General features: G+C 48.2%; 3 protein-coding genes and 1 non-coding gene across 20 annotated transcripts; 1 reads left to right on the top strand and 3 right to left on the bottom strand.

The window, feature by feature from the left end:
* Positions 1–51,363: 51,363 nt before the first annotated feature.
* On the bottom strand, positions 51,364–218,871 carry UBR4 (ubiquitin protein ligase E3 component n-recognin 4). 16 transcript variants are annotated; one of them, XM_040422715.1, is made up of 107 exons: positions 218,727–218,871; positions 210,723–210,820; positions 210,506–210,609; positions 209,995–210,124; positions 207,681–207,814; positions 207,456–207,552; positions 207,214–207,355; positions 206,579–206,703; positions 206,373–206,497; positions 206,227–206,286; positions 204,357–204,544; positions 197,589–197,688; positions 188,141–188,281; positions 178,773–178,890; positions 178,389–178,573; positions 178,105–178,264; positions 177,937–178,022; positions 177,591–177,760; positions 167,786–168,068; positions 167,520–167,646; positions 166,493–166,572; positions 166,279–166,407; positions 166,014–166,196; positions 165,574–165,696; positions 165,129–165,468; positions 164,059–164,156; positions 163,791–163,948; positions 163,483–163,695; positions 159,590–159,691; positions 159,400–159,500; positions 157,972–158,170; positions 157,697–157,885; positions 150,465–150,528; positions 150,178–150,369; positions 148,640–148,710; positions 148,050–148,197; positions 146,776–147,000; positions 146,493–146,663; positions 146,221–146,403; positions 139,435–139,593; positions 139,192–139,344; positions 138,851–139,078; positions 138,599–138,756; positions 137,783–137,954; positions 130,994–131,195; positions 130,744–130,928; positions 130,437–130,653; positions 129,304–129,520; positions 128,698–128,730; positions 128,105–128,168; positions 127,891–128,025; positions 125,585–125,759; positions 125,366–125,506; positions 125,151–125,272; positions 124,948–125,059; positions 124,583–124,654; positions 124,300–124,439; positions 124,032–124,209; positions 123,348–123,452; positions 122,949–123,086; positions 122,075–122,243; positions 121,888–121,984; positions 121,694–121,801; positions 121,491–121,607; positions 120,725–120,934; positions 120,447–120,596; positions 119,679–119,906; positions 119,518–119,596; positions 119,100–119,315; positions 118,840–119,008; positions 118,589–118,733; positions 118,300–118,385; positions 118,094–118,181; positions 117,804–117,997; positions 116,778–117,017; positions 110,567–110,705; positions 108,713–108,838; positions 108,495–108,623; positions 89,763–90,106; positions 89,589–89,679; positions 87,261–87,345; positions 85,740–85,867; positions 85,513–85,642; positions 83,782–83,939; positions 83,544–83,653; positions 83,321–83,462; positions 82,267–82,348; positions 81,719–81,892; positions 81,395–81,516; positions 81,092–81,289; positions 73,739–73,819; positions 73,385–73,472; positions 73,161–73,288; positions 72,939–73,046; positions 72,734–72,853; positions 71,230–71,420; positions 70,145–70,318; positions 63,495–63,594; positions 61,807–62,028; positions 60,906–61,019; positions 59,651–59,793; positions 59,348–59,473; positions 59,062–59,256; positions 57,318–57,542; positions 55,466–55,556; positions 54,285–54,447; positions 51,364–52,151 (listed from the first exon to the last, which is right to left on the bottom strand). In XM_040422715.1, exons 1-107 carry the CDS (start codon positions 218,849–218,851, stop codon positions 52,087–52,089), a joined length of 15,561 nt encoding a protein of 5,186 aa, XP_040278649.1. In that variant the 5' UTR covers positions 218,852–218,871; the 3' UTR covers positions 51,364–52,086. The 16 variants fall into 16 exon arrangements, with proteins under 16 accessions (XP_040278649.1, XP_040278665.1, XP_040278690.1 ...); XM_040422731.1 differs by having other exon boundaries at positions 61,807–62,025; XM_040422756.1 differs by having other exon boundaries at positions 122,961–123,086.
* On the bottom strand, positions 202,073–202,230 carry LOC120987543. Its single transcript, XR_005776131.1, has one exon. It is a non-coding gene; the product is annotated as a U1 spliceosomal RNA (small nuclear RNA).
* Positions 218,872–225,574: 6,703 nt separating the features above from the next.
* EMC1 (ER membrane protein complex subunit 1) lies at positions 225,575–259,632 on the bottom strand. Of its 2 annotated transcripts, none has more exons than XM_040422691.1 (23): positions 259,486–259,632; positions 258,273–258,397; positions 257,999–258,064; positions 257,131–257,221; positions 256,819–256,947; positions 244,805–244,931; positions 244,577–244,726; positions 244,190–244,360; positions 243,626–243,697; positions 241,541–241,588; positions 241,337–241,459; positions 241,118–241,214; positions 240,002–240,118; positions 238,571–238,770; positions 236,560–236,709; positions 233,456–233,617; positions 232,845–232,964; positions 232,627–232,764; positions 232,357–232,530; positions 232,058–232,268; positions 229,428–229,512; positions 227,101–227,230; positions 225,575–227,009 (listed from the first exon to the last, which is right to left on the bottom strand). In XM_040422691.1, the coding sequence occupies exons 1-23, from the start codon at positions 259,575–259,577 to the stop codon at positions 226,830–226,832; spliced, it is 2,958 nt and encodes a 985-aa protein (XP_040278625.1). In that variant the 5' UTR covers positions 259,578–259,632; the 3' UTR covers positions 225,575–226,829. The 2 variants fall into 2 exon arrangements, with proteins under 2 accessions (XP_040278625.1, XP_040278633.1); XM_040422699.1 differs by having other exon boundaries at positions 241,541–241,585.
* A 90-nt stretch (positions 259,633–259,722) lies between these two features.
* MRTO4 (MRT4 homolog, ribosome maturation factor) lies at positions 259,723–287,644 on the top strand. The gene is made up of 8 exons (XM_040422703.1): positions 259,723–260,020; positions 260,122–260,180; positions 275,079–275,182; positions 277,300–277,381; positions 277,475–277,542; positions 278,423–278,574; positions 286,363–286,439; positions 286,521–287,644. The coding sequence occupies exons 1-8, from the start codon at positions 259,993–259,995 to the stop codon at positions 286,644–286,646; spliced, it is 696 nt and encodes a 231-aa protein (XP_040278637.1). The 5' UTR covers positions 259,723–259,992; the 3' UTR covers positions 286,647–287,644.
* Positions 287,645–288,358: the final 714 nt, after the last annotated feature.

Below are 288,358 nucleotides of genomic sequence, written 5' to 3'. Positions count from 1 at the left end.
GCACAACTTCTAAGTTCTCCTCCGGTCGGAGGTCGTTTAAGTTTTTTTCAGCAAGCCTGGCTGCAAGAAATTCCGGATCAGTGGGTCCTAAATATAATTTTGTCCGGCTACACGATAGATTTCGTGTCTCCCCCTCAGGAGAAGTTTGTGTTAACCTGGCCTCTACCTCAAACCAAACAGAAGATCCTGGAGGACGCGGTCCTCAATTACCTTCACAAAAGAGCCCTAGAGGAGGTTCCCTCCCACGAACGAGGGCGGGGGGTGTATTCCCCAATTTTTCTAGTCCCAAAGCCTTCCGGAGACTGGTGCATGATAATAGATCTGCGCTACCTGAATCGCTTCATAAGGCAGAAGCACTTCAGAATGGAGACCATCCGCTCCTTAATCAACATTCTAAATCCCGGAGACCTTATGGTCACCATAGATTTAAAGGACGCTTATCTTCATGTCCCTATTCATCCAACTCACCGAAAGTTCCTAAGAGTTGCGGTCTCCATAAAGGGTGTGGTAAAGCATTACCAGTTTGCTGTTCTACCCTTTGGCATCTCTTCCGCTCCCCACACCTTTACCAAGGTTGTGGCTCCGGTTGTTGCCAAGCTCAGGCTTCAAGGACTAGAAATCGTGCCATATCTAGACGACTGGCTTTTAAAAGCCGCGTCTCTAGACGTTCTTCAAATCCATCTTCAGCTGGCTCTTCAGACTCTCCAGCGGTTAGGCTGGTTGATAAATTGGGAAAAGTCCCAGATCCTGCCTTCCACTTCCAGGGTATTCCTGGGGTTCATAGTGGATTCTCAAAGAATGACGCTCTCTCTCTCCCCAGAGAGGAAAGATCGAGTTATAAGAGCCGGCACCGCATCGAGTGTCCATCAGAACACTTATGAAGATGTTGGGCCGCATGTCAGCATCTGCGGAAGCAGTTCCTTGGGCCCTTTGGCACCTTCGTCCACTTCAAGAAGAAGTGTTAGCAGTCTGGAACCACAACCCCAAGGGGTTGGACAAGACTCACTCCCTGTCTGTCAAAGTCCGGTCCTCACTCAAATGGTGGAGGAACCTATCAGATGGGAGGTCCTTGATTCAACCTCGTTAGATCACGTTGACCACAGACCCCTCCCTTCTAGGTTGGGGAGCCCATCTGGAAGACAGTCCAGTACAGGGTATCTGGACTCCACAGGAGAGGCTTCTCTCGTCCAATATGAGAGAACTAAGAGCCATACGTCTAGCTCTTTATTATTTTGCTCCTCTCATCTGCGGGAAGGCGGTGAGAGTCCGTTCGGACAGCACGACTGTGGTCGCTTATTGCAATAGACAGGGAGGTACGAGATCTCGACCTCTTCTCCAGGAAGTTGATCTAATTCTATCTTGGGCAGAGCTCAGCCTTTCCGTGGTTTACATCAGGGGAGATCTTAACATAGTTACGGATCAACTCAGTCGGGGTCTACCAGTTCCAGGCGAATGGTCACTGAACAGAGACATCTTCTCCCAGATCACTCTACGTTGGGGCACTCCAGAGATTGACTTGATGGCGACCCGGTTGAACGCGAAGGTGGACAAGCTCTGCTCCCTCTACAAGGAGGACAACCCTCTGGCGATAGACGCCCTGTCCATTCCATGGAGGTTCAGGCTGGCATACATATTCCCTCCACTTTCCATGATACCAAGGGTATTGACGAAAATCAAACAACCCCGGTCATTGCAATAATACCATTTTGGCCGAAGAGGTCTTGGTTCACCCAGCTCATGAAGAAAAGTCAGGGCACATATTGGAGACTTCCCCTAACACAGGACCTTGTGTATCAGGACACAGGCCCCTGCCAAGATCTGAGGAAACTCAATCTGACAGCCTGGAGATTGACAGGTCCCTACTAGAAGCTAGAGGGCTTTCTGCGGAGGTCTTGAGAACTATTTCACACTCCCGTGCGAAGTCTACAAAAAAGGCGTACTCAAGAATTCACAAGATCTTTCTTCAGTGGTGTGCTATAAAAGAGGTAGTACCCTCAGATCCTCCTCTTTCAGCTATTTTACAATTTCTGCAGGACGGCCTGGACAAGGGTGTAAGCCCGTCTACTCTCAGAGTCCATACCAGTGCTCTCTCTGCCTTTTTAGGTAGACCACTATCTCAAGACCCCCTACTCAGGAGGTTCCTCGAGGGAGCCGAAAGATTAAAACGTAGAATCCTGAGACCTATCCCTGAATGGGATTTATCCATTGTTCTAAAGGGGTTATCCTCTCCCCCCTTTCAAGCCATAGAGAATGTAGACCTTAGATTCCTATCTTTAAAGGTCACATTTCTACTGGCCATAACATCGGCCAAAAGGATTGGAGAGTTACAGGCCTTAGCGGCCGCTGAGCCTTATACCCTCTTTCTCCATGACTGTATCCTGTATTTTTGCCGACCTTTGCTCCCAAAATTCCTTCTTTCAGTAACCGAAATCAGACCATCTCCTTGCCGGTCCTATGTCCCACTCCGTCATCTCCTGAAGAGGAAGCCCTTCACTCCTTGGACATTTCCAGGAATCTCAAAATCTACCTGAGCAGGACGGCGGACTTTAGAAAATCAGAGCACCTACTGCTCTCCTTCTCCGGTAAAAGCAAAGGTCTAAAGGCCTCCAAACCCTCTCTAAGTAGATGGGTAAAAGAGGTAATCCGGGAAGCCTTTCTAACCCAGAGGTTGGCTCCTCCATCCTTTGTCACCGCCCACTCCACGAGGGCAATATCGACTTCCTTCGCGGAAAAAGGTCTAGTTCCGCTAGAACAGATTTGTGCTGCGGCTTCTTGGAGCTCCCACAGCACTTTCGTTAAACATTATCGTCTAGACTCTAGGCGCTCTGAGGGGGTAGCATTCGGGCGCACCATTCTGTCTGCCGCCCTCTCATAAAAAATAAAAAAAAAGTGGTATTGAGTACCTATTAGGGGACCCTCCCAATTTGTTCGTGTTACTTGCTAGGTCCCCACTTGTGCTGCTGGTTAGGACGTAAGGTAAGCGTTAATTTTTAACGTAAATTTGTTTTCCCTTAGTCCTAACAGCAGCACACAAATTTCCCACCCTTGTTTTAGTTTCTACTTGATATAAAGCACTGGAATATGGGCAGTCTGCCCTTTATAGGGGTGGGTTTTAACTAATTATTTAATTAGTGCTTGGTAGGAAATTTATTGTCATCAAAAATTCCACCTGTCCTACTAGTTTCACAGGGGAGAACTCCCCACGTGTGCTGCTGTTAGGACTAAGGGAAAACAAATTTACGTTAAAAATTAACGCGTCTCTACATTGCGACATTCTATGTTTATTCCTACTAGAAGTTATGAATGATTTGCTAGCAGTTTGCAATGAAGGTACAGATGGGTGTTACTACTTGGGGAAGGGGGGTCCCTGCACTGTCTGACATTGGGAGTACTGATTAGATAGTGTCAGACTGTGCAGGGACACCCCCCCAACTGGTAACACCCATCCAGACCTTCATTGCAAACTTCAAGCAAGAATAATACAGGAATGGCACAAAAAAGTAGCAAATAAAATAAATCTATATGTATTTGGTATTGCTGTAATCGTAGTGTTTTTTTCTCCATCTCCCCAGAAAGAATTAATAAAAGTGAATCATTAGATTATGTGTACCTCAATATGGTGTCATTAAAAACTACAACTTGTCCTGCAAAAAAACAAGCCCTCATACGGCTACATTGACGGAAAAATCAAAACGTTATAGATCTTGGAAGGCGACAATGAAAAAATGGAAAATAAAATTTGCTTGGTCACTAAGGTCTCAAAAATGCAGGCAAGGGGAAAGGGTTTATATTGATGATCTTTCCTTAGGATAGATCATCAGTATCGCCACCGATCAGCCGATGAGCGCTGGGGCCTCCTTGCAGTTTACTAAGCACAGCGCCATCCATTGTATAGAGGCTGTGTTTGGTATTGCAGGCAAGGCCCATTCACTTGAATGGGACAAGCTGCACCTAGGCCACATGACCGATAAACGTGACGCCACTGGCCCAGTGGTCTCTTCAAACAGCTGATTGGTGGGACACCCACCGATCGGATATTGATGACCTATCCTGAGGATTGGCCATCAGTATCAAAATCTCGGACAACCCCTTTACCGTTATGGCTCATCTATGTAGGTGATAAAAGGCTCATGGTTTATATACAAGGTCTACAAACCTTCACTAACTTCATATTTCTCACAGCTGAGGGTTCGAGACAATTGTGTCCAGTCCAGACAATCTTCCCTGAGATAACTATCCTGGACTGACACATTGTTACAAAGTATCAGGACGAGAGGTCTGATCTGCTGTATGTCGTGAGGTCCTGCTGGGATAATTACGTGTTTTGGGATCGGTAACTGAGACGCAACAAATCATCCAGTTCTGGAGCAATCGTTCCGCCTCAGAGACTGGAACAAAGAATAAAGATGGCGGCGCGTTTACAAACTGTCTGGGGAGGAGATGCCATGAATAGTGAGCGATTGTCAATGTTTAGGTCACTCAGCCAAGTGGCCGTCTGTTTGTCACACACAGCGCAATGTCCGGGAGGACAACGAGACCATTCACTAACCCCCCTTCCCCCTTTCCTGCCTCCCCCCATAAGCTGGGCCTGGTGAGTACATTATTGAGACGACATGACTGTACAACCCAATTAATTAAGCCCGAGCATCGAGTTCTTTGATGAATCACGTACTTCATTCAGCATTTGTTCTGTCTGATCGCAGGCGCGGCACCATCAACGCACCAAATCCTACGACACCGCTTCGCAGCAGGTGACAACGGGCGTCATTAACGAGAGTCAATACAAACAGTAACTCTTTACTGTGTAACGGCTAAACTGTCCCTGTATGGAGACATTCTTAAGATCTCTGCTTGCTGTCAGTAAATGGAAACATTCTTGTTAACATCCAGAGACTGAAAACAGGAATATTCATATATGTGCGTTCTGCATAGACAGAGAGCGGCAGAGATTCATTTTGGCAGAAGACACTGAGTAGAGGAGCCCGGAGATAAAAAGAGCAGATGTTCTCCTGCCCGTCCTCAGTAAACAATGATGTCACCTGGGAAAAGAAGAAGAGTGTTTACAGAGGGGACAATGAAGACATAACTGGCAGCAGTGATATGTGGTGTAGACATATGTCCCCTCCCCGCACAAAAGTCTCTATTCAAGACCATTCAGCTGTCCCAACAAACTCAGCCCCGCCGCCAATATTATCAAGAATATTATTATTATAATACTGGCCCTATGTACAGAATATAACTACTATAATACTGCTCCTATGTACAGAATATAACTACTATAATACTGCTCCTATGTACAAGAATATAACTACTATAATACTGCCTCCTATGTACAAGAATATAACTACTATAATACTGCTCCTATGTACAGAATATAACTACTATAATACTGCTCCTATGTACAAGAATATATCTACTATAATACTGCTCCTATGTACAAGAATATAACTACTATAATACTGCTCCTATGTACAAGAATATAACTACTATACAGACCTAGCAGGACACATGTAGGAGAGCTCTCCTCCTTACCACTCTGCTAACTGGTAAATTCAGCGGTCTAATTTGCTCAAGAATGGGAAAAGTCGGTAGATATATACCCAGAGAGAAACCTGAAGTCAGCAAACCGGAGAGCGGTGCCTCAGATATGGATAAATATCTCAACAAGAAAACTACAGCTCCTGTGTCGGCCGGTCCTAAGATGGTGCTGCCGGAACTAGATGTCTGGGGCAGGGATTCGGAGGGAGAAGATGAAGCTGCTGCAGAGCACACAGCAGGCCCCACATCACAAAGTGCTGCCCCGATATCCAGGCAGTTCCTGCAGCAGGCTTTATCAGCAGCCCTGGCCCCAGTGGTTCAGGATCTGCAGGAGATTAAAGCTGACCTGAAGCATATCGGCACGAGGGTGGAAACACTGGAAAGTAACCAGGCGTCCATCTCGAATTACATCAGAGCTGCAAGCGACACCACCATGGCTCTGGCAGCCTCACTGGACACAGCATACTCCCTCATAGAAGACCAGGAGAATCGGAATAGGAGGAAAAACCTCCGCATCCGCGGCCTGCCTGAAAGCACCCCACATGAAGGCTTACCAGAAGCTGCCGGCGCCATCTTCTCCCTGCTCCTGGGAAGCTCCAGAGCGGCCGAGATTCAAATAGAAAGAATCCATAGAGCGCTCAGGCCGAGGCCAAAAGAGAGAGAGAACCCCAGGGACGTGGTATGCGGTCTCCTGAGGTATGTGGACACTGCTGCCCTAATGCAGGCTGCCAGAAATATGAAGGAGATCATATATGAGGGGGCTAAAATCTCTATCTACCAGGACCTGGCATCCTCCACATTGAATAAAAGGAGGGCGCTGCGGCCCCTCACTGACCATCTGCGCCATCACAAGGTGCCATATAAATGGCTATTCCCCTTCGGCCTCACATTTGCTGTAGATGGGAAGCGCTGCACCATTCGCCTGCCACAAGACCTCCAGGCGGCCTGGGAGCTGCTGCAAACAGATCCACTAGACGTACCATCATGGCTGCCGTCTGCTGAGATGGGAACACAGCTGCCAGATCTCCCAGAGGCCTCAGGATGGCTTAAAGCTCCACAGAAGAAGAGGAACCAGCACAGATCAAGAGACACTTGAAGTCCTTGGGACTAAACAGATGTCCTTGCTGAGTCTCTGTTGTGTTTTTTCACAAATATCATAGAGGGACAGGTTCTCATGCGCTTTGTTCAATCATAAGTCCGCAAGTATACCTGTCTGTCATGTGCAATGTATAGCTCCTGTTCTTGTTGTAACCTGCGGGGCAGATATTCTGCTTTGCAATATAAATTTATTTGCATATTTTCTAGACCATAATATGTAAGGTGCTATTTCGCACCAGTTCAGCAGGTGGCGCAATGTGGACACCATTATGAATCTATGGTTCCACTTTGTACCCCCCCTACCTACCAGGGTTATCTTGGCACAGACCTGGTCCATGTGCCTGATTAAATGGCTGCTCGTGCCCGCTTCACTGCAGCTAAGTGACCTGCTGCGGTGTTGCTGGCATGGGAGTCATTGCACTGTTATACTTGTCATGTTGACAGAAACTTCAGTTATGATGTTACTAGTTCATTCCCTAGATGCGATGGAGGTGAATAATTTGAGCTTGCTGATTCCAAAGACACCAAGTTTTCTCAATGTTGTCGACAATTAAATGTACAACGTACAATGTAAGGGGCTTTAACACCCCACAAAAGCGCTCTCAGGTCATCCGTCTGCTAAAAAAGAATAACACAGATATTTGCTTCTTTCAGGAGCTGCATTTTAGAGAAACAAATGTACCCAAAATTCAGAACCCATACTTCCAACACTGGTATTTCAGTGCTTTTGAGAAAGCAAAAAGAGGAGTGGGTATTGCAATTTCTAGAAAAGTACCATTTACATTGATATCTACTCTGACGGACCCTGAGGGCCGCTTCATATTTGTGAAAGGCCTCATTGGTACACAAAAGGTCACACTCGCTAGCCTATACAGCCCTAACCGTGGCCAGAAACAATGGATCAAGATCACACTAAGTAAACTAGATCTGTTTGCAGAGGGGATTAGATTGATTGGGGGAGACCTCAATGTCACACTGAATCCTTTGATTGATGCTTCTGACGGCTCCTCCCAATTGACCCAATCAGCACTGGGGTGCATCAATAGGTACATATCAGACATGAATCTGCTGGACGTCTGGCGACTAGCCCACCCAGATACTAGGGACTTCACCTTCTTCTCGGCCCCACACAAATCACATAAAAGATTAGACTATATCCTACTGTCCAGTAATGCCGTAGATATGGTGGACTCGGCTGACATAGGTGTTGTGTCCGTCTCTGACCACGCTCCAGTCTCTGCTGCCCTCAGTTTTTCCAGCTTACCTGCCTCAGTTAGACAGTGGCGCTTAAATGAGACGCTGCTAGATAGACAATCAGATATCTCAAACCTGAAACAAAAACTAAATGATTTCTTTAAGGATAACGCGACACCAGGTATGTCCCAGACGACAATTTGGGAGACACACAAAGTAGTTATCCGTGGGGAATTGATAGCCTTAGGCAGTAAGGTCAAAAAAGAGAAACAAAGGATCCTCCAAGATCTTTTGGTTCAGATAGCAGATAAAGAAGCGGTCCATAAAAGGTCCAGAGCAGTTAAAGTTCAGACTGAACTGACCCAACTAAGATCCAAACTAAAAGACCATTTAAACATCCAAAACGCAAAAGCCTATCAATATGCCCAATTTAAACACTACTCCCACGGGGATAAAGGATCTAAATTGACATCCTCCCTTATTAAACAAAGGAAGGAGTCCTTGTTCATACCCAATATCAAATCTAGCAATGGAAATATGCTACATAAAACAGCGGATATAGCAGAGGAATTTCAAAAATTTTACAAGCAACTTTATGGCCTGACAGACCCCAAACATCCAGATCCATCAATATCAGATGCAACAGACCTGTTTTTGAGAGGTCTCAATCTACCCCAGATATCTTCCCAAGAAAGTGACACCTTATTAGAGTCAGTTACTGAAAAAGAAGTGAAAAAGTTATTGTCCTCCATGCCAATGGGTAAAAGTCCTGGCCCAGATGGCTTCCCAGTGGGATACTACAAAAAATTCTCAGATATACTAATACCCCACCTGGTAACGTGGTGCAATGCACTCCTGAATGGTGAAACCCTTCATAAACAATCACTGGAGGCCACGGTAACCATCCTCCCCAAACCAGGGAAAGACCCTCTTCTTTGCGGTAGTTTTAGGCCAATCTCGTTACTTAACGTAGATATAAAAATATGGGCTAAACTTCTGGCGACACGTCTGGGTAAACTACTCCCTAAACTTATACACCCTGACCAATCTGGTTTTGTTCCAGGGAGGGAAGGGAATCATAATTCCTGTAGATTGATTACGGCAATACAGTGGGCTAAAAAGAAAAACCTCCCCTTGACGCTGCTCAGTGTGGATGCGGAGAAGGCCTTCGACCGGGTGAGCTGGGACTTTATGAAGAGGACTTTATTGAAGTTTGGAATCCCGACGAGATTTCAGGAGGCAGTCATGTCGTTGTACAAGGATCCGAGTGCTAGAATTAGGGTCAATGGCACATTGTCCCCATCCTTCCCTATTTGTAATGGGACGCGTCAGGGCTGCCCCCTATCTCCTGCCTTATACATAATGGTCATGGAGACCCTTCTTCAGGCCATTAGGGATCATGTAAATATACGTGGTGTGAAAACAGAAAATAACGCCATAGAATACATTAACGTGGCATATGCCGATGATCTACTGATCATGGTCTCTAACCCGGTCGAGGCCTTCCCGCATCTTTTGGCATTGTTCGAGGAGTATGGTAGGCTATCAAACTACAAAATGAATTATACCAAGTCAGAAGCTTTAAATATTAATGCGCCAGCGAGCTCCATTGCCATTTTGAAATTGAATACGCCATTTAAATGGCAGTGCTCCTGTGTCTCCTATTTAGGAGTTAAAATCCCTGCTTCCACGGAAGATTTATTCCGGCTTAATTACACTCCCCTATTGACAGAGGTACAAAACCTGCTCCAGTCGCTACGCCTCCCTTATTCTTCATGGATGGGAAGGAATAACATCCTAAAAGCGTTCGTCCTCCCCAAAATCATGTATATACTACAGATGTTGCCAATATTTTTACCTAATTCATATTTCACCAAGATTCGCAGACTTTTTTCAACTTACCTATGGGGCGGTAAGAAGGCCAGGGCTTCACACCAGAGACTGATACTGGGGCGTGGTCACGGAGGTATAGCACTGCCGGACGTCCAGACATATTACAGGGCCATACACCTGAAAAGGTGGTTGCAGCTTCATTCCCCTGTCTATCGCACATTGGGAACAGATCTGGAACTAATGCAGCTCACCCAACCACAGAAAGCAGCCCTATGGGGTCAAGCAAATACGTCACTCCATTCACATGTCCTTCTAAAGGGTACTAGTCTAGTTATTAAGCAGCTCAACAAGGATTACGGGCTCCTACAGAACCCCCCTAGTTTAATGCCAGCAGACCTTGTGCCATACTCGATTCAATCTTCAGGATCTCATGTTTCTCAGATTTGGCACAGATTAAGAGGTTTTTCTACAGCTGAATTTATAAAAAAGATAAACAACACCTTGCCGGATCAACATCCCCTTAGCTTGGCCTGGGGTACGTTTAACTTCTTAGATCTAATATCCATAAAGTCTGCAGGGAAACAGCTAACCACTCAGAAATCATGTGTAATGTCCGAGACATGGTTTGGAAAACTAGCAACCCCCTCTTCACCCCAACGCAAACTGATATCAACTATATATTTGGCCTTGATCACACCAATACGCCGTACGACCCCACAATATGTTCAAACCTGGGCTAATGACCTTAAAACCAACTTTTCGGAAACGGATATTCTCCGTATGCACGCAAACTCGCATGGCTTCTCACGATGTGTGAAGATCCAAGAACACTCCTATAAGGTCCTCACACAGTGGTACCTTACCCCTAAACAATTTTTTCTCAGTGGTTTGAGTGATCATGATAAGTGTTGGAGGTGTGGAGAGGAGAGTGGCACTCTTCTGCACATCTTCTGGTCATGCTCCAGAATAAGAGGATACTGGGATGACATCTCACAGGCCATTAACAAAATACTAAACACTAACCTGACATTAACTCCAACATTGGTTCTTTTATGGCTTCCAACAAAAGAATTGTCGCCAGCAAAGAACAAATTGGCCACACACTTGATTCAAGCTGCACGTCTACTTATCCCCCAAAAATGGCTGAGTAAGGATCCCCCCACCGCCTCTCAGTGGTTATGCAAATTAGATCATGTGCACCGTATGGAAGAGCTTGCAGGTTGGGAACTTAGGGCACACGAGAAGCACAAGAAGTTATGGGCCCCCTGGATTGCATATAGACACGCGACCAATACACCAACACCTTAGCGATCTCTAATCGACAATCAAACTTGAAAATGTCCCTCAGATGGGACTGACCCATTAATGAGTATAGAAGGTGTTTAGCCTTATCTCTCCCTTTGGAGTCATCATAAGATATCCTAAATAACCTCCGATCGCATATGTCCAGTTCTAAGGACACATTCACCCCTCCCTCTCCTCACCCCACACCCCTCCCCCCCCCTCCCTCCTCTTATGTTTGTTTGACCTAACTACCTCAGGTCTCATGTCAAAAGTTAAATCAACCAGTTCTAGATGACTGTGCCTTGAAGATCCGCACTATATATATGTCCTATGTAGCATATGCATTATAATGTCAATTATGCTCTGGACATGTCTGTACTCATTCATCCTGAATTGTGCATTATGTATGTCTACAATTTTTTTGGACTTGCTGTTTAATAAAAAGAAATTTGACAAAGAATATAACTACTATAATACTGCTCCTATGTACAAGAATATAACTACTATAATACTGCTCCTATGTACAAGAATATAACTACTATAATACTGCTCCTATGTACAGGAATATAACTACTATAATACTGCCTCCTAAGTACAGGAATATAACTGCTATAATACTGCTCCTATGTACAAGAATATAACTACTATATTATTCCTCTTGGATGGGAAGGAAGAATATACTAAAAGCGTTTGTCCTCCCAAAAATTATGTACGTACTACAGATGTTGCCAATATTTTTACCTAACTCATATTTTACAAGGATTCGCAGGCTTTTTATGACTTACCTATGGGGCGGCAAGAAGGCTAGGGCTCCTCACCAGAGGCTGATACTGGGGCGTGGTCATGGAGGTATAGCACTGCCGGATGTCCAAACATATTACAGGGCTATTCACCTGAGGAGGTGGTTGCAGCTTTATTCCCCTGTCTACCGCACATTGGGCACGGAACTGGAACTAATGCAGCTCACCCAACCACAGAAAGCAGCACTATGGGGTCAGGCAAATGCATCACTCCATTCACAGGTCCTCTTAAAGGGCACCAGCCTAGTCATTAAACAACTCAACAAGACACATGGGCTCCTACAGAACCCCCCTAGTATAATGCCAGCAGATCTCATACCACACTCGATTCAGCCTCCAGGATCTCAGGTCTCGCAGATTTGGCACAGATTAAGAGATTTCTCCACAGCTGACTTTATAGGAAAGGTAAACGGCACTTTACCGGATCAACATCCCCTTAGCTTAGCCTGGAGTACATTTAACTTTCTAGACCTAATAACTATAAAATCTGCTGGGAAACAACTAACTACTCAGAAGTCATGTGTAATGACCCCGACATGGTTTGAAAAATTAGCAACCCCCCCTTCCCCTCAACGCAAATTGATATCCACTATATATTTGGCCTTGATCTCACCACAACGTCGCATTACTCCACAATATGTCCACACCTGGGCTAATGACCTTAAGGTTACCTTTTCGGAGACAGATATTCTCCGTATGCACGCACACTCGCATGGCTTCTCCCGCTGCGTGAAGATCCAAGAGCACTCATATAAGGTCCTCACACAGTGGTACCTCACCCCTAAACAACTATTTCTTAGTGGTCTGAGTGATCATGACAGGTGTTGGAGGTGTGGGGAAGAGAGTGGCACTCTTCTACACATTTTTTGGTCCTGTTCTAAAATAAGAGGGTACTGGGATGACGTCTCTCGGACCATTAATGAAATTCTAAACACTAACCTGACATTAACCCCAGAGTTGGTTCTTTTATGGCTTCCAACAAAAGAACTATCGCCATCAAGGAACAAACTTGTTATACACTTGATTCAAGCTGCCCGTCTACTTATCCCCCAAAAGTGGCTGAGTAAAGAACCCCCCACCACCTCTCAGTGGTTAAGCAAACTAGATCACGTTCATCGTATGGAAGAGCTAGCGGGCTGGGAACTTAGGGCACATGAGAAGCACAAAAAGCTATGGGCCCCATGGATTACATATAGATATGCGAATGGTACACCAACATCTTAAACAATTTTCAACAGACAAACAGCTTTGAAAATGTCCCCCCAGACAGGAACGACACATTAGTGAGAATGGAGGGTGCTAAACCTTCTTCCTCCCTTTGGAATCATCAAAGGTTATCTTAACAGCCTCAGACCGTATCTGTCCAGTTCTAAGGACACCCCCCCCCCCATCCCCCATCCTCCCCCCCCTTTTTATATGTTTGTTTGACCTACCTACATCAGGTCACACACCAAATGTCAATTAGTTGGTTCTAGATGACCTTGCTCTGAAGACATGCACTTTATATATGTCATATGTATACTATGCACTATACTGTCAAAGTACGCTTTAGACTTGTCTGTAATAACTCTGATTTGTGCATCAATGTATGTAAACATCTCTTTTGATATGCTTTTCAATAAAAAGACAATTGACAAAGAATATAACTACTATAATACTGCCTCCTATGTACAAGAATATAACTACTATAATACTGCCTCCTATATACAAGAATATAACTACTATAATACTGCCTCCTATGTACAAGAATATAACTACTATAATACTGCTCCTATGTACAAGAATATAACTGCTATAATACTGCTCCTATGTACAAGAATATAACTACTATAATACTGCCTCCTATGTACAAGAATATAACTACTATAATACTGCTCCTATGTACAAGAATATAACTACTATAATACTGCTCCTATGTACAAGAATATAACTACTATAATACTGCTCCTATGTACAAGAATATAACTACTATAATACTGCTCCTATGTATAAGAATATAACTACTATAATACTGCTCCTATGTACAAGAATATAACTACTATAATACCGCTCCTATGTACAAGAATATAACTGCTATAATACTGCCTCCTATGTACAAGAATATAACTGCTATAATACTGCCTCCTATGTACAAGAATATAACTACTATAATACTGCTCCTATGTACAAGAATATAACTACTATAATACTGCCTCCTATGTACAAGGATATAACTACTATAATACTGCTCCTATGTACAAGAATATAACTACTATAATACTGCTCCTATGTACAAGAATATAACTACTATAATACTGCTCCTATGTACAAGAATATAACTACTATAATAATGCCTCCTATGTACAAGAATATAACTACTATAATACTGCTCCTATGTACAAGAATATAACTACTATAATAATGCCTCCTATGTACAAGAATATAACTACTATAATACTGCCTCCTATGTACAAGAATATAACTACTATAATACTGCCTCTTATGTACTAGAATATAACTACTATAATACTGCTCCTATGTACAAGAATATAACTACTATAATACTGCCTCCTATGTACAAGAATATAACTACTATAATACTGCTTCCTATGTACAAGAATATAACTACTATAATACTGCCTCCTATGTACAAGAATATAACTACTATAATACTGCTCCAATGTACAAGAATATAACTACTATAATACTGCTCCTATGTACAAGAATATAACTACTATAATACTGCTCCTATGTACAAGAATATAACTACTATAATACTGCTCCTATGTACAAGAATATAACTACTATAATACTGCTCCTATGTACAGGAATATAACTACTATAATACTGCTCCTATGTACAAGAATATAACTACTATAATACTGCTCCTATGTACAAGAATATAACTACTATAATACTGCTCCTATGTACAAGAATATAACTACTATAATACTGCCCCCTATGTACAAGAATATAACTACTATAATACTGCTCCTATGTACAAGAATATAACTACTATAATACTGCCTCCTATGTACAAGATTATAACTACTATAATGCTTCTACTATGTACAGGAATATAACTACTATAATACTGCTCCTATGTACAAGAATATAACTATTATAATACTGCCTCCTATGTACAAGAATATAACTACTATAATACTGCTCCTATGTATAAGAATATAACTACTATAATACTGCTCCTATGTATAAGAATATAACTACTATAGGGGGCGGAGCTTGACCTTGAAGCTGAATGGCAGCAGCTTCCTGAGCTCCTCACTTACACTGGTGATTTAACCCCTTTATCTGCTACAAAAACACACACTAATGGGGAAAATTTGCAAAGACCGACCCAGGGAACACCTGGAGCTGACGCCTGCTCGTTCTAGACAGCCTGACATGGAGCAGTACCTTAAAAAACAGGCAAAGTCGCGTCCCACGAGGTCTCCAAGATGGCGCCGCATGCGCCACAACCATCAGACGCTGAAGACCCATCTGAAGCGGGAAGCGCATCGGAAGCATCGGTATGCAGACTTCTGCATTAAAGGTATCTGCCACGCCGTTCCGGTGGCTGTACCCATTTGGCCTAGCCATATTGAAAAATGGCAGGCAGCTAACGGTTCGCACACCGGTGGATTTAAAATCCATCTGGGGCCCGCTTGGCCTGGCGCCTATTAATGTCCCATCTTGGATGCCTGCAGATCAAGGGGACCCCTTACCTGCTCCTCCAAGAGTCGAGACCTGGACCGATGTCTCCCCAGGGAAGGCTGAAAGAAACAAGAGAGGCCGCCTTATTACCTGAAGCTACAAGTCTTGGGCCTCTGCTACCGTCATAGGGTTTTTCTACCCACTTTGTACAGCAGTTGCAGCTGTGCATCAAGTTGTCGGGCTGTGTGCCCTTATCTCCAGATCCTGCAGTTGCACACGAATGGAGAAGTTCTTGTTCATGTTATGAACGTTACCCCACTTTGCTGTTCACAGCGGTCTGGTTGTCCGGAAGAAGATTATAGCTATATGTGTGGCCTATTGTTCCCATAAGTCCTTGTTGCATTGTCCTGGTTCAGACTTTCGCATTAGCTGAAATGTATTTCACCCCAGCTAGTCTAGTTATGGGGTTTCACCAGTTCCACATCATATGATGTACACCCCCCCTCTGAAAGCCTCTCATCGGCTCTCAGATGTCCCATGGAAGCCCCCCTCTGATGTTGGATCCCGGCTTGACGTCGTGATGAAAAAGGATCCCGCATGCGTCACGCGCCAGGGTTGCCCACTTTCTCCAACACTATTTGTAATGGTGATGGAGACACTGTTAAGCAAAATTCGCCAATCACCTGAGATTGAGGGAATCACCATAGGGTCTCAGAGACATCTGACAGCTGCCTTTGCGGATGATCTCCTGGTGATGACTTCAAACCCTAAGGCGTCTTTCCCCAAATTGCTTGCTATTTTTGAAGACTTTGGTTTTGTTTCCAATTTTAAGATAAACTACTCCAAATCCAGGGCCCTTAATATCTCCTGCCCTGCAAATACGGTGCAACACCTGAAAAACTTCACCCCCTTTAAGTGGGCCCCAAAAGAAATACAATTTCTTGGCATCCGTGTAACAGCGGATCCCAAGGAGCTGTTCCCCTCCAATTACCTACATCTGCTGCAATCTGTCAAGGCGCAGCTTCAATCATTAAAAATGCCATTTATCTCCTGGATAGGAAGAAAAAATGACTTAAAAACGTATATAATTCATAGGTTCTTGTACCTTATACAGACATTACCAATCTGGATTCCACAGTCCTACTTTGTAGAAGTTCGCCGGACGGTGTCCCTCTTTCTTTGTAGAGGCCGGTCCCCTAGAGTGGCCTATACCATTCTGACTAGGGAGAGACGGTTTGGGGGATTTGGGCTGCCTGATGTCCATGGGTACTATAAAGCAAATCTTATGTGTAGAGGCATGAACCTCCTCTTAGTGCAGTCTGAAAATATCTGCTCACGTTTGGAACGAGCATTGCTCACCGATCGTGAGAGATTAATATTGTGGGGTATTCGCTCATGTTCCCCCACAGCTTCTAAATTACCACTGTTGTGGAGAGGGGTGCTACTCACCTGGTCTATGTTATACAGCTCCAAGACACTTAACTTCCCTAGGGTCAAATCAATAGCGTTTCTTCATCTTAACAGCTTTAAAAGGGATATAAAGCTTTTGCAGCTGCAGACCTCTCACCTTGCCTCACCCACTTGGTTGGAGCGGAGATTGAGGTCCGCTCGACCCTCCAGCAGACCCTTTTCTATGATGTATAAAGAACTACTATCTTCCGCCTACTCTGAGCCTCATTTCCTAAGCTCTTGGGAAAAGGAACTATCCCTTAAACTGTCTGACCCAGAGAAAGCCTTTATATTGACCCACTCACACGGCTTCAGCCGTAGCATTAAAATTCAGGAGAACTCGTATAAGTTGCTTACTCGCTGGTATAAGACACCTGAGTTCCTTCATAGGCTCAATCCGGAGGTTTCTGAGGTCTGCTGGAGGTGTGGAGCGGGCATTGGCTCTCTCTCGCACATATGGTGGAGCTGCCCTATTATTTGCCCCTATTGGAGGCAGATAGAAAACGAGCTGAATAAGATTTGCTCTACCTCCATTGTCCTGGACCAAAAGCTGATCTTACTCTGGTGCCCCAACGCGTCGTTCACCCCAGCTAAATCAGATTTACCTACTATACTTATTACAGCAGCCAAGCTCCTAATTCCCCTTCTATGGAGACAAACCGGGCCTCCTACTGTCTTGAAATGGATGGAGAAAATAGACCAGTTATATACAGGGAGTGCAGAATTATTAGGCAAGTTGTATTTTTGAGGATTAATTTTATTATTGAACAACAACCATGTTCTCAATGAACCCAAAAAACTCATTAATATCAAAGCTGAATATTGTTGGAAGTAGTTTTTAGTTTGTTTTTAGTTTTAGTTATTTTAGGGGGATATCTGTGTGTGCAGGTGACTATTACTGTGCATAATTATTAGGCAACTTAACAAAAAACAAATATATACCCATTTCAATTATTTATTTTTACCAGTGAAACCAATATAACATCTCAACATTCACAAATATACATTTCTGACATTCAAAAACAAAACAAAAACAAATCAGTGACCAATATAGCCACATTTCTTTGCAAGGACACTCAAAAGCCTGCCATCCATGGATTCTGTCAGTGTTTTGATCTGTTCACCATCAACATTGCGTGCAGCAGCAACCACAGCCTCCCAGACACTGTTCAGAGAGGTGTACTGTTTTCCCTCCTTGTAAATCTCACATCTGTTGATGGACCACAGGTTCTTAACCCCTTAAGGACACATGACGTATCGGTACGGCATGTTTCCCGAGTCCTTAAGGACACATGACGTACCGGTACGTCATGTGTTGTTCCGATCACTGCCGCCCGGCCAGCTGTGATCGGAACAAGGTGCCTGCTCAAATCATTGAGCAGGCACCTCGGCTAAATGCGCGGGGGGGTCCCGTGACCCCCCCATGTCCGCGATCGCAACAAACCGCAGGTCAATTCAGACCTGTGGTTTGTTGCGCTTTCTGCAGTTTCTGATCGCTGCGGTCCCTGACCGCGGCGATCAGAAACTTTAGTGTGCCGAAAATATATTTTTATCACCCCCCCTGCACCTCTGAATGATTTTAGCCCGGTGGGAGGTGCAGGGGGGGTGTTGCGGGCGGTGGGGGCGGTGCGGGAGGCGGGCGGTGCGGCAGGCGGGATCGCGATCCCCCGCCCGCCTCCCATTGAATAATCGTTGGTGTAGAGTGGGTATACCAGGGTGCCAGCACATTGCTGGCACCCTGGTATAAACGGCTGACATCGGTGATGCGATGTATGGAAAAAGTTAACAGAAAGAGGGAGTTCCCTCCCTCTCTGATCGGGGGGCTGCTGTGCCTTTGCAGCCCCCCGATGGAGAGGGAGAGAGCTCCCAGACAGCCCCCCGCCAGATCCCATCCTTACCCTTCCCCGTCTGCGCAGTTCTGAGCAGACGGGGAAGGTTCCCATGGCAACAGGACGCCTCTCAGGCGTCCTGCTGTCCATGGTGCTGAACAGATCTGTGCTGAAAGCATAGATCTGTTCAGTGTAAGTAAAATACAGTACAGAACAATATATATTGTACTATACTGTATTATACAGACATCAGACCCACTGGATCTTCAAGAACCAAGTGGGTCTGGGTAAAAAAAAAAGTGAAAAAAAGTGAAAAAAAAGTAAAAATCAAAAAACACATTTATCACTGATTAAAAATTAAAAAAATAACATTCCCTACACATGTTTGGTATCGCCGCGTCCGTAACGACCTGATCTATAAAACGGTCATGTTACTTTACCCGAACGGTGAACGCCATAAAAATAAAAAATAAAAAACTATGAAGAAATTGAAATTTTGCTCACCTTACTTCCCAAAAAAAGGTAATAAAAGTGATCAAAAAAGTCGCATGTACGCCAAAATTGTAACAATCAAATCGTCATCTCATCCCGCAAAAAATGAGACCCTACTTAAGATAATCACCCAAAAACTGAAAAAACTATGGCTCTTAGACTATGGAGACACTAAAACATAATTTTTTTTGTTTCAAAAATGAAATCATTGTGTAAAACTTACATAAATAATAAAAAAGTATACATATTAGGTATTGCCGCGTCCGTATCGACCGACTCTATAAAAATATCACATGACCTAACCCCTCAGGTGACCACCGTAAAAAAAAAAAAAAAAAAAAAAACTGTGTAAAAAAAGCAATTTTTTGTCATCTTATGTTACAAAAAGTGTAATAGCAAGCGATCAAAAAGTCATATGCACCCCAAAATAGTGCCAATCAAATCGTCATCTCCTCCCGCAAAAAATGAGACCCTACTTAAGATAATCGCCCAAAAACTGAAAAAACTATGACTCTTAGACTATGGAGACACTAAAACTTGTTTTTGTTTTAAAAATGAAATCATTGGGTAAAACTTACATAAATTAAAAAAATGTAATACATATTAGGTATCGCCGCGTCCGTGACAACCTGCTCTATGAAATTACCACATGATCTAACCTGTCAGATGAATGTTGTAAATAACAAAAAAAAAAAACGGTGCCAAAAAAGCTAATTCTTGTTACCTTGCCGCACAAAAAGTGTAATATAGAGCAACCAAAAATCATATGTACCCTAAACTAGTACCAACAATACTGCCACACTATCCCGTAGTTTCTAAAATGGGGTCACTTTTCTGGAGTTTCTACTCTAGGGGTGCATTAGGGGGGCTTCAAATGGGACATGGTGTCAAAAAAACAGTCCAGCAAAACCTGCCTTCCAAAAACCGTATGGCATTCCTTTCCTTCTGCGCCCTGCCGTGTACCCGTACAGCTGTTTACAACCACATATGGGGTGTTTCTGTAAACTACAGAATCAGGGCCATAAATAATGAGTTTTGTTTGGCTGTTAACCCTTGCTTTGTAACTGGAAAAAAAATATTAAAATGGAAAATCTGCCAAAAATGTGAAATTTTGAAATTGTGTCTCTATTTTCCATTAAATCTTGTGCAACACCTAAAGGGTTAACAAAGTTTGTAAAATAAGTTTTGAATACCTTGAGGGGTGTAGTTTCTTAGATGGGGTCACTTTTATGGAGTTTCTACTCTAGGGGTGCATCAGGGGGGCTTCAAATGGGACATGGTGTCAAAAAAACAGTCGGCGCACCTTTCACTCTACGCCCCGCTGTGTGGCCGTACAGTAGTTTACAGCCACATATGGGGTGTTTCTGTAAACAGCAGAGTCAGGGCAATAAAGATACAGTTTTGTTTGGCTGTTAACCCTTGCTTTGTTAGTGAAAAAAATGGGTTAAAATTGAAAATTAGGCAAAAAAATGAAATTCTCAAATTTCATCTCCATTTGCCAATAACTCTTGTGCAACACCTAAAGAGTTAACGACGTATGTAAAATCAGTTTTGAATACCTTGAGGGGTGTAGTTTCTTAGATGGGGTCACTTTTAGGGAGTTTCTCCTCTAGGGGTGCATCAGGGGGCTTCAAATGGGACATGGTGTAAATAAACCAGTCCATTAAAATCAGCCTTCCAAAAACCATACGGCGCACCTTTCACTCTACGCCCCGCTGTGAGGCCGTACAGTAGTTTACGGCCACATATTGGGTATTTCTGTAAACAGCAGAGTCAGGGCAATAAAGATACAGTCTTGTTTGGCTGTTAACCCTTGCTTTGTTAGTGGAAAAAATGGGTTAAAATGAAAAATTAGACAAAAAAATCAAATTCTCAAATTTCCTCCCCATTTGCCAATAACTCTTGTGCAACACCTAAAGGGTTAACAATGTATGCAAAATCAGTTTTGAATACCTTGAGGGGTGTAGTTTCTTAGATGGGGTCATTTTTGGGTGGTTTCTATTATGTAAGCCTCGCAAAGTGACTTCAAACCTGAACTGGTCCCTAAAAATTGAGTTTTTGTAAATTTCGGAAAAATTTCAAGATTTGCTTCTAAACTTCTAAGCCTTATAACATCCCCAAAAAATAAAATATCATTCCCAAAACAATTCAAGCATGAAGTAGACATATGGGGAATGTAAAGTCATCACAATTTTTTGGGGTATTACTATGTATTACAGAAGTAGAGAAACTGAAACTTTGAAATTTGCAAATTTTTCCAAATTTTTGGTAAATTAGGTATTTTTTTGTGAAAAAAAAATAATTTTTTTGACTTCATTTTACCAGTGTCATGAAGTACAATATGTGACGAAAAAACAATCTCAGAATGGCCTGGATAAGTCAAAGCGTTTTAAAGTTATTAGCACTTAAAGTGACACTGGTCAGATTTCCAAAAAATGGCCTGGTCCTTAAGGTGAAAATGAGCCCGGTCCTTAAGGGGTTAATGGGGTTCAGATCAGGTGAACAAGGAGGCCATGTCATTAGATTTTCTTCTTTTATACCCTTTCTTGCCAGCCACGCTGTGTAGTACTTGGACGCGTGTGATGGAGCATTGTCCTGCATGAAAATCATGTTTTTCTTGAAGGATGCAGACTTCTTCCTGTACCACTGCTTGAAGAAGGTGTCTTCCAGAAACTGGCAGTAGGACTGGGAGTTGAGCTTGACTCCATCCTCAACCCGAAAAGGCCCCACAAGCTCATCTTTGATGATACCAGCCCAAACCAGTACTCCACCTCCACCTTGCTGGCGTCTGAGTCGGACTGGAGCTCTCTGCCCTTTACCAATCCAGCCACGGGCCTATCCATCTGGCCCATCAAGACTCACTCTCATTTCATCAGTCCATAAAACCTTAGAAAAATCAGTCTTGAGATATTTCTTGGCCCAGTCTTGACGTTTCAGCTTGTGTGTCTTGTTCAGTGGTGGTCGTCTTTCAGCCTTTCTTACCTTGGCCATGTCTCTGAGTATTGCACACCTTGTGCTTTTGGGCACTCCAGTGATGTTGCAGCTCTGAAATATGGCCAAACTGGTGGCAAGTGGCATCTTGGCAGCTGCACGCTTGACTTTTCTCAGTTCATGGGCAGTTATTTTGCGCCTTGGTTTTTCCACACGCTTCTTGCGACCCTGTTGACTATTTTGAATGAAACGCTTGATTGTTCGATGATCACGCTTCAGAAGCTTTGCAATTTTAAGAGTGCTGCATCCCTCTGCAAGATATCTCACTATTTTTGACTTTTCTGAGCCTGTCAAGTCCTTCTTTTGACCCATTTTGCCAAAGGAAAGGAAGTTGCCTAATAATTATGCACACCTGATATAGGGTGTTGATGTCATTAGACCACACCCCTTCTCATTACAGAGATGCACATCACCTAATATGCTTAATTGGTAGTAGGCTTTCGAGCCTATACAGCTTGGAGTAAGACAACATGCATAAAGAGGATGATGTGGTCAAAATACTCATTTGCCTAATAATTCTGCACGCAGTGTAGGTTTGAAGAACTAGCCCACTGTGAGTCACACACCCGAGCAAAGTTCCTCAGAACTTGGCTTCCCTGGAAGAACTTCAGATATCCTGCCAACTAGAGCAATTCCCCCCCCCCCCTTCCCCCTCTTTCCTCATGTTTGTCTTCCCGTCCTTTCTCTTATCATTTGTATTATCTAGCCTCTATTTTGTTGTTTGATTTATGGTCCATGTGCTCACGTACAGATGATATCTTTCTTCATCATTGTATTCTGCAGAATGCCTGATGTAACCAATGGGATGTGTTTTACTTCCGCTTACTATGATTCACCCTCTATGTATATTGCTGTAAAATGGATCTTGTATCAGCATATTTATGTTTGCACATGATATGACCAATAAAAAGAAAATTGGTTAAGAATATAACTACTATAATAGTGCCTCCTATGTACAAGAATATAACTACTATAATACTGCTCCTATGTACAAGAATATAACTACTATAATACTGCTCCTATGTACAAGAATATAACTACTATAATACTGCTTCTATGTACAAGAATATAACTACTATAATACTGCCTCCTATGTACAAGAATATAACTACTATAATACTGCTCCTATGTACAAGAATATAACTACTATAATACTGCCTCCTATGTACAAGAATATAACTACTATAATACTGCTCCTATGTACAAGAATATACCTACTATAATACTGCTCCTGTGTACAAGAATATAACTACTTTAATACTGCTCCTATGTACAAGAATATAACTACTATAATACTGCCTCCTATGTACAAGAATATAACTACTATAATACTGCTCCTATGTACAAGAATATACCTACTATAATACTGCTTCTATGTATAAGAATATAACTACTATAATACTGCGCCTATGTACAAGAATATAACTACTATAATACTGCCTCCTATGTACAAGACTATAACTACTATAATACTGCTCCTATGTACAAGTATATAACTACTATAATACTGCCTCCTATGTACAAGAACATATCTACTATAATTCTGCTCCTATGTACAAGAATATAACTACTATAATACTGCTCCTATGTACAGGAATATAACTACTATAATACTGCCTCCTATGTACAAGAATATAACTACTATAATACTGCCTCCTATGTACAAGAATATAACTACTATAATAATGCCTCCTATGTACAAGAATATAACTACTATAATACTGCTCCTATGTATAAGAATATAACTACTATAATACTACCTCCTATGTACAAGAATATAACTACTATAATACTGCTCCTATGTATAAGAATATAACTACTATAATACTGCTCCTATGTACAAGAATATACCTACTATAATACTGCTTCTATGTATAAGAATATAACTACTATAATTCTGCTCCTATGTACAAGAATATAACTACTATAATACTGCTCCTATGTACAGGAATATAACTACTATAATACTGCCTCCTATGTACAAGAATATAACTACTATAATACTGCCTCCTATGTACAAGAATATAACTACTATAATAATGCCTCCTATGTACAAGAATATAACTACTATAATACTGCTTCCTATGTACAAGAATATAACTACTATAATACTGCTCCTATGTATAAGAATATAACTACTATAATACTACCTCCTATGTACAAGAATATAACTACTATAATACTGCTCCTATGTATAAGAATATAACTACTATAATACTGCTCCTATGTACAAGAATATAACTACTATAATACTGCCTCCTATGTACAAGAATATAACTACTATAATACTGCCTCCTATGTACAAGAATATAACTACTATAATACTGCTCCTATGTACAAGAATATAACTACTATAATACTGCCTCCTATGTACAAGAATATAACTACTATAATACTGCTCCTATGTACAAGAATATAACTACTATAATACTGCCTCCTATGTACAAGAATATATCTACTATAATTCTGCTCCTATGTACAAGAATATAACTACTATAATACTGCTCCTATGTATAAGAATATAACTACTATAATACTGCCTCCTATGTATAAGAATATAACTACTATAATACTGCATTCTATGTACAAGAATATAACTACTATAATACTGCTCCTATGTACAAGAATATAACTACTATAATACTGCCTCCTATGTACAAGAATATAACTACTATAATACTGCTCCTATGTACAAGAATATAACTACTATAATACTGCCTCCTATGTACAGGAATATAACTACTATAATACTGCTCCTATGTACAAGAATATAACTACTATAGGGGGGCGGAGTTTGGCCGCTGAGCTGCATGGCTGCTGGTGACTGAGCTCCTCTTCCTAACCGGCACAAACCCCCTTAAATAGCACTTTTCAGACGCTAAAAATGGGCAAAACGGGGAGAGATCGCCCCAGGGAATCTGTCGACCCACCTGTGAACCGCTCTAAACAGCCTGACATGGAGCAATTTCTGAGGAAAGCTGCCAAGGGCACCGCTGCAGGGACGCCTAAGATGGCGCCGGCTCCCTCACTGCATTCCGATGCGGAAGACTGCCCAGAAGCGGGAAGTATTTCGGATGCTTCCGAATATAAAAACAGACGGCGGGGATCAAATCTTTCAAAAGCGATCCTGCACGAAGTCATGGATTCTGCTCTGGCTCCCCTGAAGCAGGACTTGGCGGAAATAAAGACCGATCTCCGTTCCATCGGCCAGAGAGTCGCGGCGCTGGAAAATTCGCAAGATGCGATTATTCGCTTTAGTGAGGAAACATGCTCTACCCTGGATGCGCATAAAGATCTCATCAACGATGCCCTCCTGTGAATCGAAGACCAGGAAAATCGCAGCCGCAGACGTAATATTCGCATCCGAGGTATACCTGAAATATTCGCACCGGAAGCGCTCGAAAAAGTCGCGAAAGAAATATTCGCGAATCTTTTGAATCCAGAAAGAGCAGCAAATATTGTTATTGAACGCATACACCGCGCTCTTCGTCCCAAGCCAAAGGCTTCAGATCCTCCGAGAGATGTTATCTGCGGTATCCTCAGCTTTGTGGACACTGCGGCTCTTTTGAAGGCCAGTAGAGAGACGGACCGTCTAGAATATGAAGGTTCGCAGCTGCAGTTCTTTCAAGACCTGGCACCTTCCACGCTGACAAAGAGACGTACTCTGCGTCCACTTCTAGAAGCTCTTAGATCTTCTGGGACCCAGTTTCGCTGGTTGTTCCCCTTTGGCTTGGCCGTCCTCAAAAACGGAAGGCAGATCACCATACGCACACCCCAGGACTTGTCCGGGGCCTGGGTCTCACTGGGTATAGCCCCGATTTGAAATCCCGTCCTGGATGCCAGCGGACCAGGGAGACCCTATACCCTCGCCTCCGACTGCAGAAACCTGGTACCTTGTACCGGCCGGGAAGAAAGCCTGATCCAGCCTGGGTTCTCAAGCTTCCACTGCTGCGGGACGCTCTCCTCATCGCTGAAGGCTTCCTGCTGTGAAGGTTGCCATCTTTTGCCGGCCATAGTTCCGGTGTTCTCCTGAAGATTTCTTCTGTTTGCTGTTCAGGACATGCATCAGGGCCGCCTAGTTTTTGATGAGGCCTTTCTGGATGTATTCAGGCCTTTGTTCACCTCCCTGTGGACCTTACCTTCCTGAGTTTATTCACCTCTCCCCTCCCACCCCTTCTGCATAGGGGATTTGTTTGCCAATGTTTCCCTCATTGACTTCCTTGTTACCTAATGGCCTTTTCTTGGCCTATTCCGGCTCTACGAGACCCCCCGCCTGATGGATCCCGGCACCAGTCCGTGATGAGAAAGGATCCTCTGGTTCACAGGCGCTCCGTGGAGCTCTTAGAATTGCACTACGTGATTTTGAATAACTGCCGTTTTGTCTACCTTCTTTTGCCCTCATGTGTTTCCCCTCTTGTGTCCTTTTTTCCCACCCTAATGTTCTTGCTTGGTTCGCTCAGACCTTGATTGCTATGTGCTTTACCACTGACTTAAAATGGCTTCTCTTGTAGTTTCAACCCTTAATGTCCGGGGCCTGAACGAGCCGTGCAAAAGATCCCAGGTGATTTCCTTGCTACAGAAAGACAAAGTCTCGATTGCCTTTTTTCAAGAGACACATTTTCGGGCAGGTAAGATTCCCAATCTTCCTTCCAAGAAGTTCACTCAGTGGTTCCACAGTGGGCAGACCTCCGCTAGCCGAGGTGTCAGTATTGCCATTCACAAGCAGGTGCCCTTTGCGGCTGTAGCCTCCTCCTCGGATCCTGATGGCCGGTACTTATTTGTGAAGGGCTCTATAGCAGGCACACCGGTTACACTGGCTAAAATTTATGCGCCTAATAGGGGACAAGTTGCATGGCTGGTTCGGACCCTCTCTGCGCTTGCTGCATTTAAACATGGTATGGTAATTCTGGGGGGAGATTTTAATGTGACTCTAGACCAACTACTGGACTCCTCCTCAGGGAGATCGGCTATCACTCATGTCCGTCTTAGACGCCTGAGGGTGGCTCTGCGTAAATTAGGTGTTATTGACAACTGGCGTACCCTGAACCCTACAGGTCGTGATTATTCATTCTACTCCCATGCCAGGTCCTCACACCACAGATTAGACTATGTCTTTCTCTCCTCTGAGCATGTCAAACAAATTGTAAACACCCGAATAGGCAGCATCACGTTGTCGGACCATGCCCCCGTCTTTCTGACGGTATCGCTGTCCACCCTCCCTACACGGGAATGGAACTGGCGTCTCAATGAAACCATCATCCAGGACCAGGTATCATCTGAGAAAATAGTCACCTCCCTCCAGGAGTTTTTCAGTACTAACTCCGCAGGTCCCTCCCCTCCCTCCCCTGCTGTAATCTGGGAAACTCACAAGGCGGTGATCCGTGGAGAGCTTATCGCTTTCGGCTCCCATATTAAAAAACAAAGAGCCCAGGCCATGTCTACCCTCCTATCCCGTATCGCTACTCTCGAGCTGAGCCATAAGCAATCCCAAGCGATAAGCCTCGCGGAGGAGCTTTCGGTCGCGCGATCTCAACTAAAAGATATGTTAAACATTACCTCCGCTAAGTTGCTCCTACGTGCGCGCTTTAAGTCATATGCACACGGCGACAGAGGGAACAAGCTTATGGCGGTGCTAACTAAACAACAATTTTCTGACTCCTTCATCCCGGCAATTAAAGATGCTGCGGGCAATCATCTTAAATCCACTCCTGACATAGCCAAAGCATTCTGTGCTTTTTACGAAGACCTTTACAACCTCCCGGCCCCTCCTGGATCATCTCCCTGTTCCATCGCAGAGGCTTCAAATAAATTCCTCTCCTCCCTTCACCTTCCCTCCATATCCCCAGACCAGTCCTCCCAACTAGTAGCTCCCATCTCCGGCCCAGAAGTCCTTAAAGTTCTAGCCACCATCCCCTCTGGACGTAGTCCTGGCCCTGATGGTTTCACCATCTCCTATTATAAAACTTTTAAATCTGTTCTAGTCCCTCACTTTAGCTCTTTATGTAATTATCTCCTGGAGGGTGGCCACCTTCCTCCCCAAACACTCACAGCCCATATCACCATTATTCATAAAGAGAATAAAGACCCGTTGCAATGTGGTAGCTACCGCCCTATCTCCCTACTAAATACGGACATTAAATGGTGGGCCAAGATCCTGGCTCAACGGATTCAAAAAGTTCTCCCGGATGTTATTCACAAGGAACAAGTTGGCTTTGTCTCTGGCAGACAGGGCAATGAGAATACCGTTCGCCTCCTTCATCTTATGAACTGGGCACGGACTACTTCAACTCCTCTAGCTCTGCTGAGCACTGATGCAGAGAAGGCTTTTGACAGAGTGAGCTGGCAGTATATGTCACTGGCTTTGTCGAAATTTGGCTTTCCTGATCAACTTATTTCAGCTATTCTCGCTCTATACTCGGCCCCCTCTGCCAGGGTCAAAGTCAATGGCACTCTTTCACCCGCCTTTGCCATTACTAATGGCACTCGGCAGGGTTGCCCTCTCTCCCCCTCGTTATTCGTGATAGTCATGGAAACTCTCCTGTGCAAAATCAGGCAAGATCCCGATATTGAAGGTCTCCAGAGAGCTTCCCACACCCACCTTACGGCTGCGTTTGCAGACGATCTCCTTATTATGACCACCAACCCGGAGAAATCTTTCCCCCGGTTGCACTCTATTTTTGAAGAATTCGGTTGGGTCTCCAATTTCAAAATCAATTATAGCAAATCCCTTGCCCTGAATGTCACCTGTAGACCCGCGCTTGTTGCGTCGCTTAAACGCTCCACCCCCTTCACCTGGGCTGCTCGGGACATCACATTTTTGGGGATTCACATCTCTGCCAACCTGAACGACCTTTACAGCCTTAACTACACCCCTATGCTTAACTCAATTAAATCCCATCTATTGTCGGTTAAACTTCCCTTCATATCATGGATAGGCAGGAAGAATTATCTCAAGACCTTCATTGTTCCCAAACTCCTATACCTGCTGCAGACATTACCCATATGGCTCCCGCTTTCGTACTTTAGAGAGCTGCGTCGGAGATTCTCCCTTTTCCTCTGGACGAATAAACCATCTAGGATAGCTTACTCCACGTTGACGAGGGAGAAGAGGTTTGGTGGCTTCGGCCTTCCCGATGTCCACCTGTATTACACTGCAACGCACCTGAATAGGTGCTTCTCTCTTCTTTCCCGAAGCTCCCCAAACCTATGCACAGCTCTAGAGCGTGGCCTAGTTACATATAAGGGCACTCTCGTCCTGTGGGGGGTCCGTAGTTGCACGCCCTCACATTCCTTTGTATCCCCCATTTGGAAGGGCATGCTCGTTGAGTGGGCTAAACTATATAGATCTAAAGATCTAAGATTCCCCAATCCCCACCTCCCTCTGCATCTACTACAAAACTTAGTTCACCCAGAGACCACTGCTCCTTCCGGGGTCTGGCGTCAGTTGTCTAATCACAAACTACAGGACGTTGTATCTGCGGCTGGGGACTTCCTTCCTGGCTCTGGCTGCCTTTCGCAAAGATACTGCGATCCTGAAACTCCCTCCCTTCTGCTCGGAAGAACCCACCTGGCTGGAAAAGAAACTAGTTATGCCGATCCCCCCGAAGAAGCCCTTGTCAATTCTCTACAAGGAACTTCTCTCTTCCACACCCCCAGCGCTATCCTTTCTAGTTGCCTGGGAGAAGGAGCTCTCGTACCGCCTCTCAGAACCTGAAAAAGCATTTATCCTCTCCAATTCTCACGGATTCAGTCGTTGTATCAAAATACAGGAAAATTCCTTTAAGCTACTCACACGTTGGTACAAAACGCCTGAATTCCTTCATAATCTTAATCAGGAAATACCCGATCGGTGCTGGAGGTGTGAACAGAGAAGGGGTCGCTTTCTCACATATGGTGGTCCTGCAGTCTAATCCGTCCCTTTTGGACACAGATTGAAAGCCTAATCGGGCACATTTGCGACTCCCATATAAGTCTAAATGCACAATTAGTCCTGCTTTGGTGCCCCAATATGTCCCTTACCCCTTCTAAGAACAACCTACCAACATTACTTCTTACTGCTGCCCGTCTGTTAATCCCTTTGCTGTGGAAGAACGATTCTGCGCCTACGCTGCTGATGTGGCAAGAGAAAGTGGATCAGTTATGTCGCTTTGAAGAATTGGCTCACTGGGAATCTCACACTCACCCTCGTTTTCTAGACATATGGAGTCCCTGGAAAGCCTATCGCCATCCGGCACCTTGAACAACCTTATAGCGGTCTGAATGATACTGCCATTATTGTACCTACATCCTCCCCCCCATCCCTCTCCCTTCCTCCCTCCTTCTGGTTTGTGTTTTCTTTATCCCTGTCCGTGGTCTTGTCTGTCTATTTTTGTTTATTCCCCCCCCTCATTTATCTGGCTACGATTATATTTGATTGCACTAATTTGATGCCATCTGCGTATGGCGCATGCTGTACTGTTGCACTTTCTAACTATTTGCTATCTCAATAAAAAGAGATTTGGTTAAGAATATTGTAAGATGTACTTTATTCTTTGAATAAAAAGAAATTTGGTTAAGAATATAACTACTATAATACTGCCTAATATGTTTAAAAATATAACTACTAGTTGAAGTACAACTCCCATCATGCCACATAGTGTAGTAAAATTGGAGAGATAAGTATAAATATAAATGAGATGACTCTCATTTCTGAGTAGGAAGCATCTTCACAATGGGGAAGGTCGGTTTACGCCGGATATGTAAGCTGATCCGGGGCCCAGCGCTGGTATCATATGGCGGTTGTGTCTGGGGTCCTGATATCCTCTATTGTTTCCTCCTCTGGTATCTGACATTATGTAACCAGCGCTGGAGACACAAGATACTGGAGGGAGATTTCATCCCCTTCACACAGGGTTATTTTCTGGTGTTTTATAATGCACAGAAAATTATTACCAAACGCCAATGATTTTTTCCATATACGGTATTTAGAGTCATTTTGCACATACATTTATCCTGGAATTTTTAAAGTCCTGTAGAGAAGCCTATGGGAAAACCGTGAGAATAAGGCTACATTCACATGACCGGATGTGTTTTGCGGTCCACAAATTGCATATCCGCAAAAAAACGGATGACGTCCGATTGGCATCCGTTTTTTTTTTGCTGATCCGTTGTAACAATGCCTATCCTTGTCTGCAAGACAGACAAGGACGTGTTCTATTTTATTCCGTGGCTACGGAATGGACATATGGATGCGGATAGCACATGGTGTGCTGTCCGCATTTTTTCCGGACCCATTGAAATAAATGGGTTCTTATCCAATCTGCAAAAAGAAACGGAACTGACACGGAAACAAAATACGTTCGTGTGAATGTAGCCTAACATGTAATATTCCACAAATTAAAACCCATTGTCCCACATTTACTAAGGTGAGTGCACCTAGACATGCCACTAAACCGTCTCGAAAGTTGGTGCAATTTGGAACAAACTGGCATATTATACATTTTCAATGCAATTTGCCGCATCTACAGTCAGGTCCATAAATATTGGGACATGGACACAATTCTAACATTTTTGGCTCTATACACCTCCACAATGGATTTGAAATGAAACGAACAAGATGTGCTGTAACTGCAGACTGTCAGCTTTCGTTTGAGGGTATTTGCATCCAAATCAGGTGAACGGTGTAGGAATTACAACAGTTTACATATGTGCCTCCCACTTGTTAAGGGACCAAAAGTAATAGGACAGAATAATAATCATAAATCAAACTTTCACTTTTTAATACTTGGTTGCAAATACTTTGCAGTCAATTAAAGCCTGAAGTCTGGAACGCATAGACATCACCAGACGCTGGGCTTCATCACTGGTGATGCTCTGCCAGGCCTCTACTGCAACTGTCTTCAGTTCCTGCTTGTTCTTGGGGCATTTTCCCTTCAGTTTTGTCTTCAGCAAGTGAAATGCTTGCTCAATCGGATTAAGGTCAGGTGATTGACTTGGCCATTGCAGAACATTCCACTTCTTTCCCTTAAAAAACTCCTTGGTTGCTTTTGCAGTATGCTTTGGGTCATTGTCCATCTGCACTGTGAAGCGCTGTCCAATGAGTTCTGAAGCATTTGGGGGAATATGAGCAGATAATATTGCCCGGAACACTTCAGAATTCATCCTGCTGCTTTTGTCAGCAGTCACATCATCAATAAATAAGAGAGAACCAGTTCCATTGGCAGCCATACATGCCCACGCCATGACACTACCAGCACCATGCTTCACTGATGAGGTGGTATGCTTAGGATCATGAGCAGTTCCTTTCCTTCTCCATACTCTTCTCTTCCCATCACTCTGGTACAAGTTGATCTTGGTCTCATCTGTCCATAGGATGTTGTTCCAGAACTGTGAAGGCTTTTTTAGATGTTGTTTGGAAAACTCTAATCTGGCCTTCCTGTTTTTGAGGCTCACCAATGGTTTCCATCTTGTGTTGAACCCTCTGTATTCACTCTGGTGAAGTCTTATCTTGATTGTTGACTTTGACACACATACACCTACCTCCTGGAGAGTGTTCTTGATCTGGCCAACTGTTGTGAAGGGTTTCTTCACCCCGGAAAGAATTCTTCGGTCACCCACCACAGTTGTTTTCCGTGGTCTTCCGGGTCTTTTGGTGTTGCTGAGCTCACCGATGCGTTCCTTCTTTTTAAGAATGTTCCAAACAGTTGTTTTGGCCACGCCTAATGTTTTTGCTATCTCTCTGATGGGTTTGTTGTGTTTTTTCAGCCTAATGATGGCTTCCTTCACTGATAGTGACAGCTCGTTGGATCTCATCTTGAGAGTTGACAGCAACAGATTCCAAATGCAAATAGCAGACTGGAAATGACCTCTGGACCTTTTATCTGCTCATTGTAATTGGGATAATGAGGGAATAACACACACCTGGCCATGGAACAGCTGAGAAGCCAATGATCCCATTACTTTTGGTCCCTTAACAAGTAGGAGGCACATATGCAAACTGTTGTAATTCCTTCACTGTTCACCTGATTTGGATGTAAATACCCTCAAATTAAAGCTGACAGTCTGCAGGTAAAGCACATCTTGTTCATTTCATATCAAATCCATTGTGGTGGTGTATAGAGCCAAAAATGTTAGAATTGTGTCGATCTCCCAATATTTATGGACCTGACTGTATTTACAAAGAAAGTGCAATTTAACAGGAAACGGCGTGGTTTCACTGGAAAGCGGTATGGCCTCTGTGAACCTCATCGCTTCCTCAAACACCTGATCGACAGGGGTGTTGGGCGTCAGACTCCCTCCAGTCTCATATTGACCTATCCTGAGGACAGGCTCTTGATGTTAATAGCAATTTTTCCATTCATTGACAGCATGCACAGGCATTGAAAATGATGAATAGAAACAGAAGGTGTGTGTGGGGGGAGATATGGTAAAAAATAAAGCTTCTGAAGGTAAATAACAATTTTTCCATTCAGTAACAGCAAGCAGAGACCTTGAAAATGATGAGGAACGGAAGCGCAGTGTGTGTGTTCAGGGGGTGGGATTTTTGGTACCAAAAAGTTGCAATTTTCCTCCTCAATCATCTATTGGCGCAAAATTCTTTTTCACCTTTTTACAATACAATGTTACCCTCTCTTTCAGTACATTGTCATTGTCCTGGGGTGATATCCAGTTCCTCAGCTCCTCTGGGGTCGTGTTTTCGGGTCCTTACCCTCCTGGCAGTTTATTGGCATTTCCTGGGACACAATGTACAGGGATTCAGGGTGGCAGTGGCGTGCACCGGTAGCTTCTGTGTGATGTTAGAGCTCAGCTACGAGCACCGCCCTGCCTGATACATTGTAACTAGCGAGGTGTGCTAGTAAAGCCGATTAATCATACGGCTGGTAAATCATTACCTTAAAAGGGGCACGGATGGCATCACAGCTGCAGGCTCCAGTCCCGGCAGCTGGCATCCCTCCAGCGGCATCTGCTGCTCCTGACAACAGCGAGGATGCAGGACAATGCCGCGTTCTGTTCTGTGTGCTGTGAGAACGGGTTGAGAGTTGTCAGATCCTCCCTCGTAGCTCTGCACAGTTTGCGGTAACTAAGGGGTTAAGGGTACGTCTACACGACGACATTTGTCGCGCGACAGATAGGGCACAACTACACTGCAACATTTGTCGCGCAACATTTTGTTGCACTAATGTCGCGCGACAATTTTTATAATGGCAGTCTATGGTGTCGCACTGCAACATGCTGCGACTGCGACGCAACAGTCGCAGAAAAATCCATCACGAATAGATTTTCTGTGACTGTTGCGTCGCAGTCGCAGCATGTTGCAGTGCGACACCATAGACTGCCATTATAAAAATTGTTGCGCGACATTAGTGCGACAAATGTTGTCGTGTAGACGTAGCCTAACACAGAGACACTTGATCATCGTTGGTGTAGCTTAAATTGCAATAATGTGAACCCAAACTGCGTTGACATTTTGACGCACGTTGTTGCCGTGTAAGTCACACCTCTTCCATTGTCGAATGAGCTGCAGAAAAGTGACTAAAACGCATATTAAAAGAGCGGCAAGGTTTTTGGTACAATTCGAGGCAGAATTATGGAGCGTGAAGGGTGCATCGATAAGAGATATTTTTAACCGTGTGGCCAAAATCGCAATCAAAACGGTGCAAGGTTTGACTGCAAGTTTTGCAGGTTTGCCTCGTACTGATGAAATACGTTAAAACCGCGGGCGTCACCTGTCTGATGCGGTTATGACCATGAGTAGGCTTGAGCAGGAACAGCTATTCATCTATTACTGCTGACAACCTGCCTGTATATCATGTCTGAGAGGTTGTCACAGCCCCGCCCCCTGTTACTGACATCACTGAATGTAATATAATATAATTACATTGTGATCAGACATAAGATCCACACACCTTATACTACAGGAGCAGCTATTCATCTATTACTGCTGACAACCAGCCTGTATATCATTCTGAGAGGTTGTCACAGCCCCGCCCCCTGTTACTGACATCACTGAATATAATGTAGTCTCTTTCAATTTCTATTCACATAATTAGATGAGAACTCCACCTATAACGCTCCTCTTGCTGGATGAATGTTCCTTTTTTATCATCTTAATTAAGTCGGAGAGCCTGTGATTGTCTTATATAACATTAATTGCATTTCTTCTTAATACCTTGGGGCGATCTCATTGGCTGCGGCCCCTCTTTATGTAATCTGGGAGTCACAGCATATAATTACATGCACTGTACGGAGTCATCGCTGCACAAAACAGCAGCAGGGAAAGAATCCAGGATGTCCTCAGGGTGAAAGTCACAGCATCAATCCAGAAAACACCCAGCGTGGAAGGCCAGACGCTGACCTGTGATATAGAGTAGTGTCCGGGTATTAATGTCATAGTGTATGCTGTCCAACTAATAGTGCCCTACACTGCTAAATATCTATCTATCTAATAAATGCCATAGTGTATGCTGTCCCACTAATAGAAACATAATAGTGCACTACACTGCTAAATATCTATCTATCATCTATCTCATTATCTAAATTATCTATCTAATAAATGTCATAATGTATGCTGTTCAACTAATAGTGCCCTACACTGCTAAATATCTATCTCATTATCTATCTATGCTCAACAACCTTTTGTAGCTCCTAATACAACTTCCAAGGTCCCTGAATGACAAATGCTCTCAGTTACAGTATGTAATGAAAAAGTATTCATACCCCCTTGAACTGTTTCACATTTTTTCATGTTACACCCACAAACTTAAAGTATATTACAAAAATGGTTAGTATTACTACCCCTATACATTGCAAAAATAAAAAAAAAGAATGACAGTTACACTTTAAATGTATTTTATTGGTATTTTATGTGATAGACCAACATAAAGTAGCAAGTATGTGTGAAGTGAAAAGAAAATGAATCACGGTTTTCATAAAAATCTGAAAAGTGTGCTGTTCATTTGTATTCAGCCCCCTGTACTATGATACCCCTAAATAAAATCTAGTGTGACCAATTGCTTTCAGAAGTCACCTCATTAGTAAATAGAGTCCACCTGTGTGACATTTCTCATCAGTATAACTCCACCTGGTCTGTGAAGGCCTCAGAGGTTTGTTAGAGAACATTAGTCATCAAACAGCATCATAAAAACCAAGGAACACACAAGACAGGTCAGGGATAAAGTTGTGGAGAAGTGTAAAGCAGGGTTAGGTTATAAAAAAAAAATATCTCAAGCTCTGAACATCTCACAGAGCACTGTTCAATCCATCATCCGAAAAGGGAAGGAGTATGGCACAACTGCAAACCTACCAAGACATGTCTGTACACCTAAACTGACAGCCCAGGCAAGAAGAGCACTAATTAAAAAAGCAGCCTAGAGGCCCATGGTCACTGTGAAGGAGCTACAGAGATCCACAGCTCAGAAGGGAATCTGTCCACAGGACAACTATTAGTTGAGTACTCAACAAATCTGGCCTTTATGGAGAAGTTGCAAGAAGAAAGCCATTTTTTTAAAGCAATCCATGAGAAGTCCCGTTTCCAGTTTGCCACAAGCCATGTAGGGAACACAGCAAACATGTGGAAGAAGATGAGACCAAGGTGGAAAATGCAAACGATATGTGTGGAAGAAAACTAATACTGCACATCACCCTGAACACACCATCTCCACCATGAAACGTGGTGGTGGCAGCATCATGCATCATCAATTTTAGCCCATTTCTCCATGGCTTGCTCCCATGAACTGCTCGCTTCAGCTCCTTCCGCAACATTTCTATTGGATTAACCTCAGGACTTGGACTCAGCCATTCCAAAGCTTTCACTTTAGACGTCTTTAAGCGTTCTTTGGTAGAAGGACTTGTCTGCTTAGGGGCATTGTCTTGCTGCATCACCCACATTCTCTTGAGATTCAGCTCACAGACAGATGTCCTGACATTTTCCTTTAGAACTTACTGGGATAATTCAGAATTCATTATTCCATCCACAATGGTAAGTCGTCCTGACCCAGGTGCAGCAGAACAGACCCGAACCATGATACCAGAAGCACCGTATCTCACAGAAGGGATGAGTTTTTTTTGCAGGAATGCAGTGTTCTCCTTTTTCCGAATATAGCGCTTCACATCTAAACCAAAAAGTTCTAGCCTGCTCTCATCCATCCACAGAACATTGTTCCAGTAGCCTTCTGGCTTGTCCAGGTAATCTTCAGCAACCTGCAGATGGGCAGAAATGTTCTTTTTGGAGAGCAGCGGCTTTCTACTTGGAGTCCTGCCATGCACACCATTATGTTGAGTGTCCTCCTGATGGTGGACTCATGAACATCAACTAATGTGAGAAAGCTCTTAGTTGCTTACAGGTGACCTTGACCTTGTGGACTATTACACGTCTTGCTCGTGGAGTGATCTTTTTTGGTCGACCACTCTTTGGGAGGGTAATAATGGTCTTGAATTTCCTCCATTTGTACCTAGTGGGGAACATTTATCATCTCCCTGCTCCTCTTTTTTGGCAAAAAAGTTGCAAACCTTATGTTTGCAACATTTTAAATTAAAGTGTTTCTGTGCCGCCCGTGCCATTTTAAAAAAAAAAAAAAAAAAAGGGGGCGTGGAGAGGGCAGGGAGTCTTTGATAAATTTCCACTAATCTGTCTGACTGTGGATTGGTGAAGTCCAAACTCTATGGAGATGGTATTGAAACCTTTTTGAGCCTGATGAGCATCAACAAATCTTCTTCTGAAGTCCTCAGAAATCTCATTTGTTCCACTTTTTACATTTCCACAAACATGTTCTGAAGGTCAGATCTGATAAATCACTTCAAATAAAACAGGTGATATCTGTCCTTTTAAGGGATACTCTTGATTTTGGCTTCCAAAATTGCATCAGGAAACCTAACAGTGTGGCCGTACCCAAACAATACTTTTGCCACTCGCATCAAAAATTTTCCTCAATAAATAAATGACCAGGTCTCATATTTGTGACTCATTTAATTATTGACTTTTACAACTTGTGTGAAAATCTGATACAATTTTAGGTCAAATTTATAAAGAAGCGTTAATTTTAACGTAAATTTGTTTTCCCTTAGTCCTAACAGCAGCACAAGTGGGGAGTTCTCCCCTGTGAAACTGGCAGGACAGGTGGAATTTATATTGATAAAATTACTACCCAAGATTAATTAAACAATTAACCCACCCCCATAAAGGGATGCCCGTCCCAACAGACAGTGCTTTATCATCAAGTATACCAAAAAACAAAGAAGCTTGGTTTGGGTGGGAAATTTGTGTGCTGCTGTTAGGACTAAGGGAAAACAAATTTACGTTAAAATTAACGCTTCCCTTGGGGACTTAGCAAGGAGCAAAACAGACAAATTGGGCAGCACTCAAAATGGTACGTCCAAACGCCACTCCCTCAGAACGCCTAGAATCTAGGCGATAATGTTTAACAAAGGTGCTCTGGGAGCCCCAAGAAACTGCAGCACAGATTTGTTCTAGCGGAACCAATCTTTTCTCTGCATAGAGTGGGCAGTGACAAAGGATGGAGGAGCCAAATCCTGAGCTAGAAAAGCTTCACGGATTGCCTCTTTTTAAGTAGGTGGGTAAAAGAGGGTTTAGAGGCCTTAAGACCTTTGTTTTTTCCTGAAAAGGACACAATGAGGTGTTCGGATCTTCAGTTCTGTTCAGGTAAATTCTGAGATTTCTTGAAATGTCCAAGGAATGGAGGGCTTCTTCCTCACCAGATTAGGGAGAGAGACACAAAATCGGTAAGGTAACGGTCTGATTAATGTTCCTGAATGATGGAACTTTTGGAACAAAGGTCGGTAGAAACCTCAACAGGGAAGAGGGTATAAGCCTGGAGGAAGAGGGTATAAGGCTCAGCGGCCGCTAGGGCCTGAAGTTCTCCAATCCTCTTGGCCGAAGTTATGGCCAACAGAAATGTGACCTTTAAAGATAAAAATCTAAGGTCTACAATTTCCAAAGGTTCAAAGGGGGGAGAGGATAGCCCCTTTAGAATGACAGATAAATCCTATTCAGGGATAGGTCTCAGGATGCTAGGTTTCAGTCTTTCGGCTCCTTTGAGGAACCTCCTGAGTAGGGGTCTTGAGCTAGAGATCTGCCTAAAAAGGCAGAAAGAGCAGAGGTATAAATTCTGAGTGTTGACGGGCTTAGACCCTTGTCCAGGCCTCCCTGAAGAAACTGTAGAATAGCTGAAAGAGGAGGATCTGAGGGTACAACCTCTTTATCAGCACAACACTGAAGGAAGATCTTGTATATCCTTGAGTAAGCTTTGTTTGTAGACTCCGCCCTTGAGTGTGAAATGGTTCTCAAGACCTCCGCAGAAAGCCCTCTAGCTTCTAGTAGGGATTTGTCAATCTCCAGGCTGTCAGACTGAGTCTCCTTAGATCTAGGCGGGGACCTGTGTCCTGATACACTAGGACCTGCGTTAGGGAAAGTCTCGAATATATGCCCTAACTCATCTTCATGAGCTGGGTGAACCAAGACCTCTTCGGCCAGAATGGTATTATCGCAACGACCGGGGTCTGGTCTTGCTTGATTTTCGTCAACACCCTTGGTATCATTGAAATTGGAGGGAATATACAAGCCAGCCTGGACCTCCATGTTCTGGACAGGGCGTCTATCGCCAGAGGATTGTCCTCCTTGTAGAGGGAGCATAATCTGTCCACCTTGGCGTTCAACCGGGTCGCCATCAAGTCGATCTCTGGAATACCCCACCGGAGAGTAATTTGGGTGAAGACGTCTCTGTTCAACTGGAACTGGTAGACCCCGACGATCTGAAACCATGTTGAGATCCCCCCTGATGTGGATAGCCGAAAGGTGGGATAGACTGATTTCTGCCCAAGAATTAGACCAACTTCCTGAAGAAGAGGTTGAGATCTTTTGCCTCCCTGTTGATGTAAGCGACTACTGTGGTATTGTCCGAGCGGACTGTTACCGTCTTTCCGTGGATAAGAGGAGCAAAATGGTAGAGAGCAAGACGAACTGCTCTCAATTCTCTTAAATTGGATAAGAGAAGCCTCTCCTGCGGACTCCAGGTACCTTGTACTGGATTCTCGAAGGGAGGCGTCTGTGGTCAACGTGATCCAACAAGGTTGAATCAAGGACCTCCCATCTGATTGGTTCCTCCACCACCTGCGGGAGGAACGGACTTCGGCAGACAGGGAGTGCGTCTTGTCCAACCCCCTGGGGTTGCGATTCCAGACTGCTAACACTTCTTAATGAAGTGGTCGTAGATGCCATAGGGCCCAAGGAACTGCCTCCGCAGACACTGACATGTGGCCTAACATCTTCATGAGAGTTCTGATGGACACTCGCCGAGGCACCATGAGGAACTGCGCAGCTCTTATTACTCAATCCTTCCTCTCTGGAGAGAGTCATCTGTTCGGAGTCTACAAGGAAACCCAGGAACATCCTGGAGGTAGACGGAAAGATATCAGATTTTACCCAATTTTATAAGCCAGCCCAAGCGCTGGAGAGACTGAAGAGCCAGCTGAAGATTAGATAGAAGAATGTCTAGAGTAGCGGCTTTTAGAAGCCAGTCGTCTAGGTATGGCACGATCTCTAGTCCTTAAAGCCTGAGTTGGGCGACAACCGGAGCCACAACCTTGGTGAAGGTGTGGGGAGCGGAAGAAATGCCAAAGGGCAGCACAGCAAACTGGTAATGTTTTACCACCCCCGTTTATGGAGACCGCAACTCTTAGGAACTTCCTGTGAGCTGGGTGAATGGGAATATAAAGGTATGCGTCCTTTAGATCTATAGATCATTAGATCCCCTGGATTTAGAACACTGATTAGTGATCGAATGGTCTCCATCCTGAAGCGCTTTGGCCATATGAACTGATTTAGGTAGCGGAGATCTTTGATCATACGCCAATCGCCCGATGGCTTTGGGACTAAAAATATGGGGGAGTAAACTCCCAGACCTCGTTCGCGAGGAGGAACCTCCTCTAAAGCCTTCTTCTGCACATAAAGGAGGACGGAGTCCTCCAACACCGACTGCTTGGTGTGGGTCAGAGGCTTGGTAAGGACAAACTTCTAACCGAACATAATTATATCCTGGACCCACTGGTCTGGGATGTCTTGCAGCCAGGCCTGCTGAAATAAACGTAGACGACCTCCAACCGGAGGGGAACTGAAAATTTGTGAACCGCACAGAAGGTTTGGAGGGGAAGGGGGAGGGCAGGCGGGATAGTCAAAGGTCCGTCTTACGGTCTTTCCCACGACCACGACCACGACCCCGTCCGCGTCTGGACAAATCATGACGCCACTGGAATCTGGAGGAGCCTTGGGTCCTTCTTCCTCTGGCCCTACCATGGCCATGAAAGGCTTGTTGGGGGAGGGATTACCCCTTCTTATCAGCAAGGCTCTGCATTAACCTGTCCAATTCAGAACCAAAGAGCCTCCCTGGTTTGTAAGGCAGGCCACATAGATTAAATTTGGAGGTATTATCAGCAACCCAGGAGCGCAGCATAGGGGCCGACGACTAGCAGAGGAGAGGGCCATGCTTTTAGAGGCCAACCGGAGGTGCTGTGTAGAGGCATCGCATAACAAAATCTGTGCCAAGAAGCAAAGTTCTGAACTGATCCAATACGTCAGTTCTGGAAACACCAGATTCCAGATCCGACTGGATTCTGAGGATGCGGGACCGAACGAAATCTGCAAGCAACTGCAACAGAAGCAGAGGCTGCTGCCGCAGAATAATTGCGTCTCAGAGTGCATTCAGCCCTGCAATCTAATGGATCCTGAAGGTTGCTTCCATCATCGGAAGGGACTAAGGTCCTTTTAGATAGTTTCGAGATCGTCATATCGACCCAAAGCTCTGATTCCGACTATTGGAGGGGGAACATCAGTTTTAACCTCTTGGTGAGGACAGGACCTTTTTCAGGGTGCTTCCATTCGGTCAGCATCAGTTTCCTTAAACTTTCATCCACTTTAAAGGCCCTTGGCCCCCTAGTGGTGGTCGGTGGAGCTTCCCCTTGCTCAACATCGTGATCCCTTGATCGGATGGAGCGTAAAAGTCTTTGCGTCTTCTCGGCAGGAAAAAGATAGATGGCATCTTCTTTACCCGAAGAGGAGGAGTGGTCTTCCACGGATATGACATCATCAGCCATAGGTACAGGATCTGGCGAAGATACTCTAGCCCTTTTAGAGGCAAGGGCATTTTTAATTTCCATAACGGAATTTCCCATGAACTCTTTCATCCATCCAAACATGTCACCCATAGTAGGTTGCGTTTGGGGAGGACGGCATAAAGGACATCTATTATACTCATATAGTATAATTTTTTTAAAACAACCAACTAAGAAAATTTCTATAAATACACAAGGCAGGACCTAATCCTGGTTACTATTAAAGGGAACCTGTCACCGGGATTTTGTGTATAGAGCTGAGGACATGGGTTGCTAGATGGCCGCTAGCACATCTGCAATACCCAGTCCCCATAGCTCTGTGTGCTTTTATTGTGTAAAAAAAACAACGATTTGATACATATGCAAATTAACCTGAGATGAGTCCTGTATGTGAGAGGAGTCAGGGACAGGACTCATCTCAGGTTAATTTGCATATGTATCAAATATTTTTTTTTACACAATAAAAGCACACAGAGCTATGGGGACTGGATATTGCAGATGTGCTAGCGGCCATCTAGCAACCCATGTCCTCAGCTCTATACACAAAATCCCGGTGACAGGTTCCCTTTAAGTTCTTGGCTATGCAACAAAGCAAAATTAGATGCTGGAGCACAACGCAATCCCGACCCGAAAGTCGTCATCCGACGTACTTCCGGGTCACAGCGGCGCGGTGCGGAGTGTCCTGGAGTGCAGCGGTGCGCCGCACCACCGTCAAGAGGAACGGAGGAGAAGGCAGCAGACGCTGCACAGGTAAAGAATCTACAACCGGTCACTGAGCAAAAGCTCAGGAGGGACCAACAAAGTCCAAATTATGGGCAATAATCACATCAAAAATATATGGTAACAGGCAGCAATGTCTGGACCTGTCCTCTGTTCACAGGACAGAGAAAAAAGCACTGTCTGTCTGTTGGGGTGGGCGTCCCTTTATAGGGGTGGGTTAATTGTTTAATTAATCTTGGGTAGTCATTTTCTCAATAAAAATTCCACCTGTCCAGCCAGTTTCACCTGGGAGAACTCCCCACTTGTGCTGCTGATTAGGATGAAAGGGAAAAATAGAAAGTTCTGAAGGGTTTACAAAATTTCAAGCACCGCTGTATATACCCTTGAATAACTAGGCAGTTTTATTGCGTGACTCAGGTTTATATTATTTACATTCTGCAAAGGTTCAGCAACTGAAAGTGAGAGGGGGCGCCGCTGATCATACTGGGTGACACTTTGGACCTGGACACCATGTACTGTGGCTTATATATTATAGTCTGTACAGAACTGTATAATGGAGAGAATTACAATGTATCAGTTTTATGGGTTTAATATAATTGATTGTTCTATAATCAGTGGTGACTGAACATGAAATAGATGGGGCCAAAATATCTTACTCCAAGGTCATGTGAATAATGGAATGTGTTATTCTGACATAAAATAAAACATAATTTATTTATTTATTTTATGCACTTATATAGCACTACTATATTCAGCAGCGCTTTACAGACATTAGCATCACACAGTTCCCAATGGGGCTCACAATCTAAGTTCCCTATCAGTTTGTCTTTGGAGTGTGGGAGGGAACCCGGAGATGTTTTATATGTTGGATATAACGTGGTCACAGGTAAGTAATAACTATGGCAGAAAATCACAGCTTACACCAGGTGTACATACTCTTATATACCTGAAGATGCCCATGTTATACCAGCTGTACATATATAATTATATACAGGAGATACCCAGGTTATACCAGCATGGTCCAAATCACTATATACAAGAAGATGTATAACTTATACCAGCTGTACATATATAATTATATACAGGAGATGCCCAGGTTATACCAGCATGGTCCATATCACTATATACAAGAAGATGTATAACTTATACCAGCTGTACATATATAATTATATACAGGAGATACCCAGGTTATACCAGCATGCTCCATATCACTATATACAAGAAGATGTATAACTTATACCAGCTGTACATATATAGTTATATACAGGAGATACCCAGGTTATACCAGCATGGTCCATATCACTATATACAAGAAGATGTATAACTTATACCAGCTGTACATATACACTCACCTAAAGAATTATTAGTGCCCCCATACTAATACGGTGTTGGACCCCCTTTTTGCCTTCAGAACTGCCTTAATTCTACGTGGCATTGATTCCACAAGGTGCTGATAGCATTCTTTAGAAATGTTGGCCCATATTGATAGGATAGCATCTTGCAGTTGATGGAGATTTGAGGGATGCACATCCAGGGCACGAAGCTCCCGTTCCACCACATCCCAAAGATGCTCTATTGGCTTGAGATCTGGTGACCTTGAGGGCCATTTTAGTACAGTGACCTCATTGTCATGTTCAAGAAACCAATTTGAAATGATTCGAGCTTTGTGACATGGTGCATTATCCTGCTGGAAGTAGCCATCAGAGGATGGGTACATGTTCTCATTCTGTTTACGCCAAATTCGGACTCTACCATTTGAATGTCTCAACAGAAATCGAGATTCATCAGACCAGGCAACATTTTTCCAGTCTTTAACAGTCCAATTTTGGTGAGCTCGTGCAAATTGTAGCCTCTTTTTCCTATTTGTAGTGGAGATGAGTGGTACCCGGTGAGGTCTTCTGCTGTTGTAGCCCATCCGCCTCAAGGTTGTGCGTGTTGTGGCTTCACAAATGCTTTGCTGCATACCTCGGTTGTAACGAGTGGTTATTTCAGTCAACGTTGCTCTTCTATCAGCTTGAATCAGTCGGCCCATTCTCCTCTGACCTCTAGCATCCACAAGGCATTTTTGCCCACAGGACTGCTGCATACTGGATGTTTTTCCCTTTTCACACCATTCTTTGTAAACCCTAGAAATGGTTGTGCGTGAAAATCCCAGTAACTGAGCAGATTGTGAAATACTCAGACAGGCCCGTCTGGCACCAACAACCATGCCACGCTCAAAATGGCTTAAATCACCTTTCTTTCCCATTCTGACATTCAGTTTGGAGTTCAGGAGATTGTCTTGACCAGGACCACCCCCCTAAATGCATTGAAGCAACTGCCATGTGATTGGTTGACTAGATAATTGCATTAATGAGAAATAGAACAGGTGTTCCTAATAATTCTTTAGGTTATACCAGCATGGTGATATTGTGATTTCTGCAGGTCTACATTGGGTTCTCAGATTTAGGTCCCTATACCTAATGTTTCTGCTTCGGTAGGATTGTGTGTAATCTGCCCGCTTTCTGGAATTGTCAGGCGCATGTACAGAACTTCTAGAACATATAGCGCCGCTCTAATCCTTTAATGATAACTATTATTATTTTATTAGAGATGCCAAGTGTGTGCAGGGTATGAGGTTGGTACTACATGCGGGGGACACACCTGAGGTGTGGCATGCAGAACATGGAGACACATTCACAAGGAAAATATTATAGCTCGCAGAGGAGACTCTCTACGTGTGCAGACATCGCTCTCTGCTGTTTTCTCAGGATTTAATTGTTTTCATCTCATTGTAACATCTGAGATGCGAGAGACGATCGGGATGTGAGTTACAGACATTATTCAGATAAATCGTCTCTTATCTCCGCGGCCACGTGCCAAAATGTTATAAGCAGATTGTAAACCACAGACCTTAGATCTGGGGCCGAGACATTCACTAATTTGCAAGGCCATTTCACACAGCTAAAGATTGGCTGATCATCGACCCATCTAGACACCCACCGATCAGCCAACAAAGAAACTGTACATTTGTTCACCCTCCGTGCAGCTTGCATAGGCCCATATAACGAAAATGTATTTGCTTGAAATTTTCATTTCCTGCAGTCCTATGGCAGCACGAAAACTGTCCTGCCATAAGTCATCCAGGAAAATGAAATTTCAGGTAAATAACTTTTTCAATTTCCTGCAGTCCGCATGCAGCACAGTCTCGAAAGCTAAGCTGCCATAGGACGTCCAGGAAAACGAAAATTTATTTACCTGAAATTTTCATTTCCTGTAGTCCGTAGGCAGCACAGTTTTCATGACTGTGCTGCTGTAGGACATCCAAGAAAAAAGGACCTGTATTTTTGCAAATCATACCCGGACCCATCGATAGCATGGCATCCGTTTTGCCTGGAGTGTTCCTTTAAGGTAGATATATGCCATCCTACATGGTGATTAGGGATGAGCGAATCGACTTCGGATGAAACATCTTAAGTCGATTCGCATAAAACTTTGTTTCAGTACTATACGGAGAGAGCGCTCCGTACAGTAATATAATGTATTGGCTCTGATGAGCCAAAGTTCGGGAAATGTTTTTTTTACAGTAGAAATTAATTTACGAATTTATTAACTGCCACAAGACTTCGCAAAGTAACAAATTCTGCTCATCGGAGCCAATACATTCTAATACTGTACAGAGCACAGTATTGAAACAAAGTTTTATGCGAATCGACTTCGGATGTCGATTCGCTCATCCCTAATGGCTACCATTGACTTAACAACTTGAAGGGCATGTTCAGCATTTACAAGTGTGACTATACAGTCATGAATCCCGGTTACCTTGTAGCGAATGACAACCTATAAAAGGAGTGATCGTTATGGTGCTTAGACCAGTTGGTTGGGTGAGTGACTCACCAATGTCCAGGCATAAAGACATCTCAGCTCCCTCATTCCCAGAGGGTGATTTCATCAGGTGGAGCTGGTGCCACCGTCAACAGTATTTATTCAATAGAAATCGATTGAGAAAGGCAGGGTGGAACGTCTGTTCTTTTTAGGCAATTTGGGCAGAGACGGTAACAATCCAGACAGGCGTATAATTCACATCTCCTCACAGATCACACGGAGTCGGAGTGTGGAGAAGCCGCTGATTACGGCATCCGCACCTCCTTTTGTCGACAACACAGGGATAGTCCAGCTTTAAAATGAGTCCTGTCTGACAGTTTGGTTGCTAAGGATACATTGTAACAATCACAGCCATCTACCATGGGGTTGTCAGGTAGCAAGTTTCTAGCAACCAGACTCCGGTTGTCCCCCACCTGGGGACAGAGAAGTAGCCTGTCCATGGGCTGTGGCCTGCATTGCACTATTAAAGGGGTTGTGCCATTAAAACAACTTATTCCCTATCCAAAAGAGCTTGGCTATCTCCGGCAGTCCCACTAAGCAGCAACGTGATTATCAGTGGGGGCCCCCAACAGTTGCAGCCTGCTGACCAGACACTTATCTCCTGTCCATAGGGGATAAGTTGTTTTAATGGGATAACCCCTCTGAAATGAATGGTGCTGTTTTTGTAAGGATGCAGCCATGTTTTTCAAATCCTATACATCCCCTTTAAAAATCAAAAACCACAGTCTCCCCCCTGCATTAGTAATCAGATTTTTTTTTTCTAAAGAAGGCAGAGCAAATGCTAGAAAATCTAGAACCGTGGGAAAATGGTGGGGTTGTGTTCCATAGTTGTCACAATGTCATCTTCTGCTCCTGCAGTCAGGTTCTGCTGCAGAGCTCCACGAAATAGGGGTCTACGATTAGCTGATAAGTGACAAATTTTCAATGAATCCAGCGCCTTGGAATTTAGGATAAAACGTAACTTTTATTTACATGATTAGAAGAACTCCATGGAGTCCTTGGGAGGACGCATTTCACGCAAATCCAGCTTCATCAAGCCCTTGATGAAGTGACAAGTATTACAGAAAAGTGGCCGTGTGTCCTGCCTCTAACGAGCACCGATCGACAATATAATGGTTCGATCAGCACTTGTCTTAAGGACCCTTCTACGGGTTCGTTTACACGGTCAGGGTTCCTGATGCAGTATTGAAAGTCAAAAATCTGGAGTGGATCAGGAAAGGAAAGAAAGCATAAGGGTCCATTCAGACGTCCGTAGTGCCCTGCGGATCCGCAATACACCCGGACGGCATCCCATAGAACTGCCTATTCATGTCCGTAATTGCGGACAAGAATAGGACATGTTCTATTTTTTTCCGGAGCCGCGGGCCGGAAGATCGAGGGCGCGCTCCGGAAATGCAGATGCAAATTAATTTTTAAAAGATCAGCTGACAAAGCATTCACTGGGCAGAGGGCAATCTTTGGGAATGAGCATTCAAAATTGTGATTGCTTGCTCAATTGCAAAAGGGTCTTAAAGGGGTTGTCCACATTTAGAAAAACATGGCTGCTATCTTTCAGAAACGGCACCACACCTGTCCATGAATTGTGTCTGGTATTACTGCTCAAAGGCATTGAAGTGAATAGGCCTGAACTGCAATACCACACACATCCTGTGGACAGGAGTGGTGCTGTTTTTGGAAGAAAACAGCTTTATTTTTCAGATCCTAGACAACCCCTTTAAAAGGGTTTTTGCTATATTTTTTTTAATTGATGACCCATCCTCTAGATAGGTCATCAGTAACTGATCAGTAGGGGTCTGACACCCATCCCACAGCTGTTTGAGAAGGCACTGGCATCTGCAGTAGCGCTGTGACCTTCTCGCCGTACATTGTATAGTGATATCACAGCTCAGCCCCATTCACTGCGATGAGTCTGAGCTGCGCCTAGGCCACGCGACGTCACACGGCCTGGGGAAAGTTGCAAGCAGTCAGCGGAACTACTGCGAGCACCGATGCCTCCTCCAACAGCTGATCGGCAGGGGTCACGGGTGTCGGACCCTCACCTATCTAGATAGGTCATCAGTTTAAAAAATCTCAGAGAACCCCTTTAAGGGTACGTATCCTTAGAAGCAGGTCACAGTAATGTACAACGTGAGGAGGTCGCTGCAGACGGCATCGTTCCCTTACCGCAGGGGGCTGCATTTCTCCCACCTCTAATATGGGGAGCGGTCACATTTCTTTTTGCAACAAGTCTGAAAGCGTCCCCTCAAGACTTTAAAGTTTGTGTTTGGATCTCGCTTCTTCACTACAGAACAAGCAGCCATTGTCAGGAATATTTTGTGGTATTTGGCCGCCCAGGGCCGTCTGAGCCTGTTTTTAGATCTTTCAGTACAAATTGGAGGTTCTGGCTGCAGATCACAAGAGACGACGCAGAGCTTCTTGTTTTCCCAGATGATGTGTACATCACTCATTGTCAGTGTCTGGGAAAGCTGGGTGACTTCTATAACCAACTTGGCAGTCATCCAGCTTTCCCAGTAAAAAAAAAAAAACCTAAAACTGCTTAATAGTTGACAGATCTTGACCACTCGGGTGAAATTGGAGTTCCCGGCGCTACGTCTGCTTGTATGGAGTCCTCCAGAGATAATTTGGCTTCAATAGCCGTAAACAGCATTAGATATAAGTGGCTGATAGATGAAGGTTTATCCTGGCAGAGGAAGAGCCCCGAAGCCTCCCACGGCTTTGAAGATTTCGGGAACACTCCTGCCCGTCGGCTGCACCACCGCTATCCTCGCTAATTGCTTAATTTCTATGTTAATCAGGCCGAGTCATTACCTAACAAGAAGTTCTGCAACTTTGTGCTATAATCGTTTATATTTTAATTCCTCACCGTTTTCAAGATCTCTACTTGATGTCAGAGAATGGGAGCGTTCATGTTTACACCCAGGTGACAGAAACTTCTCACAGCAGGGGGCCCGTTACAACTGTATCCAGTCTTCACAATGCATCAGAGCAATGTTACAATGCATCAGAGCAATGTTACAATGCATCAGAGCAATGTTACAATGCATCAGAGCAATGTTACAATGCATCAGAGCAATGTTACAATGCATCAAAACAATGTTACAATGCATCAGAGCAATGTTACAATGCATCAGAGCAATGTTACAATGCATCAGAGCAATGTTACAATGCATCAGAGCAATGTTACAATGTATCAGAGCAATGGTACAATGCATCGGAGCAATGTTACAATGCATCCGTCTGGAGGATTGCCTAGACTGGTTACAACTCTAAAACGCTCAGCTGTGCGAAGACAGATTCCCATCTGCTGTCTGTTTCCTGCAAAGGATCAGAATACCAGAAATAAATGTTTCCATATTAATTTAAATCACATTCAATATGGCTTTTAAATCAATCCGGATGAATCAGTTTGCACCCGTTGCTGCATTCAATACCGGATTTATACCGTGTTATATGATCTGGTTTTAAAGGATGGTTACAGGATCCGTGAATGCAGATGTGAACCTATCCTAGCAGCTCAAGATGGGGTTTTTGGCCTCTGGATGAGAAACAAAGGTACCTCAATAAGGTGAAAGCAGAGATCTTGCAGCTGTCAATAATTAAAACAAAAATAGGGGTCATGTATTAGGAATGGTGTTTCTAATGCAAGTCTTAATCAGGTTCAAGCTTCTTAAAGGGCTTATCCAGGAATTAATATTGCTGAACTATCTTCAAAAAAGGTTATCAATATCAGATTGGCAGGGGTCCAACACTTGGGACCCCCCCCCCACCTGTTAGAGGAGATTGGGCGCTCAATGAACGCAGCAACCTTTTCCTAGGCCATGTGACGTCACCGCACATCGGTCACATGGCCTAGTCGAAGTTCAGCCCTATTCAAGTCAATGGGGCTGAGCTGCAATACCAAGCACAACCGCTATACAATGTACAACCTCTATACAATTGGCACTGTGAGAGCTGCAGCTGATTGGCGGGGGTACCAGTACTCGGACCCCCACCGATCTGATATTGATGACCTATCCTGTGGATGGGCCATCAATATTTTTTCCCGGATAACCCCTTTAATGATTATGGGTAGTCTCAGCCAGCATCTGAACTGTTCACCAGCTAGGAGCCAGCATAGACGACAGATGTAACTTGCACCACAAAACCTGAGCGAATCTTAAACGTTTTGAGCAATGAAGCCTTGCCCCCTCCAACCCAACTTTGACAAAAGTGGTGAGCGCGACATAAAAGGGCATAAAATGGCAGATAATGAGTGTGAGTTTTTGGCAGCACTAGTCTGGTTTGATAAATCTCCCGCACTAGGCTTTCATTACAGGGTTACCTCTCATGGCTTATATTTTGGAGGCTTTTCCCTTCACTAGTGACCCCTTTAGGTTTCCATTACACTACAACAGATCCTGCTGAGAGTCCGATGGCCGCCTCTCTGTAGGGGCGTACACTGTGCGCTCGTTAGCCATAATTGAATGAACGACCTAGCTCCCCGGCGGCTCAACCGCTTCTCTCAATTCATCATCTCTCCAAGGACTTGAGAAACAGAAGCTTTTTGATGAGATTTATTGTATGAAGCAGACAACAGCTAGGTAGTTACGTATGTTAATTGATGGCCGCTGTGGAGGCTCAACTGGCAAGCGGGCCGACTGCCCCGATGGGGACACTCAAGCATGGAGGCGCTGAATAGCTGCTCAAGCACATCAATGTCTACACCGGGTGCAGCGTGCCATGATACAGATTGTCGAAGTCACATGTGGAAATGATTGGGGTCTGTCAACCATGGAGGAGTCTTCAGAGGGTCACCCTTACCCATGGGTGTCACAAGACGCTGGGCTTTTTGCATGCAATTAATTCTTTGGTGGGCTGAATATTTCATGCAGTGAAGGGAAGGTTCAGCTCCTCCTGGGATTCTCGTCAGCAGTTATGCCTTGAATCCTCCCTTCACTTTGGCTTTACAACTACATCCAAATCTGAAATTCGCAAACACACCAAAACGCCACCCCCCCCCCAAAAAAGAAAAAAAAAAACAACCCACACAAAATAGCGGCAGCCAATTCTGACCAGAGGACATGACGGATTCTAAAACTCAAGATATAAAAGAATATATGTGAACCGGAGAGAACGTGTGATGTCAGCTGATAATGACGGGGAACGCGCTTCACTCCCCTCCCCCGCCATATACACCAAAAATACAAGATTGGAAAAAAAAACTAAAACAAAAACAAAAAAAACACACTACTGCAATGGCCAGGAGAGGAATGTGGAGATTCTCAGGGAATACAGTTCAAAAGATCCTTGAGGAAGCTGTCCGGGTCGTTGATTTCGGATAAAAGCCCTGAAAAACAATTAAAAAAAACACACAAAAATGAGTAAGAATGATTCTCAGTAAAGCTGACTCACTGTATAATAAAAAACGTTCTGCAACTTTCTCAATTCCATATAAACATCAAGATCTCTGCTTGCTTTCCATGAATAGAAACATTCTTGCTTTTATTTGGCAGCTAAAAACTCAGACCCCATTCACACGTCCGCAATTCCGTTCCGCATTTTGCGGAACGGAATTGCGGGTTCATTCATTTCTATGGAAAAATAAATCTCTGCACTCCAGACTGACATCGGCCCCGTTCACAGCTACGTTTGAATTCCAGTAGCCTAACTTGGCTGAACATCAGGCATTGCCGGACACAACCATATACCGCGGGAATCCCCATTGACTATAATGGGATTTGACAGTGCTCCGGACGGTTTCCGGCATAAATGCTGTGTTTCGGCCGGACAAATAACGCTGCATGTACCTTTTTTGTCCGGCTGAAAGCCAGAATTTACGCTGGAACAGGCTACGGAATAGCCTGCAGGAATGACAGCACTGATACAGTGTAACACCCTATCACGACAGATGAGAGAGTTGCATTTAGCTAAGGCTGTTTGGACATTCTCTCTCAGATTAAGGCTGGGTTCACACTTGAGCGTTTTACAGCGCGTTCAAACGTGCTGTAAAACGCTCAACACATGAAAACCAATGCTTCCCTATGGCCCTGGTTCTCACTTGAGCGTTTTTACAGCGCGTTTGAACGCGCTGAAAAACGCCCTACGCTCAAACAAGTTCTTGAGCTTCTTTAGGGCGTTTTGACGCGCGTTTGTGGCCATAGGACACTGCAGTCAATCACACAAACGCGCGTTTACTATTGCAAAAAACGCGCGTTAAACGCGCATATAAAATGCGCTTAAGTGTGAACCCAGCCTAAGGGTACTTTCACACTTGCGGCAGGACGGATCCGACAGGCTGTTCACCATGTCGGATCTGTCCTTCCGCTATTTCACCGGGCTGCCGCTCCGTCCACATGGACTATAATGGGGACGGGGCGGAGCTCCGGCGCAGTACAGCAGTTCGCGGTGAGAGGCCGCCGGACTAAAAAGTCAGACATGCAGGACTTTTAGTCCGGCGGCCTTTCGCTGTGCACTGCCGTGCTGCGCCAGAGCTCCGCCCCCGTCCCTATTAAGGTCAATGTGGACGGAGCGGCGGTACGGCGAAATAGCGAAAGGATGGATCCGACATGGTGAACTGCCTGTCGGATCCGTCCTGCCGCAAGTGTGAAAGTAGCCTAAGGCTACATGCACACGAACGTCGTTTGTTTCCGTGTCCGTTTTTATTTGCTGATAGGATGTGGACCCATTCATTTCAATGAGTCCGCAAAAAATGCGGACAGCACACAGTGTGCTGTCCGCATTAGTATGTCTGTTCCGTAGCCCCGCAAAAAAACAGAACATGTCCTATTCTTCTCCGTTTTAGGCATGGTTACAATGGATACGCAAAAAAAAAAAAAAGGAGGGCATACGGATGTAATCAGTTTTTTTTTGGGGCGGATCCTCAATTTGCGGACCACAAAACACATACGGTCGTGTGCATGTAGCCTAAGACTGATTAAAAGTAAATGCTCGGATCTGCCGGCCTCTGTGACCTGGAGCCTATTCACACAAGCCTCAGGCCGTTTTGGTAAAATGTATCTATCACGTAAATAAAGGCCGAACCTTTGGGGACAAGTGCACATGTAGCGGAAATGCTGGGATTTCAGTGCCATAAACATGAACCAATCTCGTCCACATGCTGCAATGAAAAATTCTGTTGCAGATTTGACTCCATTACATGTAGAGGGGTTAAAGCCGCAACTAAATGTGCATGTTACATGTGCAGTTTTTTCTTTTTGCTCTGTCTGCACCTCCCCAAAATGTTCAAAGGGGGTTGGATATATGGGGAGGATTGTAATAGTGTAGATGGAAGACAGAGGGGAAAAAAAACAAAAAAAAACAAAAAACATCCCCCTATCTGTTTCCCTTCCCCTGTATTTTGTCGGTTGTCTTGTCCTTTGTCATGAGTACTTTGGAAAATCGGTACGTTATCTACTAATAAAAATCTACAGTTTAAAAAACCAAAAACAAAATAATTCTAGTTCAATAAAAATTGACTGACCAGCGACATCCATGAATTCGGAGAAGGACTCTACAGGCATGAACTCGTCCTGGAAGGTCTTCAGGGCTCTGTCTGCCGCCTCGTAGATGGGCATGTCATTGAGTCGGATGTAATCTGCCAGGGAGTAGGACCAGCCTCCCTCCGTGTTACTGTTTGGTACCTTCTGCAAGACAAAATAGATCTTACATGACGGGGACGACGACGACGCCACCAATCGCACATAGAATTGCTTCACTATATCTTGCAGATGTTCCTGGGGGCCCCATTAGTGCCAAATGTTATTCTGCCCAATAATCTACAATTCTAAATAATTCCCAGTCACATCGACACCAGATTAAAGGAGTCTTCTTTCCTATACTCTGAGGGCATGTTTAACCATGAGAGGGGGTCCCCTTTATCAGCGTAAGGGGAGCTCACAATATGGGGGAGGGGGGGGGGGGGGGGGGGGGGGCTGATGAAATTTCACTCAACAGGAGCTGAAGTGACTATTCATTTTAATATAATTCACTTTCCCATCTCAGGGGGCGCTACAGAGGATGGTGGCAGCTGCTTAACAAATACCAGGAAGATCCTTTCATTATGCACGGTCACTCCAAAAAAAAAGGAAACCATCAGCAATGATCATATTTAGTGTAGGTCATTTGCACAGCGTTGAACGCAAACATCCAGGTAGTTACTGTCACGGCCTGGAACAGCACGGGGCGAGTCACCCACTGAGAGGGATGGAACAAATGGCTGCCACAGAGGAAGTCCGAACCTAAAGGTGTTCCTCTGCAGCCATTAGTGGGAACCACTTTGTACAGGACGGTAAAGGTAATAAGAAAACAGCGACTACAAGCAGCTCCTCTCTGTAGGATACAGGACATGAAAATACCATAGTCGTTAAAGGGGTTATATGGAATGTTAAAATAATGATGGCTGATCCTTCCGTATGTGATCCCGACTGCTGGTAGCCCCATCAACTGGCTGAAGAGGCCCTTTATCTTTTACCAAGGCAGAGTGCCGGTACCTACGTGACGGCTGGTCCTGGTACTACAGAACTGAGCAGCTATGAGCCGTAGTATCAGACACAGCCACAACCCTATGTAAACGGGTCAGGAGGGAGCCCAGACTCCTATATTAGTCTCATCCTTAAGGGTTGAGCATCACTTTAAGGCCCAGCCTACATCATGTAGTGTTACCTTAAACATGTCGTAGATGTGGTCAACCAGGGCCCAGAAGAGGAGGCTGGAGCGATACACAGGATAGTCCTTGATGGCTTTGTCTGTCAGTCTGTGGAGAGAACACAGATACAATGACATGCTTATTCTTCTGCACCCATCACCTGCTACCTAATACCTGTGCGGCAATCCATATATTGCTGTGTGGGACCCTTTAACAACCAGCATCCTAGTATTGAAAAATGTGTAAAAAAACAAACAAACCATGGTTGGCCTAATAAAGACCCGAACCGAGTGCCTCATTAATATTCAGGTCCCAGGCGAATAAGCGATCGGACTCAACCCAACGCCCTTCATTAAATAGGCAACTCCCCTAATCGTCTAATGCGGCAAGAACGTCTGTGAAAAATACTTTATTAATTGCTGCGAAGAGAAAGTAATTAAAAAAAAATCCATCATCTTCCCCGGAGAAAGACAATTAGTTTGGTGTGTTATGTAAGATGCCTACAGACGGACTCGCCCAGCGCTGGAATCTCACAGATGTCCCTGTTGCTTCGGTCTGTCTGAGCTGCGCTCTGGTAAAACCACATGTTTTGCTAACAATTTTCAAGATCTCCCGAAGGTGATTGTTCTGGTCGGAGAAAATCACTGAGCGACAGTAACACTAACCCTCAGGGAGATGCCTTACAGTCTTAAGATGTCTTGTGACCTCAATGTCAATAGGCAGTGTGCAAGCAGATCCTTGAGCGTTTATGTGAGTTCAGCAGCAAAGCTCTCTGCTTCCCCAATATGTATACACACATATTATCTAACTGTAGCCGGAGGTCAAGAGCCTCGTGCAACTGCTCTTTTCTGTGGACTTTACCCAAAGGATCGAGCAGAAAGCTCTGCAGTAATCCATGTATAGTCTGCAATGCAATACTCAGTGTCCATTACTCTCATCAGTGATCCAAGTCCACTTATTTGAGTATTTGCACTTCATTATGTCTCTTATATACTAATCCTAACTTGCAGTGAGTTGCGCTCAGGAGCTGCATTCACAATTCTGCTGGTTCTTGCTGGAAACATTCAACAAAGCCTGTGTACAGATACCCACTAACAGTTTAGAGGCCTTTCTATAATGCAGGAGGGTCAGCTTTTTCTCTACATGACGACTGTATAGAGTCTGATAGTAAAGGGTTATTCCTACCTCAGACAATGGGGGCATATCCTAGTGATATGCCCCTATTGTCCGAGATGGGAAAACCCCTTTAAGCAGGGAATGCTGGGAGATTTCAGCTCTGAAGCTGCAGGATTGAGGGGATTTAAAGAAGTTGTCAGTTTTTCCGATATTGATGACCTATCCTGAGGATAGCCCTTTAACTAGCTAGCTTAAAGTGATAAAGCCTACAGTCTGTATACATGTTTATTGCTCACTGTTATCAGCCATATTGGAGGTGGAGAGGCTGATGTAGTATTCTACAACTGGACAGCGACACGAAGTGTAGAAACCTCCCTGCCCCCCATGATCACTACTTCACGTCACATATCTCGTGTGTTAAGAACCGGAGACATTTATATCTATTTCATATTCATGTGATTCAGGATTTATTGAAGACATTAAAGTACAGATGTATTTATCACTCCTTGTCACACACCTCCCCTTCTTTTCGTCCCCCTTTCCCAATGTTACCTTATAGTAATGTTCATAAATTTGGCCCTGGTCTCCCTATGTTGGGGTCGACGAGGACAAACATCTCATGTAGTATTGATAAATACTGTTTATTTACACTGTACGATCAGACATGCAACTCATAGAATGTATGTAACATTCCTTTTTGAAAACAATAAAACATATGTTAAAAAAAAATAAAAAAGACCTTCCATAAGTTACCTGTTTACACTACTGGGTGCCACCGCCCGTACGTGGCTGACGACCAGCAGCCTGCGCAGCACTTCTATGCGGATGGTTTTCCACTTCTCCGTAGGAAGGAGATGTAGTGCGAGGACTGTGGAGTAATAGGGCCCGTCCACCTCGAAGGCACTTTCGACCCACTTCTCTTTGGGCTGTTCTAGGAAGTTCTGAACATTTTTCTCCTCACGGGATATAGCTCGGGTTCTATAATAACAAGGCAAAATTACCTTCAGTGCGCCAATACTGAAGTGCAACTAAAACACGGCTAAATCATTTTATATACACGACTTGTCCTATTCTTCAAGATCTCTGCTTGCTGTCAGTGAGTGGAAACATTATTTACAAACAGAAGCTCAAAATCCTTATCTAAGGCCTCTTTCACACTTGCGTTGTCCGGATCCGTCGTGCACTCCATTTGCCGGAGGTGCCCGCCGGATCCGTAACAACGCAAGTGAACTGAAAGCATTTGAAGACGGATCTGTACTCAAAATGCGTTCAGCGTTACTATGGCACCCAGGACGCTATTAAAGTCCTGGCTGCCATAGTAGTAGTGGGGAGCAGTATACTTACAGTCCGTGCGGCTCCCCGAGCGCTCCAGAATGACGTCAGAGCGCCCCATGCGCATGGATGACGTGATCCATGTGATCACGTCACCCATGCGCGTGGGGCGCCCTGACGTCACTCTGAAGCGCCTGGGAGCCGCACGGACGGTAAGTACACTGCTCCCCCGCTCTCCACTACACTTTACCATGGTAAACAGGACTTTAGTGTCCTGGGAGCCATGGTAACCATTCAGAAAAAGCTAAACGTCGGATCCGGTAATGCGCCGAAACGACGTTTAGCTTAAGGCCGGATCCGGATTAATGCCTTTCAATGGGCATTAATTCCGGATCCGGCCTTGCGGCAAGTGTTCAGGATTTTTGGCCGGAGCAAAAAGCGCAGCATGCTGCAGTATTTTCTCCGGCCAAAAAACGTTCCGGTCCGGAACTGAAGACATCCTGATGCATCCTGAACGGATTTCTCTCCATTCAGAATGCATGGGGATAATCCTGATCAGGATTCTTCCGGCATAGAGCCCCGACGACGGAACTCTATGCCGGAAGAAAAGAACAACGCAAGTGTGAAAGAGCCCTAAGAGTCTCGCTCACGCAGCTCAACGTCTCTTACAAAGCGTCTTACTTGGATGGATTTTTTTTGAGACTGTCACGTTTCCGCATGTCGCATTGTGACACCATTGACTATCATTACAAAAAATGTTTCGCGACTTTTCAGCGACACAATCTTCGGCACTCTAGCTGCTGTGGGACTACAACTCCCACCATGCACGCTTGCTCGGCTGTTCCTTTAAGTCCCATAGAAGTGAAAGGAGGATTCTGGGAGTTGTAGTTTCAGAACAGCTGGAGTACTGGAGGTTGCTGATCCCTGCCCTACGCCATGAATTTGGAGTTACAAGGTCTCAAAACCTGCCACTGCTACAAGATTTGGTCACAACTGGCTTTTTTACACCGCCCTTGCCAGTTTCTGAAAAGGGGGTGCGGCGATGACGGGGTGTGGGCCCCAGCACATTAATCATCATTTACACTAGAAAGCGGCATAAATGACTACTGAAGTAAAATGTTTTCCAGACTTCATTTTGTGTCACACATTAGTCTCTGGTTACCGTACTCCTCCACTTCAAAACCAAAATGAAGCCTCGCTGTGTGTGCGCCATCAGGATACATACGTGTTCAGTACATAAAGCACGGTGTGTATGATATAGGGGATGAGATGAATGTTGCTTTCCCTTCCCCCTCCCCCGGTATCTGCGCTGAACGACTGTTCGTTGGCGAATCTCAGGAACAGCAGCTTCAGATCATGGATGTTGAGTTGGTAGGTGGGCTCCCGCTGACCCGTACACTCCTGGAGGTAAGTATTGTGCCTACAGAGATGGAGATACAGTTGCGCACCGTTAGATTGTTGGCGGTGGTGGCTACAATGTATCAGGGGCTACAGAAACACAGACATCTCACCTGGCCAAACACGTGGCAAACGCTGACTCTGGAACTACGGGGCCCCAGACAGGAAGCAGGCCGTTACACTTCGTGTTTGCGTTCTGCAGAGCAGCGCTCTCCCATTCCTCCCGGCCACGAGCTAACCTGTGTGAAATGTGAACCCCAAGATGAAATACCCCAACTCTGGACAAACTGGTAGAAGGAGCAATTACAGATGATTCATCCTACGCTTACCAGTCTGACACCACCCAACCCCTTAATTCCATCAGGCTAAAGAGGGGCGACTGCAACCCCAAATCCCTAACTAGGTGATGGGGTTACCTCACGGCTGCCAGGTGACAGTCATAGTGTACAATGTTGAAGTGAGAGACGGTGCTGTATCCCTGCTGCTTGCGGGGTTTGTTCTCTGCTTCCTCCAGTGACACTCTCTTGGTAAAAGTGTAGATGCCAAGCACTTTAGTGGGCTGAAATACAAAAAAAAAAATTAAGTCCCAACAATTCTTAAAGGGTTTGTACATGCAAACAAGGCTTAATCACTGAAGAATGGGGACATTTCTAATAGACTGCTTCCATCCCTTGCCATTTTTAAGAACTCTGGTTGCAGTCAGTGACTGGTACATTGCAAAGGTTGACAACCTATACTTCTTACAATGCAGCCAGTCCAGACAACGTTCTGTAATCTAAAGCAACCAGCAGCACAAATGTAACTTCCCCCCCTGACAGCTTGTTACAGTGTATCAGTGCAGTTAAAATGCAAACTTTAAGCTTTGTATTGACTTTTCAGTTAGAACAGAACAACGTTAAACTGGTGCATCAGAACATCAGTCAACTTCCACAGGTTTCTTGATTTTTGGCGGAAAAAAAATTCCTGTCTGCAGGACTTTTCTTTCAACCGAAATTAACGGATATGTAACGGAGCTTTCCACTTTTTAACATTATAATTAATGGATGACGGAAATGGAAGGTGCTCCGATTATATCTGTCATTCAATCCATTATTTTCTGTTCCTCTGATGGAACAGAATAACGGAAAAGTCAACACAGATGTGAACAGCATGAACTATCCACGATTTGCACAACCCTGGATGTGGATGAAGGAGTGCTGCAGCGTACATGTCAGCCTGAGACGAGCTGGATAATTCAGCAGACAACAAATCTAACTTAGCGTCCCTGTAGGTCATTTTTTTCCCAACCTGTGGCTCTCCAGCTGTTGAACTACTCCCATCATGTACTGACAGTCTGCGGGTAGGAGTAGTAGTTTTGCAACAGCTGGAAAGCTACAGGTCGGAGATCACCGCTATAGATCCTGAAGAGAAAGGAGTGTATGGGGACAGCACCAATGGAGGAACTGAATGCCAGTGCCAGACTATCACATAAATTCCGACTAACCTGGCAATGGGGCTATTGTGTTTTATTGTGGATTAATTGCATTTTGAGACCAATAGGTGCAGGATTGTAGGATTTTTGCTGTATAATGTTAAAAAGTTCCAAAAGAGGAAAAAAATTTTTTCACAGCTTGCACATAGCAGCCTCATATACATCTGACCGGACCTATTACACAAAGCTGTTCCGAGTACCTGGAATTTGTAGCCTTCTCTGCAGATACAGCAGGTGAGCCCCGGCTCCTCTATCAGTTCTTCCATCTGCTTCAGAAGAGCCGTCTTCGTTACCACCTGACCCTTCTCATTAGTCTGGAGGAGGAGAAAGTAATGCTCATATCTATGAACTGCTGAAGTTGCTGTGCAGTCGAGGGTTACATTTACAATTTTGCAGAACTGATGTCTCCCCGCATTCCCCGCTTTGTCAGTGTCTGCACCGATGATTAGCATTCTGGGAAATGTCACCTTTACACCAGACACTGTACAGTAATCTAGTAATGTATGAAAAACTGAACCACCCTGTATTCTAGCTGCTCAGCTAAACCGTTAGGGGGTGTCTGTCCAATAACAATAAGCAGAATTGTGAATGCAGCTCTAGAATCTTAATGTCTGTCTCGGTATGTCTATATGTAGAATGTAAAAAGATAGACAAATGTTTGAAAGTGGTTTATATAACACACACAGGATAGAGGATAACTATTAGATCAGTGTGGGTCCTACTGCTGGTATCCTCATCGATCACTAGAACGGGGGCCCCGTACCTCATGGCCAGTCAGGCATGTGCTCAGCTGTATTCGGCCATCTCAGGAACTCCCATACTAATCAATGGAGCAGCTGAGCACATGCCCATTAATGTTAGGGGGCTTCACAGGGTACAGGGGGCCCTGTTCTCGAGATTGGTTGGGGTCCCAGTGGTAGGACCCCCACCGAGTTAATAGTTATTCCCTATCCTGTTGATAGGGATAACTTAATATAACCAGAATACCCCTTTAAGATAAATGTACTATGGAGCTTAAAGAACGACACTCAGTACGAGAACACCACAGATTATTGTCCTCCTATAACCAGTGCTACCAGCTGCAGTTCACCATACACTCACAGTCATGCCCAGAGTACCCAGCGCCTTCTGCCTCATCGCCATGGCCATACGTTTCTTCTCGGCTCGAGTCTCCTTCCTTGCGGCGTCAATCTTCTTATTGACGTCCGGGTGATCTCGAAGGGCTTCCAATAGGTTTTCTGCAAGCGTCCCGATTCCCTCATCGCTGGACACTTGCTCTAACTTGTGAAGGTTTGTGATGGAATCTGTACCAATAAGGGCCTGCTAAATAATAGAAATAATAAGGAAATAATGAAACACACGACTGGACATATGAGACAAACAGAAGCAGCAAGATGAACAACCCACACTACTGCAGGCACAGCTCCTTTCACCATGTAACTGGGACCTCCCACTGATTCATTACACTCCATCCTGTAATACTCTGTACTGCTTGCAGACCCTGTCATCCCTCTATAACTCTCAGTAACCCCTGCAAGTTCATCTTATTCCACTCCTGAAAATAATCTGTGCTTCTGGGTGACCCTGCCCCTTCCACTACGCAACTCTGTCAGTGACCTGCCATTAATCCATCACATTCCTCTCCTGTAATACTCTGTGCTGCTAGCAAATTCTGCCCTTCCACTATGCAACTCTCAGTCAGTGAACTGCCACTGACCCATCATACTCCTCTCCTGTAATGTTGTGCTGCTAGCAGATTCTGCCCATCCAATATGAAACTCTCAGTATGTGACCCCTCCAAGATCAGTGTTTTCCTTTCCTGAAATACTCTGTATTGCTGGGGGTAGTCTACGTTCCTCCAGTGTTACCTTTAGGCCTCATGCACACGACTGTTGTTCTGGTCCGCATCCAAGCCGCAGTTTTTGCGGCTCGGGTGCGGACCCATTCACTTCAATGGGGCCGCAAAGGATGCGGACAGCACTCCATGTGCTGTCTGCATCCGTTGCTCCGTTCCGTGCCCCTGCAAAAAAAAAATATAACATGTCCTATTCTTGTCCGTTTTGCTGACAAGAATAGGCATTTCTACAATGGCCCGCCTGTTCCGTTCCGCAAATAGGGCGGCTTCCGTGTTTTGCAGGTCCGCAATTTGCAGACCGCAAAAAACGGAACAGTCGTGTGCATGTAGTCTTAGTCTCTGATCTCCCACAAAGGCTTAGTCTCTGACCTCCCACAAAGGCTCTCTCTCTACTGCTCGCAGACCCTGCCCTTCCACTATGCGAGGCTGCTTTCACACGTCAGTGATTTCCATCATTGATTTTGAGCCAAAACCAGGTGCGGATCTAAACTCAGAACAGGGGCAGATCTTTCACTTATACCTCATCTCCGTGGAGCCGCCACTCCTGGTTTTGGCTCACCATCACTAATGGAAATCAATGATCAAACACTGACCTAACACTGACTGTGTAAAAGCAGACGGTCAAGTCTGTGACCCTAGCAAGATCAGTACACTCCTCTCCTGAAATAATCTGTGCTGCTGGGGGTCCCACTCCTTACACTATGTACCTTTCAGTCTGTGACCTCACAAAAAATAAATCAGAATGCCCTTGTGCTGAAACACTCCGTCCTTCTAGGCAATAAGACATTGTTGTGTCTTTGTAGGAACACTTTTTAAGGGGGTTGAATATTATTGCAGCCAATTGACTAAACACTGGCATCATGCTAATAAAACGAGCATAATCCTGCGTGCGTTCACCTGCGTAGCTTTGGGTTGCCGGGGCTGGAACACTCACCTGGGTGGGGAGGTGCTGTGTGGCCAATCCTCTGAGTAAGCGCAAAATAAAGGGGAGGGCGGGTCGGGAGAGGAACTTCTTCCAGATATCGGCATCCAGGCTGAAGGGAACAAGAGACTGGTAAGGAGGGAACAACATGGAGCACATGCAGGCAGACAGGGACGCTGCCTCCCCTATAGTGTACACTAATCATGTAGAAATGGCCTGGTCTGTGTGAATAAAGACTGAACACTGTATAAAGACGCTTTCAAAGTTGTGCTGCAGACGCACAGGTACAATGTTACAAACCCTCAGCTAGAAGTCTTGGGTCTGAATGGGAAAGAATCTTCCCATTCATTGATGGCAAAGACGCATTTTGAAAACAGTGAAAAATGCGCAAAGATGTTAACCTTTTCATTAAAAGGAGACTTTTGTATTACTTACCAGTAAAGTCTCTTTCTCGCTCTTCCTTGGGGGACACAGGAAACCATGGGTATAGCTCTGCTCCCTAGGAGGCGTGACACTAAGTGAAAGCTGTAAGCCCCTCCTCCATCAGCTATACCCTTCAGCCTGGAGAAGAGACTGCCAGTTGCGTGTCCAAGTAGTGAAAGATAACCACCAACCGGAAAAAGAACCGTCAAGCCCCAACGGGGGCAACCAAGCCGGAACCACAACTGTAAACCCAAATGAAGGGCGGGTGCTGTGTCCCCCAAGGAAGAGCGAGAAAGAGACTTTACTGGTAAGTAATACAAAAGTCTCCTTTTCTCGCCCATATTCCTTGGGGGACACAGGAAACCATGGGACGTTCCAGAGCAGTCCCAGAAGGGAGGGACCAGAACAAACTAGACCAACACCGGAGGCATCAATCAACTGCCGCCTGCAACACCAGACGGCCTAAAGCAGCGTCAGCCGACGCATGAGTATGCACCCTGTAGAACCTGGTGAAGGTGTGCAAGGAGGACCAAGTGGCCGCCTTGCAAATCTGCTCCGTAGAAGCCCGATTTCTCTGAGCCCAGGAAGCCCCGACCGCTCTAGTGGAATGAGCGGTAACACCGAGGGGCGGAACCTTGCCCTTGGCGAGATAAGCCTCAGTAACAGCCATCTTGACAAAACGGGCGATAGCAACTTTGGATGCCGCCAACCCTCTGCGCGACCCTTCCGGAACCACAAAGAGCGAGTCAGTACGCCTGAAAGAGCCGGTTACCTCCAGGTAAACCTTGAGCGCCCTGACAACGTCTAGGCGATGAAGTTCCCTCTCCCTAGGGTGGGAAGGGGAAGGACACAAAGAGGGGAGAACGATGTCCTCGTTCAGATGAAAGGCGGAGACCACCTTAGGAAGGAAGGAAGGGACCGGACGAAGAACTACCTTGTCCTGGTGGAACACTAGGAAAGGTTCCAGACAGGAGAGTGCAGCCAATTCGGACACCCTCCGAAGAGAGGTGACTGCTACAAGGAAAATAACCTTGCAGGACAGAAGTCGCAAGGAAACCGTCCGCAGAGGCTCGAAAGGAGAAGCCTGGAGCGCTGAGAGAACCAGGTTCAGGTCCCAGGGCGGTACCGGAGGCCGGTACGGGGGAACCGCGTGAGCCACGCCCTGAAGGAAGGTCTTGACAGGACCAAGGGGGGCCAGTGGGCGCTGAAACAAAATGGACAGCGCAGACACCTGACCCTTCAAAGAACTAAGACCCAGACCCTGGGCAAGTCCGCTCTGCAGGAAGGACAAAACGGTGGGGAGAGAAAAGCGGAGCGGAGGAATCCCTAGATCGGCACAGAACCCCAAATAGGTCCTCCAGGTCCTATAATAGATCCTAGAAGAGGACGGCTTACGGGCGCGGATCATGGTGCGGACGACGTCCGCAGAAAAACCCCTACGTGTCAGGACGGTGGTCTCAACAACCACGCCGTCAAACGTAGGGACCTTAAACGCGGGTGGAAGATCGGTCCCTGAGAGAGAAGATCTTCCCTGGCGGGCAGCGGCCAGGGCGCGTCTGCCAGGAGCAGCATGAGGTCGGCATACCAAGACCGGCGGGGCCAGTCCGGAGCGACCAGAATCACCGAGACGCCTTCCGCCGCGATCTTCCGAAGGACCTTGGGCAGGAGTGGGATGGGAGGGAATATGTATGGACGCGCGAAGCCTCGCCAAGGAAGAACGAGGGCGTCGGCTCCGCAAGCTCCCGGATCCCTGGCCCTGGACAGATAGGCGGGGACCTTGTGATTGAACTTGGAGGCCATGAGGTCCACGTCCGGTATGCCCCAACGAAGGCAAATGGCCTCGAATACCTCCGGGTGAAGAGACCACTCGCCGGGGTCGACAGTGGTGCGACTGAGGAAGTCCGCCGCCCAATTGTCCACCCCTGGAATAAAAATTGCCGATAGGGCCGGGACGTGAGCTTCCGCCCAACGGAGAATGCTGGAGACCTCCCTCATTGCAGCAGCGCTGCGAGTGCCCCCCTGGTGGTTTATGTACGCCACAGCCGTGGCGTTGTCCGATTGTACACGAACTGGATGACCCTTCAACAGATGAGTCCAGTGTCGTAGAGACAAAAGGGCCGCTCTCAGCTCCAGGACATTGATCGAGAGTTTGGACTCCAATGGAGACCAAATGCCCTGGACGGATCGGGGAGGAAACACGCCTCCCCAGCCCAAGAGACTGGCATCGGTTGTAACCACCAACCAGTTGAGTGGCAGAAAAGACCTGCCCAGAAGAGGGGACTGTAACCACCAGCGGAGAGATGACCTCACCGGAGGCGATAGATGGAAGGGATGATCCAGAGACTGCGGCGATTTGTCCCAGGAGGAGAGGATCGCCCGTTGGAGAGGGCGGGAGTGAAACTGCGCAAACGGGATCGCCTCGAAGCAGGCAACCATCTGCCCCAAGACCCGCATGCAGAAGCGGAAGGACGGTCGACGGTGGAGAAGGAGACCCCGAACCGCCCCACGGAGGATCAGACGTTTTTCCGAGGGAAGACGTACTTCCGCCGCTCCCGTGTCTAAAAGCATTCCCAGGAAGACCAGTTGTCTGGAGGGGGGAAGGGAGGACTTGGGGAAGTTGATGACCCAACCGAACCTCGTCAGAGTCTCTAGAGTGAGATCCACGCTGGCAACCGTTTGAGAAAGGGACGGAGCCTTGATGAGGATATCGTCCAAGTACGGTAGCAGAAAAACACCCCTGGAACGGAGTAAGGCCAAAACCGGGGCCAGGACCTTGGTGAACACCCGGGGGGCTGTTGCCAGCCCAAAGGGAAGGGCGACAAACTGGAAGTGGAGGTCCCCCACGGCGAACCGGAGGAAGCGATGGTGACACCGGGCTACCGGAACATGGAGGTAGGCATCCTGTATGTCGATGGAAGACATGAAATCTCCCTGCTCCAGGGAAGCCACCGCGGAACGGAGGGACTCCATCCGAAACCGTCGAAGGAGGAGAAAACGGTTGAGCTTTTTGAGGTCCAAAATGGGCCGCATGGAACCTCCCTTCTTGGGAACTACAAAGAGGTTCGAGTAGAACCCTTGGAACCTTTCCTCTAGAGGAACGGGGGTAATCACCCCCCTGTCCAGTAAGGCTTGAACGGCCGCGGAGAACGCAACCGCGCGTTTCGGGTCCCGTGGCAGGCGGGAGCGAAAGAACCGATCTGGAGGGAAGGATGCAAATTCGATTTTGTATCCGGAGCACACAATCTCGAGGGCCCAGGCGTCGGAGACGTGAGCCAACCAGACGTCCCTGAAAAGGAGGAGCCGGCCCCCCACCCGGGTGGGTGGGGGCGCGCCTTCAGGCAGAGGATTGCTTTGCTGCGGGTGTGCGGGCAGCCTGCGGCTTGCGCCAGGAGGGCTGCGCCCGAAAAAACGGCTTCCTATGCTTATCCTGGGGAGGAGCCGAAGCGGCAGCTGTGGTGGGAGCCCCAGAGGCCCTGCGGGAGGACCGAAAACGAGACGCACCAGGGCGTCCGCGGGGGGCGCCCCTGGCTTGGGGTTGAGGAAGATGGGTGCTTTTACCACCCGTGGCCTCCGAAATAAGTTCGTCTAGGCGGACCCCGAAAAGGCGGGAACCCGCAAACGGTAGCCCCGCCAAGGAACGTTTGGAGGCAGCGTCCGCTTTCCAAACCTTCAGCCAGAGCTCCCTCCTGACGGAAACTGCCAGGGCGGAGGAGCGTGCAATAAGGGCTCCCGCATCAAGGGAGGCCTCACAAACAAAATTCCCGGCCCGAACAATAAGCTGGGCCAGGGAACGCAGGTCCTGGATAGGGACGTCCGAGTCCAACTCCTGTTCCAGCTGCGCACCCCAAGCAGAGATTGCTTTCCCTGCCCAAGCAGAGGCAAAAACCGGTCTGAGAGCCGAACCGGAGGCAGCAAAAATGCCCTTAGAAAGGGTCTCCATGCGACGGTCCTCCGCTGACTGAAGAGAGGACCCGTCGGGAACAGGGATGGCCGTGTTCTTCGACAGCCGGGCCACAGGGGGGTCCACCTTGGGTGGGGAAGACCATGTGGCCACGACATCTGCTGGAAAAGGATAGCAAATGTCCAGCTTCTTGGGGCTGACAAAACGGGCGTCCGGTCGAGCCCAAGCCTTAGACACCACAGAGGAGAAATCAGAGTGGATTGGGAAGACTTTTGAGACCTGCCTGGGTCTGATAAATGAGACGCTAGCTGCGTCCGAGCTAGGGGGATCATCCTGCACCTTAAAGGTGTCACGAATATCAGAGATGAGTTGACCCATCGCTGAGGCTAGCTTGGACGGCAGGGCCGAGTCCATTTCCAAATCTGAAACCGCCAATTCACCTTCAGAGAGCGAATCCTTTGGGGAGGAGAGGCTCGTCTGGGTGTGCACGCGTGGCGGGGAGAGGGAGGCATCCGAGGAGGAGGCTCGCTCTACTCTAATACGCTTCTGAGAGTGCCTAGCTCGGGAGGGGTCACTAAAGGAGAGTGAACCCGCTGCAGCGGCAGAAGCGGTGGACCCGGAGGGCGCGACAGTAAGAGTGGCGTCCTGCGGGGTAGGCGGCCTGTCTATTAGGCGGCCCACGACATGAGTGAGGCTTTCCACGGCCTGGGACAGGGATCTAGCCCAGTCAGGCGGGTCAGAGGCAGCAGGGAGCGACACAGCGGGCGACTGAGGCTGCGGTGGAGCCCGACATGCAGTACAGTGCGGATCAGACTGCCCCCGGGGAAAGGGTTCCCTACAAGCAGTACAGGCATGGTACCAAGGCTTGGCGGCTGCAGAAGGGTCTGACATGGTGGAACAAAGATGTTGCACTTAAAGTGGGAGACCCCAAGGAAAGAAACGGAGATAACACTCAAGCGACAGTACTGTGGCACGGAGGGGGTTAAAAGTCCTACCAGACCCGGATGATGCAAGCGGCAGCGGTAAGGGGGAACAGACTGAGGAGGCTGTGGAGGAGAGGCAGCAACCGGCTTCGGATCGCACTGCAGAGAGGATTCCACGCAGCACTGTGCGATGAACCCGGAAGTAGCGGAGCGCATGTAGGAAGCTCCGCCCCCTCCCTGCCGCTCTGAAGCAGAGCCGCGCGCGCGCGGCAAAATGAACTTAACCCCCAAGGATAATGAAATGCCGGCCTGAAATGGCGCCGTTCACGCCAAGAAAGCGGCCCCCTCCGCGCCTGGATGTGGCAGAAGGCAGCGTCCCTGCCAAAGACTGCCCAGATAAACTCCCCTGCCCGGTAACGGTCCGATATCGGGGGGGGGGGAGGGGTGGGCGCACGATGTAGCAGTGGCCATGTAGTAACAGTGGCCATGGGAGCCCAGGAGGCCTGTAGCAGCGGTGGGAGGGAGGAAGGGGAGGCTGGAGCAGCCTGTCTCACCATACGCTGTCTTCACCCTCAATCCATCCAGCGGGGTCGCCCCTTCAGCTCCTGGCACCGCAGTGGCAGCAAGCCGGGGGAGGGACTTGGCGTGCGGGCGACCCTGAGCTGGCGGGACGCAGGGGAGCGAGGCTGCCCTGGTCCACCTTGTCTTCTGTGGGGGAGGCGGCAGTGCGGATTACCGGCACTGGCGCAACTCAACCCCGGGAGAAACAGAGGGGTCTAATGCGCCTCTGTTGTCCCTGTAAGTAGAAAAAAACCGAATTAAAAACAACAAATAACGTAAAAATAAAAAATCATAGGAAAACAACCCTGCATAAGCAGGGGGTGTCTTGCCTCCTTGGACACTAAGCAAAAACTGGCAGTCTCTTCTCCAGGCTGAAGGGTATAGCTGATGGAGGAGGGGCTTACAGCTTTCACTTAGTGTCACGCCTCCTAGGGAGCAGAGCTATACCCATGGTTTCCTGTGTCCCCCAAGGAATATGGGCGAGAAAGGTTGTATTCCCATATCAAAGCGATGGATATGCCACCACTTTATGGTCAGTGGGGGGCGGGGGTATGACCTCAGATTATGAGAATGATGGGGCAGCAGTGGGGCAGACTTTTCAGACGTTTCTTGCACAAGTGCATGGGGCCAGTTGCAGTTCCCTGCACATCGAGTGCCCATTTGCAGGGGCGCAGCCCTGTATCAGCTATGCCACAGGGTCAACCCCCCCTCCCACTGATCATATATTAGCAATATGCCATCACTTTATGACATCGGAATATCTCTTTGATCAATGATTAACCCCAATATCCCAGAGCTGAAAGGCTCGGCAGCCATCAACAGTTCTGCGTCATTATGGACGGTGAGAGTCTTACTTCTTTGCACTGGGGATGTGTTTCTTCATGTAGTCCAGGGCATTCTGTGTGATCCCCTTCTGGAGTATGAGATCTTTTAGCTGGTGGCCATTGCTGTTATTCTTAATGCCGGCGGCGATTTTACAGAAACAGTCCAGGAACACCTTGTCATCCGTGCAATGCTCATCATCATACCTGAGAGATGAAACAAGTGAACACCAGGGAACTTAGATGGGTTATATCGAATGTGGTAAAAACTCTGGACATGGCCTGGAAGACATGGGACGAGCTAAGGACACAAACAGGTGAAAAAATGTGATGTTCTATCTAATGGGGAGGTCATCACTAACGCCTACAGTGGAAAGTGGCTGATGACTGAAAGCAAGACTGCATACCTAAAGGAGTATTCCTGTTACTACAAGTTATTTCCCACCCACTAGATCGTATAGAACCGAAGAAGGTTGTAGCAGCACTTATGGTTAAAAATGACCAAAGGGTGGTGGTACCAGCCTGTAGAGCCCCCGTTATTCAAAATGCAGAGAGACCGCAGCAAGCAGAAGTCTTCAATTTAAAACGGATTTATTCACCAATAAAAAAAAGACCATGTAAGGTCGAAACGTAGCAATATTTTGGTGAATAAATCATAACACCTCTGCGTGCTGCGGTCTACCTACTGGATAGGGAATAAGGGGATAAGTAGCTAATTGGTGAGGGTCTTCAACTCCAACATATCCCAAAATCAAAGGTCCCATTCCACCTTCCTAGCATAACAGAGGGTTAAACATGTGTTCTGCTGCTCCATTCATTCTTTATGGTACTGCCAGAGATAGGAGAGTACATGCAGCACTTGGCTAAATCTGGCAGCCCCATAAAGAATGAGTGACAAGAGTGGCGAGGATTACGTTGATCCATTAGGACAGGGGAGTGGGGTGCCCGTGTCTAGGCCTGACCACAGGTGGACAGGGGATAACCTATAGTAACAGGAATACCTCTTTAACTGCTAGTGTTGATACTCCCGTGGAGCAGCCTATATCAAACTTTCTATATTTCTAAAAGAAACAGAAAAGTTTCCCAAAAAAAAATCCTACAATAATAACGAGGCTTACTTCTCAAACGTGCAGTACGGCTTGAAGCGATCCACAAGAATCTGCATTTTTTCCATTTCTCCAAATGACAGGTATGGGATGATGCGTAGCAAACCCTGCAGCACGCTGGGATTCGATCGTACAAATGTACTATTGATCTGATCAAGCAGCATTACCAATTGATCCTTATCGCCGGTGAGCAATAGGTTACCCTGCAAAGAGGAGAAAGCAACAGGGGAAATAGTTACTTGTAGAGAGCAAGGCAAGCTAGTTCTCAATATTGCCATACAGCCCGCATTAACTTTACTGAGAGGCTGCAGCAGATCTCCATTGTAAAGGATGGTGGTGCCACCTAGTGGCAGAAAGAGGAATGCATTGCATCAACAAAACAAGAAGCTTGGAAATCTTGCAACTCATTTTACCCAAAATGAACAGCCTAATCTGCCTTGGATGCAAATACAAAAATTATACTCCCAAAAAGAGAAAAAAAAACATGGATCGCACATCCACAAGTTCTGGATGTGCACAATTTACATTGCTTTTCGCATAATTACTAGTATACAAACGCCACACTCCGCTAATGTATACAAGGTCATTTGTATAAACTCTTTGGTTGCTATGGGCAACTAAGCCAGTTCTACTTTACACCATAAGTGAACCCATCAGATTCCACCTTTCATTTTCTAATGGGTGCTGTCCAAAATGAAAGGTGGAATCTGATTGGTTGCTATGGGCAACTAAGCCAGTTCTACTTTACACCAGTTTGATAAATGACACCATCTACACATCTGTTCACATGGTGCAGTACTGTGCGGTTGCTGCTGTGGTGAGGCCAAGTGCCACGGGGGCCCAGTCTGACAGAAGGGTTGTTTTGGTGGTGGCTGCCATGTGGTGCTTTGCCAATTTAGAGTAGGTCCCACTCTAAAGAGGCAACCTAGACGTGGTGAGTGGGCTTTTGCACTTTGATCAAATTGTATACAAATGGCCTCATGTACAGTTAGTGGACTAAGGCGTTGTATGCTAGTAATTGTGCTTAGAAACAATGTAATACATAGCTTGTGGATATGCGACGCATGTTTTTTCTCCTTTTTGGAAGGATACATAGATTATATATATCTCCTCATTGCTATACTGCCCACACTGGTAAGGGCAGACCTTCGGCAGATGCAGTTAGAAGACTTTTACTTACTGCACAAGGGAGTACGAGGCCAAAATGATACAAGCCGCTAAAGTGTCCCTCAAAAGTGACTATCCTGCCCGACATGAAAGCATCATCGAGAGATGCCACTGCAAACCAGGCTGCATAGCTGCCAAGGTAATCATACAACACCCGGAAACTATTGTGCACAGGTCCAAAGAGTTAGAATAGCTCTGGCGTGATCCGTGCTGTGCACATCGTCAGACTGGGCAGAACACTGGAGACTTTTAACGTGTCTGATTTAAGGTCTATCATATATGCCAAACCTAAGTCTTAAGCCTCACCCCCCACAGGTTACAGAATATAGAGTGCCCCGTTTCCTCTCACCTTGTCCTCGCTCAGTGGCTCAGCATTGGACTCATCCAGTATGATTTCCATTATACTCAGCACTTGTTCGGCCACAGCGGCCCCGCCGCTATCTTTGCTCTCCTGCTCCGCCACCAGGGCCTGGAGAAAAAGAAGACTCTGTAAAATCAGTAGAGAGACCCCTCCAGATAGGATATATGTAGTCAGCAGCCTGTACCAGCCTTACCAAGTTCAGGGTGCCCAGCATTACATTCAGTGTGTTCATTTCAGGTTTCACCAGCTGCTGACGATTCACCTTCACCTTGACACAGTAGCTGAAAAGTTTTAGAAGGACCTGCAAACAAAGGACAGACACAACTCACCAGACGCTCATGTACATAACACACAGACTAGTACAAACCTAACTATGGCAGAAACAAGCAAATCTACAGTAACAGCTCAGACTTACTGTAAGAAGATGACGACCCTGCTTGAAGTCCTTGATACCAGCCAGACGGTTTAACATGCACTCGAGCCCGCCACATTGAGCCATTACTCCCGCCATCTTGTACACTTCCTCCTCATCTTCTTCCTCATCTATTAAAAATAAAAAAATACAAGTGACAATTTGTTTCCCCAGGCTGGTTAATAAACAGGTTAACATTTTACTATTCCGTCGCCTATAAACGTTACCTGTCGTTGAGTCTAAAGACTCAATGAATTCTTCTGTTGCGTCCCCTAGAAGACCCCTCATTCTGTAAATTATTCTCATCGGTTCACCCTGAAACAGTAAAGAAGGATGCAATGAGACGTCTTTATCGGTCAGGACACATTGGAAGTTGTTGTTCTGCAATGGAGGGGGGAGCAGAAGGTTGAAGTCTTATAGGGCAGTGTCTGATAAATAGGAAACCCAAACTAAATCTGAGGATTTAAGGATCCTAACCCAGTATGTGTGCACTGCACATCGGACTCCTGTTGTCCACTAAAGTAAATAAATATGGTGTGCTACGAATGACGTCAGTTTATATAGATGAGAATGAACCGTACCTCATTAGTCGGGCACCAGACCTTCTTGTACACCTCGGCCACCGGCAGGTCTAGGCTGATAATCTTATTATTCACCAGAAGCTGTAATAAGACACAATGATTAGCATATAGCTGCTCCGCCACATCTGCAATTTTTTAACTCTGCCACAATTGTTCCAATGTCTTAAAGCAGCAGTCAAACTATGATCAATAAAATCTTTTCAAAAGGGATTATCCAGCTTAAAATAAAACAAACAGCAGCAGTGAAATGGCGGCATATAGCATGTGATCACTGCGACCACTGTCCCCAATCATTGACACCTGAGGACAGCGATTTGCTGTAGACGTCAGGTGCCGTATAACGGAAAAAACTACAAAAACCTCCAATGATATATCACGCCCATGGGTCAATTACATCCAGACCCAAACACCCAAAAACCAATGGGACGCATATATAAAAAAATATATCAATTACCATCTTTATTGTTCAACAAAAAATATAAATGACGGAGCAGCTGGAAGAAAGAGACACGATGGAATATAGATACAGAGGACACAGCAAAGGGCATACACATAGTTATATTCCCCTGGACATAAATCACCCTATCTGTGGCGAAACCAACCTCGCCACTGGGTTTCGGAGGGGCCTGGCTACCAGCCTCTTGCCTCAGGATTATGGCCCATACTAACTTTAAAGGAGAAGACAGACCGACCGCACAGCTTAAATCTGTCTTTGGAATTGTATTTTATGTTATGTGAGGGTACCCAGATAGCTAATTTTAGTGTATTTGTGTATTCTGAGTGCCATTCACCTAATGATATGCACTCAGACTTGAGCTATCTGGGGCTATGTTAAATGTCTGTGTTTGCTGTGGGGGTGTGACATTGTGTGTTTGGGTGGTGATTTCTGTCCTGTTGTCCCCCACATCAGGGGTGGGCGATATGGCCTAAAATCTATATTGCGATATAATTTTAAGCATGTGCGATATGCGATATATATGGCAATATATTGTTTTCTATATTTGGGGGGCGTGTTTAAACTTTTTTTTTACTTTTTATTTAATAACTATTAGTCTCCTTAAGGGCTAGAACGTAGAACCCTTGTCATATTCACCCTAATAGAGCTCTATTAGGGTGAATAGGACTTTACACTCTCCCTGCTGCCCTGTGCTTTGTGTACACAGCAGCAGGGAGCTGATCCCCCTCCCCTAAACGGTGCCATCCCCAGATCCCCCCCCCCCCCCCTCAACGGTGCCATCCACAGATCCCCCCCCCCCCCCCTCAACGGTGCCATCCACAGATCCCCCCCCCTAACGGTGCCATCCACAGATCCCCCCCCCCCCCCCTCAACGGTGCCATCCACAGATCCCGCCCCCCCTCAACGGTGCCATCCACAGATCCCCCCCCCCCCTCAACGGTGCCATCCACAGATCCCCCCCCCCCTCAACGGTGCCATCCACAGATCCCCCCCCCCTCAACGGTGCCATCCACAGATCCCCCCCCCCCCCTCAACGGTGCCATCCACAGATCCCCCCCCCCCCCTCAACGGTGCCATCCACAGATTCCCCCCCCCTCCCCCCTCAACGGTGCCATCCACAGATCCCCCCCCCCCCTCAACGGTGCCATCCACAGATTCCCCCCCCCTCCCCCCTCAACGGTGGCATCCACAGATCCCCCCCTCCCCCCTCAACGGTGCCATCCACAGATCCCCCCCTCCCCCCTCAACGGTGCCATCCACAGATCCCCCCCTCCCCCCTCAACGGTGCCATCCACAGATCCCCCCCCCCCTCAACGGTGCCATCCACAGATCCCCCCCCCTCCCCTAAACGGTGCCATCCACAGATCCCCCCCCCTCCCCTAAACGGTGCCATCCACAGATCCCCCCCCTCCCCTAAACTGTGCCATCCACAGATCCCCCCCCTAAACGGTGCCATCCACAGATCCCCCCCCCCAAACGGTGCAATCCACAGATCCCCCCCCCCCCCCTCCCCTAAACGGTGCCATCCACAGATCCCCCCCCCCCTCCCTCCTCTAAACGGTGCCATCCACAGACCCCCCCCCCCCACGCTCACAGGAGTACATTTAAAAACTAATCAGTAACTTTAACTTTATTCATTGGTGATCTCTTTACTGGATACCTTACTAGGTCTTAGCTCCGATAACAGCAGGCAGTGCGGGGGGCGGCGCTCACTTACTGACGTCACGCGCCTACGCCACCTAGTGGGAGGAGCAGGCGCGTGACGTCAGTAAGTGAGCGCCGCCCCCCGCACTGCCTGCTATTACCGGAGCTAAGACCTAGTAAGGTATACAGTAAAGAGATCACCAATGAATAAAGTTAAAGTTACTGATTAGTTTTTAAATGTTCTACTGTCAGCGGCGTGGCCCTGTATATTCTGTCACCATGGGAACGCCTGGGGGTTAGAATATACCATCGGATTTGAGTTTTCACGCGCTCACTGAGATCGTGAAAACTCAATGATTTACGGTCAGTCCCTCCCCTCCTCCTCTTTTGTCATTGGTGGTCAGCGGCAGCCGCGCACAGTGGGGAGGGAGGGACTCTCTCCTCCACTGTGCCCAGTGTGCCGGCTCAGGAGAAGATGGTGCGCGCAGAGAGCGCGATCATATCGCGGTCCGGCGATATGCTCAAAATCCATATCGTGGCACAAATTTATATCGCATATCGCCTATATCGCCCACCCCTACCCCACATGTATATTGGCGATTTCCCTTTGTCCTGAGAGATAATTGAATTGCTCCTCGGGTGTCTCCAGGGCAGAGAGGAGGAAACCATGATGCATTGTGGGGATGTGTTGTGTCTGTCTATCCTGCAGTGCTGCATATCTGTCCTGTGTCTTCCTTCTGGTCCCCTAGGGGCGTGTCCACCAGATGGGGACCTGCATAAATACAGGCAGGTAGCCCTCAATAAAGTGTTCCTGTTTTACCCTTTATCATGTTGAGGCTGATGTTTGGGTAACTGATCGACGCTGGGGATTGCTATACGCTGGGAGATTTGCTATACTCCCCTGGCTATAACTACTAGCTCTTGTAAGAGCTGTTCCTGCTCTCGGATTTTAGGAGAGGTTCACCCACTGGAGCCTTGTCGTAGGTCCAGGGTGGGTAGGAGACGGCGAGACCTCAACCAAGCTTCGGCGGTTCGTGGGGTCTGCAGTGCGTACGGTGTCAAGTGGGGTGCTTGGAGTCCTCGGAAAGCACTAGGAGCATCCATTCAATGGAGGTACCCGGTCGGGGTGCCAGGAGATCCGTTACACTATCCAATCTAAAACACCTCACCTTTTGAGAGGTGAAACGCGTGCTGAGCTGCCAGCGCCTGGGGTAAGATCTTAGAAGAGGTGCATTATGTCGCAGGGTATGCTCTTTAGATACATGGAATTCCATCTTTGGGTTTAATTGTCCATGATTGGGTTTGCCTTCGTATATGTGTTGATTTGTACTCACGGTGTCACAGCAGAGCTACGTACTTGTAGCTGGTATATTATCATACTTCATAGTTAATAATTATGACACTGTGTGTATGATACAACACACTTGCTTATTGTGTATTTTACACGTATGGGAGGCATCCTAGTGAATGGTGGAGCCCTCATTATATATGCCCTGATATAAATATTATAGGTCTGTTGTTGAGAGGTATCTGACCACGTACTATTGTGTGACTCGGGACATGTTTTAGATTGGATAGTTATATTCCCCTGGACATAAATCACCCTATGCGTATGCCCTTTGCTGTGTTCTCTGTATCTATATTCTATTGTGTCTCTTTCTGCCAGCTGCTCCGTCATGTATATCTTTTATTGAACAATAAAGATGGTAATTGATATATTTTTTATATATGTGTCCCATTGGTTTTTTGGCGTTTGGGTCTGGCTGTATGATGGAATGCCACTGATGCCGTTCGTAAGCAAACAGCATCAGGACTACTGCACGTGAGTACAGAAAGGTTATTTTAAGACATTGTATAGGTTTCCAGAGATTGTTAATTAAACCCATTTAAGGCTACTTTCACACTTGCGTTGTTGTTTTCCGGTATTAAGACCCAGCAGAATATTTCAATGCCGGAAAAAAAAAAATTCAGTTTAGTCCTCATGCGTTCCGAATGGAAAGAGAACCGTCCAGGATGCATCAGGATGTCTTCCCAACGTTACGGCAGCATTCCGTTTTGTGACCGGACACAAAACCTCTGCAAGCTGCGGTTTTGTGTCCCATCATAAAAACGGCAAATAAATGATCCGGAGCTGAAAACAATGTAAGTCAATGGAGACGGATACGTTTTTTTTTCCGGTTTTGATTTCATACAACCGCCTCCTAATGGAATGGATGCATCCGGATGTGCTAAATCAAAATTGATTTGTTTAACACCGGTACAGAGATCCTCTGCCGGATCTCAATACTGGAATTAACAACCCAAGTGTGAAAGTAGCCTAAACTAGTTACCCTGTATTCATCAGGTTAGGGCATTTTTATTGTAATTTTCATCATTATTTCTACTACTGATATAATGTTACTAAATTTCTTACCAACCAGAAGCTCCTGATAAGATCATCTGGTAAAGTTGTCAGGCCACATGGACATTTTGGGACTATTAAAACTGAACTAGTCATCACTGTGTGGGGTGGACTGTCCAGTGATGGGGTCATAGGGCATTCTGTTTAACAAGCACCTAAACATGCTGCCCAGTGTTTTGGTGTCACAACTCCCCACAGGGGCACAGCAAAGTGTCAGATATATTGAGCAGAAAAGGAATCAATATTATAAAAGCCTTTATACAAATTATATTTAAAGATGGGTATATGGGCATTCTGGTAGCCATCTTGTCTTGTGAAAGGGCAGTGTGAGTTCGAGCTTTCTCAAGACAGAGAATCACTAATTAAAAAGTTAGGAATGCTTGCATAAACCATTCCCAGGTCGTAAATTGAAGGGGGGAGGTAAAGAAGTACCATAAAACATGCAGGCCAGTCGTTGAAAACAATGGACTGAATGTGTTAAAGTTAATTTTTTTCCATCCCAATTAATAGAAGGGGATCAATTTTATATTCATTGTATGGAGTATATAGCTATAAAGTGATTGTATTGTGCATTATATATTTTATACTATATGTTATGTTCTAAGAAACTGAAATCAATTAGAATTCATTATTGATAATCAAAATATATTTATGGTGTATAGAATTAGGTGAGGTTTCCTATGTGTGTGAACAAGAATGGTTGAAGTAGGGCTGCAGTAAACTAATATTTTAGTAATCGAGTATTCTATCGATTTCCCGATTCATCGAGTAATCTAATAAGAAAAACCTTCTAAAAATAACGTACGCAATTACGTTTTTCTTTATAAAAACAATATTTTTATTTCTTACAGTGGTGGTATGGTATAGCAAATATTTATGCCAAGTTGGCTGTATAAAGTTATTGGTTTGGAGGGGTTAATGGAAGCACCTTGGCAATGGGCATGTATAAAGTTATTGGTTTGGAGGGGTTAATGGAAGCACCTTGGAGGTGCCTTCATTAACCCCTCTCTAAACCAATAACTTTATACATGCCAGGGTGGTGCCTCCATTAACCACTCTCCATCTGCCTTTCAATATCAATTTACAGTGAGTGCCCCCGATTCCCCCCTGGCGTGCCTCTGGTGCTGTTAACTTAAATTACCTAATGGCACTGGCACTAGTGAGGAGGGCGCAGCCACAGACACATGGAGTCCGAGACCGTCTTCATCCCAGCATGCACTGGGACCTTACGTCACACACACATCATTAGCCAGCGTGCTGACTGCGTAATGTGCAGTTGCGCACATACATCAAGTCCTGCCTGCAGGGCGGTGCCATCTCTCTGGACTCCGGAGGACACGGAGCGGTGAGTGAGACGCTTCATTTCACTCCGGCTCCGTGATCATGTCATGTAAACGATTACTCGATGCAGGGAAACTGCATTGAGGATTTTTTTGACTCGATTTAATCGAATTATTCGAAGAATCGTTTCAGCCCTAGGTTGAAGTTAATTACCACATGTCTGTGGAATGCACAGATAAGGAGATAAGTGTCCTGTGAAAGTTGTTTTAAATCGCATATCGTTCTAGTAGACTGGATGTCTGACAGTAGTAAGCCTAAATGCCTTAACTATATTTATAACATGTTACCAGACCGTCAAAGGTTATCTTTTTGTCAAATTAAAAGAAAATAGAAGAATTGACTTGTAATTACACCAACTGTTACATAGAACCATAGTGCCCCCTTGTGGTAGAGTTGAAGTAAGAAAAAGGGGATGATATAATACGAAATGATGTCATAGTCACGTGGAAGACCAAGTCAAGCCCCTTTTCATAAGAGCGATAAAAGATAGTATGAGGGGACACAGGGGGGAGGCCACTACAACTAGAAGGAAAGAAAGCCATTACAACACCCAAGAAAAGGCACACAAGATAGAGGAAAGATCAGAGCAAAAAGAAGACTTGACCTGACTTCATTGCTGAACCTTGACGCTGATTTCTTCCAGACAGATTAATCCTGAATAACTGGTATAGTATACATTTTCTTCTGTATATTAGGCAACTGATTGCCATATACACATATATTTATTTAAATAGACCATATTGTTATTTGTAGGATCTAGATTGATTGGAGATAATTGTACCTGCAGCATCAATTATGTCTTTCCAATCTAGGGAGATTAATCTATACAATTTTATATCTACAATTGTGTGATCTCCAGAGAACTGATTGTAGTTCTAGTCAGATGGTCTAATTGAATTGATATATATTAAATCACATGGTGAAAGCCTAACTTTGAATCAGAAAAATCTGTTCGCTGTGAGAAATCAAGTGTCAATTTTAAGTTTTATTTCGTTTCTGTTATTACTAAGATACTAGTTTGATTATATCTATATCCTATAGGTTATTTTGTCTTCTTGATTGCATATAATTGATTATTCTTTAAAATGCCACCAATTTGATGATATATTATATATTTTTTTTTATTGCACTGAAATATTATTAATAAATATATGTATATTTTGTATACAACTGTCTTCCTTTTGTCATCAACTTAGCACAGATCACGAGCTCTTGTTAGCTTTTTATTTGTGGAAAACAAGTTGGAATCTCCTCCATTATAGATCCTAACTTGTTTACATAAATTAATTAAACTGTTTATCAGAGCAGTATAAATATTCTGACAAAAGGTGAAGGTTTAGGGGAGCAAGCCTCCCAGAGTGTATAGGAGTCTTCATTGAACCTTTTGTATTACTATGTGTCAGTGCTGCAAACTGGTTCCAGTGACGTTGCAACATTGATGGAAGCTTTTAGGCCATTTTTAGATGTGATTTGCTGCAGATTTACATAACAGCTTATGTTATTTACTTACCTCCATCCCACTGTCGTCCTCTAGCAGGGCCACAAGGTCACAATCCTGGCAGATCTTATTCTTGATGTCTCTCATTAGAGGCCCAATTCCTGGCTCGTTGCTGCTGTATGGGTTCCCTGGCATTCGGCCCTGGAGGAAGTCTTCTTGCTGGGGGTCTTTCTCCAGAGTTACAAAAAACTCTGTCACTTCATTCTCCTCCTGATGAGAGGACTCAACACAATCAGTTTACGTATTACTGTGACAAACAGATATTTCACTGAAAAGTAATGTATTGGTGACCATGTAGTTACTATTATCACTCACGGGGTATATGATGCTGCAGAGCCTCTCAAATATAAAGACTGGCGTTCTGTAATCATCCAGGCTATACCGCTTGGCTGTCTCAATGCAAACCGCCATGAAAGCCTTGGTTTCTGACTCGGTACCTGCAGAAAGGAAAGCGTCAAAATTGCTTCTAGTGAAGGTGGATTATACCCAGACACCCCCAGACACTTTGTAATGGAACCACCAGACCGCAATTACTTCTCTGTGTGATGATATAGAAGCCCCAAAATTATAATAAACCTGCAGAATTCCTAATCATGAAAGTACATTAGCTGACACACAAGGAGAAGAGTGAGTGCTTACCAGTAGTCATGTCCTCCAGCATCTCCAGGAGCATGTCCTGGGTCTCATCAATCAGTTTGGTTCTCTGCACCACCAGCTTTCGAAGACAGAGGTATCCATTAAGCACAGTGCCAACCAGACGGCTCTTGAAGTGACGCTTGATGGATTCCACCTCCACAAATTCAGAGAGGAGACCTGAGGACCAGGAGACAAGAGGTCTTGAATATCAAATATTAGGCAGGCAATGGTGAAACCCTATTAAGTCATTTCAATGTAATTGGGAGGGCCCCCAAGAGTCCCACCTTCCATAATCAAAAGGAGGGCCACTGCAAACAGTGGTTCTCAGTCTGAAGGACAGAGCAAGTAGAATATCAAAGATGAATCTATTGGTTTCAATGGGATAAATGGAAAGCACTACGTTTTGAGTTTTCCTGTAGATAACAGTCACTCAAAGGGGATCCCATCAATAACCCCCTTAAAATCTCCTCTTCATTGAGGAGGAAAAGATACGCAGCTATCAAAACATCCAACAGATAAGACTACCACTGCAAGATATCACAAAATTTTACCTGTGAGACTCTTCAGAGCATATCCCTGCTGTAGATCTGTACTAAGAGTCGCTTCTTCTAACGCCAGCAGACGTGCGATTTCCTAAAGGAGAGTCCACACAGTCATATATAGGAAACCTATGCATCTCTTAGATGACTCAAGCGTGGAGTTTTTATCTACTTTGCACTTGGGATCACAAGAAATGGCATCAGGAGGAAACGTATGATGAAGGCAGCCATATAAACAGCAGACATAGAAGGGGTGATGGGACTGAAGCCTAATGCACCAGACTACAAGTGGTGGCACTATGGCTACATTCACTCAACAGTTTTAGGCTACTTTCACACTTGCGTTCGGGGTTCCGCTTGTGAGTTCCGTTTGAAGGCTCTAAAATGCACAACAACAAGCGGCCCCGAACGGATCCGTACGGCCCCAATGCATTCTGAGTGGATGCGGATCCGCTCAGAATGCATCAGTCTGGCACCGTTTGGCCTCCGTTTCGCTCAGCAGGCGGACACCCGAACGCAGCTTGCAGCGTTCGGGTGTCCGCCTGGCCGTGCGGAGCCAAACGGATCCATCCAGACTTACAATGTAAGTCAATGGGGACGGATCCGTTTGAAGTTGACACAATATGGTGCAATTTCAAACTGATCCGTCCCCCATTGACTTTCAATGCAAAGTCAGGACGGATCCGTCTGACTAACTTTTAGACTTAGTTTTTTTTTTCTGAAATATAATGCAGACGGATCCGTTCTGAACGGATACCATCGTTTGCATTATAGGAGCGGATCCGTCTGTGCAGATACCAGACGGATCCGCTCCGAACGCAAGTGTGAAAGTAGCCTTAAAAGGCACTGATGCCTTTCTCAAAAACGCATGTTAAAAATTGTCCCTTCTAATTGTATTTAGTCAAATTGGACAAAACGGGACATGTGCTATTTTTTGATGGCCAGGTGAATAACCCCCATACCATTCAAACGGTCATGTAACGGCAGCCGTGTGAACGTAGACTTAAGCTCATATAATAATGTCATCAGCTTTCCGCACATGTTAAGCAGGAGTGACATCCATTACCTTAGTGATGAGATTTCCAACATATGGCAGCACGCCGCGTGCTGCCAAATAGATCTTCCAGTGAGCGGGCTTGATAAGTTTCTGATACAAGGCTAGATATTCAGCTGCACATTCCCCAGCGAGACTTAGTTCATCCAAATAGCTGAGAAAAAGCAATATATATCAGTACAGGACCTGCCTCATACATTACATAACAAATGTTCATTTATCCCTTGACAGCCACCTGGTGAGAAGATCCAGGACCTGCTGTCTGCGGCTGGGAAAGGTTGCCAATGCCTCAACAATGGTGCACGCTGCCTGACGAGCGGCTTGTGTGGCCGGGGTGAATAACACCTGTGATGAAAGGCAAGACAACAAGCAGTTAATACTAAAGATACAAGACAAACACTGATCTAAAGAGGAGGGAAGCCCTGCGGTATCCCCGAACAAGCAGCGGAGGTCTGCAGAGGACGCTCTCTCACCTGTCTTAGCCAATTGTTGTGTCCCAGTTTGAGATCGAGAGGGGTTGTCCTTTTGCCTTTCTTGCTCAGGAATTGTTTCCACTTCCATACGTACTTCTCTTGCAGGTACATCTGTCTGAGCTCAGCTTTGCTTGGTGTGTTTCCACTGGTGTCTATTCCTAATGAAGAAAAAAATAACAGAAAAATAAATAAATTACGATTCTTCTTCTGCTCCCCTACAAGACTCACTGATACAGTACTTCAGCTACATTAGTTTAGAAAGAGCAGCAAAAACATGACGAGCGCAGTAATGCATAGTAAACAACACAAATGATCCCATAGGCATTCACTACACTGTAAAATCTGTGCACATCACTATTTAATACACAAGCTCTTAATAAAACAATGAAACCTCACCCAGTGATTGCCAATTGCAGGTTTAGGCCTCTTTCACATGAGTGAGTTCCACGCATTGGACTCTTATCGTGTGTCAGCTGGTGCACCCGCCCTGACCTCCCAGCACTGACGGGGCCCATGGCATTATATTGATTTATGATGCTAGGCAATCCTTCCAGTTCTGAAATGTATTGTATAACACTGACACAATGCGGTCAGTGTTATACAATACAGTCCAGAAGTGTAAGGGTTACATAGCATCATAAATCAATATAATGCTATGTGACCTGGTCAGTGCAGGGAGGTCAGAATGGGTGCTCTCGCTGACACACACTGCAAGTCCAATGCCAATGCGTGGAACTCACTCATGTGAAAGGGGCCTTATACAACCCCACTGGTGCCATAAATAAACAAAATCCATATACAACTAGGTGAAATTCCACTGACTTGATATGCTTAGGTTAAAAATTATGCTGTGAAGGTGTGTGCTCCACGTAAAGTCAGCCATGAAAATGGATTTTAAGGTGGTTATTGTACCCCGGACCGACTGCATGCAATGTATCCATCTTCACCGCCTTTCTGCTGGAGGCAGTGTAGGGCAAGGGGGTCTCTTTACCATATTCTGTGGTGTCGCCCTGTGATCCAGCCATTGTGGACTCAGCTTACTGGGGTGGAGACGACCCTCCCACTACAGACAGATCTATTATTTATTCACATGCACCGCTTGCCCCAGGGCACTACAACCTCTCATATGCAGAAACCTCATCAATTCCCAAATTTTGGTGGCCAGTTGACGCCATCCTTAGATGAGATCATTGCAGTGATCAACACCACACACTCATATGAGAGGTTGTTCGCTATAGGCCAATCGAGGTACTCCAGATAAGAGGAGGTTTGGAGGTCCTGAAGGGCTCACAATGCCTTTCTGCTTCCTTGTATGGTTTCTTCTACCTATTCTGATGGGAGCCTTGGTATGTCTCAATAGGATAATTAAAGTATTGATTGTACACTGTGGTCAAATATTCGTGTTTTTTTTGTAATTATTATTGTGCTTTATTCTTTGTAATATGTCACTCATTTGGGATCGTTGAAGAAAAATAAATTATGCTGTGGACTCAGGCATGTTAGCACCAAAATCTGCAATAAAATTTGCATGTGTAACATGCCAAAGCGGTCACTCTTTTCAGTGCAAAGAATAAAATCTGCAATAATGATTCATAGCACTGCTCCAACAGATATGAAAAACCACATCAATCAGACAAATCCCCCTTCACTTACATTGCAGAGTACTTGTTGAGGTGGATACCAAAATTAAGCAACTACACAGTGTGTGAATCTAGCCTTACAGCATCTTACCTCGGGCCGGCAGACATTTCTTCCAGGCTTCATATGATGCTTTGTGATCCCTCTTAAGCCAGAGCTGGGCCTGTGCATGTATTTCATTGCTGTAAGGCTTTACTGTAGTTAACGCCTCCATTGGAACATCCTAGAATACCGACACAAAAGAGGCAGAGGTCTCAGAAGGTGTGCTGGAATTACAATGAAAGGGGCCCCCCATAGAAAAGCAGAGGAGTTGGCCTTACCTTATTCTTCTTGCTGGTGGGTGTTGGAGGTTTAATGAGCTTCTGCAGGATTCTCAGGCACATTAACGTAATGTTCTCCACCACGACAGGGGTCTTGATGTTGACAGCCATCAGGAAGAGACTGAGCGCTGTAAGCAATGGAGGACAGGTTTAAATATATACAGAGTACAGGGCACTGTATATAGGACAGCCTAACACAGAACTATAGAAACTGGAACACAGACCCCGATCTCAATTACAATTAGGGTCCATTCACACATCCGTATGTGTTTTGCGGATCCGCAAAACACAGACATCAGCAATGTGTGTTCCGCATTTTGCGGACCGCACATTGCCGTCACTAATAGAAAATGCCTAATCTTGTCTGCAATTGCGGACAAGAGCAGGACATGTTCTATTTTTTTCTGGAACGGAATTGTGGACCCGGAAGTGCGGATCCGGACAGCACATAGTGTGGCCCCATAGAAATGAATGGATCCTCAATCCCGTTCCGCAAAATGCGGAACAGAATTGCGGACGTGTGAATGGAGCCTTAGGACTGCTCTAATATCCATGGGGCACAAAAATCTCCACAAAACAAACCACATCTAAAAGCTATTATCTGATTATTCTTACACTTAAAGGGGTTGTCTCACTTCAGCAAGTGGCATTTATCATGGAAGCAAAGCGAACATAAGGCACTTACTAATGTATTGTGATTGCCCATATTTTCTCCTTTGCCGGCTTCATTCATTTTTCCATCACATTATACACTGCTCGGGTCCATGGTTACGACCACCCTGCAATCCAGCAGTGGTGGCTGTGCTGTCACACTATATGAAAAGGCGCCAGCCTCTCTGGTGGCTGGGAATGTGGGAGCTTTTTCCCCATAGTCTGCAAGAACGACCACTGCTGATGGATTGCAGGGTGGTCGTAAACCCTGGAAATGAGCAGGGTATAATGTGATGGAAAAATGAATCAAGCAAGCAAAGGAGGCAACATGGAGAATCACATTAGTAAGTGCCTTATATTAAGGGGGTTGTCTCACTTCAGCAATGCCCTTTATCATGTGGAGAGAGTTAATACAAGGCACTTACTAATGTATTGTGATTGTCCATATTGCTTCCTTTGCTGGATGGATTGATTTTTCTATCACATAATACACTGCTCGTTTCCATGATTACGACCACCCTGCAATCCAGCATCGGCGGCCGTGCTTGTACACTATAGGAAAAAGCACCGGCTTATGTGCGCTGTTATTGTCATGGCCACCAGAGAAACCATCACTTTGTTCTATATTGTGCAAGCCCTGGATTGCAGGGTGGGTGTAACCATGGAAACAGGAAGCATATAATGTGATGGAAAAATGGATAACGCTAGCAAAGGAAGCAATATGAATAATAACAATGCATTAGTAAGTGGCTTGTCTTAACTTTCTCTACATGATCAATGCCATTTGCTGATGTGAGACCCCTTTAACCTAAAATTCTGTATTAATGTTGGGATACCAAATGTCCTCTGTTCATGTGCTGTAATACGTACCGCAGCGCAGACGAAGCTCCCAGCAGTTGTCCTCCTTGGATATAGAATCGGTAAGCAGCAGCATCTCATACTGCAGACTACTGGCCTGGAATAGACATTAGAATTACTGAAAACCATAATAGGATTAGAAAATCAATACTTGTAAATTAATTTAATAGAAGCAATGGATACTAAATGGTCAGGCATCAGCTACTGAAGCAGCATTCATGGCTAGTGCAGTTAAAACCTTTTAGGCTACTTTCACACTGGCGTTTCTGGGTCCGCTTGTGAGATCCGTTTCGGGGTTCTCACAAGCGTCCGAAAACGGATCAGTTCAGCCCTTAATGCATTCTGAATGGATAAGGATCTGCTCAGAACGCATCAGTTTGGCTGCATTTGGTCTCTGTTCCGCTTTTGAGGCAGACAATGCAGAGCCAAACCGATCCGTCCTGACTTACAATGTAAGTCATTGGGGATGGATCCGTTTTCACTGACACAATATGGTGCAATTGAAAAAGGATCCGTCCCCCATTGACTTTCAATGTAAGTCAGGACGGATCCGTTTTGACTTACTTTTTTTTTTTAAAGAAAAATGCAAACTGATCCGTTCTGAACGGATACAAGCGTTTGCATTATCGGTGCGGATCCGTCTGTGCAGATACAAGACGGATCCGCACCGAACGCAGGTGTGAAAGTAGCCTCAATTAGACAGAGGAATTTGGGATAATGCTGAATTTCATTAAGGGGTTCTTAGGTTAACCCCCTCTCCTTTGGATAGGGAATAACTAGTTGATTTCTGGGTGTTCGATTGTTGGGACACCCAAAAATCACGAGAACGGGGGTCCAGTTACAATGGAGAGCCAGGTCGAGAACGCGCCCTTCAGCTCCATTGATTCTCCATGGGAGTGCCAGAGAAAGCCGAGTGCTGAACTCCTGCTGTTCCATCAGAACTTGGAAACGGACCCCCCCCACCTCGTTCTCATGATCGGTGGGGGTTCCAGAAAACATGCACAACCCCTCAATTATCAGAACCAGATTTTTATAACTTCAGATACGTTCTATGACGGCCCAATAGTCTAGAACATCTTATAACTGGGTATGATGTAAACGTTAAAGAAATTTTACTGTAATACCAAAAACTGAACAGACTTAACTTCCATTAATAAGGCCTCACACTTGCGTTGTCCGGATCAGTCGTGTACTCCATTTGCCGGAAGTGCCCGCCAGATCCGTAACACCGCAAGTGAACTGAAAGCATTTGAAGACGGATCCGTCTTCAAAATGCGTTCAGTGTTACTATGGCAGCCAGGACGCTATTAAAGTCCTGGTTGCCATAGTAGTAGTGGGGAGCGGGGGAGCAGTATACTTACAGTCCGTGCGGCTCCCAGGGCGCTCCAGAATGACGTCAGAGCGCCCCATGCGCATGGATGATGTGATACATGCGATCACATGATCCATGCGCGTGGGGCGCCCTGGCGTCACTCTGGAGTGCCCGGGGAGCCGCACGGACGGTAAGTATACTGCTCCCCCGCTCCCCACTACACTTTACCATGGCTGCCAGGACTTTAGCGTCCCGGCAGCCATGGTAACCATTCAGAAAAAGCTAAACGTCGGATCCGGTAATGCGCCGAAACGACTTTTAGCTTAAGGCCAGATCCGGATTAATGCCTTTCAATGGGCATTAATTCCGGATCCGGCCTTGCGGCAAGTGTTCAGGATTTTTGGCCGGAGCAAAAAGCGCAGCATGCTGCGGTATTTTCTCCGGCCAAAAAACGTTCCGGTCCGGAACTGAAGGCATCCTGATGCATCCTGAACGGATTTCTGTCCATTCAGAATGCATTGGGATAATCCGACGACGGAACTCTATGCCGGTAGAAAACAACGCAAGTGTGAAAGAGTCCTAAGTCCTATTAAATGTTTTCTCTGCACAGTGCTTACTTAGGGGAAAAACCAAAAGGTGCTGTAGCTCCTTTATTTTTGGGGTTGCACCATCACTCATCTGTAAGTTATCCCACCAGTATGTCATTTAGGAGTCTTTTATACGGGTCTATGATCAGCCGTAGAAACCTCCATAAGTTTTTTGTGTCCGGAAAAATGTTTGCTTGTTGCCAGCACATCTGCTCACGTACACGAGAGATGTGCTGCCAACATAATGTAAAGTGTATGAAAGGAAGGGGGTATGAGCTATTGCATTAAAGGTGACTTGTTCAAAACCTTCCACAATCACTGGACAGTGAAAATTCAAGTAATGACAAGCAGTGTCTGACCTGCATGTTGTCAACAGTTGCTTGTGCTGGGCAGAGTCTATTTCATGGGAAATAGTTAATGAAGATAAAGGGGCAGACTTACCAAATCTGGATTTGCCCAGTGTCCTTTAAGGGCTGTTGACACTTTCCCAATAATTAAGTCATTCATTTGCTGAGTGGCTTCTGGATTGTCCCTGTAAGATGGACCAAAATATAATGTAATCCATCATTAAGAATACGACTAAAAACTGAAGGACAATGCCAGATATAATCCTACCTGGTTAGCAGGCACATGACCTGTCGCACCTCATCACGCATGGATGCAGGGCCACGCCGCAGATTGTAATCAAACAGTTCTCGTATAAGTCCTTGAGATACCAGGATGTGGCGTATGGTGCTGTTAGTAGCCAGAGCACGTAGCAGAGTTATACAGTGCTCGGTCACAGCGGACGCGCAGCCGTAGCACTTCGTGGAGGATGTATGGCCGCATCCGAGCACCGATAAGGCTCTGTACTGACTAGCAGTGAAGGTGGGCGGCACAGTGGTGCGGGACGACCTTGTGGCGGCTTCTCTCTGCTGCAGATCATACTCCAAAAGCTCCTTCCGGGAGGCAAACACTTTCTGAATAAAAAACAAAAACAAATCACAATCAGAAAATTGCCCAAGCGTATAATATAGAACTAAAAGTAGCTAATAAAAACTACAAGCACACGACAGTGAAAAATGGGAGGTGTGATGGACAGTTTCTCGTTAATGTCATTGGGGGTACACAGCGCCATGGGTATACACCCAGCTACCACTAGGAGGCGACACTAGATATGAAAAAGGTTGGCTCCGCCCAGGTGGGCTATACCCTCTCCACAGACACTAGGATAATCAGTTTTATATAGTCTAGTGTCCGTAGGAGGCAGACATGACCTGCTCTTCTCCTGCAGGTCTTGCTGCTACTTTTTTCTTTATTTCTTCTCTTCACTTTACAGGTGCAGGTTTTATCCTGCAGCAGGGGGTCTTCATCGTGGAGGTCCACTTTAGTAGCACCCCCTGCGGGCACGTACCTAGTCGGTCACTCAGTCCCCCATTATTGCATTCGCAGTGGAGTACCGGTAATCCCACTCTAGTGCGAGTTTACCGAAGGCACCCTAGTTAGGGACTCCTTCCCTCCCATCCATCCATTGGGGTCCCCTCCCCCCTGGCCGCCCTTCCCTTTCTCGGCCTCCTAATTACTCTAGTCCCCAGCTTGCCTGGACTAGACAGCGCCAGTTCCCGCCTTTTTCCTGGCATCCAAGATCTCTGTGTGGCTCATTTTCTCTCTATATGAGGGTCGCTATGCCCCCGGCATCCTGACTAGGCCAAACTCTTTCCCGACAATTTTTCTGGCTTCCCGTTTTTTTTTTCTAGGGGTGTTGCCTTCCTCATGGCCTTCTAGATGTCTGTCCTTCACTGTCCAGTCCTGCACAGAATTTCCGGTGGGAGGATGAGATGTCCTTCTTCCCAGAAGGTGCTTTCCCCATCTTCACAGTGCCTTCGCTCGCATGTAGTGTCATTTGTGGGATGTATTATCTTTGGCCACTGTTCGGTGGTTCATGTTGTGGCAGGTCCCCTTGCCCTCCATCCCTCCCCCTGGGTTGCTTCTGTTCCTGAAGTGGCTGGGGGTTGCTGTGCTATCGGACTGGCTGGCCTGCATGCGGTGACCGGATCCTGGGCTCAGTCGGGTTACCCTAAACTCTGTTCAGGGGTCACCTTCTCCCCGCGTGGGTCCCTCACCTCCACCGTAGCCTGTGCCCATTCTCAGCTATGATGATATTATGGCGCTCTTCCCTGCCCTCATGCGGCAGCATCAGCCCCCCGGGAGTCCTTTGCTTCCTGCCTCGTTCCATATCAGGGGGCAGAGTCCAATAGCGGCCTAGGGTCTCTACTGAAAGTCCCATCCTGGGAGGAAATCAGGATGCAGGGCATGAGCGGGACCTAGGACTGAGAGAAACGCCTCAGGTTTCTTCTGCCTCCTCAGGGAACTCCTCTAAACCGATTCTGACTCGGAACAGAGCATCAGGCGGTCTTCCACGGTCCACCATACTGAATCTCTCTGGGTGGTCAAAGACAATTGTCCACTGAGGAACCTCTCCTCTCCAGGGTTGGTATCCCCCCCATTAGTGGATTTTCAGATGGCACTCCCCTGGTTGTACAGGTAATTATCCACACAGGTAAGTCAGCTTGCCGCCTCTCCAGTGGGTGGTGCTTTACTTGCCACCGTGTTTAGCACGCCGACACACCTATGTGGTGTCCCAGGTAGGTACGCCTTCCCCTTCAAAGGGGGGTACTTGTACCACTGCCAAATGCTGTATCCGGCAGACTTTCCTAGTTCCAATGCATCTCCTTTTCAGCTGGAGTAATTTCATTATTACCAGGGGCTATATTCAACACACCCTCCTAGTCGGAGAGTGCTCCAGGCCACCGTATTACTTCTCCAGACGCTGTAGCCAATACACCATCCTGGGGATAGCGTGCACCACGCAACCACATTACTGGGTCACTGTCACTAGTGGAGTACCTCAGGGGTCAGTATTGGGCCCTATTCTCTTCAATATATTTATTAATGATCTTGTAGAAGGCTTGCATAGTAAAATATCAATTTTCGCAGATGACACTAAACTGTGTAAAGTAATTAACACTGAAGAGGACAGTATACTACTACAGAGGGATCTGGATAGATTGGAGGCTTGGGCAGAAAAGTGGCAGATGAGGTTTAACACTGAGAAATGTAAAGTTATGCACAGGGGAAGGAATAATGCAAGTTACCCGTACATACTAAATGGTAAAACACTCGGTAACACTGACATGGAAAAGGATCTAGGAATTTTAATAAACAGCAAACTAAGCTGCAAAAAACAGTGTCAGGCAGCGGCTGCCAAGGCCAATAAGATAATGGGTTGCATCAAAAGGGGCATAGATGCCCGTGATGAGAACATATTCCTACTACTTTACAAATCACTGGTCAGACCACACATGGAGTACTGTGTACAGTTCTGGGCTCCTGTAAACAAGGCAGACATAGCAGAGCTGGAGAGGGTCCAGAGGAGGGCAACTAAAGTAATAACTGGAATGGGGCAACTACAGTATCCTGAAAGATTATCAAAATTAGGGTTATTCACGTTAGAAAAAAGACGACTGAGGGGAGATCTAATTACTATGTATAAATATATCAGGGGGCAGTACAGAGATCTATCCCATCATCTATTTATCCCCAGGACTGTGACTGTGACGAGGGGACATCCTCTGCGTTTGGAGGAAAGAAGGTTTGTACACAAACATAGAAGAGGATTCTTTACGGTAAGAGCAGTGAGACTATGGAACTCTCTGCCTGAGGAGGTGGTGATGGTGAGTACAATAAAGGAATTCAGGAGGGGCCTGGATGTATTTCTGGAGTGTAATAATATTACAGGATATAGCTACTAGAGAGGGGTCGTTGATCCAGGGAGTTATTCTGATTGCCTGATTGGAGTCGGGAAGGAATTTTTTATTCCCCTAAAGTGAGGAAAATTGGCTTCTACCTCACAGGGTTTTTTTGCCTTCCTCTGGATCAACTTGTAGGATGACAGGCCGAACTGGATGGACAAATGTCTTTTTTCGGCCTTATGTACTATGTTACTATGTTACTCCCTTATCAAGCGGAGTACCTGCACCATCTTCAGATGCTATAGCCATTTCACCTGCCTGGTACTAGTGTGCACCATGTGGCCACATTAATCCTTTATTAGGTGAAGTACCTGTACCATCTCCAGAGGCTGTAGACATTATACCTGTCTGGTTCTAGTGTGCACCATGCAGCCGTATTTCTCCCTTATCAGGCCAAGTACAGATGCCATAGCCATTAATCCTGTGTGCTTTTTTTTATTTTTTTTATAAATTCTCTTTATTGATTTTCCAAAACCTATATCTCTCATCATATTGACATGTTAACTTATTAAATATTAACAATTAAATCAGTTATAGTGTACATATTTACACCCTACCTCCCCCTCACCTGTCTGCTTTTAGTCTGCACTACACAACGTATTACTCCTTTATTAGGTAGAGTACCTGTAACATCTCAAATGCTGTAGCTATCACACCTGTCTGGTTTTAGCGTGCATCACGCAGTCATATTACTCCTTTATCAAGCGGAGTACCTCTACCATTTCCAGATGCTGTAGCCATGTCTCCACTCTCATTATAGTGTGCACTATGCAGCCAGATTACTCCCATTCTCCGGCGGATTGTACCCTATTGGTACAATCTGTGGCCCGTACGGCTCCTGCATTACCCTTTCCTGGCTCTAATGCGTGCAATCATGTGGCCCCTCTTCATGCGGAGTGATGGTACCATCCCCAGACGCTGTATTCATCTCTCTTTTCTGGTTCTTTTTTTAAATCAGATAATTTTTATTAATAATTTTCTGTAAATTGCAAAAATAAAAATAATTGTTTGTACAATATACATGTAACAGCCAATAAGAGTATAACCAAAGCATCACATGCTCAGTCACATTATTAATTACATGAGTATAATATAGAGCACGTAAATGAAATTAAGCATTACTGTAACACATTGCCAATTGTACAAACCAAATTTCCCACCTTTTTTGATTTATAAATAAAGGACCATCCCACCCTGTCCAGAAATTGATAAAAGGCAGTGTGTGGGAGACAGAATTCACTTCTTAACTGTTCAAAGGACTTGAAGATGCCAGCACTCTGTAGCGGACATAAATATCTCACTCCTTTACGCTCCCAAGGCGAGAAGCCATCTAAATGAAACAGTTCAGGCAGGTGCGGATTTTTCCATATAGGGGAGAATTGCGTAAACCCTTGTACTGACAGCAGCGCCCGACATTTCTGCCAGACCTTGTGTATCATGATAAGTGTGGGATGCTCTGTCATCTTGCCAGCGGGGAGTCATGACCTATAATGGGTGCCACCATCCTGGCTGAAGCAGTATCTCCAGGAATCCTCCCCCAGACCCTCAGCTGCTGTAATTGGGACGAGATGTAGTAGAGCCATGCGTTCGGGACTGAAAGTCCTCCAGCCTCTTTCCCCCTCTGCAGAGCGTCTAGTCTAATACGAGCTTTTTTTATGGCGCCAGATCAGGTCACTAAATAGTCTATCAATTTTGATAAATATTCTGCGAGGTATCCATATCGGGGAATTATGTAGGACGTACATGAGAATCATTTTAGGAAGGTTACTCCTCCCAATTTCAGACATCTGCAATTTGCACCAAGCCTTAACCTTAGCAGACATTGTAGTTAAGAGCGGTTCTATATTAAGTTTAATATAACTGTTAGGGTTTGCGGTAACCAAAACCCCCAAATACTTAAACTTGTTGTGCAACCTGTAATGGGCTGGACTGGGGAAGGAAAGTCACAGCAGATTCATCTAGCGGTAGGAGAGTGGACTTGTCCCAGTTAATACGGAGACCAGATCTATCTCCAAACTCTTGTATGAGTGACATGATAGGACCTAAGGACCGTTCCATATTCCCCACATAAATTAGCATACCCCCTCTTCCTAGGTCCCGCAGGGAAATCCTATGATCCTAGTAGATGAGCGCAACACACAGGCAAGTGGCTCAATTGCGATGGCAAAGAGAAGGGGGGATAGCGGGCATCCCTGACTGGTTCCCCTGCCCAATCTAAATGACTCAGACGTTCCCCCATTGGCCCATATCCTAGCCGAGGGGCCATTGTACAGCAACTGGACCCAAGAAATAAAAGTCTTCCCAAATCCCATGACTCGCAACACCTCCCAAAGATAGCTCCATTCAACACTATCAAAGGCCTTAGCAGCGTCCAACGAAAGGATGGCTCGACCTCCAACCGATTCGATCTTTCTCTGGATATTAAGAAAAAGTCGTCTAAGATTTACCGAAGTAGATTTGTCAGGCATGAATCCCGCCTGATCGCTATGAATAATAGTGGAGATGACGGACTGTAGACGGTTCGCTAAAACTTTCGCCAATATCTTAATATTAGAGGTCAACAGCGAGATTGGTCTGAACGAGTCAGGGGACTTGGGATCCTTACCGGGTTTGGGCAGGACCACTACAATAGCCTCTTTCATAGAAGAGGGAAGACTTCCTGCTTGAAGGGCATCATTAAAAACCGACATAAGATGGGGCAGCAGGACACCACTATATTTTTTTAAAAACTCTATCGGTAGTCCATCTATCCCCGCCGTATTTAGATGTTGCTTCAATCCCACTTGTGCTGCTTGCTCTGTCAGGTGAATATACAACAATTTCCTCCGCCTCCACTACTAAGGCTTGCAGCTTTTTCTGGGCATCCCGTGTTTTTGTTTTATGTCAACTAATCTTCTGTATGTAGAGACCTCTAGCGTATGCTTTGCAAGTATCCCACACCACCCCCATAGGCGCCGACCCCACATTCTGCGTAAAGAATTCCCTCAGCTCCTCCACCATACCATTCTCCCCATCTCCCATCTACCAGCTGTAACCAGAATAGATTAAGTTTCCAAGCACCAACCCCAGGGGGACGCCTGGTGCCCAATTGCAGTTCTACATAAATCGGGGAATGGTCGGATAGACTTCTAGGTAAATATTTGATCTCAGCCACTAGCGACAACACCTCAGGCGATCCTATAGCTAAATCAATCCGAGACAACGAATGGTGAGAGCTAGAAAAACATGAGAATTGACGCAAAGTTGGATTCCTCACTCGCCAAATGTCATGCAGGTCCAGTTCCCGCAGCACACTGGCGAAATTGGAGTCTCTGCTCGCTCCCGACAACCCACCCCTATCTAACTTTGCCGAGGGACAGGTATTAAAGTCTCCTATTATCAGTATAGGACAGTGAGGTAGTTCCTCAACATATCTCATAATTTCCTTTATCACCTCACTGTTATAGGGAGGGGGAATGTACAGTCGTGGCCAAAAGTTTTGAGAATGACAAATATTAGTTTTCACAAAGTTTGCTGCTAAACTGCTTTTAGATCTTTGTTTCAGTTGTTTCTGTGATGTAGTGAAATATAATTACACGCACTTCATACGTTTCAAAGGCTTTTATCGACAATTACATGACATTTATGCAAAGAGTCAGTATTTGCAGTGTTGGCCCTTCTTTTTCAGGACCTCTGCAATTGGACTGGGCATGCTCTCAATCAACTTCTGGGCCAATTCCTGACTGATAGCAACCCATTCTTTCATAATCACTTCTTGGAGTTTGTCAGAATTAGTGGGTTTTTGTTTGTCCACCCGCCTCTTGAGGATTGACCACAAGTTCTCAATGGGATTAAGATCTGGGGAGTTTCCAGGCCATGGACCCAAAATGTCAACATTTTGGTCCCCGAGGCACTTAGTTATCACTTTTGTCTTATGGCACGGTGCTCCATCGTGCTGGAAAATGCATTGTTCTTCACCAAACTGTTGTTGGAAGAAGTTGCTGTTGGAGAGTGTTTTGGTACCATTCTTTATTCATGGCTGTGTTTTTGGGTAAAATTGTGAGTGAGCCCACTCCCTTGGATGAGAAGCAACCCCACACATGAATGGCCTCAGGATGCTTTACTGTTGGCATGACACAGGACTGATGGTAGCGCTCACCTTTTCTTCTCCAGACAAGCCTTTTTCCAGATGCCCCAAACAATCGGAAAGAGGCTTCATCGGAGAATATGACTTTGCCCCAGTCCTCAGCAGTCCATTCACCATTCTTTCTGCAGAAGATCAATCTGTCCCTGATGTTTTTTTTGGAGAGAAGTGGCTTCTTTGCTGCCCTTCTTGACACCAGGCCATCTTCCAAAAGTCTTCACCTCACTGTGCGTGCAGATGCGCTCACACCTGCCTGCTGCCATTCCTGAGCAAGCTCTGCACTGGTGGCTCTCCGATGCTGCAGCTGAATCCTCTTTAGGAGACGATCCTGGCGCTTGCTGGACTTTCTTGGAAGCCCTGAAGCCTTCTTAACAAGAATTGAACCTCTTTCCTTGAAGTTCTTGATGATCCTATAAATTGTTGATTGAGGTGCAATCTTAGTAGCCACAATATCCTTGCCTGTGAAGCCATTTTTATGTAACGCAATGATGGCTGCATGCGTTTCTTTGCAGGTCACCATGGTTAACAATGGAAGAACAATGATTTTAAGCATCACCCTCCTTTTAACATGTCAAGTCTGCCACTTTAACCCAATCAGCCTAACAATGATCTCCAGCCTTGTGCTCGTCAACATTCTCACCTGAGTTAACAAGACGATTACTGAAATGATCTCAGCAGGTCCTTTAATGACAGCAATGAAACGCAGTGGAAAGGTTTTTGGGATTAAGTAAATTTTACTTGGCAAAGAAGGACTATGCAATTCATCTGATCACTCTTCATAACATTCTGGATTATATGCAAATTGCTGTTATAAAAACTTAAGCAGCAACTTTTCCAATTTCCAATATTTATGTAATTCTCAAAACTTTTGGCCACGACTGTACACTGCTACCAATATGAAGGACCAATGATAAGTACAGTGAAGACATACATATCGTCCCCTATCGTCTATATGGAACGAATGAGACACAAATGGCAATGATTTATGCACCAGAACACTTACACCCCTGGAGTGTGAAGAAAACATGGAATGATATGCATGACCAATCCACGGCCTGTGTATGACCGGGGTAGTGTTAGGAGATAAATGAGTCTCTGACAGACAGATTATAGCAGGGTGAAAGTGCTGAAGCGCCACAAATACTGCGGTTCGTTTAGTCAATTCTCCTAGTCCCCTAACATTCCAGCCTATTATCTTAAGACTATTCGCCATCAGGACTCACAGTACAGTTAATAGCCAAGCACACCGCTCTCGTCATACATGTTACCTCCATACTCCTTTCATACCACAGAAGGTTCCGGAACCCAATCCATCGCTCATCCCACCCATTCCCAGCCTCAAAAACCAGCCCAAAAACATAACAGCTTCCGGCAAGGATATAATTCCCCTAGAGTCGGCCATATATATGGCTGAGTAACTGCCACAGGAAAACCTGTGAAAGAGTATAGACATAAATCGGGTTACTTTTACTGACCCGCCGTCTGAACTTTTCTATATACTTTTGCTGACCCGCCTATAGACAAGTAAATCTGCAGCGTAATATGTATGAGCAAATTACAAAGACATATCCGAGCATTTTTAGGCGACACCCGCAACTAGTCACCAAGATAACACGGGACCCGACAAATAGAACACATGTAGAGTAATCAAAAGGTCATAAGAACATTAGACAGCAAAGAGGTACATCCTATACGTAAAGCATTATTATGCATAACATATCAGACGTGTCCGTAATATTCTCATCATATCTCACGTGTCCCAACACTGGGATAGGCAGGACATTCATCCCACGGATGCCGAGTTCTTGAGCGATGGTTCATTGGCATCAATCCAATGCGTCGCCTCTAGATGAGTATCAAAAAAGCAGACTTCTCCATGCGCCACTACTCGCAGCTTGGCGGAATACAGCATAGAGTACGGCATTTGTAGATTTCGGAGACGCTTCACATCCAGGAATTTGACTCTCTTCCGTTGGACCTCAGCGGAGAAATCCGGATAAACCGCTTTTTTATTTCCCTTAATCTGTAGCTCAGGATGGTCTCTTGCTTTCTTAAGAATAGCATCCCTGTCCCTGAAGTGTAGCAACTTCATTAAAACTGGGCGAGGTGGGGCCCCTGGTGGTGGAGCATGGAATGGCACTCTTTGCGCCCTTTCAATAGCAAACATCCAGGATAGCAAGTCCTTGCCAAACTTAAGTGTAAGCCAGGCCTCAATAAAAAAAGACACTGGGTCAGAACCTTCTTCCTTCTCGGGGGGCCCCCACCAACCGGAGGTTGTTCCTCCTTGAACGGTTCTCTAAGTCATCCGTTTTTTACATCAACAGGGTTACATTGTGAATAATCCTGCCCAGATCTCTTTTAACAGGGGGCAATTGGTCCTCCAGGGTGCTCACTCTAACTTCAACCTCAGCCATCCAGTGACTTTTTTAAGGTCTTGACGAAGAAAGGACATGTTTTCTTGCAGGCTGCCCATGTTAGTAGTGAGAAGAGCAAGCTATTGCATTGCTGTACCGCATTAAAGATATCTTTAGATGTGGGCTCGCCAGTGCCATTAACAGGCTGTTCATGCTGGGTACATGTAGATGCAGGGCCAATAGGTGGAGCTAAGGGGACAGAGGCCGCAGCTTCAGCCATTTCCCCTGACTGTGAGCCCTCATGCGTAGGCCCCATTGCTGAGGATGCCGAGCACAAGGATGTCTCCCCAGATATAGCAGGGGGTGGAACAGGCACATCAGAGGGAGGTAATGCAGAGGCTATACAGGCATATTTACCCAAGCAGGCCGCCACACCCGCGGCCCGTACCTCCGATGCGTTGCCATCTTGTTTGACCGGCGTGGAGCTTCCTCTCCTCTTTGCCAGTGCGGGTCCTAATTGTGCTTGCAGGGTCCGCACACTCCCCGGTGTCTCTCAGCAGTGTCCGGAGTAGCAGAGCTTACTGCAGATGAAGGATTCCACAGGATAACAGACGGCAGGTCAGGAGCTCCCCTCAACCACGTCCGTTTACATGGCGGCCCAGGCCACGCCCCCCCCGCCTTTCGGGTTCTAGTATGCATCTGGCACCCCACTCCCTCCGCCATGGGCAGGTTGTTGGCTATCATATAAAGTACTGCTGTATTCCGCACATGGATGGAGTACTCGCGTTGTTGTAACTGTCTTTCTGCTTTTTTTTCACACTTACATGGCCCAGTCCTTGCAGAGTATCTGGATCACCACTGGATGCTCTATCCTGCAGGGATACGATTTGTGAGCACCAGCCACTACTGCAGTTTTCGTGTCATCTCTGGACATCTTCTCTGATATGGCTGTGACAGGACTAGTGAGCGCCACACACCTACTTGGGTGGAATTTTCTGCAGCTTGCTCTGGTATCAGACATGGTCTCGCCCGGCTTCCCCTGGCAAATTCTGCATCCTTTTCTGACATATGGATGTCTGGCGATTATTTTACAAAATCCAGGCTGCTGTACTTGCCCCTTCCGGGGCAGTGTTATACAGTATGCTAGTCACTACACTTGGGATGGTTGATTAACCATGGCTGATGTTTTTTTTTCTCCTCTACGGTTGCTACATTTCATTGTTCCTTTGATAATCTGGCTATTATTGTCCTCATGTGGTCCAGTTCTGTGGACCCTACTTGAGCCTCTGACTGGGTAATCCTGCTTGGAGTCCCAGCCCCAATAATTCTTAGACCATCTAGCTGGCCAGTTCCCTCTGGGGAATCTACTCATGGCATCTCTGACTGCACATGTTCTGTATGACAGCTGCTTCTTTGGGCCCGGTTTGGTTCTTTTCCCTCCTGGGTCCCCATAGGCTTGTTTCCCTCTTGACATTCTAACCTCTCTTCCCGTCTCCCCAGGTTCAGGTCCTGGTACCTGGGAGTTGCTCCGGTTTGCAATTTACATTAATATTGGCCACTTCTGGGATGGAGCTTTCCCTCGATTCGAGTACTGTTACTCCTTAAGCTGTTTGAAGTCCCCTCTCTTCTACTCCAATCTCTCTCAGACGAGTGTGTCTCCACTTGTATTACCAGGGCCTGCGACTGGTTCCTTCCCCCCCCCCCCCCCGAGACTTCATGTGGCCAGGGATTTCTCTGGTCTTACATTTCACAGTGCCATTTTGTTCCAGTTTTTCTGAGGCTCGATTCTCCCCTCCTTTGTATTGGAAGAAGGTCTTTACGTTCCCCTCTCCTGGCCATTACCAAGGACCCCCTTCTCCCCCAGGGGTTGGCTGCTTTCTCAAAGGGTGTTTCTCTTTTCCCACCTGCCTTGCACTGGAAGAAGGCTTGCTCCCTTCCCATGGTGAGTCTTTGCTATTCTTTCTCTCAATCGTTCAGCCTCCAATTCTTCCCCTGGCCTTCACATGGTGTTTTCCACAGACAGGCCATGTTTTTGGTCTGAGACAATTTATAGAGTTTTTTCCTTGCTGGGTCCTCTTACTGGTTGGGTTCTTTTGCTTCCAGGCCTCATGGAATCGCCTTCCTTTTGCCGAGGGGTAGTGCACAGGGTCTTCCTTTAGCTTGTCTCCAGGAAGTTTTTTCCTTGGTTCAGGGCTGCTCCTGTCCTTTTCCTAGGCATTTTCTCTCCTGCCAGGTTCCCTTATGGTCTAATTTTTCTTGTTGGGTCTGTCCTCTTATAGAAGGATGCTCCAGGAGGAGGATCTATATGCAGAGCGCTAGGTCATTACCAACAGATGCCTTCCGGTTGTGCTGCTCTCCTATTTCTTCAGGGGGAGCCCTGGTTCTTCCAGACCCTTCCTCTGGCTCTCTAGTGCGCACTTGTTCAACTCTCGGTTCTTGCACAGGACATCTAACCATGCTCCCTTATCCTCTAGCTTCTTTATTTTTCCCAGCTCTGGTGGAGCTGGGCGTTTACCTTTGTCCTTTCTTGCATATGGCCTTTTACCCAGAGACTTGTCCTTAGGATCCTGGCGTCCCCAACATTTTTTTTTATTTGGACTCTTCCTGGTCCTGGAGCCTCTCTGCTCACTTCCTTAGTTTTTCTATCAACCATTTCATGCTATGGCCTCTCCTGGTCCTGTTGGGACACATGGGTCTCCTGCACCTGTGCGCCCATCTTTTTGCATGAGATTTGCTTCCCACCCTCAGGGACTGCTTTGGGACGTCCCATGGTGCTGTGTCTCCCAATGACATTAACGAAAAAATTGGATTTTTGTACTCACCGTAAAATCCCTTTCTCGTTAAATGGGGGAAACAGATCCCACCCTTGGTTTTCATTTCTCTGTCACCGGGCTGCTGTTCTTCCTTCCCCGATCCAGGACATGTTGGTTCTTTGCTTTTGTTTCTCTCTCCTACTGCTATTGGTACCAACTAGGGATGAGCGAACCCGAACTGTATAGTTCGGGTTCGTACCGAATTTTGGGGTGTCCGTGACACGGACCCGAACATTTTCGTAAAAGTCCGGGTTCGGTGTTCGGCGCTTTCTTGGCGCTTTTTGAAAGGCTGCAAAGCAGCCAATCAACAAGCGTCATACTACTTGCCCCAAGAGGCCATCACAGCCTTGCCTACTATTGGCATGGCTGTGATTGGCCATTTCACCATGTGACCCAGCCTCTATATAAGCTTGGGTCACGTTGCGCTGCACGTCACTCTGCTGATTGAAGCATAGGGAGAGGTTGCAGCTGCGACGTTAGGGCGAGATTAGGCAGATTAACTCCTCCAAAAGACTTCATTCTGTGATCGATCTGCAGCTGTGGATCATTGAAGTGCTAATATTGACTTGCTCACTTTTTTGAGGCTGCCCAGAGCGTTTTTAGATCACTTTTTTTCTGGGGTGATCGGCGGCCATTTTGTGACTTGTGGTGCGCCAGCACAAGCTATCACCAAGTGTATTTAACCATCAATAGTGTGGTTATTTTGTGCTATATCCTACATCAGCTGCAGGCTGAGCCTGGGTCACCGAAGTGCATTTAACCATCAACAGTCTGATTTTTTTTTGGCCATATACTACATTAGGTGCAGGCTGAGCCTGTGTCACCCAAGTGCATTTAACCATCAACAGTGTGGTTATTTTTTGGCCATATACTACATCAGGGGCAAGTTGAGCCTGTCACCCAGGGGCTAAAAAATAGACCTGACATTTCTATTCCACCAAATCTGTACTGTTTTAGCTGGTCAAGTTATTTGTAGTGACCGTAAAAGCACACTTTTTGTTCTGGGTTGAAAAACTATTCCCAAATTTGCCACTCAAAATAACTAGTTTCTGGTATATGAGGCCTACTTGAAATCTATCCCAAAAAGGATATCTTACATTGAAGGTGCTGATAGTGTCATTCAGAAAAACCTAAGACACACGCTAGCGTGCAGATAGAAGTCTGATTCTGTGATTAAACCTATACCTGTCACACAGCGCAAAAACAGGCCTCACATCTGTATTCAACCAAATCTGTACTGTTTTAGCTGGTCAAGTTATTTGTAGTGACCGTAAAAGCACTTTTTTTGTTCTGGGTTGAAAAACTATTCCCAAATTTGCCTCTCAAAATTGTGGTGAACGGGAACAATGAGGAAAACATCTAATAAAGGGACGTGGACATGGTCGTGGTGGTGTTAGTGGACCCTCTGGTGCTGGGAGAGGACGTGGCCGTTCTGCCACAGCCACACGTCCTAGTGAACCAACTACCTCAGGTCCCAGTAGCTGCCAGAATTTACAGGGATATTTGGTGGGGCCCAATGCCGTTCTAAGGATGGTAAGGCCTGAGCAGGTACAGGCATTAGTCAATTGGGTGGCCGACAGTGCATCCAGCACGTTCACATTATCTCCCACCCAGTCTTCTGCAGAAAGCGCACAGATGGCGCATGAAAACCAAGCCCATCAGTCTGTCACATCACCCCCATGCATATCAGGGAAACTGTCTGAGCCTCAAGTTATGCAGCAGTCTCTTATGCTGTTTGAAGACTCTGCTGCCAGGGTTTCCCAAGGGCATCCACCTAGCCCTTCCCCAGGGGTAGAAGAGATAGAATGCACTAACGCACAACCACTTATGTTTCCTGATGATGAGGACATGGGAATACCACCTCAGCACGTCTCTGATGATGACGAAACACAGGTGCCAACTGCTGCGTCTTTCTGCAGTGTGCAGACTGAACAGGAGGTCAGGGATCAAGACTGGGTGGAAGACGATGCAGGAATGAAGGTCGTGCCACTGACTTTCACAGTTCGGAGGAAGAGGAAGTGGTGAGACCGAGCCAACAGCGTAGCAAAAGAGGGAGCAGTGGGCAAAATCAGAACACCTGCCGCCAAGAGACTCCGCCTGCTACTGACCGCCGCCATCTGGGACCGAGCACCCCAAAGGCAGCTTCAAGGAGTTCCCTGGCATGGCACTTCTTCAAACAATGTGCTGACGACAAGACCCGAGTGGTTTGCACGCTGTGCCATCAGAGGCTGAAGCGAGGCATTAACGTTCTGAACCTTAGCACAACCTGCATGACCAGGCACCTGCATGCAAAGCATGAACTGCAGTGGAGTAAACACCTTAAAAACAAGGAAGTCACTCAGGCTCCCCCTGCTACCTCTTCTGCTGCTGCCGCCTCGGCCTCTTCTGCTGCTGCCGCCGCCTCGGCCTCTTCCTCTGCCTCTGGAGGAACGTTGGCACCTGCCGCCCAGCAAACATGGGATGTACCACCAACACCACCACCTGCGTCACCAAGCATCTCAAACATGTCACACGGCAGCGTTCAGCTCTCCATCTCACAAACATTTGAGAGAAAGCGTAAATTCCCACCTAGCCACCCTCGATCCCTGGCCCTGAATGCCAGCATTTCTAAACTACTGGCCTATGAAATGCTGTCATTTAGGTTGGTGGATACACAACAGCTTCAAACAGCTCATGTCACTTGCTGTCCCACAGTATGTTGTTCCCAGCCGCCACTACTTCTCCAAGAGAGCCGTGCCTTCCCTGCACAAACAAGTGTCTGATAAAATCAAGTGTGCACTGTGCAACGCCATCTGTGGCAAGGTCCACCTAACCACAGATACGTGGACCAGTAAGCACGGCCAGGGACGCTATATCTCCCTAACTGCACTCTGGGTAAATGTAGTGGCGGCTGGGCCCCAGGCGGAGAGCTGTTTGGCGCACGTCCTTCCGCCGCCAAGGATCGCAGGGCAGCATTCTTTGCCTCCTGTCTCCTCCTCCTCAGCTTCCTCCTCCTCTTCTTCCACCTGCTCATCCAGTCAGCCACACACCTTCATCACCAACTTCAGCACAGCCCGGGGTAAACGTCAGCAGGCCATTCTGAAACTCATATGTTTGGGGGACAGGCCCCACAACGCACAGGAGTTGTGGCGGGGTATAGAATAACAGACCGACGAGTGGTTGCTGCCGGTGAGCCTCAAGCCCGGCCTGGTGGTGTGCGATAATGGGCGAAATCTCGTTGCAGCTCTGGGACTAGCCGGTTTGACGCACATCCCTTGCCTGGCGCATGTGCCGAATTTGGTGGTGCAGAAGTTCATTCGCAACTACCCCGACATGTCAGAGCTGCTGCATAAAGTGCGGGCCGTCTGTTCGCGCTTCCGGCGTTCACACCCTGCCGCTGCTCGCCTGTCTGCGCTACAGCGTAACTTCGGCCTTCCCGCTCACCGCCTCATATGCGACGTACCCACCAGGTGGAACTCCACCTTGCATATGCTGGACAGACTGTGCGAGCAGCAGCAGGCCATAGTGGAGTTTCAGCTGCAGCACGCACGGGTCAGTCGCACTGCGCAACAGCACCACTTCACCACCAATGACTGGGCCTCCATGCGAGACCTGTGTGCCCTGTTGCGTTGTTTAGAGTACTCCACCAACATGGCCAGTGGCGATGACGCCGTTATCAGCGTTACAATACCACTTCTATGTCTCCTCGAGAAAACACTTAGGGCGATGATGGAAGAGGAGGTGGCCCAGGAGGAAGAGGAGGAAGAGGGGTCATTTTTAGCACTTTCAGGCCAGTCTCTTCGAAGTGACTCAGAGGGAGGTTTTTTGCAACAGCAGAGGCCAGGTACAAATGTGGCCAGACAGGGCCCACTACTGGAGGATGAGGAGGAGGTGGAGGAGGATGAGGATGAAGCATGTTCACAGCGGGGTGGCACCCAAAGCAGCTCGGGCCCATCACTGGTGCGTGGCTGGGGGGGAAACACAGGACGATGACAATACGCCTCCCACAGAGGACAGCTTGTCCTTACCTCTGGGCAGCCTGGCACACATGAGCGACTACATGCTGCAGTGCCTGCGCAACGACAGCAGAGTTGCCCACATTTTAACGTGTGAGGACTACTGGGTTGCCACCCTGCTGGATCCCCGGTACAAAGACAATGTGCCCACCTTACTTCCTACACTGGAGCGTGATAGGAAGATGCGCGAGTACAAGCGCACGTTGGTAGACGCGCTACTGAGAGCATTCCCAAATGTCACAGGGGAACCAGTGGAAGCCCAAGGCGAAGGCAGAGGAGGAGCAAGAGGTCGCCAACGCAGCTGTGTCACGGCCAGCTCCTCTGAGGGCAGGGTTAGCATGGCAGAGATGTGGAAAAGTTTTGTCACCACGCCACAGCTAACTGCACCACCACCTGATACGGAACGTGTTAGCAGGAGGCAACATTTCACTAACATGGTGGAACAGTACCTGTGCACACCCCTCCACGTACTGACTGATGGTTCGGCCCCATTCAACTTCTGGGTCTCCAAATTGTCCACGTGGCCAGAGCTAGCCTTTTATGCCTTGGAGGTGCTGGCCTGCCCGGCGGCCAGCGTTTTGTCTGAACGTGTATTCAGCACGGCAGGGGGCGTCATTACAGACAAACGCAGCCGCCTGTCTACAGCCAATGTGGACAAGCTGACGTTCATAAAAATGAACCAGGCATGGATCCCACAGGACCTGTCCATCCCTTGTGCAGATTAGATATTAACTACCTCCCCTTAACAATATATTATTCTACTCCAGGGCACTTCCTCATTCAATAGTATTTTTAATTTCATTTTACCATTATATTGCGGGGCAACCCAAAGTTGAATGAACCTCTCCTCTGTCTGGGTGCCGGGGCCTAAATGTGTGACAGTGGCCTGTTCCAGTGTTGGGTGACGTGAAGCCTGATTCTCTGCTATGACATGAAGACAGATTCTGCGCTGACATAAGGCCAGATTCTCTGTTACGGGACCTCTCTCCTCTGTCTGGGTGCCGGGGCCTAAATGTGTGACAGTGGCCTGTTCCAGTGGTGGGTGACGTGAAGCCTGATTCTCTGCTATGACATGAAGACTGATTCTGTGCTGACATAAGGCCAGATTCTCTGTTACGGGACCGCTCTCCTCTGTCTGGGTGCCGGGGCCTAAATGTGTGACAGTGGCCTGTTCCAGTGGTGGGTGACGTGAAGCCTGATTCTCTGCTATGACATGAAGACTGATTCTGTGCTGACATGAAGCCAGATTCTCTGTTCCGGGACCTCTCTCCTCTGCCTGGGTGCCTGGGCCTAAATATGTGACAGTGGCCTGTTCCAGTGGTGGGTGACGTGAAGCCTGATTCTCTGCTATGACATGAAGACAGATTCTGCGCTGACATAAGGCCAGATTCTCTGTTACGGGACCTCTCTCCTCTGTCTGGGTGCCTGGGCCTAAATATGTGACAGTGGCCTCTTCCAGTGGTGGGTGACATGAAGCCAGATTCTCTGCTATGGCATGAAGAGGCTGATTCTCTGCTGACATGAAGCCAGATTCTTTGCTATAGCATGAAGAGGCTGATTCTCTGCTGACGTGAAGCCAGATTCTCTGCTATGGGACCTCTGTCCAATTGATATTGGGTCATTTTTATTTTTTATTTTAATTCATTTCCCTATCCACATTTGTTTGCAGGGGATTTACCTACATGTTGCTGCCTTTTGCAGCCCTCTAGCTCTTTCCTGGGCTGTTTTACAGCCTTTTTAGTGCCCAAAAGTTCAGGTCCCCATTGACTTCAATGGGGTTCGGGACGAAGTTCGGGTCGAGTTCGGATCCCGAACCCGAACATTTCCGGGAAGTTCGGCCGAACTTCTCGAACCCGAACATCCAGGTGTTCGCTCAACTCTAGTACCAACTGATTAGCCTAGTGTCTGTGAAGAGGGTGTAGCCCACCTGGGCAGAACCAACCTTTTTCATAGCTAGTGTCGCCTCCTAGTGGTAGCTGGGTGTATACCCATGGTGCGGTGTCTCACAATGAATTGAACAAAAAAGGGATTTTACGTTAAGTACAAAAATCACTTTTTTTTTTTTAACGGCCATGACACGTCTGTTTTAAGACCAATGGTAGTATCTTGTCCGTTTTTCACTGACCGACTGCCCCAATACAATTGAATATAATTTTTTTAATAAAATGTAGATTATTAGTACAATGTCCATTTCTCAGAAAGGCATCAGTGAAAAAATGGACAGTTTTTTTTTACACTCGTGTGCTTGTAGCCTTAGTCTTAATAACTTACCTGAATGATCTTAGAAAGTTCATCAAAAGAGTTCTTGCAGTCCCCACAGTATTCCTGAGCCAGCTGCAAGATGTACCGATTCACGCTGGCGGAGGTTGAGCTTATTCCTCCAGCATTGGCAGAATCATCCTGTACAGGGAATACATTAAAAGTGATGCCATATGACAGAAGACGATTTAGAACGGCAATTACCATGGGAAATAAGTGCCGTTGTCTACCTGTGGTTTCTCAGGTGCGGCTTCATTAACTTTCCATAGAAGGTTTTCGAGCTGTGGTCGGTGACCCATTAGCTGGTGATAGACTCTGTCCGCTTTGTCCAGCAGAGTGTTAATGTTGGTGACGGCCTAAAAATGAGACGTTGACAGTCATGACCTTTTTGTGCCTTTATTCCAAGAAAAAGCATTTTCTGAAGTTATAGAGCAAGACACAAAAGGTATTTCGGCATAAAATCAGGTGCAAGGAAACACAGTCTTGTATACTGTACATCCTCTAACAGGAGCAGAGTTACATGTATGACGCTTTACATTTGTGTCAACAGCATAGGAAGTGGTGATCACTAAAGTCATGGCTCTTCCTCATACTGACTCGTTGTTTGCCATCAGTAGATCATGTTTACACAGCACGATCAGCTGCCGGAAAACAACAATTTGTGTGTGTGTGCACAAACTATCGGATTACCCGATGAACGAGCAATTCACTAGTTCATCGGGTAATCGGCAGTACATTTACATGAACGCTCGTTAGCGATTATCTTTAGGATTCTCGGCCGTGTAAAAGGCCCTTGAGAGAAGAATTTAAAAGGGTTATCCCATGATTAATCAATAAAAACCAGGCGTCATATAGCTCATGACACTCTTTTTAATGAAGCTAGAACCAGCCCTGCACCTCACATAGATCCAAAGCTCTCCCCTATTCACGGCTTCAATTGCTCTGCTAAATTAATTTAATTTGAAGGAGATTTCCTTTCTGTTGCAGCTCTGGGGGCGCGTCATTTCCGCTGCTCTTTCCCTATCTGGGGGCTGTCCTTTCTCAGGGTGCATGACCTTACTGCTGCAGCTCTCTTCCTATCACTGCATGTCCTGCAGCTCTATAACTGTCACAGCTTCTGACAGAAGATAGGGCTGGTGACAGTTGTAGGATGGAACTGAGCATATGCGTCCACCTCAGCAAGGTGGACAGAGAAATAAGGAAAAGAACAAAGATTTTACTAAATTTTTAATTACACGCTATTACAAAAGCATTCAGATCCAAGTGATGCTTTGAAAAATGCAAAACATGAGACAACCCCTTTAAACAGAACCTGTAACTAGTGAACTTGTGTTTTCAAGGTCAGCTTACAAGGTTTGGGTAATATAAGAATTCTGTTATGGATTCGGCTACCACGTACCATGGTCCTGGTAGCGTAATCCATAACGGAACTCTTTGATAACCCGAATCTTGTATGCCAAATTTGAAAACACAAGTTCGCTCATCCCTACCTGTAAACTCTGACATGTCTGTTTTAGTAACTCCTTGCATTTCCCATGTAATAATTCTGGAGCATCTATTCTTATGTCTCTATGAAGTGCCATTTCGTGTTTATTCCTACTAGAAGTTATGAATAAATTGCCAGCAGATTGCAATGGGTGTCACTAGTGTTGAGCGAACTTCTGTTTTAAGTTCGGCGTCTAAAGTTCGGCTTCCGGTTAGCGGAGAATCCTGATATGGATTCCGAATTCCGTTGTGGTCCGTGGTAGCGGAATCAATAATCGGTCACCAGTTGGGGGGGTGTTCCTGCACAGACAAACAGTCAGCACGGACTGGATAGTGTCGGACTGTGCAACAACACACATAAAACTGCAAAAAGCATCTGGACATTCATTGCAAACTGCCAGTAATTCATTCAGAATTTTTAAAAGGAATAATAAAAAAGTGGCATATCATAGAGTCATAAGAACAGATTCTACAGAATTGTTATTACACAGGGAATGCAAGTAGTTGCTAAAACAGACATGTCAGAGGAGGGTAGGGGTCCTCTTTATGTTTTACTCACATTCGACTAAACTCGCCTGATAACTGTTAAACAGTCTCACCTTCTTACGATCCTCTTCATTCTCAATAGGATCCACAGCACAGCAAGGTCTTGCATACAGCATGAAATCAAACCGAGCATACTTGCAAAATCCGCAAGCATTGCACAGGAATGGGTCCTTTTCATCATAGTTAATAGATCTATGAAACGAAAAAACAGAACACAAAATAATTCATGAAAAGGAGACTTTTGTATTACTTACCAGTAAAGTCTCTTTCTCGCTCTTCCTTGGGGGACACAGGAAACCATGGGTATAGCTCTGCTCTCTAGGAGGCGTGACACTAAGTGAAAGCTGTAAGCCCCTCCTCCATCAGCTATACCCTTCAGCCTGGAGAGAGAGACTACCAGTTGCGTGTCCAAGTAGTGAAAGATAACCACCAACCGGAAAAAAAGGAACTGTCAAGCCCCAACGGGGGCAACCAAGCCGGAACCACAACTGTAAACCCAAATGAAGGGCGGGTGCTGTGTCCCCCAAGGAAGAGCGAGAAAGAGACTTTACTGGTAAGTAATACAAAAGTCTCCTTTTCTCGCCCATATTCCTTGGGGGACACAGGAAACCATGGGACGTTCCAGAGCAGTCCCAGAAGGGAGGGACCAGAACAAATTAGACCAACACCGGAGGCATCAATCAACTGCCGCCTGCAATACCAGACGGCCTAAAGCAGCGTCAGCCGACGCATGAGTATGCACCCTGTAGAACTTGGTGAAGGTGTGCAAGGAGGACCAAGTGGCCGCCTTGCAAATCTGCTCCGTAGAAGCCCGATTCCTCTGAGCCCAGGAAGCCCCGACCGCTCTAGTGGAGTGAGCGGTAACACCGAGGGGCGGAACCTTGCCCTTGGCGAGGTAAGCCTCAGTAACAGCCATCTTGACAAAACGGGCGATAGCAACTTTGGATGCCGCCATCCCTCTGCGCGACCCCTCCGAAACCACAAAGAGCGAGTCAGTACGCCTGAAAGAGCTGGTTACCTCCAGGTAAACCTTGAGCGCCCTGACAACGTCCAGGCGATGAAGCTCCCTCTCCCTAGGGTGGGAAGGGGAAGGACACAAAGAGGGGAGAACGATGTCCTCGTTCAGATGAAAGGCGGAGACCACCTTAGGAAGGAAGGAAGGGACCGGACGAAGGACCACCTTGTCCTGGTGGAACACTAGGAAAGGTTCCAGACAGGAGAGTGCAGCCAATTCGGACACCCTCCGAAGAGAGGTGACGGCCACAAGGAAAATAACCTTGCAGGACAAAAGTCGCAAGGAAACCGTCCGCAGAGGCTCGAAAGGAGAAGCCTGGAGCGCTGAGAGAACCAGGTTCAGGTCCCAGGGCGGTACCGGAGGGCGGTACGGGGGAACCGCGTGAGCCACGCCCTGAAGGAAGGTCTTGACAGGACCAAGGGGGGCCAGTGGGCGCTGAAACAAAATGGACAGCGCAGACACCTGACCCTTCAAAGAACTAAGACCCAGACCCTGGGCGAGTCCGCTCTGCAGGAAGGACAAAACAGTGGGGAGAAAAAAGCGGAGCGGAGGAATCCCCAGATCGGCACAGAACCCCAAATAGGTCCTCCAGGTCCTATAATAGATCCTAGAAGAGGACGGCTTGCGGGCACGGATCATGGTGCGGACGACGTCCGCAGAAAAACCCCTACGTGTCAAGACGGTGGTCTCAACAACCACGCCGTCAAACGTAGGGACCTTAAACGCGGGTGGAAGATCGGTCCCTGAGAGAGAAGATCTTCCCTGGCGGGCAGCGGCCAGGGCGCGTCTGCCAGGAGCAGCATGAGGTCGGCATACCAAGACCGGCGGGGCCAGTCCGGAGCGACCAGAATCACCGAGACGCCCTCCGCCGCGATCTTCCGAAGGACCTTGGGCAGGAGTGGGATGGGAGGGAATATGTACGGACGCGCGAAGCCTCGCCAAGGACGAACGAGGGCGTCGGCTCCGCAAGCTCCCGGATCCCTGGCCCTGGACAGATAGGCGGGGACCTTGTGATTGAACTTGGAGGCCATGAGGTCCACGTCCGGCATGCCCCAACGAAGGCAAATGGCCTCGAATACCTCCGGGTGAAGAGACCACTCGCCGGGGTCGACAGTGGTGCGACTGAGGAAGTCCGCCGCCCAATTGTCCACCCCTGGAATAAAAATTGCCGATAGAGCCGGGACGTGGGTTTCCGCCCAACGGAGAATGCTGGTGACCTCCCGCATCGCTGCAGCGCTGCGAGTGCCCCCCTGGTGGTTTATGTATGCCACGGCCGTGGCATTGTCCGATTGCACACGAACTGGATGACCCTTCAGCAGATGAGTCCAGTGTCGCAGAGACAGAAGGGCCGCTCTCAGCTCCAGGACATTGATCGAGAGTTTGGACTCCGATGGAGACCAAATGCCCTGGACGGATCGGGGAGGAAACACGCCTCCCCAGCCCAAGAGACTGGCATCGGTTGTAACCACCAACCAGTTGAGCGGCAGAAAAGACCTGCCCAGAAGAGGGGACTGTAACCACCAGCGGAGAGATGACCGCACCGGAGGCGATAGATGGAAGGGATGATCCAGAGACTGCGGCGATTTGTCCCAGGAGGAGAGGATCGCCCGTTGGAGAGGGCGGGAGTGAAACTGCGCAAATGGGATCGCCTCGAAGCAGGCAACCATCTGCCCCAAGACCCGCATGCAGAAGCGGAAGAACGGTCGACGGTGGAGAAGGAGACCCCGAATCGCCCGGCGGAGGGTCAATCGTTTTTCCGAGGGAAGACGTACCTCCGCCGCTCCCGTGTCTAAAAGCATTCCCAGGAAGACCAGTTGTCTGGAGGGGGGAAGGGAGGACTTGGGGAAGTTGATGACCCAACCGAACCTCGCCAGAGTCTCTAGAGTGAGATCCACGCTGGCAACCGCTTGAGAAAGGGACGGAGCCTTGATGAGGATATCGTCCAAGTACGGTAGCAGAAAAACACCCCTGGAACGGAGTAAGGCCAAAACCGGGGCCAGGACCTTGGTGAACACCCGGGGGGCTGTTGCCAGCCCAAAGGGAAGGGCGACAAATTGGAAGTGGAGGTCCCCCACGGCGAATCGGAGGAAGCGATGGTGACACCGGGCTACCGGAACATGGAGGTAGGCATCCTGTATATCGATGGAAGACATGAAGTCTCCCCGCTCCAGGGAAGCCACCGCGGAACGGAGGGACTCCATCCGAAACCGTCGAAGGAGGAGAAAACGGTTGAGCTTTTTGAGGTCCAAAATGGGCCGCACCGAACCTCCCTTCTTGGGAACTACAAAGAGGTTCGAATAGAACCCTTGGAACCTTTCCTCTAGAGGAACGGGGGTAATCACCCCTCTGTCCAGTAAGGCTTGAACGGCCGCGGAGAACGCAGCCGCGCTTTTCGGGTCCCGCGGCGGGCGGGAGCGAAAGAACCGATCTGGAGGGAAGGACGCGAATTCGATTTTGTATCCGGAGGACACAATTTCGAGAGCCCAGGCGTCGGAGACGTGAGCCATCCAGACGTCCCTGAAAAGGAGGAGCCGGCCCCCCACCCGGGTGGGTGGGGGCGCGCCTTCAGGCAGAGGACTGCTTTGCTGCGGGTGTGCGGGCAGCCTGCGGCCTGCGCCAGGAGGGCTGCGCCCGAAAAAACGGCTTCCTACGCTTATCCTGGGGAGGGGCCGAAGCGGCAGCTGCGGGGGGAGCCCCAGAGTTCCTGCGGGAGGACCGAAAACGAGACGCACCGGGGCGTCCGCGGGGGGCGCCCCTGGCTTGGGGTTGAGGAAGATGGGTGCTTTTACCACCCGTGGCCTCCGAAATAAGCTCGTCTAGGCGGACCCCGAAAAGGCGGGAACCCGCAAACGGTAGCCCCGCCAAGGAACGTTTGGAGGCAGCGTCCGCTTTCCAAACCTTCAGCCAGAGCTCCCTCCTGACGGAAACCGCCAGGGCGGAGGAGCGTGCAATAAGGGCTCCCGCATCAAGGGAGGCCTCACAAACAAAATTCCCGGCCCGAATAATAAGCTGGGCCAAGGAACGTAGGTCCTGGATGGGGACGTCCGAGTCCAACTCCTGTTCCAGCTGCGCACCCCAAGCAGAGATTGCTTTACCTGCCCAAGCAGAGGCAAAAACCGGTCTGAGGGCAGAACCGGAGGCAGCAAAAATGCCCTTGGAAAGGGTCTCCATGCGACGGTCCTCCGCTGACTGAAGAGAGGACCCGTCGGGAACAGGGATGGCCGTGTTCTTTGACAAACGGGCCACAGGGGGGTCCACCTTGGGTGGGGACGACCAGGTGGCCACGACATCGGCCGGAAAAGGATAGCAAATGTCCAGCTTCTTGGGGTTGACAAAACGGGCGTCCGGGCGAGCCCAAGCCTTAGACACCACGGAGGAGAAATCAGAGTGGATTGGAAAAACTTTTGAGGCCTGCCTGGGTCTGATAAAGGAGACGCTAGCTGCGTCAGAGCTAGGAGGGTCATCTTGCACCTTAAAGGTGTCACGAATATCAGAGATGAGCTGACCCATCGCTGAGGCTAGCTTGGACGGCAGGGCCGAGTCCATTTCCAAATCTGAAACCGCCAATTCACCTTCAGAGAGCGAATCCTTTGGAGAGGAGAGGCTCGTCTGAGTGCGCACGCGTGGCGGGGAGAGGGAGGCATCCGAGGAGGAGGCTCGCTCTACTCTAAAACGCTTCTGAGAGTGCCTAGCTCGGGAAGGGTCACTAAGAGAGGGTGAACCCGCCGCAGCGGCAGAAGCGATGGACCCGGAGGGCGCGACAGTAAGAATGGCGTCCTGCGGGGTAGGCGGCCTGTCTATTAGGCGGCCCACGACCTGAGTGAGGCTTTCCACGGCCTGGGACAGGGATCTAGCCCAGTCAGGCGGGTCAGAGGAAGCAGGGAGCGACACAGCGGGCGACTGAGGCTGCGGTGGAGCTCGGCATGCAGGACAGTGCGGATCAGACTGCCCCCGGGGAAAGGCTTCCCTACAAGCGGTACAGGCATGGTACCAAGGCTTGGCAGCTGCAGAAGGGTCTGACATGGTGGAAAAAAAGTTGCACTTAAAGTGGGAGACCCCAGGTGAAAAAACGGGGATCACACCCAAGTAACAGTACTGGTGGCACGGATGGGGTTAACAGTCCTACCAGACCCAGATGATGCAAGCGGCAGACAGCAAGGGCAGCAGACTGAAGGGAGGCTGTGGAGGAGAGGCGGCAGGCACAGAGGTGAATAGCTTCAGGATCGGACGGCAGAGAGAGAGCTCCACGCAGCACCTGAGATGTGGAGCCCGACGAACCAGGAAGTAGCGGAGCGCATGTAGAAAGCTCCGCCCCCCCCCCTTGCCGCGCTGAAGGAGAAGCAGAGCCGCACGCGCGCGCGGCAAAATGATTTAACCCCCTAGGTAGATGAAGTGCCGGCCATGAAAAGGTGCCGTTCGCGCCAAGTAAGCGGCCCCCGCCTGAACTCCTCATACAGCCGTCCCCCTGACTGCCCTGCCGTTGAAGATGGTAGCCACCCCCCTAAGAACCAGCTTGTCCTGGGTCTGCAACACCAGAACGAAGTCCCCCCCCAAATGATGGCCGGTAAAGTTGCCGGCCCCGATATGCCCATGGGGAAGGGGAGGGAAGGGGGGGGGGGGGGGGGGAGATGGCACGGAGAGATGTAGCAGCGGTGGGAGGGAGGGAAGGGGAGGCTGGAGCAGCCACTCTCACCATACGCTGTCTTCGCCCTCAATCCATCCAGCAGGGTCGCCCCTTCAGCCACTGGCACCGCAGTGGCAGGAAGCCGGGGGAGGGACTTGGCGTGCGGGCGACCCTTGAGCTGGCGGGACGCAGGGGAGCGAGGCTGCCCTGGTCCACCTTGTCTTCTGTGGGGGAGGCGGCAGTGCGGTATTACCGGCACTGGCGCGACTCAACCCCGGGAGAAAACAGAGGGGTCTAGTGCGCCTCTGTTGTCCCTGTAAGTAGAAAAAAAACGAATTAAAAACAACAAATAACGCAAAAATAAAAAATTATAGGAAAACAACCCTGCCTAAGCAGGGAGTGTCTTGCCTCCTTGGACACTAAGCAAAAACTGGTAGTCTCTCTCTCCAGGCTGAAGGGTATAGCTAATGGAGGAGGGGCTTACAGCTTTCACTTAGTGTCACGCCTCCTAGAGAGCAGAGCTATACCCATGGTTTCCTGTGTCCCCCAAGGAATATGGGCGAGAAAATATAATAAAAACAGCCACCACCATCCATGTGTGTATGAAGAAAGACTGTATTCTAACCTGCACTTGTGACACTGGTACACATTTTCTCCACAGTTCCCGCATACTCCGGGGTTGGCTGGTACGGAGGCACTACAACGAGGACACTGGAGAGTTTCGGAAGAAGCCTGGTAGTTTTCATAGAAGTCAGCAAACTCAATCATTAAGTTTGAAGCAACGATTGGAAGTGGGAGGTCAATCTTCACCTCCGTCTGTCCTGGGGTCAGCTGCACCTTTTTGGCTTTGTGCCAGCGTGCTGGTCTAGAGCAGAAGACGAGAGCAACGAATGGAATGGTTAATAAAATAACAATGTCTGGAAACCCTGCTCACCTGATATGGGACATAGTCAGATGCCAAATTGGAAATCTTCTGATAATTCGCAATAGGCTAAAGAAGTTGTGCAGTTTCTAGATGTCCCTGCTGAGGTCGGGGAGCTGATGGCAATATGGTGCCATGCAGCATCCAATACTCTGGAATTTACATCATAGTGGCAAGTCATTGTTTCTAGGCATTTCAAAATTTTTGTAAACGGGTTGGCCAATCTCATACATTGGTAGAATATTGCTAGTATGCCACCAATGTCTGAAAGGTGCAGGTCCCCACACCTATCTCTAGAACGGAGCCCGAAAAGTGAAGGAGAGCAGACCATGCATGCAGTGCCGCCCTCCATTTATTTCTACAGGAGTGCCAAAAGTAGAGACGTGAGCGCCGCTATTTTCAGAAGTTAACTAGAAATGAATGGGAAGAACACAGCGAAAGCGCAGCCACCGCTCAAGTTACTTCTACGGGGCTGACAGTATTAGCTGAATCAGCACTCGGCTATTTTATGCAGTCCTTCACCTTGCGGGATCCGTTCTAGACATAGGTGCGGGTCCGAGGTGGGAACAGCACCTATCAGACATTGGTAGCATATGCTAGCGATATGCCATCAATTTATGAGAGGAGTTTGTCTGCCCTATTTATGTATGACACCCTCCCGCACACTCCCCCCCCAGTTTAACAATGAGCTGCACAATGGCAGCTCCTCGTCCATTTTCAGGTTCTCACTTGTTCTTCAGCTCCACAATGGCTTGCACGGTGCGATTGTTGTAGTACAGATTAATGGTTCGGACCATTTTGGTCCGTTTTAGGTCTCCAATCTTCACGGTCACTTTGCTGATGGTGTGGCTGCCTATAAGTTTGACCACTTGCTGTGTAGTAGTGTAGCGTGTGTCGACTTTAATGGAAGAAAGCTTGATGTTCTGTCCAAAAAAAAAATATATAAAATCTTAATCAATGAGGAAGAGACTTTTACCCCATCATAAATTGCTGTAACAGCCCTCCAGACTGGAACTTACACACAATGGGACTTCGGGGTTGTTGCAGACTAGACATGGGTCGCTTTCAAGATAGTATCCATCAAACTCCACCAAACCAGAAAGCGTGCTGAAGAAAGATAAGCGGAAAAATGATAGAACAGGAAGTGTTCATACAACATTCATAGAAAAGTAAACGAATTGGGAATAATCAGAATAATCCATTGTCTGGGAAGACAATCACTTACTTGTAGATGTTGGAGTTAGGATGATTGGTCAGGATGTGGTTTTGAGTTCGCAGAATCTCCACAGCTTTTTGTGAATATTCTTTAAACTTTGGAACAAGAAACAAGAATTTTTAATTACTCATGAGATGCTTGATTAGCTCAGTGTCTGCAGCATGGGTATTGCTGGTGGGAGACATTCAATTTTTCTTTTAGTGTCGCCTCCTAGTGGCAGCAGTTTTACTGACACTGACTGTGTCCCCCCACCATTGGCACATGCGAGAAAAGCATCTGGTTGACAAACAGTACTCACTTTCTTTTCTGTCTGAGGAGTCTTCAGAGAGAAGTATCCAAGGAGATCAACGAACTGAGCAGCTTTGCGTCCATAGGCTGGGAGCTCCGGCCAAATTGACCACATGAGGTCCAGGAGAAGCTCCTGCTGGGCCTTGTTAGAATTCCTGAGTGAAGGAAATTAGTAACTTAAATAGTGAGAAAGAAAATGAACAAGAGAACAAGATGGATCAGGATTTTTTTTTTACAAGCCATTATGATGGCTCTCCTAACCTGTAGATGTGCAGCGCCAAGCAATGAGCCTGCCAGCGGACTGAAGAGGCATTGGACTCCAGAAGGAAGCAGCGCAGGAACTGGATCAGAGTTTCTTTGTCTGCAAATTTATTCAGCTGGTTGACGAGTGCAGTGCAGAGCTGTTCCTCTTGAGAACTGGACCCCTCGCCTGGAAGATACCATGAAATAGAAACTAAAATGTGTGGTCCAGTCATTATCAGAAGGTATGACCACGGTGTTATATTGTACTGGAGTCTTACCTTCCTTGTCCTTCTCTTTGTCTTCCTTCTTACTCTTCTTGGTAGAGGACTTACTCTGAGATCCTGGCTGCCCAGAGCTTGATGATGGAACAGTAGATCCAGAAGACGTGGAAAGGACTTTGCTGCCACATAGAGCACAAGACAGGAGCTGGAGAAGGACTGGAGACACTCCTTCATCCACCAAAAAGCTGACCTGAAGCAGGAAGTACAGGACCGCTAGAGAGACAAATATAAGGAGCAGATAGTGGACTGTTAAAGGATAAAAGCACAGCATAACGTATCCTATGCACCATGACGTGAATGGTGTACACTGCATTTATTTTTCTACATGAGGCTTAATTTCTCCAGATCTTCCCCACTAGATGTGTTAATAACCAGTCTATGCTACCAATAAAGCAACAACATCTGACTTGCTTACAGTCATCTTTGATGCAGAATTTCTGCCAGTTCACAGTTCGCTGGGATGCAATCTCCGCACAGGCTTTCAGGTGCTCCATCTAAAACAAACAGCTTAATTAACACCATGCGGCATTCAGTATTGCAGCCCCAGAAATGCACACTGGTCTTCATCCTTCTTACCAGATTGATCAGAGTGTCATACTGCAGGGCAGATCCAGAGCTAGCCGTCACCACACTTGCACGCAAGAAAATCCCGTGCTCCTCCAGCAACTTCTTGATGCCTCGGACGTGGGAATCAAGTGTGTGAAGGTCTCGGAGCTGTCTGTATTTTTCCTTTGAGCCACAGATGAACAGAAGAAGTTTCCGCACTTGGCGGCGCACAAATGGTGTCTGCTGAATCATCAGATACTGAACAAAGAGGAATAAATTTATGATAGATTCTAATTAACACCCAATATCCATGTACTTGATGCAGATTTATAGAGGCTTAAAGGGGTTCTGCACTTTGTTTAAACTGATGATCTATCCTCTGGATAGATCATCAACTTCTGATCGGCATGGGTCCGACACCCGGGACCCCCGCCGATCAGCTGTTTGAGAAGGCAGCAGCGCCGCGGCCTTCTCACTGTTTACCGCTGGCCGAGTGACGTCACGACTTGTATCAACTGGCCTGGGCGGGGCTAAGCTCTATTCAAGGGAACAGAGCTTAGCCGCGCCCAGGCCAGCGATACTAGTCGTGACGTCACTGGGCCTGCGGTAAACAGTGATAAGGCCGCGGCGCTGTCTTCTCAAACAGCTGATCGGCGGGGGTCCCGGGTGTCAGACCCCCGCCGATCAGATGCTGATGATCTATCCAGAGGTTGGCTTTACACATAAGTGCAATGTACAGCAGAAAGAAATTCTACTACAGGGTTTTTAATGGGGAGTTGCACCTCTTCATCTACACACCTCAGAAAGGAAGTAGAACCAAGAATGATCAAACACGGGTGGCGGGATTCGAGAATTGGTGTCAGCAATTTTCTTAATCTGGTAAGGTAGTCGGAGAACCATTTCTGTCAGCAGCTGAGTGTAGGCCTGGAAGACATCTGCAGCATGACCCTAAGAGGGGAGAACAGAGTCAGAGCACATCCCCAATAACACTTGCTTGCAACCTCCAGATCCTACATGAAGACAGAAGGTGCGTCTATCTCTGGGTTGCAGATCGCCATCAGCAGCTTGCTACTGACCTTGACATACTGGCGCAGGAAGAAGGGGCTCATATCTGGTGGAGACGCAGTTGTGTGAGGTTTTAGCAGCTGACTGGCAGCCACAGGCTCCTCATCACTCTGCTGGCTTTTCCAGTAGTCCAGGAGAGACTTCAGGACATGGAGACAGTAATCAACGGCTCCAGAACTTAGAAGAGCGGTTGCTGTTGCACTAGAAATCAGAGAGGATGACTGGGGGAAAAAAAAAGATGGGATTTTTTTTTTTTTTTTATTTATTAATACTTGTTTTATATAAGGTAATCAGAGATTTATATATGGCAGGTTCATTGAGAGCATATTAATCTACTATAAGTGGAGAGGTTCTAGAACAGGGTTTCTTCATGTCCTAAGCAAATAAATCACAACAAAGTACCATCAAGGCGATGACCATAATACAATGTACGTTTTAAAAGCACTGCATGATGAGCATGTAAAGTTGGTCATACACTGTAATACATAGCTGCTGTCTGTATGTTGGTTTAGTCAGCAGCTGCCCCCCCCTAAACACATGCATGCTCGGTTAAGCGTGCATGTGTTCTGAATGAGAAGCCGCTGACAAAGATATCTAGCACATTAGATAGTTGATTAGTCTCACAGAAAATAGCGTGTATGGTCAGACTTATTAACCACAATACAGACTAAATACGCCTCTAAAAATCAGACTTGCTTAAATGTGTTGCCTTGATGGTCCTTACAATCACTAGCATTGGATATAATAGTGTTAGCCGCCAAGTAACATCCCACACACCTCACAGATGGATGATTTTGAACCCGACTTCGTCCTTGACATGAATACACTCAGAAGTCTCATGACCACGAGATGGACCTCATTTAGGGGGGTGCGCTCGTTCTTCTTAGATACATCCTAGAGGACATTAATGGGGAGGATTATTACAAATGCAAATCAAGCATCACATCCTATTCATCTAATCAATTAAATCTCATTGGTACCTTTTTATCTAAACCTAATTCTGCAATCAGCTGGGACAGGAGGTTATCTAAGGCTCCTTTGTCCTTCTCATCCTCTCCATCTAGATCAGCAGTCAGCATCAATACCACCTGGAAAGAAAAAGGAGACCAGATGTCAACACAAGCACCAAGAGAAAAAGTCACTAAGAGAATAGGAGTTGACCAGTGCTTTATACCTGCATGTACGGAATGGCCCGGACTCCTCCTACAGTATGGAGACTAGGCATAGACTGGAGGAGGCGCTCCAGAAGCATGAGACGCACCATATGAAGTCTAAATGGAAAGACAAGTTCAGTTGAGGGTGTTGATACAGATTGTAATCCATCAGCTTACTAAGAGGTGGTTTTGTAAAGCAATGCAGACCTGTTGCTAGTATGTGCATCGCCTTCTGTCTCCCCTTCTCCTTCTGAACCTTCACCTTCATGCTGTCCTGTGGCGGTGCTGATCGCTCCTGTGCTAGAACTTACACTTCCAGGTCCTGCAGGGTGACCCTCAACTGTCGTGTCCCCATATGCACTGCTCCGACCTGATACTGGATGAGAAAAGACAGATATATATATTAAAAAGATTTTGCAAAAAAAAAAAAAAAAAAATACTCAAACAACTCTATAATTTCACAAGAATAGGGGAAGAGCTAACCAACCAACCTAAACATTTCCTTCTTGGAGTCCCACAGGTAAGGCCATTTATAGCAAAGGTCAAAGTGATGAGGCTGTGTGCTTGCTGACTGCATACCTCTAAGAGAAAAGCCACACACGTTCCTTTGCGGCCAACACTACCTTTGGTTGCAGATCATGGGAATGTTTATGGCTGTTCCATGTCTCCCACTCTATCTTACGACGGTAAAGACTGGTTCTATAGGGCTCAGACTTTCTTAAATCTACCAGGATTCCAATGCTCTATGAAACCTTAGCCAAACACAAGTTTCACACACATCCTTGCAGCACATAATACACAGCATATATCAGGCGGGCTTATTATACCTGCAGCTCTTATTACCCTCATTACTCTTATGCCTTAAAGAGGTATTCCCATCACAGACAATGGGGGCATATCGCTAGGATATGTCCCCATTGTCTGATAGGTGGGGTCCCACCTCCGGGACCCGCACATAAAACGACCTTTCCCCGCTCCGTTCTCAGCATAGGTGCGGGTCCTAGCGATATGCCCCCAATGTCTGTGATGGGAAAACCCCTTTAACGCCTCATACCTATAAAACTTAATGTGACAGACGTACCACTATGCTCACCAGCCACCGAATCCACGGCACTGCCGCCACTCTCTGAGCCCACGCTACCTGCGTGGTCGGCTGGGGAGGTGCGCAGGGTGGAACCATCGGTTGCGGCCGTGCTGCCTTCATCATCCGATGCTGGAGCTATAAGCATGAGGAGAGCTGTTACAGGTAAAAACACAGTCTCTAACTACCGAGCCAGCAAAACACAGATCCCCCAGCTCCCACAACAAGAAGCAGAGCAGCTTTATTAGGGGCAAAGCAGTTTATTACCTTACATTACCCAATGCAAGCGTCAGCTGAATCACCACAGCAGCATTGGCCAGTTTTGTTCTATAACATTTACATGCAGTCTTAAAACCGTTTAGTGTTGTGTCCCCATGGGGTCGCATGCACTACCGTTACCTGATGCTGTGGTGTCTGACAGAGTTCCAGCATCCAAAGATGATGAGCTTGGTGCTTGTCCAGACAATCCCAAACTCTGGAGGCCCAGAGCACTGCTGCTGCTTCCTGGTGAGATAATCATGCGCCATACAGAGCGGTCAGTACGTGGTCAGCAGACCCAAGATTAAAGGGGTTTTCCAAGACTTAAACGCTGATAACCTATCCTCAGCATTTCACTCCTGAGACCTGAGCTCTGCAGTCTCTTCCTCGGCATGTAAGGTCACAACAATCAGACAGCCTTTCTGCAGCTCAGTCCTATTAAAGTGAAAGGGACTGAGCTGCAATTCCAAACACGGCGCTATACAATGTACGGCGCTATGGCTGATATACTACACTTCAAACAGCTGGCAGGTGTCAGACCCCCACCGACGTGATATTTATGACCTATGCTGAGGACAGGTCATCAATATTTAAGTCCTGAGTAGTGTTGAGCGAACTTGTGTTTTAAGTTCGGCGTCTAAAGTTCGGGTTATCGAAGAATCGCGTTATGGATCCCGCTACCACGGACCGGTCCGTGGTAGCGGCATCCATAACGCGATTCTTCGATAACCCGAACTTTAGACGCCGAACTTAAAACACAAGTTCGCTCAACACTAGTCCTGAGCAAACCCCTTTAACAGCACGCTGTATTAATCTTTAACTTACCCTGCTGATCTTGCTGAAGACTAAGAGCGATGGCTAACTCCACCATGGTTTCATCATCAGCATCTGGTGGAATGTCCAGCATTGGTGGGAAGCCCTCAGCTCCAGCTAGGAGAGCCTCTAATGGCGATGGGTTACCATTGTTGACGCTGTCTGCACTTTCCAGGACCATGGACTCGGACTGATAAAATAAGGGGCAATGGTACTCAGCTCTTCCTATTAAGCTATGTAACACTATGAATGTAAAAAGCAATGCTCAGTCAGTACACACAATTCTCACCACCATCTCAAAGTCTCCATGGTCAACCTCATTCTGCACTTGACTTTGCTGTCGGACGTGTTCTCCATTTGGTATTCCACAAGTCTGGATCTTATCCTCTGCTTCATCATCATCTTCGTCGTCCTTGTCTCCTTGGCCAGAAGCACATTGATTAAAACCTTATTCACTAGCACCCAACTAAACAACATGGCTGCCTTGCATGTGACACCACTATAACCAACACAATAAAAGGAGACCCTTCCTAGCCAAGGGTGATAGAAACCCGAGTGCTCACGGTTAAAGAGGTCCTTGTATGGCGGAGGCATCCTAATGACAGCCACACCTGAAGGAAACCAAGCTCTCCAACCTAGAGGGAATTGAAATGATGATGTACGGGTGTCTATCAAGATGCTCCATTCATTGAGGTAAAAAGGAGGAAATGGGTATCTCAGCCAAAATAACACGGCTGCCAGCACAAAAACGGTCAGGGATAAAATTCAAGAAGAATACACGCATAGTTGTGACACCAAGAGCAGGGATAACACTTGTGGGTCGCCACCAGTACTTGACAACACATCACAGGAAGCAGAGGGGAACCTGGTTCAGGCCCGAGTGAATCCTTATATAGCTTATATGCTGACAGTATGAGAGTGCGCTTACCCAGGGGTGTATTGCTACGTGGAGAAGATGGAAGAGTCACATGACGGCGTTTATTGCGCGGACGGAGGACCCGAATTAAAGCCTGTTTGCAGGAGAAGCTAACAGCTGGATCCTGGAAAAAAATAAATACATTTGAAAACCCAGTACTTAACGTTACGTATCTCCACTCCTCAAAGGCGAAAACACTAGATAGAGTCACTCACCGGACACAGCAACATTTGCATGTAGATTTTAGAGGCTAGGTTAATGCAGTCCAGTTCACACGTGCAGTATCCATGTATGATGTCCACCAGGGCGTTGACTGTTGCTTCCACGTGGGTAAGACCTGCAGGAGAGAAAACATGACCTATATATCTGCTGGGGGACATTTGTTGGAGACTAGGCTTGTAAGGTGGGAAAAAACCTGTGAGCCATTTACCGGGCAGACAAGCAGGAGCCAGAAAAGCATTCTTGGGTTTAGATGCATGTAGTTTCCAAAACTGGTTGACAAGCTGTGTAATGAAGGCGTACACTTCTTCTCCTTCACCGGTCTTCACAACGTCTTTGCCTTCATCAATATCTGAAAACAAGATTTATATGCATCTGTAATCTTTGAAGTGATTGTTATGTGAACTACAGGGATCGCCAGCACACTCACCTGTCTCTCCTGACAGCAATTTAGAGTCTGTGTAGTGAACAAGGTTGTTGGGGCGCATGATGGCGATGGACCGGGCGGTAATCACCAGTCTCTGGAATACTTCTGGATCCAAATCCTTTCCATCATGAGCGCAAGAATTCAAACTTTGTACGGCATTGCTCAGCAGTGCTTGATCCTGCACAGAGATTACCAGAATTTAAACCCTTCAAGACCAGTGTTTTGGTTCTAAATAACCAAACACTTTTTAAAGTCACTTTTGCTCTGTCAAATTTATCAAAGGCCGTGCGATATTTGTTACAAAGGTTATCTGTCAGCACTTTTGTACCTATGACCCTGGCTGACCTGTTACATGTGCGCTTGGCAGCTTAAGGCATCTGTGTTGGTCGCATGTTCATATGTGCCCGCATTTTTTTTTTTAAATCAGATAATTTTTATTAACAAGTTTTCAATTTACAAACATTATGTCCCCGCATTTTTGAGAAAAATTAGCATATGTAAATGAGCCTCTAGGACAGTGATGGCTAACCTTGGCACTCCAGCTGTGATGAAACTACGACTCCCAGCATGCTCCATTTCTATAGAGTTCTGGGAGCAGCCAAGCAAGGGGGGCATCTTGGGAGTTGTAGTTTTACCACAGCTGGAGTGCCAAGGTTAGTCATCACTGCTCTAGGAGAAACAGGAGTGTTGTCGTTACGCCAAGAGGCTCAGCTCTCTCTGCACTTTGATTGACAGGGCCTATCAAAGTGCAGAGGACGCAACAGTTGCTGAGAGAGCAGAGCCTCTAGGAGTAACGGCAACGCCCCCGTTGCTCCTAGAGGCTCATTTGCATATATTAAAATATTTCTTTCAGCAATGCAGGCACATATAAACATGGGACCAACACAGATGCCTTCAGCTGCCAAGTGCACATGTAACAGGTCAGCCAGTGTCATAGGTACAAAACTGCTGACAGATGCCTGTTAAACCGTCTAGAAACGGTACTCCACATTTCCTACACCACCCTGCTAATTAAGTATTTCTGGGACTGTTTTTACCAACTTTTTTTTTTCCCCAAAAAAAGTTGCAATGATAAATTTGGCATGAAACTACTTTACATACCAAGTAGTGAGGGCGGTGTAAAGTAGGGATCGACTGATATTGATTTTTTAGGGCCGATACCGATAATTTGTGAACTTTCAGGTCGATAGCCGATAATTTATACCGATATTCTGTGAAATGTCATTTTTGAAAAAAAAAAAAATCCTACACAAATCTGCTGAAAATCAATATTTTTATTGTTAATGTGTAGTTTTTTTTTGTAAATCTTTCTTTTTCATTTATACTTAATATTTTGGTGTTTTTTTTTTACTAACTTTTAGCCCCCTTAGGGACTAGAACCCTTGTCCTATTCACCCTGATAGATCTCAATCAGGGTGAATAGGATCTCACACTGTCCCTGCTGCTCTGTGCTTTGTGCACACAGCAGCATGGAGCTTACCATGGCAGCCAGGGCTTCAATAGCGTCCTGGCTGCCATGGTAACCGATCGGAGCCCTAGACTTACACTGCTGGGGCTCCGATCGGAGGAGGAGGGGACCCTGTGGCCACTGCCACCAATGATTAAAACTGGGGGGGCTTGGGCGGGGGGCGCACTGCGCCACCAATGTTTTTAATTCTGGGGTGGGGGGCGCACTGCGCCACCAATGATTAATACTGGGGGGGGGGGCACACTGCGCTACCAATGGACATAAATCTCTCATTTATTCATATACAGGAGGCGGGAGCTGGCTGCAGAATCACATAGCCGGCTCCCGACCTCTATGAGCGGTAGCTGCGATCCGCAGCACCTGAGGGGTTAACTACCGCAGATCGCAGCTACTGCTCATAGAGGTCGGGAGCCGGCTATGTGATTCTGCAGCCAGCTCCCGCCTCCTGTTCAATTTGAATGAATGAGTTAACATCATTGGTGGCGCAGTGGCCACAGCCCCGCCCCTCCTCTGGTCTTCTCTCCTCTCATTGGCGGCAGCACAGGGGGAGGAGACACTGCTTCCTTCTCCCCTGTACTGCTGAGGGAACACGGAGAGCGCTGACAGCAGCGCGATCTGTGTTCCCCATACGTTATCGGAATATCGTCAAAATAGATGCCGATACCGATAACGTTCAAAATCCTGAATATCGGCCGATAAGATCGGTGAAACCGATAATCGGTCGATCCCTAGTGTAAAGCGACAAAACTCCACGAATTTAGGCACAAAACAAGCAAACTTTTTATGGCAGAAAACTGGCATAGCATAAAAACATGATAACATCCCCCCTGCAGGTTTTTACCTTGTGGTTATGGTATGCAGACCGGCTTGTGTGCAGACTGGCCAGGAGACTCTTTGTCTGGAGCTGGACGCTCGATGGTGTTGGCATGGAGAGCAGGACTGTTGCCAGTTCCAGAGCTGAAGCTTTGCTTTTCTCCTAAGCCAAGTAAACAAGTTGTCCATTAGCGGGCTGATGACCGAAGGCATCTCCGTATAATCTAAAACTAACCCCCTACCTTCTCAGGCACTGGTCCAAAGGCAAAACAGCTTTCCAGAGCTTCGAGAGAGCTTCCCACCAGCCTGTACAGAGAAGAAAACACTGCATGTAACAGACTTCTGGAGAATCTCAGCTATGCCGGATTTGAAGCATAGCCTCGTGTTGACAGCTTGAGACAAGGAGTATGGCTTTATTGTGTTAAGGCATATCAGGTAAAAAGGTCACAAAGGTGAGGGGTTAATGCGAGAAAGTGCCTGGGCACAAGCCAAACCACTCAAAAGCCACAGGCCTGTGCCAACATCGTATTGCATTTTGGTAGTGTTCCCTGCTATTCCAGGGGTTTATAGGACTTTTAACGTGTTTTCATCATTTATCATACCTAAACAGTATGCCTACCTGATCAATTAATTTGCTGACAGACTCATGCCCAAAGCTCACCAATCATTATCCACCAGCCACTTAGGTAGAATGGCTGGTTAGACTAGCCTAAAACCACTAGGTTCCCGAGACACCGCCATGCACTTAGGGCCAAAGACTCAAACAAGCGCAAGAGGTACACCAGCGGGGATTGTGCGCACACTCACTCGTGCAGAGTAAGGAAGTCTTACTAACCGGTCCAAGATGGTTAAAGGTTCTGGGTCAGAACTTTTGAAGAGCGAAGAAAAACAACAACAAAAATAAAAACATGTGAAGCCACGAGAACTAATGGGGCTCGAGAGGAGGGTGAACCCCAGAATGTAAACAAGTCATTTTAAAGGGGGTTATCCGACCCCTGAAATGCTCCCCCCATTTGCCCGAGCCCCTCAAACACAATACCTGGATCGCCGGCACCCACGTCGCTCCTGGTCCCCGTACAGCCTCAGCAGCTTCTCTGAGTTAGAGGATGAAAACATACGTTTTGGGGGTGGGGTTGTATGCAGCCAATGGCAGGTGGTGATGGGGCTGAGCCTCCCCAGTGTCATCCACAATGCTAGGGAGGCTCGTCCCAGTCACCACCTGCCATTAGCTGCAGCCCCCGCTGACACCGGATGTTTTCATCCGCACACGGGCAGAAGCGCGAGGAGCCAGGTAAGTACATTGTGTGTGAGGGGCCCAGGCACATGGGAGGGGGGGCATTTCAGGGGTCGGATAACCCCTTTTTAAGTGGCCAGTGCTAATCCTGCTCCCCTCACTGGCTCACTGTTACACATCTGATGTGACATCAGCCCTGGCGCTTACCTTTCAATGGCTGTGCCATTACTTGAGGGTGGTGTTGCAGTCTCGCCGTCTGTGGATCCATTGCCTTGATTCAGGTTTGGTGGGCAGACACTGCTCACAGAGGCAGAGGGGAACTCTTCTGGGGGTTCATCTGGCCAGCCAAACTGTTCCTTTGTCTTTCCATATATTTTTATAGCGTCTATCATAGTGACTCCAGCTGGATCTACCGAGGCACCAACTGAAATAAGCAAAACAGTACAAAGTCAAAGACCTGCAGATGTAATTGTGGGGGGAAGGGGGTGTCATCAAACCAGTACCTTGTAGACCTAGAGCAAAAGGGTTGCAAGGCTGCACAATACTGCCCAACTTGTTAATATACCGATACAAATAGCATTGCAAAGCAACGGTTCCATGAACTTTTCCTTAAAGGGATGTTTTGAGTTACAAAACAATGAGGCGAGGAGGTACTTCACTGATGACCTGTCCCGCCGATCAGCTGTTAGAAGAGGCTGGGCACTCCGTGAGCACTGCAGCCTGTTCCCAGGCCTGTGATGTCACCGTACATTGGTCAGGTGGCCTAGTTGCAGCTCAGCCCCATTAGTCGATGGGACTGAGCTGCAATACCAGGCACAGCCACTATACGATGCATGGTGCGCTGCTTGGAAAGCTGCTGGGAGTAGCGGCTCCCTGAAACTGCTGATCGGCACCGGGGCTCTGACCCCTGCTGATGTGATAACGATGACCTCAGGATAGGTCATCATCTTTTCCAAGATAACCCCTTTAAGTTGACAGTGGCTACTAACAGTGCCTCTTGCTCTGGAGGAATCATAATGTCTGTATTAGGGTGCAATCACACTGCACTTGTAGTGTACGTTTACTGTGCAAGTCAAACATATTCACAGGTACCCATTCATCTGACACAGGCCAGGGGATGTCGGCATATCTTTTTCGGCTGTACAGAATACCGTAGTCAGCTTCACTACCCTATACAAATTCAGTTTAAAAAAAAAAAAAGGTACACTGTGCAAAAGAAAGGGATCCTAGGGGCGATGTAACCCGCTGTATGCTTATAGGGCATACAGTGCTGATCTCCAGGGACGACACTATAAAGCCTGGTTTTGCTTCCCTTGTGTTTGTAATTCTCCCTTACTTACTGAATATGGTGAGCTTCTTATCAGCTTGTAACGCTTCTTCTCGTGTAAACGGAAAGTCAAACCATCGTGATCGGCTGAGATTAAGCTGCATTGTGCGACCAAACATCTCAATGTAAGAAGGGGCTCTCTCAATGGCCTGCGTGCCAATCTGAAGCCGCATTCCTGTCATCACCATAGTGCTGTTGTTATTGGTGACTTCCACAGTAAATCCTCCAGGCTGATCGGGAGAGAATTACAAAACATTAGCTCTGTGGACAGAGCAGGGCCTGCAGACCGTGAACTAGATCCAGCATCTTATTCTGCATACCTTAGTGTTTGCCACGTACATTCCTGTGGAATTAAGGCGATGCTTGATTTGCTGGGCATTATACAATTGCAGCAGGTCATTGCCGCCAAATTCTACGTCTGTAAGCTGCTGGTTGTGCTCGAAGAAATCAATGGGAAAGGTCACTTGACTTGATGCCCGTGTCACTTCAGAAAGAAGAGAAAACACTGCATTATCATCAAAGAAATGCTACACGCACCGCATATCAGAAGAGATGATGAAAGCTACTCACTGACAGCTGCAGGCTTGCGCTTGCGAACAGGTTTCATGATGCTGATACTGCTGCTGGGCTGCAAAGATGGCTGGAGCCAGTATGACGTGTTCTCCACATTGGCCATATAAATACGCAGGCTCCCGTCTTCACACAGAAGAATCATGGTTGTCCTCTGCTGATCATTGCTAGCTGTGTGCCGTATAGCTACCATATCCTGAATCTGAAAACAAGGGCAGTCAGGTAAGACTTTACAGTATGGACAATGCATGACTTTTTGGTCTGGTAGCCATATTTTTAGCCCTTGCTACTTCTGGGAGGGGGAGGTGCAACGGAAATTTACAAAAGGAGACTTTTGTATTACTTACCAGTAAAGTCTCTTTCTCGCCCATATTCCTTGGGGGACACAGGAAACCATGGGTAAAGCTCTGCTCCCTAGGAGGCGTGACACTAAGTGAAAGCTGTAAGCCCCTCCTCCATCAGCTATACCCTTCAGCCTGGAGAAGAGACTGCCAGTTGCGTGTCCAAGTAGTGAAAAATAACCACCAACCGGAAAAAAGAACTGTCTAGCCCCAACGGGGGCAACCAAGCCGGAACCACAACTGTAACCCAAATGAAGGGCGGGTGCTGTGTCCCCCAAGGAAGAGCGAGAAAGAGACTTTACTGGTAAGTAATACAAAAGTCTCCTTTTCTCGCCCATATTCCTTGGGGGACACAGGAAACCATGGGACGTTCCAGAGCAGTCCCAGAAGGGAGGGACCAGAACAAACTAGACCAACACCAGAGGCATCAATCAACTGCCGCCTGCAACACCAGACGGCCTAAAGCGGCGTCAGCCGACGCATGAGTATGCACCCTGTAGAACTTGGTGAGGGTGTGCAAGGAGGACCAAGTGGCCGCCTTGCAAATCTGCTCCGTAGAAGCCCGATTCCTCTGAGCCCAGGAAGCCCCGACCGCTCTAGTGGAGTGAGCGGTAACACCAAGGGGCGGAACCTTGCCCTTGGCGAGATAAGCCTCAGTAACAGCCATCTTGACAAAACGGGCGATAGCAACTTTGGATGCCGCCATCCCTCTGTGCGACCCCTCCGGAACCACAAAGAGCGAGTCAGTACGCCTGAAAGAGCTGGTTACCTCCAGGTAAACCTTGAGCGCCCTGACAACGTCCAGGCGATGAAGCTTCCTCTCCCGCGGGTGGGAAGGGGAAGGACACAAAGAGGGGAGAACGATGTCCTCGTTCAGATGAAAGGCGGAGACCACCTTAGGAAGGAAGGAAGGGACCGGACGAAGAACCACCTTGTCCTGGTGGAACACTAGGAAAGGTTCCAGACAGGAAAGTGCCGCCAATTCGGACACCCTCCGAAGAGAGGTGACGGCTACAAGGAAAATAACCTTGGAGGACAGAAGTCGCAAGGAAACCGTCCGCAGAGGCTCGAAAGGAGAAGCCTGGAGCGCTGAGAGAACCAGGTTCAGGTCCCAGGGCGGTACCGGAGGGCGGTACGGGGGAACCGCGTGAGCCACGCCCTGAAGGAAGGTCTTGACAGGACCAAGGGGGGCCAGTGGGCGCTGAAACAAAATGGACAGCGCAGACACCTGACCCTTCAAAGAACTCAGGCCTAGACCTTGGGCCAGTCCGCTCTGCAGGAAGGACAAAACGGTGGGGAGAGAAAAGCGGAGCGGAGGAATCCCCAGATCGGCACAGAACCCCAAAAAGGCCCTCCAGGTCCTATAATAGATCCTAGAAGAGGACGGCTTACGGGCGCGGATCATGGTGCGGACGACGTCCGCAGAAAAACCCCTGCGCGTCAGGACGGTGGTCTCAACAACCACGCCGTCAAACGTAGGGACCCTAAACGCGGGTGGAAGATCGGTCCCTGAGAGAGAAGATCTTCCCTGGTGGGCAGCGGCCAGGGCGCGTCTGCCAGGAGCAGCATGAGGTCGGCATACCAAGACCGGCGGGGCCAGTCCGGAGCGACCAGAATCACCGAGACGCCTTCCGCCGCGATCTTCCGAAGGACCTTGGGCAGGAGAGGGATGGGAGGGAATATGTATAGGCGCGTGAAGCCTCGCCAAGGAAGAACGAGGGCGTCGGCTCCGCAAGCTCCCGGATCCCTGGCCCTGGACAGATAGGCGGGGACCTTGTGATTGAATCTTGAGGCCATGAGGTCCACGTCCGGTATGCCCCAACGAAGGCAAATGGCCTCGAATACCTCCGGGTGAAGAGACCACTCGCCGGGGTCGACAGTGGTGCGACTGAGGAAGTCCGCCGCCCAATTGTCCACCCCTGGAATAAAAATTGCCGATAGGGCCGGGACGTGGGCTTCCGCCCAACGGAGAATGCTGGAGACCTCCCTCATTGCAGCAGCGCTGCGAGTGCCCCCCTGGTGGTTTATGTACGCCACAGCCGTGGCGTTGTCCGATTGTACACGAACTGGATGACACTTCAACAGATGAGTCCAGTGTCGTAGAGACAGAAGGGCCGCTCTCAGCTCCAGGACATTGATCGAGAGTTTGGACTCCAATGGAGACCAAATGCCCTGGACGGATCGGGGAGGAAACACGCCTCCCCAGCCCAAGAGACTGGCATCGGTTGTAACCACCAACCAGTTGAGTGGCAGAAAAGACCTGCCCAGAAGAGGGGACTGTAACCACCAGCGGAGAGATGACCTCACCGGAGGCGATAGATGGAAGGGATGATCCAGAGACTGCGGCGATTTGTCCCAGGAGGAGAGGATCGCCCGTTGGAGAGGGCGGGAGTGAAACTGCGCAAATGGGATCGCCTCGAAGCAGGCAACCATCTGCCCCAAGACCCGCATGCAGAAGCGGAAGGACGGTCGACGGTGGAGAAGGAGACCCCGAACCGCCCCACGGAGGATCAGACGTTTTTCCGAGGGAAGACGTACTTCCGCCGCTCCCGTGTCTAAAAGCATTCCCAGGAAGACCAGTTGTCTGGAGGGGGGAAGGGAGGACTTGGGGAAGTTGATGACCCAACCGAACCTCGCCAGAGTCTCTAGAGTGAGATCCACGCTGGCAACCGCTTGAGAAAGGGACGGAGCCTTGATGAGGATATCGTCCAAGTACGGTAGCAGAAAAACACCCCTGGAACGGAGTAAGGCCAAAACCGGGGCCAGGACCTTGGTGAACACCCGGGGGGCTGTTGCCAGCCCAAAGGGAAGGGCGACAAACTGGAAGTGGAGGTCCCCCACGGCGAATCGGAGGAAGCGATGGTGACACCGGGCTACCGGAACATGGAGGTAGGCATCCTGTATATCGATGGAAGACATGAAATCTCCCTGCTCCAGGGAAGCCACCGCGGAACGGAGGGACTCCATCCGAAACCGTCGAAGGAGGAGAAAACGGTTGAGCTTTTTGAGGTCCAGAATGGGCCGCACCGAACCTCCCTTCTTGGGAACTACAAAGAGGTTCGAGTAGAACCCTTGGAACCTTTCCTCTAGAGGAACGGGGGTAATCACCCCCCTGTCCAGTAAGGCTTGAACGGCCGCGGAGAACGCAGCCGCGCGTTTCGGGTCCCGCGGCGGGCGGGAGCGAAAGAACCGATCTGGAGGGAAGGATGCAAATTCGATTTTGTATCCGGAGGACACAATTTCGAGGGCCCAGGCGTCGGAGACGTGAGCCAACCAGACGTCCCTGAAAAGGAGGAGCCGGCCCCCCACCCGGGTGGGTGGGGGCGCGCCTTCAGGCAGAGGATTGCTTTGCTGCGGGTGTGCGGGCAGCCTGCGGCTTGCGCCAGGAGGGCTGCGCCCGAAAAAACGGCTTCCTACGCTTGTCCTGGGGAGGAGCCGAAGCGGCAGCTGTGGTGGGAGCACCAGAGGCCCTGCGGGAGGACCGAAAACGAGACGCACCAGGGCGTCCGCGGGGGGCGCCCCTGGCTTGGGGTTGAGGAAGATGGGTGCTTTTACCACCCGTGGCCTCCGAAATAAGTTCGTCTAGGCGGACCCCGAAAAGGCGGGAACCCGCAAACGGTAGCCCCGCCAAGGAACGTTTGGAGGCAGCGTCCGCTTTCCAAACCTTCAGCCAGAGCTCCCTCCTGACGGAAACTGCCAGGGCGGAGGAGCGTGCAATAAGGGCTCCCGCATCAAGGGAGGCCTCACAAACAAAATTCCCGGCCCGAATAATAAGCTGGGCCAAGGAACGTAGGTCCTGGATGGGGACGTCCGAGTCCAACTCCTGTTCCAGCTGCGCACCCCAAGCAGAGATTGCTTTCCCTGCCCAAGCAGAGGCAAAAACCGGTCTGAGAGCAGAACCGGAGGCAGCAAAAATGCCCTTGGAAAGGGTCTCCATGCGACGGTCCTCCGCTGACTGAAGAGAGGACCCGTCGGGAACAGGGATGGCCGTGTTCTTTGACAGCCGGGCCACAGGGGGGTCCACCTTGGGTGGGGAAGACCATGTGGCCACGACATCGGCTGGAAAAGGATAGCAAATGTCCAGCTTCTTGGGGTTGACAAAACGGGCGTCCGGGCGAGCCCAAGCCTTAGACACCACAGAGGAGAAATCAGAGTGGATTGGAAAGACTTTTGAGACCTGCCTGGGTCTGATAAAGGAGACGCTAGCTGCGTCCGAGCTAGGGGGATCATCCTGCACCTTAAAAGGTGTCACGAATATCAGAGATGAGTTGACCCATCGCTGAGGCTAGCTTGGATGGCAGGGCCGAGTCCATTTCCAAATCTGAAACCGCCAATTCACCTTCAGAGAGCGAATCCTTTGGAGAGGAGAGGCTCGTCTGGGTGCGCACGCGTGGCGGGGAGAGTGAGGCCTCAGAGGAGGAGGCTCGCTCTACTCTAATACGCTTCTGAGAGTGCCTAGCTCGGGAGGGGTCACTAAGAGAGAGTGAACCCGCTGCAGCGGCAGAAGCAGTGGACCCGGAGGGCGCGACAATCAGAGAGGCGTCCTGCGGGGTAGGTGGCCTGTCTATTAGGCGGCCCACGACATGAGTGAGGCTTTCCACGGCCTGGGACAGGGATCTAGCCCAGTCAGGCGGGTCAGAGGCAGCAGGGAGCGACACAGCGGGCGACTGAGGCTGCGGTGGAGCCCGGCATGCAGTACAGTGCGGATCAGACTGCCCCCGGGGAAAGGGTTCCCTACAAGCAGTACAGGCATGGTACCAAGGCTTGGCGGCTGCAGAAGGGTCTGACATGGTGGAACAAAGATGTTGCACTTAAAGTGGGAGACCCCAAAGAAAAAGAACGGGGATAACACCCAAGCGACAGTACTGTGGCACGGAGGGGGTTAAAAGTCCTACCAGACCCGGATGATGCAAGCGGCAGCGGTAAGGGGAACAGACTGAGGAGGCTGTGGAGGAGAGGCAGCAGCACGGAGATGAACGGCTTCGGATCGCACCGCAGAGAGGATTCCACGCAGCACTGTGAGAAGTGGAGCCCGATGAACCCGGAAGTAGCGGAGCGCATGTAGGAAGCTCCGCCCCCCCTCTGCCGCTCTGATTTTAACCCCCCAAGTGATGAAGTGCCGGCCATGAAATGGCACCGTTCACGCCATGTAAGCGGCCCCCGCCGCGCCTGCTTCAACCAGAGCTCCCTCCTGCGATGTGGCAGACGGTTTGCTTGCCTGCAGCCGTCCCCTGTAAGGCAGCGTCCCTGTGCCCAGATAAAACTCCCCTCCAACATTGCCCGGGGGGGGGGGGGGGGGGGGGGGGGGGGGGGGGGGGGGGGAATGGCTGTAGCAGTGTGGCATGTAGCAGTGGCCATGGCCATGGGGGACGTAGCAGCGGTGGGAGGGAGGGAAGGGGAGGCTGGAGCAGCCACTCTCACCATCCGCTGTCTTCACCCTCAATCCGTCCAGCAGGGTCGCCCCTTCAGCTCCTGGCACCGCAGTGGCAGGAAACCGGGGGAGGGACTTGGCGTGCGGGCGACCCTGAGCTGGCGGGACGCAGGGGAGCGAGGCTGCCCTGGTCCACCTTGTCTTCTGTGGGGGAGGCGGCAGTGCGGAATTACCGGCACTGGCGCAACTCAACCCCGGGAGAAACAGAGGGGTCTAATGCGCCTCTGTTGTCCCTGTAGGTAGAAAAAAATCGAATTAAAAACAACAAATAACGCAAAAATAAAAATCATAGGAAAACAACCCTGCATAAGCAGGGGGTGTCTTGCCTCCTTGGAAACTAAGCAAAAACTGGCAGTCTCTTCTCCAGGCTGAAGGGTATAGCTGATGGAGGAGGGGCTTACAGCTTTCACTTAGTGTCACGCCTCCTAGGGAGCAGAGCTATACCCATGGTTTCCTGTGTCCCCCAAGGAATATGGGCGAGAAAAATGCTTACTACAAATAAACTCTAGTTTGGTGCGGTTGGTTCCATTATAAACCTATTTGCTAAAAGACTCTGAACTGTTAGTTGTGGCACAATAAACTGTAATGCTCCTCAAACTTTACTGCAGAGGCGCATTAAAATGCCCCTGGATGCCAATGTATGGGCTACTTCGACAGCGTTGCTGTTACATGTCCATAGGAAACAAGATGGCAGCATTCTACCGATTTACACATATGACTGCTTTCTCAAATTGTTCACCTCTATGCAGCCACCACAGGAACTGAATGTGTCCAGCACATGCAGAGTTACAGGAGGTCCTGCTGTCTGTATCAAGGCATGCTCTGGGTGAAGTCAGTGACTGTTCAGAGCATGCGCAGACGAGAATGCAGAAAGCGTTCACTTGGGTATCCTCCTTCCTACGGACAGGATAACCACAGGTGTACGATATTGACAAAGACCATAGATGCTGGACATGCATACTGTGCATCGTAACGGTCTCACCTCCTGCAGGTTGCGGACTTTTGATTAACACTTACTTTCGCTTTTGCTGGCAGCGTCTTAATCTCCTGGATGAGGAAGCTGTCTGGTTTGATCATGACCACTAGAGGAACTCCTGTAGTCTGCTGGACACAGCATACTAATCCGGGATGGTTCATGACTTCAGACCACTGACAGAGTGCTGGCGAGGTCTTGCTTCCTCCATTGGAACTGTTTAATATAATGAGGATGGAATTTATTGAGAATAAAAACTATTATGCTCCAGAGTTATCAGTTCTCACTACAGCTTTGCATAGACCAATGTTGCACCAGTGTGAGGGAAGGTTTACTTTTGGTGCTTCTTTCCCTATCCTTTTAGTGTAGAGATATTCCTTGTCATGTAGTTGGTTAGCGGTTCCAGGGCGCGTTCTAAGGGTTTGAACTAACTGTACATGCATACTGCACACTGACGACCTTTAGGAGGAGCTAGAAAACATCTAGGCATGTAACAGATAGGTTAGCTCCACTGAGGACATCATCAGGGTAAGATGTGTCTTGCGACTACCATTTCTCTTTGTATCATATGGGTGTTGGCCAGACGCCATGTTGGGTAACCGGACAATGGGGAGCGCGCTCATTTGCTCAAGGTCTAGGCGACTGTTACTTTACTCTGTAGGTTATCTTTTGTATTCATCTTTTACGTATTTTTATGCACTTAACCTTTGTCAAGCCTATTTTATTCCCGGATCTCAGAATCAGCCATATGTGATTTTGGAGCAGCAGTGTGAGAATGAAGCATAAACTTTGTGGAAGCCTACCAATTACTGGCCTGACTGATAGGGCGGAAATACAGGCCATCTGTAGTTTCATCTCACCTCTTAATGTTGATAGGGAAAAGCAGGATTATCTCCAGTGAAGATCGGTTAATGGTGGCAGCAAAGGATTTGCCCTGGCAATAACTGAAGAAAAGCATCTGAAGCACGTGCGAGTAATAAACAGATACACCTCCGCCCGCGACCTGCCCATTACTGTCCTGTAAGAGAAACGGCAGCAGAAAGCAAATGTGAGATAATACCAATGTATTGTGCTTTATGAGAGATTCATCACACACCACACAATTCACAAACCTTTAAGTCTTCATGAGAGACTTCCAGAACATTGGTAACATAAAACGGACCATGCATAGCACTACTGGACTCCTCCATCAGCTGAGTGTACACGTAGCCGGCAGATGACATGATCACTATAATGTTCTTCCCTTCTTCATTAAACAGGAATGTGACATCTCTAATCTTCGAGCTGGGCAGTAAGAAGTAGAAGGTGGGGCTGAGGGCATCTGTTGACAGATCATAAACCTGGAGAAAAGATAAAATCACAACTTTCACAACCAAATCCTCAGCACAACAAGGTCCACAACCCCCCCAGGCATAGTTTTCACATTTTACAGTCCGTACCCGGTTTTACTAACCTTGACAAAATCAGCAGTAACAATGGCCAGCTCAGTCTGGGAGCCGGGTAGCCAGACCGCTTTGATGATGAAGTTGCCGGTGGCGAGTTGGGGATGAAGGACTAAGTGATCAGAAACCGATCCTGAGCCGCTGAATGTCAAGACATGACAGTCCTAGGAGGTAATAAGAGGCAGAGGAAATGGTAAGGAACACATTATTGTGTCAATGATTGTAATACTATCCATGTGTTCGAGAAAACTAACCTTCAGTCCACACACAGCCAGATAATCCTCTTTGCATGGGTTTCCAGTGAGGCTGAGAACAGTGAATGGGACTGGTGCGGAGGCCAGACGTGTCAAGGTGAGCTTCCTCTTGCTGGAATCCGCCTGTTTCAGTAGGGCTGAGAGCTGTAACACTGTGATCTGCAGTGAGAAAGAGTAATATATCCATGAGACTATACAGAAATACATACATTGAGGAAAAGGAGACTTTTGTATTACTTACCAGTAAAGTCTCTTTCTCGCTCTTCCTTGGGGGACACAGGAAACCATGGGTATAGCTCTGCTCCCTAGGAGGCGTGACACTAAGTGAAAGCTGTAAGCCCCTCCTCCATCAGCTATACCCTTCAGCCTGGAGAGAGAGACTACCAGTTGCGTGTCCAAGTAGTGAAAGATAACCACCAACCGGAAAAAAAGGAACTGTCAAGCCCCAACGGGGGCAACCAAGCCGGAACCACAACTGTAAACCCAAATGAAGGGCGGGTGCTGTGTCCCCCAAGGAAGAGCGAGAAAGAGACTTTACTGGTAAGTAATACAAAAGTCTCCTTTTCTCGCCCATATTCCTTGGGGGACACAGGAAACCATGGGACGTTCCAGAGCAGTCCCAGAAGGGAGGGACCAGAACAAATTAGACCAACACCGGAGGCATCAATCAACTGCCGCCTGCAACACCAGACGGCCTAAAGCAGCGTCAGCCGACGCATGAGTATGCACCCTGTAGAACTTGGTGAAGGTGTGCAAGGAGGACCAAGTGGCCGCCTTGCAAATCTGCTCCGTAGAAGCCCGATTCCTCTGAGCCCAGGAAGCCCCGACCGCTCTAGTGGAGTGAGCGGTAACACCGAGGGGCGGAACCTTGCCCTTGGCGAGGTAAGCCTCAGTAACAGCCATCTTGACAAAACGGGCGATAGCAACTTTGGATGCCGCCATCCCTCTGCGCGACCCCTCCGGAACCACAAAGAGCGAGTCAGTACGCCTGAAAGAGCTGGTTACCTCCAGGTAAACCTTGAGCGCCCTGACAACGTCCAGGCGATGAAGCTCCCTCTCCCGGGGGTGGGAAGGGGAAGGACACAAAGAGGGGAGAACGATGTCCTCGTTCAGATGAAAGGCGGAGACCACCTTAGGAAGGAAGGAAGGGACCGGACGAAGGACCACCTTGTCCTGGTGGAACACTAGGAAAGGTTCCAGACAGGAGAGTGCAGCCAATTCGGACACCCTCCGAAGAGAGGTGACGGCCACAAGGAAAATAACCTTGCAGGACAAAAGTCGCAAGGAAACCGTCCGCAGAGGCTCGAAAGGAGAAGCCTGGAGCGCTGAGAGAACCAGGTTCAGGTCCCAGGGCGGTACCGGAGGGCGGTACGGGGGAACCGCGTGAGCCACGCCCTGAAGGAAGGTCTTGACAGGACCAAGGGGGGCCAGTGGGCGCTGAAACAAAATGGACAGCGCAGACACCTGACCCTTCAAAGAACTAAGACCCAGACCCTGGGCGAGTCCGCCCTGCAGGAAGGACAAAACAGTGGGGAGAAAAAAGCGGAGCGGAGGAATCCCCAGATCGGCACAGAACCCCAAATAGGTCCTCCAGGTCCTATAATAGATCCTAGAAGAGGACGGCTTGCGGGCACGGATCATGGTGCGGACGACGTCCGCAGAAAAACCCCTACGTGTCAAGACGGTGGTCTCAACAACCACGCCGTCAAACGTAGGGACCTTAAACGCGGGTGGAAGATCGGTCCCTGAGAGAGAAGATCTTCCCTGGCGGGCAGCGGCCAGGGCGCATCTGCCAGGAGCAGCATGAGGTCGGCATACCAAGACCGGCGGGGCCAGTCCGGAGCGACCAGAATCACCGAGACGCCCTCCGCCGCGATCTTCCGAAGGACCTTGGGCAGGAGTGGGATGGGAGGGAATATGTACGGACGCGCGAAGCCTCGCCAAGGACGAACGAGGGCGTCGGCTCCGCAAGCTCCCGGATCCCTGGCCCTGGACAGATAGGCGGGGACCTTGTGATTGAACTTGGAGGCCATGAGGTCCACGTCCGGCATGCCCCAACGAAGGCAAATGGCCTCGAATACCTCCGGGTGAAGAGACCACTCGCCGGGGTCGACAGTGGTGCGACTGAGGAAGTCCGCCGCCCAATTGTCCACCCCTGGAATAAAAATTGCCGATAGAGCCGGGACGTGGGTTTCCGCCCAACGGAGAATGCTGGTGACCTCCCGCATCGCTGCAGCGCTGCGAGTGCCCCCCTGGTGGTTTATGTATGCCACGGCCGTGGCGTTGTCCGATTGCACACGAACTGGATGACCCTTCAGCAGATGAGTCCAGTGTCGCAGAGACAGAAGGGCCGCTCTCAGCTCCAGGACATTGATCGAGAGTTTGGACTCCGATGGAGACCAAATGCCCTGGACGGATCGGGGAGGAAACACGCCTCCCCAGCCCAAGAGACTGGCATCGTTTGTAACCACCAACCAGTTGAGTGGCAGAAAGGACCTGCCCAGAAGAGGGGACTGTAACCACCAGCGGAGAGATGACCGCACCGGAGGCGATAGATGGAAGGGATGATCCAGAGACTCCGGCGATTTGTCCCAGGAGGAGAGGATCGCCCGTTGGAGAGGGCGGGAGTGAAACTGCGCAAATGGGATCGCCTCGAAGCAGGCAACCATCTGCCCCAAGACCCGCATGCAGAAGCGGAAGGACGGTCGACGGTGGAGAAGGAGACCCCGAACCGCCCGACGGAGGATCAGTCGTTTTTCCGAGGGAAGACGTACCTCCGCCGCTCCCGTGTCTAAAAGCATTCCCAGGAAGACCAGTTGTCTGGAGGGGGGAAGGGAGGACTTGGGGAAGTTGATGACCCAACCGAACCTCGCCAGAGTCTCTAGAGTGAGATCCACGCTGGCAACCGCTTGAGAAAGGGACGGAGCCTTGATGAGGATATCGTCCAAGTACGGTAGCAGAAAAACACCCCTGGAACGGAGTAAGGCCAAAACCGGGGCCAGGACCTTGGTGAACACCCGGGGGGCTGTTGCCAGCCCAAAGGGAAGGGCGACAAATTGGAAGTGGAGGTCCCCCACGGCGAATCGGAGGAAGCGATGGTGACACCGGGCTACCGGAACATGGAGGTAGGCATCCTGTATATCGATGGAAGACATGAAGTCTCCCCGCTCCAGGGAAGCCACCGCGGAACGGAGGGACTCCATCCGAAACCGTCGAAGGAGGAGAAAACGGTTGAGCTTTTTGAGGTCCAAAATGGGCCGCACCGAACCTCCCTTCTTGGGAACTACAAAGAGGTTCGAATAGAACCCTTGGAACCTTTCCTCTAGAGGAACGGGGGTAATCACCCCTCTGTCCAGTAAGGCTTGAACGGCCGCGGAGAACGCAGCCGCGCTTTTCGGGTCCCGCGGCGGGCGGGAGCGAAAGAACCGATCTGGAGGGAAGGACGCGAATTCGATTTTGTATCCGGAGGACACAATTTCGAGAGCCCAGGCGTCGGAGACGTGAGCCATCCAGACGTCCCTGAAAAGGAGGAGCCGGCCCCCCACCCGGGTGGGTGGGGGCGCGCCTTCAGGCAGAGGACTGCTTTGCTGCGGGTGTGCGGGCAGCCTGCGGCCTGCGCCAGGAGGGCTGCGCCCGAAAAAACGGCTTCCTACGCTTATCCTGGGGAGGGGCCGAAGCGGCAGCTGCGGGGGGAGCCCCAGAGTTCCTGCGGGAGGACCGAAAACGAGACGCACCGGGGCGTCCGCGGGGGGCGCCCCTGGCTTGGGGTTGAGGAAGATGGGTGCTTTTGCCACCCGTGGCCTCCGAAATAAGCTCGTCTAGGCGGACCCCGAAAAGGCGGGAACCCGCAAACGGTAGCCCCGCCAAGGAACGTTTGGAGGCAGCGTCCGCTTTCCAAACCTTCAGCCAGAGCTCCCTCCTGACGGAAACCGCCAGGGCGGAGGAGCGTGCAATAAGGGCTCCCGCATCAAGGGAGGCCTCACAAACAAAATTCCCGGCCCGAATAATAAGCTGGGCCAAGGAACGTAGGTCCTGGATGGGGACGTCCGAGTCCAACTCCTGTTCCAGCTGCGCACCCCAAGCAGAGATTGCTTTACCTGCCCAAGCAGAGGCAAAAAACCGGTCTGAGGGCAGAACCGGAGGCAGCAAAAATGCCCTTGGAAAGGGTCTCCATGCGACGGTCCTCCGCTGACTGAAGAGAGGACCCGTCGGGAACAGGGATGGCCGTGTTCTTTGACAAACGGGCCACAGGGGGGTCCACCTTGGGTGGGGACGACCAGGTGGCCACGACATCGGCCGGAAAAGGATAGCAAATGTCCAGCTTCTTGGGGTTGACAAAACGGGCGTCCGGGCGAGCCCAAGCCTTAGACACCACGGAGGAGAAATCAGAGTGGATTGGAAAAACTTTTGAGGCCTGCCTGGGTCTGATAAAGGAGACGCTAGCTGCGTCAGAGCTAGGGGGGTCATCTTGCACCTTAAAGGTGTCACGAATATCAGAGATGAGCTGACCCATCGCTGAGGCTAGCTTGGACGGCAGGGCCGAGTCCATTTCCAAATCTGAAACCGCCAATTCACCTTCAGAGAGCGAATCCTTTGGAGAGGAGAGGCTCGTCTGAGTGCGCACGCGTGGCGGGGAGAGGGAGGCATCCGAGGAGGAGGCTCGCTCTACTCTAAAACGCTTCTGAGAGTGCCTAGCTCGGGAAGGGTCACTAAGAGAGGGTGAACCCGCCGCAGCGGCAGAAGCGATGGACCCGGAGGGCGCGACAGTAAGAATGGCGTCCTGCGGGGTAGGCGGCCTGTCTATTAGGCGGCCCACGACCTGAGTGAGGCTTTCCACGGCCTGGGACAGGGATCTAGCCCAGTCAGGCGGGTCAGAGGAAGCAGGGAGCGACACAGCGGGCGACTGAGGCTGCGGTGGAGCTCGGCATGCAGGACAGTGCGGATCAGACTGCCCCCGGGGAAAGGCTTCCCTACAAGCGGTACAGGCATGGTACCAAGGCTTGGCAGCTGCAGAAGGGTCTGACATGGTGGAAGAAAAGTTGCACTTAAAGTGGGAGACCCCAGGTGAAAAAACGGGGATCACACCCAAGTAACAGTACTGGTGGCACGGATGGGGTTAACAGTCCTACCAGACCCAGATGATGCAAGCGGCAGACAGCAAGGGCAGCAGACTGAAGGGAGGCTGTGGAGGAGAGGCGGCAGGCACAGAGGTGAATAGCTTCAGGATCGGACGGCAGAGAGAGAGAGAGGTCCACGCAGCACCTGAGATGTGGAGCCCGACGAACCAGGAAGTAGCGGAGCGCATGTAGAAAGCTCCGCCCCCCCCTTGCCGCGCTGAAGGAGAAGCAGAGCCGCACGCGCGCGCGGCAAAATGATTTAACCCCCTAGGTAGATGAAGTGCCGGCCATGAAAAGGTGCCGTTCAAGTAAGCGGCCCTCGCCTGAATCTCCTCATACAGCCGTCCCCCTGACTGCCCTGCCGTTGAAGATGGTAGCCACCCCCCTAAGAACCAGCTTGTCCTGGGTCTGCAACACCAGAACGAAGTCCCCCCCCAAATGATGGCCGGTAAAGTTGCCGGCCCCGATATGCCCATGGGGGAGGGGAGGGAAGGGGGGGGGGGGGTAGATGGCACGGAGAGATGTAGCAGCGGTGGGAGGGAGGGAAGGGGAGGCTGGAGCAGCCACTCTCACCATACGCTGTCTTCGCCCTCAATCCATCCAGCAGGGTCGCCCCTTCAGCCACTGGCACCGCAGTGGCAGGAAGCCGGGGGAGGGACTTGGCGTGCGGGCGACCCTTGAGCTGGCGGGACGCAGGGGAGCGAGGCTGCCCTGGTCCACCTTGTCTTCTGTGGGGGAGGCGGCAGTGCGGTATTACCGGCACTGGCGCGACTCAACCCCGGGAGAAAACAGAGGGGTCTAGTGCGCCTCTGTTGTCCCTGTAAGTAGAAAAAAACCGAATTAAAAACAACAAATAACGCAAAAATAAAAAATTATAGGAAAACAACCCTGCCTAAGCAGGGAGTGTCTTGCCTCCTTGGACACTAAGCAAAAACTGGTAGTCTCTCTCTCCAGGCTGAAGGGTATAGCTGATGGAGGAGGGGCTTACAGCTTTCACTTAGTGTCACGCCTCCTAGGGAGCAGAGCTATACCCATGGTTTCCTGTGTCCCCCAAGGAATATGGGCGAGAAATAATTATGAAGTAGCTGCTGGATTGTTTACAACCCTACTGGAACAAGAGGACAATGAGAGGACATCTAAAAGAAGGTAGGCCTGGGAGAAATCCACAGCAACCTAAACAGACCTATCCTCACAGCTGAGAGTTTGCTACAAGTAATCAGTGTAGACCAGGCGTGCTCAACCTGCGGCCCTCCAGCTTTTGCAAAACTACAACTCCCATCATTCCCTGACAGCCTACAGCTATCATCCTACAGAAGGGCATCGCGGGAGTTGTAGTTTTACAACAGCTGGAGGGCCACAGGTTGAGCATCCCTGGTGTAGACAATACTCTGTGAGCAGCAAAAATCTCTCCTGTCCTGAGGGTTTGTTATAGAGCATCAATGTAAAGGCATAGAACCCCTCATCGGTGACTCTTTACAGGAGGGCAGAGACGTTGAAAATTTTGAAACACAAAAGTATATTAGAGGTGCTAAAAGATGTACTTGAAAGAAAGCCCTTTCACCTACATCTAGTTGTAGTTCACTTTCGGACACAGCGATACCCTTTACATTGCCAACATCTGCAGCTACTGCCCTCCGTTCACTCATGTAAAATAAATACTGGGGCTCACCTTTCCCTTTTCATGGCTGACGGCCAAATGTTGCCTCCTGCCGTGAGGAGAGGATAGCACACACATGGCAACTCTACGTAATACGTGAGCGCTGATTAGCTGTCGGATGGTTTGGCCCTGATCGCCGCTGTAATTCATTCTCACATTCTCAAATGCTCCTTCCTGCGAGCCCAAAGTAGGGACCTGTGGTAAACAAAAACCAGCATATAATGGACTTGTGTACCTGACTACATCTCGGTCACTCTGTCAATATGTACGACTATTTTGCTTACCATGAGCTGGTCGGTCATTTCCACACTTTTCTCCAGAGTGTGCAGCTGGTCCAGGGCCTGCTGAGCTCGACTACTGCTCCCCACCGCAGAGGCCTGCTGGAAGTTATTCCGTATGGAGCTCATTAAGAAGTTTAACATATCCAGAATCAATGGTGCAAACGAAACATTGGCCTGCAAAAGACAGATGTTCATATAGGACAGAACTGTGATTGACGTTTTAATTCCATACGCAGGCCTCGACACCGCTAGGGATATGTGACAAGTTGTGTGAAATTCCACTTACCTGACACACCAGCTCTTCTCGGCAGCCCTCAATGTTACGGCACAAGCTGCTCCTTTTTGGTTTCTCATCGTCCCCTTTTCCGTCACTGATTGTCACTTTCCCCTTGTCTGTGAGGGAAGAACCAGGGTGTCGGATAGCACTTTCTGGCAGACGAGGTTCACTCTGGAAGGCCGATTCTTTCATAGTGGATCCTATGCCACTGCTTGGGGTTCTTTTAACCAAGGCCTAAAGGAGTAGGGTTAAGATTATGCAAATTGTAACTGCAACTGTAACTGCATTTCATCAAGAAATTTGGCTAAAGGAGTTTTCCAAACTGCACATATTTGCAGCATATTGAGGGAGATTTATCAAAACTGTTGCAAAGTAAACTGACTTAAAGGGGTATTCCCATCACAGACAATGGGGGAATATCGCTAGGATATGCCCCCATTGTCTGATCGGTGCAGGTGCTGCACCTTCGCCGAGAACGGAACTGGGAGAGTGGTGGCTGGAGGACCCTAGGCGCTCTCCCCATACAAGTGAATGGGAGCGCACCGCAATTGCGCGGCCACCGCTCCCATTCATTTCTATCCGGCCAATGGAAATAGCCGGCTGCCCCATAGAAACGAATGGAGTACAGCTGCGCATGCGCAGTGCGCCCTCCACCACCTTTCCCAGTGTAGGTGTGAGTCCCAGAAGTCCTAGCGATATGCCCCCATTGTCTGTGATGGGAAATCCCTTTTAATTGCCCACCGCAACAAATCAGATCCCACCTTTCACTTTTCAGAGCTCCTTTGGAAAATTAAAGGTTCAAAGGGGCATTCTCATCTTGGAAATTGGGAGCTTATCGCTTGGTTATGCCCCCAATGTCTGATAGGTGTGGTCCTGCATCTATCCTTAGAACAGAGCCCGCAAAGTGCAGGAAGGCACACTGCACATGCACAGCCGCCCTTCATTTACTTCTATGGGGCTTACGGAAATAGCCGAGGCAGCAGTCGGCTATTTTCAGCAGTCCCATAGAAATTCATGGGTGGGACCCGCAGCTATCAGACATTTGGTGCATATCCTAGCAATATGCCCTCAAAGTCCAAGATGGGAATAACCTTTTAATTTTGTTGGTTGCTAGGGGCAACTAAATCAGTATAATTTGCACCAGTTTTGATAAATCTCCCCCCAGAAAGTGGACATACTATAAAAAAAATTAAATTTATATAAAGAAAAAGAAAATAACGTGAAGTATCAGATATACAAAACAGACACTGGTAACCCAGTGAATAGTAGAGACACGGACTCACCATACAGCTGCCATCTTCCTTAGCTCCACAATCACAGAAAAAAGAGCCATACTTTGCGTAAGAAATTTCATGGTCCTTATGGCAGACCTTGGCACAGACCGTGCATACACCGACCCCATCCACCATCTTACAGGTGTGACAGTGATACCTGAGAAATATAAACTTTGCATTAGTACAGCTGCTCACTACATGACTAATCTTCTGCTAAGAAATGGAAACATCCCACGCTTGCTTGACTGTTTCCATAACTCCCAGAGCAGAGAATGGAGAGAGGCGCACACACAGGCAGCCACCGCTTCATTCATTCTCCGCCTGGATGCAGCCCTCAAAAGAAGCAGGTTGGAGGGTTTATTTTTTCCACACAGATGTAGGTCGAATCTCTACCTGCACCTGTCAAACATTTATGGCATACCCTATATATATATATATATATATATATATATATATATATATATATATATATATATATATATATGCCAGAAATTTCCAAGTTAGGAGTACTCCTTTAAGATCTACTGGGAGACATAATAACATGCAGAAACATTCATATGTTCATGTCAATAATACATCATAGGGAATATCAGACTCACCAGTGCTGATTCATGAATTCTTTCTGAGTGATTGTGAATGTACAGAGCTTGTTACAAAGCGAATCTTCATCCTAGGTTAAAATATACATCCAGAAGTCAATATTTTATATGCTCACTTTAATCCAGAGCATATATACAGTATTTTTCGCTTTATAAGACGCACCCCTGCCCCCCCCCCTACCAAGTGGGGGGAAAATGGCTGTGCGTCTTATAAAGAGAATAGTATCCATTGGGTGCTGGGAGCGAAGCGCCGCAAGCGTTTGTCAGGTGACAGAGCAGCGCAGGTCGGGAAGTGCGACTTCTGCCGGAGGTGGAGAGGAGCTGCAGAGCAGGATAGGTGAGGGGAGTTTTTTTTATTTTAATCTGATTTGTGGGCTGACATGAAGGGTCTGACATGGTGGGCTGATATGAAGGGTCTGACATGAAGGGTCTGACATAAAGGGTCTGACATAAAGGGTCTGACATAAAGGGTCTGACATAAAGGGTCTGACATAAAGGGTCTGACATGAAGGGGCTGACATGAAGGGGCTGACATGAAGGGGCTGACATGGTGGGCTGACATGAAGGGGCTGACATGGTGGGCTGACATGAAGGGGCTGACATGAAGGGGCTGACATGAAGGGGCTGACATGAAGGGTCTGACATGAAGGGTCTGACATAAAGGGTCTGACATGAAGGGTCTGACATGAAGGGGCTGACATGGTGGGCTGACATGAAGGGGCTGACATGGTGGGCTGACATGAAGGGGCTGACATGAAGGGGCTGACATGAAGGGGCTGACATGAAGGGGCTGACATGAAGGGTCTGACATAAAGGGTCTGACATGGTGGGCTGACATGAAGGGTCTGACATGGTGGGCTGATCAGACGTCTGACATGGTGGGCTGATCAGAGGTCTGACATGGTGGGCTGATCAGAGGTCTGACATGGTGGGCTGATCAGAGGTCTGACATGGTGGGCTGATCAGAGGTCTGACATGGTGGGCTGATCAGAGGTCTGACATGGTGGGCTGATCAGAGGTCTGACATGGTGGGCTGATCAGAGGTCTGACATGGTGGGCTGATCAGAGGTCTGACATGGTGGGCTGATCAGAGGTCTGACATGGTGGGCTGATCAGAGGTCTGACATGGTGGGCTGATCAGAGGTCTGACATGGTGGGCTGATCAGAGGTCTGACATGGTGGGCTGATCAGAGGTCTGACATGGTGTGATCTGAGGTCTGACATGGTGGGCCGATGTCCTGATAAGGGTGTCAAATGTGATGTCCTGTTATGGGCGTCTGATCTGAGGATTTGATATGAGGTCTGATGAAAAATATATTTTTCTTATTTTCCTCCTCTAAAACCAGGGGTGCGTCTTATCAGGTGTGTCTTATATAGCAAAAAATACGGTACTATAATTCCGTCACTCAACCCCAAGGTCAAATGCCAGGATGAAGAATCATGAGTTCAGTCAATCAATTTTATCCCTCTCTAGTAATCACGTTACAAAAACGCTTTAATACAATACCACCCACAGTAGTTAAATTCATTAGACTTACAGAATCTTCAGCCTGAGAATCATCCTCTTCGACAGCCAGCTCTTCCACCCAGTCGGAGTCCACCTCGATTGCTCGCTCTTCTCCATCCACAGGTAGATGGTAGTGACCTTGCCCAGCGCCGTGACTCAATGCATTAGTAACATCCGCTAAGTATGACACTATATGACATGTGCACTCCAGAATAGTAACATGCTAAATCAAAAGGAAACGGGGGAGGGGGGGGGGATTATAAATATGTCTCTTCAATATGACATTTATTAATCCACAGTAACACACGCAATTCTCACCTTTCCTTGCATCACATTGTTGTTCAGTTTTTCCACAACATTTTTCTGGGACAGATATTTCTTGCTGGAAAAAGGAGATTTTTGTATAACTTACCAGTAAAATCTCTTTCTCGCTCTTCATTGGGGGACACAGAGACCGTGGGTATAGCTATGTCCTCTAGGAGGCGCTGACACTAGTAAAAGCTGTTAGCTCCTCCCCTGGCAGCTATACCCCCTCCAGCCTGGAGAGAGAGCTTCAGTTTGTGAGAAGAAAGTAAACCAACGAAAAAAACGTGGAACAGCAACAATGCCAAGAACCAAACTAGGTTCTAACCAGCAACCGCCAAAACTGTGGACGAACAACAATACTGGGTGGGTGCTGTGTCCCCCAATGAAGAGCGAGAAAGAGATTTTACTGGTAAGTTATACAAAAATCTCCTTTTCTCACCCATATTCATTGGGGGACACAGGAACCGTGGGACGTTCAAGAGCAGTCCACGGGGAGGGAAAAACCACAGACCCATGGGAAGCAAGCGTCCCTGCTGGTAGCTAAGAAACTGCCGCCTGCAAGACCATGTGGGCTAAGCAGCGGCCGCAGATGCATAAGAATGCACCTGGAAAAATCTTTGAATGTGTGTAGAGGAGGACCGGAAGCCGCGCTACACAACTGCGCAGCCGAGGCACGATGACTCAGAGCCCAAGAAGCGTCCACCGCTCAGGGGAGCGAGCCGTTACACTTAAGGGCGGAACGGTAAGGCATTTGCAGACCGAATCCATCATGCAATTGCCCCTCAGAGGCCGCCAATCCTTTCCGTGGAACCTCCGGATGACAAAAAAGGGGGTTCCGTACGCCGGAAGGGACTGGAGGCTGCCAATAATGACGTAGCTCCCTGCCTTAGGGCGTGAAGGAGAGGGACAGTGAAGGAAGGACAATTCCTACAATGAAGTGGAAGACAGAGACCACCTTCGGGAGAAAAAAGGAATGGCCCAGAGAACCGCCTTATCCTTGTGAAGACCCAGGAAGGGTTCTCTGCAAGAGAGCACCCCCAACTCGAAACACCCGTCTGATGGATGAGGGCCACAAGAAAAAAAACTACCTTCTAGGACAGGAGCCAGAGAGAGATGTCCCCCCAAGGGCTCAAAGGGATAAGACTGGAACTCTGAGAGAACTATATTCAGATCCCAAGGCGGTAAAGGACGGTACGGAGGAACCGTATGTGCCACTCCCTGAAAGAAGGTTTCCATGGGCACCAGGGGAGGCCACGCCGTCAACCAAGACCCTAAATGCCAATGTAAGACCTGAGCCTAAAGGAAGGTAGTCTCTGAGTGGCAGTGACAAGAGACATCTCCTAGAAGGAGAACGAGATCGGCGTAGCACGCACGACGAAGCCAACCCGGAGCGACTAGGAATTGTCGGAATGCCCTCCATCTGATCCTCCGTAGAACCCTGGGTAGGAGAGAAGAAACACGTAAGGAGGGAGAAACTCCCGCCAAGGAGATGTCAGGGCATCCATGTCGTATGTTTCTGGAACTCCTGCTCGGAAGAGAAGGTGGAAAACTTTCGTGTAGTATACCGTTAGCACACCCAGACCAATGGAAGGAGTCCCTATAGAAGGAGGGATGTGGAGGGCGCCACACCCCACCAGTCGGGACCGGAGAGTGTCTGGAATGGAAGGCCACCAAAAGAATACCCCATGCAGATGAGGGAAGGTAGTAACATAGGAACTACCAAGGCATGCGGGGTGTCTATGAATCATGATCCAGAGGAGGCAAGGGACAGGGGAAGAATAGGCTAGGTCCAAGCCCATTTCCCGTAGAGACTGGAGCTATAAAGAAGTAGCTAAGGATTTCAGTTGCAGAAGAGTCCATCACCTGACGAAAAAACTAAACAGACAGACCCCAAGTATGTAGTGGTATGCAATACCGCTCCCACAGTAATAACCAGTGCTCGCCCAGTCAGCGCAAACAACTGAGAGGGAGGCCTGAGACTATCCGTAGAAGCCACGTACTGTACTGCCCCAGTTTAAGTAGAGCAACCTTAAGAACTCTACCTGGAAAGGCGCTGAACGGGAGCAACTGCCAAGCTGGCGCCAGGGTAGGGCCCCTACCTGAGGGGATGTCCCACTGCACCGACCACAAACTCAAGCATTAGCGAAAGGCTGCACCTGTGGAGGAAAACACGCTGCAGCTGCTACCAGAGCGCCAGCATAACCACTTTCCCAGAGAAGGAGGAGTGGTGGATAGAGAATACGGTCAGTGAAGCACTCGACTCGTTGGAGCGTACTCACCATATATGTGTAATGGTGTACGCACTACCACTGATGCGGACAATATCATGACCGACTGGAACAATGAAGACCCATGGAGATGGGAGTCTCTAGGACACAAGTGATGCTAGTATGCCCCCTGAGAAGACAAAGGAGTTATAATAATGGCCAAAACCAGTACCAAAAAGAATACAATGAGCATAGCCACCGTATCCACTGGCGGCACTCATATAGCACTAGAGTAAGAGAATCAGTGATTCTCCTCCGCCCCCCCCCCCCCCCCCCCCCGGAGGAGATGTTCGAGGAGAAGATGACCTGCTGTGGTCCGCTAGCGCGCAGGTCTGCCCCTCAGAATCTCGCCCCTGGCAGATGCGGACTGCGCAGGAGGGGGATTAGCAACCAAACCACCCAGGGGGTGGCATGGGAACAGAGGTCCTGTATAAAATTGCGCCGGTTGAGAATCATCAACCAAACTACCCCAGATGGTGGATTGGGAAGTTCCAGTTGCCTCCCACTGGAATTGCGCAGGTGGGGAATCACCAACCAAACGCCCCAGGAGGGTGGATTGGGAATCCAGAGGTTATCCACTGTATGGCGCAGGTGGAGAATTATCAACCAAACGGCCCCAGAGGACGGATTGGGAATCCTGCAGAGATCCTACGCTGAATTTCGCAGGTGGAGAATTAGCAACCAAACGACCCGGAAGGTAGGTTTGGAATGCTTCAGCTGTCCTCCACGTGATGTACGAAGGTGGAGAATTATCAATCAAACGACCCTGGAGGGTGGATCGGGAATTCCAGAGGTTCTCCGCTATATTGAGCAGGTGGAGAATTATCACCAAAACGGCCCCGGAGAACGGATTGGGATCCTGCAGTGGTCCGTCACTGGATTGCGCAGGTGGAGAATCATCAACCAAATGGCCCCGGAGGACGGATTGGGATCCTGCAGAGAATTATCAACCAAACGGCCCCGGAGGACGGATTGGGATCCTGCAGTGGTCAGTCACTGGATTGCGCAGGTGGAGAATCATCAACCAAACGGCCCCGGAGGACGGATTGGGATCCTGCAGTGGTCCGTCACTGGATTGCACAGGTGAAGAATCATCAACCAAAACGGCACAGGAGGACGGATGGGGATCCTGCAGAGAATTATCAACCAAACGACCCTGGAGGGTGGATCGGGAATTCCAGAGGTTCTCCGCTATATTGAGCAGGTGGAGAATTATCAACCAAAAAGGCCCCGGAGAACGGATTGGGATCCTGCAGTGGTCCATCACTGGATTGCACAGGTGGAGAATCATCAACCAAACGGCCCTGGAGGACGGATTGGGATCCTGCAGTGGTCCATCACTGGATTGCACAGGTGGAGAATCATCAACCAAACGGCCCCGGAGGACGGATTGGGATCCTGCAGTGGTCCGTCACTGGATTGCGCAGGTGGAGAATCATCAACCAAACGGCCCCGGAGGACGGATTGGGATCCTGCAGTGGTCCGTCACTGGATTGCACAGGTGGAGAATCAACCAAACGGCCCCAGAGGACGAATTGGGATCCTGCAGTGGTCCTTCACTGGATTGCGCAGGTGGAGAATCATCAACCAAACGACCTGGAGGATGTATTGGGAATATGAGAGGTCCTCCCTATCAGAGATAGGACATGGCCCAGTGTGGTACCACAAAGACAGTTTGGTCCCGCGGTAGTGAGGGCTGAAGAGGGTGACCCGTATGGCGCACATTTTTTATTTTTTTAAAATACGATGCCGGCCTCAAGCGCACAAGAGGCAGGAAAGGGTTAAAATCCTCTGCATTACCAGCGTGCACAGGGATGGATCCCCAGATATGCCGGCCTAAAGAGGTGGCTGTGCATGAAAGGGTTAAGGCCATTTTTTAGGACCCCTTCTGGGGGAGGGGAAGCAGGGCGGGAAGAATTTGCGCCAGAGTGCCCCCCCAGGGGACGAAGTTTGCGAACCGAGCCCCTGCGCACAGCCGATTAGGGCATTGCTAGCCCCTGCGGACACCAGTGCGGGCTGGACAAACAACATCGCGGCCGGAACACCGAACACATGGCAGTTAAACCCCTCTGGAGCGGCGCGCCGGCGTCCGCTCCCGAAAGGGGTGGCAATGTGCTAGGTGCCGCTCAGGAAGATTCCTGTGGAGGTGGAAGCGCCATCTCCATCCTGTGGGCAAGCGGACACAGCGTGGGCGGGCAAATCGCATGGCGGTTAACCCCCTCCAGAGCAGCGCATTCGGCGTGCGCTCCAAAAGGGGTGCATAATGGCGGAAGATGACGGCCCCAGGAAGAGATCGGGAGCCTTCTGAGCTCCCTTCTCAGCATGTTCCTGCAATTTGGAGAGCCAAAGCGCGATGCCCGTATTAACCCCTTATGTGCAGTTGTCCCGCCTGGAGGACAACAATGAGCACCTGTGCCAGGGGTTAAAACCAGAGGGGGAGTGAGTTGCTGGGCTTGCTAAAAACCCTGTGCCTGTAGAATCTATTGCCACCAAGAGGGAGGGAGGGAGGGATAAGACCAGACGATCCAGGAGGGTTAACCCATGTCAGAATGGACATACTTACCTAGTCCCGTGTACTCATCTCATCTTCTGACTTGCCACCATCTTCACACCTCCTCTGGTCCAGCAGGGTCACCCCTTCAGCTACTGGCACCGTAGTGGCAGGACGCTGGAAAAGGGGGGCTTGGATGGGTGACCCCTTGGCTGGCGGGATGCAGGGGAGCGAGGCTGCCCTGGTCCACCTTGTCTTCTGTGGGGGAGGCAGCAGTGCGGGTGACCGGCACTGGCGCAACTCGACCCCGGGAGAACAGGGAGGCGAGGCGTCCACTGTTGTCCCATCTGAAAAAGGAAAAAAAATAAAAATAACTAAAATAAAAAATCTTCAGGAGATTCCCTGATTCCCAGAGCAGGGAGGTCTTGCCTCCTATTGACACTAGAAAAAAACTGAAGCTCTCTCTCCAGGCTGGAGGGGGTATAGCTGCCAGGGGAGGATCTAACAGCTTTTACTAGTGTCAGCGCCTCCTAGAGGACATAGCTATACCACGGTTTCTGTGTCCCCCAATGAATATGGGCGAGAAAGACAGATGGTTCACATGTTGCATGGTATTCATGATAGAATCTTAAAGGGCTTGTTCATCCACCCCTTCTAAGCAGCTCCGTTCCAGCACTGATTGACTGTGGACCAGAAATGTGACGTCCTGTATGTCGTCGCATGCACCGCTGAAGTCATTGACTGGCTTCATTGGTTATGTGCTGCTTGGGAACACCACTTTTGAGGCCAGTGAATGGCTGCAGTGGTGAACGTGACTACAGATTGGACGTCCCACCTCCAGTCCACGGCTGGAAGGCAGCTTCTTGGAAGCTTCTGTGCATATGTTCTAACCACATTTTGTTTAAAGGTGTTTTCTTTCCTTTGCCACGGATGGCTCCCTCACCAATCAGCTGTTTGAAAGTGGTTCTGGCAGAGAAACTGCACAGCTCTGTTCATTGTGCAGTGATGGAACTGGTCACTGCTCTGAAGTAAATAGGAGCAACTAGGGATCGACTGATATTGATTTTTTAGAGCAGATACCGATAATCTGTGAACTTTCGGGCAGATAGCCGATGATTTATACTGATATTTTATATCTCATAATATATATTAGTTGGTAGTCACTGAGGTGGTGGAAATGGGCATTTGGCACTAGTATATTATAAATGTAAATTATAAATTAATAAAGCCCTTAGTTTGTAGTCAATTTATAATTTACATTTATAATATACTAGTGCCAAATGCCAATTTCGACACCATCCCCCCTCCTCACTGACTTTATTAACCCCTATCAGACCTCAGATTAATAAAATAAAAAACTCCTCACCTCTGCGGCAACTCTTAATATTAACTTTATTTTAGACCTCAGATCAGCCCTTTATTAAACCCTATCAGACCTGTATTAAACCCTATCAGACCTCAGATTAATAAAATTAAAAACTCCTCACCTCTCCTGCGCCGCGGCACCTCTTCATCTCCGGGTCTGGCGTCTCGCTCCCCTGTGTTCTCCGGCCCACGCTGCACTGTCACCTGACAGCTTGCAGCGTCAGGTCATAGTGCGCGCACTACGTCCTGACGCTGTACTGGGTCAGGACAGTGCGGCACGGACCCCATCAAAGACGACAAGGGAGGGCGAGTATCGGAAGTGCTTGCTGTGCTTCTTCCCCGCTCCCGGCACCCGATGCATACTAATGCACGCTTTCATAATGGAAGCGCTCACTAGTATTCGCTTTATACGCATTATCGATATATCAGCAAGGTTAGATACCGATAATGTACAAAATCCTGAATATTGGCCGATAATATTGGTACTTCCGATAATCGGTCGATCCCTAGAAGCAACACTGCAGCACTGACTTCAGTCAGAAATACTCTGAGACAGCTGATTGGCAGAGGTCTGACACCCTGTGCCTCTGCCAATCAGATACTGATGGCATATCCTGGGTCTATACTATCCTGGATAACGGCTTTAAAGAGGACCTTTCACCACTCCTAACACAGCTGTTTTAATGGCTTCATGCATTCCCTATGTAATAGCAATTCTGGAACATCTACTCTTATGGCTCTGTGTTGTGCCATTCCTCTATTATTTCCACTAGAATTTATGAATAATTGCTATTAGCCTTCAGTAAGGGTACAGAGGGGAGGTAACCAGTTGGGGGCGTGTATCTGCACAGTCTGAAAATGTCAGCACTGATTGGATAGAGTGAGTCTGTGCAGGGACACATCCCCAACTGGTTAGCACCCCTCTGTACCCTTACTGCAGACTTTTAGCAATTCATTCATAACTTCTAGTAGAAATAACAGAGGAATGGGACAACATACAGACATGAGAATCGATGTTCCAGAATTGTTATCACACGGGGAATGCATGAAGCTTTGATAACAGACATGTCAGGAGCGGTGAAAGGTCCTCTTTACGACTATAGAAAATAGATTAGACTCACCATCTTGCCAGCCAATCCATTGCTGCACAGTGCAGCTGTAAATGTCCAGCACCCTGTCCTGAGCTTGCTAAAGTGGCCATTACCACCATGAGTTCTGGAAAGCCAGACCCATCCCCATTAGCCAAAAGCTCTGTGGCCATTGGGATAAGGGTGCTTAGAAGCACTGTACACACACCTTCCCCAACTTGGCTGCAAGACACAAACAAAAAATATCAATCAATAAAAGATCAGTTGGAAGATACAGAAGATGAAGCAATGGAGAATGTGAGACTCACCTGTTCTCTCGTACAATATATGCAGTAAGTAGCTGGAGTAGCTGTCGGTTTTCCTGGACAATTTCAGTCTGGTCGGAATCTTTGGGAGGTGGAGTCGTCATACGGACCAGCCAAGACTGTAGCTGTGTCGGCTCCACACAGGCAAGCTGTGCCAGTGTGCCACACAGATGCAAGAGACTGGGACTTGGATTTTTCTCAGCTGTTGAGTGTAAAGAGGAAAAATGTTACAGGCTGATAAAGACCCCGAAACGCGTTTGGTTTTAAGCAGCATTCAAGGGATCCCACATACTATTTGTGGCTACCAGTACTTCAAATACCAGCTTCACGTTATTTCCAGTTCAACGGGGTGCGCCTAACTAGTGAAACCATCTCAGCCAATCCAGCCTCCTGAGCTCTCCCCTCCGATCACGTGGACATCCTTCGATCACATGACCAGGGATCACGTGGAACAAGATAGAAGGTCCTTGATACACTTGGCATCCGATCGCACGCAGACCGGATCATCCAAGTGAACCACAATTGGATCAAACGCCTTCTGGAGGGGTAAAGTACTCATGGCACAAAGTAACCCTTTCCGTCATCAGCTAACTCACATGAGAGATTGTTGTTTTATTTGGATATCCAAACCATCTGGAGTTCTTACCGATCACGGCATTGTGGACCTATATAGATTCATTTGTCCCAAACAAGAGCCCTTGAGCTCCAACGATCGGGTTCCCATATACATTATATACCATCAGGAACATCCAGTGACATTTTAATTTAATTTTATATATATATTTTTTTTTTTTGTTTCATTGGCGCCATCCAGTGTGATGCTTTTTAATACTGAATTGTCTATATGTTGATTTTGGTCACCTTTTGAGGTGGATTCCTCCACTACTAGCCTCAATAAATATTTGTTATATACTGTTCATAAGACTCTTGTCCTTCTGGTATCAGGTAGTTGAGTGCCCCCTATCTCTTGCCACATTTCTAAAGATGGGAAAATACCCGCTCATGTATATTGCTCAAGGGCCAAATCTTTAAACACATACTTCTGACAGCTATTCCTTCTGATCCCCCTCCCCAACAGAGTGTGCATGGTCAGTGAAAGGGGAGAGGGCAATAAGCAGCTGCCAAATACCTCTAGCAATGGCTTATCGCCTTCTTTCTTTACCATTATGTCTGACAACTACAACCATCTTGTACACCTTCTACTCCACATTTAGAGGAGTCTCAAACCTGCAAACTCAATACACAGTCCCTTTGGAAATGTCCTTCTAGTGAACATAACCCAAGAAGCTGTTCGGAATCCCTACTGTATTAGTCCATGCAGAGAACTATCGTCACTCTCCAAAAGAAGAGGATCGCCCATGTATTATATAGAGCACATCTGGGACCATCTGAACTCAATATGAAATCAATACAACTGAGAGCACTACTCACCGAGCTGGAAAAGTTTTGTGAACAACTTTAGGACTCTGTTACAGAACTTGGCGGAAAGAGCCTCGTTTGCAGTTGCCATCATTATCTGCACGAGCTCTCCTCTATAGTAAGAGAGAAAAAAAAAAAAAACACAATAAGTTGTATATCCCCTAATCTAAAGTTTTAATAACACCCCGCTATCATGACTTACCTCTCGGTAAAGAACTCCTCCATCGCTTTTCGAGCCAAGCTACTCTCAAGTTGTTTCTCTAGAAACTGCAGACATTCCTCAAGGATGGACTCATCCAGACCACTAAAGAAGACAGCATTACGAAAAAATTTCAGGTATTTGATCAATATGGCAAACATGCGGGGTTAAGTATAAACTGGTCTAAATCGGCCTGCGCCCAGATTGATTTTTTTGAACAATTTTATACCAGGACCACTGGAAATTAAGAGAATGGAGGAACCCGTCAAATATCTGGGTATTCAAATAACTCCAAACCCCAACGGATATGTTAAACTGAATGTGATCCCTAAAATACAAGAGATTAGGAAAAAAAATAGGAGGTGTGGAAAAGATTATACGTCTCGATGGCAGGTCGCATTTCTCTGGTAAAAATGTGTCTATTACCCTCTCTGAACTATATTCTATGGAATTCACCTGTAATAATCCCAAAAAACATATTTAAAATACTAGCCAGTCTCTTAATGGATCTGATATGGAGAGGGAAAAAACCAAGGATAAAAGCAGAAATATTGTGTATTCACGAGAAGGAGGGTGGATTATCAGTGCCAGACCTGGAACTCTACTTTATGTCTGGACATATAAAAAACATGATAACGTGGAGTAATACGCTAAGATATAAGGCTATGATTGAAGGGATAAATCCTAGGCTAAAGAACTGTACTATCTTCCAAATACTAGAAGCGGGTATTCTGACACAACAGGGTAGTAAGAGGCAGGCAAGAGCATTATGGAATCAAACCGGACTCCATGCCGATACTTTGTTGTGGGAGAATACCCAACTCTTAGAACTCAAGCTAATTGAACAGAAAATATGGTGGAAACAAGGAGTTTATAAATTAGGGCAAGTATGGAGACAGGGGAATGCAAGACTATATGAGGATCTTAAAAAGGAGCATGAATTCGGCAATATAGACCTGAGGTTCTATTACCTTCAATTGAAAAACGCACTACGAGCAGTGCTAGGAAAAGATACTCAAATTGACATTTCTCCACAGCCGTTAGTAAATATCTCTAAATTGACACCAGGGGGAAGATTAGTATCTAAAATATATCAATGCTTATTACAGCAAAAGACTAAGAAGAGAGCAGGTATTAGTTTAATGCACAAATGGAAAGATGATATAAGCTCTCAGCGAGAAGAGTTTTGGGGTATGGCTATACAAGAAAAAAAAAAAAATAGGATTTCAAAGAACTTTTCATATAGGATTACTCACTTCAATATACTATACCGCTTATATTATTCCCCAAGGATATTAATGAAGTGCTATAAACCTAAAATCTTTAGCTGTCCAAAATGTGGGGAAGTTGGGGTGGACGATGTTCACATACTTTGGTTATGTATAAAAACCCAAGAGTTTTGGGCAAAGGTAAATGATAGGATAGAACAATATCACAGGATTAAATTCCCTAGGAAATTTGAGATATGTATATTAGGGGTGATGGAAAAAATTGACACCCCTCAACATCGAGAAGTCATCTCCAAACTTTTGTTTCAAGCAAGGAAATGCATTGTTCGGCATTGGGGAGGTAGTGCTGTGCCCACGGTCAGGGAATGGGAGAGGTCCACTAGAATCTCACTTGCCATCTGGCAAATATTAAGAAAAAACAGAAATTCACTAGAATATGGCAGAAATGGTTAATAATAGGGTTGTCCCGATACCGATACTAGTATCGGTATCGGGACCGATTCCGAGTTTTCTCGGCGGTACTCAGTCGCCGATACCCCGCCCCGATACATAAATAGAATACTTTTTTTTTTTCCCGCAATGAATATTTTTGCGGCCCGGCAAAGATGCAGCATCGGGAGAGAGGAGGGGCTGGAGTCCGTAACTATGGGCGGGGCCCGGTGCAGTCACTGTACTCTTACACCGGGCCCCGCCGCTCACCAAAGTATTTATAAACGTGAATCCTTATCCTGTTATTAAGTTGAACTAACGCTGCCCTCTCCCATGTTCCCCTGTATCCCCCTGTATCCCCACAGCACTTACTTAAGCTTCCATAGCAGGCAGAGCGGACGGCAGCAGTAACGTCACTCACTGACGTAGAGCGCCTGCTCCGCCCACTTTATGAATGAAGCAGGCGGAGCAGACGCGCGACGTCAGTGAGTGACGTTACTGGTGCCGTCCGCTCTGCCTGCTATGGAAGCTTAAGTGCTGTGGGGATACAGGGGGATACAGGGGAACATGGGAGAGGGCAGCGTTAGTTCAACTTAATAACAGGATAAGGATTAACGTTTATAAATACTTCGGTGAGCGGCGGGGCCCGGTGTATTGGGGGACACTGTTATGAGGGGGATCTGTGGATGACATATAGCAGTGTCATCCACAGATCCTCCCCATAACAGTTCCATCCACAGATCCCCTATAACAGCACCATCCACAGATCCCCCACCAAATAACAATGCCATCCTCAGATCCCCCCACCCCATAACAATGCCATCCACAGATATCCCACCCCATAGCAGTACCATCCACAAATCCCCATAACAGTGCCATCCACAAATCCCCATAACAGTGCCATCCACAAATCCCCATAACAGTGCCATCCACAGATCCCCCATAACAGTGCCATCCACAGATCCCCCATAACAGTGCCATCCACAGATCCCCCATAACAGTGCCATCCACAGATCCCCCATAACAGTGCCATCCACAGATCCCCCATAACAGTGCCATCCACAGATCCCCCATAACAGTGCCATCCACAGATCCCCCATAACAGTGCCATCCACAGATCCCCCATAACAGTGCCATCCACAGATCCCCCATAACAGTGCCATCCACAGATCCCCCATAACAATGCCATCCACAGATATCCCACCCCATAGCAGTACCATCCACAGATCCCCATAACAGTGCCATCCACAAATCCCCATAACAGTGCCATCCACAGATCCCCCATAACAGTGCCATCCACAGATCCCCCATAACAGTGCCATCCACAGATCCCCCATAACAGTGCCATCCACAGATCCCCCATAACAGTGCCATCCACAGATCCCCCATAACAGTGCCATCCACAGATCCCCCATAACAGTGCCATCCACAGATCCCCCCATAACAGTGCCATCCACAGGTCCCCCATAACAGTGCCATCCACAGATCCCCCACATGACAGTGCGTCATCCACAGATCCACAGATCCCCCAAAACGGTCACATGACATTTAAAAAAAGTATCGGTATCGGTGACTACTTGAAAAAAAGTATCGGTACTTGTACTCGGTCCCAAAAAAGTGGTATCGGGACAACCCTAGTTAATAAAGTGATCTCCATATGTGAAAACGGCACGAGGTGCGCTGGTGGTGTGGGGGAGTTGGAGAGGGAGAGGAGGAATTTATTTTTATTTATTTTATTTTTCTCTACCATGTGGGAAAAGATTCAGGGTGGAGGGAGGGGGGGGGGGCAAAAAAAAAATGTTTTAGAAATGATAATTACAATGTTATGAAATGAAAAGATTGTTACAATTAATTGTATTACGGAAAATAAAATAAAGAAATATTTATAAAAAAAAAAAAAAAAGAAGACAGCATGTAAGATGTATCAGGGCTTATTTAAAGAGTAACTGCACTTTGTAAAATCTTTTGATGTGTTATAGTGATGGGGGGCTGAGTGCTGAGCCCCCTGCTCACTGCTATAATGAGGATTTAGAAGCACTCAGCTAAACACTGTCTCTCCTTGTGCTAAATTCAGCAGAAAGTATGAGGCCAATTTCTGTCTGTCTACAGCAGCAGCAAAGTGTCTCAGCATTTGAAAGCCCTACCAATCAAAACATTTGATAAGTCAACATGACATATCAAAAACTTCCACAAAGTACATTTACTCTTCAAAGATAGTATCGTCATGTAGGTACCTACCAGCTTGGGTCAGAATGGTAAGCAAGGATATTGTAACAGCCAGTGATCAGCTTCTCATACATCCGAGACAAGAACTCATCAGACTCTGCCGGCCCAAGCACTCTCTCCAGCGATGTGCTGCATAGTTCAGCCACACTCTCAGTGCTGCTCTCCAGAAGAAGAGGAAGCAGCGACTGGATTAACTGGTGAGAATTCTGATTTTCTGGGCACCATCTGTATCGATAAATAATAATTTATATTAATATCTACCAAATGGATAAAATAAAAAATAAAAAACACTTTACTTTGTGAACTGCAGAAGAACTTACACTATGAGGTCTCCTGTTAGTCGCACCAGGGAGAGAAGAACGTGCTTGAGGGAAGCTGCGAGAGACAAACTGGGGCTACACAAAGTGCCGAGGTGGGCAGCCTGAACAGCTCCAATGTAGCTTTCTGAAGGAATAGTATCATTGGCAAAGGCATTGCGCTAAAAAGTTAAACAGTATCGTGTTACTGCATTGTACAATCAAAATAGGCAATGATCACAGATGCTACTGTCTGTATTACATAACCATATTCTTATCAATACCCACTCACCCATGAACCAATACTGGGGAATTCGTTGGTGTGAATGTTGTTCCATGACTCACACAAGGTCTGCACAGCAGTAGGGAGATTCTGGATCAAGACAGGACCTGAGGAGAGATTATTCATTAGTATTCAAAGGAAGGGGGTCAGTAATTCGCTAGAAGTGTACACAGTGGGCGATTTTCAGCAGGAGAAATAGGTCAGCAGAACGTGGAAGAGTAAAACTGAAGCTTCGCCTTTGATTACGATTAGCTATATATTCAGCAGATGTAACACGTAGCATTTTAAAGGTAGTCTATCACCTCCAAAAATCTGTAGGCCTACTACGATGTAAGGTAGTAGCCCTGAAAAATAACACACCTTTCTTGCTAAAATTTGCTCTCATCCTGAGAACATGTATATTTTTATACAAAGAAGATTTTCAGTGCACCATGGTAAGGACTGCTCCATGTAGTGCACCTGGCTTCTGCGGCATCATGACAGGGACTGTCAATCAAACAAAAGGGGAGGCGCTGGGCGGCAGTACTGGCAGAGCGATGGTGCATCCAAAATCTTATTTGCAAAAAGAAACATTTCTCAGGATTAGAAGAACTGATTTTCACAAGAAAGGTATAATTACATTTCAGGCTACCTAAGTACATAAGCAGTATGCTTACCCTGAAACGGATTTTGGAGGTGTTATATTTTGTACCCTCATGTTTTTGTTCACATCATTTACAAGTTTTTTTGGTTTCCCCTCGTTTTATATTTTGCTACCTAGAAGGGTCAACTAGCTTCTGTTGACAAATCCGTGGATCATACTCAATGATCCAAGCTGTAATGTTCCAGATTGAAAAGATAGTGATAGAATGCTTTTTTTATTTTTATCAAAACCCCACCCCCCCCTACGTAGCTGGATCTGTAAAGGAAATTTCAGCAAGGGAGCCCAGCGGAGCATCGCAGCCCGGGAGGAGGTGCGGGGAGCCAGCGACAACAAGCAGGTAAGTAAGCTTCCATTTACAGGTCCGGCCAAGTCAAGAGGAGTTTGCCAACCCCCCCCCCCTCTTGCACAATCCCTTTAAGACCTCTGATTTCCTTACCTAGGGTGTTCGCTTTGCAACGGGAAGAACCAATTGCAAGCACTGCTGCGTAGCCCTGCAGCTTCTTCTCCTCTATACCTTCCTCAGGTAGGCTTCGGAGCAAGTAACAGCGGGTAAGAGATGCATACATGTCTAGGAGCTGTAAGGCAGCTGGCAGGAGGTTTTTGGCAACTTGTGAGGACTTTTGAGGGTCAGTCTCTGCTGACAGCTTAGAGAAATGTTCATCCAGAGACACCTGCACCTTGCAGATCATTGCATCTAATGTGTAAATGCACTGCAGATTAGGCCCTTTACGGAGCTGTTCAAAGGTATATCCATTAGAGCTGCAGTAAGTCAAGATCTACAACAAAGAATTATTAAGAAATCAACAAAAGCTTATCATCAATTGCATTAACCTAGAAGAAGTGTCATGGCAGTAAATGGGAACGCAAATAATGGAACTCACCTGCCGGGCGATGTACTCTTCAGCCACTTCTACATCATATTTAATAGTGTTGCATTTGGCTGAAGTTTGCTCTGTCAATGATGCCGCTTGATCTGGTTTTATCCCTTGTTTCACAAGATGATCCTAAATAAAAACAGCAGAAGAGAATCATATAAAAAGATGACCCTTCAGAACGATTTCAGATAGACACGGTCTCCGTTAGTCCATGTTATATATTTTTGTATTTGTCTTCCATTCTTAATCACTGACTATTATTAAGTGTTACATATGCCCATTCAATATGTAAGTGATGTATTTAGTGTATCACCCTTACTTTGTACTTCTGTGCATTATTCTACTGTAAAAGTGTATTTTCATCTTTGTTTACATAATATTAAATATACAATTATAAAAAAAAAAAAAGATGACCTTTACATCTAAGGCCAATCTTTGCTGCTCACCTTTATCCAGAGCTGGTATGATGGGACTCGGAGTCGAGATGCCCAACGCAAGGTGTGAAGAATCTCACATTCACTACGTCCAGACACATTCTGTGATAGCTGATTCATGTAGTGCTTGGAAGGTGGTAAAATTCCCAGAATCCTCCACAGTATAAGGAAGTGATACTGAAGGGAACAAGCCTCCTGATAAGAAAAGAAAGGCACGTTATAAGCTGATGGGATGGAGAAACCTCTGCTCTCTGACCAGTGCTGACAGGGCACTCACCAGGGCTGTGATGCTTTTGTTCTCATTCCTCCGTACTGTGTCGAGCTGGGATCCAGCTGCCAGTAAAGAAATGAGGGCAGTGTATAAGTCGTCATACTTCAGTGCTCGAGAGAAGAGGACTTCACACACCTGCAGAAAAACAACGAGAATAAATGTGTGTCACATACCACATGCATCATGGGGATCCTCTGTGACACAAAAGACAAGTCCTTACATCAGCATCAAGACGATGCAAGTCATCTTCAGAGGCCTCCTGGGTGAGGATACTGTAGAATCGGGGCTGCGGAGCACCATCTGTGACGGAAAAACATTACTTGTAATCAAACCTTGCACCACATCCCCTACTGAGGATCAGTATATACGGGAGATACTATTTGCCCTAGTTATTGACCCCCCCCCCCCACAATGCATAACTCTAAAATGGTCATCAATTTCTTAGGGTACATTCACAAGCACCATATTTGCTGCAGAAATTTCAGTGAATGAATAGACTTTGCGGAAATCCATAAACCTGCCTTTAGACATAATCCTATCCAATTTCCCATAGACTTTCAGCTACCATCTGAAGCAGGTGATTTTTTTTCTGCAAAATAACGCACCAATTAAAGATGCAGGTGCAAAAAAAAAAAAAATGAAAAAAAAAGGAAGACACAAAAGTACAGAAAAACACAACTAAAAACTGTGTGTGAATCTACCCTAAAAGGTATAATAACCCAACGTTCCTATGTAACTCGCCTGTTTAGCAACTTAGGCTACTTTCACACTAGCGGCACAGACCTCCGGCAGACTGTTCCGTCGGGTGAACAACCTGTTCGGATCCGTCCTGCCGCTAGCGACGGTGTGCCCCCGGACTGCTGCTCCGTCCCCATTGACTATAATAGGGGCGGGGGTGGAGTTCCGGCGAGGCAGGGCGAGAGGCTGCCAGAATAAATGTCGGCCATGTCGTCGTTTTATTCCGTGCCTTGCCGGAACTCCGCCCCTATTATAGTCAATGGGGACGGAGCAGCAGTCCGGGGGCACACGGTCACTAGCGGCAGGACGCATCCGACAGGCTGTTCACCCGACGGAACAGCCTGCTGGAGGTCCGTGCCGCTAGTGTGAAAGTAGCCTTAACATATTTAAAGGGGTTGTTGAAACATATGGTCACCTTAAGACACGCTATGGGTACTGTAGTAACATAACAGATACTAATACTAGTTCCCATAACCACTGATACACGCATTACCATCCCATTATCTCACCTGTTGTGCAGTGTTTTGTCCAATTTTCTTCCACCTCTTTGAATCCGTAATATAAAGCTGAAGTGCGACCACTTCCGTCATGAGACACCCCAGAGTTAAGAGGAGCTGTAAGCAGATTGTACTGCACCTACGATACAAAACGAAATACTGTAAACATCCCACATAAGGCAATATATTCGAATACGCAAACCCTGGTATTACAGCAACGCAACACAAAAGCCAAATGTCTATACACAGAAGTAAACAGGATTTATCCAAAACCTTACCTGCTCAAAGAGGTAGAGTGGTGGCTTGGAGTACTGGTGCAAGAGGTAGTCAAACACAAGGAGTAACCTTGCAAGGAGAAGGGGGACAGCCGGCAGCTGGGGTTCCAGGTTACTAGCCAAGTCCTGCAGTGTCTGTATGCAGAGCAATAGGATACTCTGGCGCCCCCTCTCTGATAAATTGTGAAAGATTAGAAGCAGCAGTTGAAGATGATCCACATTGACATCATCTGTGTCTCCTGGAACCACTCCCTGGAGGGCATTCTGCTTCAGGGTCCCAACAAACCTGCGTGAAGAAGAGTATAAAGCCATATGAATACTGTCTAAAATGTAGACAGCATAAACAAACTGACTAATCCCCCCATCTCCCATATATGTTTAGTTTCGGTGGATTTATGTGTATTCAACAGGGAGAGGAAAGCTGCTGCCAGACACTTCTAGTATAGATACATTTTTTGAGTAAACAAAAGGATTGGGCAAAAATATTCATTTTGACAAATCCTTCTCTTTCTTGACGTCATCTGTCAGGTGAGAGTTGGGAGTAATCCATACAGAGTAGACTGTCAGCAGGTTCAGCCAACATTACACTAATGTAGATGAGGAAATGAAGAAACTAAGGATAAAGGGGAAAATTCATGATCCCGTCTGCACCAGAAAGCTGGTGTGGGGCTGGCCTAGGAAGCCCATCACATTTAGGCTACATGCACACGACCTTATGTGTTTCGCAGTCCGCAAAAAAAACTGATGACATCCGTATGCCATCAGTTTTTGTTTTTTTTGCGGATCCATTGTAACAATGCCTAAAACGGACAAGATTAGGACATTTTTTTTGCGGGGCTACGGAACGGACATACGGATAGCACACGGTGTGCTGTCTGCATTTTTTGCGGATCCATTGAAATTAACGGGTCCGCATCCTATCCGCAAAACAGAATGGACACGGAAACGGAAACAAAATACGTTTGTGTGCATGAGGCCTTAATATAATCTACACCAGGACACTGGCATAGATAACAGCGGGAATCTACACCAGCTCTCTTGCTGGTATAGATATCCACTTAGGCCTCCTGCACACAACCTTTTTTTTTACGGTCCGCAAAAACGGGGTCCGTAGGTCCGTGACCGTTTTTTCGTCCGTGGGTCTTCCTTGATTTTTGGAGGATCCACGGACATGAAAAAAAAGTCGTTTTGGTGTCGGCCAGGCCGTGCGGAGCCAAACGGATCCGTCCTGAATTACAATGCAAGTCAATGGGGACGGATCAGTTTGACGTTGACACAATATGGTGCAATTGCAAACGGATCCGTCCCCCATTGACTTTCAATGTAAAGTCAGGAGTCCCTTTTATACCATCGTATCGGAGTTTTCTCCAATCCGATGGTATATTTTAACTTGAAGCGTCCCCATCACCATGGGAACGCCTCTATGTTAGAATATACTGTCTGATATGAGTTAGATCGTGAAACTCAAATCCGACAGTATATTCTAACACAGAGGCATTCCCATGGTGATGGGGATGCTTCAGGTTGGAATATACTAAAAGAACTGGGTACATGACTGCCCCCTGCTGCCTGAGGCAGACCAAACCCCCCCCCCCCCCGTTTTTAACTCTTTGTTGTCCAGTGCGGCCGGCCCCCCTCCCCTGTAGTTAACTCATTGGTGGCAAGTTGGCCCCCCCCTCCCTCCCCTGTAGTTAACTCTTTGTTGTCCAGTGCGGCCGGCTACCCCCTCCGTCCCCTGTAGTTAACTCGTTGGTGGCCAGTTGGCCCCCCCCTCCCTCCCCTGTAGTTAACTCGTTGGTGGCCAGTGGGCCCTCCCCCCTCCTAATTAAAATCTCCCCCCCTATCATTGGTGGCAGCGGAGAGTACCGATCGGAGTCCCAGTTTAATCGCTGGGGCTCCAAACGGTAACCATGGCAACCAGGACGCTACTGCAGTCCCGGTTGCCATGGTTACTTAGCAATTTGTAGAAGCATTATATTTACCTGCGAGCTGTGATGTCTGTGTCCGGCCGGGAGCTCCTCCTACTGGTAAGTGACAGGTCTGTGCGGCGCATTGCTTAATGACCTGTCACTTACCAGTAGGAGGAGCTCCCGGCCGGACACAGACATCGCATCTCGCAGGTAAGTATAATGCTTCTACAAATTGCTAAGTAACCATGGAAACCGGGACTGCAGTAGCGTCCTGGTTGCCATGGTTACCGATCGGAGCCCCAGCGATTAAACTGGGACTCCGATCGGTACTCTCCGCTGCCACCAATGATAAAGGGGGGGGAGATTTTAATTAGGAGGGGGAGGGAGGGCCCACTGGCCACCAACGAGTTAACTACAGGGGAGGGAGGGGGGGCCGGCCGCACTGGCCACCAACGAGTTAACTACAGGGGAGGGAGGGGGGCCCACTGGCCACCAATGTGTTAACTACAGGGGGGGGGGCCCTGCCCCCTGCTGCCTGGCAGCACCTGCCAGGCAGCAGGGGGCAGTCATGTACACAGTTCTTTTAGTATATTCTAACCTGAAGCGTCCCCATCACCAAGGGAACGCCTCTGTGTTAGAATATACTGTCGGATCTGAAAATGCTTTTATGCAGACGGATCCGTCTGTATGAAAGTAACCTACGGCCATGGATCACGGATGCCAATCTTGTGTGCATCCGTGTTCTTTCACGGACCCATTGACTTGAATGGGTCCGTGAACAGTTGGCCATGAAAAAAATAGGACAGGTCATATTTTTTTCACGGCCAGGAAACACGGATCACGGATGCGGCTGCAAAACGGTGCATTTTCCGATTTTTCCACGGACCTATTGAAAGTCAATGGGTCCGCAAAAAAAAAAAAACGGAAAACGGCACAACGGCCACGGGTGCACACATTGGTCGTGTGCAGGAGGCCTTAAGCACATAGACCTACATAGATGCGCCACAAATATAAAGAGGTGTGCGCCTCTTAAAGAGGACCTATCACCTCTCCAGATATGTCTGTTTTAGTAACTACATAAATTCACCATGTAAAAATTCTGGAGCATCTCTTCTTCTGATTCTGTGTGGTGCCATTCCTGTATTATTCCTGCTAGAAGTTTACAAATAAATTGCCAGCAGTCTGCAGTAAATGTACTGCTAGGTGTTAGCAGTAGCTGGTGTGTCTGCTTCTGTCCAATCAGCGCTGCTAGTGTCAGACTGTGCAGGGACACCCCCATCTTTACCTTTTTACTGCAAGCTGCTGACAATTCATTTGTAACTTCTAGCAGGAATCATAAAGGAATGATACTTCATAAAGTCATAAAAATAGATGGTCCAGAATTATTATGTGGAGAATGCAAGTGGTCACTAAAACAGACATGACTGGAGAGGTGACAGGCCGGCGGGGGAAAGATTAAAGAGAACTTGTCACCACAAAATGCAATGCAATCTGCAGGCAGCACGTTATAGAGCCAGAGGAGATGAGCAGATGGATATATTTTTTAACTTGTAATTTTTACATTTATATCTTTGCTTTTTGTAAGAGCTATCAGTACAGGAAGGAGCTGTTATCAGTGACGGACAGCTCTCTCTTATATACACAATGCTATCAAGCACTGATAACATCTCCCTCCTGTACCAATAGGTATTCACAGGTGGTTAAAAAAAGCAAAGATACAAAAAACGAGATTTTTGTATAACTTACCAGTAAAATCTCTTTCTCGCTCTTCCTTGGGGGACACAGGAAACCTTGGGTATAGCTCATCTCCATAGGAGGCGTGACACTAAGTGAAAGACTGTTAAGCCCCTCCTCCAGCAGCTATACCCTCAGCCTGGAGCGAGCGACTACCAGTTATGTGCCCAAGTAGTTAAAACAAAGGCAAGGATCAACCAAATTAACACCAACAAGTCAAAACTCCCGTCAGGGCAACCAAAACAATGGGTGGGTGCTGTGTCCCCCAAGGAAGAGCGAGAAAGAGATTTTACTGGTAAGTTATACAAAAATCTCGTTTTCTCGCCCAATTCCTTGGGGGACACAGGAAACCTTGGGACGTTCAAAAGCAGTCCACAAATAGGGAGGGACCACAACCCAAAGTGAATTAAAGCACCATAGGCATTAAGGCACCGCCGCCTGCAAGACCAGGCGGCCCAAAGCAGCATCCGCCGATGCATAAGTGTTCACCTTGTAGAACTTGGTGAAAGTGTGCAAGGAGGACCAGGTGGCCGCCTTACACAATTGTTCAGCCGAAGCTCGATTTCGCTGAGCCCAGGAAGCCCCGACCGCTCTGGTAGAATGAGCGGTAACACCAAAGGGCGGTTCCCTGCCCTTAGCACTGTAAGCCTCAGCAATAGCCATCTTGATGAAGCGGGCAATAACCACTTTAGATGCCGCCAGCCCCCTGCGCGGACCCTCCGGAACCACAAATAGAGAATCCGAGCGCCGAAAGGGTCTAGTTACATCCAAGTAGATCCTCAGAGCCCTAACAACATCCAGACGGTGAAGATCCCGTTCCCGAGGATGAGACGGGGACGGGCACAGAGAAGGAAGGATAATATCTTCATTCAGGTGAAAAGCGGACACCACCTTCGGAAGGAAATCCAGAACCGGGCGGAGAACCACCTTGTCCTGGTGAAAAACTAAGAGGGGTTCTACGCAAGAAAGTGCCGCCAATTCAGACACACGCCGAAGAGACGTGATGGCTACGAGGAAAAAAAAAAACTTTGCAAGACAACAAGCGAAGGGAAACCCTGCGCAAAGGCTCGAAAGGAGAAGATTGGAGAGCCGTCAGCACAACATTAAGATCCCAAGATGGAACGGGAGCGCGATACGGGGGAGCATAGTGAGCAACCCCCTGCAGAAAAGTCTTAACTGGACCGAGCGGAGCCAGAGGTCGCTGAAAAAGGATCGAAAGCACTGAGATCTGACCCTTTAGGGTACTGAGACCCAAACCCAAGTCCAGACCAGACTGCAAGAAGGATAAAATCGTGGGGAGAGAAAACCGAAGGGGATGAACATCTAAGGTCTCGCAGAAGTTCAAATAGGCCCGCCAGGTTCGGTAATAAATCCTGGACGATGCCGGTTTACGCGCACGAATCATGGTACGGACCACGTCAGCAGAAAACCCCCGCCGCGTTAGGACCGCGGTCTCAACAGCCACGCCGCTAAACGTAGCGACCCTAAATGCTGGTGGAAGATCGGCCCTTGAGAGAGGAGGTCTTCTCTTAGAGGCAGAGGCAAGGGGGCGTCTGCCAGGAGCAACATAAGGTCGGCGTACCAAGGACGACGAGGCCAATCCGGGGCTATTAGGATCGCAGGCGTGCCCTCCGCCGCGATCTTCCGAAGGACTCGTGGAAGAAGAGGCAGGGGCGGAAAAACGTAGAGGAGAGAGAACTCCGTCCAGGGAAGGACGAGCGCGTCCGCGCCGTAAGCATCCGGATCCTTGGTTCTGGCCATGAAGGTGGGGAGCTTGTGGTTGAATCTGGAGGCCATGAGATCCACGTCCGGACGACCCCAACGGAGGCAAAGAGACTCGAAGACGTCGGGGTGCAGAGACCACTCGCCCGGGTCGATCGTCGTCCGGCTGAGGAAATCCGCCGCCCAATTGTCCACCCCCGGGATGTAAATGGCCGAAATGGCTGGAACATGAACTTCCGCCCAGCAAAGGATTAGAGACACCTCCCTCATTGCTGCCGCGCTGCGAGTGCCCCCTTGATGATTTATGTATGCCACAGCCGTGGCATTGTCCGATTGGACACGAACAGGGAGACCCTGAAGCAGCGAAGTCCAATGCCGGAGTGAGAGGAGAATCGCCCTCAGCTCCAGAACGTTGATCGGCAGTTTGGACTCCGATGGAGACCAAGTGCCTTGTACGGACCGAGGAGGAAACACCCCCCCCCAACCCCGCAGACTGGCATCGGTGGTAATCACCAACCAAGTTATCGGTAGGAAGGACTTCCCTTGGAGAGGGGTCCGTAACCACCAGAGTAGAGAGGAGCGAACCTGGGGGGGAAGGGGAAAGTGCTGATCCAGACTTTCCTGGGACTTGTCCCATGCGGACAGAATGGCAGTCTGAAAGGTGCGGGAGTGATACTGCGCGTAGGGGATTGCTTCGAAACAGGATACCATCTGTCCCAAGACCCGCATGCTGAACCGGAAGGAAGGACGGCGGTGGTTCAGAAGGCTCTGAACCGACCGATGAAGGAGCTGGCGCTTCTCTGACGGAAGCCGAACCTCCGCTGCATCTGTATCCAGCAGCATCCCTAGAAAGATCAGTTGCCTGGATGGAACAAGAGCGGATTTGGGAAGATTGATAATCCAACCGAACCGGCGTAAGGTTTGTAGCGAGAGGTCCACACTGGCAGATGTCAGTGACAGAGAGGGTGCCTTGATAAGGAGATCGTCCAAATATGGAAGAAGAAAAACTCCCCTGGAACGAAGTAAGGCGAGGACAGGGGCTAGGACCTTTGTGAAAACGCGAGGGGCTGTCGCCAGCCCGAAGGGGAGGGCAACGAACTGGTAGTGGTCGGACCCCACTGCAAAGCGCAGAAAGCACTGATGACACCGAGCGATTGGAATATGAAGGTAGGCGTCCTGGATGTCGATAGAGGCCAGGAACTCCCCTTTTTCCAGAGAGGCCACCACCGACCTGAGAGACTCCATCCGGAACCGCTGAAGACGAAGGAAACGGTTTAACCGTTTTAAATCCAGAATGGGACGAACCGAGCCTTCCTTTTTGGGGACCACAAAAAGGTTCGAATAGAACCCTTTGAATCTTTCCTCCATAGGAACCGGAGCGATGACCCCCTTGTCCAGAAGGGTACGAGTGGCAGTAAAGAAATCGGCCGCCCTTTGGGGATCTCGAGGAACCCGGGAGCGAAAGAACCGAACTGGGGGGAGGGACGCAAACTCGAGTTTGTACCCGGAAGACACCACCTCGAGAGCCCAGGCGTCGGAGACGTGCGTCTGCCAGAAGTCCCTGAACAGGAGGAGACGTCCCCCCACCCGGGTGGGTGGGGGCGCACCTTCAGGTAGGGTTCTGCTTGGTCGCGGGAGGACGAGCAGGCTGTGACTTGCGCCAGGAGGGCTGGGTCCGAAAAAAAGGCTTCTTACGTCTGTCTTGGACAGGGTTAGAGGATGGACCTGAAGTGGTGCGAGGTGTGGGAGCTCTGCGGGAAGACCTGAAGCGAGAAAAGGTGGGACGGCCTCGAGTGGTGCTCCTAGTCCTTGATTGGGGAAGATGTGTACTCTTCCCTCCCGTGGCTTCAGAGATGATTTCATCCAAGCGGGCCCCGAACAATCGAGAACCAGTGAAGGGAAGGCCAGTAAGAGACCGCTTTGACGTGGCGTCCGCCGTCCAAACCTTTAACCAAAGCTCCCTTCTAGCCGAAACGGCCAGGGCAGATGAACGGGCTATAAGAGCCCCCGCATCCAGGGATGCCTCACAGACAAATTTTCCGGCTTGAACGATAAGTTGGGTCAGAGCGCGGAGGTCCTGAATAGGGACGTCGGATTCAAGCTCCTGATCCAGCTGAGACGCCCATTCTGAAACCGCTTTTCCAGCCCAAGCGGAGGCAAAGACCGGCCTGAGGGCGGAACCGGAGGCTGCAAAGATACCCTTTGTAATGGCCTCTATCCGGCGATCTTCCGTGGATTGTAAGGAAGAACCATCTGCAACGGGAATAGCCGTGCTTTTGGACAAACGGGCCACAGGGGGGTCGACTTTAGGTGGTGACGCCCAGTTTGTAATGCAATCCGCCGGGAATGGATAACAGATATCCAACTTCTTAGGCGGGGTAAAACGGGCATCAGGACGGGCCCAGGCCTTAGAAACCACCGACGAGAAGTCAGCGTGGAGGGGAAAAACCGCAGACGCCTGTTTTTGGCGAAAAAAGGAAACACTGGCCTTTTCAGAATTAGGAGGGTCATCGTGAATCTTAAAGGTATCACGGATATTGTTAATAAGATGGCCCACAGCAGAAGCCAGCTTTGAAGGCAAGGCCGAGTCCATATCCCAATCAGAATCGGCTAGTTCCCCTTCAGAGGGCATATCCTGTAATGAGGAAGGACCCGACTGAGGGCGCACCCTTGGGGGTGATACCGAAGCATCCGAGGATGATAGGTGCTCCGCCCTGGACCGCTTCTGGAGTTGACGGACTCTGGAGGTGTCGCCTGGAGAGAGAGACTCAGACGGGTCAGCTAAGGTAGCGGACCCGGAGGGCCCAGCAGGGGAATTATCCAGCTGCGGTAAGGGCAATGTATCTGCAAGGCGGCCCACAACATTAGTGAGACTGACCACAGCCTAGGAAAGGGATCTAGCCCAGTCAGGGGGATCCAAGAGGCCAGGGGGTGACACAGCAGATGGCGGACCCTGTAATGGGGCTTTGCAAGCCGAGCAATGCGGGTCAGGCTGCCCTTGAGGAAGGGGTGCCTTACATGCGGTGCAGGTATGATACCAAGGACCAGCAGGCACTGAGGGGTCAGACATGTTGGCTGGAAGTAATATACAAAAACGTCCAGGCCAGAGGGCTGCAGTGCTGGAAGGGGTCAACAGTCCTACCAGGTCACAGTGGGAGCAGACGGCACAGCAGCGGCAACAGCAGCGGCAACAGCAACGGCAACAGCAGCGGTCCTCAGAGCCCTGAGGTAATCTGTCCTGAGAGCAGGCAGGCACGAAGAGGAGGCGGGGCTAGTGAGGAGCGGGAAGAAAGACGTCCGCCCCTTGACTGAAGCCTAACATGTACAGTGGAACGGAACGAAGCTCCGCCCACCGATAAAACTTCTCTCGCGCGCGCGCGTGATTCAAAATATTACATGCCGCCGAAACCCCACAGAATAATGTCCCCCGTTCACTTCCATATAAGTGGAGGCGAACGCACACCAGTGGCCGGACAAGAGCGTGCGCTTGTCAGAATATCAGCCGACAGTTGAACACAGCCGCAGTACACGTGTGCCTGCTATCCAGCAGCTGATAACGAAAGGCGGCCCACGGCCGCCGCACCTGAGGTAAAACTGCGCTGTAACCCTCCCCCACGAGCATCGCTCCGCTTTTGCCCCACACACAAAGGAGCCGCAGGACTCACAGCTAAGAGAGCTGTAACTTGTAACTGACATGAAGGTCAGGCAGAGGGGACAGCAGCATCAGGCCCTAACGGGGGGGGGGGGGGGGGGGGGGGGGGGGGGGAGGGGGTAGAACGGCTGCACAGCCACCTCACCATCGACGTTTTCACCCTCTGTCCATCCAGCAGGGACGCCCCTTCAGCCACTGGCACCGAAGTGGCAGGGAGCTGGAGAGGGGCTTGCAGGTGGGCGACCCTTGTGCTGGCGGGATGCAGGGGAGCTGGGCTGCCCTGGTCCTCCTTTTCTTCTGTGGGGGAGGCGGCAGTGCGGAATTACCGGCACTGGCGCAGCTCAACCCCGGGAAAACAGAGAGGTCTAATGCGACTCTGTTGTCCCTGTTGAAAAAAGGAAAAAAAAAAAAAGTTGAAAATAATAAAAGAGAAAAAATAAAATCTTTAGCAAAGACAGCTCTGCAGTGCAGAGAGTGTCTTGCCTCCTTGACACTAAGCAAAAAACTGGTAGTCGCTCGCTCCAGGCTGAGGGTATAGCTGCTGGAGGAGGGGCTTAACAGTCTTTCACTTAGTGTCACGCCTCCTATGGAGATGAGCTATACCCAAGGTTTCCTGTGTCCCCCAAGGAATTGGGCGAGAAATACACATCAATCTGCTCAGCTTCTCCTGCTCTATAACATGATGCTGCCAGATTGCATTGCATTTTTGGATGACAGGTCCTCTTTAAGACCAGCATATAAAAGGCTGGTCTTGATAGGAGTCCTAACTGTCTGACTAATATGCACTTACCTGTCCCACACACGGAGACATTCGGGTACGTCTGGCTCTCCTTGAATGCTAGCCTTGTGCTGCCACAGCAGCAGGAGACGTGACAGTACAGAAAGACTCTGAGGATGAATGTACAGAGGCCAAGGGCCCTCACTGAGCGGGGCTATTCCCAGGTGCTGTAGAAGAGCATTCTGCCAAACAAAAAAAAAGGATGCAAAACTTAGAATGAGAGAAAAATTGTAAAATTATAATAAAATAAGAAAGCAAAAATATTAAGAACATACAGCATGAAAACAATTATTGGAAGAAATTCAGCTCATAATTTTTAAAAAAGCAGCACAGATTATCCAGTGGTGTGGTAAGCTACCTGTAGCATGGGAGACTGAAGATCAGATGTCACCAAACAATGATTAAACTGATACAAAGCAACAGCAAAATCCTCATCGGATGACCCTAAAAGAAAAAGCATAGAAGTGCGTGAGAAACCAGTTCCTCCCAACAGAAGGGTAATAAGACTCTTATCTTAAGACTGTACCTTTTAGTCCATCCTTGTCCACATCTTTGATGATACAGGCCAGGGTGGACATATGCTGCTCAGTCAGTGACACACTCAGGTAATTGCGGATGAAATTACTGCGGGAATTCAACATGCAGCTGGTGATGAAGCTCAGAGTATTGGAGGCGAGGCTGAGGAACTGAAGGAAAGCAGAGGTTAGCTTACCAACCTGAAGAAATAGTGAGCAAAAGCTAAAACAGGAGGCATGATGGGAAGGGGAGTGCAATAAGCACGCAATAATTAGCAATGATCACTATCCATACCAGTTCTGGATCCTTGCGACTGGCCAGGATATTGCCATTTCCTGCAGGGTTCTGTTTGCTTGGACTTTTAGCTCTGGGAGAGCTCTCGAGAGGCGGTGGTGGTGGAGGCGGTGGCGGCACCTTCTCTTTACTTGGAGAGATTGTCTCTTCAAACCATTGTCCAAGGATAGGTTCACTGTCATCATCTGTATGAACACAGGAAGCATGAGATTAATGCCTTTAAAAAGGAAAATGTCATCTTTCAAGAGCTCAGCTTTTAGGGTCTCCTGACTGACAAAAAGCTGGAGCTAAAACGATATCTGCTTCCAAAGCTGACAGCAGCACTTTGGGGGCGAATGGAGAAAATATAAAAAATAAAAAATTTAAAAGAGATGTGCAGGTTACCTTGGCTGCTGTCTTCCTCTGTGCTGCTGAAGTCATCTTCATAGTAAGTGTTGGAATCCGTGGACGCACTGGCATCACTACTCACAGATCCTTTCCTCTGTCGTTGCAAGACACAGGCCTGTTTGAGTACAAGGGGAAGAATGCACTCAGGACTTCATATAATGAGCCTCCCTGGTCTCAGGCAAAATATTACCTCAATGAACTTACAATATCAAAATAGTTCTGAAAAATGATTGGCATTATCTCTGGATTCACACCAAAACCTTGTGTACGCAAAATGTAATCAATTTATTAGTAAATACAACCCCAATATGACAATAAATTCTTAAAAAAACGGTGGTTGATAAAATTGTGTACACAACTATATAGAGATGTTTAAAATTATAGTATAAGAAAATAGTGTGTATGTACACAATTATAGATGGATCTGCACTGAAAAGGAAAAAAGATAAAAAGCATGCAAAGCAATACTACAGGGTGGGCCATTTATATGGATACACCTTAATAAAATGGGAATGGTTGGTGATATTAACTTCCTGTTTGTGGCACATTAGTATATGTGAGGGGGGAAACTTTTCAAGATGGGTGGTGACCATGGCGGCCATTTTGAAGTCGGCCATTTTGAATGCAACTTTTGTTTTTTCAATAGGAAGAGGGTCATGTGACACATCAAACTTATTGGGAATTTCACACGAAAAACAATGGTGTGCTTGGTTTTAACGTAACTTTATTCTTTCATGAGTTATTTACAAGTTTCTCTTTGTTTGCAGCCATTGACATGTCGCCGAGGTTAACACGTGAGGAGCGGATAGAAATTGTGTTGATGTCTGGTGAACGCAGTAACCGGGTCATTGCAGCAGATTTCAATGCAAGACACCCTACGAGACCACCCATCTCCCATGCTACAGTTAGCAAACTGCTTGCTAAGTTTCGTGAAACTGGTTCAGTGATGGATTTGCCAAAATGTGGATGCATGAAATCTGTCTCTAATGAAGAAACATCGGTGGCTGTCCTAGCTTCATTCAGCAAGAGCCCACAACGTAGCACTCGCCGCATGTCACTGGAGAGTGGCATTAGTCGAACATCCCTTCGGCGGATATTAGCTACTCACAAATGGCACCCTTACAAACTCCAGCTACTGCAGCATCTCAACGAGGATGACCCAGATCGGCGCACTGAATTTGCAGAATGGGCAAAACAAAAATTGGAACAGGACCCTCAGTTTACGCAGAAGATTTTGTTCAATGATGAGGCAAACTTTTATGTGAATGGTGAAGTTAACAAACAAAACCACCGCTATTGGTCTGACACTAACCCACATTGGATAGATCCCTCCAAGACTGTTGGAACAAAAAAATGTATAGTATGGTGTGGTATATGGGGTACAAAGATAGTGGGGCCATTCTTCATCAATGGAAACCTCAAGGCCACTGGATATGCGAAATTGCTACATGATGATGTGTTTCCCTCTTTATGCACTGAAGCTGGCACGTTCCCTGAGTTTTTCCAGTAAGATGGTGCACCACCACATTATGGGTGTCAGGTCCGAGCATTCCTAGATGAACAGTTTCCTGGAAAGTGGATTGGTCGTCGTGGGCCAGTTGAATGGCCCCCCAAGGTCTCCCGATCTGACCCCCTTAGACTTTTATCTTTGGGGTCATCTGAAGGCAATCGTCTATGCTGTGAAGATACGAGATGTGCAGCACCTGAAACTACGGATACTGGAAGCCTGTGCTAGCATTTCTCCTGCGGTGTTGCTATCAGTGTGTGAAGAGTGGGAGAAGAGGGTTGCATTGACAATCCAACACAATGGGCAGCACATTGAACACATTTTATAAGTGGTCAGAAACTTGTAAATAACTCATGAAAGAATAAAGTTACGTTAAATCCATTGTTTTTCTTGTGAAATTCCCAATAAGTTTGATGTGTCACATGACCCTCTTCCTATTGAAAAAACAAAAAGGAGACTTTTGTATTACTTACCAGTAAAGTCTCTTTCTCGCTCTTCCTTGGGGGACACAGGAAACCATGGGTATAGCTCTGCTCCCTAGGAGGCGTGACACTAAGTGAAAGCTGTAAGCCCCTCCTCCATCAGCTATACCCTTCAGCCTGGAGAAGAGACTGCCAGTTGCGTGTCCAAGTAGTGAAAGATAACCACCAACCGGAAAAAGAACTGTCGAGCCCCAACGGGGGCAACCAAGCCGGAACCACAACTGTAACCCAAATGAAGGGCGGGTGCTGTGTCCCCCAAGGAAGAGCGAGAAAGAGACTTTACTGGTAAGTAATACAAAAGTCTCCTTTTCTCGCCCATATTCCTTGGGGGACACAGGAAACCATGGGACGTTCCAGAGCAGTCCCAGAAGGGAGGGACCAGAACAAACTCAACCAACACCAGAGGCATCAATCAACTGCCGCCTGCAACACCAGACGGCCTAAAGCAGCGTCAGCCGACGCATGAGTATGCACCCTGTAGAACTTGGTGAAGGTGTGCAAGGAGGACCAAGTGGCCGCCTTGCAAATCTGCTCCGTAGAAGCCCGATTCCTCTGAGCCCAGGAAGCCCCGACCGCTCTAGTGGAGTGAGCGGTAACACCAAGGGGCGGAACCTTGCCCGTGGCGAGATAAGCCTCAGTAACAGCCATCTTGACAAAACGGGCGATAGCAACTTTGGATGCCGCCATCCCTCTGCGCGACCCCTCCGGGACCACAAAGAGCGAGTCAGTATGCCTGAAAGAGCTGGTTACCTCCAGGTAAACCTTGAGCGCCCTGACAACGTCCAGGCGATGAAGCTTCCTCTCCTGCGGGTGGGAAGGGGAAGGACACAAAGAGGGGAGAACGATGTCCTCGTTCAGATGAAAGGCGGAGACCACCTTAGGAAGGAAGGAAGGGACCGGACGAAGAACCACCTTGTCCTGGTGGAACACTAGGAAAGGTTCCAGACAGGAGAGTTCAGCCAATTCGGACACCCTCCGAAGAGAGGTGACGGCTACAAGGAAAATAACCTTGCAGGACAGAAGTCGCAAGGAAACCGTCCACAGAGGCTCGAAAGGGGAAGCCTGGAGCGCTGAGAGAACCAGGTTCAGGTCCCAGGGCGGTACCGGAGGGCGGTACGGGGGAACCGCGTGAGCCACGCCCTGAAGGAAGGTCTTGACAGGACCAAGGGGGGCCAGTGGGCGCTGAAACAAAATGGACAGCGCAGACACCTGACCCTTCAAAGAACTAAGGCCCAGACCTTGGGCCAGTCCGCTCTGCAGGAAGGACAAAACGGTGGGGAGAGAAAAGCGGAGCGGAGGAATCCCCAGATCGGCACAGAACCCCAAAAAGGTCCTCCAGGTCCTATAATAGATCCTAGAAGAGGACGGCTTACGGGCGCGGATCATGGTGCGGACGACGTCCGCAGAAAAACCCCTACGTGTCAGGACGGTGGTCTCAACAACCACGCCGTCAAACGTAGGGACCCTAAACGCGGGTGGAAGATCGGTCCCTGAGAGAGAAGATCTTCCCTGGCGGGCAGCGGCCAGGGCGCGTCTGCCAGGAGCAGCATGAGGTCGGCATACCAAGACCGGCGGGGCCAGTCCGGAGCGACCAGAATCACCGAGACGCCTTCCGCCGCGATCTTCCGAAGGACCTTGGGCAGGAGAGGGATGGGAGGGAATATGTATGGGCGCGTGAAGCCTCGCCAAGGAAGAACGAGGGCGTCGGCTCCGCAAGCTCCCGGATCCCTGGCCCTGGACAGATAGGCGGGGACCTTGTGATTGAATTTTGAGGCCATGAGGTCCACGTCCGGTATGCCCCAACGAAGGCAAATGGCCTCGAATACCTCCGGGTGAAGAGACCACTCGCCGGGGTCGACGGTGGTGCGACTGAGGAAGTCCGCCGCCCAATTGTCCACCCCTGGAATAAAAATTGCAGATAGGGCCGGGACGTGGGCTTCCGCCCAACGGAGAATGCTGGTGACCTCCCGCATCGCTGCGAGTGCCCCCCTGGTGGTTTATGTACGCCACGGCCGTGGCGTTGTCCGACTGTACACGAACTGGATGACCCTTCAGCAGATGAGTCCAGTGTCGTAGAGACAGAAGGGCCGCTCTCAGCTCCAGGACATTGATCGAGAGTTTGGACTCCGATGGAGACCAAATGCCCTGGACGGATCGGGGAGGAAACACGCCTCCCCAGCCCGAGAGACTGGCATCGGTTGTAACCACCAACCAGTTGAGTGGCAGAAAGGACCTGCCCAGAAGAGGGGACTGTAACCACCAGCGGAGAGATGACCGCACCGGAGGCGATAGATGGAAGGGATGATCCAGAGACTCCGGCGATTTGTCCCAGGAGGAGAGGATCGCCCGTTGGAGAGGGCAGGAGTGAAACTGCGCAAATGGGATCGCCTCGAAGCAGGCAACCATCTGCCCCAAGACCCGCATGCAGAAGCGGAAGGACGGTCGACGGTGGAGAAGGAGACGCCGAACCGCCCCACGGAGGATCAGACGTTTTTCCGAGGGAAGACGTACCTCCGCCGCTCCTGTGTCTAAAAGCATTCCCAGGAAGACTAGTTGTCTGGAGGGGGGAAGGGAGGACTTGGGGAAGTTGATGACCCAACCGAACCTCGCCAGAGTCTCTAGAGTGAGATCCACGCTGGCAACCGCTTGAGAAAGGGACGGAGCCTTGATGAGGATATCGTCCAAGTACGGTAGCAGAAAAACACCCCTGGAACGGAGTAAGGCCAAAACCGGGGCCAGGACCTTGGTGAACACCCGGGGGGCTGTTGCCAGCCCAAAGGGAAGGGCGACAAATTGGAAGTGGAGGTCCCCCACGGCGAATCGGAGGAAGCGATGGTGACACCGGGCTACCGGAACATGGAGGTAGGCATCCTGTATATCGATGGAAGACATGAAATCTCCCTGCTCCAGGGAAGCCACCGCGGAACGGAGGGACTCCATCCGAAACCGTCGAAGGAGGAGAAAACGGTTGAGCTTTTTGAGGTCCAAAATGGGCCGCACCGAACCTCCCTTCTTGGGAACTACAAAGAGGTTCGAGTAGAACCCTTGGAACCTTTCCTCTAGAGGAACGGGGGTAATCACCCCCCTGTCCAGTAAGGCTTGAACGGCCGCGGAGAACGCAGCCGCGCTTTTCGGGTCCCGCGGCGGGCGGGAGCGAAAGAACCGATCTGGAGGGAAGGATGCAAATTCAATTTTGTATCCGGAGGACACAATTTCGAGGGTCCAGGCGTCGGAGACGTGAGCCATCCAGACGTCCCTGAAAAGGAGGAGCCGGCCCCCCACCCGGGTGGGTGGGGGCGCGCCTTCAGGCAGAGGACTGCTTTGCTGCGGGTGTGCGGGCAGCCTGCGGCTTGCGCCAGGAGGGCTGCGCCCGAAAAAAACGGCTTCCTACGCTTATCCTGGGGAGGAGCCGAAGCGGCAGCTGTGGTGGGAGCCCCAGAGGCCCTGCGGGAGGACCGAAAACGAGACGCACCAGGGCGTCCGCGGGGGGCGCCCCTGGCTTGGGGTTGAGGAAGATGGGTGCTTTTACCACCCGTGGCCTCCGAAATAAGTTCGTCTAGGCGGACCCCGAAAAGGCGGGAACCCGCAAACGGTAGCCCCGCCAAGGAACGTTTGGAGGCAGCGTCCGCTTTCCAAACCTTCAGCCAGAGCTCCCTCCTGACGGAAACTGCCAGGGCGGAGGAGCGTGCAATAAGGGCTCCCGCATCAAGGGAGGCCTCACAAACAAAATTCCCGGCCCGAATAATAAGCTGGGCCAAGGAACGTAGGTCCTGGATGGGGACGTCCGAGTCCAACTCCTGTTCCAGCTGCGCACCCCAAGCAGAGATTGCTTTCCCTGCCCAAGCAGAGGCAAAAACCGGTCTGAGAGCAGAACCGGAGGCAGCAAAAATGCCCTTGGAAAGGGTCTCCATGCAACGGTCCTCCGCTGACTGAAGAGAGGACCCGTCGGGAACAGGGATGGCCGTGTTCTTTGACAGCCGGGCCACAGGGGGGTCCACCTTGGGTGGGGAAGACCATGTGGCCACAACATCGGCTGGAAAAGGATAGCAAATTTCCAGCTTCTTGGGGTTGACAAAACGGGCGTCCGGGCTAGCCCAAGCCTTAGACACCACAGAGGAGAAATCAGAGTGGATTGGAAAGACTTTTGAGGCCTGCCTGGGTCTGATAAAGGAGACGCTAGCTGCGTCAGAGCTAGGGGGGTCATCCTGCACCTTAAAGGTGTCACGAATATCAGAGATGAGTTGACCCATCGCTGAGGCTAGCTTGGACGGCAGGGCCGAGTCCATTTCCAAATCTGAAACCGCCAATTCACCTTCAGAGAGCGAATCCTTTGGAGAGGAGAGGCCCGTCTGGGTGCGCACGCGTGGCGGGGAGAGTGAGGCCTCAGAGGAGGAGGCTCGCTCTACTCTAATACGCTTCTGAGAGTGCCTAGCTCGGGAGGGGTCACTAAGAGAGAGTGAACCCGCTGCAGCGGCAGAAGCAGTGGACCCGGAGGGCGCGACAGTCAGAGAGGCGTCCTGCGGGGTAGGTGGCCTGTCTATTAGGCGGCCCACGACATGAGTGAGGCTTTCCACGGCCTGGGACAGGGATCTAGCCCAGTCAGGCGGGTCAGAGGAAGCAGGGAGCGACACAGCGGGCGACTGAGGCTGCGGTGGAGCTCGGCATGCAGTACAGTGCGGATCAGACTGCCCCCGGGGAAAGGGTTCCCTACAAGCAGTACAGGCATGGTACCAAGGCTTGGCGGCTGCAGAAGGGTCTGACATGGTGGAAAAAAGATGTTGCACTTAAAGTGGGAGACCCCAAAGAAAAGTGGTGGCACGGAGGGGGTTAACAGTCCTACCAGACACGGATGATGCAAGCGGCAGCGGTAAGGGGAACAGACTGAGGAGGCTGTGGAGGAGAGGCAGCAGCACGGAGATGAATGGCTTCAGGATCGCACGGCAGAGAGGATTCCACGCAGCACTGAGAAGTGGAGCCCGATGAAACCGGAAGTAGCGGAGCGCATGTAGGAAGCTCCGCCCCCCCTCTGCCGCGCTGAAGAAGAAGCAAAATGATTTTAACCCCCAAGGTGATGAAGTGCCGGCCAGGATGAAATGGCGCCGTTCACGCCAAGTAAGCGGCCCCCGCCGCGCCTGGATGTGGCAGACGGCTTGCTTGCCTGCAGCCGTCCCCTGAAGGCAGCGTCCCTGCCAAGGACTTGCCCAGATAAACTCCCCTGCCCGGTAACGGTCCCGATATGCCCGGGGGGGGGGGGGGGGGGCGGGCGATGTAGCAGTGGCCATGTATCAGTGGCCATGGGGGATGTAGCAGCGGCCATGGGAGGGAGGAAGGGGAGGCTGGAGCAGCCACTCTCACCATACGCTGTCTTCGCCCTCAGTCCATCCAGCGGGGGTCGCCCCTTCAGCTCCTGGCACCGCAGTGGCAGGAAGCCGGGGGAGGGACTTGGCGTGCGGGCGACCCTGAGCTGGCGGGACGCAGGGGAACGAGGCTGCCCTGGTCCACCTTGTCTTCTGTGGGGGAGGCGGCAGTGCGGAATTACCGGCACTGGCGCAACTCAACCCCGGGAGAAACAGAGGGGTCTAATGCGCCTCTGTTGTCCCTGTAGGTAGAAAAAAATCGAATTAAAAACAAATAACGCAAAAATAAAAAATTCATAGGAAAACAACCCTGCATAAGCAGGGGGTGTCTTGCCTCCTTGGACACTAAGCAAAAAACTGGCAGTCTCTTCTCCAGGCTGAAGGGTATAGCTGATGGAGGAGGGGCTTACAGCTTTCACTTAGTGTCACGCCTCCTAGGGAGCAGAGCTATACCCATGGTTTCCTGTGTCCCCCAAGGAATATGGGCGAGAAAGTTGGATTGAAAATTGCCGACTTCAAAATGGCCGCCATGGTCACCACCCATCTTGAAAAGTTTCCCCCCTCACATATACTAATGTGCCACAAACAGAAAGTTAATATCACCAACCATTCCCATTTTATTAAGGTGTATCCATATAAATGGCCCACCCTCTATATTCACAACAGCAGGCATGCAAAATAATCATTTTATATTTTAAAATTATATATTCGCAACAATAATCTTATGTCTCTTGCACCGTACGGTTGATGCAACAATACTTAAATCCAGCCTCTGTTAATCTATGTCCAGAACTGTAACCGTTTTTTTACATGTCCTCCTAAGTAGTGTTGAGCGAACTTCTGTTTTAAGTTCGGCGTCTAAAGTTCGGCTTCCGGTTAGCGGAGAATCCCGATATGGATTCCGAATTCCGTTGTGGTCCGTGGTAGCGGAATCAATAATGGCCATTATTGATTCCGCTACCACGGACCACAACGGAATTCGGAATCCATATCGGGATTCTCCGCTAACCGGAAGCCGAACTTTAGACGCCGAACTTAAAACAGAAGTTCGCTCAACACTACTCCTAAGTGACACTTGTTTATGAAGCAATGAGTATATCCGATATAGATGATTCGCAACTCGTTAGTAAATGTTCAGGATCCTTTGCACTTTAGCCTAGGTACCTTTAAAAACCAGCTGCGTACAAGAGCAAACAGAAACTTCGCAATGAGGTAAGATCGCTCCAAGCTTCAGGGTACGTGGGACGCCATGGCCGGCTTGCAATTGAGATCCCTCAGCAACAAACTGTAAGTTAGTGCGCATATGGGGTGAATATAAAGGGGAATTTGCCGTAACATGAGAAGGATTGCAGCTTGTTTTTAAAGGTACCTAGGCTAAGTAATCGAAAGTACAAAGGATCCTGAACATTTACTAACAGGTTGCGAATCATCTATATCGGATATATTCATTGCTATATAAACAAGTGTCACTTAGGAGGACACGTAAAAAAACGGTTACCGTTCTGGACATAGATTAACAGAGGCTGGATTTAAGTGTGGAAGTATTGTTGCATCAACCGTACGATGCAAGAGACATAAGCTTATTGTTGCGAACATGTCATTTTGAATATACAAGGATTATTTCGCATGCCTGCTGTTGTGAATATAGTATTGCTTTGCATGCTTTTTATCTTTTTCCTTTTCAGTGCAGATCCATCTATAATTGTGTACATACACACTATTATCTTATACAATACTTTTAAACATCTCTATATAGTTGTGTACACAATTTTATCAACCACCGTTTTTTTAAGAATTTATTGTCATATTGGGATTGTATTTACTAATAAAATGATTACATTTTAAGTACACAAGGTTTTGGTGTGAATCCAGAGAGAGTGCAAATCATTTTTCAGAACCATTTAATTTCATGTGCGGGTGAACCATACCGATTAGAGCACCCGCATCCTGTTGGTGAATAGGTGAGCCACTCTTTTCACTCCAAAAAAAAAAAAAAAAAAAAAAAAAAAAGAATCTCACCTTGCGGTAGGACGTGGACAGAACAGTGAAAAGCAGATTTGTCAGAGGAATGGAATCGATGAGTCTCTGTATTCTCTGGATGGATGTGCTCTGCGCTGTGATGCTCAACTCGGCCAGGGGTCCATCTGTATCCCAGGCTTGCTGTTTATAAAGAAATAAACACTTAAGAATTAAGAAGTAGCATAACATGAATGTACAGTATAGGTTTAAGCAGGATTTTCTTTTATGTAGACAAATCTTGGTTAATGTAAAATAAAATATACAGCCATTTTTAAGTCTCTGCTTGCTGACAGTTAATGAAAGCTTAGACTGAAAATCTGCCCGGAAGATGTTTCTCTTTTATGCACAGATTAAGGCCTCATGCACACGACCGTTGTTCTGGTCCGCATCCGAGACGCAGTTTTTGCGGCTCGGGTGCGGACCCATTTACTTCAATGGGGCCGCAAAAGATGCGGACAGCACTCCGTGTGCTGTCCGCATCCGTTGCTCCGTTCTGTGGCCCCGCAAAAAATACTTCAGTTACTCTTACCGGTAATATGTTTTCCATGAGCCCATGACAGCACCTGTGAGAGAGATCCTCCCGCTTCCCGACAGGAAACAGGAACTTCCCAGATCTTTAAATTGGTCCACTGCCTTCCACCACTCAGTATTTGACAAGATTCCTGGGACCAGCAATACACCTATATACAGTGAAACTAAGAACACAAGCAAAAAACAAACAAGAGAAACTGCACCAAATATATGCCCAGGCATAACTCCTCTTTGGCACAACACTAAAATAATATAATATAACATATATATATATATATATATATACACTGCTCAAAAAAATAAAGATTTGGAGCCTTAAAACAAGTCAAAATGAGGCTCAGTAGTGTGTGTGGCCTCCACGTGCCTGTATGACCTCCCTACAACGCCTGTGTATGCTCCTGATGAGGTGGCGGACGGTCTCCTCCCAGACCTGGACTAATGCATCTGCCAACTCCTGGACAGTCTGTGGTGCAACGTGACGTTGGTGGATAGAGCGAGACATGATGTCCCAGATGTGCTCAATTGGATTCAGGTCTGGGGAACGGGCGGGCCAGTCCATAGCATCAATGCCTTCATCTTGCAGGAACTGCTGACACACTCCAGCCACATGAGGTCTAGCATTGTCTTGCATTAGGAGGAACCCCGGGCCAACCGCACCAGCATATGGTCTCACAAGGGGTCTGAGGATCTCATCTCGGTACCTAATGGCAGTCAGGCTACCTCTGGCGAGCACATGGAGGGCTGTGCGGCCCTCCAAAGAAATGCCACCCCACACCATTACTGACCCAATGCCAAACCTGTCATGCTGGAGGATGTTGCAGGCAGCAGAACGTTCTCCACAGCGTCTCCAGACTCCATCACGTCTGTCACATGTGCTCAGTGTGAACCTTTCATCTGTGAAGAGCACAGGGCGCCAGTGGCGAATTTGCCAATCTTGGTGTTCTCTGGCAAATGCAAAACGTCCTGCACGGTGTTGGGCTGTAAGCACAACCCCCACCTGTGGACGTCGGGCCCTCATATCACCCTCATGGAGTCTGTTTCTGACCGTTTGAGCAGACATATGCACATTTGTGGCCTGCTGGAGGTCATTTTGCAGGGCTTTGGCAGTGCTCCTCCTGTTCCTCCTTGCACAAAGGCGGAGGTAGCGGTCCTGCTGCTGGGTTGTTGCCCTCCTACGGCCTCCTCCACGTCTCCTGATGTACTGGCCTGTCTCCTGGTAGCGCCTCCATGCTCTGGACACTACGCTGACAGACACAGCAAACCTTCTTGCCACAGCTCGCATTGATGTGCCATCCTGGATAAGCTGCACTACCTGAGCCACTTGTGTGGGTTGTAGACTCTGTCTCATGCTACCACTAGAGTGAAAGCACCGCCAGCATTCAAAAGTGACCAAAACATCAGCCAGGAAGCATAGGAACTGAGAAGTGGTCTGTGGTCACCACCTGCAGAACCACTCCTTTATTGGGGGTGTCTTGCTAATTGCCTATAATTTCCACCTGTTGTCTATCCCATTTGCACAACAGCATGTGAAATTGATTGTCACTCAGTGTTGCTTCCTAAGTGGACAGTTTGATTTCACCGAAGTGTGATTGACTTGGAGTTACATTGTGTTGTTTAAGTGTTCCCTTTATATTTTTGAGCAGTGTATATATATTCACTTGACTTGAGAAAGGTCCTGTGAGAGGACCGAAACGTTGTCTTTGCTGACATGTGTGAATAAATTGCACATTTTTTTACTTGGAGTGCTGCGGACTTTCTTTCTCTCATATATATATATATATATTTTATTTTTTATTATGATTATTATTATTATTATTTTTTTTTAGGGAGGGAATTATGTAGGTGCTGTCATGGGCTCATGGAAAACATTACCGGTAAGAGTAATTGAAGAATTTCCATTACGCCCCATGACGGCACCTGTGAGAGACTAGACTAGATGACTATTAGGGAGGGACTACAGCCTGCAGCACCTTTCTCCCAAAAGACATATCCTGCACAGATGAAAGGTCCAACCTGTAGTGCTTGTAAAACGTAGAGGGGGAACTCCATGTTGCTGCCCTAAAGATTTGCTCAATGGTAGCGCACCCTTTTTCTGCCCAGGAAGAGGCTACTGCCCTAGTGGAATCAGCGGAAAAATCCAAAAAGGTACCTGACAACCTGACTGTGAATATGCCAGACCTATCGCTCTCTTGATCCACCGGGCTAAGGCACGGCTTGTGACTTTCGAGCCTCTGTTCTGACCCTGAAACTGAACAAAGTTGTGGGGTTTTCCTAAAGCCCTTCGTAGACTCTAAATATGCACAGACACACCTTCTGACGTCTAAAGTATGAAAGGACTTTTCCCCTTCGTTCTTTGGGTCCTGACAAAAAGAGGGGAGAACTATTTCCTGAGATTTATGGAATACTAAAACTACTTTGGGCAGGAATGCAGGATCCGGTTTGAATACAATTCTATCCTCCAGAATCTGAGTATATGGCGGGGAAGATGAAAAAGCGGATAGTTCTCCTACTCGTCCGGCGAATGTAATGGCCACTAAAAATACAGTTTTATAGGATAGCATCTTTAAGGGGATGTCCCCAAGGGGCTCAAACGGGGCCTTGGTAAGAGCGGATAGCACCAGGTTAAGGTCCCACGGGGCTGATTTAGATTTAACTGTAGGACATACACTGCGTGCAGAATTATTAGGCAAATGAGTATTTTGACCACATCATCCTCGTTATGCATGTTGTCTTACTCCAAGCTGTATAGGCTCGAAAGCCTACTACCAATTAAGCATATTAGGTGATGTGCATCTCTGTAATGGGAAGGGGTGTGGTCTAATGACATCAACACCCTATATCAGGTGTGCATAATTATAATTTTTCCTTTGGCAAAATGGGTCAAAAGAAGGACTTGACAGGCTCAGAAAAGTCAAAAATAGTGAGATATCTTGCAGAGGGATGCAGCACTCTTAAAATTGCAAAGCTTCTGAAGCGTGATCATCGAACAATCAAGCGTTTCATTCAAAATAGTCAACAGGGTCGCAAGAAGCGTGTGGAAAAACCAAGGCGCAAAATAACTGCCCATGAACTGAGAAAAGTCAAGCGTGCAGCTGTCAAGATGCCACTTGCCACCAGTTTGGCCATATTTCAGAGCTGCAACATCACTGGAGTGCCCAAAAGCACAAGGTGTGCAATACTCAGAGACATGGCCAAGGTAAGAAAGGCTGAAAGACGACCACCACTGAACAAGACACACAAGCTGAAACGTCAAGACTGGGCCAAGAAATATCTCAAGACTGATTTTTCTAAGGTTTTATGGACTGATGAAATGAGAGCGAGTCTTGATGGGCCAGATGGATGGGCCCGTGGCTGGATTGGTAAAGGGCAGAGAGCTCCAGTCCGACTCAGACGCCAGCAAGGTGGAGGTGGAGTACTGGTTTGGGCTGGTATCATCAAAGATGAGCTTGTGGGGCCTTTTCGGGTTGAGGATGGAGTCAAGCTCAACTCCCAGTCCTACTGCCAGTTTCTGGAAGACACCTTCTTCAAGCAGTGGTGCAGGAAGAAGTCTGCATCCTTCAAGAAAAACATGATTTTCATGCAGGACAATGCTCCATCACACGCGTCCAAGTACTCCACAGCGTGGCTGGCAAGAAAGGGTATAAAAGAAGAAAATCTAATGACATGGCCTCCTTGTTCACCTGATCTGAACCCCATTGACAACCTGTGGTCCATCATCAAATGTGAGATTTACAAGGAGGGAAAACAGTACACCTCTCTGAACAGTGTCTGGGAGGCTGTGGTTGCTGCTGCACGCAATGTTGATGGTGAACAGATCAAAACACTGACAGAATCCATGGATGGCAGGCTTTTGAGTGTCCTTGCAAAGAAAGGTGGCTATATTGGTCACTGATTTGTTTTTGAATGTCAGAAATGTATATTTGTGAATGTTGAGATGTTATATTGGTTTCACTGGTAAAAATAAATTGAAATGGGTATTTGTTTTTTGTTCAGTTGCCTAATAATCATGCACAGTAATAGTCACCTGCACACACAGATATCCCCCTAAAATAGCTAAAACTAAAAACAAACTAAAAACTACTTCCAAAAATATTCAGCTTTGATATTAATGAGTTTTTTGGGTTCATTGAGAACATGGTTGTTGTTCAATAATAAAATTAATCCTCAAAAATACAACTTGCCTAATAATTCTGCACTCCCTGTAGTCTAGAGGAACCCTTAATAAACCTTTTGACCCAAGGATGAGAAGCTAATCTAAAGTCAAAGAGAGCACTCAGTGCCGAGACCTGGACCTTGAGAGTGCTAGGTTTAAGCTTTTTGTTAAGGCCTTCCTGTAAAAAAAACTTAAAATTAAAGGGATGTTGGGCGAGCTCAAGTCTAGGCCTGGCCCTGCAAACCTGAAGGAAGGTCTTCCATACCCTCAGATAGATTTCGGAGGTGACCTTTTTCCTACTGGCTAGAAGAGTCCCAATGACTTGTTCTGATAGACCTCTAGACCTGAAGAATGTCCTCTCAAAATCCAGGCTGTCAGGTGGAGGTTCTTCACTTCCGGATGATGTAGAGGGCCCTGATATAATAGGTCCTGTCTTTCTGGAAGTATCCAGGGATCGGCTATTGATAGTCTCCTCAACCAGGCAAACCAGACTCTTATCGGCCAAAACTGTGCTATTAGTATCACTGTTGCCTGCTCCCCCCTGATCTTCTGGATCACTCTGGGCAATAGGCTGATGAGAGGAAACACATAGACTAGGCCCTTCCCCCATGGCTGTGAGAGCGCATCTGATCCTCCTCGACTGATCCTCCCTGCTCAGAGAAAAGAAACTTTCACACTTTTTGTTCTCTACCGAGGCGAATAGATCTATTGTGGGAGATCCCCATAGGGCCTCTATTTGGTGAAATACCTCCTGATTCAGACACCAATTCGCCTGGCTGAATCTGTGCCTGCTGAGAAAGTCCGCCTGGTGATTCGCTGAGCCTTTCAGATGAACCGCTGAGAAAGAGCTTTTCCCTGTATTAGCAAGAAGATCCTGCTAGCTGCATTAATTGAGGAGATCTTGTCCCCCCTTGTTTGTTGATATAAGCTACCACCGAGGCGTTGTCGGATAGGATCCTGACATGTTTTTGAGGCAATGATGGGAGACTTTCCTTTAATGCGCACAGGACTGCTCTTAACTCCCTGGCATTTTGGGATTGAGCACTCTGGGTTTTTGACCAAGGGCCTTGGAAAAAAACTAAAACTGAATGGGCCCCCCACCCCCAAGGGCTTGCGTCGGTGTTTATTATTAGGGGGTCCTGTTTCAACCACTCTACTCAGGTTACTTAGGTTCTGAGTTTTTAGCCACCAAGTTAGGGACCAGGTTACTGACCCCGGGATCACAATCTTGCGATCCAGGGATAGCAACCCCCCCATCCCATTTGGACAAAATGTGCCATTGAAGTATTCTGGACCTGAATTGGGCCCATCTTACCGCAGGAATGCAAGCCGTCATCAGACCCAGAATAGACATTGCTTTTCTTAGGGACACTTCCTTGGTTTTGCTGAAAGACCTGATTTTCTGCTGAATAGCTTTCCTCTTGTCTACCGGAAGATAAGATTTCTGCATCTGGGAATCTAATAAGATGCCTAGGAAAACGCATTTGGAGGTTGGACTCAGAGACAATTTGTCCCAATCTATTAACCAGCCAAGGCTCATCAGGGTCCCCAGGACCTCCTGTATTTGAGATCTCAACACCTCTGGGGACTGCCCTACCAAGAGAAGGTCGTCCAGGTATGAGATTATAATGATGTCTGATCTTCTTATTTCTGCCATTACCTTCGCCATTAGCTTCGTGAAGAGCCTCGGCGCCTGTGATATCCCAAAGGGAAGTGCTCTGAACTGCAAATGGACAATCGATTCCCCCATCTTTACCGCTACCCTGAGGTATTTCTGAGATGATGGATGAATGGGCACGTGATAGTAGGCATCTTTTATATCTATTGAGGCCATCACGCAGTTGGGGAACAGATGGAGGACCGTGGAGGAGATGGATTCCATCCTGAATTTCTGGTAAGTCAGATATTAGTTGAGACTCTTCAAATTTATTATCAGTCGGAATGTCCTGTTGGGTTTGGGAACCAAAATTAGGGTCGAGTAGAAGCACTCTCCTTGTTCGTTTTTTGGGACTGGTACAAGGACTGCCTTGCCCAGGAGTTTGTTTATTTCCTCCATAAGTGCCGCCTGTTTTGGAGAATGTTGGTTTATGGAAGTAACTTTTAATGTCCTGGGTGGTAGCCTTTTGAAGTCTAGGCGGTAGCCTTCCTCTATAATACTCCTTACCCAGGCGCTTGCGATAATATTTCGCCAGGCAGGAGAAAACGAAGAAAGATGACCGCCTACCTGGGGTCTGGCATCATTGTTGAGAGGAACTCGAAGTCTGAGGTCTGGATTTAAACAGCACGCTTTTTGATTTATCCGATCTGCATTCCCTTCTTTTCTTCTGATCCCCAAAACCTTTCCTTCTCTCATTACACCGAAATGGCTTCCCCTGTCTAGGAAAGGACGGCATTGGAAATCTTTTTTCTTATCAGATTCCTTATCTAAAATATCGTCCAAGGCTGACCCAAACAAAAAATTTCCTTGACACATAGCTTAGACTTTGATGCCACATCGCCCTTCCACCCCTTCAACCATAGGGACCTTCTGGCTAAATTGGACAGTGCGGCCGCTCTAGCAGAAAGTCTCAATGCATCAGCGGAGGCATCAGAAAAAGTCCACTGCTGTGGACATGGTTGGTAAAGCTTCCAGAAGCTGATCCCTAGGAGTCTTGTTCTCTATATGAGACTCCAGTTCCTCCAGACTTTCAATGACCTTGCCACTGAAGTAGTTGCTATATTCGGTTTAAAAGGCAGAAGTGGATGCCTCCCAATTCTTTCTTAAGTAGGCGTCTGCCCTTTTGTCTATGGGATCTTTAAAGGGACCCTAAATCCTCAAACGGGAGAGCTGATTTTTTATTTATCTTTGCTACGGGGGCGTCTACCCTCGGTACCTCCTGCCAAGCTGATACTTCTTGATCATCAAAGGGGTACTTTCTCTTAACCGCTCTAGGGATAAATAATTTTTTGGTCGGGCTTCTCCCATTCACGTTTAATCAGGTCTTTGATACAGCCCTGAATGGGCAACACCCTAGACTTTTTTGGCTTTAGGCTTTCAAACATGAGTTCTGGCCTAGACCTGGACTCCTTTTCTTCCTCCAGCTCCATTGTGGATCTAACCGCTTTTAATAGTAGATCCGTATCCTCCACTCTGAATAACGGCTTCCCTGTCAAATCCTCAGAGGAGGAATCTGAGCTTGCAATGGCGCCCTCCTCAGACTCAGAATCCGTAGTATCCTCCACTATCGTCTGAGCCTTCTTATGTCTGGATAAGCTAGGCAGGGATTTTTTAATATGTTCCACAGAAGAACGAACTTCCTTTTTAACTAGCTCCTTGATGCTTTGCAATAAAGATGGCGACTCATCTGCTACTAACTTATCCAGACATGGTTGGCAACATGTTTTGGGGTAGGACGGGCCCAATTTACACTTGCAAATTCCACACTCCTTAGCTCTTGTTTTGTGGGTAGCTTTTCTTAGGGCTTCTTTAACCTGCATTTAATAAAACAGCCCCAATCAGTCTAATTCTAACCACAATAATAACTCCCCAAAGGGAGATGGTGGGGGTTAACCCCTCTCACCCCCAGGAGTACCATGCTGGATTCAGAAAGCTGCTCCTGCCTGTCAGTGCACAGTTGAATTTCTTCTTCCTGCATGATGCTGCTTCAAGGGGGGCAATGGAGGGAAGATCTGGCCGTCCAGACAGGTATCTGCTTGCCGCTGCTCCCTCCATGCTGGCTGGCCGACGTTCCCTTTTTCAAATGGGCCGCGCAACGCCCGCCATGTTTAGTCTCCTCCCTTTCCGGCCAGCGGAACGCACGCGTCACTTCCAGTGCGACGCGCGCGTCCAGACTCGGCCTGCCGCAATGAGAGGAGAAGATCCACCTCCCCCTTCACGCCGAACTTCGCCGGCTTAGCAAGGGACAACGAGGCAGCTACAGGCATCCCCCCATGGCGCTGAAGGGAGAGAAAATGCCGGGCTTCTCAACGGCTTCTAGTGGAGATTTACGCCGACAGGTACCTCCACTAGGTTTCCATCCTTTTAACCCTAGAGGTCCTGCAGCCCCAAAAATAGACCTGAGAAGAAATCCTCCTGTCTCTGGACAGGAAACAGGAAAGAACTGAGTGGTGGAAGGCAGTGGACCAATTTAAAGATCTGGGAAGTTCCTGTTTCCTGTCCAGAAGGGGGAGGATCTCTCTCACAGGTGCTGTCATGGGGCGTAATGGAAAAAAATATAACGTCATATTCTTGTCCGTTTTGCGGACAAGAATAGGCATTTCTACAATCGGCCGCCTGTTCCGTTCCGCAAATTGCAGAAGGTACACAGGCGGCTTCCGTGTTTCGCAGATCCGCAATTTGCGGACCGCAAAAAAATGGAAAGGTCATGCTCATGAGGCCTAAAGGAGGTTTTCAAGGTTTACTTACTGATGATGTATCCTTAGGATAGGTCATTAATATCACATTGGTGGGGGTCTAACTAACGGCTCACCCACCCATTGGCTGTTTGTATTAGCTATGATGCCTGGTTTTAGTAAAAACAAAACCCCTTTTAAAGAGTTTTTCCAAAATTCCATTCAAAGACCGCACCACAAATGTCCACAGGTTGTGTGTAGCATTGCAGCCACCCCCATTCACTTCTATTAGACCAAAGCTGCAATACATACACAGCCCATGACAGGATGGTGCTGTTTCTAGACAAAATAGCCATGTCTCTATCCTGGACAACCCTTTTATGATTTTTAGAGTAAAAAAGCTAAATTATATAGTCAGCAGACATATACTACCTTGTGCAAAGTCTCCACTTGAAGATCTTGGAAGAGAGAAGTGAGCAGCTTGATAGCATGGTTTGCTAACACAACTGACAGGACTCCAAAACCTTGGTGTCTAAGGGAAAAAAAAAGGATAGATCAGGTTAGCACTTTCCTGTATTTGCACACAAAAATAGGATTTTTTGTGCTTACCTGTAAAATCCTTTTCTCGCCGAGTTCATTGGGGGACACAGAAGACCATGGGTATAGCTGCTGCCACTAGGAGGCGACATAAAGCCTGTTAGCTCATCCTCTCAGCTATACCCCTCCTGCAGACACTGAGCTAATCAGTTTGTACGAAAGCAGTAGGACTAGCCAGGAGAAGCCAACAAAAAACAATAAAAAGGAAGAAAAACGGAGACGGGTCCGAATTAAGAACCGTAGGGCAAGCAATGTACATACAGGGTGGGACCGGAATCGCCTTACACAACTATGCAGCCGAAGTGCGATTGCGCCTAGCCCAAGAAGCGCTCACCGCTTTGGGAGAGCGAGCCGTGACACCTAAGAGTGGAACCCTGCTCCAGCGCGGTATGCGTCAGCACTTGCAGACCGAATCCAACTTGCAATCGCCCATTGGAGGCCGCCAATCCCTAGCGAGGACCTTCCGGAGAGAAAATGGGGTCCATACGCCGAGAGGGACTGGAGGCTGCTAACAATGAGTAGAGCTCTGACAACATCCATAATGTAACTCCCTTCCGTAGGGTGCGAAGGAAGGGACAGTGAAGGAAGGACAATTTTGTCATTGATATGGAAGACAGAGACCACCTTCGGGAGAAGAAGGAATGAGGCGGAGAACTGCTGTATCATTGAGAAGAACCAGGAAGGGGATCTTGCAAGAGAGCACACCCAACTTAGACACCCGCCTGATGGATGTGATAGCCACAAGAAAAACTACCTTCTAGGACAGGAGCCGGAGTAAGAACTCCCGCAAGGGCTCAAGTGGAGAAGACTGGAAGGCTGAGAGAACTACATACAGACCCCAAGGCTGTAAGGACGGTACAAAGGAACTGTAAGTGCCCCTCCCAGAAGGAAGGTCCCCATGGGCACCAGGGAAACCAGAGTACACTGGCAGCTGCCCCAGGACAGAAGCGCCAACACCTGACCCATCAAGGAACTAAAGCTAAACCAAGGTCCAACCCTGAATGTAGAAGGATAGGACCGTGGGGAGGGAAAAAACAGGAAAGGAGGGGATGTCCCGGCTTTCACAGAAGCCCAGGAAGGACCCCAGGTCCCACAATAGATCCTGAGCGATGCAGACTCCCTGGCCTGAATCATAGTGCGGAAGACATCCGCTGAAAAGCCTCTCCACGTCAGAATGGAGGTTTTAATAGCCACGCCTTCATCAAAAGCTGATGTAAGACCGGACCCCGAAAGAAGGTCGTCTGAGTGGCAGTGACCAAGGGACGTCTACAGGAAGGAGAACGAGGTCAGCATACCACGCGCGACGGGGTCAACTCGGAGCGACTAGGATTTGTCTGAATATCCTCCGTAGAACCCTGGGAAGGAGGAGAAGAAACACGTAAGGGGGGAGAACTCCCACCAAGGAGAATCAAGGCGTCCACGTTGCATGCTTCCGGGAACTCTGGCTCTGGGGAGAAAGGTGGGAAGCTTTCGTGTAGATACCGTTAGCACACCCGGACCAATGGAAGAGTCTCTGTAGGAGAAGGAATGTGGAGGGCGCCACAGCCCACCAGTCGTACGAGATGGAAGGCCACCAAACTAATACCCTGTGCAAATGCATATGAGGGAAGGTAGCAACGTAGGAACTACCAAGGCATGCGGAATGGCAATGAACCTTGAGCCAGAGGAGGAAAAGACAGAAGAAGAATAGGCTAGGTTTAAGCCCATTCCCCGTCTGAGACCGGCGCTATACGGAAGTAGCCAAGGATTTAGGCTACTTTCACACTTGCGTTCAGAGAGGATCAGTCGGGTGTCTGCACAGACGGATCCGCTCCTATAATGCAGACGTTGGGATCCGTTCAGAACGGATCCGTCTGCATTATAGTTCAGAAAAAATTTAAGTGTGAAAGTTATTCAGACGGATCCGTCCAGACTTTACATTGAAAGTCAATGGGGACGGATCCGTTTGAAAATTGCACCATATTGTGTCAACTTCAAACGGATCCATTCCCATTGACTTACATTGTAAGTCTGGACGGATCCGTTTGGCTCCGCACGGCCGGGCGGACACCCGAACGCTGCAAGCTGCGTTCGGGTGTCCACCTGCTGAGCGGAACGGAGGCCAAACGGAGCCAGACTGATGCATTCTGAGCGGATCCGCATCCACTCAGAATGCATTGGGGCTGGACGGATGCGTTCGGGGCCGCTTGTGAGAGCCTTTAAACGGAACCCCGAACGCAAGTGTGAAAGTAGCACTGGAGCGACCACGAACTCTAGAAAAGCTGCACCTGTGGAGTAGAACAAGCTGTAGGAGCTAAGCCTGAGTGCCAGCATAACCACTTTCCCAGGGAAGAGGGAGTGGTGGATAGAGAATACGGAGTCAGTGAAAAACACTCGATTCGCTGGAACGTACTTCCCATATATGTGCAATGGTGTACGCACTACGTATTGATGCGGACAAAACCATGACCGACTGGAACAACGGAGGCCCATGGAGATGGGGGGTCTCTAGGACATAAAGTGATGCTAGGAACCCACTGAGAAGACAGAGGATGTTATAATCATGCGCGAAACCAGCACCAAAGGAAGGGATAGCCACCGTGTCCACTGGTGGCACCCATATAGCACCAGGGTAAGAGTGCCGGGCACCTGCGAGTACCGACTGTTGCCACGCCCCCTTGGAAATAAGCAAAGGCACCTAGAGCCGTGGTGCCGCAGAATTGCAGCATCCGAAAATGTTTAGTTATTCCTCACTATTGGATCACTAGCGGAAGGGGGTAATGCAACAGAAGCACGGTGATGTGCAACACTCCGCCTATGGACGGATAGTGCGACAGTCGGAACCGTATTCAATGGTAGTGCAATTAGCTACCTAAGGAAGGTGTAAGCATACGGCAAGTACTAGCCAGTCATAGGGAGAATACCCCACCTATGAAGGGGGCGAATGCCCACGGCGAGAAGTAGTGCATATGGCGAATCCTGTACCCCGTGGGAGTGCAATTGTTGCACCTAAGTACTGGGGTAATGCATACAGCACACATTGTAACCAGTGATAATGCCATCGCGCCATGAATGGATCTGCATATGGCAGGTCCCGAACCCCATGTCAATGTACTTAGTCCGCCTATGGCAGGGGATAATGTATAAGGCAAGTGCTGTATCCCGAAGTAGTGCAATTACTCCACCTAAGGAAGGGTTAATGCATATGACAAGTACTACTGGTCACCTTAGACGCAATCTTAGGAGATTGCTTCGGACTCATGTCAGGGTCTGAATCAGTGATTCTCTCCCCCCCCCCCCCTCCTCCGGACGGACCCTCCCTGTGGGGGAGGGTGTGTCCTAGCATAACACAGGGAGGGAGGGTGGGGTTGCGAGGAGAAAAGATGCGCTGTGTCCCGCTCGCACGTAGGTCTACTCCTCAGAATCTCGCCCCTGGCAGGTGGGGACTTATCAACCGAACTACCCAGGGGGTGGGATGGGAGCTTGTAGAGGTCCATCTTCCGGATTGCGCAGGCGGTGCAGTATCAATCAAGCTACTCCAAAGGTGGATTGCATAGGTGGAGAATTATCCCCCACCAAACAACCCAGGAGGGTGGATTGGGAAGGTCAGAGGTCCTTAATTGAATAGCGCCGGCAAAGAATTTTCAACCAAATGACCCCAGAGGGTGGACTGGGAGTCCCAGCTGACCCCTACTGGATTACGCAGGTGGGGAATTATCAACCAAACGACCCAGGAGGGTGGATTGGGAAGTCAGAGGTCCCTTATTGAATGCGCTGGTGGAGAATTATCAACCAAACGACCCCGGAGGGTGGACTGGGAATGTCAGAGGCCCGCTATTGAATTGCGCAGGCGCAGAATTATCAACCGGGTCGATTGGGAATTGCAGAGGCTCTTCACTGTAATGCGGAGTTGAGAATCATCAATGGCCCCAGAGGATGGATTGGAATCCTTCAGTGGTCCAGCACTAAATTGCGCAGGTGGAATTATCAACCAAACGACCCGGAGGGTGGATTGGGAACATCAGCTGTCCTCCACGGGATTTGCAGAGGAGGAGACTTATCAACCAAACGGCTCGGAGGGGATCTATGAGAGGTGCTCCTTATCCGAGATAGGACACGGGCCCAGTGTGGTACTGCACAGACAGGGTGGTCTTGCGGTAATGAGGGGCGGGGAGGGGGCCGTATGGACGCACATCCCTTCTGTTTTTTTTTTTTTAAACAAGATGACAGCCTCAAGCACAAGAGGCAGGAAAGGGTTAAATTCCTCCATGAGGAACATTGCACTGGGAGTGCCACGCCCCCTTAGAACTCTATCCCTCCCCAGTTTATAGTGTTATAGGACATAGAAAGCGTGAACGCAGTCCCACATCACCATACAGTCAAGTTTCCTGCATTTGGGGAAAATGCAGGGGTCAGAACTCCGGGAGTTCATTCGTTGCACCTCACCCTGGGAGAACCACCTTAGTGATCATGGTATCTCCCCTGCCAGGTAAAGTATAGGACAGTGGAAACCAGGCCCAATAGGACCGGAAACTCCAAGGGTTAATAATAATTGGTCCCTAACTCTTGTTCCTACCTGTTCATGGGCCATGACAGCCACATAAAATCCAGGGAATGCAGGTCAGCATGCAAGCCAAGTACACTTTGCTTGTAACCCCGTCCGGTGCCATTACAGCTTTCATCGGATCCAGGGATGCAAGTACCAACATGCATGCTGAACCCACCATATACTTCTCCTGGAGCCAAATGGCTAATGGTAGGTTCTATACAAGCAGACTCAGTTTTATACTGACTTTAAAACCAGCCTCAAGGACAGATTAACTGGTCAGGTGTGCAATGACTCCAAGGAGATCGCCACGCCTCCAATATATACTACAAAGAAAAAAATAAGGGGTTGGGTCAGCACAACCTGCCTGTAGGTGCAGATCGCTATGGCGAAATACATATACAAACGGAAAATGCAAATGTGATCGCACACTACATCCAGCACTCTGCCCTCCATGCTGGATGAGACATTGGTTTATATTTTGGCCAAAGCATAGTAAGCCACTCACCGCGTCAAGGCTGTCTCATGAGTGGTCCCTAACTCTTGTTCCTACCTGTTCATGGGCCATGACAGCCACATAAAATCCAGGGAATGCAGGTCAGCATGCAAGCCAAGTACACTTTGCTTGTAACCCCGTCCGGTGCCATTACAGCTTTCATCGGATCCAGGGATGCAAGTACCAACATGCATGCTGAACCCACCATATACTTCTCCTGGAGCCTTATTTTTTTCTTTGTAGTATATATTGGAGGCGTGGCGATCTCCTTGGAGTCATTGCACACCTGACCAGTTAATCTGTCCTTGAGGCTGGTTTTAAAGTCAGTATAAAACTGAGTCTGCTTGTATAGAACCTACCATTAGCCATTTGGCTCCAGGAGAAGTATATGGTGGGTTCAGCATGCATGTTGGTACTTGCATCCCTGGATCCGATGAAAGCTGTAATGGCACCGGACGGGGTTACAAGCAAAGTGTACTTGGCTTGCATGCTGACCTGCATTCCCTGGATTTTATGTGGCTGTCATGGCCCATGAACAGGTAGGAACAAGAGTTAGGGACCACTCATGAGACAGCCTTGACGCGGTGAGTGGCTTACTATGCTTTGGCCAAAATATAAACCAATGTCTCATCCAGCATGGAGGGCAGAGTGCTGGATGTAGTGTGCGATCACATTTGCATTTTCCGTTTGTATATGTATTTCGCCATAGCGATCTGCACCTACAGGCAGGTTGTGCTGACCCAACCCCTTATTTTTTTCTTAATAATAATTGTTGTTAAATTTACATATCGCCCCAATCCTATCAACCCTTTTTTGAGTTATAAGTAATTATTTTCCCCAGCAACAGTAGTTCTGAGGAAGGAAAAGGTTAAACAGTAGGCCGGGGGAAGACCTCAGACAGCTGGTGTAGCGAGGAACATGGGCGTGAAAGGAGGTAGTTAATATACTTACCTAGACTGTTTCTGCCCACCCCGATTCCAGCAGTGTCACCTTCCTCAGTGTGCTGCGCCTTGGGTAGGGTGGCTACATTGGTAACAGGGGGGACTTCCAGGAGTAGCAGATAAGGGGACACTGTAGCTGGCGGGTGACAGTGGATTTGAGAACCACTGTTCCTGCTTGTCTTCCAGAGGTGGGGAACGAGCAGCGGGCTTGAAGACCCACTGGTCTCCCCCCTCAAGTGTGGGAAAACAGGTGGATAGAGTCCGCCTGTAGCCCGAACCCGAAAAATAAAAAAAGGAAAGATCTTTGGCAGACCTGCAGAAAAAACATGTCTACCTCCTACAGACACTAAGCTAAAACGGATTAGCTCAGTGTCTGCAGGAGGGGTATAGCTGAGGGGAGGAGCTAACAATACTTTTTTGCCTCCTAGTGGCCATACCCATGGTGTTCTGTGTCCCCCAATGATACGAGCGAGAAACTACTCCACCACAGTATTCTCTAGTGGAGGGGATGAGCTGAAATAATGGCGCTCGCAATCGCAAGATCTCCAAGCAGTAGAAACATTCCAAAACTGATAAATGTAAAGTACGGTACATCAAAAAATCTATTATAAGTAATGTGCATCCACTATTTGCCAACATACCCTTTACCAGGGCCCAGTTTTGGGGAGCCCACACCTTCCTTTGACCGGGCAATGTCCTTGACTCTGAGCGCTGCCAGCGGATCTTTCTCTTTCCCTTTATCTGCCAGGGCTGTGGGGCTCAGGTTAAGGATCAGGTACAGACTGTTCACCAGACACCAGGCTCCCAGAAGCTGGAAATTCTGATAATTCTAAAAAATAAAACCCAGACACTTAATTCGAAACTATACAGAGCAATCACAATTTAAAAACATGCAAAGTATTTAAGAAATGTAAAGGGAGTTAGATTTGCATCTTTCATACATAAGAACGTTCAAGAACATCTGCATAATTACAGAAATGAGACACAGAATATATGTCACAGAAAGGCCATAGTGTAAAAATTTGGAGAAGGGTACTTTTACACTTGCGGCTGCCGGATCCGGCAATCCGGACGCAAACTGATGGCATTTGTCAGACGGATCTGGATGCGGATCCGTCTGACAAATGCATTGAAATACTGTATCAGTCTCTCCGGTGTCATCCGGAAAAACGGATCCGGTATTAATTTTTTTTTTGTTGCATTTTTAAAGGTCTGCGCATGTGCAGACCGAAAAGCCGGATCAGTTTTGCCGGAACACTTAATGAAGGATCCGGCACTAATACACTTCAATGTAAATTAATGCCAGATCCGGCATTCCGCCAAGTGATCAGCATTTTTGGCCGGAGAGAAAACTGCAGCATGCTGCGGTATTTTCTCTGTCCAAAAAACATAAAAGGGACTGGACTGATGCATCCTGAACGGATCGCTCTCCATTCAGAATGCATTGGGATAAAACTGATCAGTATTTCTCCGGTATTGAGCTCCTGTGATGGAACTCAATACCGGAAAACAAAAACGCTAGTGTGAAAGTACTCGATGTTGTACAGTTTTATAAAAGTATTGCATGAGACAAGAAAGAACGTGGCTGGATTATCGGCGGCTGTCTAAGGAGTGGAGTCTGAACTCACCACCACTCCTAGTAACAGTATAATCATTTCCATGCATTTTAAACCATCAAACTAGCCCGGGCTGGATGATAAATTTGGCGCATCTTTGGACAAATTTGTCTTCCTTTATGACACTTGGTTGGCTTAGGTTACATGCACACAACCGTATGTGTTTTGTAGTCCGAAAAAAAATAAATAAAGGATGACGTCCGTATGTCATCCATTTTTTTTGCGGATGCATAGTAACAATGCCTATCCTTGTCCGCAAAACGGACAAGAATAGGACATGTTCTATTATTTTTGCGGGGCTACGGAACGGACATACTGATGCGGACAGCCCATGGTGGGCTGTCCGCATCTTTTGGTGGCCCCATTGAAGTGAATGGGTCTGCACCCTAGCCGCAAAAAATGCAGCTCGGATGCGGAACCAAACCACGTTCGTGTGCATGTAGGCTTACTGTGAACCAAAATTTTGGTGCATCTCAAGTCAGGGCCCTAATCTTTATAAACCACGCGATGCACAAAAAGTTTCTAAAACACAAAGGGGCCGATTTAGTAAGATTAGCATGAAGTACGCCAGCCTTAATCAGATGGCAAAAGATGCAACAAATTGATTAAAGACATCCTGGGATGTCTGTGTGCCAGAAATCTATGACAACTAGGTGATTTCGGGGTCATTTACACCAGCTCGTTGGCGTCAATAACGTTAAGTCTGCCAGGCCACACCACACCAACTTCTTAAAAACCAGAAAGGGGCACAATTTTCTATTTATTTATTTATTTTTGCAGCAGGAAGCTTGAGCAAAAATGTGAGAATTTTCTAAGCCAAAAAAAAACTGTTGTAGAAGCCTTGCATTTGCTGCAAATTAAGGTAATTTTTTTTAGCTTTATACATTCTTCCTACCTCTCCACCTGCTCTTCTGGAACTGTTTATCGCTTGTCCGATCATCTCATAGATTTCCAGCTAAAACACAGGAAAAGCAATATTAATAAGTATTCATGCCATCATGCAAATAATGCACGTGGCTGGCAGGGGATCCACAAACTTACACATTTCTGCACAATGGCGGCAGCATCGTTTTCATAATCTTCCTCTTTGCAGCTCGTAGATCCAGTCCGCACCTGCTGGGTACTCCCAACATGAAGAATTGCCATGCATGTGGCCACGCTGACACCTTCACAGTGGAAGAGAAGAGGTCATGGATATGTAAGGGCCATGGAGGAAGAGAAACTATGTGAACAGAAGTGACACTTACCTGCATACAAGCAGCTCAGGGCCAGCAGTGTGACATCTTTAAGTCGAGGAGGGGTCAAAGGCTCCATGACAGGCAGAGAGAGTGTGTCCAGTGCCATGGTCACATCAATCACAAGTGAGTGAAATCTGAAAAGTGTCAGGATAGAGCGTTAAATCTTTTCTGCATAAATTATGATTCCTGATACTGGTGCAAGGGACATGTGCACATCCATCGCTATATAATGGCTCAGACACACGGCCGTTGTGGCACCATATGACGGATGTGGACCCATTCACTTGATTGGGTCTGCAATCTGAAAGATATGGTGAGGAAGGCCACGGAAGCACCATGGCATTTCGGCCCATACCGCCACACAGCAAAAAAAAAAAAAAAAAAAAAAAAAATATATAGAACTTGTTCTATTTTTTTTTGCAGTGCGGACGGATCACTGATCCATTCAAGTTCAATGGGTCTGCATCCATCTGCGCCAGCCACACAGACAGTGCCCGTGCATTGAGGATCGCAATTTGTGGTCCCCAATGCACGGAATGGGCGACATATGTTCGTGTGCATGAGCGCTAAGGATCAAACCTCCATACCAAATCGATCCAGGGAAGACAGTCATTTTATGCAACACTCCATAGCAGCCTTCCTACCCATTGCGAACAGCTGTGGCATCTCCAACCGTCGCTGGCATGATAAAGAAGGAGTTGGCGGACACAGCGTCTTGGTAGCGGTTAATATATCTCAAAAAGTAGGGCAGATTCAAGCAGACTCTCAGCAGCTTCTCTGATCCACCTGCAGCACGGGAAATATAACAGCAATTATCTTCATGGCATGAAATCATACGCACAGCTATCCTCCACTTATCAATCAACCTGCAAATTGTGGATCTTACCCAGTTCCTGAAGACTGCCCACATTCTGGGCTATGAAGATGCTCTTGGTTTTTGCTGCAGATGCCAGATCCGATGTGTCGTCCACCTCAGCTTCCACCTAGTAACAATAATTTTATGAAAAGTTAACATAATAATGACACTGGAGATCTCTCTTCAAACACAGGAAAGGTCTAACTCTCTCTCACAGAACATAGTTACCAGCATGTAAAGCAGGAATATACTGACCTGTGTGTGTGAGGACGACGACGCGGAGCCTCTGGGGTTAAACACCGACGTCAATTGGTTAAGAAAGTTCATTCTCACTTCTTTCTGGCGCAGCTCAGGACTCAGAAGTACGGCTGTGTCTTTCTGATCCTCCACTAAAGAAAAGGTGGGGATGAGAATTCATATTTTTTAAAAAACAAAAAACTAAAACACAGACAACTTTTCTACAAGTTGCTATCATTCTATCAGGACCACTTTCCATTGACCGTTAGGGAAAAATGGTCCCGTGAGGTTGGCCCCCTGAATGATGCGCAGGGGTCCGAAATATTGTCTAAAAGCCCCTTGTTATCACTGTGTGAGAGACACAGACTGTCACAACTATACTCAATACACAGGGTTTACAGAACACCTAAGTTCCTACATAAGATAGGGGTATGCGACACATCTAATTGCCCAAAATGTGATATGTCGGAGGCACATATACTACACATGTTTTGGGAGTGCACTGCCATAGGTCCTTTTTGGAATCTAGTGTTCGATATTATTTTTCAGGTGTTCAGGATCAGAATTCCGGTAGATCCTTTGATGTGTGTGTTGGGCTTGTTACAAGACGAATTCACAACTGACCTCAATATTGGCATTAGTAGAACACTGTACCAAGCTAGAAAATAATAGCCAAATACTGGATAAGCACTACAGTACCGGCTAAGGAGGAATTTATTGCACGTATGAATGTGATAAATTGGACATGAAAGGGGGAGTCTATATGGGGACCATGGTTGAGCACGCCAGGACTACCCACTGGACGTCTTCTGTCCTTGCAACTGGGGGGACGCCTAGATTATGGTGAAGTGTAACACGATAATGGGATGTTACTGATGAACGGGTTATGGTGGAAACAGGGGTAGTTGTTTCTCAAGCTGTGTGGAGGAGAAGAATGAGCTGACAATGTGGCGCGGTGCAGGTTAGGGAGGGGGGGGGGGGTTACACTCTTAAGTTTGTACTTTGTGTATTAATGTGCCCAAGTTGGGTCTCTACTTGTTTATGTCAATGTATATTTGATGTATGTCTATTTGTACGAATTGAAAACTTTTAATAAAAATTAACTTGATTTAAAAAAAAAAAAAAAAAAAAACAGACAACTTTTCTTCACCGTATAATGTGCGCCTGCTGGATACATCCGAGAGCCTGTCCACCACTACTTATAGAATTAATCTACATAACGAGTTTAGTCACTTTATAAACACATGACATTTCTTATCTTGTCCTGATCTGTAGTTGCAACCTGAATTATACTGCAAAGCTACAAACTTCAGAGATGAAACCTCCCAGCAATCCCTGCTTGCTCCTGGCAAGTCGCATTCTGAGAAGTGTTGTGTTTGCACTGGGCACCATACAGTCATCTGATGTAGGAAACAACTGACTGGCCACATGCATTATAGGAGCTCAGCTGGGGGTTTCCGGCCACGAGCTTACTGCCTCCAATAACAGCCAGTAAAATAGTGAGTGCAGCTCTGGAGTATAATACAGGATGTAACTCAGGATCAGTACAGGATAAGTAATGTAATGTATGTACACAGTGACTGCACCAGCAGAATAGTGAGTGCAGCTCTGGAGTATAATACAGGATGTAACTCAGGATCAGTACAGGATAAGTAATGTATGTACACAGTGACTGCACCAGCAGAATAGTGAGTGCAGCTCTGGAGTATAATACAGGATGTAACTCAGGATCAGTACAGGACAAGTAATGTATGTACACAGTGACTGCACCAGCAGAATAGTGAGTGCAGCTCTGGAGTATAATACAGGATGTAACTCAGGATCAGTACAGGATAAGTAATGTAATGTATGTACACAGTGACTGCACCAGCAGAATAGTGAGTACAGCTCTGGAGTATAATACAGGATGTAACTCAGGATCAGTACAGGATAAGTAATGTAATGTATGTACACAGTGACTGCACCAGCAGAATAGTGAGTGCAGCTCTGGAGTATAATACAGGATGTAACTCAGGATCAGTACAGGACAAGTAATGTATGTACACAGTGACTGCACCAGCAGAATAGTGAGTGCAGCTCTGGGGTATAATACATGGAATATATGTACAAAGTTACAGAACTTTCTGTAGGCTCTGTATTTATAAGGTTGGGGCTACATGTCGATCTTGGCTACGACCTCCATCACACAACCAATCAGTGCAGCTGCTGAACGGAATGGGGTCGCTGCATGACAGCACGCTGCCACAACCACAACCCCAGATTTGCTAATAAATCCAGCATCATAGAATTAGATTCATATGTAAAATCTCAGACAGCAACTCTTCCCACTCACCATCAGAGAGAGTCTGTACAGTCTGTGGCAATTTAGAGGATTTCATCATTGCAGTAAAAGTGATTATCTCGGTCCGATCCAGGCGGCTGGTGCCGGTGCACAGACCCTTGATCAGTAGAATTAGGTGCTTCTGCAGGTTACAAATAAAATTTACACTCAGTAATACGCAATGTTCCTTATTCTACACTGGAACGATGCAGCTAACAGCAAAACCACACATTTCATACAGTGTGTATCAGGGGAGCAAAATAGCATTGAATCATTTAATACAGGACGTCTGGATACTTGTCCAGTGGCCACTTTCCCTGAAAATCAGGCCATTTGAAGGATTCTGATGTGGGGATGCAGCATGGCGCTGGAAATGAAGCATTCTGAATTGGATGGGCATCCAGTTTATGCACAAATAAGCCAGAGTTGAGTAATTCTCAGTACTGGTTAAAAGGAAGGGAACACAAGCCAGGGACCCTCATATTGCGTCAATATGCAATTTCAGGGACAGCCTAGGACCCACCTGAGACACTGCGCACGCCTCATCGGGACTCTCCAGGCGAAGTAAGGAAAATTCCAGCAAGACTTTGCAAGCAGCAGCTACAGACTGCAACTGGTTCCTGGGAACTGGAGGGAGAAAGAGGATGAAACAGCTGAGGAGAACAGGACCTACACCACATCACACACGCGTAGAACTACAAGCACCAGCATGACTGATGACAGTAACTGTAAGGACTTACTCTGGTTGCAGACAGTTGTGATGTAATGTGTGGACAGCGCCACGAATGACGAGTAGAAAGGTTCATACTGTTTGTCGTGGTGAAGGATTTCGGATTCGCTGAAAAGACAAAAGGAGACAAAACAAAGATGACACGAGTGTCTGCAAAACGCCTCCGGCTCACAGGACAGGACGGGTGCGGCTGATGTCATAGCTCACAGAGGATTCCCTACCCAAATACTCTGTAACCAACCCATCAGCTGTGTGTGCAGGGCTGGGTCATTACCGTCCAGGACTTAAATATTGATGACCTATCCTCATCCAACGATTAATCGAGTACTCTAATAACAAAAAATTAATTTAAAGAACGTTTTTCTTTATAAAAACCTCATCAGGCCCCCCTCCCCCCCCCCGTGGCACCAGATGCCCCACCAGTGCTACCAACTGCCCCCAGCTTGTCCCCCAGTGCCACCATCTCCCCAGCGCCACTACTTACCTTTCCTGTAGGGGCGCCGCTCCACAGCTCCTCCATCTTCTCACACAGTGTCGCTTACGTGCACTATGGCCTGACTATGTGTCAGGAAACAGTGCAGCGCGGTGCGGGTGACCACGGAGCGGTGAGTAATAGCAAGCGCTTCACTCCCGCTCCGTGGTCACATGACACAAACAAATCCTCGATGCAAAAAATTAGCATCAAGGATTTTTTTGTGTCTTATTACTCGATTCAATCGAGTAATCATTTCAGCCCTAATAGCCGCTATGTGGCACTGTGATCCCAGAGTTACAGTCCCTGCAAACAGCTGATTATTGGGGTGCCAAGACCAATCCCAGATCGGTGGGGGTCTGACACTCGACACCCCACCAAATCAGCTGTATTGGGCGGCCGTGGCATCGGAACTACACAGTGTATGCTGTTGGAGGCAGACGGCTCCAAACAACAGGTAGTGGCTGGGCCGGGGGACTGTAGCTCAGCTGCCAACATTCAAGTGAATGGGAGCTGAATTCCAAGATGTCAGCATCGGAAGCTTTGGAGCCTTCTGCTTCCACTCCATGTACTGTCAGTTCTTGGCGCTAGTGTACTGAAAATCAGATCCAAAACAGCCGACAGGTGGGGATGCTCTGTGTCGGACCCCCACTGATCTGATCCTGCGGATAGATCATTAAAGTCTGCAGACAGGACATCCCCTTTAAGCCTTCATAATATGCCTCAGCATTTCTCTCCTGGGCACTGGACACGTGATAAATCCTAGATAAGTGGAGGCTCGGACCCCTGGGACCCCATGATCACTAGTCCCACCAGACGCATGACCGTGGCTAGAAGGCGTGATCCCAGTCGCTGCATTCAAAGTCTATGGCGCTGACGAAAAATGCAGAGCATGCGTGTGTTCTAGCAGGGAAGAGAAGAGGAAGTCGGGCACCTCTGGCACTAGCTTATCTTCCCTGAGAACAAACAGACTGGGCACATACAGGCGGTCACAATGCCAGATCTCGATGCCAAGTTGCGGCGGTGTAAAATCGCTCCCTCTATTCTTCTATATTTAGGCCTCGCTCTCACTTAAAGCCACAGCAGGAAAAAAACAAACCAGGGTTGTGTTCACAGAAGACATTTATTTGGCGATGTTACATTGTAAATGGGAGAGTAGTGGATCCCTGGTCACTGACTGGTCGGGCCCCCTCCCTGGGAACTGTGACAAGCAGGCAAACATGAAACGCACCAGCGCACGATTCATACATGCAATACGACCCCTGCCTTCAATATCCAAATTCTCATTGCAACGCACTGCAGTCAGAGTTCAACGTCCTCTGCTCCTTTCGGCAAGTGCACCCTGGCAGAGCCGACCACAATATGTAATCTGAACTTCTACAAGGACCACGTCGATGAAGCAGAAGGCGACGTGATTCGGGCACGTCCTCATCAGATAAGATCTACTGAGACACCCTGCAAGAAGAAACGAGCAAACAGCCCCACCGCGTACCCCGGGTATGAACTAGATTAGCCATACCCACCCCTGGAATCAAGATCCAAGAGTATTAATGCTTCCCGGACTGCGCCATGTAAATCAGTGGTGCATGGAGCAGTCTCGCAAGCTGAGACCACCACATACCCGGAGGGTTCCAGATATGTAAGGCTACGACCACATGGTGCAGTTGGGTGGCCGTGTTACGTTCAAGTACCGCCGAGGGCTCTAATTAAAACTAATTAAGACGGCACAGTTTAGTCAGTCTGTATTGTTAGAGGGGTTCTCCCACGAAAATATTTGACAGTTTTCAAACCAGCTCCTGGATCTGAACACTTTTGCAATTGCATGTCATTAAAAATTTAGCATAGTCAGTGAGTTAGTCAATAAAATCTGTACAACGCCACCTGCTGTTTGTTGTCTTTGTCCTACTCACTGAGATGGCCGCACATGCTCAGTTTCATCCTTCAACTGCCTCCTGAGCTGTGATTGGGAGATAGGGGGGCGTGTGTCCCGCCTGCCGGCAGCTCAGGGGGGCCGTGTGTCCCGCCTGCCGGCAGCTCAGGGGGGCCGTGTGTCCCGCCTGCCGGCAGCTCAGGGGGGCCGTGTGTCCCGCCTGCCGGCAGCTCAGGGGGGCCGTGTGTCCCGCCTGCCGGCAGCTCAGGGGGGCCGTGTGTCCCGCCTGCCGGCAGCTCAGGGGGGCCGTGTGTCCCGCCTGCCGGCAGCTCAGGGGGGCCGTGTGTCCCGCCTGCCGGCAGCTCAGGGGGGCCGTGTGTCCCGCCTGCCGGCAGCTCAGGGGGGCCGTGTGTCCCGCCTGCCGGCAGCTCAGGGGGGCCGTGTGTCCCGCCTGCCGGCAGCTCAGGGGGGGCCGTGTGTCCCGCCTGCCGGCAGCTCAGGGGGGCCGTGTGTCCCGCCTGCCGGCAGCTCAGGGGGGCCGTGTGTCCCGCCTGCCGGCAGCTCAGGGGGGCCGTGTGTCCCGCCTGCCGGCAGCTCAGGGGGGCCGTGTGTCCCGCCTGCCGGCAGCTCAGGGGGGCCGTGTGTCCCGCCTGCCGGCAGCTCAGGGGGGCCGTGTGTCCCGCCTGCCGGCAGCTCAGGGGGGGCCGTGTGTCCCGCCTGCCGGCAGCTCAGGGGGGCCGTGTGTCCCGCCTGCCGGCAGCTCAGGGGGGCCGTGTGTCCCGCCTGCCGGCAGCTCAGGGGGCCGTGTGTCCCGCCTGCCGGCAGCTCAGGGGGCCGTGTGTCCCGCCTGCCGGCAGCTCAGGGGGCCGTGTGTCCCGCCTGCCGGCAGCTCAGGGGGCCGTGTGTCCCGCCTGCCGGCAGCTCAGGGGGCCGTGTGTCCCGCCTGCCGGCAGCTCAGGGGGCCGTGTGTCCCGCCTGCCGGCAGCTCAGGGGGCCGTGTGTCCCGCCTGCCGGCAGCTCAGGGGGCCGTGTGTCCCGCCTGCCGGCAGCTCAGGGGGCCGTGTGTCCCGCCTGCCGGCAGCTCAGGGGGCCGTGTGTCCCGCCTGCCGGCAGCTCAGGGGGCCGTGTGTCCCGCCTGCCGGCAGCTCAGGGGGGCGTGTGTCCCGCCTGCCGGCAGCTCAGGGGGGCGTGTGTCCCGCCTGCCGGCAGCTCAGGGGGGCGTGTGTCCCGCCTGCCGGCAGCTCAGGGGGGCGTGTGTCCCGCCTGCCGGCAGCTCAGGGGGGCGTGTGTCCCGCCTGCCGGCAGCTCAGGGGGGCGTGTGTCCCGCCTGCCGGCAGCTCAGGGGGGCGTGTGTCCCGCCTGCCGGCAGCTCAGGGGGGCGTGTGTCCCGCCTGCCGGCAGCTCAGGGGGGCGTGTGTCCCGCCTGCCGGCAGCTCAGGGGGGCGTGTGTCCCGCCTGCCGGCAGCTCAGGGGGGCGTGTGTCCCGCCTGCCGGCAGCTCAGGGGGGCGTGTGTCCCGCCTGCCGGCAGCTCAGGGGGGACATGAAGCACCGCTGATTTTTTTATTTGGGGGACCCTGAGCACTTCTGATTTATTTATTTGGGGGACCCTGAGCACCATTGATTTATTTATTTGGGGGGGGAACCTGAAGCACCGCTGATTTATTTATTTGGGGGACCCTGAGCACCACAGATTTTTTTTTTTTAGGGAGTATTCGTTTATTATTTATTTTAAAGTTATTTATTTGGTTTACAAATATTTTGTATTTATGCTAAAGTTCTGTGGTTATGAATGAATACTTGTGTATTTGAATTAACATTTGGTGTATTGGTGTCTGTGTGTGTTTTTGGTGGGTCATCATAACAGTAGCAAAATTAGTTATGACGTAGCAAGGAAAAAAATGTAATGGTTGGGGGTCACCACAACATGAGGAACTGTATTAAGGGGTCACGGCTTTAGAAAGGTTGAGAACCACTGATCTAGCAGAACAATTGGACAATGAATGAGGAGATCTCTGGATCCATGTGAGGTGCAGGGCTGGTTCTAGTCATGTATGTACTATATGATGTCTGATTTTTCAACTTTTACATTAATCATGGGAGAATCCCTTTAATGACTGCACAGTATTGAAGGTGCCGCATGGCCATTAACAATGCAGACTAACTAAACAATGCGGTCTCATTAGTGTAACAAGCTGAGGCCTGTATGACCACAAGGTACTGGAAAGCAGAACGGCCACGCTGTGAGGTCGTACCCGCACACAACTGACATCATCCGGCTGCAATGATGGGGATCAGCCATAACTCCAATTCCAGTCATTTAACCCCTCAGATATCGTGGTCAATAGCGACCACAGCATCTGAGACATTAGAGGAATGAGAATCCCTCTGACCTTAGTTCGGAGTCCCTGCAAAGAAACCGCAAGTGCTGAAGCCTTGTGTGTGTGTGGGGGGGGGGGGGGGGGGGGGGGGGGTATGGTTGTCAGGAAAAAATGTTCTTAAAAACATTTAAAATGATAATTAAAACACCATTACTGTACCATTTATATATAAGATAGACAGAGGTTTTTTTGTCATCTCACCCCTCTGAAAATATTTGAATAAAAAGTGATCAAAAAAAAGTTGTGCCCCAAAAAAACAAGCCCTCACACAGCTCCAGTTATTGCTGTCAGAAATGGTGATGCAAAAAAAAAAAAAAAAAGTTTAGTTTTTTTTACTAAGGTTTAAGTAGAAAAACTTAAAAATAATAATAATATTGCCCTAATCGCCGGTTGTCATGTAATTTTCACCGCACAGAATGCTTTAATAGAAAAATTGGAAAAAAAAAGTCAGAATTGCAATCTGCTATAAACGGCACAAAGCTCTGATAGTTGTTACAATGTATCGGTGCAGGTAAAATGTATCAGTCTGGAGTCCACAGCACAAGTCAGCGCAGAGCCCTGCTGTATACAATGTCACCTGCTGTTTCCTTCCCAGGAAACCTTTAGGTGAGGGCTAGACTTTTTTTAAAGGGATTCTCCCATGATAATGTAAAACATGAATATCAGACATCATATAGTACATGACCAGAACCAGCCCTGTACCTCACATGGATCCAGAGATCTCCCCATTCGTTGCTCTGCTAGATTTATATCAAGCTGACAGCTCGAGGGGAGTGTCCTTTCTGCTGCAGCTCAGGGGGCGTGTCCATGCTCTTCCTATCACAGCTCAGGAGGCAGTTGAAGGATGAAACTGAGCATGTGCGACCATCTCAGTGAGCAGGACAAAGAAATAAACCAACAAACAGCAGGTGGCGCTATACAGATACATTTTATTGAATAACTCAGTGGCTATACTAAATTTTTAATTACATGTAATTACAAAAGTATTCAGATCCAGGGGCTGGTTTGAAAACTGTATATTTTTTAGTGGGACAATCCCTCTTTAAAGTTAAAGGTTGCAAGTGAGCCGCCGTCCAACGTGCCATATATTGCATTCTGTGACAGTCGCGTCATGCAAACAAAAAATCCTTTTTTTTTTTTTTTCAGTCGAGGTCGCATTAGGTCACATGCTGCAACCATAGCCCTCGGACTGATGTTAGGCCTCTTTCACACTTGCGTTGTCCGGATCCGGCGTGTACTCCACTTGCCGGAATTACACTCCGGATCCGGAAAAACGCAAGTGTACTGAAAGCATTTGAAGACGGAACCGTCTTCCAAATGCTTTCAGTGTTACTATGGCACCCAGGACGCTATTAAAGTCCTGGTTGCCATAGTAGGAGCGGGGAGCGGTATACTTACAGTCCGTGCGGCTCCCGGGGCGCTCCAGAATGACGTCAGAGCGCCCCATGCGCATGGATGACGTGATCCATGCGATCACGTGATCCATGCGCTTGGGGCGCCCTGACGTCACTCTGGAGCGCCCGGGGAGCCGCACGGACGGTAAGTACACTGCTCCCCCGCTCCCCGCTACACTTACCATGGCTGCCAGGACTTTAGCGTCCCGGCAGCCATGGTAACCACTCTGAAAAAGCTAAATGTCGGCTCCGGCAATGCGCCGAAACGACGTTTAGCTTAAGGCCGGATCCGGATCAATGCCTTCCAATGGGCATTAATTCCGGATCCGGCCTTGCGGCAAGTGTTCCGGATTTTTGGCCGGAGCAAAAAGCGCAGCATGCTGCGGTATTTTCTCCGGCCAACAAACGTTCCGTACCGGAACTGAAGACATCCTGATGCATCCTGAACGGATTACTCTCCATTCAGAATGCATTAGGATAATCCTGATCAGGATTCTTCCGGCATAGAGTCCCGACGATGGAACTCTATGCCGGAAGACAATAACGCAGGTGTGAAAGAGCCCTTAGACAGGAGATGACAGGCGTCAAGGGGCTGACTAAACTGATAAACTGGGGTTGTCAGGAGGAGTCAGGTCAGATTGTAATGATGGTGTAACTTGGGGATGTCAGGGGTTGTAGTATGACCTGGGCAGGAGTATTACTCATCTTCGTGCCTGTCGGTGACTGGGGATCTCCATGATCCTGGTTGCCAGGGGGCACAAGGTACAAGGGCACTATTAGAGGATGTCAGGGGTGAGGGCTATGATTCACATTTGGGGTGTCAGGATCATCTGCCGCGATATTACAGCCAGGCAGATTTGGGGTGTCAGGGTTATGACCTAGATTTGGGGTGTCAGATGTAACATCACAGTCAGGCACCATCAGGGGGTGTCAGGCGTGTCCCAGATCAGGGGTGTCAGAGGTAATATTACAGTCAGGCACCATCAGGGGGTGTCAGGCGTGTCCCAGATCAGGGGTGTCAGAGGTAATATTACAGTCAGGCACCATCAGGGGGTGTCAGGTGTGATCCATATTTGGGGTGTCAGAGGTAATATCACAGGCAGGCACTATCAGGGGGTGTCAGAGGTAATATCACAGTCAGGCACTATCAGGGGGTGTCAGGTGTGACCCAGATTTGGGGTGTCAGAGGTAATATCACAGTCAGGCACCATCAGGGGGTGTCAGGTGTGATCCATATTTGGGGTGTCAGAGGTAATATCACAGTCAGGCACTATCAGGGGGTGTCAGGGGTAATATTACAGGCAGGCACTATCAGGGGGTGTCAGGTGTGACCCAGATTTGGGGTGTCAGAGGTAATATCACAGGCAGGCACTATCAGGGGGTGTCAGGTGTGATCCATATTTGGGGTGTCAGAGGTAATATCACAGTCAGGTACTATCAGGGGGTGTCAGATGTGACCCAGATTTGGGGTGTCAGAGGTAATATCACAGTCTAGCACCATCAGGGGGTGTCAGGTGTGACCCAGATTTGGGGTGTCAGAGGTAATATCACAGTCAGGTACCATCAGGGGGTGTCAGGTGTGACCCAGATTTGGGGTGTCAGAGGTAATATCACAGGCAGGCACCATCAGGGGTTGTCACTGCTCTGAGGGGCACAGGGGACCAGTGTTCTGGGTTGTTAGGGGTGACACTGCAGTCTGTCATTAGTTGTAATTGTCATTGTGGGGGTTGGGGGGCAGGATAAATGATGACGTCATGCTGTGACAGCGCCCCCAGAGTGTAAAGGGTTGTCGGGCCCCTCGGGTGCCGGTTGTCAGGGCCGCTCCCGCACCTGTCATGGCCGCAGTGACACAGCTCTCTCCACCTACGGGTCCCCGGGCCCGCCGCCGCCTCTCCTCACCTCTCTATCACCGATGCCAGCAGTTGCGGAAGCTCCTTCATGTCAAAGGCCGAGTAGGAGGCTGAAAGGAGCGGCCGTACCGCCACCTCCCAGCCGGGGCCCGAGCAGCCGCCGCTCGACGCCATCTTCCTTCCAGACAGTATCTGAGCAGCTACCGGAAGTGACGTTTTCCCTTACTAGAAAGGAGAGGACACGTGACATCCGGGCTCTGACCACCATATTGTGTGTGGCAGCCAATGTTCTACCATGTTGGTATGGGAACATTAATCCTTTGGATACCATTTTTTTTTTTTAGTTTTTTTAATTTTTAAGTTTTCATTTATCTTCCCTATCTTCCTTGAGCCATAACTTTTTTATTTTTCCGTTCACGTAGCTCTACGAGGGCTTGTTTTTTGCGGGGCAAGTTTTCTTTTCTAATGGCACCATTTAATATGGCATACAATGTAGTGAAAAGCAGGGAAAAAATCCAAATGGGGTGGAATTGGAAAAAAAAAAAACGCAATCCCTTTGCGGCAAAAAACTGACCCGTGCTAGGTCAGCATGATTACAACGATTCCACATATGTATAGGTTTTATATGTCTAAATTCTGTAAAAATAGAGCCTCCATCTCAAATTGTGTGCTGGATCTTATCCACAATCGCTCTCTGAAGCTATGGGTAGACATAGAACATACCCTTGCCCCACATCTGGTGCCAGGGATATTCTGGCTCCCTGTGGCCGCACAAAATAATCTCCTCCATTCTCTTCGCTCTCCTTCAGACTCTGACAAAATCATGGGGAAGATTTGCCTCCAAAATAAATCTAATTTCTGCACCAGGCCCTATGACGGCTATTGCGGCTCACCCTGACCTACCTTCCTCGATCAGAAACTTGCCATCACTTCGGACCCCCCCCCCCCCCTCCCCGGATTCTAATAAGAGATATTTTTAAAGGTTCGGGACTTTTACCCCTTAATGATCTATCACATATTTTTCTCAACTCCCCAAGTCGCTGGTTTCACTACCTTCAACTCCGCAGCTTTTTAGGGTCCCTGGCTCCCGGATCGCAACTATCTGCTCCTTTGACACATTTTGAAAAGCTTTGTGTAGCTAGCACAGGTCCAGGTCATGGTATCTCTCTGATTTATGGTCTACTTGGTGCTGGTGAGATAGGGGACATGTCGTTGATTGATCAGATGAGGAGTGTTGGATTTGCCTCTGGATGGGAGAGTGAACTGGCGGTCTCCTTGTCAGCCGAACAATGGAGCCGATCCCTCTTATTTACACATAAATCGACTACATCATGTCGCTTACAAGAGTTGAATTATAAGATCCTCGCACGTTGGTATAGGACTCCGGTCAAGTTGCATCAATTCTACCCATCGGTCCCCAACACCTGCTGGCGATGCCAAACAGCGGTTGGATCTATGCTCCACATTTGGTGGGACTGCCCTGGGGTTGCCCCCCTTTGGCAGGATATCTTTGCTCTTTATAATGCTCTATACCGGACTACTATATCTCCGTCCCCCCTGATTGCTTTACTCTCTGTTTACTCGGGCAGATTTCAACATGTCAAAAAAGGAGCTCTTAGAACGTTTGTGCAGTCTATGAGACAGATTATACCGCGCCAATGGAGATCTCCAGATGATTTACGGAGACTCACGTGGGTGCATGCCTTGGATCGAATAGAGGAGCTAGAGGCCGAGGCCCATAACCGAACCCAAGTGTACGCGCTGACCTGGGAGCCTTGGCTACAGTTTAGGAGCTCCTCTGGTTTCCAAACCTGGCTAGATACAGGTGATTTCACCTGAGACATCTCTGATAAGTTTTCCAGTCATCTCACCCCTCTTTCCCTCCCTCCCTTTCTCACCTTTCCCTTTCCTGGTCTTTTGTTTGTCTAAGGCCTCTTTCACACTTGCGTTGTCCGGATCCGGCGTGTACTCCACTTGCCGGAATTACACTCCGGATCCGGAAAAACGCAAGTGTACTGAAAGCATTTGAAGACGGAACCGTCTTCCAAATGCGTTCAGTGTTACTATGGCACCCAGGACGCTATTAAAGTCCTGGTTGCCATAGTAGGAGCGGGGAGCGGGGGAGCGGTATACTTACAGTCCGTGCGGCTCCCGGGGCGCTCCAGAATGACGTCAGAGCGCCCCATGCGCATGGATGACGTGATCCATGCGATCACGTGATCCATGCGCTTGGGGCGCCCTGACGTAACTCTGGAGCGCCCGGGGAGCCGCACGGACGGTAAGTACACTGCTCCCCCGCTCCCCGCTACACTTTACCATGGCTGCCAGGACTTTAGCGTCCCGGCAGCCATGGTAACCATTCAGAAAAAGCTAAATGTCGGCTCCGGCAATGCGCCGAAACGACGTTTAGCTTAAGGCCGGATCCGGATCAATGCCTTTCAATGGGCATTAATTCCGGATCCGGCCTTGCTGCAAGTGTTCCGGATTTTTGGCCGGAGCAAAAAGCGCAGCATGCTGCGGTATTTTCTCCGGCCAAAAAACGTTCCGTTCCGGAACTGAAGACATCCTGATGCATCCTGAACGGATTTCTCTCCATTCAGAATGCATTAGGATAATCCTGATCAGGATTCTTCCGGCATAGAGCCCCGACGACGGAACTCTATGCCGGAAGAAAAGAACGCAAGTGTGAAAGAGCCCTATGTCGTGTTTTTGTTTGTTTTCTTGTCAATAAGTTGACTTTTTCGTGTTTCTTACCATGAGCCACGATTTTAGAAGCACTATATTTGCCTTACTATTAGTATGCAATTTAGGAACCCGATACGAGTGCTTGTTACTTTTTCCTTCCGTATACGTGGCACTACAACTTGCATTCTATGTTTCCTTTTATTATTATGCTGCTTGAAGTGTGTGCACCACGTGGTGCCCGAGACGACTCACTTTCTCCAGCTAGAATGTTTTTTAGGTCCTCTAGTCAGGGCTTACCTTATTCGAGTACCCACTGGGTACAGGAGGCATTTGTCTTTAAGCCTGGTTGTCTTGGGCGGTATTTATGGTTTATTTTGTTTTTCATTGTACCTTGACTAATGGACTATGCTGTAATGTATATCCGTTTAACCACTGAAGCCTCTACTTGAACTCAGGAAAAAGGGGCATTTACTGTTTACATTGCCTATAATGCCTTGTTTAATTGCTTTGTCCTTCCTTACAATAAAAAGAGATTCAACAATAAATTCTGTAAAAATACATGAAAACTTGGAAAAAAGAAAAACATTTTTTACATCGCCATATTTCATAGAAAACATGTGGTATGTCTCTTATTCCAATTCACAGTGGTCAGATGGAGGGAGGTCTCACGTTATATCTGCAAATGTATTACAACAACCTGCTGCCCCCTCCCTGAAAATCCCTGCGGAGCTGTTGTGAAATTACCTGCTTCAGGGACCAATGGGCGATGACTTACCCACTGCTCAAACCCCGGCTGCTGCAGAACCTCACCATACACATGCAGGCCGCTGCAGAACCTCACCATACACATGCAGGCCGCTGCAGAACCTCACCATACACATGCAGGCCGCTGCAGAACCTCACCATACATATGCAGGCCGATGCAGAACCTCACCATACACATGCAGGCCGCTGCAGAACCTCACCATACACATGCAGGCCGCTGCAGAACCTCACCATACACATGCAGGCCGCTGCAGAACCTCACCATACACATGCAGGCCGCTGCAGAACCTCACCATACACATGCAGGCCGCTGCAGAACCTCACCATACACATGCAGGCCGCTGCAGAACCTCACCATACACATGCAGGCCGCTGCAGGACCTCACCATACACATGCAGGCTGCTGCAGAACCTCACCATACCCAGCATCCATCCCATACATTTTCAGGCCTTAGGTCTGTTTCACACAAGCTAGTTTTCAGTCCGGATGTGATCCGTGTAGTGAACGCACAGCATCCGGGGATTGAAGGCTGACCCATTCATCTCAGTGTGTCTGTGCACACGTTTTTTCCCACTCATCACCTTTGCGGTCAGGAAAAATCGCAGCACGTTCTATATCGTGCATCTTTGGCCCCATTGCTTTGGAGAAAAATTGGGTAACAACCACGACGACGTCTGATAAGGGCCCCCCACCGTGAGCTTGTAGGGGCAGCGCTATACAGAAGCGCGATACGGTTTCATAACCTCATTTCGTTTTTTACAGATGTGCTTTTGTAGGCCCAGAACAATCTCGTTCTGAATGGCGATTAGCAGCGTCTGTCTCTGTATTCAGTCACAAGACCGATTCGAAGCGTGGACGAGGCGCTGGTGAACAGCTTCCCACAGGGACTACTTTGACGGCAACCACAGGGAAATTCAACAAGGCGGTATGTGGCACTTTTACCGCAATGGATTTGTCAGACCTTGTAATGTCCACCACCACCCTATGGGCTCATGTACACGAACGGTCCCCAATGCACGGGCAACATCTGTGCGGTTTCCGCATGGATGTCCACACCGCACCGGAGGCACGGAGAGAAACCCCAAAGAAGCACTCCGTAGTAGGGATCGACCGATATTGATTTTTTTAGAGCCGATACCGATAACCTGTAAACTTTCAGGCCGATAGCCGATAACTTATACCGATATTCCCTATTCACCCTGATAGAGCTTTATTAGGGTGAATAGGACTTTACACTCTCCCTTCTGCCCTGTGCATAGTACACACAGCAGCAGGGAGGTTACCATGGCAGTCAGGGCTTCAGTAGCGTCCTGGCTGCCATGGTAACCGATCGGAGCCCCAGGATTACACTGCTGGGGCTCCGATCAGAACTGCCACTGCACCGCCAATGAAATTACTTAGGTTGGGGGGGGGAGGGGACCTGTGGCCACTGCCACCAATGACTTTAATACTTGGGGGGAGGGGGGGCGGCGCACTGTGCCACCAATGATAATTAATCTTTAATACAGATACAGGAGGCGGGTACAGCTGGTACCCACCTCCTGTATTTGTATTCAAATTATCACTGGTGGCACAGTAGCCAGGCACCTGCTATGCTGGCTGCTTGACTCTGGGGAGGACACTCAGGAGGAGGAGGCTGCTGCCGTTCGCCGAGCACACTAGATAAGACGGCGGCAGCGGTAAACCCTCCTCCTGCTTTAATATTAGCCAGACATTAATTGGTGGCAGTGGTGCGGGCAGCTTCAGAGCCCGCTAATTTTATTGGGGTCTGCGGAGGCCGCGTCATAGGAGGGAGGGAGGGATTCCCTCCCTCCTTCTCCACTGATTCAGGCCAATGAACATGGCGGCGCGCGCCAAGCGCCATGTTTTCTCATAAGCCAGCAGCGCTGGACGCATTATCAGCATATCGGCAAGGTTAGATGCCGATAACTTTGAAAATCATGAAGGTCGGCCGATAATATTGGTAAATCCGATAATCGGTCGATCCCTAATCCGTAGTGCTTCCGGATTGAAGTGAATGGGTCCACATCGGTGATGCGGTGCTCAAACGGCCGGGGCCTGTATATTGCGGGCTGCAATACGGGCCCGGCCGGCACACGTTCATGCTGCACCGAGCTTTTCTAGAGCCCTGTATGGCCGGTCTGTTGGTTACACAATTATACATCCCTCCCTTATCACCGTGTCGTCACATCATTCAGAGACAGCAGAAGCTTTAAGAGTTATCAGGTTTTATTTGTGAATCGAATATATCCACTGAACATTGGAAATTTTGCTTAAAACGTTCCTACAGATAAATCATCAAGTCCTGGGGTGAAAAAAACCCAATAATTATATAAATTAAGGACGTCCATAATCTCAGATTTAATACCACATATGCACCTCCCATGCAAACAGCCGAAAAAAGGGACATAACTTGTTTGGGGCAATATATAAGATTTATAAGACAAGCATACAGATGAAATCTTTCATTCAGCATCCAGTGGTCCAGAATGGTCATCGTCCTCCTCCATATTCTTCTATGGTAGCGATGCAGATCTTCCATTTATCTCCGGATGGGCCAGGGACAGAAGGCTTGGGGTATTCAATTAAATTACCAATATGAGTCTTACGTAACCATCTGGCAACTCTTCAAACTGACTGGACATGAAAATATTAGACCATATTAAAATGATTTTCCGAGCGTTTTTTAACTGATGTTGGGGGTCTGACACCCAGAACCCGATCAGATGTTAGAGAAGGCACTGGCACTCGCAGTAGAGGTGCATTCTTCTCTCTGCTCACCAAGCACAGCGCCGTACATTGTATAGCGGCCATGCTTGGTATCGCAGCTCAGCCCCATTCACTTCAATGAGACTGAGCTGCGCCTAGATCATGTGACTGATGAACGTGACATCACAAGGCCTAGGCGCTACTATGAGCATCGCTGCCTTCTGAAACAGCTGATCTGCAGGAGTCCTCGTGTCGGACCCCCCACCGATCAGACAGTGATGACCTATCCAGAGGATAGATCATCTGTAGAAAAGTCTCGAAAAACCCCTTTTAAAAGGCTTCATGTACGCGATCACATTTTGGATTTCCCAAACGAGAATCCGCTAAATAAGGAGGACTGCCGTGTTGCATCCATTTTTTATTCATTATTTTGCAGACTCATTGACTTGGGTCCATGGTCTGCATTTTGCAGGCGAGAATGGGACATGCGGAAAGCACAGAGATGTGCTTCCCGTATCCGTATGTCTGTTTCGCAAAAAGATAGAACACGTCAAATACTTGGCCACAAAATGCAGACCACAGAACCACTAAAGTCAATGCATCTGTAAAAAGACGGATGCAACATGAAAGTAACACGGACGCCATCCGTATTTTGCGGATCCACGTTTTGCAAAATACATATGGTCGTGTGCATGAGACCATATAGCGGTTAATCAAAGAGGTTTCCTTTTCAAATGCCCTATGGGTAGCTTTCTAAGCTATGGCCACATGCAATACTCTTTCCTCTGCCATGAGGGGTAGGGGGTACCAGCAGTAGAACAAGGGGTTGTATGGGCCCTGCAAACAAGTCATGTACCTTTTAAACAATTTTTTTTATATTTTTTGAATTTTATTGTATAATTTCTGTTATTTTCTAATATACTTTCTGGATCAATTCTTCATCATTTTCAAGAACTCTGGTACCTGTCAGTGAATCGAAACATTCCCGTTTACCTTCAGAGGCTAAAAATAACCTGTCCTCACATAAATGTTTTGGTACAATGTATCAGTCTGGAGCTCCGCTTAGCTCAGAGGGGGGAATGTATTAAAGGGTAAGTTCTGCGTCTAAAGTTCGGGTTATCGAAGAATCCCGTTATGGATTCCAAATTCCGTTATGGTGCGTGGTAGCGGAATCCATAACGGGATTCTTCGATAACCCGAACTTTGGACGCAGAACTTAAAACAAGTCCGGGGGGAAGGGGGGCGTTGCACCTGTTACTAGAGGCTCAGTTCGCCCACCTCGCCCGCCCGCCTTCTACTCTTGATTGACAGGACCAGGCCAGCGTTGTTCTCCTCCTGCCGGACCTGTCTGCCGGGGAAATCTCTCGCCTGCTCCGTCCCGTTCAGTATTCGACGCAGGCGCAGTGAGGGAAGGAGGCTCGCCGGCTGCTTCACTGCACTGAAATAAGAGACATGCGCTTCTGAATACATTTGCTGCGTCTTACGCCAGCATCATTTAATTAAGACTAGCCTAAGAAATTCCCCTTAGAGAGTATTGTCCAGACTGGATACAAATGTAAGAAGCCCTCAGCTGTGACAAGTATTAGATCTGTCTGATTTCTATCCTCTTGATATAAACAATGAGTGTCCCCATTCACTGACAGCAAGCAGCGATCCAGAAAACAGTGAGAAATTGCAACACAAAATATATTATAAAGTCACAGAACTTTTCATCATGTAACGATTGCACATAAAACCAGAAATCTGAGAAAAATTCCTTTCACTCATCCATTCAACCAGCAGAGATTTCCTCCCCTTTTACTCCAGTGCAGGCCTGTCCACCAGCAGTGGGGTGGCAGTAACGTGATGGCAGGCTGGCGTGTCACAGATTCAAGTTACAGCAGTCGTTTCCATACACCCAGAGCCCATGGACAGCCTCCTCTCTTCAGCCATCAGAGATGGAGAGAGAGTTTTTAAGTCTCTGGTGTCTAAAGGCTCCTTCGTCCTCCTGGCTTAGCGCCACGCCCGATTCAGGAGCTTAACTTGTGCCAGTCTCTTGGTGATCATTGTGGCGAAGACCAGGCCGATGAGCACGCTGCTGATCAGGATGTAATCATAGTCATCCTTCAACACGTCAAACTGCTTGGAGGGGTAGACGCGAGTCTGGTAGATGTCCAGACCATAGGCTACAACCTGCAACGGTAAAGGAAGGGAGGTAAAATAAAACACACAGCCCTCCAGGACACAACATCAGCAGCCCGACCACCATCTCCCAAATACTTACAAGACAGGTGGACTCCAGGCCGGACGGGGCCGTGTAAATCCCCCTCATTCTGGATATGGACTGGTTGTAGTTTATAAAACGTTCAGCGTGAATCTGAATGTCAGGCGTGTAGGGAATCAGGTTCTCTTCCCTGCAGAACGAAAAGAAATTGCACAGGTTCAGGTCTGAAAGGGTCGTAGGTGACAATAAGTGTTATCACTTCAAGTGAAATCTCCAAGTAAGGCTACCTTCACACTGGCGTTTTAGTTTTCCGTTTCCGAGATCCGTTCAGGGCTCTTACATTTGGTCCAAAACGGATCAGAATGCATTAGAATGCAAACTAAATGGATAAGGATCCGCTCAGAAAGCATCAGTTTGCATCAGCTCAGTCTCCATTCCGCTTTGGAGGCGGACACCAAAACGTTGCTTGCAGCGTTTTGGTGTCCATCTGATGAAACTGAGCCAAATTTAAGTCAATAGGGACGGATCCGTTTTTACTGACACAATCTGGCACAATATAAAACTGATCCGTCCTCCATTGACTTTCAATGGTGTTCAAGACGGATCCGTCTTGGCTATGTTAAAGATAATACAAACAGATCCGTTCAGAACGGATGCAGACGGTTGTATTATTTTAAGTAAAATCCAAGCGGTCGCGCATAATTAAGGCTACTTTCACACTGGCGTTCGGTGCGGATCCGTCTTGTATCTGCACCGACGGATCCGCACGAATAAAGCAAACGCTTGTATCCGTTAATAACGGATCCGTTTGCATTATTAATTCAAAAAAAAGTCTAAGGATCCGTCAATGGGGGACGGATCAGTTTTCAATCGCACCATATTGTGTCAGTGAAAAAACGGATCTGTCCCCATTGACTTACAATGTTAGTCTAGACGGATCCGTTAGGCTTCGCGTAGTCAGGCGGTCACAAAAACGCTGCAGGCTGCGTTTTAGTGACCGTCTAAAAAACGCAACGGAGGCCAAACGCAGCCAAACTGATGCATTCTGAACGGATCCTTATCCATTCAGAATGCATTGAGGCCGAACTGATCCGTTTTGGGCCACTTGTGAGAGCCCTGAAACGGATCTCACAAGCGGACCCAGAAACGCCAGTGTGAACGTAGCCTTAGGTGTACGGATTTTCACTCAACATTTCCGCTACTTCAGACTACACTGGTAAACTGGATGGGGAAAAAATTTGTTGCAGATACACGCAGACTTTGACACAGATGGGATGCAGATTTTACCTTGTGTGTTTAAATTCACAGTGAATATCCACATGCTGCGGATTTAAAATCCATAAGACATGCAATCTTCTATGTTGATTTTATCTGCAGAGTGTGGATAAGACTTAAAAATCTCACTGCAATACGCTGCAGAGGTTGTCTCACTTCAGTAAAGGGCAGTCATCAAGTAAATAAAGTTAAAGGGGTTGTCTCATCTCAGACAATGGGGGCATATCACTAGGATATGCCCCCCATTGTCTTATAGGTGCGGGTTCAGGCCACCACCAAGCGCTCTCCCCATAGAAGTGAATGGGAGCACACAGCGCATGACCGGCCAAAGCTCCCATTCACTTCCATGGACCCGATGGAAATAGCTGAGCCAGCGCTCTGCTATTTTAGGCAGCCCCATAGAAAATGAATGGAGGGCAGCTGCACATGAGCAGTGCGCTCTCCACCATTTTCGGGGCTCCGTTCTCTGGGACCCACACCTATCAGACAATGGGGGCGTATCCTAGCGATATGACCCCATCGTCTGTGATGAGACAAACCCTTTAATACCAGGCATTTACTAATGTATTGAGATTGTCCATATTGCCTCCATGGTTACGACCACCCTGCAGTCCAGCAGTGGTGGTCGTGCTTGCACACTATAGGAAAAAGCATCGGCTTCTTTGGTGGCCGGGACAGTGTGTGCGCGTGCATAGGCACACATGTGCAGCAGCTCCCATCCTGTCCACCTTGATTCTGCGCTACAGCGATGGCAGTAACCCCGGTAAACGAGCCGTGTATAATGTGATGGGAAAAATGAATCAAGCCAAAAAAGGAGGCAATATGGACAATCACAATACATTAGTAAGTGCCTTGCACTCACTTTGTCTACATGGTAAATGCCATTTGCTAAAGTGAGAGAACCCCTTTAAGTGCATCTGATACATGTGATCATACCCTCAACAGGAAGAGGGAAAACGGGACATCCTATTCCGAGGCTCGTTAGGGTCCGACAACTAGAACCCCACTGATCCTGAGGATAGCTGTGCCCGATGCCTCTAACCCCATTCCTTGCATAGGAGACAATATTCCCCAATGTCATGAGTGAGAGAATCTGGAAAGCTCCACCTTACCTGGTATACTCTGTTGGCACCTCAGGCCGGCGAGGGTCCAGTAAAGCCTTAGGAAGGGATAGAATCGCTCCTGACGGAAGTCCAACTGCAGAGATAAGTGAATTAAGTGACTAGTGCCACTCACTACAAACCCATCATCAACGCGCTATTATCACCACAACTACGGCTTTGTGACGCTGTATCAAAAACACTGCAGAGTGCTATCTCTGTCACACTATGGCCCCTGGTCCTCTGCCGATTAAAGGGCTGGGGTCCCGTCCTATGAAGCTTAATCATTGCAGAACTGAACATTCTGGTGATTTGTTTCACCTCATTTATCAAAAGGTGCATGCTATTTTTATAATGTGTCTTTTATAATTGCAGGCTAATAATCCATCATTTTACAAAAAAATTGATATTTTTTTTAAAGACAGTCTTAAAATGAGACAATTAATTAAGTGTTATTGCATGGCAAGACCACTTACTGTTATCTCACATATATATTCTTATTATTATAGCCCAAATTTACCACCCTAACTCCTCCCACAGTTTTTACACTACATAGACAGTAATAAACCTAAACATGCGGATTGTTCCTGATTGGTGTGCTTTTACTTTGTGGAATGTTTCGCCGAATGGTTTACGAAATATTGGCGTTTTTGTGGCGAAATTGGTCCCATAGGAATGAATGGCGGAATGTTCAAAACTAGAGTGGGAGCTGAAAAATCAGGACACGATTTCTAAACTGCCACCACTCCCTTATTTTCAAGCCTACCTACACAAATCTTATATCAAAACGTTCAGCTATCCCTGCTGCCACTAAAATTCCCACTGCTAAGCCATAGTCCCGATAGTTTTCACAATATGACCATTTGTTTGTAACTCATGCTGCCCATTGACATTCATTGAAACTCCACTCTAGCCACCTCAAATTTGAAGGGCAATTTCTAAACTGCGACTGTGCCTTCATTTTTAATATTTCAGACACATACTATGCATTAAAATGTAGGTCTGGGTCTTGTGATTCTAACAATATAAAGCTCTTCGCTGTAGGATTGATAATAAGAACTACAAACGTTTGAAGATGGCAACCGCAAAATAAGTAAAGCGAGCAAGTTTGTTTTTAACCGCTCTTCTCTGCCCTTGCTGTAGAGTGAGTTGCCATAGGAACCCAGGTGTGTGAGCAGCCAGCAGAGTGACAAAAGGTAGAGTGTGAGCTGAAAAATCAGGACATGATTTCTAAACTGCCACCACTCCCTCATTTTCAAGCCCACCTACACAAATCGGATGCTAATGTTTTTATAAAAGCATGTTTTAATGTAACTGTGAAGCACTTTGGGCAACAACATTGCAATTAAATGTGCATTATAAATAAATAAAAGTTGAAATGCATTTCTCACTCTATCAAGCTTGCCATGTGCACTTTTTAAGTTTGATCAATTGCCTAGTGTAATGTTTACTATCTTTACTCACTCCAAACAGTTACTCTGCCCACTCCATAAAGTTACTCTGCCCACTCCATAAAGTTACTCTGCCCACTCCATAAAGTTACTCTGCCCACTCCATCATTTCCACAGTTACTCCAGCCACTCCACCTAGTTACTCCGCCAACTCCAGTTGTAGACTACTGGTGGAGATAAGAACACTTCACACAATTTCCCCAGAAATTGTAGCTTTTCTAGTTGTATTTGCAACAATGCATCTGTGCTCAACTGATTTTGAATGTGCGACTCCTTTAAAGGAGTATTCTGGTTGGTTGAAATTATATCCTATCCATAGGATAGGGAATAACTATTAGATTGGGACCCCCACCGATCACAATAACGGGGGCCCCGTACCCCCTGCAGATCAACTGAAAAGAACGGAGCAGTAGTTCACACGTCCTCGTGGCTGCTCTATTCATTTCTATGGGGGTTCCGGAGTACAGCAGTAGGACCCCCACCAATCTAATAGTTATCCCCTATCCTATGACCAGGGGATAACTTCAACCAATCGGAATACCCCTTTAAGGCTGATAAGCGATATTTAAACGCTAAAATTGAGACTTTTTGAATAAACGTCACATCTATCTGGTCTGCCGTGCAGCTTTTTAGCACGTTACATTACCACAGAAGCAAGCTTAATCTACCTCAACATTTTGATTTTTTTAAGCTGAACTTAATTTGATAAATGAGGCATAATATATGCCAAGTTAGTTGCCCCGTCTACGTTGACATTCGAAACATTTTTCTGACGTGTTTCATTCTTTATGGCGATATATTTGGCTCAAATCAAAACGCCATCATTTTTAGCGCACTTAACACCATAATTCTGCTGCAAAATGATTAGTAAATGTCCCCCAGTAGGTACATCCAAAAGCTGAACACCAGCCCTAACCTAGTCCGCTATATGGATTGTCATAAATCAGCGTAGGTAAAAAGCACTCAGCCTTTAACTCAAAAACTGGAAAGAGGGTTTCTATTCAGTGACAGTAAGGAATTAAAAGAAAGTTGCAGAACTTGTAATTTTGTAACTATTCTGGTTTTCACCAGGGGAACAAAATATCATCATCTATCTAAAGACCTCATTCCCACTGATCCGGAAAATGGCTGTGCCCGATGCCTCTAGTCCCGTTCCTTACATAGGAGCCAATACATTATAATTAGACTCACTGAGGACGTGTCGGCTGGTGATGCCACGTTCAGTGATTGTGGCCTGCATGGCGCGGATGGTCGAGGGGAAGATGTAGGATTGCTGAAGGACATGTGGGAGGTGAGGTCTGTCCAGAGAGCTGAAGCTGGTGCTGTTATACTGCTCTGTCCCCTCATAGAGCTCCAGGATGGAGATTTCATTGCGTCGAGCCTTGCTGTTCCAATACTGGTACTGAATGGGAAGGAATGGAGACGCACATTATACTGGGTAGACGTATACAGGATAACTAGTAGGGGGATTATTAGAAGCCGGATCTTACCAACACCCAGTTTTCAGAGTGAACGAGGTGGACAGGACCTTTAGCTTTCCTCTGCACGGATGAGTGCATAATGCGTCCAGTCACACCATCAATGAGGTAGATTCCTATGAAGCAGCGGTCCGGATGGGTGTCAATGCTCTCCGTAATCAACGCCAACAAGTTGGGATTCAAGTACTGCAAAATGATAACATCCAGAAAAGGGGGTGAAATCCCTAATGAAGATCTGTCAAAGTATGGATGGGATGCTGTAGAAATAGCTTCTCTCCTCACCTTGTAGAGGACACTGCGGTCACCCATAACTCGCCCCTGGGAGTGAACATGCTCATTGGAACGCTTTCCCTTCACCAGTGTAATCCTCTGGAGCTCTGGTGGGAGCAGGATTTCCCAGATCTCCTCCGTTGAAAGATCCTGGAAGATAAAAGTCTCAAGTGAGTAGAAACATCAGAAGAAACAGGAAGGCAGACGGGGGTTTCCCTAAAACAGGTTACCTTATGCAGGCGAAGTCCGGTGAGTTTCCCCCTTTCCGAGTCCACCAGATAGAAGAAGACGGTGGAACACAATTCCTGTAGTTGCTGCAGGACATATTTTGTGGATGGGAAGGGGATAACCTGAAAGATTGGAGAAAACACTGCTGGATAATCTGAGGCTGATGGCCATACTTCTTGGCACCCAGCTTTCCTAGAGTTTTCAGCGGCGTTTCTGCCTAAAAATAATATCTCTTATATAGCTGCAGCTAACTCCAGGGGTGGCTCAGTGGTTAGCACTGGGGTCCTGGGTTCGAATCTGAACAAGGACAATATCTTCATAGCGTTTGTACGTTCTCCCCGTGTTTGAGTGCGTTTCCTCCCACACTCCAAAGGCATACTGATAAGGAATTTGGATTGTGGACTCCACTGGGGGACAGCAAGTGATGATAGTGTCTGTAAATCACTGCAGAATATGCCAGCGGCGCTATATAAGTCAGCAAAATAAAAATAAATGTATACGGTAATGGTGTCCATATTGGTCACCAACTTTTTCCCCAAAATCTAAAACCTCCTTGAGAGGAGAGGACAACTGGTCATACCACCCCTTACATTCCAGGGAGTCCCAGTCTCACCTTATGCTGATCGTCCAGCAGGAGCAGCACTTTGGCGTAGTCATGATCCATTATAGGGAGCAATAGGGATTGGAGGATGGGTCGCTGCAGAGGAGGAGGAGTCATCTGACTCAGCTTTCCGAAGATAGGGTTAAAGACATAAATGGAGGTTATGGCCGTCTCCTGGAAAAGAAACCAGAATATCTTACATTGGAAAAACTAGATTTTTGTACTTACCGTAAAATCTGGTTCTCTTCCGTTCATTGGGGGACACAGGCTTGACCATGGGGGATAGCTGTTGCCACTAGGAGGCGGACACTAAGCACAAAAGGTGTGAGCTCCCTTCAGCTATACCCTTCCTACAGGGACTAAGCTAAATCAGTGCAAAAGCAGTAGGAGAAGCAAGACAAAAACAGGAAAATCAAATTATGTACAACCCCGAACCACATAAGCCATAAGAGGCCGGTAAAAGAGAGAACGGGTGGGAGCTGTGTCCCCCCAAGGAACGGAAGAAAAAACAGATTTTACGATAAGTACAAAAAAAAATCGAGTTTTTTCATCCGTATCATTGAGGGACACAGGCTTGACCATGGGACGTTACAGAGCAGTCCCAAGGGTGGGTCAGAAACGAAGAAACTCTCCCGCCAATCAGAGAACCTCTGTCTGCAAAATTCTACGCCCCAGAGAGGCGTGAGAAAACGCAACGGTGTGTACTCTGTAAAATTTTGAAAAGATGTGCAAAGACGACCAGGTAGCGGCCTTGCACACCTGAAGGGCCGAAGCCCAATGATGTACTGCCCAAGAGGCCCCCACTGCCCGAGCAGAATGAGCAGTAACCCGGTCACTGATGCGGTACGCTTCCACAATGGCCAAACAAATCCATTGGTAAATGGACGTTTTGGACGCAGCCAGCCCTCATCTCGGCCCCTCTGGAATGACGAACAGCAAATCCGTCCGTCGGAAACATGAGGCCCGAGACAGATAGATGCAAAAGGCTCACACTAAATCCAGAGTGTGGAGCGACTGCTCACGAGGATGAGACGGGCAGGAAAAAAGAAATGTAGAATGATCTCTTCATTGAGATGGAATGCCGACACAACCTTAGGAAGGAAGGATTGAACAGGGCGAAGGACTACTTTGTCTTGATGGAGGATCAGGAAAGGCGACAGACAGTAAAGAGCCGCGAGTTCCGACAACCTACGGATGAAAGTGATTGCCACCAAAAAGGCCACCTTGTAGGGCAGGAAGTGAAGGGACACCTGCTGTAAAGGCTTAAACGGTGGTGACTGACGCAGATGGGAACATGGAGATAGGCATCCTTGATGTTGATCGAGGACATGTACTCCCCGGTTCCATGGACACAATAACCGATCTCAGGGACTCCATCCGGAAGCGGCGGAGTGCTTTGAGGTCTAGGAGGACAGATCGTACCCTCCTTTTTGGGGACCACAAAGAGACTGGAGTAGAATCTGCGAAAACCGTCTTGAGCCGGAACAATCACTCCCTGTTGCAGAAGGGTGAGAATAGCCTGAAAAATAGGAATGGGCGGCGGAGGGAGAGGCCAGGGGAGACCAGCGAAAAAACGCGGAGGTGGGGACCGGAACTCCAGTTTGTAACCTTCCGAGATGACTTCTCGCACCCAGGCATCCGAGATGTGAGCCAGCCAGACCTGCCGGAACAGATGAAGACGACCTCCCACTCTGCTGGATGGCGCCTGAGACCGCACGTCATGCAGAGGAGGATTTGGGGGGCATAAGGCTTGGAGCCCTGTTGGCGGGGACGCCAGGCGGGGCGAAGCTTGAAAGAAGGCTTGCGCTTCTGATCTGGGGCATACTTGTCAGCCGGCCGCTTGGGGCTGGAAGAACTCCGAAAGCGGCGAAAAAAAGAGGTATCCGCTTCTTCAACCTGTTGAAGCGCACCCTGCTCTGCACCAAATGGGTGCTTTTACCACCTGTAGCATCGAAGATAATCTCATCCAGACGCTCGCCGAAAAGTCTGCTACCAGTAAAGGGGAGGGCCGTTAAGGCCCATTTCGAAACATTATCAGCCGCCCAGCAAGAGAGTCAAAGGGTACGGCGAATAGCCACCTAAAGGGCTGAAGAGCCGGCCATAAGCCTGGCCGCGTCCAGAGAGGCTTCACAAATGTAAGAGCTGGTGTGGGACAGCTGCAGTGCAATATCCGAAAGTTCCTCCGATGGGCCCCCAGGGGTGAGGCCCTGATGTAGTTTGGTTGCCCACTCGTTCATAGCCTTGCTAACCCACGTAGAGGCAAAAACAGAGAACCCCACCCCCCACCCACCCACCGCGATCCCCGGGGAGCAGTGCAGGCGGGAGCGAGGTGGTAATTATGGGGGTTAGGGCGGGATGGGGGAGGGGGGTTGAGTGGTGACAGGAGAACATACATACCTGTCTGGTGACTTCTGGCCCTCCCCAGCTCCAGCCGGGTCACCACTATCAGTGTGCTGCCCCTTGGAGAGGACTGCAACACCGGAACAGGGGGCTTACCGCAGAGCGACCATGGTGACCCAAAAACTGGCGGGATACAGAGGATTTAGGAACCCCTAGTCCTCCTTTTTCTTCTGGAGCCCGGGAACGAGCAGCGGGTTTGGAGACCCTCTGATCTCCCGTGTCCTGGGTGGGAACACAGGGAGCTAAAGGCTTCCTGCAGCACAGCTAACAAGATAAAAAGGGAAAAACATACGAAAAAACATAAGAAAAAAACAGTTTTAGCTTAGTCCCTGTAGGAAGGGTATAGCTGAAGGGAGTGTCCGCCTCCTAGTGGCAGCAGCTATACCCATGGTCAATGCCCGTGTCCCCCAATGATGCTGTTACTATTAGGCTGCAATCACACAAGCAGTTTGCCACAAGTGGATTCACAGGAATCAAGTTCTGGCTTTCGGCTCAAAAACTGAACTAAAAACTACATGTGGGATTCTGGCCAATTGCAGGTCCAGATTTACCTAATAATATAAATAAGCAGCAGAACCGGGATTTACATCAAATTATTATATTTTTTTTAAACAAAAACGATCTGGTAAATTATGTTGTATGGCAAACCCAATTATCTCAATAATCACAGCACTGTTATATCTGCAGAGAACAGGTAAAAAATAAAAAAGTCTCGCCTTGTTCTTCACCAGCAGGGTACACTGAGGAGGATGAGGGAAGTGGGCCGTTGTTCGTTGTACAACAAGCTTGAAGGATGCTCCAGGCTTCACTCCTGGTAGGTAAAACTTCCACAGGATACTCCCAGAGCTGCTCTCAATCCCAAAGAGCTGCAGGTCAAGAGGAGAAGGTCAGAAATGGATTACAGTTCTAGGTAAGGAACTGTATCCCACACCATAGCAGCTCTATATCATTGTATGAAGATAAGCTCTGTAAATGTTTAGTTTCAATAAATAGACAATTTTCAATATCTCTGCTTTCAGTCACGAAATGGGAACCTTCCTCTTGATATCCAGAGGCTGAAAACCTGACCTGGTCATGTACTACTCACAAAGGTACAAGGCTTTTTGCAAGAAATGTAACATGCCCTTTGTCAGCTGACATGATCAGAATAAGCTTCAGTCTTTGGAAGCAAAGGAGAATGTTTTCATACACTGATTGCAAGTAGAGATATTAAAAATGTAAGTAATTAAAACACAAAGGGGGGAATTTATTAAAAATGGTGTTTGTTATGGCTTAATAAGCAAATATGTTGGAGAACCATAAATCAACATTTTTAAGATGTTCTTAATAATTGTGGCACATTCGTGGGAGTAAGGCGACTTTCACACTGGCGTTTTGGCTTTCCGTTTGTGAGATCCGTTCAGGTCTCTCACAAGCGGTCCAAAACGGATCAGTTTTGCCCTAATGCATTATGAATGGATAAGGATCCGCTCAGAATGCATCAGTTTGCCTCCGATCAGTCTCCATTCCGCTCTGGAGGTGGACACCAAAACCCTGCCTGCAGCGTTCTGCTGTTCGCTTGACGAAACTGAGCCAAACGGATCCGTCCTGGCACACAATGTAAGCTTTCTCCGACACAATAGAAAACGGATCCGTCTCCCACTGACTTTCAATGGAGTTCATGATGGATCCGTCTTGGCTATGTTACAGATAATACAAACGGATCCGTTCATGACGGATGCAAGCGGTTGTATTATTGTAACTGATCCGTTTTTGCAGATCAATGACGGATCCGCCCAAAACGCGAGAGTGAAAGTAGCCTAACGTGTGCCAGTTTTCTGGCTCACATACTGGTAAATGTGTCAAGCATGGAAGTCTGCCCACAGCCTACCCCCACCCACCTATTAGTTAGCTGATGAGCACAGCAAAAAAAAAGGAAAGAAAATTAGAACATTTTGGCACAGAAAGATTTTTGTTACTTTTCTTTGCCAGAAAACTGACACAGAACTTTAGCCAGTTCCCACTTTATATGAAAAAAATGAAGAAATGTTTATCCCACAATGATTAAAGGGGTTCTCCAGGCTTTTAATATTGATAACCTATCCTCAGGATATGTCATCAATATCAGATCAGCAAGGGTCCGACACCCAGCACCCCTGCCAATCAGCTGTATGAAGGTAAGGCGTGCACATGCCGTCTCCTTTCTCTCTTCCTGCTCACTGCTGCTATGTCTATGGCGATCTATGCCGACCTGATACTGATGACCTATCCTGAGGAAAGGTCATCAATATTAACAGCCCAGAGAACCCCTTTGAGTACATAAAATGGGATGAGCTCTTACATCATCAGGATGACGGATCTATCCATTTATACCCAAACTGTCATCAGCCACAATGTATAATCCAGGGATGCCAAACCTGCCGCCCCCCAACTGTTGTAAAACTACAACTCCTAGCATGCCTGGACAGCCTACAGCTATTAAGGCATGCTGAAAGTTGTTTTTTTGCATCTGGGTGGAATCTTGGGGCTTTTAACCTTGGGCTGTGGAGCCAACAGGGGGAGAGCAGAGAGGCAGGAGGCCTCCCTCCAGCAGGCAGCTACTTCATGGCTTCATACTGACTAAAACTAGTGTAGAACGGAACTGCCTAACTTGGAACTGCCATCTGGAGAGCCCCAGGTTGAGCATCCTTGGTATAATCAATGCTCCCAAGTGGAGCATTGCGCCCTTCCAGTTCCTATAGCGCTCACCTTTCCAGAAGAGGTCACCATGACCATCATCTTCTGCAGGTTGAACTCATCTCGTGCCAGCGTGTCGATGTTGATCTCGTTGCGGATCTGGCTGCGTGGCTTCCGAGCGTCACAGAACATCTTCCATAAGTGAGCGCTCCAGGACTGCAGCAAAATCAGCTGGGAGGACAAGCGTTTAAACACCATTCCCAGGAGACCATCTGATGGGTCGGAAACAGGGACAAGTTTATTACAATAACAGATGTTCAACAGAAGGTGCACCGGATGTAAAGGCTGCAAGTGGGGAGCAATCACTAATCTTCCCCCTATCTCTATAAGCAAGAGCAAAAAGCTGCACTGGAGGACGGCCGGCAACTAATTTATAGGGACGCTCACTGAGCCAAGGATCATGCTTCACTCCAAGGCTACATCTACACAGGACACATATTGAACGGGAAAAATTTGCTGCAAAATCCTTATGTTCTCCATGCAGATTTTGTCAAGTTTTTCAACCTATGCATTTGAAAAGGGTGAAAACCCCAGTGAAAATCTGCACCATAAACTGACATGCTAAAATCCACACCGCATAAAATCCTGCAACGTGTGGATGACATATGTTAAAAAGTATCCACTTATATTGATACTGTAATAAGCTGCAGATTTTCTGCCTGGAAATCAACAACATAGCATGATATGTTGCTGTCCAGACACCCCCTCCTCCATAAGACCAGCTTGATGAACTGGAATAATGATGACAACCCTATAAAATCTGCAAAACTCACTGGTGCACACAAAAAGTGGGGTAGTCGCCCATAGCAACCAATGAGATTACATCCGATTTCCCAAAGAGCCTCTGAAAAATTAAAACTAAAATATATGACTGGTTGCCAGCGGCAACAACTCCGCTTTTCATGTGCATCGGTTTTGATATAATTTATCACTGCATAGCCTCCCACTTTGAGTGTAGATAAGAGGACTCTTTGTAACAGGAGGAAACGTGCAGATAATTGATCATCAGGCTAATAACGCTATAGTAAAAATCCAATAATCCAGCACCCAGGAAATCCTGCTAAACCAGCATGGAATAAAAGTAGTTCCAGTAGTCCGAATGCATCTAGTAATGCACAGTGGTGTGGATGCCACTCTGACCAAAGAGGACAGGTGTGTACAGCAAATTTCTCAAACTTTTTTTCATTTTAGTAATCTGATGTGTATGCTGGATTACTGGAATTTTATAGTATAGCAAAAATATACAATAAAAATCAATTTCACCAATAAATCTGACGTATCTGCTCGACATTCATTACCTTGTATAGCTGGATCCAGGAAAGCATTAATAAAGAAAAAGAAAAGGAAAGGCCTTAACATGAAAACTACAAGCAAGATCAGAGAGCATAAGAGGGACTTCCAAGCACCCCACAACTCCGCCGATACACCCGCTCACCCCTGTACCTGCTTTTTTCCCAAATTCTCCTTCTAGCTCAGCCTGGGCCCCCGTGAGTGGCAAATCAACCATTTCCATGGTGACAACGTTAGCAAGAGACTCCTCTCGTAGCCATAAGGTCTTCCCTGCCAACAACATAAAAAAAATACAATTCATTAATTGAACACTAACAATCCACTATACACAATAAAATCCGTTCCCGACCCTCTTCAGGGTATTGTCCACATAGGACGCAAGTTGTGGAGTAAAAATCTGTGGCAACAGCAGAATGCGTTACATGCAGATTGTGCCACAGATCTCTGCCTGTGCATTGCAAAGGGTAAAATCCGCATTGGAAATCCACAGCGTAAGGCCTCGTTCACATTTCCGTTTTTTAACGGACGTGTGCTGTTCGCATTTTCCACGGACAACATGTGTACCCCATTGATCTAAATCTCTCTTCACAGGTCAGTAAAAAAAATCATGGGGGCATGCACTAACTTTGGTCCGCGGACCAAACACGGCCACTGAAGTCTATGGGTCTGTGAAAATCATGGACACAAAATGGATGGCATCGAAAGAAAATGCTCTTGAAATGAATATTCAGCTGAGCGACATCCGTGAATTACAGATAGACAAGATGGTCGGCACTCCTATGGTCGTGGGTGGTGCTCAGTGGTACAAATGTAGCAACAAAGTTGAAGTTAAACCACGCCACTCAGAAGTGAAAAGAAACATTCTTTTATTCCATCCAATATAAATTTAACACGGAGCCATTGGCCAACGTTTCGGTCTATCCTAGACCTTGATCACGGCCGCCATGAGTGCACTATGCACCTCAGGCAGCAGCTTGTACGGCCGCCATTCTTTTCACTTCCGAGTGTCGTGTGAATTACAGATGACACATTGAGGGTAAAACAGACAACAGACCCATCAAAGATGATACATGGATGCTTTTTTTCATGGACGTGACATTGACACGGAAATGTGGACAAGGCCTAAACTGGCATGCAGTGGATTTAAAATCGAAAACCGAAGCTCAATTGTGTGAATAAAATGATAAGATTTGATTTTATAGATATTTTATATGTTAAAGAACATAATTTAATTGATTTTCTGCCATATTTTAACCCCCAGGGGGTCACCTGGTTGGTGCAGGAACAGGAGCTGGTTGTCCTCGGTCTGTACCAGAGCTCGATAACCCACCGAGTCGTCCTTCTTCAAGAACAGCTGCAGGTACAACTAGAAAACCACAAAGAAAGATGGGATAAGAGGAAAAAAAAAAAAAAGTCGGCTGTAACAGTGCTAGGATGTGGTGGTGGCTAATGGTGGTGGTGGTGGTGGTGGTTAATAGCGGCACTCACAGCATCAGGTGTCACACAACTCTGCTCCAGGGTGAAGGTCATGGTGGTGTCCAGGAGCCTCCGACCACTGTCCGCCATGAACAGGCTGAGGGTGAAGGTCTGTCCGGGACATGACCAGGCATCCTGCAGAAATCAGATACAACATTACAGGGTGGAATGAACCCCTGAGGTACAACCTGCTGCGAATTGTAAGGAGCCAGTTACCTGAGAGCAGCTCAGCCCGGCCGGAATCTCCACTTCTGGGGTGTTCTGCTTTGTAAGAATAAGAGAAAAAAAAAACGCATACAAAAATTTAGGTGGATAACTGGATTCAATTCCTGCCAATTTTCAAGATCTCAGCTCGCAGTCAATGAACCTAAACATATACATCCAGAGGCTGAAAACCCCTATACACCTCATAGGTTATTTTTGCATTTTAGTGTCAGTGATACACAGTACGAAACCATCAGCACAGGAGAGAAATTTGAGCTGCTGAGGTTTTTAGCCCCATAAAGGACGGACAATATGGATAGAAAAATAACAACCACCTAAGCTGAGCGTTACTGGTTTTTACCCTTGAATTTTCCAATTGGATTACAGAAAGCAGACCCCTGACCACATCCTTAAAATTGGGCAATGCACTGATAAAGCGCTCAGACTGATCATCAGGACCATACTTGCTACTGGGGGGCAGAACAAGGGTCCATTCACACGTCCGTAAGTGTTTTGCGGATCCGCAAAACACGGACACCTGCAATGTGCGATCCGCAATTTGCGGACCACACATCACAGACACTATAATAGAAAATGCCCCATTGGCGGACAAGAATAGGACATGTTGTATTTTTTTCAGGAACGGAATTGCGGAACCCGAAAAAAACGGATGCGGATCCCGAAAATGCAGATTCGCATCCGTTCCAGCCCCATTGAAAGTAATTGGGTCCGCAAATTGCGTAACGAATGCGGACCCAAATTACGGACGTGTGAATGGACCCTAAAGGGGGAGGTGCAGCACTATATAGAGCTCAGAGAAGGGGTCTAGTAGCGACCGAGGAGAGACACCGCCACTGCCTCCTGCAATGATTACAACCTGCCACCTTTCATGCTCCTGGAGGATACTGAGTACACAAAAGATCTGTGGCAGACCTGCGGAAAAAACAATGTCTGCCTCCGAAGGACACTAAGCTAAAAACTGATTAGCTCAGTGTCTGCAGGAGGGGTATAGCTGAGAAGAGGAGCCAACACTTTTTAGCTTAGTGTCGCCTCCCATGGTCTTCTGTGTCCCCCAATGATATGAGCGAGAAAAGGAGGTGATCATTACAGGTGTGCACTGAAGGATAGATGTAAGGAAGCTGCATGGACGAGGGACAGGGAGGATGAATAAGTTCTCCCTAAAGTAGCAGTGTCGTCTAAAGAGGTATAGCCTGTGTGGTCTACAGGGGCTGCTGCTAAGGTTACTGGTCATGTACCAGACATTGGGGAAACCTGCCATTAGTTAGACCCTGGGGAGTACACAGATCTCATAAGGCCCCATAGCAAAACTTCCTATGGGCCCACCTGCACCTGTATGCGTTGGTCAAACACTCTCAGGCAATGCGTAATGCAGAGTGTGACTCCCCAAATTTATGATAAATTTACAATTTGGAAAGAAAAATTTTTTATAATAAAAAAAAAAAAAAGTCATTTTCTGCCTCAAAGGTGCTTCATAAATTTGTGTCTCACTCTGAACATCATATTTCTCTGTATCTTTACGCCACACAACAGGTGTAAATACACGGATAAATCTCCTGCTTCCCATCACACAGCATACTATAAAACTGGCTGCCAGCAGCCACCACTAGGGGGAGCTCAGTGCATAGAAATATATACTGTTAGGACCATTACAGTCAGTGAAAGCTGTAGAATCTCTATGCACCCCTCCCCCCAGCGGCTGCCGCCAGAAATGCAGTGAAAACGTCAGGTAGAGGAGAAGCCAATCAGCGTGGGGCACATCCTCTCCAACCAGCCTGCATAGCAGTTGTATAGTGTGCCTCTATGGTAGGTACGCCAGATAAAAAAAATAAAAGTATTAAGTAAAAACTGAAAAACTAATTAGTAAGCACCAACCTAGACCCCCAAACTTAGTGACATTAAAACATCCACTTTTTTTAGAACATCTGGGAAGGTTTGATTGCTATAATTTTTTTTCCTATTTTCTATACCTGTTGTCTATAGCAGAGTGCGTCCTATAGGACCAATGATGAAATTTGAGTGTGTCCTATGGTCTTAAAACATTTGTCAGTGTAATATGTCACTGCACGTGGCACTCACCGCATCGGTCTTGCACTGCAGAACTGCAGCCACTGACTTGTCACCCGTAGAAGCAAAAGTAACGAGATATGCCTAGAAAGAGAGAAATGGTACAGCGCTCGTTACCTGCCACCTCCACATTTCTACCAGATGAGCCTTTATAGAGGTTGTGCAGGCAGTATATAGTGATGACCTATCCTCAGGATAGGACATCAATATCTGATCGGCAGGGGTCAGAACACCGGGCGCCCCCGCCGTTCAGCTGTTTGAAAAAGGAGGCGGCGCTCCATGCGAGTGCTACTTACTCTTCATTACACTGCGCGTCGTCTCCCTTGCAGCGGCGGCGTAGTGTAATGTGAATGGACCCAGTACTTGTAGTTACACTGCTCCGCAGAGGGCAGTGTAATGAAGAGGAAGCAGCACTCGCATGGAGCGCCGCCGCCTCCTCTTAAATCACCTTATACATTGCTGGCAAACAGTGGCACTGCAAGTAACAGGAATAACAGGTACTGCAAGGAAAAGAATAGAATGTGCCAAAATGTGAAAGGATGAAAGCGATTACCTGGGGTTAGGGAGGACGCTCACCTGAGAGAAGTCTCGCAGCGGGGTTAGGATGCCATCTCGAAGCTGCATCAATAAGAAGCGTCGTGGAGAGATCTGGAGGAAGAACTGTGGCAGGGTTGGTCCTGTTGTGGTACGTGGGGCTGTCACAACGCCGAGCTCCGTGATATCATCAATCGCTTCCACGCCAAGAGACTAAAATAAGAGGTACAGAGCGGTAACTGAAAAATGCACCATTATATAGATGATCCCAAATTACCACTATATGGAGAGATGCTGCAAGCAATCATACTTGGCCATGCGTGTATAGTTACGTGATCTCTGTTATTGGCCATTGAAGGTAAAAAAAAAAGTGACACAATCTCAACCCCAACTGTGCCGTAAAGAGGTGGTGAACGGCATGTAACTGACCTGCAGGTGATGCTGGGTCCTCTCCTCTCCGGACAGCAGAGACAAGGTATGGATGGAGGCGGTGGCCGTGTCTGCACACACCAGGACACTCTCAGTCACTATCCCGCAACTCCCATGCAGCGTGTGAAGCCAGCGAGTGGGCACCTGAACCTATAACGAGACGGTCAGCGATCAGGACACAATACGACCTCCGGCATGGCCGGGGACTGCTGACTGTCTCCAGCTAACCTGCTGCCTGATGGATCCATCTTCCACGCTAAACGTCAGGATCCGGATGTGATCATCAGGGACAATTCCAACCACATGTACCACCCCCTGGTAGGAGGAATGCAGCAGCTGGTACTGTACGGTGCCACTGCGCAGAAAAAAAATAAAAATACATTAATTACAACCGTCTCGATGTCTCCGAAAAAGAAGTCCTAGAAGTATCCAAAATTAACCAGTTCAGCTAACCGCCTTCCTATCCAGACACTTTTATTTTGCTCTAGTACGCAGCCGTAACTGTTCGGACATTCAGTTATTTTAATTATTTTGCAGGTTTTTGTTTTTTTTCCTCTGTGATATATGGGACTTCACTTCCATGTCCTTTTACTTTGGTAATTTTTTATGTTTTCATTTCTTATACCCTGGAATATTTAACCCCTTGGATGCCGGATGTTTTTTTTTTTTTTTCATTTACTTTTCTTCCACCTTCCTGGAGCCATAACCTTTTCATTTTTCCGTTCACATAGCCGTATGAGGGCTTGTTTGTTGCATGAAACGTTGTACTTTCTAATGCCACCATTTAATATGGCATACAATGTAGTGGGAAGCGGGAATTTTTTTTTTCAAATGTAGTGGAATTGGAAAAAAATAAAAAGCACTATTACACCACAGTTTTACGGGTTTTCTACCTACGGCGTTCCCTATGCGGCAAAACTGACCCGTGCCCTTTATTCTCTGGGTCAGTAGGATTACAATACCACATACGTGTAGATTTTTTTGTGTTTTTATACTGAAAAATAATAAAAACTGGCCCCCATAACTTCTTTTTAGTGTGGGGCTCATTTTTTTGCAGGGCGGTCTGTAGTTTTTATTGATACCATTTTGGGGTGTGTGTTTTGATCACATTTGATTCAATGTTTTCGGGTAAGTGAAGGAATGAAAAAAATTGGCCATTTTGATTTTTTCTTTCCATTACGCCATTCGTGGTATGGGAGAAAACAAGATTTTTGTATAACTTACCAGTAAAATCTCTTTCTCGCTCTTCCTTGGGGGACACAGGAAACCTTGGGTATAGCTCATCTCCATAGGAGGCGTGACACTAAGTGAAAGACTGTTAAGCCCCTCCTCCAGCAGCTATACCCTCAGCCTGGAGCGAGCGACTACCAGTTATGTGCCCAAGTAGTTAAAACAAAGGCAAGGATCGACCAAATTAACACCAACAAGTCAAAAACTCCCGTCAGGGCAACCAAAACAATGGGTGGGTGCTGTGTCCCCCAAGGAAGAGCGAGAAAGAGATTTTACTGGTAAGTTATACAAAAATCTCGTTTTCTCGCCCAATTCCTTGGGGGACACAGGAAACCTTGGGACGTTCAAAAGCAGTCCACAAATAGGGAGGGACCACAACCCAAGATGAATTAAACCACCGCAGGTATCAAGAAACCGCCGCCTGCAAGACCAGGCGGCCCAAAGCAGCATCCGCCGATGCATAAGTGTTCACCTTGTAGAACTTGGTGAAAGTGTGCAAAGAAGACCAGGTGGCCGCCTTACACAATTGTTCAGCCGAAGCTCTATTCCGCTGAGCCCAGGAAGCCCCGACCGCTCTGGTAGAATGAGCGGTAACACCAAAGGGCGGTTCCCTGCCCTTAGCACTGTAAGCCTCAGCAATAGCCATCTTGATGAAGCGGGCAATAACCACTTTAGATGCCGCCAGCCCCCTGCGCGGACCCTCCGGAACCACAAATAGAGAATCCGAGCGCCGAAAGGGTCTAGTTACATCCAAGTAGATCCTCAGAGCCCTAACAACATCCAGACGGTGAAGATCCCGTTCCCGAGGATGAGACGGGGACGGGCACAGAGAAGGAAGGACAATATCTTCATTCAGGTGAAAAGCGGACACCACCTTCGGAAGGAAGTCCGGAACCGGGCGGAGAACCACCTTGTCCTGGTGAAAAACCAAGAGGGGTTCTACGCAAGAAAGTGCCGCCAATTCAGACACATGCCGAAGAGACGTGATGGCAACGAGGAAAAAAACTTTGCAAGACAACAAGCGAAGGGAAACCCTGCGCAAAGGCTCGAAAGGAGAAGATTGGAGAGCCGTCAGCACAACATTAAGATCCCAAGATGGAACGGGAGCGCGATACGGGGGAACATAGTGAGCAAACCCTGAAGAAAAGTCTTAACTGGACCGAGCGGAGCCAGAGGTCGCTGAAAAAGGATCGAAAGCACTGAGATCTGACCCTTTAGGGTACTGAGACCTAAACCCAAGTCCAGACCAGACTGCAAGAAGGATAAAATCGTGGGGAGAGAAAACCGAAGGGGATGAACATCTAAGGTCTCGCAGAAATTCAAATAGGCCCGCCAGGTTCGGTAATAAATCCTGGACGATGCCGGTTTACGCGCACGAATCATGGTACGGACCACGTCAGCAGAAAACCCCCGCCGCGTTAGGACCGCGGTTTCAATAGCCACGCCGCTAAACGTAGCGACCCTAAATGCTGGTGGAAGATCGGCCCTTGAGAGAGGAGGTCTTCTCTTAGAGGCAGAGGCAAGGGGGCGTCTGCCAGGAGCAACATAAGGTCGGCGTACCAAGGACGACGAGGCCAATCCGGGGCTATTAGGATCGCAGGCGTGCCCTCCGCCGCGATCTTCCGAAGGACTCGTGGAAGAAGAGGCAGGGGCGGAAAAACGTAGAGGAGAGAGAACTCCGTCCAGGGAAGGACGAGCGCGTCCGCGCCCTAAGCGTCCGGATCCTTGGTTCTGGCCATGAAGGTGGGAAGTTTGTGGTTGAATCTGGAGGCCATGAGATCCACGTCCGGACGACCCCAACGAAGGCAAAGAGACTCGAAGACGTCGGGGTGCAGAGACCACTCGCCCGGGTCGATCGTCGTCCGGCTGAGGAAATCCGCCGCCCAATTGTCCACCCCCGGGATGTAAATGGCCGAAATGGCTGGAACATGAATTTCCACCCAGCGAAGGATTAGAGACACCTCCCTCATCGCCGCCGCGCTGCGAGTGCCCCCCTGATGATTTATGTATGCCACAGCCGTGGCATTGTCCGATTGGACACGAACAGGGAGACCCTGAAGCAGCGAAGTCCAATGCCGGAGTGAAAAGAGAACCGCCCTCAGCTCCAGAACGTTGATCGGCAGTTTGGACTCCGATAGAGACCAAGTGCCTTGTACGGACTGAGGAGGAAACACCCCCCCCCCCCCCCCAAACCCCGCAGACTGGCATCGGTGGTAATCACCAACCAAGTTATCGGCAGGAAGGACTTCCCTTGGAGAGGGGTCCGTAACCACCAGAGGAGAGAGGAGCGAACCTGGGGGGGAAGGGGAAAGTGCTGATCCAGACTTTCCTGGGACTTGTCCCATGCGGACAGAATGGCAGTCTGAAAGGTGCGGGAGTGATACTGCGCGTAGGGGATTGCTTCGAAACAGGACACCATCTGTCCCAAGACCCGCATGCTGAACCGGAAGGAAGGATGGCGGTGGGTCAGAAGGCTCCGAACCGACCGATGAAGGAGCTGGCGCTTCTCTGACGGAAGCCGAACCTCCGCTGCATCTGTATCCAGCAGCATCCCCAGAAAGATCAATTGCCTGGATGGAACAAGAGCGGATTTGGGAAGATTGATAATCCAACCGAACCGGCGTAAGGTTTGTAGCGAGAGGTCCACACTGGCGGATGTCAGTGACAGAGAGGGTGCCTTGATAAGGAGATCGTCCAAATATGGAAGAAGAAAAACTCCCCTGGAACGAAGTAAGGCGAGGACAGGGGCAAGGACCTTTGTGAAAACGCGAGGGGCCGTCGCCAGCCCGAAGGGGAGAGCAACGAACTGGTAGTGGTCGGACCCCACTGCAAAGCGCAGAAAGCACTGATGACACCGAGCGATTGGAATATGAAGGTAGGCGTCCTGGATGTCGATAGAGGCCAGGAACTCCCCTTTTTCCAGAAAGGCCACCACCGACCTGAGAGACTCCATCCGGAATCGCTGAAGACGAAGGAAACGGTTTAACCGTTTTAGATCCAGAATGGGACGAACCGAGCCTTCTTTTTTGGGGACCACAAAAAGGTTCGAATAGAACCCCTTGAATCTTTCTTCCATGGGAACCGGAGCGATGACCCCTTTGTCCAGAAGGGTGCGAGTGGCAGTAAAGAAATCGGCCGCCCCTTGGGGATCCCGGGGAACCCGGGAGCGAAAGAACCGAACTGGGGGGAGGGACGTAAACTCGAGTTTGTACCCGGAAGACACAACTTCGAGAGCCCAGGCGTCGGAGACGTGCGCCTGCCAGAAGTCCCTGAACAGGAAGAGATGTCCCCCCACCCGGGCGGGTGGGGGCGCACCTTCAGGTAGTGTTCTGCTTGGTCGCGGGAGGGCGAGCAGGCTGTGACTTGCGCCAGGAGGGCTGGGTCCGAAAAAAAGGTTTCTTACGTCTGTCTTGGACAGAGCTAGGGGATGGACCTGAAGAGGTGCGAGGTGCGGGAGCCCTGCGGGAAGACCTGAAGCGAGAAAAAGTGGGACGGCCTCGAGTGGTGGTCCTAGTCCTAGATAAAGGAAGATGCGTACTCTTCCCCCCCGTGGCTTCGGATATGATTTCATCCAAGCGGGTCCCGAACAATCGAGAACCAGTAAAGGGAAGGCCAGTAAGAGACCGCTTTGACGTGGAGTCCGCCGTCCAAACCTTTAACCAAAGCTCCCTCCTGGCCGAAACGGCCAGGGCAGACGAACGGGCTATGAGAGCCCCCGCATCAAGGGATGCTTCACAGACGAATTTGCCGGCTTGAACGATAAGTTGGGCTAGAGCACGGAGGTCCTGAATAGGGACGTCGGATTCAAGCTCCTGATCCAGCTGAGAAGCCCACTCTGAAACCGCTTTTCCAGCCCAAGCGGAAGCAAAGACCGGCCGGAGGGCGGAACCGGAGGCTGCAAAGATACCTTTGGTAATGGCCTCTATACGGCGATCCTCAGTGGATTGTAAGGAAGAGCCATCAGCAACGGGAATAGCCGTGCTTTTTGCCAAACGGGCCACCGGGGGGTCGACTTTGGGTGGTGACGCCCAGTTTGTAATGCAATCCGCCGGGAATGGATAACAGATATCCAACTTCTTAGGCGGTGTAAAACGGGCATCAGGGCGGGCCCAGGCCTTGGAAACCACCGACGAGAAGTCAGTGTGGAGGGGAAAAACTGCAGACGTCTGTTTTTGGCGAAAAAAGGAAACACTGTTTTTTTTCAGAATTAGGAGGATCATCGTGAATCTTAAAGGTATCACGAATAATGTTAATAAGATGGCCCACAGCAGAAGCCAGTTTTGAAGGCAAGGCCGAGTCCATATCACAATCTGAATCAACTAGTTCCCCTTCAGAGGGCATATCCTGTATCGAGGAAGGGCCCGACTGAGAGCGCACCCTTGGGGGTGATACTGAAGCATCCGAGGATGATAGGCGCTCCACCCTAGACCGCTTCTGGGGTTGACGGGCTCTGGAGGTGTCGCCTGGAGAGAGGGACTCAGACGGGTCAGCTAAGATAGCGGACCCGGAGGGCCCAGCAGGGGAAATATCCGGCTGCGATAAGGGCAATACCTCTGCAAGGCGGCCCACAACGTTAGAGAGGCTGACCACAGCCTGGGAAAGGGATCTAGCCCAGTCAGGGGGATCCAATAGGCCAGGGGGTGACACAACAGATGGCGGACCCTGTAATGGGGCTTTGCAAGCCGAGCAATGCGGGTCAGGCTGCCCTTGAGGGAGGGGCGCCTTACATGCGGTGCAGGTGTGATACCAAGGACCGGCCGGCGCTGAGGGGTCAGACATGTTGGCTGAAGTAATATAAAAGCGTCCAGTCCAGAGGGCTGCAGAGCTAGAAAGGGTCAACAGTCCTACCAGGTCACAGTGGGAGCGGACGACAACAGCAGAGGTAAAACCTGAGGTAAAACCTGAGGTAAAAACGATCCGTCCTGAGAGCAGGCACGAAGAGGAGGCGGGGCCAGCGAGGAGCGGGAAGAAAGACGTCCGCCCCCCCGACTGAATGTCTAACATGTACAGGAGAAGCGGAACGAAGCTCCGCCCCCCGCCGGAACTTTCGCGCGCGCGAATCAAACAAATATGCCGCCGAGAAAATATTGCCCCCCGACCACCTCCTTATACACCGGCGGCGAATGACACACCGGTAGCCGGCAAGAGAAGTCAGCCGGCAGCTGAACACAGCGGCAGCACTGGCCGAGATAACAAAAGGCGGCCCCACAAGGCCGCAGCACCTGAGGTAAACGTGTGCAGTAAACCCTCCCCCACGAGCACCGCTCCGTCCTGCTCCACACACAAGGGGGGGGAAGCCGACAGTAAGCCTTGTAATGTGACAAGGCTAGGCAGAGGGAACACAGAAGTTAAAACCCTAACGGGGGGGGGGGGGGGTTGGCACCGAAGTGGCAGGAAGCTGGAGAGGGGCTTGCAGGCGGGCGACCCTTGTGCTGGCGGGATGCAGGGGAGCTGGGCTGCCCTGGTCCTCCTTTTCTTCTGTGGGGGAGGCAGCAGTGCGGATAGCCGGCACTGGTGCAGCTCAACCCCGGGAAAACAGAGAGGTCTTTGCGACTCTGTTGTCCCTGTTGAAAAAAGGAAAAAAGTTGAAAATAATAAAAAGAGAAAAAATAAAATCTTTAGCAAAGACAGCTCTGCAGTGCAGAGAGTGTCTTGCCTCCTTGACACTAAGCAAAAAACTGGTAGTCGCTCGCTCCAGGCTGAGGGTATAGCTGCTGGAGGAGGGGCTTAACAGTCTTTCACTTAGTGTCACGCCTCCTATGGAGATGAGCTATACCCAAGGTTTCCTGTGTCCCCCAAGGAATTGGGCGAGAAATATTTTTATATTTATTTTATATGTAGTACAGGCATTTTTGGATGCGGGGGTGCCATGAGGTTTATAATTTTTTTTATTCTTTATGTATTTTTTTTAAATTCTGGGGAAGGTGGGTGATTTACATTTCTTGCTTGTATCATTGGGGGACACAGAAGATCATGGGTATAGCTGCTGCCACTGGGAGGCGACACTAGGCAAAAAAAATTGTTCGCTCCTCCTCTCAGCTATACCCCTCCTGCAGACCCTGAGCTAATCAGTTTTAGCTTAGTGTCGGTAGGAGGCAGACATTTTTCCTGCAGGTCTGCCAAAGTTTTTTCCTTTTTGTTTTCAGGTTTGGACTGTAGGTGGGCTCTCACCACCTGTTTTTCCCACACTTTATGTGGGAGACCAGCGGGTCCTCAAGCAAGCTGCTCGTTTCCCACCTCTGGAAGACAAGGAGGAACAGGGGATCTCAAATCCTGTTACCCGCCAGCTACAGTGTCACCTTGGCTACTATTTCTGGAAATCCCCCGTTACCAGTGTAGCCGCCCTCCCCAAGGGGCAGCACACTGAGGAAAATGACACTGCTGAAATCAGGGTGGGCAGAAACCGTCTCGGTAAGTATATTACCTACCTCCTCTGCTGGCCACCCCGTGTGCCTGAGCCCCCCTTCTCCTGTGTTCTCTAAGTGAACACAGGAATATATGTTGTTTCTCCTAGACCTTGGCCCCTGTATCTGATGACCCCCTCCGGTCCCCGGCCCCATCCACGCCCTGCGAGCCAGTCCCAGCACTCACATGTCTCCTTGGGCAGCCACCGCTTTTCTACTCGGGGCATCGGTACGCCCGCTTCCCAGTTTACTCCGCTCCCTCCCTACATCGCCGCCCCAACCGGAAGTTCTTTTGGTCGGCCCCGCCTGTACTCGAGGCCCCGACTCTGCAGCCTACTAGGCTGCATTTCCCAGCGTGTTTTGGGGGCAGGATCTGTATTTGCAGAGTGCGAAAATTCGCACCCATGCCTTCGGCCCACCAGCTGCCCAATAAGCTCCACCCCTACCTTTTGCTTAACCCCTTCCTTGCCTCAGTACTACTGTGCTGAGGAAAGTGTCTACTGGGCTCTCTGCTGAGGCTTACAGTGCTGGTCATTAGTACAGACGGATGTGGGTTCAGTTCTCCTAGCTCTGTTTTGTTAGAATTGAGCTGTATATAAAAAAAAAAAAAAAAAAAAAAAAAAAAAGTCACATTCCCTTCCCTCCTTAGGCGGAATATGCGCGCTCATCACTGCACCCTGTACATTCTGTAGCATTGCCATCCTTCCATAGGCGGTAGAGTAATTGCCCTTACGCTGGATGCCGTACTGCCTGTAGCATAGGTGGAGTAATTTCCCTTGCACTGGATACCATCCAGCCTGTAGCATTACTTTCCTTCCATAGGCAGAGTAATTGTTCTTGCACTGGATGCCGTACAGCCTGTAGCGCTATCCTTCCTATGCGGTGTACTGATACTGTACAGCCCATTGCATTATCCTCCTTCCATAGGCAGCGTAATGGCACTACCAGTGGATACCGTACAGCCCGTGCCATTACCCTCCTTCTGTAGGAGGAGTAATTGCACCCCCACTGGGTACTGTACGGCCTGTAGCATTGCCCTCATTCCTTAGGCAGAGTATTTGCACTTCCACTGGGTACTGTACGGCCTGTAGCATTATCCTCTTTCCATGGGCAGAGCAATCCTCTATCGGCGGAGTGTTTACATCCCGTTGGTTTCTATACGTCCGATAGCATTGCCCTCTTTCCATGGGCGGAATATTTATACCACCACTGGATACCGTACATCCGGTAGCGTTACCCTCCTTCCAGAGGCGGCGTAGTTGCACTACCACTGGATCCTATGCTTCCAGTAGCATTACCCTACTTCCGTAGTTGGAGTATTTGCACTTATTCTGGGTACTGTACATTCTGTAGCATTACCCTTCTCCTATAGAGTAATTGCACTACCACTGGATCCTGTACATTTTTCAGTTCCCCTCTTTCCATCAGCGGAGTAATTCCACTACCACTGGAAACTGTTCCTCCTATTACATTATGCGTCTTTCTTGGGTAGAGTAATTGCTTCAACATTGTATACCGCGACTACTCTCATTTGTTCCTTGTTGCACGGCATCCCGTTTCATGGGTGGCCTATTGGCTAGACACGGTACCTACAATCGCCTTATCCCCCATCATACGTGGTATTTTGGCACTACTGCTGGATACTGTGACTGCTTCACATTACCCCCTTCCTCAGATAGACTTAGTTTGGATTAGTGTCTGGCGCCTACGTGGCAGCCCTCTGTCTTCCAGGTCGGCCTGTAGCTCTAACAAGCCGTTGGTATACCTCATACCTTTCCTCGTGCCTTGAGTCCCTGTGGGGGGAAGGGGGGGGCGCAATCTCATTTGGTTGATTGTCATTGGCACGCCCAGCGTCCACACTCCTTCTGTAGGTGGAACGTCTGCTCCGATTGCCAGTTTTCTTCCTTCTCAAGTGGAGTGTTGCGCTAGCACCAATTCTTAGAGGCTATTGCTGTTGTCCTCATTTTCAGGTGGAGTCTCTCCTCTGACCCTAGAGGCCATAGTTGTTGCTATCGCCTCCCCCTGTGGGGCAGTCTTTGCGCTGCCCATAGATTTTCTGGATACTCCGGCTCCATGGCTACTACTGCGTGAATCCTTCCCAGGGAGAATTTTCACCCTTCAACTGCGGCTTACATGACGCATGGGCAGGAGACACTACATATTATGGTTTTCTCCACATCCCCTTCCTCCATGTGGAGTATCGGCCCCGGCGGTATCTACACAGCATTCCTCCTCGCTAGTTGTGATCAGGTCTACATTTCCTTCTTCCACAGGGGCACTTTGCTTATGTTCTGCCATGACACGCTGAGGCTGAGGGGTTTGCTCACTTCTGCTGGGCGTTAGTACGTTTTCTGTACCTGGTATAACCTACCGATTTCTATAGCGCTGGCTTAGCGCCTTGTTCCCTTTACATGTACTGCATTGCCTCTACAATCTACTATGGTGACAGCATCAGCGTTCCCTCCGTGTGGAGTTTGGGTATGCACTTATTCAGTTTGCATATGTGAGTTGTTTACATGGCTCCCCTCACCGGGTCGAGCGGTCGTACTGGCCCTGTCACCCCTAAGTGCTGGTTTTCTACTGAGCCGCATCGGCTGCTTCTACTTCTCCCCTTCCGCAGGGCGGGTAGTTGCGCTCCCTCACATACTGTTACTGCCTGCTCGGCCAGTGTTCATAGCCATTGGGTTTTCGTTTGCCCGCTTTCTGCTGTGGGGTGCCTGCGCGGGTGGTGTTGGTTCTGTTACCAGTTTTTTTCCGGGGCTTTGTGGCGTTCGGGGTCCACACTCCCTTCCTGGCGCAGTATTTTTCCTATCTCTGGTTCCTGTCTGCAGCTTCCGATTAGGTCTGCCAGTTCAAGCAGTCTTCCATGGAGTATCAGGCGGCTTCTCTCCACTCGTTCTGAAATTTAAGGTCCTCCTCTACATGCCTCTGCTTACCACATTGGCGTTTTCCTGGGGGAACATTCTTACGAAGAAACCCCCTTGGCCGTAGGTCTAAAGAGGACGTTTTTGATCCCAGAGGACACTCTTTCCCTGTCAGGTTACTCCCCAATTTTATTTATTTTTTTGGCAGTTTTGGGTCGGTTGCCCTGCCATGTTCCCTTTGGGTTTCTTCACTGCCTATAGAAGTGTTCTTCTCTTCTGGCAGTCCGGTCTGGTGTGTGGGGCCTTTGCCTTCGGGCATCCCTACTTCTTCCCCCATGGGGGGCAAGTTTTGTCACATCTGCAGTTCTTTGGCCCTTGATATCCAGACGCCATTTTCAGTTCGTCTTCTTCCAGTGTTTTTTTCTCCTTGGGGTTTTGATCCATGGGCATCACTCCTTAGCACTCCTGTGGATCCAGGCTACGTATTTCTCTCCTGTATCTTCCGCAATCGCTCCGTTATTTGTTAATTCTTATTTTTATTTAGATTTTTATTTTCTCTTATCCTATGTTTTTTGTTTACACTTTGTGCCTCCCATAGGGTCATACAAGACCTTTGGGGGATGTATAACCTAACATTTTTTTTTCTTATTACTTATTATTCCTATAACTGGTCTCTCCAGTTACAGGGAGAATAAAGCCCTCTAAGAGGGCATACAAGACTGTTGTCTCATTGCAGAGCTGATCTGTGTCTGCCAAGACAAAGCAGATCGTTCAATTACCTGGCCCCCAGGTAACCCATGATCTCTAGTACTGGGGCAGGTATTGCCACTGACTGACCTGCATACACAGCGCTCGTATATATAGTCAACAGGCGGTCTGCAACTTGTTAAAAAAAAAGAGAATCCTATTAAATTGCCATAAACCAGGGTGGATAAAAATCAATGATTTAAAAAAAAAAAAAATCTGATTTTTTTTAATTTAAATCAGATTTTTTTTTAAATATAAAATGCTTTTTGAGGAACATATATTACCATCCAAAGGGTATTCCATCATGAAATAAAGATTAGTTTATTTAATTATGTAGAATAAGGCTGTATATGTTTCATTTTTTTGGTAAATAAATTCCATTAATCCATTCACAAGGTCAGGCTCTTCCAGATGTTTTGGTAAGATTATTGGGCAGTTTCTCTGCCTACAAGATATTATCACAGATGCTTGGTTTACTTTTGCAGTTCTCAAAACTGAATTTGACTCAGCAGAGATCACATGCCTCTTCTTCACAGCAAAAAATGTTATAACATGAACAGAGTTGAGAAAAAGACCTTAATCCTAACTTCTACAAACCTTTGAATACAGAATCAACCAAATCAAACTAATATGAAAAGTTGTTATTCTAAAAATCTTCATCTACTTGCATATTATAAGTTATACCAGCAAGAATTAGTCTTTATGTAGAAAACTATCATTTAAATCAAGCCTTACTGACTAGTGATTTAAATCGATTTGATTTAAATCAAATCCACCCTGCCATAAACCAAAGTGGATCCAGACACCTAAACCTACAGACTGCAATAAATAGGCACTGAAAAGGTTTCCTAGCAGAGAACATAAAAGCTTCAGAATTAGGGTGAACACAGCCAAGGCAGAAATTTCAGCGACTGTCCTATTCATTATACATATACATGCACATATTACTGGACAACCTACAGTGATAGATCATCAAATGGAAACCCATGGCTCGTACCTGTCTGGCAGAGGTTCGGACCACTTCTGGTGCCCATTGGACAGATAGTGAAGCGACAGCGCCGAGCTCTTCAGTACCGCAATGTACCTTGCTGTGTCCTGATTTCCAGCAAAACCGGCTGCCTGAAAGCTGCAGAGGTACAGGATGGTCAGCACAAACAGAAAACCACAAGGTGCAGCAGCGGAGGAGCTGAGGTCTGCCAACCAATTCACTGAGTGAGCACAAATCTACTATTATGATCAATGGATACGGATATATTTAATACGAACTGAATAACTACAGTGATTTCTGCTCTTGATAATAATTCCTTACCTGCCGGGCTCTAAAAGGGCTTCCCAATTCAGTCCCCCAATATTAACCTCCCAGGAACGTAACACGCGACCACCAGAAATAGTGATGGCATCTGAAAAAGAAAAGCATCAAAAAGAGTGAGAATCAACAAACATACAAATAAATTAACCTGAAAAGTACATCATAAGGCAACGCTAGAGTTGGGGTTACATTATGATGTTTTAAAATGTCTTTACGGAATCAAAAAAATTTCTATAAAAATATAATCTTGAAAAATCATTATCTTTGATTAAATTAGGGGATTTGCAATTCTGGATAAGGCTACTTTCACACTTGCGGCAGGACGGATCTGACATGCTGTTCACCATGTCGGATCCGTCCTGCGGCTATTTCGCCGTGCCGCCGCTCCGTCCCCATTGACTATAATGGGGACAGGGTGGAGCTCTGGCGCACGGCGAAAGCCGCCGGACTAAAAAGCCTGACATGCAGTAATTTTAGTCCGGCGGCCTTTCGCCGTGCTGCGCCGGAGCTCCGCCCTCGTCCCCATTATAGTCAATGGGGAAGGAGCGGCGGGCGGTCCGGCGAAATAGCCGCAGGACGGATCCGACATGGTGAACAGCATGTCGGATGCGTCCTGCCGCAAGTGTGAAAGTACCCTTATAGGTTGGAGCTCAGAGGTGGGGGCGCTGTTGCATTTATGTCTATGAGAAACATTTAATGACAAGTGGTGAAAGGTGGTACTGCGACACAGCTTGGCAGATGTTATTATCAAGGAAACCCGAAGCACAATAAATCAGGTAAAAAAGGTTGCAGTTAACATTGCAGTTTTCAGATGCAATTCCAAAATAGTATTAGGTAGACAAAACCGCCACAATCAGCAAGTACTTGCCTTGCCCATAAATAAGCAGAGCATCTATGGAGCCCTCTGTGGTGTCCTTATCGATGTGACGCCATACTGTAAAAGAGAGCGGCAATCAGTCATACAAGATAACGGCCCGACTATAACCCACAGCAGGAAGAAAGAATACCCGTGCACCATGTGTATCCTGCATACTGTAACCTCCACGAACATCACGCACCGGCCAGCGGCAGCAGAGGCGCCACGCACAGGCCGGCGGCAGCGACCTCCTACTCCTCTCATTAGTTAGTGAAGATGCACTCACAGATGTCACCCGTGCGCGAGTTCAAGGCTAAGACGACGTTCTTCTCTGTGGCAGCGATCAGTTTCTTCGCTCCGTGTCCAGACTCCAGAGCAGCAAACTTCAGCCGTCCCACATACTGCTGCCTCCTGCAAGCACAGAGGTGAAGGTTAACTTATCAGCCATAAGCACAATCTACCTGCACCGCCCCAGTCACTATGAGATCATCAAAGGATGAAAGGCTGAGCTGGGGAGGTCCTGCCTGAACCCCAAGGAGAGCCGTCCACCTGGGGAATGAAAGGGTACCCAGACTATACATATGTATGACCACTGGGGCCAGGAGGGTGCTCCAACAACACCAGAACAGGGTAGTCTCCTTTAGAGAGCTACAGACCTCCGGTGGGGGCTAATCGTTGGCACAGCACCTATGGGACGATCTCTTTGCCTATAGGGGCACTCTCCGCCTACGGCACGGCACCCCTGGGGGGGGGGGGGGCACACTCCGCCTACGGCACGGCACCCCTGGGGGGGGGCACCCTCCACCTACGGCACGGCACCCCTGGGGGGGGCACCCTCCGCCTACGGCACGGCACCCCTGGGAGGGGGCACACTCCGCCTACGGCACGGCACCCCTGGGGGGGGGCACCCTCCGCTTACGGCACGGCACCCCTGGGGGGGGGGCACCCTCCGCCTACGGCACGGCACCCCTGGGGGGGGGCACCCTCCGCCTACGGCACGGCACCCCTGGGGGGGGGCACCCTCCGCCTACGGCACGGCACCCCGGGGGGGGGGGGCCCCCCCCGCCTACGGCACGGCACCCCTGGGGGGGGGGGCACCCTCCGCCTACGGCACGGCACCCCTGGGGGGGGGGGCACCCTCCGCCTACGGCACGGCACCCCTGGGGGGGGGGGCACCCTCCGCCTACGGCACGGCACCCCTGGGGGGGGGGGCACCCTCCGCCTACGGCACGGCACCCCTGGGGGGGGCACCCTCCGCCTACGGCACGGCACCCCTGGGGGGGGGGCACCCTTTGCCTACGGCACGGCACCCCTTGGGGGGCACCATCCGCCTGCGGCACGGCACCCCTTGACACATGTATAACAACTGACATGATTGTTACATGCATTACATATGTCAGTGGGGGATGGGGGCAGAACTCTAATGAATAAGACCTGACTCTGGGAAGACGTCGGACGACAGCTACATCCCAGCCCCGCCGCCTCTACCCTGCTCTCACCAGTCAAACTTCCCCACTTGGTCTTCGTACACGGCGGCGCTGAGGGACACAGACAGCAGCAGAAGCGCAGCGATCCTCACCACCGCCGCCATGACAGCGCAAGGCCGGACAGTCCTCCGCCTCACCACTAAGATCCCGGCAGTGGCTAGAGCGTCCCCCTCTGCACCATAGAGACGAGTAGGAAACTCCTAGACAGCAGAGAGAAGCCGTGGATAGAGCGTACGTTGCACCATAGAGACACCGCGCTGCCTGAACGCCTGTCTACCACAGAGAATGCTCTGAAGAGAAAGTCTGAAGACCATAGCTCTTTAAATACCATCATGTGGGCCATATTACGAATTGTAGAGGCTATACTTCCCAATAGGGTAATACAAGAAGACGGTGACAGGTTGGTGACCCCTGCAGGCAATGAGGTGGACAGCCCTGCTATCCCATAATGCTGTTCGCAGCCATGGGTCCTCACACACGTTCTGCCTGAGCTACACGTGATTGAGAGAGAGAGCAGCGATGCCTAAATCTAAACGCGATAAGAAAGGTGAGAGGGGCCCCTGAGGGCCCCAGACAATGGCTGTGTGATTGGCAGGTTACAGTGAGTGTGCGCTGACTATAGATGTGACGTGATCTCCTTCTCCACAGTATCTCTGACCAAGACAGCCAAGAAGGGTCTCCAGGTGAAGCAGAATCTTATCGAGGAGGTAAGATCCTGGGGCCACATCTTCCCCTCTGGGGGCCTTATTAAAGGGCATCTGTCAGCAGTTTTGTCCCTATGACAGACATCCCAACCTGCAAAAACTCATTTCAGGGAGGTTTTCTTTTTTTTTTTTTTCTTTCACAAACTTTTTATTACATTTTCCAGACATATGCAGTATCTGCACACTTTGCTCTATGGTGTGGAGGACGGGGCTCATTACCCTGCCCCAAATTATCATATTTATGTATATGATTAAAGGGATTCTGTCACCACCTATAAGCCCTGTGAGCTAAACATCTGCTCATGTCCAGGGCAGCATTCTGATTTCTAAGGTGGCCTTATAAAAGCTATTTGTGGCTTTATTCTGCGGAAAAACAGGTTTTACTAACCTGTCAATCACTGAATTAACCACCTCCGGACCGCCTAACGCAGGATCGCGTTCCGGAGGTGGCAGCCCTGCGCAGAGTCACGCATATATGCGTCATCTCGCGATGGGCGAGATTTCCTGTGAACGCGCGCACACAGGCGCGCGCGCTCACAGGAACGGAAGGTAAGAGAGTTGATCTCCAGCCTGCCAGCGGCGATCGTTCGCTGGCAGGCTGGAGATGTGTTTTTTTTAACCCCTAACAGGTATATTAGACGCTGTTTTGATAACAGCGTCTAATATACCTGCTACCTGGTCCTCTGGTGGTCCCATTTGTTTGGATCGACCACCAGAGGACACAGGTAGCTCAGTAAAGTCCCACCAAGCACCACTACACTACACTACACCCCCCCCCCCCCGTCACTTATTAACCCCTTATTAGCCCCTGATCACCCCATATAGACTCCCTGATCACCCCCCTGTCATTGATCACCCCCCTGTCATTGATCACCCCCCTGTCATTGATTACCCCCCTGTAAAGCTCCATTCAGATGTCCGCATGATTTTTACGGATCCACTGATAGATGGATCGGATCCGCAAAACGCATCCGGACGTCTGAATGAAGCCTTACAGGGGCGTGATCAATGACTGTGGTTATCACCCCATATAGACTCCCTGATCACCCCCCCTGTCATTGATTACACCCCTGTAAAGCTCCATTCAGATGTCCGCATGATTTTTACGGATGCACTGATAGATGGATCCGATCCGCAAAACGCATCCGGACGTCTGAATGAAGCCTTACAGGGGCATGATCAATGACTGTGGTGATCACCCCATATAGACTCCCTGATCACCCCCCTGTCATTGATCACCCCCCTGTAAAGCTCCATTCAGATGTCCGCATGATTTTTACGGATCCACTGATAGATGGATCGGATCCGCAAAACGCATCCGGACGTCTGAATGAAGCCTTACAGGGGAGTGATCAATGACTGTGGTGATCACCCCATATAGACTCCCTGATCACCCCCCTGTCATTGATTACCCCCCTGTAAAGCTCCATTCAGATGTCCGCATGATTTTTACGGATGCACTGATAGATGGATCGGATCCGCAAAACGCATCCGGACGTCTGAATGAAGCCTTACAGGGGCATGATCAATGACTGTGGTGATCACCCCATATAGACTCCCTGATCACCCCCCTGTAAAGCTCCATTCAGATGTCCGCATGATTTTTACGGATCCACTGATAGATGGATCGGATCCGCAAAACGCATCCGGACGTCTGAATGAAGCCTTACAGGGGAGTGATCAATGACTGTGGTGATCACCCCATATAGACTCCCTGATCACCCCCCTGTCATTGATTACCCCCCTGTCATTGATTACCCCCCTGTAAAGCTCCATTCAGATGTCCACATGATTTTTACGGATGCACTGATAGATGGATCGGATCCGCAAAACGCATCCGGACGTCTGAATGAAGCCTTACAGGGGCATGATCAATGACTGTGGTGATCACCCCATATAGACTCCCTGATCAACCCCCCTGTCATTGATCAACCCCCCTGTCATTGATCAACCCCCCTGTCATTGATCACCCCTCTGTAAGGCTCCATTCAGATATTTTTTTGGCCCAAGTTAGCAGAATTATTTTTTTTTTTTCTTACAAAGTCTCATATTCCACTAACTTGTGTCAAAAAATAAAATCTCACATGAACTCACCCTACCCCTCACGGAATCCAAATGCGTAAAATTTTTTAGACATTTATATTCCAGACTTCTTCTCACGCTTTAGGGCCCCTAGAATGCCAGGGCAGTATAAATACCCCACATGTGACCCCATTTCGGAAAGAAGACACCCCCAGGTATTCCGTGAGGGGCATATTGAGTCCATGAAAGATTGAAATTTTTGTCCCAAGTTAGCGGAACGGGAGACTTTGTGAGAAAAAAATTAAAAATATCAATTTCCGCTAACTTGTGCCAAAAAAAAAAAATTTCTATGAACTCGCCATGCCCCTCATTGAATACCTTGGGGTGTCTTCTTTCCAAAATGGGGTCACATGTGGGGTATTTATACTGCTCTGGCATTCTAGGGGCCCCAAAGCGTGAGAAGAAGTCTGGTATCCAAATGTCTAAAAATGCCCTCCTAAAAGGAATTTGGGCACCTTTGCACATCTAGGCTGCAAAAAAGTGTCACACATCTGGTATCGCCGTACTCAGGAGAAGTTGGGGAATGTGTTTTGGGGTGTCATTTTACATATACCCATGCTGGGTGAGAGAAATATCTTGGTCAAATGCCAACTTTGTATAAAAAAATGGGAAAAGTTGTCTTTTGCCAAGATATTTCTCTCACCCAGCATGGGTATATGTAAAATGACACCCCGAAACACATTCCCCAACTTCTCCTGAATACGGCGATACCACATGTGTGACACTTTTTTGCAGCCTAGGTGGGCAAAGGGGCCCATATTCCAAAGAGCACCTTTAGGATTTCACAGGTCATTTACCTACTTACCACACATTAGGGCCCCTGGAAAATGCCAGGGCAGTATAACTACCCCACAAGTGACCCCATTTTGGAAAGAAGACACCCCAAGGTATTCCGTGAGGGGCATGGCGAGTTCCTAGAATTTTTTATTTTTTGTCACAAGTTAGTGGAAAATGATGATTTTTTTTTTGATTTTTTTTTTCATACAAAGTCTCATATTCCACTAACTTGTGACAAAAAATAAAAAGTTCCATGAACTCACTATGCCCATCAGCGAATACCTTGGGGTCTCTTCTTTCCAAAATGGGGTCACTTGTGGGGTAGTTATACTGCCCTGGCATTCTAGGGGCCCAAATGTGTGGTAAGGAGTTTGAAATCAAATTCTGTAAAAAATGCCCGGTGAAATCCGAAAGGTGCTCTTTTGAATATGGGCCCCTTTGCCCACCTAGGCTGCAAAAAAGTGTCACACATCTGGTATCTCCGTAATCGGGAGAAGTTGGGGAATGTGTTTTGGGGTGTCATTTTACATATACCCATGCTGGGTGAGAGAAATATCTTGGCAAAAGACAACTTTTCCCATTTTTTTATACAAAGTTGGCATTTGACCAAGATATTTATCTCACCCAGCATGGGTATATGTAAAAAGACACCCCAAAACACATTCCTCAACTTCTCCTGAATACAGAGATACCAGATGTGTGACACTTTTTTGCAGCCTAGGTGGGCAAAGGGGCCCACATTCCAAAGAGCACCTTTGGGATTTCACAGGTCATTTACCTACTTACCACACATTTGGGCCCCTAGAATGCCAGGGCAGTATAACTACCCCACAAGTGACCCCATTTTGGAAAGAAGAGACCCCAAGGTATTCGCTGATGGGCATAGTGAGTTCATGGAAGTTTTTATTTTTTGTCACAAGTTTGTGGAATATGAGACTTTGTATGAAAAAAAAAAAAAAAAAAAAAATCATAATTTTCCACTAACTTGTGACAAAAAATAAAAAATTCTAGGAACTCGCCATGCCCCTCACGGAATACCTTGGGGTGTCTTCTTTCCAAAATGGGGTCACTTGTGGGGTAGTTATACTGCCCTGGTATTCTAGGGGCCCAAATGTGTGGTAAGGAGTTTGAAATCAAATTCAGGAAAAAATGAGGAGTGAAATCCGAAAGGTGCTCTTTGGAATATGGGCCCCTTTGCCCACCTAGGCTGCAAAAAAGTGTCACACATCTGGTATCCCCGTACTCAGGAGAAGTTGAGGAATGTGTTTTGGGGTGTCTTTTTACATATACCCATGCTGGGTGAGATAAATATCTTGGTCAAATGACAACTTTGTATAAAAAAATGGGAAAAGTTGTCTTTTGCCAAGATATTTCTCTCACCCAGCATGGGTATATATAAAATGACACCCCAAAACACATTCCCCACCTTCTCCTGAGTACGGAGATACCAGATGTGTGACACTTTTTTGCAGCCTAGGTGGGCAAAGGGGCCCATATTCCAAAGAGCACCTTTCGGATTTCACTGGTCATTTTTTACAGAATTTGATTTCAAACTCCTTACCACACATTTGGGCCCCTAGAATGCCAGGGCAGTATAACTACCCCACAAGTGACCCCATTTTGGAAAGAAGAGACCCCAAGGTATTCGCTGATGGGCATAGTGAGTTCATAGAACTTTTTATTTTTTGTCACAAGTTAGTGGAATATGAGACTTTGTAAGAAAAAAAAAAAAAATCATAATTTTCCGCTAACTTGTGACAAAAAATAAAAAGTTCTATGAACTCACTATGCCCATCAGCGAATACCTTAGGGTGTCTTCTTTCCGAAATGGGGTCATTTGTGGGGTGTTTGTACTGTCTGGCCATTGTAGAACCTTAGGAAACATGACAGGTGCTCAGAAAGTCAGAGCTGCTTCAAAAAGCGGAAATTCACATTTTTGTACCATAGTTTGTAAACGCTATAACTTTTACCCAAACCATTTTTTTTTTACCCAAACATTTTTTTTTTATCAAAGACATGTAGAACTATAAATTTAGAGCAAAATTTCTATATGGATGTCGTTTTTTTTGCAAAATTTTACAACTGAAAGTGAAAAATGTCATTTTTTTGCAAAAAAATCGTTAAATTTCGATTAATAACAAAAAAAGTAAAAATGTCAGCAGCAATGAAATACCACCAAATGAAAGCTCTATTAGTGAGAAGAAAAGGAGGTAAAATTCATTTGGGTGGTAAGTTGCATGACCGAGCAATAAACGGTGAAAGTAGTGTAGGTCAGAAGTGTAAAAAGTGGCCTGGTCTTTCAGGGTGTTTAAGCACTGGGGGCTGAGGTGGTTAAAGGGTTTCTATCACTTGGTATGACATAATTGAGGATTTTACTAAGTTATGACGTAAAGTCATGATTTTATGAAAGACACGGAGGCGAGTATTTGCTTAACTCTTTCTTTACTGTACATTTAGCAGCAAAGATAACTGAAGAAAAAATATCAGTGTAACCATGGCAACAACTCCACCCCCATAGCCCCTATATAAGGCGCATCACCACATGAACACTTCCTCTTTCTTTGTGGACTTCAACCGACGAGAACCTTTAACTTGGACCGATCAACCAACAGCCCGAACTTTGACTGCGAACAACAACAGTGGATTGCAGCAAGGAGAACACCTGGAAGCAGCTGACAGGGGCGATCAACCTGAAGAGAAAATAAGACATCATGGTAATATGGATACTAACTAATCGAGAGTGGTAAAACCACACCCGGACTCATTCCCTGCGAAAAAAAAAAAAAAAAAAAAAAAAAAAAAAAAAAAAAAATAAAGCAATCAACAAATAAATATAAATAACATTTCAAAAGATCAAGAGATCCCACAGACCAGATGGGTGGGTATAAAACAAAGGGTGGGAAATACTCGCCTCCGTGTCTTTCATAAAATCATGACTTTACGTCATAACTTAGTAAAATCCTCAATTTTATATCAAGACACGGAGGCTCATATTTGCTAGTTTAAAGCTGAGCAATGACTGAGGTAAAAACATGCGGATCAGGTCTGAAATAGAATTCCCGAAAGGTAGAGACTCGGGACCAATCCGCCAGCTTCATGACATCCTCTAAACGAGCTCCGGCCACCGACATTGAGGTAGCCGTTGCCCCCCATACCGAATGCGCAGTAAATATGGAAGTGTCAATCCCAGAGAGGGAAAGAATCCACTTCACCCACCGGGAAAGCGTAACGCTGGTTACCGGAGCAAAAGGGCGCCGAAAAGAAATAAACAATTGAGGGGAATCTCCAGAGCGAAGAGATAGAGTGCGAGACTCGTATTCCTTTAAGCATGCAACGGGGCACAGTTGCAGAGAAGAAGGAAAAGACGGAAAAGTAACTGACTTAATACTCGTTTTCGTGCGACGAGATATGTTGAACATAACGCCATGAGGAGTAAAATAACGCGCGTCAATGTCTAAAGCTCGGACATCCGAGACGCGCTTACAAGCCACCAAACAAAGAAGGGTCACTAACTTAGCTGACAGTTGTCGCAGAGACAGTAAAGAGTTGAGAGGCCAATCCTCCAAGAAACGAAGGACTGTAGCGACATCCCAAGTGGTAGAAAAACGCGGTCTAGGAGGCCGTGACAGGCGAGACCCCCGTAACAATCTACAAACCAAAGGGTGTTGGCCGGCGGGGCAACCGTCAAACCCGGAATGTCTGGAGGAAATAGCGGAGCGGTACACGTTTAAAGTACGGTAAGCTTTACCCGCCTCAAAGAGAGAAGTGAGGAATTGAAGAATAGCGGCTACAGGGGCTTGCAGGGAATCCAAGTCCCGTGAATCGCACCAACGAACCCAGACGTCCCACGCAGACTGATAGGCTCGTCTAGTGCCTGGAGCCCAAGCTGACTCCAACAGCTGCCTGGTTGCAGCCGAAAATTGTGAGGAATCCCAGGAACCCCTGAAACTTGGCAAGCTAGAAGTTGCAAGGATCCGTCCAACAGGAGTGGATGGTGGCCACCGTAAGGGTCGATTAGTAGCTGAGGAAAAAACGGCAGAAGTCGAGGTACCTCCGTGAGAAGACTCAGTAACTGTGGAAACCACGACTGAGTCTGCCAAAAGGGAACTAACAGTACTAACTGCGCTTGTTGGTGACAAACCTGAGCGAGTACACGAGGAATGAGTGAGAATGGGGGAAAAGCATAGTGGAGAGAACCGCCCCAGTTCTGAAGGAAGGCATCCACGGCTTCCGCATGCGGATCCGGACGCCAACTGAAGTACCTGGGTAGTTAAGCGTTCAGGCGTGATGCAAACAAATCGATGCAAAACGGGCCCCAGAGAGATAAAATATCTCGGAAGACCCTCGGATCCAACCTCCAGTCGCTGGAGTCCGAAATGTAACGAGAACTCCAGTCGGCTAAGGTGTTGTGGAGGCCTGGAATGTATTCCGCCACCACCGAAATGCTGTTGGAAAGACAAAACTCCCAAAAGTCTTTGGCCAGACAAGACAAAACCCTGGACCGAGTCCCTCCTAGGCAGTTCACGTATCGGACAGCCGAGACATTGTCCATACGCAGGCGAATACACGCCCGAACTGAACCCTGAGCGAAACTGCGGATCGCAAAGGAACCCGCTAAGAGCTCGAGGGCATTGATGTGAAGACGAGACTCCCCGGGAGACCACGCTCCACCCGTGGAGACTCCCTGACAGTGTGCTCCCCACCCCATCAGACTGGCATCGGACTCGATAACCATATCTGGATGTGGGCCGAAAATAGCCCGGCCGTTCCACACTGACAGATTGTGTATCCACCAAATCAACTCGTCTCTGGTCTCCAAATCCAAGACCAGAGTATCTGAGTACGAGGCTCCCGCTCTCAGGTGAGCAATCTTTAGTCTCTGAAGAGCACGATAATGGAGGGGAGCAGGGAATATCGCCTGAATGGAAGAAGTGAGAAGACCGATCAGGCGAGCCAGGTGTCGGAGGGATAACTGAGGGAGCAATAACGCATGACGAATCTCTTTGCGGATTGACTTGACTTTGGCTAAGGGAAGACTGAGGGATAGATCCAAAGAGTTTATGGCAAAACCCAGGAACTCCACCGTGGTGGCTGGTATGAGGCACGACTTCTCCAGATTGAGAATGAAACCTAACCCCTGAAGAAGGGATTTGGCCATTTCCAAATGATCTAAAAGAATGGAAGGATTCTGGGCCATGATCAGGATGTCGTCTAAATAGATGATTAGACGCACCCCTCTCGCTCTGAGCCAAGCCACTACCGGTTTCAAGAGTTTTGTAAAACACCACGGAGCGGAGGATAGGCCAAACGGGAGGCAAGTAAACCTCCATGTCTGACCGTTCCATAAAAACTGAAGGAGATTTCGGGACGAAGGAGCTATCGGAACCGTAAGGTACGCATCCTTCAGATCCAACTTGACAAACCAGTCTCTTGGAAGAAGCATATCTCTTAGAAGATGGATGCCCTCCATTTTGAAATGTCTGTAGCGAACGAAGACATTCAAATGTTTGAGATTTATGACCGGTCGGAACTGGCCACCTTTCTTCTGTACTAAAAAGATGCTGCTCAGCACCCCCAAGTGAGGGTCGGGGGACAACTCTATAGCTCCTTTGAATAGAAGGGACGAAAGCTCTGCATGTAAAAGCGTTTGGTCTGAGACTGGACCCCATAGAATAGCGGGAAGGTTCGTTGGGGAGGATACCAGTTCGATGGTAAAACCCCGGACCGTAGAGAGAACCCACTGGTCTGAGGTGATCTTTGACCACGCATGGGAAAAGAGACGGATCCTTCCCCCAACCTGTTGGGGAATCAGAGACGACACACAAGGACGACTTACCATAAGGGCGTCTAGACCCGGAAGCGCCTCGGAACCCTCTGAAGCGCGAAGGACCTCCGCGGGATGGGAAGAAGGTAGGTTGGTACTTGGAATCCTGCAGCGATTGGCGGTAATTGAAGGAGCCACGGCCCGTACCTCTGGGCTGGAAGTTGGTTCGGCCGGACAGTCGGCTCCTGAGATTGCCGGCCCTGGAGGAAAAACGCGTCTGGAAAACGCGGCGCATGGAGCTTTGCGCTTTATCAAGGGCCGTGAAAGCCCCCACATATTTACCTAATTCTTTTATGAATGGGTCCCCAAAGAGGAGACCTTGGGCCTCTTTCCCAGATTCTGTCAGGGATAAATTTGCCAATTTAGGCTCAATTTTCATTAATATAGCCTTTCTTCTTTCAATGGCAATTGAGGTATTTATATTGCCAGTCAAACAAATAGCCCTTTGGGCCCAACCACTGAGGGTCTCAGGGTCAACCTGTGTGCCCGCTGCTTTAGCACATTCGGCAAGATCAAAGATTTTTGCCAAAGGACCGGTCAAATCAAGCAGCTTGTCTTGGCAAGCTTTCAATGCCGAGTCCAACCCCTTGCGCGGGTTGAACCCTGTTTTAGCCAGAAACTGAACCACTTTAGGGTCCACGCTGGGGGTCTCGCATATTTTGTGCGGAATCAGAGGTCGCGGACATTCCGCCCGTAATTTACTGCGAGCCTCTTTAGACAGGGGAGTACGGATCCTTGCTTCCAGATATTGAGCCACATGAGTGGCGGGAAGCCATTCAGAGGACCTCGGATGGTGCAATTGGTCGGGATCGAACAGAGGGTCCCCCATGGGATCCAGGATAGTATCTTTGTCAGACACTATAGGGTCAATACCTGTCCCCGCTGCATAAGACGGGTCATCCTCAATAGCAGGATCAACTGCCACATCAATTAATTCATCCTCCCCAGACTGGTGGGGGTAATCATCATAAGCCTCCTCAACAGACTCTGCGTCTGAATCAGAAACCGGCTCCGGTTGAGACCGTGCGGTTTTCCAAGATCGCACCCTTTCTGCCGGGCGCGGGTTAGCTCTTTTGCGCGACTTAAACGCGCATTCATTAGGTGGGACAGAGCCCACATTCACATGTGTTCTGGAGGCAGGAGGGGGCATGTCAGTGTTTATAGGTTGAGCCCTCAGGGCCTGGGAGATAGACTGAGATAAGGTCACTGACACTGAGCTCATAGCAGCTACAACAGCTTCAGAAATAGACTGCTGGAGGTTAGCAGCCTGTAACTCCTGGGCAGAGGGTTCATTAACCCTATGGGGAGGGACTGGTGACACATGACCAGAGTGCCTCACCTGAATAGAGCTGGCCGGGGACACAGGGACGTTAGACATGCTGGAAGGACTATCTAGAGGAGTAAGTCACCCCTATAGACAGAAGATAACGGCGCTGAGGAATAACTGTAAGGAAGAACTGCACTGTGAATCCGGCGATGAGAACTGAGAGAGAAGGGAGACGCAGCGATGCAGAGCCGAGACGAGACTCCTCCCCTTCACCGGATCTCCAATGAGGTGAAGTGAGACAAAGGACGGTGGCCGAGAATCTCGCTCAGTATCGCGAGATCTCGGCGCCTGAAGAGACTGTGCCGCAAAAGCCCGCGAAAACGGAGCGGGAACAAGGACAAGGTAATGAAGAAGGAGGGGGGGGGAAAAAAGGGGGGGAAGGGGAACAGTAAAATGGCCGAGACACCCAAAGGGAACAACAGCTCAAAACGGGACGCCGGAATGGGGAAAAGAAAAAACCTAACAATGCGCCGACAGCGCAAATAGGCAGAGAAAAAAGATAACAACAAAGCGATTAACCCCCCGAAGGAAGAGAAAGAAATATATATATATAAATATATATATATATAGGATATAGCGAAAATGGAGGAAGACAAGTCTTCCAGAGAGGGACTAGGATAGGAATAAAGTACAGATAAAATATAAGTACAAGTAGTGTATATATATATATGAAAACAGCCAATGAAACAGCAAATAAATCATCCACTTATCTGAGCTGAAGCAGCAAAGAAAGAGGAAGTGTTCATGTGGTGATGCGCCTTATATAGGGGCTATGGGGGTGGAGTTGTTGCCATGGTTACACTGATATTTTTTCTTCAGTTATCTTTGCTGCTAAATGTACAGTAAAGAAAGAGTTAAGCAAATATGAGCCTCCGTGTCTTGATATAAAATTAGCTGTCAGACACTAGCGATCCGCTAGTGTCTGCTCTGGCCAACCATCCTACTATAATCACTTGTGGGGCAGCGGTTTTGCTAAAAAACTAACTTTTATAAATATGCTAATGAGCCTCTAGGTGCTATGTGGGCGTCATTAGCACCTAGAGGCTCCGTCTACCTTCATACACAGCCACCGCCCAGCGCGTCCCTCCAGCCCGCCCATGTCCTCCTCCGTGTGACGCGGCGGCCGAATTCTCGCGCATGCGCCGTGCGCGGCTGTATTCGGCGCATTTGAGATGTGAGCTCGGAGCGGTCAGACATTCAATGCGCATGCGCCGAATACATCCGCGCATGCGCATTGAATGTCTGACCGCTCCGAGCTCAGACATCTCAAATGCGCCGAATACAGCCGCGCACGGCGCATGCGCGAGAATTCGGCCGCTGCGTCACACGGAGGAGGACATGGAGGCGGGCTGGAGGGACGTGCTGGGCGGCCGCTGTGTATGAAGGTAGACGGAGCCTCTAGGTGCTAATGACGCCCACATAGCACCTAGAGGCTCATTAGCATATTTATAAAAGTTAGTTTTTTAGCAAAACCGCTGCCCCACAAGTGATTATAGTAGGATGGTTGGCCAGAGCAGACACTAGCGGATCGCTAGTGTCTGACAGCTAATTATGTCATACCAAGTGATAGAAACCCTTTAAGGTGCCCAAGCAGGGGAGGTCTGTGGATGCATGGTGCCCGACCGCACGCATCGCCGTTCGTGCCCAGCGCCGCCTTCTACTCCTCAGTGCCGCCTCTCCCGCTTTGAGATCCTGCGCGTGCGCACAGGCTCAGCCTGATGCGCCGTTGCGGACTGCTGGCATCGGCTTCTTCTTGCACTGTGCGCACGCACCGAGAAGGGGACACTGCTACAGGTTGCCGAAAAGGTTTACTGCGAGTAAAGTCAGTTAGGGTACTTTCACACTAGCGGTTTTCTTTTCCGGCATTCAGTTCCGTCCTAGCGGCTCTATACCGGAAAAGAACTGATCAGTTTCATCCCCATGCGTTCTGAATGGAGAGCAATCCGTTCAGGATGTCTTCAGTTCAGTCATTTTGACTGATCAGGCAAAAGAGAAAACCGCAGCATGCTACGGTTTTATCTCCGGCGAAAAAAACTGAAGACTTGCCTGAATGCCGGATCCGGCATTTTTTTCCTATAGGAATGTATTAGTGCCGGATACGTTCTTTCGGTCTGAAAAAAATAAATGCCGGATCCGTTTTGCTGGATGACACCGGAAAGACGGATCCGGCATTTCAATGCATTTTTTCGACTGATCAGGCATTTTTAAGACTGATCAGGATCCTGATCAGTCTTACTAATGCCATCAGTTGGCATACGTTTTGCCTGATCCGGCAGGCAGTTCCGGCGACGGAACTGCTTGCCGGATCTCTCTGCCGCAAGTGTGAAAGTAGCCTAAACCTTTCCGGGATATATTGTTTCACATGCGGGTGTCAGGGAGCTGCTATCTAATAGCGGGAGACTCCCTGAACCTCCGGGAGACTTGAGATCCCTGCTATGATACCGGTTGACCTGTTACATGGGCGCTTGCCAGCTAAAGGCATCTGTGTTGGTCCCATGATCATATGTGCCCGCATTGCTGAGAAAAATGATTTTTTTTATATGCAAATGAGCCTCTAGGAGCAACGGGGGTGTTGTCGTTACACCTAGAGGCTCTGCTCTCTCTCTGCAACTGCTGCACCCTCTGCAATTTGACAGGGCCAGACAGGGAAAATGTGATCACACCTGACCCTGTCTAGTAGAGAGCGTGCAGTAGTTGCAGAGAGAGCAGAGCCTCTAGGTGTAACGGTGACGCCCCCGTTGCTCCTAGAGGTTATTTGCATATATTAAAACATCATTTTTCTCAGCAATGCGGACACATATGATCATGGGACCAACACAGATGCCTTCAGCTGCCAAGTGCACATGTAACAGGTCAGCCGGTGTCATAGGTACAAAACTGCTGACAGATGCCCGTTTTGTCACCACTTCCAATGATGCTGATGTGCACGGTTATACAAACCTTATGATGACCCTGAGAGACAGTGCCTCATGGAAAGTTCTGCCATTCTCAGTCTAATAGACTTTGGGGATGATCTATCAAAACTGGTATAAAAGAAAACCTGCTTAGTTGCCCATAGCAACCAATCGGATTCCACCTTTCATTTGCCAAAGGATTTGTGAAAAATGAAACTGGAATCTGATTGGTTGCTATGGGCAACTAAGCCAGTTTTCCTTTACACCAGTTTTAATAAACCTCCCCCTTTTGTGTTTCAGTTTCTTTCCATTTTTAAGATCTTTGCTTGCAGTCGTTGAAGGAACACACCTGCTATTCTTAACAACCCCCTATACACATGCAGACTCAGCTGAGGATGCATGTGTCCTCAATGGGGAAAGGGGATAAAGGCAATGGCAGACGTCTCTGGCAGCAGCTTATCTCCTCTGAGAACAAAATGATCGAGCATCGAAAGTCAGCTGCCCAATCCTTTTCTGACCCTCCACGTCATCTTTTAGGGGGGAGTCAGGACACTTCCATACACGCTAGATGGGCGGCCAGTTTTATCGAAATTGCTGGATTCGGTGTAAACATGAATCTTAATGGCGTTGTCCAGTGATTGGCTGCAGCAGTATATGGAACATCACTGCTGCAGCTGGGCAAAGGGTGTCAGCACAAGAAAGAAAGGGGTTAATATTTCTCACAGCTGAGGGTTTGTCACAGTTGCTTCCAATGAAGTTTGTCACCGTTGCTTTCCCATGGTGTGAAATAAAAAAAAAAAAAAAAAATCTGACTCATCTCCACCGATTCCTTGATGCCCCCGTTTCGACACTTTAGGGTACAGCTACACGGAGATTTTGGGCTCGACATGTCACACTTTCTCATCTCAGACAATGGGGGCATATAGCTAGGATATGCCCCCATTGTCTTATAGGTGCGGGTCCCACCGCTGGGACCCGCACCTATATCGAAAACGGAGCCCCGAAAGTGAAGGAGGGCGCACTGCGCATGCGCAGCCGCCCTTTATTCATTTCTATGGGGCCGCCGAAAATAGCCGAGCGCTGGCTCGGCTATTGCCGTCTGCCCCATAGAAATGAACGGGAGCATGGGCAGTGCATGCGCAGCATGCTCCCATTCACTTATAAGGGAGAGGCGGGGATTAGCGCTTGGTGGTGGACGGACCCTGGGAAATCTGCGGTCCTGCAGCCACAGCGCTCCCCGCTCCGTTCTCGATATAGGTGTGGGACCCGCACCTATCAGACAATGGGGGCATATCCTAGCGATATGCCCCCATTGTCGAATATGGGAATACCCCTTTAAGTATCTCAGTGTAGAGGGTGGCCATAGGAATGAATGTAGTCACAGTGCGAACTGCACGTTTGCTGCGACCTCAACACCCAAATTGCAAAGAATCCAGCTCTAAATTTTTTGTAATTCTGGGGTTGCAGAAGATGTGAGTCGCGTTGCGACCCCATTCATTCATTCATTCATTCATTTTGGCTGCCAAAAATTCCTTGTGTACCCGTACCCTCAATGTTCCCCTGCGCTGGTCTCTTCTATTATCACCTATCCTGTGTATTAGTAATAAACCCTTTTCACAATAATGTACCTTTCCCTGACAGCAAGCAGTGATGCTGAAGTGGTGATCTACTAAGTATGCGCGGAAGTTGCACAGCGTTTTATTATGCGGACTGGAAAGAGATGGCTTCTTTCCTCCACAAGCAGCACCACACCTGTCCACAGGTTGTGTGTGGTATTACAGCTCAGCCCCATTAACTTCAATGGAGCTGAGTTACAATGCCAGGCACAACCCATGGACATGTGTGGGGCTGCATTTTAAATGAAGCAGCCGTGTTTTTATAATCCCGGCGAACTCCTTTTAAAGTTTTATTTCTATAAGATTGGACTGCCCCTTTGAGGATCGTTTTGTATAATCAAATTAATATTTATTTATTTTTTTTTCATTTTTCTTCTACAGCTGCGGAAATGTGTGGACACCTACAAGTACGTGTTTGTCCTGTCCGTGGAAAACATGAGGAACAACAAGCTGAAGGATGTGCGGAACGCCTGGAAACACAGCAGGTATCGCTTATAGTGCACTGCCCAGTGGGTTAAAGGGGCATGCTGACGGGTTCTCCCCACTGCAGCAGTCACGTCGACAACACGTGACCACTGCAGCCAATCGCTGGCCATTTCGATGCATCGTTGAGACCAGTGATTGGCTGCAGTGTTCACGTGTTGTCACTGTGATGTCTGCACTACACTCAGTATTGCTCAATTCTGTATTGTAGGCTTCCTGCTGAAACCAGAGACGCACCCCTTTAATTTATTTAAAGGGACCCTGACTAATTCTGTATCCTGTGATTTTTGTCATCCTTTGATGGCCCCTTTGTTAAAGTAACACTCCACTCATTTTAAGACTATGGCAACATAGAGTGGATTCTCTGCAGCAAAATTTCCACTATGGATTTTGCTGCATTTCCGTGGCAGCATTTGCAAATTATCTGCCGCCAGCTCCACATGAGTTGCGTGCAGCTTTGTCACATTTTTCTGCTGCCGCAGATTTCAAATTCGCTCTGCAGATACTGTAATTCCTATTGCTGCAATTTTCACTCCTTTCCGTGTAAAGGTCCCTATACACAGGATAATACATTGTCGGGAAGCAACCGTTCCTTTCCCACATTCTGCTGCTCGCTGGTGGAGGAGACTGTTGCGTTTACATGCAGGGATCTCCTCCACAGTATGGAGAGCAGTGATCGCTAATACGATCGCTCGTCCCCATACTGACTTAGTTGTTTCCCAGCAAGCAGATGCTGTTTACACATCACGATCTGCTGCGGGCAAACAATAATTTTTGTGTCCACACAAATGATTTATATCTTTTTACTCATTCATAGGGTAATCAGCGGTACATTTAGGGCTCTTTTACACGAGCGGATCCCGTGTGTGGAATCCGCTGCGTGAAAGAGTGCCAAGCCCCACTCCGGACAGCAGAGACACGGAGCAGTAACATGATTGATAATGCTCTGTGCCGCTCTGTGATCTTTTTACTACAAAATCACAGTGACTACTTTATATCACCGTGATTTTGTAGTAAAAAGATCACAGAGCGGCACGGAGCATTATCAGTCATGTTACTGCTCCGTGTCTCTGCTGTCTGGAACGGGGCTTCGCTCTTTCACACAGCAGATTATCCCTTACACTGCCAGATAATCCCTAACGAGCAATTATCTGTGGGAGTCTTAAGGGGTGAAATCTGCCGCAAGTACATCACAAAATCCACCTGTAATTCATGTGGATTCTTGCTTGTTGCAGCAGAAATATCTGCCCCATGTGCACGTACCCGAATATATTTCTACTGCGGATCCACTGACAGATTTTGTCACCAGTCTGCAGTAGAATCCATATATGTCGCATGCAGGTTTTGCAGCGCATGAAAGGATTGAAATCTGCACTGCACATCAGTTTACGTGACGTGGATTTTCAGTTAGTACATCTGTATATAATACACATTTTGCACCGTATCTGTCCCGTATAAACATAACCTAAAAGGGGTCTCCCAGAATAATAGCTCGTGGACCTGTCAGCAGGATAGGCAATAAGTGTCTGATTGCTGGGACCACCTGCTATGGTATTGGAGGCAGACGACACAGGACCCTTGATCATATGATCGGTGGGGTTACCAGTACTCGGACCCCTCCAGCGATCAGACACTTACCCCCTATCCTGTTAATAGTTTTGATTCTGGGAAAACCCTTTTAACCCTCTATATCCCATGGCAGAAGCCGCTGCGCTATGCTTCAGGTGCTATGCTGCAGACTCGCTCTAGTTTGAGCTGCATTGAATGGAGCTAAACCGCGAGCAGGTGGCTTTAGGAGGGGTCCGCAAGGACCTGTACATTGTTGGTATGGTCTTGAAATCTGGATGGCAAAAACCGTCGGCTGCATTGAAAATCCGAATGGTAGGCGTTATCAGCACAGATTCGGTCCGATTTTCGGCACCAAATCAATGCTGAAATCTGCGCCTAAAATTCTTTGTGTGAACATACCCCAAGAGTATCAGTTGACTGTCCCACTTAAAGGGCACCTGTCTAATAAAATGACGGGAGCTCTTGGGCATCAGGTAGGTGTAGATGTTCTCGGCCCTGCAGAGCAATGATGTCTCTGATACTGATATCTTCGCTCTATTTTACCTTCCAGATTATTCTTTGGCAAGAACAAAGTGATGATTGTGGCTCTGGGGAAGGATCCGTGCGACGAGTACAAGGATAACCTGCACAAAGTAAGATTCTTTGCACCGTCGCTCCTTACACTGTGCACTAACCGGGAAAGTATCAAAAAACATAAAGGTTTTTTTTTTTCTCTTTTCCTGCAGTTGAGCAAAAGTCTTAAAGGAGAAGTCGGCATCTTGTTCACCAATCGCGAAGAGAAAGAAGTTAAAGAGTAAGACAGTGTCTGATGTCTCGTCTCTTCTCTGCTTTCTTTCCTTTATTTCTTGCAGTCGGGATTCTGTGCCGAGTCTGGTATCTCACCTCTTGCCTTGGACACTCTTGAGGGGATTTAAAGTAGTTGTCTCATCTCAGTCATTGGTGGCATATCACTAGGATATGCCATGAATGTCAAATAGGTGCGGGTCCCATTTCTGCGCAGCTGCCCTCTATTCATTTCTATGGGAGTTCCGAAAATGGCTGAGTGCGCTCGCATGGCTATTTTCGGAACTCCCATAGAAGTGAGATGAGAGCACGCCACACGTGGGTTCCTCTCTCTAGCACTTTGGAGGCACCGTTCTAGACATAGGTGCGGGTCTCGCCTCTGGGAAGCTACTATCACACATTCCCACCAACACTGACTTCAAGGGGAATTGGAGACCCCCCCCAAAGATGGGATCCGCTGAGGTTATGACCTATCCTGTGGGTTGGCCATTCAGAAAAGTTGGATCACAACTGCTGCAGAAAATTTAATTTCCAGAAGCAAAGTGTCTGAGTGATTGAGTTTAGTGGGAAATATGTGGGCAGTCATGTGGATGTTCAGACGTAGATGCAGCAGGCATTGCAGATGTGGGAGACCCTGACATAGAATGAGGACTGTGCATACGCTTGCATGCAAGTGCTTGACTCAACACTGCTCTTCAAAATGGGCAACATTGACTTCATTTTCCCGTGATGCTAAGAACAGCAGCTCTGGAGCACAAACTGCTGCTCTAATAAGTGAAGTGCAGGACATGGTGGGTTTATTATATGAAGGGAGCTGCACTTGATCAGCTTGAATGTTTTGCTTTGCTGGTAATGGTGTCTGTTATTAACCTCCAGATTCGTTTTTACAGATGGTTTGATCAGTTTAAGGAAACGGACTTTGCTCGGGCCGGAAACAAGGCGACCTACGGTGTAGTTCTTGATGAGGGGCCCCTAGAACAGTTTACACACTCGATGGAGCCACAGTTACGACAGCTGGGCCTGCCCACTGCGCTGAAGAAAGGTCTGTCCTGGTCTTTCAATACTTAGATATTAAGGGGTTGTCCACGTTGCCTGCCTTTAGGGGCGTATGGAGGTGATTGGGGTCCCCCTATTACCCCAAATAAAAGCCACTGAAATGAGACGCTGTCTGCCGGCGATGGCTGCAGCAGGATGTGTGTGGATCACAGAAACAATTGGTCCTCGAAGCAAGCATTAGAAATTTTATCTGGCCTCATCCAGGCTTAAAGGGGTATTCCCATCACTGTTAAATCTCTTAATGATTTGACAGTGATCATTTTTCTAAATACATTTTATTACCCAATTCCCACCCTTTTTGAGAAAATAAGTCCCCTCTTACCTGATTGTTGTCTTTCGTCTCCCCTGGTTACGGCCACCTCTCCTGTCGAATCCCGCCGCTTGCGCAGAAGACTGAAGATTCTCTCCCGGCCAGGCCGCGCAATGTCCTGAACGCGCACGCCGCCACGCATGCGCCATGATGACTTCTTCCTGGCCAGTATAGTACAGAGCCGCGAACGCGCACGCCGGCTCTCTACTATACAGGCCAGGAATAAGTCACCATGGCGCATGCGCGGCGGCGTGCGGGTTCATGACATTGCCCGGCCGGGAGAAAAACTTCAGTCTTCTGCGCAAGTCCAGCCAGGAGAAGACGTCAATCAAGCACCGCCGAATCCAGGAAGTGAACGTCGCGCTGGAGGAAGGTAAGTATGAAAACTGAAGATGAGAATACCCCTTTAAGGGATTGTCCGTCCTGATTTGAAAAAAATAAACAATGGCAGGCAGCAAGCAGTGTGTGTTCAAAAATAATACAAACTCTTACTTTTCAAAATGCCCTCCGTCATAGTGACTGCTAATAATATGGTGTTCTTGCCCACATGACCCTTAAGGCTGTTGTTCTCCCACTGCAGTCTTGTTACCAAAAACGGGTCACCATCACCTCCAGTCTGGCGGGCACCACCAGGAGCTGCAGTTCTGGAACTAAGGTTTTTTTTTTATTGATGGATAAGGGTTTTTATTTTCTGAATACGCTTCCTACCATTTTGTTTTCTCGCCCATATTCCTTGGGGGACACAGGAAACCATGGGTATAGCTCTGCTCCCTAGGAGGCGTGACACTAAGTGAAAGCTGTAAGCCCCTCCTCCATCAGCTATACCCTTCAGCCTGGAGAGAGAGACTACCAGTTTTTGCTTAGTGTCCAAGGAGGCAAGACACCCCCTGCTTATGCAGGGTTGTTTTTCCTATGATTTTTATTTTTGCGTTATTTGTTGTTTTTAATTCGATTTTTTTCTACCTACAGGGACAACAGAGGCGCATTAGACCCCTCTGTTTCTCCCGGGGTTGAGTTGCGCCAGTGCCGGTAATTCCGCACTGCCGCCTCCCCCACAGAAGACAAGGTGGACCAGGGCAGCCTCGCTCCCCTGCGTCCCGCCAGCTCAGGGTCGCCCGCACGCCAAGTCCCTCCCCCGGTTTCCTGCCACTGCGGTGCCAGGAGCTGAAGGGGCGACCCTGCTGGACGGATTGAGGGTGAAGACAGCGGATGGTGAGAGTGGCTGCTCCAGCCTCCCCTTTTCCCTCCCTCCCACCGCTGCTACGTCCCCATGGCCATGGCCACTGCTACATGCACACTGCTACAGCCATTCCCACCACCCCTCCCGAGCCCCCCCCCCCCCCTTACCGGGCAATGTTGGAGGGGAGTTTTATCTGGGCACAGAGACGCTGCCTTACAGGGGACGGCTGCAGGCAAGCAAACCGTCGGCCAATTCGCAGGTTGAAGCAGGCGCGGCGGGGGCCGCTTACATGGTGTGAACGGCGCCATTTCATGGCCGGCACTTCTTCACTTGGGGGGTTAAAATCATTTTGCCGCGCGCGCGGCTCTGCTTCAGAGCGGCAGAGGGGGGGCGGAGCTTCCTACATGCGCTCCGCTACTTCCGGGTTCATCGCACAGTGCTGCGTGGAATCCTCTCTGCAGTGCGATCCGAAGCCGGTGCTGCTGCCTCTCCTCCACAGCCTCCTCAGTCTGTTCCCCTTACCGCTGCCGCTTGCATCATCCGGGTCTGGTAGGACTTTTAACCCCCTCCGTGCCACAGTACTGTCGCTTGGGTGTTATCCCCGTTCCTTTTCTTTGGGGTCTCCCACTTCAAGTGCAACATCTTGTTCCACCATGTCAGACCCTTCTGCAGCCGCCAAGCCTTGGTACCATGCCTGTACGGCTTGTAGGGAACCCTTTCCCCGGGGGCAGTCTGATCCGCACTGTACTGCATGCCGGGCTCCACCGCAGCCTCAGTCGCCCGCTGTGTCGCCCCCTGCTTCCTCTGACCCCCCTGACTGGGCTAGATCCCTGTCCCAGGCCGTGGAAAGCCTCACTCATGTCGTGGGCCGCCTAATAGACAGGCCACCTACCCCGCAGGACGCCTCACTGATTGTCGCGCCCTCCGGGTCCACTGCTTCTGCCGCTGCAGCGGGTTCACTCCCTCTTAGTGACCCCTCCCGAGCTAGGCACTCTCAGAAGCGTATTAGAGTAGAGCGAGCCTCCTCCTCGGATGCCTCCCTCTCCCCGCCACGCGTGCGCACCCAGACGAGCCTCTCCTCTCCAAAGGATTCGCTCTCTGAGGGTGAATTGGCGGTTTCAGATTTGGAAATGGACTCGGCCCTGCCGTCCAAGCTAGCCTCAGCGATGGGTCAACTCATCTCTGATATTCGTGACACCTTTAAGGTGCAGGATGATCCCCCTAGCTCGGACGCAGCTAGCGTCTCCTTTATCAGACCCAGGCAGGTCTCAAAAGTCTTTCCAATCCACTCTGATTTCTCCTCTGTGGTGTCTAAGGCTTGGGCTCGCCCGGACGCCCGTTTTGTCAACCCCAAGAAGCTGGACATTTGCTATCCCTTTCCAGCCGATGTCGTGGCCACATGGTCTTCCCCACCCAAGGTGGACCCCCCTGTGGCCCGGCTGTCAAAGAACACGGCCATCCCTGTTCCTGACGGGTCCTCTCTTCAGTCAGCGGAGGACCGTCGCATGGAGACCCTTTCCAAGGGCATTTTTGCTGCCTCCGGTTCTGCTCTCAGACCGGTTTTTGCCTCTGCTTGGGCAGGGAAAGCAATCTCTGCTTGGGGTGCGCAGCTGGAACAGGAGTTGGACTCGGACGTCCCCATCCAGGACCTACGTTCCTTGGCCCAGCTTATTATTCGGGCCGGGAATTTTGTTTGTGAGGCCTCCCTTGATGCGGGAGCCCTTATTGCACGCTCCTCCGCCCTGGCAGTTTCCGTCAGGAGGGAGCTCTGGCTGAAGGTTTGGAAAGCGGACGCTGCCTCCAAACGTTCCTTGGCGGGGCTACCGTTTGCGGGTTCCCGCCTTTTCGGGGTCCGCCTAGACGAACTTATTTCGGAGGCCACGGGTGGTAAAAGCACCCATCTTCCTCAACCCCAAGCCAGGGGCGCCCCCCGCGGACGCCCTGGTGCGTCTCGTTTTCGGTCCTCCCGCAGGGCCTCTGGGGCTCCCACCACAGCTGCCGCTTCGGCTCCTCCCCAGGACAAGCATAGGAAGCCGTTTTTTCGGGCGCAGCCCTCCTGGCGCAAGCCGCAGGCTGCCCGCACACCCGCAGCAAAGCAATCCTCTGCCTGAAGGCGCGCCCCCACCCACCCGGGTGGGGGGCCGGCTCCTCCTTTTCAGGGACGTCTGGTTGGCTCACGTCTCCGACGCCTGGGCCCTCGAAATTGTGTCCTCCGGATACAAAATCGAATTTGCATCCTTCCCTCCAGATCGGTTCTTTCGCTCCCGCTCGCCACGGGACCCGAAACGCGCGGCTGCGTTCTCCGCGGCCGTTCAAGCCTTACTGGACAGGGGGGTGATTACCCCCGTTCCTCTAGAGGAAAGGTTCCAAGGGTTCTACTCGAACCTCTTTGTAGTTCCCAAAAAGGGAGGTTCGGTGCGGCCCATTTTGGACCTCAAAAAGCTCAACCGTTTTCTCCTCCTTCGACGGTTTCGGATGGAGTCCCTCCGTTCCGCGGTGGCTTCCCTGGAGCAGGGAGATTTCATGTCTTCCATCGATATACAGGATGCCTACCTCCATGTTCCGGTAGCCCGGTGTCACCATCGCTTCCTCCGATTCGCCGTGGGGGACCTCCACTTCCAGTTTGTCGCCCTTCCCTTTGGGCTGGCAACAGCCCCCCGGCTGTTCACCAAGGTCCTGGCCCCGGTTTTGGCCTTACTCCGTTCCAGGGGTGTTTTTCTGCTACCGTACTTGGACGATATCCTCATCAAGGCTCCGTCCTTTTCTCAAGCGGTTGCCAGCGTGGATCTCACTCTAGAGACTCTGACGAGGTTCGGTTGGGTCATCAACTTCCCCAAGTCCTCCCTTCCCCCCTCCAGACAACTGGTCTTCCTGGGAATGCTTTTAGACACTGGAGCGGCGGAAGTACGTCTTCCCTCGGAAAAACGTCTGATCCTCCGTGGGGCGGTTCGGGGTCTCCTTCTCCACCGTCGACCGTCCTTCCGCTTCTGCATGCGGGTCTTGGGGCAGATGGTTGCCTGCTTCGAGGCGATCCTATTTGCGCAGTTTCACTCCCGCCCTCTCCAACGGGCGATCCTCTCCTCCTGGGACAAATCGCCGCAGTCTCTGGATCATCCCTTCCATCTATCGCCTCCGGTGAGGTCATCTCTCCGCTGGTGGTTACAGTCCCCTCTTCTGGGCAGGTCTTTTCTGCCACTCAACTGGTTGGTGGTTACAACCGATGCCAGTCTCTTGGGCTGGGGAGGCGTCTTTCCTCCCCGATCCGTCCAAGGCATTTGGTCTCCATTGGAGTCCAGACTCTCGATCAATGTCCTGGAACTGAGAGCGGCCCTTCTGTCTCTACGACACTGGACTCATCTGTTGAAGGGTCATCCAGTTCGTGTACAATCGGACAACGCCACGGCTGTGGCGTACATAAACCACCAGGGGGGGCACTCGCAGCGCTGCTGCAATGAGGGAGGTCTCCAGCATTCTCCGTTGGGCGGAAGCCCACGTCCCGGCCCTATCGGCAATTTTTATTCCAGGGGTGGACAATTGGGCGGCGGACTTCCTCAGTCGCACCACTGTCGACCCCGGCGAGTGGTCTCTTCACCCGGAGGTATTCGAGGCCATTTGCCTTCGTTGGGGCATACCGGACGTGGACCTCATGGCCTCCAAGTTCAATCACAAGGTCCCCGCCTATCTGTCCAGGGCCAGGGATCCGGGAGCTTGCGGAGCCGACGCCCTCGTTCTTCCTTGGCGAGGCTTCGCGCGTCCATACATATTCCCTCCCATCCCACTCCTGCCCAAGGTCCTTCGGAAGATCGCGGCGGAAGGCGTCTCGGTGATTCTGGTCGCTCCGGACTGGCCCCGCCGGTCTTGGTATGCCGACCTCATGCTGCTCCTGGCAGACGCGCCCTGGCCGCTGCCCGCCAGGGAAGATCTTCTCTCTCAGGGACCGATCTTCCACCCGCGTTTAAGGTCCCTACGTTTGACGGCGTGGTTGTTGAGACCACCGTCCTGACACGTAGGGGTTTTTCTGCGGACGTCGTCCGCACCATGATCCGCGCCCGTAAGCCGTCCTCTTCTAGGATCTATTATAGGACCTGGAGGACCTATTTGGGGTTCTGTGCCGATCTGGGGATTCCTCCGCTCCGCTTTTCTCTCCCCACCGTTTTGTCCTTCCTGCAGAGCGGACTTGCCCAAGGTCTGGGTCTTAGTTCTTTGAAGGGTCAGGTGTCTGCGCTGTCCATTTTGTTTCAGCGCCCACTGGCCCCCCTTGGTCCTGTCAAGACCTTCCTTCAGGGCGTGGCTCACGCGGTTCCCCCGTACCGCCCTCCGGTACCGCCCTGGGACCTGAACCTGGTTCTCTCAGCGCTCCAGGCTTCTCCTTTCGAGCCTCTGCGGACGGTTTCCTTGCGACTTCTGTCCTGCAAGGTTATTTTCCTTGTGGCCGTCACCTCTCTTCGGAGGGTGTCCGAATTGGCTGCACTCTCCTGTCTGGAACCTTTCCTAGTGTTCCACCAAGACAAGGTGGTCCTTCGTCCGGTCCCTTCCTTCCTTCCTAAGGTGGTCTCCGTCTTTCATCTGAACGAGGACATCGTTCTCCCCTCTTTGTGTCCTTCCCCTTCCCACCCCCGGGAGAGGGAGCTTCATCGCCTGGACGTTGTCAGGGCGCTCAAGGTTTACCTGGAGGTAACCAGCTCTTTCAGGCGTACTGACTCGCTCTTTGTGGTTCCGGAGGGGTCGCGCAGAGGGATGGCGGCATCCAAAGTTGCTATCGCCCGTTTTGTCAAGATGGCTGTTACTGAGGCTTATCTCGCCAAGGGCAAGGTTCCGCCCCTCGGTGTTACCGCTCACTCCACTAGAGCGGTCGGGGCTTCCTGGGCTCAGAGGAATCGGGCTTCTACGGAGCAGATTTGCAAGGCGGCCACTTGGTCCTCCTTGCACACCTTCACCAAGTTCTACAGGGTGCATACTCATGCGTCGGCTGACGCTGCTTTAGGCCGTCTGGTGTTGCAGGCGGCAGTTGATTGATGCCCCCGGTGTTGGTCTAGTTTGTTCTGGTCCCTCCCTTCTGGGACTGCTCTGGAACGTCCCATGGTTTCCTGTGTCCCCCAAGGAATATGGGCGAGAAAAGGAGACTTTTGTATTACTTACCAGTAAAGTCTCTTTCTCGCTCTTCCTTGGGGGACACAGCACCCGCCCTTCATTTGGGTTACAGTTGTGGTTCCGGCTTGGTTGCCCCCGTTGGGGCTTGACGGTTCTTTTTCCGGTTGGTGGTTATCTTTCACTACTTGGACACGCAACTGGCAGTCTCTTCTCCAGGCTGAGGGGTATAGCTGATGGAGGAGGGGCTTACAGCTTTCACTTAGTGTCACGCCTCCTAGGGAGCAGAGCTATACCCATGGTTTCCTGTGTCCCCCAAGGAAGAGCGAGAAAGAGACTTTACTGGTAAGTAATACAAAAGTCTCCTTTTTTAATGAGGCTTCATCAGCACGACCGTAACCGTTTTGCAGACCCATCAGTTTTTTTCCCTTGATCCGCTTTTTGCAGCCAAGGGTAGGACACCTTTTGTCTTTTGTAGAACGGACAACTGGATGCAGAAAGTACACGGGTGATCCATGTGCTGTGAGCGTCCATATGTCAATTCCACAAAAAAATAGAACATGTCTTATACTTTAAGCCACAAAATGTCACTGACTAAATGAAGTCAATAGGTCCATAATAGAATGAGATGCAACACGGACGTCATCCAGATTTTGCACGCCGCATAACAGATACGGTCATGTGCATGAGGCCTTATAGGCTGGAAAACCCAGGAGTACAATATTGATGAGGATAGGTCATCAATATCCCTCCCAGCACACCCACCGATCAGCTGTTTGAAGAAGCCAGTAACGCCATGTTCGGTCACGTGATCTATTTGCGGTTCAGTCCCACTGAAGTGAACAGGTCTGGGCTACAATACCAAGCACAGCCGCTATCTAATGTACTGTGCTGTGAGAAGGCCGCCGCACTCTGCAGCTCATCGTCAGGGGGTTTCTGACCCCCACCCCCAACGATCAGCTATTCATGACCTGATCAAGAACCTTACCAGCAATCAGTGTTACTGAAATTATGACTAGATGAGCCCAGATAAAAATCTGTCCAAGGTTAATCCAGCAGGACTAGGCCTGGGTGGAATTTCAGACTCTTAAAAGTAAAATATTACCATTGACGTGAGATATATGGATGTACAGTTTGCAGTGTCTGATGACCTGGGTTGCAGTTTTCATGTTTGTCTCCGTTGCTCTCCCTCTTAGGAGTAGTGACCCTTCTGTCAGAATATGAGCTGTGTAAGGAGGGCGACACCCTGACCCCAGAGCAGGCACGGATCCTGGTAAGTTTACATCGGTCGCTGTGGTCAGGGCATCCACATTTGTCCTTTTGACTGACGCCGCTTCTCCTTCTGTTTTCGCAGAAACTGTTTGGATATCAGATGGCAGAGTTTAAAGTGTCCATAATGGCCATGTGGGTGTCAGAAACCGGAGAGTTCCAGCAGTATTTAGAGGGAGAGGGAGAGGAAATGGATGAAGACTCAGAATAACGGTGACTCCTTACAGACGGCACTGGATTTCTGGAGTGTTACAGTTTCGGCAGGGATGATTTTACCTCCAGCTCCTCAGCCGGTTGAGTACTATGACTCTGAATGTTCCAGGGGAACTGAGGCCTTACTGTGTTTTAACAGACTACATGTATATCTGAGGAATATGCAAAGGCTCTATTCAGGGTTGGGGTTGGGGGGTGAAGCCCAAACCCTCCACCTACGCCGCAGTTTCGGAGAATCAATCTGTGATCAGTGGACACTTGACGTTGTACTTGTTGCATACGTTATACAGTTCTCTTCTAGGTGCTCATAGGCTGAGAGTGGGGGAACGGCTGCTTGTCTTCTCTCATCTAGCCCAGAGCATCTGACATCTATCAGCACCGCAGCATACGGCCATTTTTACTCTCGTGTATGTTTTTCCTTCCTCTGATGGAACCTGCACCCATTTTGGCAGATAATATACAAAGAGGCGTCTCCCAAGACAGAGAACCGTCTCGCTACCACCAGCTATTGGAAGCGGTTCCCTATGAGTCAAGATCCGACTTTCCAACAAGCCTTGGGATTTGACGAGGGAAAATAGCCAAGCCAGATATCCATCCGTAGACAGCTGTTTCGGGGTGCTCGCCCCTCGTCAGTACAGAGTGGGATTCTGGCTGGCTCGGTGCTATGCCTTAAGTAGACCAGTCCTGAAAGAGATGGTTGTCTTTCTTGGGAGATACCTCTTTGCATAAGGCAGGAAATACAAAAAATCTAAATTCAACCATGCAATGCGTCCTAATAGACGTTACCTTAAATCAAGCTCCTTCTCTATCCCCGTTAATAAAGTGACCGTGCAGTGCTTCCCTCCATGATTGTGCTCGGACTCCATTCTAATACATGGTCTGGTAATAAAACCGAATTGTTTTGGATCGACGCGTTGTGTGTCTACAACTTTAATTGACTCCATAACAAGTGTTTTTAGATTCGTAAATGACCAAGGTGGTTGATGGTCCTATTTTCTGGGCTACCAATATATCATTTCTTTTTGTGGGGGGTAACGCATAGGGCTCTATTGATTTTAAATTTGTAAGTTGAAAGTGCACCGCGTTCCAAATTCTTAGTTATATTTTTCTCTGATTTTCCTAAATGGTCGATGCAAATGAGAGTCAGTATAATTTTCAGGTGACCAACCGTTAGAGTGTAAATCCGATTTTATTGAACAAACCTCCCAATGATGGCAGCAGTATTTTTCCACAATTTAAAAAAACTTAAAATGCACCGTTTCAAATAGAGTTTCCAAACATTTTATAGGTTGTAAAGAACTGAAAATGGTCATTTGATGAATTTGCAGCATTAGTGAAATCAAAAGCCTTTTCATTAAAAACATCCTAACAGGCCCAATTACATGTTAACACAGGACCCCTTCTTTGATTTCACCTCCACAATTCGTGCATCCATTGAACTTGTGAGTTTTTAGAGCGTTTCTGCTTGAATCTCGTTGCAGGAGGTCAGAATGGCCTCCCAGAGCTGCTGCTTTGATGTGAACTGTCGTCCACCCTCATACGTCTCTCTTGCTTGAGGATACTCCAAAGGTTCTCCATAGGGTTGAGGTCAGGGGAGGATGGTGGCCACACCATGCGTTTCTCTCCTTTTTTGCCCATAGAAGCCAATGGCTCGGAGGTCTTCTCTGCAGCATGAGATGGTGCATTGTCAGCATGAAGATGAATTTGCTG

The sequence above is a fragment of the Bufo bufo genome, chromosome 1 (assembly GCF_905171765.1).
Source record: "Bufo bufo chromosome 1, aBufBuf1.1, whole genome shotgun sequence".
Classification (NCBI taxonomy): Eukaryota; Metazoa; Chordata; class Amphibia; order Anura; family Bufonidae; genus Bufo; species Bufo bufo.
Note: the sequence above shows the minus strand (reverse complement) of the source record. Positions and strands in the feature narration are given on the sequence as shown.

Bases quoted from the DNA above. Each gene is read 5' to 3' on its own strand.
- EMC1 (XM_040422691.1), bottom strand. From the start codon at position 259,577: ATGGCGGCGGTGGTGAGGATCGCTGCGCTTCTGCTGCTGTCTGTGTCC. The intron at 256,948-257,130 runs GTAAGGAATTAT...GTACCTCTGCAG, and splicing joins GCCCTTTTAGAGCCCGGCAG to CTTTCAGGCAGCCGGTTTTG. The intron at 232,531-232,626 runs GTGAGGAGAGAA...ATCATTTTGCAG, and splicing joins ACCGCAGTGTCCTCTACAAG to TACTTGAATCCCAACTTGTT.
- MRTO4 (XM_040422703.1), top strand. From the start codon at position 259,993: ATGCCTAAATCTAAACGCGATAAGAAAG. The intron at 260,021-260,121 runs GTGAGAGGGGCC...CCTTCTCCACAG, and splicing joins ATCTAAACGCGATAAGAAAG to TATCTCTGACCAAGACAGCC. The intron at 260,181-275,078 runs GTAAGATCCTGG...TTTCTTCTACAG, and splicing joins AGCAGAATCTTATCGAGGAG to CTGCGGAAATGTGTGGACAC.
- UBR4 (XM_040422715.1), bottom strand. From the start codon at position 218,851: ATGGCGTCGAGCGGCGGCTGCTCGGGCCCCGGCTGGGAGGTGGCGGTA. The intron at 210,125-210,505 runs GTGGGTCCTAGG...TGTAACCTGCAG, and splicing joins AGGCGTGCGCAGTGTCTCAG to AAGCACCTAATTCTACTGAT. The intron at 204,545-206,226 runs GTAGGAAGAATG...TTTATTTTTTAG, and splicing joins CCAGAAGAGCAGGTGGAGAG to AATTATCAGAATTTCCAGCT.